At 41.8% G+C, this 288,358-nt stretch overlaps 2 protein-coding genes across 3 annotated transcripts; one reads left to right on the top strand and one right to left on the bottom strand.

Annotated features, from left to right (window-relative positions):
- Positions 1-56,534: 56,534 nt before the first annotated feature.
- Positions 56,535-123,114, top strand: PFN2 (profilin 2). The gene is made up of 3 exons (XM_089672588.1): positions 56,535-56,854; positions 111,034-111,226; positions 119,613-123,114. Exons 1-3 carry the CDS (start codon positions 56,723-56,725, stop codon positions 119,708-119,710), a joined length of 423 nt encoding a protein of 140 aa, XP_089528714.1. The 5' UTR covers positions 56,535-56,722; the 3' UTR covers positions 119,711-123,114.
- Positions 123,115-148,736: 25,622 nt separating this feature from the next.
- Positions 148,737-286,918, bottom strand: RNF13 (ring finger protein 13). Of its 2 annotated transcripts, none has more exons than XM_089672587.1 (10): positions 286,763-286,918; positions 246,286-246,405; positions 241,462-241,542; positions 224,090-224,218; positions 197,982-198,069; positions 194,427-194,517; positions 187,548-187,653; positions 182,062-182,155; positions 155,944-156,024; positions 148,737-149,959 (listed from the first exon to the last, which is right to left on the bottom strand). In XM_089672587.1, exons 2-10 carry the CDS (start codon positions 246,388-246,390, stop codon positions 149,586-149,588), a joined length of 1,149 nt encoding a protein of 382 aa, XP_089528713.1. In that variant the 5' UTR covers positions 246,391-246,405; positions 286,763-286,918; the 3' UTR covers positions 148,737-149,585. The 2 variants fall into 2 exon arrangements, with proteins under 2 accessions (XP_089528713.1, XP_089528712.1); XM_089672586.1 differs by lacking the exon at positions 286,763-286,918 and adding an exon at positions 268,807-268,826.
- Between the last annotated feature and the right edge of the window lie 1,440 nt (positions 286,919-288,358).

The raw sequence follows: 288,358 nt of genomic DNA, 5'->3' as shown, positions 1-288,358 counted from the left end.
TGAAAATTGACCTGGGCACGAAGGGGGTAAAAGTGCCCGGTAGGCAAGTGGTTAATTATGCCTGCTACCTCTCACAACTGTATCAGTGCCTGCTTTTATAGAGATGACATTTAGACATCAGGTATGACAGGTACAGATTTTTACTAATATCATAAAAACAGTGCAGCGCTAAAGGTATAATGTAGAATTATAAAAAAAATTGTTTGCAGTGATGACCCTTAAGGTAAATCAATTTAGTGCAAATAAAATGTCCCCACAGTTCCGGATCAGTGATAGTGTCTTGTAACAAATAGAAGGATTGCGCACTCACTGGAAGTGCACTAATATAGTGCAATATATATAATACGTATATCCTGGTGTCATCAGGTAAAAGCATCTGGATCAGCGGGTAGAAGGGCTCTCCTCTCAGGATGGATAAGGTCCAGGGATACGGGTATAAATGCTCCAGATCAGAGTTCCCCTTTAGGGATAAGTGGGTGCTGCTCTCAGGTGACAGGAGGCTCCCTCTCTGGATAAGCTTGGTACAGTGTCTAGAAAAATACTCCCCACACGGGGTCAAAACAAAGAGGTGCCCATAGTGTAGTAAAATATGGTAAGTATTTATTAGGTAGGCAAAACAGGAATGCATCCAATAAAAACATGTGGTGGCAACGGCAAAGTAAGAGTAACCGTCCCAGAAGTGAAATGGCCGCCGGAGCTCCACGATGCTCCGACGGCCTGACGTCAATGGCACGAGGGCTCACCCTCTAATGATGTGCGTGGCACGTAACGCGTAAGGAGGAGCCGCCTCGCGCTGTTGACGTCACTCCGTTGGAGCATCGTGGAGCTCCGACGGCCATTTCACCCGTATACCCATATCCCCGGACCTTATCCATCCTGAGAGGAGAGCCCTTCTACCCGCTGATCCAGATGCTTTCACCTGATGACACCAGGAGATATTATATATATTGCACTATATTAGTGCACTTCCGGTGAATGCGCAATCCTTCTATTTGTTACAAGGCACTATCACCGATCCGGAACTGTGGGGACATTTTATTTGCACTATATTGATTTACCTTAAGGGTCATTACTGGAAACAATTTTTTTTATAACTCTACATTATACCTTTAGCGCTGCACTGTTTTTATGATATTTGTACTAAGGTTTTTTGTTGGTTACCTGGAGTGTACAGCTGCTTAACTGAATAGCGCTCACTTTTATATTTTATTTCCAACAGATTTTTACTGTTCTTCAGGGTTCAGTAACACTCTGTACTGCAGAGGTGGATAATTCAGGCTAAAGCTACTAGAAATGCTACCGAGCACATACTGTCTTCCTCACTTTTACCCCCTTCCTGTCCAGGCCAATTTTCAGCTTTCAGTGCTATCACACTTTGAATGACAACTGCGCAGTCATGCAACACTGTACCCATATGAATTTTTTAGCGACACATAAAGTTTTATTTTGGTGGTATTTATTCACCACTGGGATTTTTTATTTTTTTTGCTATGTAAATTAAAAAGTCCAAAAAGTGTTTTTCTTATAAAATTTTGCAAATAAATAGTATTTCATCATAAATCTTGGCCAAAATTTATTCTGTTATATTTTTAGTAAAAAAAAAAATAACCCAAATTAGTTCATAACCATAAATTATAATTTTTAAACATTTTTTTTTACTTTTTTTATATTATTTTTTATTTATTTATTTTTTTTACATACTGTCACCCTAGCAGTACAGTGTCCCCATGGTGACACTGTACTACTTGTGGGGGGTGATGAAGATTTTTTTTTTTTTACACTGATTGCTTTTACACCCATTAAGGATGTAAAAGCAATCATTTCTCCTTCTCTCTGGCTGCATTCTTGCAGCCATTGAGAACTACTGAGTGAGCTGTGATTGGTCACAGCTTGTCACATGGTACAAGGCTGTTGTGAATAGCCCTTGTACCATGTGACCTCTGTGATCATTCAAGTGACAAGTGACATCTTGCTTACTACTCTGCATGTGATCACTAATTGGCCAATCAGTGATCACATGATCGGGACCTCATACAGAGGTCCTGTCCGACGATTGGTGTTCCACTGTGTCTGGAGGACACAGCGGGCACCGAAACGCGGTGCTGCGCGTTCCCAGGGAGCGCGCACAAGCAGGGTGCGGGGAGGCCTTTTATAAACGGCCACCCGACCCTGCACTGCCATCGTCCAGCCGTTTATATACAACGGCCGGACGGGAGGTGGTTGAATGCTAAATTCATACAGTTTAGGTATGACAGTCCATAAATTTCTTGACTTTGCAGGGGTAATTATGCCAACATTCTTAACGATTCCAGTGGCAGCACATAAACATCATCACTGCAAATTCTACTGCAATGATTGGGCACTGGCCTAACATCATGTTCACTGCAGCAAATCTCCACTATCTTTTAACCATTACTTTACTGAATCAAAGGATGTGCCAATTTACAGACAAAAATTCAGCATTGGGCTCAGTAATATCTGCTTATACGCCTACTGTGTTTTACATGCATTTGCTTCACTGGCTGAATTTTCTACTAAGTCAAAGCATTTGTAGTCAACATAGGGGTCAATGAATGACCAAGCTTAGCTAATGTGGGCAGTTGTAAGCACCACATATGTAGGGCGAATCATCATATGGCCATCTGTTCTGCATTATTATATGTAAATTAAACTGTGACCCTTAATTTCTATGTAGAATCTATTCTTCTAACAATCTGAAAATGATTTAAATCTATGAAGAGCCATTATCTTCGCAAATCTTAAACACTAACATTCACAGCTTGTCATTGAAATTACTCTGCACTTTGTTTGGTCCTCTACAGGAGGGCACTACAAAATTAAATGTTATCAGTGTTTCTCTTTGTCTGGTAAATGTATCAGCAAAGTATACATAAAAAACACAAGTAATTAGAGCATTAAGGAATTTGTAGGATCAGCTCATATCTGATATAATAGATGATTCAGGCCGCAAGTTACATCTAAGAGGGTATAGACATTTTCTTAATAAATCATAATTCCCCACTGCTAAAATCCTCCATTTTTTATTGTTCAATATTTTATTTAGTTTAATCGACAAAAAAGGCATAAATACTTAGGGGTTGATTTACTAAAACTGGAGCAGGCAAAATCTGGTGCAGCTGTGCATAGTAGCCAATCAGCTTCTAACTTTAGCTTCATGAATTAAGCTTTGACAGAAAAAAATGGAAGCTGATTGGGTTTTATGCAGAGCTGCACCAGATGATTTTTCACTCTCCAGTTTTAGTAAATCAACCTCTTATTTTCATACACAGGTACATTTATAATGTAGATATACTGTACACAGGTGGCAAGCTTTAGAAAAATATACCCGGAAGGATGAACATGTGTTAAATGTTTACACCAAGTGTGATGCTCACACTGTGCCCTAAATTATTCTCTAGTGTACCAAAGAAATTATTAATGATGAGATTATTAAATGAAAATAAATGTGCCAAAGTCCCACTCCAATAAATAAAGTCCAGTCAGTGCCAAAACTTCTTCTTATAAAAGGTGCTTCACCACTTGTGCCACTCCAATGCACTCACCACAAATCCATGACCGCCTTATTTAAAAGGAAGGCCTAAAAAGCACTTGGTATCCCAGAAATTTTGATATGGGCTCAGCTTTCTCCAATGTATCCACTCTTCACAAAGCCCAACCACTTTCCATCAATGTGAATCCATGAATCATTAAATATATTTTCTTAGTGTAGCATTTACAACCCCGGGCAAAAAATATGGAATCACCACACTTGGAAAATGTGGGATTGGAATACACGCTGGACTCCAGGACGTGTAGCGGCAGTACACATACGCTTATTGTATTAGTGCATTTCTTATGATTTATGTTTTTTTGAAGAGCTTTAAAAAAGTGGCAAAAAAGTGTGGAATCACAACTCTTGGAAAATGTTCATTCAATTGTTTAATTATGTAGAAAGCAAAATAATCACAGACATGCCTCAAAACTATTTTCATTTAACATTCCAACCTTCTGGCTTTAAGAAACACTTACAGAATTTTAAAAAGAAGGAAAACTGTAGTCAGTTGTAACTATTTTTGCAGATCAAGCAGAGGAAAAAAATATGGAATCACTCAATTCCGAGGAAAATATTATGGAATCATGAAAAAAAAACATTACAGTACACCACTAGTACCTTTTTGCACCACCTCTGGCTTTTATACCAGCTTGAATTCTCTGAGGCATGGATTTAACCACTTGCCGACCAGCCACTTTAGAAATACGGTGGCAGGTCGGCACAGCTAGGCAAAAGCACTGGCTCCAGTTTCTGCCCATTTGCTCCTCATTCGTTTTGTTGTGCATTTTCTGTTTTCAAGGCATAATGCTTTAAGTTTTTTATCTTGACACTTTGATGTCTTCCTTGGTCTACCAGTAGGCTTCCCTTTTACAACCTTCCCATTTAATTTGTACTTGGTCCAGATTTTAGGCACAGCTGACTGGGAACAACCAACATCTTTTGCAACATTCTGTGATTTACCTTCTTGAAGAAGTTTTATAATCCTCTCCTTTGTGTCAACTGACATCTTTCATGTTGGAGCCAGGATTCATATCAATCAGTTTGGTACAACAGCTCACCAAGGTGTGCAAGCACACTTTTGTAACTGCAGAGTAATTAGAAGATGTAATCTGATGCAGATGTTTGTTGTAGAACTTCAAAGTACATGGCGATTCCATAATATTTTCCTCAGCATTGAGTGATTCCATATTTTTTTCCTCTGCTTGATCTGCAAAAACAGTTGCATGTGACTACAGTTTTATTTTTTATTTTTTAAGTGTTTCTTAAAGCCAGAAGTTTGGAATGTTAAATGAAAATAGTTTTGAGGCATGTCTGTGATTGTTTTTTTCTCTCTACACAATTAAACAATTGAATGAACATTTTCCAAGTGTGGTGATTCCATCCTTTTTGCCCAGGGTTGTAAATGCTACACTGAGAAAATATCTTTAATGATTCATGGATTCACATTGATGGAAAGTGGTTGGGCTTTGTGAAGAGTGGATACATTGAAGAAAGCTGAGCAGTGAGATGTATCAAACTTTTTGGGATACCAAGTGCTTTTGGACCTTCCTTTCAATTAGGATGAATTTGCACTGAGTGCATTGGAGTGTCACAAGTGGTGAAGCACCTTTGTAAGAAGAAATTTTGGCACTGACTGGACTTTATTTATTGGAGTGGGACTTTGAAACATTTATTTTCATTTTATAATCTCATTATTAATAATTTCTTTGGTACCCTAGAGTATAATTTAGGGCATAGTATGAGTGCCACACTTGTACTTTTAAAGGGGCAGCTACACATATATTTCAAGTTTGTCACAATGTGTTTTTTCAGTAATGTGTTAGATAGCCTTTGACCTTAACTACTGCCTGATACCTTCTAGGCATTGATTCTACAAGTCTTTTGACATCCTCTTCTGTGATCAAATGATGCTAGGAATTGATTATAGCCTCAATGAGTCCTTGCTTGTTGCTTGAATTCTTGCTCAAGACCATGCGTTTCAATCTTGACCACAGATTTTCGATGGGATTTAAGTCAGGGCTATTTTCAGGCCAGGAAAGCAGAGGAATTTTCTTGTCATTGAACCATTTAAGGCATTTACGAGGTGTATGGCATGGAGCTCCATCCTGTTGAAAAGTAAATTCTGTGCCTTTGTCCGCTAAGTCGCTTATTGATGGGATCAACTTTGGTTCCAGGACCACTTTGATGTATCGCTCTGCATTAATAATGCCATCAATAACCTGCATTCGTCCAACACCATACCAAGACATGCAGTTCCATATCATGACGCTTTGAGGGTGTTTCATTGTTGCTGTCATACTCTCAGGAAGGCATTCTTCGCCTAACCTTCTTTGCACGTATTGAACACCATCGCTTCCAAAAATAGAAATTCATGTTTCGTCACTCCAAATAATTTTTTTCCAATCTTCTGTTGTCCAATTTTGATGTTCCTTGGCCCATTTGACTCTTTTCTTTGTTGGCAGTTTAAAAATGTTTTTTTTCTTGGTGTTCGAGCTCTTAATCCAGCAGCAACAAGTTTATTCTTACTGTTCAGTCAGACACTGACAGTCCTCCATCTGACAACACCTTGTTGATATCCTCGGCAGAGAATTTTCTATTCTGCAAAGCAAGTCTTGCAATTCTTCTGTCAGTTTTGGGTGTTGTAGCTTTTTTCCTTCATCTGCATTGCTGTGTTTTGATACTTTTGGTGTTCGTAAATCGTGCACACAGCTTCTGGACTCCGGATGCAGAAACTCCTTGACCCATTTTCTTAGCAATTTTGCGACAACTATAACCTTCATTTCTTAATGTTATTGCTGTTGCTCTTTGGTGACCAGTCTGACCTTTTAATTGATGGCATCATTCATTTCTACAAATATAGTTATTTAAGTACATTTTAGGTCAAAACAGCACAATATTATTTTAATTAATTTAATTATTCTTATATAATTTAAAAATACATAAAATGGAAAATAGTTTCCTAAGCTCTATATAAAATTGCAGGCATTGCAACTAGAATCTCTGTTACGCAACATAATGCTTTATTCTGACGAGATGAGTCCAGGCGCGCTCTTTTACCAGGCAAGCTTGCCTGATGAAAGAGCGTGCCTGGACTCATCTTGTCCTGCACATGCTCAGAAACGCGTCACAATTTAATGATGTCAGACGCCACATGTGCTGATCCCGGACATCTTGGAGACTCTGCCAAGCTCCACCATCCATGCTGCATATGCACGGCACCATCTGCTGGCAGATACCTTGGAGATTCCACCAGGCTTACCATCCATGTTGCACATGCACAGCACCACCTGCGGATGGACTCCATTGATCTCCTCTCTGGATCAGACACACAACAACTTCTGGCTACAGACGTCTCACCCTCTCACCCATAAGCCTGTTTTTAAATTCTAAGATGTGAATTACTACTTATCTTTTTATTAAATACCTTCACAGTAAACACTTAGAGGTGCTGTGTTTCTTTGTTTTATCTTTTACAGATGCACCTACCCTTTCAGTGCCATCAAGCATGTCAGGCTGACTGTATTTCTATAGTAACTAAAAGCTGAAATGGGCACTGAGGAGCTCATTTATATAGGCATACCACACCTCCAGAACATTTTTAAAGCACTGCTGTGTGCTGGATAATTGTACTTGGTTGTTTGCTTGCTTCGATACTCTGAAGCAATGAAACCCAATTTATTTTAATGAATTTGGAAGTAAAAAGTTTGGGTAGGAGAAAGTCTTGTAACAGTGTTTGTCCACTTTCCACAACTATTCCCTGCATGATTAAGAAAAGAACCCCCTCTGAGGATATTAAATGCTCCATACTGTGTTTTGAATGTGTATGGAGTATTTTTAATTATATATTAGTTGATGCAGAGATAGGAAACCACTACATGACTTGACCCCTTCCCAAAGAGATGCTTGATATAACTCTTGGAAGAGGATCCATCTTAGGTTACCCTGTCCTAACCTGTTGCAAATTTTTGGGGAAAATGTTTCAATGAAAAGAGGCAACTCTCATTCCCAACTTCACTTTGATACACAAGTTGCAGAAATAAATAGTGAGCAGCCTAGTGCTACAGAGATTGAGCAGATATCTCAACACCTGTTTTTCTTAGGGGACATCTGTTCATCTATAGCTAGCTTAATCCTACATTTCAACCTATCAACATGTAGGTGGGTGCCTACAGAAGGTTTAATGTTTTTTTCTGTGCGCACTCATGTTCTTCAGTTATCTAGGACAAGTCTGCTGTATTTCCACTAAAACCTTTACAATGTTGATGTGTGGTAGATCTGAAAAATTTATTGGTTAATTTCTCCTGTCAGTTTTCCACAGATCCACATAAAAAGGACCCATCATAGAGCTGCCGGACACATTGTAAAAATATAGGTTGTTATACTGCTGGACTGTGCCCCCAGCTGGGGAAGGGGGGGTCAGTCAGGGTTCCCTGAGGGACTGGGAACCTGAGACCTCCTAACTACCTATCTTGGACTGCCTTTAAGGGTTTGTGCCAAATATGGACTATATGGACTCTATGCTACCTGGACACTTGCATCTAAAGGACTATGGACTTTGTTGTTATTTAAGTATGATTACCTTATAGGCACTAAAAACCTTTGTACAGGATTTCATGTGAGAAGTTGCATTACAAGAACTGTTCCTGTATGTTGCTTGTCTTCAGTGAAGTTACCGTTAACCATTTGTAGTGTATTGCATGGTGTATCTAAAGCACAGGGCTTGTAACAAGGAACTGTAGGTTAGAGGAGATACAGAGCATTTTAATCCAGCATGTAGTTTGCTGTCTAGTGTAAGCTATATTGCCATTGGTAGGAACATGTATTATAGCTTAAGACAGCCACCCAGCCAGAGAATGGGTGACTTGGCATAGGGCACCTAAGCCTCACCCACAAACACATAATTTACATATACTTTACCAAGTGAACAATAAAGTAAACCACCAATTTGCCACATTTTTGTTAACTTCATATAAAACCTTTTCTGAGTGGTGGAGTTGCTATTTAAAACAGATTCAGAGGTAGTAATAATTGTTTTTAGTCAATATTAAAGTATAACTGAAGGAAAACGTTTTTTCTGTTTGTTTTGGACAGAGTGGATTAGAACGCCTATTACATTTTCATTGCTGTCTGTGCCCACGTTAAGGAGATTCACCCCCTCTATTTGTACTGTTTACCATTATCATTGGAAGTGAAAGTAAAGAAAACCCCAAATTTTGGGTTGTCTCCAGAAAAGTAATAGAGGGGACATTTTTTAATGGGGAACCTAATTCTGTTGACCTGGGGTCCCCAAGGAATTCCCTTACTTTGTGGGGATTATCTCTCACTTCCTGTCTGGTTATTGGACATGGGGTGAAGGTAAATCTCCCCAACTGAACACAAATGGCAAAAAAAAATAACTGACAGGAGTTATAACCCTCCCTTACAAAGTTTTGCCTATAGTTCTACTTTAATGGCCCTCTAAACTTTAGGTGGATCTAAAGGCAGAAGGTTTTTCCCTTAATGCAGTCTCTGCATAAGACCCGTTTCACAACAATGCGGTGCGTGAAACGCTGCACATCTTGTGCGTTTCCCGCACCGCATTACAATTACATTTCGTTCATGCGATCTGGTGCGCATGTCAATGATAAATTAATGACACCCCGAAAGAGATTGCTAAATACGATCGCCAGAAATTGTGAGAACACCCATGTGATGCGATTCAGGTGCAGATTTAGAAAAGGTTCCTGCACCTTTTTGGTGCAGATGCAATGCGATTTGAGCCATAAAGTGTATAGCTCAAATTGCACCACACAGACATTTGCATGTAATTCGCACAGGAATGCAGTGCATTTCTTGTGCGAATTACATGCGGTGTCCCGCACCACATAGTGTGAACCTGGGCTTAAGGTAAATAAATTTCTCCATGCAGCTCCTGCCCAGCCCTCCTTATACTTACCTGAGCCCAATCTCAATCCACTAATGTATACGAGTGCAGTAGCTCACTCTGCCCTCTCCCTCCTCAATGGCTCAGAGACAGCAGTGGGAGCCATTGGGTCCTGCTGCTGTCAATCACAGGGAGTGAGGAGGGAGCAGTAAGCGGGGCTGAGCCCCTCTCTGTCATTGGACACACAGAGTGGGGTACAGGAGCAAGCACGCATTTGGAAGAGGGGAGGAGCCAGGACCACCGGCGGGAGCCCTGGAAGAGCATTTACAATCCCTTTTAAAATATAAGATGTCTTGTACAACATGTATAAGAGCTAGAGATTCCAATCTTAAAACATATGCAAAGTGTTTAGTGCCTCAAATGTCAATGTCACTTTTGAAGCAGTTGTTTTCTTATTCCAGGTCACAATCCTGCACAATGTCCTTTTGTCTCTTTCAGTCAGCCGACTATGTTGACCACGCTTATGTTTATCAGATGCCGTTTTCCGGGAACTGTATATGCCTTCATAACCTTTGATATTGTACCTCGCGACACAGCAAATAAATTGTCAGCTTCAGTCACAGAGGCGCCAGCTAAGTGGGCACCAACAATTTGCCCTCTTTGAAGCTCAGTAAACACTGACAAGACTTTGTATTACTAGCAGCGCATGCAGTGAATGACAAAGGTGAGGCTTCCCACCTGTTAGCTAGGTGTCTCATCACACAGCAAAAGAATGTTACATCACTTCTGCTTACAACACAAAACATGGCGTCATGTTCACACCTGCAATTCATGTAGTATTTCCATATTGTAGTCTAACCCCTGTACACAGTGGTGTACAGTGTCTGGAAAAAGTATTCATATCCCTTGGATTTTTCCACATTTTGTCATGTTAGAACCAAAAACGTAAATGTAATTTATTGGGTTTTTTTAGGTGATAGACCAACATAAAGTGGTGCATAATTATGAAGTGGAAGGAAAATGATAAACGGTTTTCAAAATTTCTTACAAATAAATATCTGGAAAGAGTGGCATGCATTTGTATTCAGCCCCCTTGAGTCAATACTTTGTAGAACCACCTTTCACTGCATTTACAGCTGCAAGTCTTTTTGGGGATGTCTCTACCGGCTTTGCACATCTAGAGAGTGACATTTTTGCCCATTCTTCTTTGCAAAATAGCTTAAGCTCTGTCAAATTGGATGGAGAGTGTCTGTGAACAGCAATTTTCAAGTTCTGCCACAGATTCTCAATTGGATTTAGGTCTGGACTTTGACTGGGCCATTCTAACACATGAAGATGCTTTGATCTAAACCATTCCATTGTAGCTCTGGCTGTCACTAGTTTAACGTATATGTGAACCCTCACCTTGTAAAACAATCCACTCAGTTTGAAATAGAAATGAAAGGAAAAACAATTGTGTATACATACAAAAAAAATTATAAATACCTGTTTTTAAACAAGTGATTTCATACTCTCTGTTCTCAACTGCATACGGCGCTCAGAGAGCTAGGGGAGGAAAAGCAGCAGTATTTACCACTGAATGGCTACACAGGGGGGGGGGGGTGTCAGCACCAGTGTGCTCACTGGAGGAGAGCAGATTTCCCAGCGTAGCCAGAAAACTGACCATGCTGTGCTCACATGCCTAGTATGGTCAGTCTTTAGTCAGAGGGACTGGCAGAAACACCAGGAAGCAATACAAAGAGGATACTTTTCATAAAAGTACATGGTACATCAGGCACATATCAGGAATTCGAAATGTTTGGGTAACATATTCTTTAACAAAGTTTTACAAAAGGTTTACGCAAAGAAATGGGACTTATACTTACCTCTCCACTGAACATATTGCTAATCTCCACCATCTTCAAGTCCAACACTGCATTTCGCATATACTTCCAGTAGTGTTGTATTCCTGGTTCCCCACTACACATTGTGTTTCCTTATGTTGGCCCCTACATCACTATTGTGTTCTGAGGTGACATAGGGGTCAGTGGAGGAATCACAGTGCACAGAGGTGGACCAGACATTCGATAATCCTGGAAGTGCTAGATGCTAAATATTTTTGAACCGGCATATCTTGTCAAGTTAGCGGCTGGGTAGAACGCTGTACAACTTTGCTCGAATAACAATAAACCACATAAAGAATATGTTGGCAATATTCTTTTTTTATAGCAAATTAAAAGAAAGTTTGCTGAAAAGAGATGTTTCAATATGTATCATACAATACTTACCAGACAACCAAAATTGTACCTGTTACAAACAAGACAGCTCTATCTGGCATCCAGAAATGTGTGACCAACATTCTGTGATCAGGTGCTTAGAGGATTAGGGAGTTTAGAATTAAATGATTACAGTTCCAAGAAGTTTTTCAGTTGTTTGAGAAGCTCTCTTTTTTTAACACACTTTATGTTTTAAATTTTCGAATATATTAACAATCGTACAGTAGAGGGTATACAAAAATATCTGTTGGAAATATGGTGTAATCCATCTTTTCTCAATCTTTTAAACACAATGGAATCCTTGAAATAATTTTCCAGTCTCAGGGAACCCCTGCTACAAATTACTGTATCTACAATTCATATTACATTAGTGTGATGGTCAGTGGGAAGAATTCCCCTTACACTTGGGACTTGTGAAGAATTACTGCCTTAAAGATAGCTAAAAAGATCAATGGTGTCAGTGGGAAATTATCTGGGAGAAATTGCTCATTGCTCAAGGAACCCCCAGCAACCTCTATAGGAACCCTAGGGTTTCACAGGACCCTACATGAGAAACCATGGTGTAATCAGTGCACATCAAGGATACTCACACATTTACACTCCTAACAGTATGGGTTACAAAGTACCCACATGGGCAGAATGCAGATAACAGTATATCATGGTTCATATACAACTAAAGTTGTCACAAAAAGGAAGAAGAGAGGTAAAAAATATAAGAAAAAGAAAGAAAGAAAGAAAGAAAGAAAGAAAGAAAGAAAGAAAGAAAGAAAGAAAGAAAGAAAGAAAGAAAGAAAAAAAGAAAGAAAGAGAAAAAGAAAGAAAGAAAGAAAAAGATAAAAACCCCAAAACAAAATCACCGAACATAGAGACCATACATGTATTTAGGGTATTGTGAAAAAACTTCCTAACCCATCTCAGGTCTCTAAAGATCCTGAGGGATGTGGCTGTATAGCATTGATCCGACTAAATTTTTATATCTAGGGGCTTATCTTTCAACTTTTTATGTTGTGTTTAATCCCTTCACCTTCACTTCTTGTAACTGTTTGACTTTTGGAAAAGTGTCCATGCAAACAATGTGTAATTGAAATGTGTCGGCCTGTCTAGTTTCGCATGCAAGGCTGGTTCCATTTCATGGATATAATCCATATAATCTATCCATTCTTTCAGGGTTGATGCAGAAACCAATCTCCAGTATCTAGTAATTAAGGTGTAAGATGCATTGAGAAGGTATCATAGAAGAGTCTTAGAGGAGTGTTCTGTGGGTACAGTCTCTAAATATAGAAGGTACGAACTGGGGGAGTACAGAATAGAACACCCTCTTACTTGCGTGATCATTGAGTGGACTGTGCTCCAGTACTTTTGCATCTTTGGGCAAAACTGGAATATGTGTGCCAGTATTTCTCTTTCATTATTACGTATATCTCCAGAAGGTGGGAGGTGTACATGGGTCAATTTTATGCAGAAGTCCTATACAATAAAGATAGATTTTCATAGATCTCTTTCTGTGTACAAGCAATGAAAGGACATGTATGTGCTATAGTGCATATTTCTTTTCATTGTTCATCTGTTAAAAGAGTGTTTCCCCAGTTTCCCCCAAGTTCTGTTTCCCCATTTTTTATGTGTGGATTTTGAGTGTTATTCATATCTCCAAGTATGGAGTAAATCCAAGAGATTAAAGTGGATCTAAAGGCAGAAGGTTTTTTACCTTAATGCATTTTTTGCATTAAGGTTAAAAACCTTCTGGGTGCAGCTCCCCCCTCAGCCCCTCTTAGCTGAACTCCATCTCAATCCAGTGATGTGTATGAGAGCTGCAGCTCTCCCAGGTCTCTCTCTCCTCATTGGCTCACAGAGCAGCAAGAGATAAATAGAATAGACAGCACATAGAAAGAACAAAAAACACAGTAGGTACAGACATAGACACATGGAAGTGGATCAGAAATCATATGACTGGCATATTATAGCCTACTAACACATCAAAATGGCAAAGACAGAGTAACATTTCAGACAACTATGAGATGAGTACATCAATCCAAGAAAACCAATATCAGGGTACGCCCCAATAGAGGAGTGATTGTAAGAGCCTATCTAGTACCAGGTCAATGGGGGATAAGCCTAGTGTGGCTAGTCAAGTATCCCAAGCTTTCCAAACTTTCCAGGAATTTAGCCAGTTCAGGGATGGCCTCATTATGCCAAATGAGGGTATACTGTAGCTGGTAAACCCTTGGACCTTATCTAATTGTTTAACTTTGGCTCAGATTTTTTGCATTAACACATAAGTAGGGAAAAGCTTATTAGATTTACAGAAATTAAGTCATTCCATCCCACCGGGCAGATCCTGAGTCTTGGTGAAAAACAAAATTATAGCATGAGCAGAGTCCTTATACAAGGAAGAGTAAAAGGAACCTGTCTACCAGTGTGAAGGTACTGTAGTTGAGCGGCCAGGTAATACAGCCAGGGGTTAGGTAATGCAATACCTCAATTCTCTTTGGGCCTTAACGTGCGAAAAATTCAAAGAGGCACTACCATAGATCTAAGTACAACAGCTGAGGCATGATAATCATTTTTATGAGATTGGCCCTACAAATGAGGGAGAGCCTTAGTTTCCTCCATATTTTGACCTTAGCTCTAAACTGGAGTAGGGAAAAGATTAACCTTGCAATAACCAGTCAGAGAAGGTATAACGAATACCCCTAAATATTTAAACGCAGAGGTAATTTGCACAGGACAAAAAGAGGGATGTGTGGGATCAACAGGGCCGTCCAAAGGCAGCAAAGCGGATTTAGACCAGTTGCTAGTAAGACCTGAGTAAAAGTCAAAGCTAGAAACAATAGACATTGTCTGTGTAAAGCATTATTTTTTCCTCAATCATGCTGCCTTCGGCCGATCTACTGAGAGCTGCCAATAGTTCAATGGAGAGGGCAAAAAGGAGGGGAGATAGTGGGCACCCCTGTCTTGTATCTCTCTCCAGTTAAAAGGCCTCTGACACATGCCCTGCCTCTCTAATAACAGCACGTGGTGCGTGATACAGTAACCGTACCCAAGATATTAATTTATCTCCAAATCCAAACCGCTCAAGGGTTTTCCAGAGATATACCCATTCAATGCTGTTGGAAGCCTTGTTGGCATCTAGTGACAACAGTGAGTGGTCTCCAGTGTTATCTGCTGGAGTCTGTATGTTAATATAGAGATGTCTCAGATTAGTTGCCATTGATTTTTGTGACATACAGCCTGATTGATCTAGATGGACAATGCTAGAGATTACCTTGATCAACCTGTTGGCTAAAACCTTGGCCAAGATTTTGACATCTGTTTGTAGCAGTGATATAGGCTGTAAGAGCCCGGGTCCATGGGGGGTTTGTCAGGTTTCAAAAGGAGGATAATGTGGGCAACAAACATGGAAGGGGGAAGACTCCCCACATCCATGGAGCTATTGAATACTTTGAGTAGGTATGGGAGAATAACATCAGCAAATTTCTTGTAAACCTCTATAGGTAGACCATCCACCACGAAGGCCTTATATGTGGGGAAGGAGCTAGTTGCCTCCTCCATCTCCTCCCAAGGTAATAGGAGAGTCTAATAAACATTTTTGTGAGGACTTGAGAGTAGGTAAGGCTATGGAACTAAGGTACTGCTGAATGCAGTCCTCAGAGGGGCATACCTTAGATTGATATAGAACTGGACTAGTTCAGCCATAATTTGTCCTGGAGAGTTGACCAGGGCTCTAGAGGCAGTTTTAAGGGCCCCAACTGTCTAGGATGAGGTCTGCGTTCAGGCAGTTTTGGCAAGGAGGTGACCAGTTTGCTCTCTCTCTTTTGAAAAAAGCGCTTGCATTCCACTGCGGAGGTTATACACAGCCTGAGCTGACAGCCATACTCCGTTAGTATTATCGGTGGGGTCAGATAAGCCTTTTACAGTTGTTGCACCTAAAGGACCAATTAAGGTTCATGTTCCCTGGTGGCATTATTATTATTCAGAAATAAATGTCTTTCAAGAAACATTTGAAAGCTTCCCACACAGTCGACACATCCTGGTGATGTTCATGCACAGCAAAATATTCCACTATGCAGGTGTGGATGTTCTCGTGGAATGTAAATAAATTGAGCCAGAAGGCGTTTAATTTCCAGGGAGCTTTGGACAACATAGTGTGGGATCTGACGGTCATCCAGGCCACCAGGGGGGGAATGATCGGAGACCCCTCTAGGAGCATAGCAAACTTTGGTAAATAAAGGATCACCCTATAAGTTCATCAAACATAAAATTCTAAATTCTAGACAGTGACATGCAAGATTTAGAAAAGCATGAATACTGATGTTCATATGGGTGTCTATGTCTCCACATGTCCATCCACCCAACCGCCGACAAAAATATTGAAAGGGTGGTACCACTGTAGTGTGGCCCCACAATTGGAGGCAGATGTTTGTCTAGCCGGAGACACAGAAACCCACTGAAATTACCCATGGGAATTAGAGGGACATTGGGTTTAAACAACAGAAAAGAAAGAAGACGTTTCATAATAACCATTGAGAGGGGTGGAGGTATGTAAACCATAGCCAGCACAAAGGTAAGCATAAAAATATGACAATGTAACAAAACATAACTACCTTCTGAATAAATAATTGAGGTATATTGCTGAAACTCAATAGATCTGTGAATCAAAACACTCACCCCCCTGGAGTAGGAGGTGTGAGTAGAGTGGTACACAGATCCCAGCCAGGTATATCGTAGACTACTCAGTGTGTCCTTAGTGAGGTGGGTTTCTTGAAGTCCACAAATGGCAGGATGGTACATGCGGAGGGTGGACATAATCATAGTTCTTTTTAATGGGTTCTGTAAATCCCTCACATTCCAAGAGATCACTGGTATGTCCGCCAAGAGTTCAAAGATAAAACAGCAGGGTAGATACTATGCCAGAGAAGTTCCCTGTAATCCCCTTCCAATGTTTATATTTCAACTGAGGAAAATCGAAAACCATCGAGCTTCTGGACAACAAAACAGAGGGACAACTGTATATTAAGGCACAACGGTGCAGCATTCCATTGGGGCAAAGAAAAACAGCCAATGAAATCCCTCACAGGCAGATCTCCCGCTGAGAGTCCAAGCTGGAGAGGAGGTATTACATTGTGAGTCTGCTGGAAACCATGTAACAATGGAGTCAGTTCTGCAGCCTGAAAAAGGGATGATAAGTGTTCCGGTATTAGAACGCTAATCAGAGAGTGCAGTTTGGAAGTGCAAAAGCCAAGTAGAGCACAGATACTGGGTCTTCAGTCCTCAGGCACCTTGCGAGGTCAAGGTCATAGATTGGCCTCGTTGGCATCAAGTCAACCATTGGTATCTCGGGCCATGTCAAAGAAATGGGTCCGGTCTCCAACCGTGATTTGCAAGTGGGCAGGATACAACACAGAGTAGGTGAATTGGAGCCCTTGCAAGTGTTTCCTGACCTCTTGCACTGCACCTCTGCAGAGTAGTCAGGATAGAATGATATTCTCACTCCATTGTATTGGATATTGGGTCATATTCAGGCCAGACGTAGGACAATTTTCCTGTCCTGATAATTCAGAAGCTGCTCCAACAGAGGCCTGGGTGGACTGCCCGCAGGCAGAGGACGTGTAGGGACTCGGTGAGCTCTTTCTACTGTGAAGAGAGGGGTAAAGGAGTCCTTACTAAATATCTCAAGCAGCCATCTCTCTACAAATTCTGTGGGATCCTGGCCTTCAGACTTCTCAGGACCCCCACATACCAGATGTTGTTGTGGCGTAGCCAATTTTCAAGATCTTCACTGCGCAGATCATTAGCTTTCACCATCCAGATAGCTGACTGCATGTCCTGGGTTTTTGAAGATTCTGGCAGATAAAGGAGACTTCCTCTTTCAGGCCCCCAAGTTGATCACATATAACCTGCACAGAGGCAGTTCAAGTGTGAACAGTGGAGTATTGAGTAGGCTGCTCAGAGTCCTCTGGCTGTGCTATGTCCTCCTCAGACATGTCATTCGCTAGATCAAGGGCCGCAGCTTGCTTGGGGGGGGGGAGTCCAACAGTGTGGCTGCCTGGATATCAGAGAGAGAGTTGGAGATGGTCGGCTGTGTCTGCTCAGAAGAGTTTGGCAGCTTGAGAGTATAGTATAGCATATCCCTCGGAGCCTCCTTCCCAGCAGGGTGGGAGGAATTACCCGCTTTGGTCACACTGTCTTTGGTTTTATCTGTGGCTCATGAGGCACGCTGCAGAAGTGGCTGATGGGCACCACTTTCGAGCTCAGCGGCCACTGCTTCATCCTTCCTCATTCTGATTATGGTGGCTCCGGGAGGCTATAGGAAGACTGCAGGCAGAGTCTGGAGAGGATAGCGAGCTGCAGTGAGTGAGATTATGTGGCAATAGTACCGATAAGAGGATCATTTACAAGATCCTGAAGGGGATGCCTGTTCCGGCCACGCCCCTGTAGTCCCATTGTTGGCCAATTGCCTTCTCCACATCAGTTGCAAAGAAGAAGATCATTCCACCCTCTGACACTGGTACCATAAGATTGTGTTTAATGCCTTGGTTATATTGTCCCATGTTTTCCTAACTGTGTCAAAGTCTGCCTGATCTGTGCACTGTGTGCACAATTATTAGGCAAGCAAGTTTTTTTGACCAAATAATTTTTATGCATATTTCCCAACACCAAGCTGTATAAACGTGAATGCTTACTGGATTTAAGCATATCAGGTGATATGCTAAGAGTGTACTTGTGCACTGCCACAGAAAAAGAAAAGAAACCAAGTGTGCCAAAAATATATCCTAGATGACAAATTGTGTGAGAAGTTGCTGCTGCCCCCTTATCTGTGTGATACTCCACAGTGTGTGATCATGTGATAAACAAAGTGGTGCAGCGCAAACAACAAAATAAACATATAATAATTTCTTTCTAACTTGTGACCACAACCAAAGAGCTGCAATTAACAAACAAAAAACACTGAAGAGATATGGATTGGCCAATAAAGTGCAGCAAAGAGTGCTGATATATAAAACGTGACAAATTATATAAAGAACAAAACATTTGGTGATAAACTCAGTCCTAATGAATATCTTCTCTAGGATAAACGACAGTCTGTGTTCCAATAGTGCACTGCTGTGTTCCATCACCCTTATAAAGTGGCCACTCACCTTCCAATCAGACCCATATAGACTCCCATTCGCATAGTAAGAGACTCCCTGAGCTGGCTCCCAGTCTTCCTCCACTCACAACTATGACTGCTGTATAGGTAATCTTCATTAAATCGAATACTCAAAAGTAGATGGTAGAGAATAAAGGGGGCCTCCAATTGTGTAGCAATTTACATTTCGAAACTATAAAAATAGCTTATCTGTCCTCAAATGCGTTCCAGCTGCATGTAGTGTAACCTCCTTTCGGTCTTGGCTACGACTGGAAGTGACATCACCTAGCTCCGCCCTCAGACACGTTGCGTCACTCAGACACTAGCAAGGTGGCGGTGGACTTCTGATATCGGCTGGTATTATTACTGTAATAATACCAGGCCATAGCAGAACCCCACCTCCGCCTTGCTGGCATATGAGTAGAAGTGGAGCTCTGTGTCGTTACTGATCCAGACACAGGTCCATCTATCTGGTCCGTCAAGAGTCGCTCTTGTCTCATCCATCCATAAAACCTTTGAAAAATCTATTTTCATATATTTCTTGGCCAGTCTTAATGTTTCAACTTATGTGTCTTGTTCAGTGGTGGTCGGGTTTCAGACTTCCTTACCTTGGCCATGTCTCTGAGCACTGAACACCTTGTACTTATGGGCACTCCAGGTAGGTTGCAGTTCTGGAATATTGCAGCATTGGAGGATAATGGGTTCCTGGTAGCTTCAAGTTTTATTCTTCTAAAATCTTTGGCAATTAATTTGCGTCTTTTTTTCTCAACAGATGTCTGCTATGAGTGGCGCTAAGGTTTGTAGAGGGGAAGGACATCCCTTGCTAAGACTGATACATGCCTTTATAAAATATGATGCCAGGTCTGCTTCAAACATCTTGTAATCTTATGAAAGAAGGACATGTGGGGATTGGGTCAAAATACAGGTTTGCTTAGGTTATTTTTGTAATGCTCTAGCCAGAGGTTTCCTGTTTTTTATTAGCAGACTCATAATAAAGGCCACTTCCGCATGTGAAGACTGGAAATTCTTTTTAGGAGTTTTTGTCTAATGGCAGTAAGTTTTGTTAGGATCTGTGCGACTAAACTCTATTTGTGTTGAATCTCTAGCCAAACAATTTTCCAAACCAGGGCTTCTATTAGAGCTTGTTCTTTCTTCAGTGATGTAGCTTGTAATATGAGTTCCCCTCCAATTTAACATTTGTGGGCTTATCACATACTCATAGGAGATAACTCTGGAGTATCGTTGAGAGCAAAAAAATGCGAATAATGAGTCTTGTGTCCTTTTCATGACACTAAGATCTGTGAGGATGGAAAGGTTTAATATTCAGTTCCATTGTTTGAAGTCTGTCTGTGAAAGTTCAATGATCATCATGATAGGTGCAAGGTCTGATGTAGTCATATTGCCTATCTTTGCTTCTTTGAGTTTAGAGAGGTTGGTCTTGGATATAAAAAATGTAATCTAATCTATTCTGGAGTATTTTGTATGTACAGTATAAACGTAGGATGGACTGAGCTTAATCAAAATATTGACAATAAAAATGTTGATGTTTTATCTATTTCCTCTGAAAGACCCATAAGTGCCTCTATACTAGTTTTGTATAGATTTCTTTGTCGGTGAGCACCTAAAGTGCACAATAAGAGAGGGTAAAGCGCATATTAGAGGTGTCTATAAAAGGTTAGAGAGCTTGGTTGAAATCACCCTCTAAAATGAACAGGCCAAGCCGAAATTCATTGGGTTGATTTATCACCTGGCACAAATAGCATAAATGACCCCTATTGGGAGTTTTAGAAGCTTTCTGATATCGTGGTTGCTCAGTAGTAAAATAACATATTTTTAACAATAGTTCTACTGTAAACTGATTAGTAGTTCTACTGATTAGTAGCATGAAAATAAAATTATCTGTCTATTTCATGAAGCCTGCACATTAGTGTCCCATAAACTAAATGGGAAATACTCATATTGCAGCAGCAATGTCCCATTCCAGTCTATGGGATGTTAGGCAGCAGGCACCAGCAGCCCAGGTCTATGCACTGATGGGGCTGGGGAGGCTGCTGGGGAATCAATTTATTATAGGTGTACTTTAAATCTACTTTATAGTCCAATTCCAGGATATTAGCACCCCCCTCCCACCCATTATAACTAACCGCTGCTATGAAAAAAAAATAAACTTCTCCGAATGCCCATTTTACTGTTACCCGAAGCCATGATACATGATGATTCTTCTCTCTTCTTTTGTTTACTTCCTGGGGTCCTTCTTTGAGTGTCCATAACACTGCCTGCACTATGTGGACATATTCTATTGGTGGAGGCGACACTTATATAATGGAGAGATTATTATACTAAAGTAATAAGATCTCTTAAAATGATGCAAAATCGTATATTTTTTTTTTAAATTAAAATTGAAAAGATGTTATACTTACCTGCTCTGTCCCTGCTGAACCTGCCGAGATTTGAACCGTCTATGGCCAGCTTTAACGCAGTCAGTGATGATGGGGGAATCCTTCCCATAGAGTCATTGTGTTCTCCCGGCAGCAGGGTGGGGGGGAGCCGTACCTGCCGGGAGAACACAGTGATTACTGCTAGCGGCTATAATAGCCACTAGCAATAATCACATGTAAAATCCGATGTGCTGGTTGTACCCAATTTAATCGATTAATCAACTTGAGTACATTCAGCCTGCCCATACATGGTTCAAGTCTCGGCCAGTCCCTGCTGAACCAGCTGAGATTTGAATCGTTTATGGCCGGATTTAAGCTGGCCATAGATGGAGTGATTTTCTTTCCTGCAACCACAGTCAGTGTTGATGGGGCAATCCCTCTCGTGGAGCCATTGTGTTCTGTGGGGTGGGGGGAAGCAGTCCCCACTGAGAGAACACAGTGATTACTGCTAGCAGCTATAATAGCCTCTAGCAATAATCGCATGTAAAATCCGACAGGTTGATTGTACCTAAGGTGCTCAAGTTGATCAATCGTTAAACTTGGGTACATTCAGCCTGCCCATACATTATTATTATTATTATACAGTATTTATATAGCGCCAAAGGGTTTGCTCAGCGCTGTACAATAGCAGGGGGGACAGAACATGAGACAATACAGTACAATACAATACACGAGGGGTTCGAGGGCCCTGCTCTTTTGAGCTTACAATCTAGCTTACATACATGGTTCAAATCTCGGCCAGTCCCTGCTGAACCAGCGAAGATTCAAACCGGCTTTAGTGATCTTTGTTAACAATTCACTGGTCTGTGAAATAGTTTGGTACTCTCTCCTCTATAAACTGTTTTGCCTCACATATGTCAGATTCACGTTTATTGCAAACACAAACGGTACTTTGTACTTTTTTTGCAGCAATTAGTGTAAAGTGTAAACTTTTTATGACCAAAAGAGGAGATTAGTAGTTTAAAGCGGAGCTCCACCCAAAAGGAGAAGTTCCATTTTAAAAACTGGTCCCCCTCTGCTCCCCATTAAGGATTGGCAACTTTGGGGAGCAGGTACCCAAAATTGACAGGTACCCGCTCCCACGTCCATGCGATCGCCTAAGCGATCGGAAGCAGAAGTCGTCCTCCTACCCTTCCTCCCTGTAGTCTTCTCGGACACATCACATGTCCCAGAAGACTACAGGGCCATTCAGGAAGCGCAGAGCTACTCGAGCATGCGTAGTGGGCACCCCGGCTGTGAAGCCACAAGCTGTCACAGCCGGGTTCCCACACTGAAGATGCCGGCGCCTGGAACGCCAGACGGCTGGTGAAACGGTCTGCAGGGAGGACACCGCAGGATTGTGGGACAGGTGAGTGGCTGTTTTTTAAAAGTCATCAGCTACAGTTTTTGCAACTGGAACTTTAACTACAACAATGACTCTGCCTAACTGCTTAAAGTGACCCTATCAGCACAGGTTCACTTGTATATAAAATATACCTTCAAAAAGGAAGATCACATATACCTACTGTACCTTCCCAGGCAGCCTGTTTTTTGAGAATCTACTGCTTTACTGTTCACTGTCTCCTGCAAGTATTTGACCAGTTGAATGGGTTGAATACCTGATTAGGGCTCATGTACACGGGGCATTTGGAAAAGTCAGAATTCTGACTGCTGGAAACTGACTGCTAGAAAATGTAGGTTAAAAAATGTCAGTTTAGCTACATTTGCATACCGAATTTATGCGCGTTTATGCGCATTTGTGTTTAGAAGCGTTTTTAAAGATAACCTCAGGAGACCTTCCAAAATGCCCAGAATGCACTGAAAAATAGTAAATAATTAACTATTTTAGACATTTTGAAAGAAATAGAGAGAGCAGAAGCAGAGAGAGCAGTATGTGTTGAGATGAAATGTCTTTTCTGGTTGTATTCACTATGGATCCCATCATGAGCAGCACGTTCTACCATTTTTTCCTTCACGCAAAACCTGGAACTGACTGCGCTGGTGTACTAGGTCCATTTGAATACATAGAAAACGCTTTGCATGCATTTGTGATGAAGAAAAAAGGCTCTGGACAGCATCTGGATATGGACCTGTCAAAAAACGCGTCTAAACGCAAACGCTTATAAATGCGGATAACTGCGTTAACAAGTGTTTACAAGTGTTTGAAACTCCGGTAAAATCTACTCCTGAACGCAATTTTGGTGCGTTAAAAAAAACGACTGTAAACTCAACTGCCTGTAAACGACTATGTGTACATGGACAAATAGGAAAACATAAAGGAGAGTTCAGGGGCTGCTGAAAAATATGCTCAACAGCTCCTGAACGGCAGTATAGCAACTGCAGTTTCCATGAGCCCTGTATTTGACCAGTTGAATGGGTTGAATACCTGTTTACTCTGCTGCTCTCTGTAGTTCCTCCAACCGGTTTATACATTATGCTGTAAAAAACAAGTGGGCAGGAAATTCACAGCAAGCGGTGAGAAAGCAGATCATTCACACACCTAGAATTGTGTGAATACTTTCAAAGGACGATAAGCAGTGAAACAGCAGTGTTTAAGAAATGGGCCACCGGAAAGGTGCATAGATGCAGTCTTCATTTTGCTGCTATGTTTAACATCCATGTGATCCTGTGCTGACAACATCACTTTAACAGTTGTTGAGACAAGATAGCCACACAGGGCATACATTGTTTTCAATGGGTCATAAACTTGCAATGTGAGAAACATTACTAAAACACAACCATTGTGTACCAATGCAAAGCAGGAAGCAGAGCCTGACTAGGTATTCCCAATATTCAAAGAGTGATCATCATCATCATCAATATCTGACATAGTAAATAAGGGAGTGCAACAATTTAGCTTAACCACTTCAAGTCTGGACACTTTTACCCCCTTCCTGTCCAGGCCAATTTTCAGCTTTCAGTGCTATCACACTTTGAATGACAATTGAGCGGTCATGCAACAATGTACCCATATGAATTTTTAGCATTTGTTTTTAGACAGCTAAAGCTTTATTTTGATGGTATTTATTCACCACTGGGATTTTTATTTTTTTTGCTATGTAAATGAAAAAGTCCAAAAATTTTGAAAAAAGGTGTTTTTCTTATAAAATTTTGCAAATAAATAATATTTAATCATAAATCTTGGCCTTAATGTATTCCGTTATCTTTTTAGTAAAAAAAAAAATAACCCAAATTAGTTTATAACAAAAAATTATAATTTTTAAACATTTTTTTTACATTTTTATATATTATTATTTATGGGGTTTTTTTTACATACTGTCACTCTAGCAGTACAGTGTCACCATAGTGACACTGTACTTCTTGTGGGGGGTGATGAAGATTTTTTTTTTTTTTTTTGTACACTGATTGCTTTTACACCCATAAAGGCTGTAAAAGCAATCATTTCTCCTTCTCTCTGGCTGCATTCTTGCAGCCATTGAGAACTACTGTGTGAGCTGTGACTGGTCACAACTTGTCACATGGTACAAGGCTGTTGTGAATAGCCTTGTACCATGTGACCTCTGTGATCATTCACAGATTTCACACATAGTAAGCCATGATGTCAGCAGTGACATCTTGCTTACTACTCTGCATGTGATCACTGATTGGCCAATCAGTGATCACATGATCAGGACCTAGCAGAGAGGTCCCATACGACGATCGGTGTTCCACTGTGTCCGGAGGACACAGCGGGCACCGGATTGTGGTGCTGTGCGCTCCCAGGGACCGCGCACAAGTAGGGGGCGGGGAGGCCGTTTATAAACGGCCACCTGACCCTGCACTCCCACCGTCCAGCCGTTTATATACAACGGCCGGATGGGAGGTGGTTAATACCTAAAGTGACACTAAGGCTCCATGCACACTGGGCGTTTTAATAACGGTGGTAGCATTAGCTGTGTAAAGTCATGTTAAAAACACAAGTTTTTCAGCTTTTTTTTAGCATTTTTGCATTAGTGTTTAGCCGTGTTTGCGTGTTTTTCCAGGTTTGTGTTTTTTAGCATTTTTTTTTGCTTAAAAAAAGGTACAGAAATGCTGGTTTGCCATGTGTTACCGCATTTTGCACCTTTTACCGTGTTTTTCAGCGTTAGAGCATTTTACAGCTAAAAAACTCCTCTAGAAACCTACTAGTTCTGTTTTTTTTTTCAGCCAAAAAACGCCACTGCCAAAAAACTCTGATTACAGCCTATGTGTGCATGGACCCATAAGATAACAAGATGTGGAGCTTACTAGTTGTAGAAAAAAAACCCAAAAGCCAAAAACAACAGCTGTAAAAACATCCGGTTTGCATGAGGACTAAATAATATTCTTGTCAAAATAAACAATACTCTTGTGAGCTGCTATGCAATCTACCAGTCATTTACATATAAGCTGCCTGCACCATTCACATACTCAAATATATGTACCAGGGGTACTGAGTTAAAATTCATGGAGGTCCAATTGGTAACATTTTCTTTTTGTAGAGGTTGGAATCTCATTTTTCTTCTGTTACTCAGGTGTTTCACATCACAGCCCCCTTTACTTTAATGTCCTCAGTCCCCCCTTTCCCAACACAGCCCCCTGCACATCACAACTCCCTTTCACATCAGAGCCATTCCAACTATATAGCCCCTCTTACATCACAGCCCCCCTTCACATCACAGTCCCTCCTTGACATCACAGACACGAAAATGCAAAATCATGTATTTATAAGTTATTTTGCGCACCTGTGCCAGCCTGTAGCTGTATTACTACTATCAGACAGATGGGAAGCGGTAAAAGTGAAACACCTATCCGTGCTTGTGTCTTTAAATGATGTGAAACCTCCACCAGATGTGCTCTCACCTGGAGCCTATGACCTTACTGTTATGTAGAGTTATACAGTGCTTGGGTCCCCCAATGTGGACTGTGAAATTCCTTCTTGATGAATAGATTGTTTAGTACTCTTTACTCCTGCAGTGTTGTTAGCTCCCATAAACTCCCATGTATATTTCCGCTCAGCAACATACAAGGAAAGAACGGCCAAACATAGTGCTTTATTCTCACACAGTTTTGAGTTAGCGCAGCACTTTTTGTTGTTTTAACTAAACAATATCCTTATTCTTTAAAGATAATCCATACACATTCATACTTAATAGCCATGTGATCTATTTTTCATGACATTGTTTCTTAGGCTCCATGCACACTGGGCTTTAAAAAAAACGCCAGTTCCCTGGGCAGAAAAAAAAATTATAAATAGAGTGTTTTTGTACATAAATTAGGCGAGTTTAGGAGAGTTTAGCATTTTTTTCTGCCAGAAAGCTCCAATCAAAAATGTGAACCAGAAGGGGTTTTTTTTCCTGCTTCTAAACACTGAGCTTAAAATATAAGGACACAGGATAACACTAAGCTGCTTCTACAGGCAAAACACAAATGTCCTGTAGAAGCAGCAATATTTATGCCAGTGTGCATGAAGCCTAACTGTATTTTTCTGTCTCCTTGTAACGTCTTCCATGAACTCCAGAAGCTCTCCTTTTCTCCCTCATTTACATTTGTTTGGAACGAGCAGTGCATGTTAGTTTTGCTCATTTGTACTGCTCCTTCACACTACAGATACCATAGTCCTTAGCCCATCTGGGGAGCAAGCAAGAGAGGGTGGCTATGTTCCTACATACAGTAAGACAATAGAGAATGAACATAGTCACCCTCTAACAGGAAGTCAGATCAGAAAAGAAAAAAAGGAATTTGGAGGAGACTGATTGTAACACAATAGAGTTAACACAATAGAATGAAATCTATGGTCACAGCACACTTTCATTGTATAACTTCAGCATTGTAATAACAATACAAGCAATAGTTATATTTTACAGTCCAATATAAACTTACTTCATGCTGTGAGTGCTGCCTGTCTGCTGGTCATCTCCTTCCACAACTTCCTGGACTCCTAGCATGCTTTGCTCTCTTATGCTGTTCACAATCAATTTTAAGGACTACATATCCCACAATATCTTCCTTCCTAGTAGCAGTGATTCCTGTACTGGCTCTGCCTCCAGAATCTCCTCCTCCTACTCTCCATGTATTTCCGAAGGCAGGCTCTGCGAAATGTGTCACACAGCAGTGCCTACTCACAGGGCGTACTGAATAAATGTAATAGAATTCAAGGAAATAAATGTGTGCTGATGTAACGTACGTGGCAGAGGCTGAGAGAGGGCTTTCCTTACACCTCCTGTCCCATTTCCCCTGAAGTTGAGGACAGGGTATAACAGGGCATAGAGTGGCACAGAAGATCCTGGCTAGAAGATACTCAGGGGCGGCCAACTGTGGCCCTCCAGCTGTTACTTCGCTTCAAGTCCCATCATGCCTCAGCCTCTGAGAGTAACTGTCAGTCCTCCCATCATGCCTCTGCCTCTGGGAGTCAAGTCTGTAACTGTCAATTTTGCAATGCCTCATGGAACATGCAGTTCCACAACAGGGGGAGAGTCATAATTGTCCACCCCTGCTCTGGATTGTGCAGAAGATGCAGAGTGCAGGACGGGAAATGAAATGCAGGATCTGGAGGCATAATCAAGCAGACATAAATCGGCCACAACTTGGATAGCAGAGGTACAGAATCAGGAGGCAGAAGCAGAGTCGGGGCTGAGACAATGTAAGTATCAGCTGAGCAGCAAAGGTACTGAGTCAGCAGACAGAAGGTAAGGTCAGGTCACAAACTGGGATCAGCAAGGAGATATCCGCAGAGTCAAGATGAGTCGTGTCAGAACACAGAGGACAGCACAGGGTATGGACACTGGTCACAGGAGCCAACAACCACTCAAAGAAACTCTAGGCACTTGTACAACTTTAAAGTGGATTTAAACCCTTTTTAACCTATTATACCACAAAGCTAGTAATTCACTCCCAGGCTATCTCTCGCCTCAACTACTGCAACTCCCTCTCATTGGCTTACCTTTACACAGACTATCCCCTCTCAGTCCATCATGAATGCTGCTGCCAGGCTCATCCATCTTACCAACTGTTCAGTGTCTGCTACCCCTCTCTGCTAATCCTTCCACTGGCTTCTACTCGTCCAATGAATAAAATTCAAAATACTAACAACTTACAAAGCCATCCACAACTCTGCTTTCAGCTACATCACCAAGCTGGTCTCAAAATATCAACCAAACTGCTTTCTTTGATCCTCCCAAGACCTTTTGCTCTCTGGTTCCCATGTCACCTCCTCCAATGCTTGCCTCCAGGATGTTGGTGGTTTTGCCACCTCACTTATTCACTTGATGATAAATATAATAAGTGATTACAATCTTTTGTCTATACATGAATTTAGCCAATCCTCATGTGGCTATTAACAATCATGTCAATACCAAATGATAACAACTGTGTAAGAAATAAAGTTCTAATTTATTTACACAGTAAAGAAGCTGATTACTAATCAATTATAACAAAATAAAAAGTAGCCGGTATAACTTTGAAAGTAATGTTACAATGTAAACACAGACTGTTACCAATACATAGAGACAACTATAGGAAAGAAACATAGAATAATGATGGTACATTACGCAGACATACTGATGACTGGGCTTCATAAGAGAGCATGGCGGTCTTGCTTTGGTGTTATATACTCTTTGCAAAAGACCACTCCTAGACTCACCCACCCGAGTAAAGTCACACCCCTCCACATATCTTAACCTGTAATGGGTGGGCTCAAGACACTGGTCAGTTTAGGTCACCAGTTGTTGAAACAGACAGGAAGTCCCAGCTGTCTTCCTTCCCCCTCACTTCAATCAAACCCTTTGAAGTGGCATCCCCCAAAGAGTTATTTGGCCTTTTATTACAGTTCTCAAAATGTCCATTTCCTGGAATTTCTTTAGAACTTACAGTAGATACCTATCAAATGTTCACCATAATGTTCATGAAGGTAAAAATTATTATAGGCCCAAAACAGCCATTACAGTCAGCAGACAGAAGGCAAGGTCGGGTCACAAACTGGGATCAGCAAGCAGATATCAGCAGAGTCAAGATGAGCCGTGTCAGAACACAGAGGACAGCACAGGGTATGGACACTGGTCACAGGAGCCAACAACCACTCTAAGCACTTGTACAATTTTAAAGTGGATCTAATCCCTTTTCAACCAATGATACCACAAAGCTCCTAATTCACTCCCAGGTTATCTCTCGCCTCAACTACTGCAACTCCCTCTCATTGGCTTACCTTTACACAGGCTATCCTCTCTTCAGTCCAGCATGAATACTGCTGCCAGACTCATCCACCTTACCAACCATTCAGTGTCTGCTACCCCTCTCTGCCAATCCCTCCACTGGCTTCCACTCGCCCAACGAATAAAATTCAAAATACTAACAACAACTTACAAAGCCATCCACAACTTTGCCCCCAGCTACATCACCAATCTGGTCTCAAAATATCAACCAAACCGCTCTCTTCGATCCTCCCAAGACCTTTTGTTCTCTGGTTCCCATGTCACCTCCTCCCATGCTCGCCTCCAGGACATCTCCCGAGCATCCTATGGAACTCCCTATCCAAATCTGTCCGACAATCTCTTAATCTGTTCACCTTTAGACGATCCCTGAAAATCTGTCTGAAGGCAGTCACTAACCCACAAGCTTGCAGGAGAGACTGAGTGAGTAACCCCACACATCCTGGGCCAGATAAGGGGAAAGAGCATTTGGGTGGGAAACCTGACTAGCCCCTATCTGGGACTGCTTCCATTTAAGGTGGCAGTTTCTGAGACCTCTTGGCCAGGGATTCCCTCAGGAAGCTAGGTAAAAAGGAGATTTCATCTGGGGTCTGAGGAGGTACACAGGGAGAGGATGGATAGCTCTCCAAGAAGAGAAGGGAAAACCCTTCTGACTACTTGTACATAGTTCCAGGAAGTTGTCCTCAGTTTTACAGTTCCTTGGGCATCCCATGTGCCCCTCATCCCCATCCAAGTTATCATCCCCTAATAAAATCCAAAAAAAAACAAGTTGAAGGACTGTTTACTGTCTCTGCAGTACAAGTCTGGAAGGAAATGCGTGTTGCCTGACTGTGCAGGAATATAGGAGGACCCAAATCTCTAGCGACTCCTAAGGGGGTAGTGCTACAGACAGATTAAGGGAGGGTTATGACCCCTGAAAGGTTTATTTTTAGCATCTTTGTCCCATTGGGGAGATTTACATTAATTTCCTGTCCCATAGCCAAATAGGACATCAAAGGAAATCCCTACAAATTGAGGGAATCTCTTGGAGACCCTCAGGTCACCAGAACTAGTGTCCCCATTGGAAGATTTCCCCTCTATAACTTTTCTGGGGACATCCTAAAATTTGGGTTTTCTTTACTGTCAATTATATTGATAAACAAGACAAATAGAGAGGGTGAATCTTCCTAACGGGGTCACAGACAGCAATAAAAACCTGACAGAGGGTCTAATCCATCTCCACTCTGTCCAAAATTAAAGAAAAAAGTTTTGTCTTTAGTTATGCTTTCAGGATTAGAAATAATTGAAGCACAGTATGGAAGTTAATACTAAACTTTACATGTTGACCATAGACACACTTTAAAGCAGAACTCCACTGCATAGATTGGCTGCTTGTTTTTCCTAGGGGTGAGAACAAAGCTCATACTCACCTGACATGCTGATTCTATGGAAAACTGCGCTCCACTGTGGTCCAGCGGTGGATTGCTCATGTCTATTGGAGCATTCATTGAGTGTGCTGATGTCAGGAACAATACACCTGGAAGGGGAGAGAGGCGCCCAAGGAACCAATATAGTGTAGTATGTCAATTAAAACCATATAATATTGCACTCAAAAGGGTGAAGTGTTTGCAGGCATGTCATTATGGCAAAAGTCCATAACCGCAAGCACATGGATGACTTGATTCACTGGGAGCTGGATGGAGAGGCAGCCACTGGAGGTGCAGAGAGGATGGGCACCTTAGAAAGCGGGATGCAAAGCCAGGAGTGTAGCAAAAAGTGCAAGAGCTTCAGCCACTGTGTGTACTAGTGAATCAGTGGATCAGCAGATCGCTGGAACAGAAGCTTCACTGGAAAGGACTGTTGTGCAGGAAGGGTGCGCAGCCTGGTAACACCACCAAAGGAGTGAGTGTGTGTGGCTCTAGGCAACATGTTTTTGGAAGAACAACAAATTTCTTTCATCAGCCTAACACAATAGCCTACCTCCTGATGTTAAATAGTGTGAGTTGTTACCCTCTGCTGATCTGCATTCTGGCTGGAAATAGCATCAAGACAGATAACACAGGAACGCTCATTCCAAAAAGACCAGATCAGCATGACTAAGGGTTCATGTACACTGCAGCTGCTAAACTGACGTTCAGGAGCTGTTCAGCGTTTTTTTCAGCAGACCTTGAACTCTCCCTAATGTTTTCCTATGTGTGCATGTACACATAGTTGTTTACAGCCGTTTACCGGCAGTTGAGTTTACAGTCGTTTTTTTAACGCACCAAACTTGCATTCAGGAATAGATTTTTCCGGCGTTTCAAATGCCAAATGCTTGTAAATGCGTGTAAACGCTTGTAAACGCAGTTAATCGTGTTTATAAGCGATTGCATTTAGACGCGTTTTTTAATTGTTCCATGTCCAGATGCTGTCCAGAGCCTTTTGTCATCATCAGAAATGCATGCAAAGCATTTTCCATGTATTCAAATGGACCTAGTACACCAGCAGTCAGTTCCAGGTTTCGTGTGAAGGAAAAAATGATAGAACTTGCAGCATTATGCTCCTGATGGGATCCATAGTGAATACAACCAGAAAAGACAGCCAATCTCAACCAGGGGCGGACTGACCATTTGGAAACTCGGGCACTGCCCGAGGGCCCTGGGTCAGTAGGGGGCCCCATGAGATGCCCCTGGTACCTTTTTCATAGGCTTTTTTGAGTTTGGGCAAGGACACAGGGGCCCCATGATCCCCTATTGCCCAGGGGCCCCATGAGTTGTCAGTCCGCCCCTGATCTCAACACATACTGCTCTCTCTGCTTCTGCTCTCTCTATTTCTCTCAAAAAGTCTGAAATAGTTAATTTTACTGTTTTTCAGTGCATTCTGGGCATTTGGAAGGTCTCCTGAGGTTATCTTTTAAAACGCTTCTAAACGCAAATGCACATAAACGCAGTATGCAAATGCGGCTAAACTGACGTTTTTTAGCCTACGTTTTCCAGCAGTTTCCATCGTTCAGAGTTTTCCAAATGCCCTGTGTACATGAGCCCTAAGTACAAACAGACTCATATTGTTAAAGCAGAGAAGGGGACGTTCCGCTTTAAGGACTGTTCCCCCGCTCCCCATTAAGGATTGGCACCTTTGGGGGGTGGGTACCCGAATTTGACAGGTATCCGCTCCCACTTCCGGTCCAATCGCCTAGGCGATTGGAAACAGAAGGTGTCCTCCCTCCCTGTAGTCTTTTGGGACACGTGACAGGTCCCAGAAGACTACAGGACCATTCATGAAGCGCTGCTCTACACGCTCATGCGCAGTGGGTATCCGGCTGTGAAGTCGCATGCTATCACAGCCGGGTGCCGACACTGAAGATGCCGGCCCCCTGGAATACAGGACAGCCGGTGAAACGGGCTGCGGGGGACACACCACGGGACCGAGGGACAGGTAAGTGGCTGTTATTTAAAGGTCAGCTGCTACAATTTTTGTAGCTGCTGACTTTTATTTTTTGACAGGGTGAGTGGAACTCCGCTTTAAGCAGCAATTAAGCCAAAAACAGTAGGAATAATACATTATTAAGTGAACCTCATTCAAGAACAGCCCATTAATAAAACCGCTGGACCGTAGGAGGTCAGGAGCCACAAGGACCGTTCTTGTGCGGGGAGGATCGGGAGGTCAGGTGAGTATATCTTCGGTGTCCTCTCCCCTACAACAAAATATGCATTTGACCCATGCAGTGCTGGCACGGCCCCACTGTATGGGCCAAAAAAAAGATTTTCTCGGATTTGTGCTTGAAGAATACATACTTGATTAGCAATGTTTTAGTGTCATATAACATATTGATGTAACACCCATACTCTATGTAGTGCAGCTGAACCCCCATCCACTAGATCTCCATGCATACGGTCCTCACATTTGTCCCCCATTCTGTTGCTGTACAATCCTGTTGCAGACAATGCCGCGATTTAAGCCAACAGAAAAAAAGTAAAAGTTTCTTCTGCTACTAGTGTTGCTAGGAGTGTCACTGTGACTGTATCCAGCCACAGCCAATCAGATCGGAGCCCACTACAACGCAATCACTACGTTGCAAGTAGTTCCTAAAAACAGAGGATTAGTGACGCCAGCACTTTGCACTAAGATTTCAGCAAACAAACGTAAATCGATAGATGAGCCGGGGAAACGTGACAGACCGAGCATGGAGCAGCCTGATCCTCCATCACAATCATCGTGTTACCATAACAACACAGGGCGCCTGACATTGGTCACTCCCCCTCCCTTCAATCCCTGTCCTCGCACTCAGACCCTACCCACTCTGCAGCATTCACCTTCCTCCCCTTCTCCTGCCATGCCTCTATCCCCTGTGTGTGTGTGCTGCCTTGTCCCCGCACACTCCTCCCCAGGTCCCCTCCTCCTCCTCCTCCGATCTCTGCCAGTATGGATATAAATCACAACAGCCACCCACTCCCCAAATCACAGGACAAAGGAGCCCTGCAGTGTCCCAGGACTAGGAGTCACTGCATCGCCTGACATACAGGGAACCCAGTCCCTGGGAGGACTTCAGCAGGATGGATCACTGATCCTTTTCATCAATGTCACCCGGCTGGAATACCTGTACTAGTGTTACATACTGAGCCACCTGTGCTGTGCACTCTTCACAGAGATCAGTAATGGCCCCTCTATGGGCGTCCTGGCTTACCACCAACTGCAACAATGGACAGCATGTACCCACCCCTCACAAGGTGACCCCAAATCCCCACTATGTACTGTACAGAGGGCTCTGATCACCCCAATCCCCCTCTATGTACAGTACACATACATGTCTCTGATCACCCCAGTCCCCCTCTATGTACCGTACGCATACATGTCTCTGATCACCCCAGTCCCCCTCTATGTACCGTACGCATACATGTCTCTGATCACCCCAGTCTCCCTCTATGTACAGTACGCATACATGTCTCTGATCACCCCAGTCTCCCTCTATGTACAGTACGCATACATGTCTCTGATCACCCCAATACCCCTCTATGTACCGTACATATACATGTCTCTGATCACCCCAGTCTCCCTCTATGTACCGTACGCATACATGTCTCTGATCACCCCAGTCTCCCTCTATGTACAGTACGCATACATGTCTCTGATCACCCCAGTCCCCCTCTATGTACCGTACGCATACATGTCTCTGATCACCCCAGTCCCCCTTTATGTACCGTACGCATACATGTCTCTGATCACCCCAGTCCCCCTCTATGTACAGTACGCATACATGTCTCTGATCACCCCAGTCCCCCTCTATGTACCGTACGCATACATGTCTCTGATCACCCCAGTCCCCGTCTATGTACCGTACGCATACATGTCTCTGATCACCCCAGTCCCCCTCTATGTACCGTACGCATACATGTTCCTGATCACCCCAGTCCCCCTCTATGTACCGTACGCATACATGTCTCTGATCACCCCAGTCTCCCTCTATGTACAGTACGCATACATGTCTCTGATCACCCCAGTCCCCCTCTATGTACAGTACGCATACATGTCTCTGATCACCCCAATACCCCTCTATGTACCGTACGCATACATGTCTCTGATCACCCCAGTCTCCCTCTATGTACCGTACGCATACATGTCTCTGATCACCCCAGTCTCCCTCTATGTACAGTACGCATACATGTCTCTGATCACCCCAGTCCCCCTCTATGTACAGTACGCATACATGTCTCTGATCACCCCAATACCCCTCTATGTACCGTACGCATACATGTCTCTGATCACCCCAGTCTCCCTCTATGTACCGTACGCATACATGTCTCTGATCACCCCAGTCCCCCTCTATGTACCGTACGCATACATGTTCCTGATCACCCCAGTCTCCCTCTATGTACAGTACGCATACATGTCTCTGATCACCCCAGTCTCCCTCTATGTACAGTACGCATACATGTCTCTGATCACCCCAGTCCCCCTCTATGTACAGTACGCATACATGTCTCTGATCACCCCAATACCCCTCTATGTACCGTACGCATACATGTCTCTGATCACCCCAGTCTCCCTCTATGTACCGTACGCATACATGTCTCTGATCACCCCAGTCTCCCTCTATGTACAGTACGCATACATGTCTCTGATCACCCCAGTCCCCCTCTATGTACAGTACACATACATGTCTCTGATCACCCCAGTCCCCCTCTATGTACAGTACACATACATGTCTCTGATCACCCCAGTCCCCCTCTATGTACCGTACGCATACATGTCTCTGATCACCCCAGTCCCCCTCTATGTACCGTACGCATACATGTCTCTGATCACCCCAGTCTCCCTCTATGTACAGTACGCATACATGTCTCTGATCACCCCAGTCTCCCTCTATGTACAGTACGCATACATGTCTCTGATCACCCCAATACCCCTCTATGTACCGTACATATACATGTCTCTGATCACCCCAGTCTCCCTCTATGTACCGTACGCATACATGTCTCTGATCACCCCAGTCTCCCTCTATGTACAGTACGCATACATGTCTCTGATCACCCCAGTCCCCCTCTATGTACCGTACGCATACATGTCTCTGATCACCCCAGTCCCCCTTTATGTACCGTACGCATACATGTCTCTGATCACCCCAGTCCCCCTCTATGTACAGTACGCATACATGTCTCTGATCACCCCAGTCCCCCTCTATGTACCGTACGCATACATGTCTCTGATCACCCCAGTCCCCGTCTATGTACCGTACGCATACATGTCTCTGATCACCCCAGTCCCCCTCTATGTACCGTACGCATACATGTTCCTGATCACCCCAGTCCCCCTCTATGTACCGTACGCATACATGTCTCTGATCACCCCAGTCTCCCTCTATGTACAGTACGCATACATGTCTCTGATCACCCCAGTCCCCCTCTATGTACAGTACGCATACATGTCTCTGATCACCCCAATACCCCTCTATGTACCGTACGCATACATGTCTCTGATCACCCCAGTCTCCCTCTATGTACCGTACGCATACATGTCTCTGATCACCCCAGTCTCCCTCTATGTACAGTACGCATACATGTCTCTGATCACCCCAGTCCCCCTCTATGTACAGTACGCATACATGTCTCTGATCACCCCAATACCCCTCTATGTACCGTACGCATACATGTCTCTGATCACCCCAGTCTCCCTCTATGTACCGTACGCATACATGTCTCTGATCACCCCAGTCCCCCTCTATGTACCGTACGCATACATGTTCCTGATCACCCCAGTCCCCCTCTATGTACAGTACGCATACATGTCTCTGATCACCCCAGTCTCCCTCTATGTACAGTACGCATACATGTCTCTGATCACCCCAGTCCCCCTCTATGTACAGTACGCATACATGTCTCTGATCACCCCAATCCCCCCTATGTACCGTACGCATACATGTCTCTGATCACCCCAGTCTCCCTCTATGTACAGTACGCATACATGTCTCTGATCACCCCAGTCCCCCTCTATGTACAGTACGCATACATGTCTCTGATCACCCCAATACCCCTCTATGTACCGTACGCATACATGTCTCTGATCACCCCAGTCTCCCTCTATGTACCGTACGCATACATGTCTCTGATCACCCCAGTCTCCCTCTATGTACAGTACGCATACATGTCTCTGATCACCCCAGTCCCCCTCTATGTACCGTACACATACATGTCTCTGATCACCCCAGTCTCCCTCTATGTACCGTACACATACATGTCTCTGATCACCCCAGTCTCCCTCTATGTACAGTACACATACATGTCTCTGATCACCCCAGTCCCCCTCTATGTACCGTACACATACATGTCTCTGATCACCCCAGTCCCCGTCTATGTACCGTACACATACATGTCTCTGATCACCCCAGTCCCCCTCTATGTATCGTACACATACATGTCTCTGATCACCCCAGTCCCCCTCTATGTACAGTACACATACATGTCTCTGATCACCCCAGTCCCCGTCTATGTACCGTACACATACATGTCTCTGATCACCCCAGTCCCCCTCTATGTACAGTACACATACATGTCTCTGATCACCCCAGTCTCCCTCTATGTACCGTACACATACATGTCTCTGATCACCCCAGTCCCCCTCTATGTACCGTACACATACATGTCTCTGATCACCCCAGTCCCCCTCTATGTACAGTACACATACATGTCTCTGATCACCCCAGTCCCCGTCTATGTACCGTACACATACAGTCAGGTCCATAAATATTGGGACATCGACACAATTCTAACATTTTTGGCTCTATACACCACCACGATGGATTTGAAATGAAACAAACAAGATGTGCTTTAACTGCAGACTGTCAGCTTTAATTTGAGGGTATTTACATCCAAATCAGGTGAACAGTGTAGGAATTACAACAGTTTGCATATGTGCCTCCCATTTGTTAAGGGACCAAAAGTAATGGGACAATTGGCTTCTCAGCTGTTCCATGGCCAGGTGTGTGTTATTCCCTCATTATCCCAATTATAATGAGCAGATAAAAGGTCCAGAGTTCATTTCAAGTGTGCTATTTGCATTTGGAATCTGTTGCTGTCAACTCTCAAGATGAGATCCAAAGAGCTGTCACTATCAGTGAAGCAAGCCATCATTAGGCTGAAAAAACAAAACAAACCCATCAGAGAGATAGCAAAAACATTAGGCGTGGCCAAAACAACTTTTTGGAACATTCTTAAAAAGAAGGAACGCACCGGTGAGCTCAGCGACACCAAAAGACCCGGAAGACCACAGAAAACAACTGTGGTGGATGACCGAAGAACTCTTTCCCTGGTGAAGAAAACACCCTTCACAACAGTTGGCCAGATCAAGAACACTCTCCAGGAGGTAGGTGCGTGTGTGTCAAAGTCAACAATCAAGAGAAGACTTCACCAGAGTTCACCACAAGATGTAAACCATTGGTGAGCCTCAAAAACAGGAAGGCCAGATTAGACTTTGCCTAACAACATCTAAAAAAGCCTTCACAGTTCTGGAACAACATCCTATGGACAGATGAGACCAAGATCAACTTGTACCAGAGTGATGGGAAGAGAAGAGTATGGAGAAGGAAAGGAACTGCTCATGATCCTAAGCATACCACCTCATCAGTGAAGCATGGTGGTAGTAGTGTCATGGCGTGGGCATGTATGGCTGCCAATGAAACTGGTTCTCTTGTATTTATTGATGATGTGACTGCTGACAAAAGCAGCAGGATGAATTCTGAAGTGTTTCGGGCAATATTATCTGCTCATATTCAGCCAAATGCTTCAGAACTCATTGGACGCCGCTTCACAGTGCAGATGGACAATGACCCAAAGCATACTGCAAAAGCAACCAAAGAGTTTTTTAAGGGAAAGAAGTGGAATGTTATGCAATGGCCAAGTCAATCACCTGACCTGAATCCGAATGAGCATGCATTTCACTTGCTGAAGACAAAACTGAAGGGAAAATGGCCCAAGAACAAGCAGGAACTGAAAACAGTTGCAGTAGAGGCCTGGCAGAGCATCACCAGGGATGAAACCCAGCGTTTGGTGATGTCTATGCATTCCAGACTTCAGGCTGTAATTGACTGCAAAGGATTTGCAACCAAGAATTAAAAAGTGAAAGTTTGATTTATGATTATTATTCTGTCCCATTACTTTTGGTCCCTTAACAAGTGGGAGGCACATATACAAACTGTTGTAATTCCTACAGCGTTCAGCTGATTTGGATGTAAATACCCTCAAATTAAAGCTGACAGTCTGCAGTTAAAGCACATCTTGTTTGTTTAATTTCAAATCCATTGTGGTGGTGTATAGAGCTAAAAATGTTAGAATTGTGTCCATGTCCCAATATTTATGGACCTGACTGTACATGTCTCTGATCACCCCAGTCCCCCTCTATGTACTGTACACATACATGTCTCTGATCACCTCAGTCCCCCTCTATGTACTGTACACATACATGTCTCTGATCACCCCAATCCCCCTCTATGTACCTTACACATACATGTCTCTGATCATCCCAATCCCCCTCTATGTACTGTACACATACATGTCCATGATCACCCCAATACCTCTCTACTGTACACATACATGCCTATGATCACCCCAATCCCCCTCTATGTACTGTACACAGACATGTCTCTGATCACCCCAATACCCCTCTATGTACCGTACACAGACATGTCGCTGATCACCCCAATACCCCTCTATGTATCGTACACATACATGCAGGGGCGGACTGACCATTTGGAAACTCGGGCACTACCCGAGGGCTCGGGGTCAATAGGGGGCCCCATGAGATGCCCCTGGTACCGTTTTCATAGGCTTTTTTGAGTTTGGGCAAGATCACAGGGGCCTCATGATCCCCTATTGCCCGGGGGCCCCATGAGTTGTCAGTCCGCCCCTGCATACATGTCTCTGATCACTCCAATCCCCCTCTATGTACAGTACACATACATGTCTCTGATCACCCCAGTCCCCCTCTATGTACAGTACACATACATGTCTCTGATCACCCCAGTCCCCCTCTATGTACCGTACACATACATGTCTCTGATCACCCCAATCCCCCTCTATGTACCGTACACATACATGTCCATGATCACCCCAATACCCCTCTACTGTACACGTACATGCCTCTGATCACCCCAATCCCCCTCTAAGCACTGTACATATACATGTCTGATCACCCCAATACCCCTCTATGTACCGTACACATACATGCAGGGGCGGACTGACCAGTTGGAAACTCGGGCACTACCCGAGGGCTCGGGGTCAGTAGGGGGCCCCATGAGATGCCCCTGGTACCTTTTTCATAGGCTTTTTTGAGTTTGGGCAAGGACACAGGGACCCCATGATCCCCTATTGCCCGGGGGCCCCATGAGTTGTCAGTCCACCCCTGCATACATGTCTCTGATCACTCCAATCCCCCTCTATGTACTGTACACATACATGTCTCAGATCACCCCAATAAACCTCTATGTACCGTACACATACATGTCTCTGATCACCTCAATACCCCTATATGTACCGTACACATACATGTCTCTGATCACCCCAATACCCCTCTATGTACCGTACACATACATGTCTCTAATCACCCCAATACCCCACTATGTACTGTACAGAGGGCTCTAATCACCCCAATACCCCTCTATGTACTGCACACATACATGGCTTTGATCACCCCAATACCCCTCTATGTACTGTACACATACATGTCTCTTATCACCCCAATATCCCACTATGTACTGAACACACTGAGGTTTCTGATCACCCCAATACAACTCTATGTACTGTACACATATATGGCTTTGATCACCCCAATACCCCACTATGTACTGTATACATACATGTCTCTGATCACCCCAATACCCCTCTATGTACTGTACACATTGAGGTCTCTGATCACCCCAATACTTGTCTATGTACCGTACACATACATGTCTCTGATCACCCCAATACCCCTCTATGTACCGTACACATACATGTCTCTAATCACCCCAATACCCCACTATATACTGTACAGAGGGCTCTAATCACCCCAATACCCCTCTATGTACTGCACACATACATGGCTTTGATCACCCCAATACCCCTCTATGTGCTGTACACATACATGTCTCTCATTACCCCAATACCCCTCTATGTACTGCACACATGCAGATCCCTGATCACTCCAATACCCCTTTATGTACTCTACACATACATGGCTTTGATCATCCCAATACCCCTCTATGTACTGTACATATTGTGGTCTCTGATCACCCCAATACCTGTATATGTACTGTACACATATATGGCTTTGATTACCCCAATACCCCTCTATGTGCTGTACACATACATGTCTCTGATCACCCCAATACCTCTCTATGTACAGTACACATACATGTCCCTTATCATACCAAATCCCCTCTGTGTACTGTGCACATACATGTCTCTTATCACTCCAATACCCCTCTATGTACAGTACACATACATGTCCATGATCACCCCAATTCCCCTCTATGTACTGTACACATATATGTCTCTGATCACTCCAATACCCCTCTATGTACTGTACACATACATGTCTCTGATCACTCCAATACCTTTCTATGTGCTGTACACATACATGTCTTTGATTACTTCAATACCCCTCTATGTACTATACACATAGAGGGCTCTGATCACTCTAATACCCTACTAAGTACTGTACACATACATGTCTCTGATCACCCCAATATCCCTTTATGTACTGTATACATAGAGGTCTATAATCACCACAGAAACTCAACTATGTACTGTACACATACACTCACCAGCAGGGGCGGACTGACAACTCATGGGGCCCCCGGGCAATAGGGGATCATGGGGCGCCTGTTTCCTTGCCCAAACTCAAAAAAGCCTATGATAAAGGTACCAGGGGCATCTCATGGGGTCCCCTACTGACCCTGGGCCCTCGGGTAGTGCCCGAGTTTCCAAATGGTCAGTCCGCCCCTGCTCACTGGTCACTTTATTAGTTACACCTTGCTAGTACCAAGAAAATATCCCCCACACCATTACACCACCACCACCAGCCTGAACTGTTGTTACAAGGCAGGATGGTTCCATGCTTTCATTTTGTTTATGCCAAATTCTGACCCTACCATCTGAATGTCGCAGCAACCAGTCTGCCCATTCTCATCTGACCTTTGATATCAACAAGGCATTTTCGTCCACACAACTGCCGCTCACTGGATTTCTCTTTTGCGGACCATTCTCTGTAAACCCTAGACATGGTTGTGCGTGAAAATCCTAGTAGATCATCATTTTTTTAAATACTGAGACCAACCCATCTGGTACCAACAACCATGCCACGTTCAAAGTTACTTAAAACCACTTTTTTCTCCATTCTGATGCTCGTTTTGAACTTCAGCAAGTTGTCTTCACCACATCTAGATGCCTAAATGCATTGAGTTGCTGCCATGTGATTGGCTGATTAGCAATTTGTGTTACCAAGCAATTGAACAGGTGTACCTAATAAAGTGGCTGGTGAGTGTACATATCTCTGGTCACCCCAATACCCCTCTATGTACTGTACACATAAAGGGCTCTGATCATCCCAATACCCCACCATGTACTGTACACATAGGGGTCTCCAATCACCCCAATACCTCACTATGTATTGTATACATACATATCTCTGATCACCCCAATACACCACTAGGTACTGTACACATACAGGTTCTGATCACGCCAATACACCCTATGTACTGTACACATATAGATCTCTGATCACCTAAATACCCCACAATGATCTGTACACATACAGTGGATATAAAAAGTCTACACACCCCTGTTAAAATATCATGTTTCTGTGATGTAAAAAAATAAGAAGAAGATAAATCATTTCAGAACTTTTTGCACCTTTAATGTGACCTGGAAACGTCACAACTCAATTGAAAAACAAACTGAAATCTTTTAGGTGGAGGGAAGTAAAAATAAAAAAACTAAAATAATATGGTTGCCTAAGTGTGCACACCCTTATACTAATACTTTGTTGAAGCACCTTTTGATTTTATTACAGCACTCAGTGTTTTTGGGTATGAGTCTATCAGCACGGCACATCTTGACTTGGCAATATTTGTCCACTCTTCCTTGCAAAAACACTCCAACTCTGTCAGATTGCGACAGCATCTCCTGTGCACAGCCCTCTTTAGATCACCCTACAGATTTTTGATCAGATTCAGGTCTGGGCTCTGGCTCAGCCATTCCAAAACTTTAATCTTCTTCTGGTGAAGCCATTCCTTTGTTGATTTGGATGTATGCTTTGGGTTGTCATGCTGAAAGATGAAGTTCCTCTTCATGTTCAGCTTTATAGCAAAAGCCTGAAGGCTGTGTGCTAATATTGACTAGTATTTGGAACTGTTCATAATTCCCTCTACCTTGACTAAATCCCCAGTTCCAGCAGAAGAAAAACAGCCCCAAAGCAGGATGCTGCCACCACCATGCTTCACTGTGGGTATGGTGTTCTTTTGGTGATGTGCAGTGTTGTTTTTGAGCCAAACATATCTTTTGGAATTATGGTCAAAAAGTTCAACCTTGGTTTCATCAGACCATAACACATTTTCCAACATGCTTTGGGAGACTTCAGATGTGTTTTTGCAAAATTTAGCCGGACTTGGATGTTTTTCTTTTTAAGAAAAGGCTTCCGTCTTGCCACTCTACCCCATAGCCTGGACATATGAAGATTACGGGAGATTGTTGTCACATGTACCACACAGCCAGTACTTGCCAGATATTCCTGAAGCTCCTTTAATGATGCTAAAGACCTATTGGCAGCCTCCCAGACCAGTTTTCTTCTCATCTTTTTATCAATTTTGGAGGTACGTCCAGTTCTTGGTTCACTGTTGCGCCATATTTTTTCCGCTTGATGATCACTGTCTTCACTGTGTTCCATGGTATATCTAATGCCTTGGAATTTTTTTTGTACCCTTCTCCTGATTGATACCTTTTAACAATTAGAACCCACTGATGCTTTGGAAGCTCTCTGCGGACCATGGCTTTTGCTGTAGGATGCAAATGTCAGGAAAGACCTACAGTCATGGCCGAAATTGTTGGCACCCTTGATATTTCTCCAGGAAATCATGTATTTCTCACGAAACGTATTGCATTAACACATGTTTTGCTATACACATGTTTATTCCCTTTGTGTGTATTGGGACAAAACAAAAAAAGGGAGGAAAGAAAGCAAATTCGACATAATGTCACACAAACCTCCAAAAATGGGCTGGACAAAAGTATTGGCACCCTTTCACAACTGCGGATAAATAAGAATGTTACAAGCATGTGATGCTCCTGTAAACTCACCTGGGGCAAGTAACAGGTGTGGGCAATATAGAAATCACACCTGAAAGCAGATAAAAAGGAGAGACGTTCACTTAACCTTTGCATTGTGTGTCTGTCTGTGCCACACTAAGCATGGACAACAGAAAGAGGAGACGAGAACTGTCTGAGGACCTGAGAACCAAAATTGTGGCAAAATATCAACAATCTCAAGGTTACAAGTCCATCTCCAGAGAACTAGATTTGCCTTTGTCCACAGTGCGCAACATTATCAAGAAGTTTGCAACCCATGGCACTGTAGCTAATCTCCCTGGTCGTGGACGGATGAGGAAAATTGATGAAAGATTGCAACGCAGAATAGTCCGGATGGTGGATAAGCAGCCCCAAACATGTTCCAAAGACATTCAAGCTGTCCTGCAGGCTCAGGGAGCATCAGTGTCAGCGCGAACTATCCGTCGACATTTAAATGAAATGAAACGCTATGGCAGGAGACCCAGGAGGACCCCACTGCTGACACAGAGACATAAAAAAGCAAGACTACAGTTTGCCAAAATGTACTTGAGTAAGCCAAAAGCCTTCTGGGAAAACGTCTTGTGGACAGATGAGACCAAGATAGAGCTTTTCGGTAAAGCACATCATTCTACTGTTTACCGAAAACGGAATGAGGCCTACAAAGAACAAAACACAGTACCTACGGTAAAATATGGTGGAGGTTCAATGATGTTTTGGGGTTGTTTTGCTGCCTCTGGCACTGGGTGCCTTGACTGTGTGCAAGGCATCATGAAATCTGAGGATTACCAAAGGATTTTGGGTCGCACTGTAGGGCCCAGTGTCAGAAAGCTGGGTTTGCGTCCAAGATCCTGGGTCTTCCAGCAGGACAATGACCCCAAACATACGTCAAAAAGCACTCAGAAATGGATGGCAAAGAAGCGCTGGAGAGTTCTGAAGTGGCCAGCAATGAGCCCAGATCTAAATCCCATTGAACACCTGTGGAGAGATCTTAAAATTGCTGTTGGGAAAAGGTGTCCTTCCAATAAGAGAGACCTGGAGCTGTTTGCAAAGGAAGAGTGGTCCAAAATTCCGGGTGAGAGGTGTCAGAAGCTTATTGATGGTTATAGGAAGCGACTGATTTCAGTTATGTTTTCCAAAGGGTGTGCAACCAAATATTAAGTTAAGGGTGCCAATACTTTTGTCCAGCCCATTTTTGGGGTTTTGTGTGACATTATGTCATATTTGCTTTTCTGCCTCTGTTTTATATTTGTTCCAATACATACAAAGGGAATAAACATGTGTATAGCAAAACATGTGTTAATGCAATACCTTTTTTGTGTGAAATACTTGATTTTCAGGAAAAATATCAAGGGTGCCAACAATTTCGGCCATGACTGTATTTGAACAGTTGAACTTTATTTGGGGGTTAAACAGAGGCACTTTAAATGATGGCAGGTGTGTACTGACTCCTATTTAACATGATTTTGAATGTGATTACTTAATTCTGAACACAGCTACATCCCCAGTTATAAGAGGGTGTGCACACTTATGCAACCACATTATTTTAGTTTTTTATGTTTACTTCCCGCCCTAAAAGTTTTTAGTTTGTTTTTTCAATTGAGTTGTACAGTTTATAGGTCACATTAAAGGTGGAAAAAGTTCTGACAATATTTATTTTTGTCTAATTTTTTTAAAACCTGGCATTTTAACAGGGCTGTGTAGACTTTTTATATCCACTGTACATGTCTCTGATCATCCCAGTACATCTTTATGTACTGTACACATACATGTCACTGATCACCCCAATACCCCTCTATGTTCTGTATACAAAGAGGTCTCTGATCGCTCTACCTGAGAAATCAATTGGCATTGCTACTAAACTGCTGTACTAGCCTGTCTTCCCTGCAGTGTAATAAGTGAATTGAATTGCTACTATATTGGTGTACTAGTCTGTGCTCTCTACATTGTGATAAGTGAATTCCATTGGTACTATACTGCTATATTACTGTATGTTCCCTGCAATGTTATAAGTGAATTGCACTGTTACTAAACTGCTGCACTAGTGTGTGCTCCCTGCAGTGTAAGCAAATTGGACTGATGCTATACTGCTGTACTACTCTGTTCTCCTGACGTATAAGTGAAGCACTACTGTACTAGTCTTTGCATACTGCAGTGTGACACATGAATTGCACTGCTACTATACTGTTGCACTACTGTATGTTCCTTGCACTGTGATAAGTTAATTGCACTGATATTATATTGGTTAACTAATTTGTGCACATCTCTGTTTGATAAGTGAATTGCACTGGTACTATACTGCTGCACTACTCTTGCTCCAAGTAATGTGATAAGTGAATTGCACTGGTACTATACTGCTGCACTACTCTTGCTCCAAGTAATGTGATAAGTGAATTGCACTGGTACTATACTGCTGCACTACTCTTGCTCCAAGTAATGTGATAAGTGAATTGCACTGCTACTATACTGCTGCACTACTCTTGCTCCAAGTAATGTGATAAGTAATGTGATAAGTGAATCGCACTGGTACTATACTGCTGCACCACTCTTGCTCCAAGTAATGTGATAAGTGAATTGCACTGCTACTATACTGCTGCACCACTCTTGCTCCAAGTAATGTGATAAGTGAATTGCACTGCTACTATACTGCTGCACCACTCTTGCGCCAAGTAATGTGATAAGTGAATTGCACTGGTAGTATACTGCGTCTCTAGTCTGTGCTCCCTGCAGTATAAGTGGATTGCACTGCTACACTGTGTTAGTGATATATTATCATAGTTTGGTATTATCAGTCCAGCTATATGTTATCATAGGTATTTTAAATCTAGTGAAATGTCATCATAGTGAGGTATCAGTCTAGTGATATATTATCATTGTGAGGTATTATTTATTACAGGTACATGTATTACAGGTACTAACCTTTTAGCCACTGTGCTGCCCAGTCTAGTGATATATTATCATAGTGAGGTAATATTAGTCTAGTGATATGTTATAGGGCAGCACAGTGGCTAAATAAATGGTTAGCACTTCTGCCTGGCAGCACTAGGGTTGTTGGTTCGAATCCCAACCACAGCACCACCTACCTGGTGTTTGCATGTGCCTGCGTGGTTTTCCTCTGGGTACTCTGGTGTCCTCCCACACTCCAAAGACATGCTTGTACGTTAATTGAAGGTTAGGGACTGATGTGAATGTACAATATATATACAGTATATATGTAAAGCACTGTGTAAATTGATGGTGCTATATAAGTACCTTTGATTAAATAAATATTATCATAGTGAGGTATTATCAGTCTAGTGATATACTTGATTATAGTGAGGTATTTTCATTATTACCACAGTGAGAATTTTTTTTATCAGAAAAGGTTTATTGAACACAGAAGATGCATTACAATTATGCAGTTAACAGTGGACAACAACCAATGTCAAATTATCCATACAGTGCTCTAACGAGCAGGGCCCTCTGTTTCCTCTTGTACCAAATTGTATTGTAACTGTAATATCTACCTTCATTTTGTAAAGTGCTGCGCAAACTGTTGGCGCTATGTAAATCCTGTATAATAATAATAATACAGTGCACTTGACAGGTATTACAAAAGAAAGGCACATGAGCAAAAGTCATTCAAAACAGAAATGTACAAAGGTTACATATACATTTCCCAAAAACCACAGCATTAGCCAGGGGCAGCTCAGAAGCCATAGTTAAAATAGGACAGGTGAAGAGGGATATAGGAAACATGAAGGACAATGAGGAAAGAAAGGAAAAAGGGGACGTTTACAAGATGGGAACCACCGCAGGGAGGGGAGGAAGGAGGAGAAGGAGATAAAGAAAAAGGAGGGGGGGGGACATAAGATGCTATAGAGGGGATAATAGCTATATAGGTATCTGGAACTCAGTCTAAATCACCTCCCCAGGACTCTATCCAGGTCATCCATATCATATCAAATTTCCTAGGACAATTACAACTGGCATTCTGTTTATACAGAGGTAACACAGAATTAATAGTTGCACGCCAAGAGTCAAGGGTCGAAGGCACTGGCCATTTCAACTTAAGAAGGTCTTTCCCTCCTGGTGCAGAAGGAGGCAAAAAATACAAAAAGTTTAACATAGCGATCAAATTCAACTCCGTCCAGCATTCCTAAAAGCAACACGTTGGGGTCTACGGGCAAGGTCAGGTTATAAGGAACATTGATCGTATTCAGGACAGAAAACCAAAAGTTCCCAAGCTTAGGGCAAGTCCAAACCATGTGATATTATTCAGTCTGCTGACATCAGGTACATAGAGGACTGACTGAGGTGTATATACCAGCCAAGCGAACAGGAGTAAAGTAGGCTCAGTGGAGAGATTTAACTTGAATAAACTGATCCTTGGTCGAGATCATCTTAGTAACATAATGAGTAGTACACACATCCCAGTCTTCCTCAGTAAATTCAAGTATGTCTCCTTGCCACTTAGTGAACAGCTTAGTCAGTCTCAACAAATGAGCTACAGAAAGGCAAAGGTAGATCGAGGACAGAGGCCTCCCCATTTCCCTAGAGGTCAGGAGACGCTCCAGAAGATCAGATTTATGAGTAACGCCAGTTGGGAATTGCGTATGTACCGCATGTCTAAGTTGCAAGTAGTGAAAGAACATCCGATCAGGCAGGTGAAATTCAGTTTGAATTTCCGCAAAACTGCAGAGTTTGCCATTAGACAGGATATGCTTGAGTCCCACTATTCCTCGAGTTGCCCACAGATGGGGATCGGGCAACATAGCTAGGTGGGGCAGGATAGCATTGGCCCACAGGGGAGTATGAGGAGAAAATCTAGAAGGTTGGTGATATTGCACCCTCGCCTGCTCCCACACCACGATGCTGGTTCTCATCAGACAAATAAGTGCAGAAGGGGCCCACAGGCCTTGAAAGACCAGGTTACTAAGAGTTGCATAAGAACCAACAATGTCTGTCTCAAGCGTAACTGCCAAGTTATCCCTTGGCTGCGAGAACCCAACACCGCTGACCACAAATATAGACGGAAGTCAGGTAGACAAAGTCCCCCCTGTGAAAGGGGGAGTTTCAGTGTAGACTTGGCAAGCTGGGAGGTCTTGTCAGCCCAAATATATGAACCCACATTACCGTCCAGCTTATTAAAAAAGGATTTGGGTATGCAGACAGGTGTATTCCTAAAAAAGTATAAAAATTTAGGGAGATAAATCATTTTCAGTAGGTTGATTCTGCCTACGGGTGATAGTGGGAGAGTGCTCTAAGTGGCGCATCTCAGGGATAAGGACTGAAGTGGGGGGAGTAGATTAAGATCCGCAGAGGATAAAAGAGTTGCTGGTACGTATCCCCAGGTACTTAAACTCTATGGCCCACTGGAATGGGGTGTTGGTAACGGCCAGGGCAGGTCACTACCCAAAAGGGAAGAGAATGGACTTATCCCAGTTGATCCATATCCCAGAGAAGGCACCAAACTATTCAGCCAGCTGCAAGGTGTACTGCAACAAGGAGTTTGGATCATTAAAAAACAAAAGGGCATCATCTGCATACAATGCCACTTTTTCAACGATGGAACCTACCCAAATACCTCGAACCTCTGGAGCAGCCGCCAGAGGTTCCGCCGCCAGAGGTTCCACGGCCAGGGCAAAAAACCCGGGGGACAGGGGACAGCTCTGGAGCTGTCAGGGATCCCCTCGATCCCCGCCGCGATGGTCCCGGCGCAGGCGCAGTGTGCCGCCCTGTGCAGGGACTCGAGCATTAGGTCCGGGCCGGCCGCGGCGTTCGAGTTCGCGCATGCGCAGTAGAAGCCGCGGCCGCCCGCTGGGCACCAATGGCAGCGCAGGGCGGGATATTTAAATGGCCCTGAGCTATCATTCAGTGCCTTCTGGTCTTACCTGTATCCTGTATCTGCGAACCTGTGAATTGTAAGTTGCTGACCCGGATTGTGCTTTGACCTTGCTGTATTTCTCCTGCCCTGACCCTTGCTTTGCCTGACCTCTCTCCTGGATGCCCCCTACTGGATTTGACCTGCTCTTGCTGACCTGGCGTGTGACCCGACCATTCTATGCCCGCTGCCTTGTACCTTGCCGTCCTCTCTGTTACCGAACCGGCCCGTCTGACCTTGCTCATCCATCCATCCCTTGCAGTGGGGTCTGCTGACCTCCTCATATCAGACTCTTTCCCGTGGGAGCCCTTGGCGCATACCACTACCACTGACGGACGCACCCAGTAGCCACGACCTGGTCTCAGGGGGCTCCAAGTCCATCCCCACCATCAGGGGCCCTGGTGAACAAGCACCCTGGGACTTAGACTCCGTGCGCTGGGGAAGCCTATTCAGTTGAGAGCTAGTGGTACCGCCAGGCGGTCCCTCACAGTACCAGAAGGCCATGACTGAGTCTAGAGGAGGGCTCTCGCCGCTTGAGGAGATCTGCAGGCACCTGTCTAATTTGACACAGGCCGTATCGGCCCTGCAGGACAGATGTCAGCAGATTGAGAATCAATTCCAGACCTGCACTATATCCGTTCCTGCCCCACAGGCCACGGTCCCCGCACCCCCGGCCGTAGCAGCCCCTGTGCCGGTTTCTGGGGCGTCCACACCACTCCCGGCGGCCGAACCCCGAGTACCCTTTCCGGAACGTTTCCACGGGGACCGCACACGCTTCAGGTCGTTCCGTGAGTCCTGTCTTCTCTATTTTGAGTTACAACCACGGACCTTTGTGACTGAATCCGTGAAGGTGGAGTTCGTCATCTCCCTCCTGCAGGGTGAACCCCAAGACTGGGCCCACCGACTGCGGGGAAAAAATGGCCCTCACCTTAGTTCGGTTGACAATTTTTTTGACGCAATGGCCATCCTATACGATGACCCACAGCGGGCAGCTTCTGCTGAAGCTACTTTGTACACGCTCCGGCAAGGCCGCCGAGCGGCGGAGGAGTACGTGTCTGAGTTTAGGCGCTGGATGGGGGACACACGCTGGAACGAGTTTGCACTCCTGCATCAGTTCCGTATAGGCCTATCAGAAGGCCTGAAAGATGAGCTCGCCCGGGTGGAGGTGCCTGAGACTTTAGAGGACTTAATTGCACTGACTATTAAGATTGACCGTAGACTGCGGGAACGCAGGTTTGAGAGGTCCAGCCAGGGTCATGGAAATCCCTGGGGGTCATTTCAAGGTCCCAGTCAAGCACCTAGGCCAAACATCCAGAACTGGCCACCTGGAGATATCCCTGAACCCATGCAACTCGGCCTGGCACGGCCTAAACTATCTCCAGAGGAACACCAGCGCAGACGATCCCAGAACCTGTGCCTCTACTGTGGTGAAGCTGGTCATATGGTACGATCCTGCCCGCAGAAACTGAGTATGTGCACCTCTTCTTCCTTGTCCATTGGCAATGTTAGCCCATCCCAATACTTAGTGGTGCCCCTTTCCTTTCAGCTTCCAGAAAGGACCGTGGAAGTATCGGCCATAGTTGATTCGGGGGCATGCAGCTGCTTCTTGGACATTAATTTTGCTCACCAGCAGGGTATTCCTCTCCAATTTAAACAGAAGGGGTTCAATATTTATTTGGCTGACGGTTCCCGGATAAAATCAGGGGTAGTGAACCAGGAAACCCCCTCCATCGCCACTGTCATTGCCGGCCAGCACCAGGAACTCCTCTGCCTGGATGCTATAGCTTCACCCCTCTTCCCAGTCATTTTGGGGCTCCCATGGTTACGGGCCCATAACCCCCAAATTGACTGGGAGACCGGAGTAATCTCGTTCCCTTCCCCATACTGTCGGGTATACTGCCGTACTTCGGGCCCGGGGGTCCCCCAAATCCTCCTGTGCTCTGAGGGGGAAGCCGAATTAAAACAAGTAATTCCTGCAGCCTACCATGAGTTTCTAGATGTGTTCAGCAAACGGGGAGCCGATACTCTACCCCCCCACCGCCCTTATGACTGTCCCGTTGACCTGTTACCCGGTTCAGAAATTCCTTTTGGGTGAATCTTCCCCCTTTCAGAGCTCGAATTGGGGGCCCTGAAGGAATATATGGAGGACAGCCTCCAGAAGGGGTTCATCCGCCCCTCCACTTCACCGGCGGGGGCGGGAATTTTCTTTGTTGAAAAGAAGGACAAAACCTTAAGGCCGTGTATCGATTACCGGGAGTTGAACAGGGTCACGATAAAGAACCGTTACCCACTGCCGTTAGTACCGGAGTTATTCCAAAGTTTAAAAACAGCAGTGGTTTTTACAAAGCTGGATTTGAGGGGAGCGTACAACTTGGTTCGCATAAGGGAGGGGGACGAGTGGAAGACGGCCTTCCGCACCCGCTTCGGCCACTTTGAATATTTGGTCATGCCGTTCGGGTTGTGCAATGCTCCGGCCACTTTTCAACACTTTGTGAATGATATTTTTAGGGACTTCCTGGATGTCTTTGTTATCGTCTATTTAGACGACATTTTGATTTTCTCCCCTTCTTTGGGGGAACACAGAATACATGTAGCGAGGGTATTGGGGCAATTGCGGCAGCATGGGTTGTACGCCAAGGCAGAGAAATGTTGTTTCGAACAATCCAGCATTACTTTCTTGGGCCTGATTATCTCCACCGCGGGGGTCGCGATGGATCCTCAGAAAGACGCTGTAATACTGGATTGGCCTGAACCCACGGACAGGAAAGGCGTCCAACGATTTATCGGTTTTGCAAATTTTTACCGGAAGTTATTTTTACCGGAAATATATCTAGTGATATATTATTATAGTGAGGTGTTATCAGTCTAGTGATATATATTATTATAGTGAGGCGTTATCAGTCTAGTGATATATATTATTATAGTGAGGTGTTATCAGTCTAGTGATATATATTATTATAATGAGGCGTTATCAATCTAGTTATATATATTATTATAGTGAGGTGTTATCACTCTAGTAATATCCTGTATTATAGTGAGGCGTTATCAGTCTAGTGATATATTATAGTGAGGTATTCTCAGTCTAGTGATATATATTATTATAGTGAGGTGTTATCAGTCTAGTGATATATATATTATTATAGTGAGGTGTTATCAGTCTAGTGATATATATTATTATAGTGAGGTGTTATCAGTCTAGTGATATATATTATTATAGTGAGGTGTTATCAGTCTAGTGATATATATTATTATAGTGAGGTGTTATCAGTCTAGCAATATATATTATTATAATGAGGTGTTATCAGTCTAGTGATATATATTATTATAGTGAGGTGTTATCAGTCTAGTAATATCCTGTATTATAGTGAGGCGTTATCAGTCTAGTGATATATATTATTATAGTGAGGTGTTATCAGTCTAGTGATATATTATTATAGTGAGGTGTTATCAGTCTAGTGATATATTTTATTATAGTGAGGTGTTATCAGTCTAGTGATATATATTATTATAGTGAGGTGTTATCAGTCTAGTGATATATATTATTATAGTGAGGTGTTATCAGTCTAGTGATATATATTATTATAGTGAGGCGTTATCAGTCTAGTGATATATATTATTATAGTGAGGTGTTATCAGTCTAGTGATATATATTATTATAGTGAGGTGTTATCAGTCTAGTGATATATATTATTATAGTGAGGTGTTATCAGTCTAGTGATATATTTTATTATAGTGAGGTGTTATCAGTCTAGTGATATATATTATTATAGTGAGGTGTTATCAGTCTAGTGATATATATTATTATAGTGAGGTGTTATCAGTCTAGTGATATATATTATTATAGTGAGGCGTTATCAGTCTAGTGATATATATTATTATAGTGAGGTGTTATCAGTCTAGTGATATATATTATTATAGTGAGGCGTTATCAGTCTAGTGATATATATTATTATAGTGAGGCGTTATCAGTCTAGTGATATATATTATTATAGTGAGGTGTTATCAGTCTAGTGATATATATTATTATAGTGAGGTGTTATCAGTCTAGTGATATCCTGTATTATAGTGAGGCGTTATCAGTCTAGTGATATATTATAGTGAGGCGTTATCAGACTAGTGATATATATTATTATAGTGAGGTGTTATCAGTCTAGCGATATATATTATTATAGTGAGGCGTTATCAGTCTAGCGATATATATTATTATAGTGAGGCGTTATCAGTCTAGCGATATATATTATTATAGTGAGGCGTTATCAGTCTAGCGATATATATTATTATAGTGAGGCGTTATCAGTCTAGCGATATATATTATTATAGTGAGGCGTTATCAGTCTAGCGATATATATTATTATAGTGAGGCGTTATCAGTCTAGTGATATATATTATTATAGTGAGGCGTTATCAGTCTAGCGATATATTATTATAGTGAGGCGTTATCAGTCTAGCGATATATATTATTATAGTGAGGCGTTATCAGTCTAGCGATATATATTATTATAGTAAGGCGTTATCAGTCTAGCGATATATATTATTATAGTGAGGCGTTATCAGTCTAGCGATATATATTATTATAGTGAGGTGTTATCAGTCTAGCGATATATATTATTATAGTGAGGTGTTATCAGTCTAGCGATATATATTATTATAGTGAGGTGTTATCAGTCTAGCGATATATATTATTATAGTGAGGTGTTATCAGTCTAGTGATATATATTATTATAGTGAGGTGTTATCAGTCTAGTGATATATATTATTATAGTGAGGTGTTATCAGTCTAGTAATATCCTGTATTATAGTGAGGCGTTATCAGTCTAGTGATATATATTATTATAGTGAGGCGTTATCAGTCTAGCGATATATATTATTATAGTGAGGTGTTATCAGTCTAGTGATATATATTATTATAGTGAAGTGTTATCAGTCTAGCGATATATATTATTATAGTGAGGCGTTATCAGTCTAGTGATATATATTATTATAGTGAGGTGTTATCAGTCTAGCGATATATATTATTATAGTGAGGCGTTATCAGTCTAGTGATATATATTATTATAGTGAGGCGTTATCAGTCTAGCGATATATATTATTATAGTGAGGCGTTATCAGTCTAGTGATATATATTATTATAGTGAGGCGTTATCAGTCTAGTGATATATATTATTATAGTGAGGTGTTATCAGTCTAGTGATATATATTATTATAGTGAGGTGTTATCAGTCTAGTAATATCCTGTATTATAGTGAGGCGTTATCAGTCTAGTGATATATATTATTATAGTGAGGTGTTATCAGTCTAGTGATATATATTATTATAGTGAGGCGTTATCAGTCTAGTGATATATATTATTATAGTGAGGCGTTATCAGTCTAGTGATATATATTATTATAGTGAGGTGTTATCAGTCTAGCGATATATATTATTATAGTGAGGCGTTATCAGTCTAGTGATATATATTATTATAGTGAGGTGTTATCAGTCTAGTGATATATATTATTATAGTGAGATGTTATCAGTCTAGTGATATATATTATTATAGTGAGGTGTTATCAGTCTAGTGATATATATTATTATAGTGAGGTGTTATCAGTCTAGTGATATATTATAGTGACGTGTTATCAGTCTAGTGATATATATTATTATAGTGAGGTGTTATCAGTCTAGCGATATATATTATTATAGTGAGGTGTTATCAGTCTAGTGATATATTATAGTGAGGTGTTATCAGTCTAGTGATATATATTATTATAGTGAGGTGTTATCAGTCTAGTGATATATATTATTATAGTGAGGTATTCTCAGTCTAGTGATATATATTATTATAGTGAGGTGTTATCAGTCTAGTGATATATATTATTATAGTGAGGCGTTATCAGTCTAGTGATATATATTATTATAGTGAGGTGTTATCAGTCTAGTGATATATATTATTATAGTGAGGTGTTATCAGTCTAGTGATATATATTATTATAGTGAGGAGTTATCAGTCTAGTGATATATTATAGTGAGGTATTCTCAGTCTAGTAATATCCTGTATTATAGTGAGGTATTGTCATTATTATCATTGAAGTATCACTCTCCGGTACTATGGTGCGGTAGGGCTCCTCGCCCCCCATCTCTCTCTCTCCATCCTCCTCCTCCAATGATGATGCTGTGTGCGGACAATCTGTGTATTCTGTCCCGGTCAGAGCCGGGCATTATGTACAATGTAGGGGGCGAGGAGTTCTCTCCCCGTCTCCTCCATTCACTTTATTAGAGTTTCGGTACTGTGCAGAATCCTCCGGGAAGTGCCCGGACCGTGCCGCCTAGTCTAGAGCGGTGCCCTCAGAGTACAGTGCTCTGGGTGATGCCCCGACACGCCGGGAGCCGTCGGCAGAGAGGCTGTGCTCCGTGCAGTGTACGGAGAGTCCCTGGCCATGTACTGTACATCTGTCTTCCCGGCTCTCTGTGTAGTTTAGTGTATGTGTCGCCTGCACGTGGAGGTGTGCCAGTGTCCTTCCGCTGCTGCTGGCGGAGGGATCTGCAGTGGAGGGGGAGGGGGGCTACACCCGGGCGCTGCCCTATTTCCTTGGCTTCTCCCGGCTGGCGGAGCTCAGATTATCTCCGGCCGTGACGGAGCCGCTTCCTCCCTGACACCGGTTACCCTCATCCCTACCCCGGCATCACCGGTATACCTCTCGGTCGCCCCTCTCGGTGTCCCCCCCCCCCACTGAAGATGTCCGGCTGGCAGGATTACGTGGATATGCTGATGGCCGATGGCAGCTGCCAGGAGGCCGCCATTGTCGGATACGTGGACGCCAAATACGTCTGGGCAACCACCCCCGGGGGCTTCTTCCAGACGCTGACGGTAAGTGCGGAGTGATCGGGGTGTACAGTGCTCCTGTCGGGCGCAGACAATCATACATCATCATCATCCCAATGATGGATAACGGGTGGCATCCTCCTCCTCACCCCCCCCCCCCTCCTCATGCGGCTCTTCTTTCTCTCTCCGTGCCCTCCATCCCAGCATCCCCTGATCCGCTATGTCAGGCACTGGCCGGACTGGTCTTTCCAGTTTGTCAGGAGCCAGGCTCTGCATCAGGCCGTCGGGCGCTCATTGCGTTCACTGGAGAGCGCTTTGCGTAGCCCCCGGTCACTGTCATCATGAGATTTACGTTTTTGACGTAAGCGGCTTTAGTGAATCCCGCCCCCGCCGCTGACACCATGTTCTTCTGCAAGATGGCGTGCTCCCATTGATTTTTATCCTTCATGAGGAGGCCTCAGAGGATGCGGGGTTGGGGACATCCCCTCCTATTTATACACCCCCAGAGCCCTGACACCCCCACACATCGCCCTCATTTCATTGGCCTGTGACTGGAGGTTATGGGACCTTGTAGAAGGCGTAGAGCCAGGACCTGTCTGGTGACCGGAGAGAACAAGGGCACCCCTCTGCTCATTTCATTGTATACAGCCATATTTAGGCCATACAGTAAAACATGGAGAACAGGCAGGAGTTTTAATAAAGAAGAGTTTGCTTTGTCCCGTGGCTTCCCACACCACATCCTAATCGCAGCGCCATTGTAATCTGGTCAAAATTAACGACACCCCAAATGCAGGGCTCAAACACATTGCGTGTGCCCACACCATGCGATGCAGTTGCTGCACGTTTCAGAAAGTAGTCCATGCACTGCGTTTGGTGCTGAAACCGCACTGCACAGAACTTCATGTGAATTGCACAGCAACCGTACAGCGTTCCTGAGCGATCCACACGCAGCTGCAAGTGTGATCGGGCCCTAAAAGTTTCCTACCCACCTCTCTGCCTGGTACAGTGAGCCACGCATACGCAGCTCACGATTCTGAACTCCCATGGATGTGCACGAGTGACTCCATCCCTTCCAGCCAATGACAGCCAGTGATCAAGACCTGGAGGCAAGCTGCATGAAGATGTCCGTGGCTGGGCAGGGAGATTTGGGATGGTGCATCACTGGATCTAAGGTGAGTATAATTCCACTTTAAATAAATTTTAAAAATTGTCATCGTCTACACCATTGGTTGTCAACATACAAGCTAATGGAGGCCTTAAATGTGGCCCCTGACGTCACCAAAGGGCCCGACATAATGTTTAATATATAATGATTGAGAGGACTGTGAATCTCAGACCTAATACAAGAAATGATGGTCAGAGAGTGTGGACATGCTACAGAAGACGATACAAAACTGGGAACATGTTACATGAGGCTAGTACAGGTCAATGCTATTGGGTTCCAGGGGCCACATGTGACGCTTTGATATATGAGGTGTGGCCTTCTTACCTCACCATTCTGTAGTGGGAACATTGATTAGGTAATAGCATTGATCTCCACTAGCCTCATGTAACATGTTCCCAGTTTCATAGTGTCTTCTGCAGCATATCCTCAGTCAACAATGTAGCATGTCCACACTCTCTGACACTCAATTTCCTCTGTTATGTCTGCAGTTTTGGACATTACATATATTAACATTATGTGGGGCCCTTTGGTTATGTCAGGGGTCGCATTGGAGGCCCCATTTAGCTCATACGTTGACAACCACTGATCTGTACCATCCATCTCTAACCAGGGTTCCTCCAGCGGTTGTTGGAAGTTCCTTGAACTATGGTTGATAGACCTCTCATCTGATGGTGTCTGTATAGTTCCAGGGCCAACGCCACTTAGGAGAGTCAGCAACGTGACAATCATTTCTTTCGCTGTCTGTAAGCATGCCATTCTTCCACCGACATCCAAATAAGAGGCTTTTTCCCTACTAACTCTCCGATGAATTGTTTTTAGAAGTCTAGGTTCATAAATCAGTCCTGAAATGTGTGTATATCGCATGCATTCCTGCATCCACAGCCAAAACGCACTGTTCTTTAGCAGACATGCAGAGGTACCATTCATTCTTTAGGGCACCCCCACACTTCCGAAAATGCAGCACATTTTCAGGTGCAAAAGACCGCAGCACTCTGTGCAGGTTCCATGTGGGTGCATTTTAGCAAATGGGTCAGGGACATTTTCTTGGTGTTTCCCACAGGTACAGCATTCTATTCAAATGAATGGGCTGCTGTGCCCAGGAAAATGCACCCACACCTATGTAAATATTTGCATCTAGCCTCGGGTTACCTTAGACCTGAGAATTATTCAAGGGTTCCTCTGAGGTACAAAGGTCAGACAGGCTCCTAAACACCTTCAGATGTTCCACTTGCTCTTCAAATGAGGGACATTATATTTCTTTCAGGTATTTATATAGCACCATCAATGTATGCAGCTCTTTATATATATATATATATATATATATATATATATATATATCTATATATCTGGAGCAAATTAACCTTCCAGCATGTCTTTGGAGTGTGGGAGGAAACCTGAGTACCTGGAGGAACCCCACGCAGGCACAGGGAGAACATGCAAATTCTGTGCAGGTAGTGCTGTGGTTGGGATTCAGACTGACCCTGGTGCTGCTATGTGGAAGTGCTAACCACTTAGCTACTGTGCTGCCCTTTAAAGGTTATTTCACCTAAATTTTAAATTTTGCAGTGCAGACAGGGTTCCCCAGCAGGGTACACATCATGGTACACTGTAGAGAAATTTAGTCTTTAAAGTACGACCCTTTCAGCCAACTGCAGTCTTTGTAAAGCCATAAAGGCAGCATTCTGAGTAAATAGCACCATCCTGCCTATAAGCTGGGATTGGTGGTCCGTTCGTTAAGCATACCCCCGTCATCACAGGAGCAAGAGTGGAGCTGCTATCTTGCTTGCCTGCACATGTGTAATGTGCTCATCCTCTTCCACAAATCTGTACATGTGTAGTGCACTCTCCCTTGTCCACAATCCTGCACATGCACAGTTTGCTCTGTTGTGTCCATACATCTGCACATGCGCAGTGTGCTGTCCTTTGTCCACAGATCTACACCTAGTGTGCCCTCTTTCTTGTCCACCAGTCTGAACATGTGCAGTGTACTCTCCCTCATCCACAACTCTACAAATAGACGGGCAGCACAGTGGCTAAGTGTTTAGCACTTGCGCCTAGCGGCACTAGGGTCTTTGGTTTGAATCCCAACCACGACACTACCTGCTTGGAGTCTGCATGTTCTCCATGTGCCTGCGTGGGTTTCCTCCGGACACTTCGGTATCCTCCCACACTCCAAAGACATGCTGGTAGGTTAGTTGGCTCCTGTCTAAATTGGCCCTAGTATGTGTATGTATGAATGTGAGTTAAGGACCTTGGATTGTACACTCTTTGAGGGCAGGTACTGATGTAAATGTAAAATATATATGTATATGTAAAGTGCTGCATAAATTGATGGCGCTATATAAGTACCTGTAATAAATACATAAAATACATAGTGTGCTCTCCCTCCTTCACAAATCTACACATGTGCAGTGTGCTCTCCTTTGTCCACAAATCCATATATGTGCAGTGCACTTTCCCTTGTCTATAAATCCACACATTTCTGCACAGTGCACCATGATTTCTAACCTACTAGGGGCCTTTGCACTGCAAAATTTGGTATAAAGGTGAACTAACCTTTTAAGTCCTCATGCACACTGGACGTTTTGATAACGTTGGTAACATTAGCTGTGTAAAGTCACGTTAAAAACAGGAGTTTTTCATCTTTTTTTTTTTTTTTTTTTTGCATTAGTGGGTTTTAGCGTTTTTTTTTGTTTACCAAATCTTTTTTTATTTTTTTGGTATTAAAGCGTTTTTACAGCTAAAAAATACGCAGAAAAGTAGGAGCGGAGAGCACCAGCAAACTGCAAAGTTCTTTTTTATTTTTTTAATTAAAAACAAATAGTCCTCCAATCACAGTTGTAAAGGTTTTTTTTTAATGCAACAAACCTGATATACTTACCTGCTCGGTGCAATGGTATAGTACAGTGCTGCCCTGAACCTCTTCTTCTGGGGTCCTCTGTTGGCACTCCAGGCTCCTCCTCCACTTCATGTGCTTGCTATGGGGGGCAGATGTGTGAGCTCAATCCTGATCAGTGCTGTGTACATCTGTTGACACACACAGTGTGGCTCAGCCCAGCCCGAACTCTGTTTCCAGGATGTGATTGGCAGCAGTAGGAAGCAATGGCCCTCACTCCTGCCTCCATGTCCTGTGAGGAAGGAGAGAGTAGTGCTGCTGCTCTCAGGCACAGCGCTGTATCAAGATTGGGCTCAGGTAAGTATTTAAGAGGGGACTGGGGGGTAGCCGATATTGAAAGTTTTTTTTTTTATCTTAATGCAGATAATGCATTTAAAGTAAAAAACATTTGCCTTTAGAACCACTTTAACAAGCCTCTCACCATCAATTTGTGCCATAGATGGCTGGTGCTGTCATACATGAACTGCTAAAGGTCCTACAGGCCTTCTGAAAGCTCACATTACACTGTTGTAGCTGACACACTTTTTTTTTTCTGCTGCCAAGTAAATGTAAACCTTAGATTCATCAATGCAGAAAACCTTTTTACATGATCTGCAATGTGTAGGTGCATTTTCTATTTAGGGTTGGCAAAACAATTTTAACCGTAAACCTGCAAAGTGACTTGTTTATCAGTTGTTAGAAGAGTCAGTCTTTGCTGTGACTGCGCTGCAGTAAAGTATTCAGTAAAGATCTGGAGGAAGGGAGGGTATTTTTTTTTTAAAGTGTTACTAAACCTAAAAATGTAAAAGGCAGGGTCTCCACCCCGTAACAAGGTCCGATGAAGCCACCTTTGCATGTGCGGTTCCGTCTGGTACCTGTACATGTCCATTGTAAAAGATAGCCAGACAGCAAGCCACTTCCTTGTTTCCCTCTCCTTCTTGCACATGCGCTGTGTCTTCTGAACAATGTGTGTGGGATACTCGGAGCGCATGTTCCCCTACCCAGAAGTTTGGGGGAGCAGCGCTCTGTGAAATGGAACCAGAAGTTCTGATTGCAAACTTAAGCGGAGCTCCACCCAAAAGGGGAAGTTCCACTTTAAGCCTTTGTCCCCTGCTCCCCATTAAGGATTGGCACCTTTGGGAAGCAGGGGGGAGGGGGTACCCGAATTTGACAGGTACCCGCTCCCACGTCTGCTGCGATAGCCTAGGCCAGTGGTGGGCAACCTTTTTTTTCAACTGAGCCAAATCTCGCCAAAACCACAATTTAAATTTATTTTGAGAGCCACATTTTTAAAACTGAAAATACATAGGATGGTACACTGTTTTTAGTTTCAATAAGTTTTTATAGTAATTCATCCCCCTTAGTAATTCCTCCCCCATATAGTAATTCATCCCCCATATAGTAATTCATCCCCCATATAGTAATTCATCCCCCATATAGTAATTCATCCCCCATATAGTAATTCATCCCCCATATTAATTCATCCCCCATATAGTAATTCATCCCCCATATAGTAATTCATCCCCCATATAGTAATTCATCCCCCATATTAATTCATCCCCCATAGTAATTCATCCCCCATATAGTAATTCATCCCCCATATTAATTCATCCCTCATATAGTAGTAGTAAGTAAGTAGCAAGTAGTAAGCCAAGTCCCCCCTGTGTCAATTCACTTACCTTTGCTCCGCGCGTTCCTCTCGCCGTGTTCCCCGCACCGTTCCGGTCTTCAGGGCGGACTGTGAGAGGAGCCTAGCTCCCCTCACGTTCGTCACGCTGCCCCGCCTACACACATCCTGACAGCCAATCACTAGCTATCAGGATGTGAGTGGCAGCGAGACTGGCCAATCATTGCTGGGCTAGCTGCAGAGTCCTCGGCCGCCCGAGAGGAGGGAGGGGAGCGGGCGCCCGGCACACAGAAGAGCCGCATTAAAATGTGTAAAGAGCCGCATGTGGCTCGCGAGCCGCGGCTTGCCGACCACTGGCCTAGGCGAGCGGAAGTCGTTTCCCCCCCCCGCCTATAGTCTTCTGGGACACCTGACAGGTCCTAGAAGACTACAGGACCATTCACAAAGCGCAGAGCTACTCGAGCATGTGCAGTGGGCACCCGTCTGTGAAGCTGCAAGCTGTCACAGCCGGGTGCCCACGCTGAAGTTGCCGGCGCCAAGGAGAGAAGACGGTCGGTGAAACCAGTCGTGGTGAGGACACCGCTGGACCGAGGGACAGATAAGTGGCTGTATTTTAAAAGTCAGCAGCTACAGTGTTTGTAGCTGTTGACTTTTTCTTTTCATGTGGAACTCCGCTTTAAGCTGGCAATACACTATACAATTTTCTTCCAATTTTCTTTAGATTTACCTGCAACTATGCAGTGCAAGGGTCTGTCTGATTGCAAGTGTTTAGGTTTGACCTCATATTATATGGTTTTGGTAAATCTAAGGGAAAATTGTATAATATATGTTCAGCACTTGTACTATCATATTGTACAATTTCCATATAATTACTGAAACTAATATAAGGACAAACCTGAACAATCTATTCAGTTTGTATACTGTGAAGAGGCCTGCGCACTATGTAGTTGATGGTAGATCAGCTTTAGTAAGTGTTTATGGGCATATGGTCTAAAAATTGTGGGGCATTTATTACTACTTTAAAAATCCCAGTTCATGTTTGACCTATAGGCTCAATTCAATAATTTATGTTACCGTATTTGCCGGCGTATAAGACGACTTTTTGACCCTTGAAAATCTTCTCAAAAGTCGGGGGTCGTCTTATACGCCGGTACACATGTTAGGGGGGCTGCGGCATTAAGTACAGGGGTTTGCAGGGGCTGACGTCTCTTACCTGGATCCAGTCCCACGACGATCCGGTCCAGGAAGCGCGGCGTCTCCTTCAGTTCGGCCACTGGATGTTCGTGCGGCTGCGCGGCTCCGCCTCCTCACCGGTGATTGGTCGCCAGAACTGTAGCTCAGGAAAGGCACACAGGCGGCCAATCACCGGCGAGGGGGCGGAGCCGAGCGGCCCCGCGAAAATTGAGTGCCGGAGCAGCAGGTAAGTGCTCTGTGTAGAGGTGCTGCTGCAACCACATATGCTGGCTGCAGCAGCACCATATGAGAACAGGGTCAGCAAGTCTCAGTGGGAGGAATAGTGCCCCATCATTGGTGTCACTGATACCAATGATGGGGCACTATTCCTCCCACTGATACCAACGATGGGGCACTATTCCTCCCACTGATACCAATGATGGGGCACTATTCCTCCCACTGACACCAATGATGGGGCACTATTCCTCCCACTGACACCAACGATGGGGCACTATTCCTCCCCCCCACTGACACCAACGATGGGGCACTATTCCCCCCCCCCACTGACACCAACGATGGGGCACTATTCCTCCCCCCACTGACACCAATGATGGGGCACTATTCCACCCCTCACTGACACCAATGATGGGACACCATTCCTCCCACTGACACCAATGATGGGGCACTATTCCTGCCACTGATACCAATGATGGGGCACTATTCCTGCCACTGATACCAATGATGGGGCACCTATTCCCCCCACTGATACCAATGATGGGGCACTATTCCTCCCACTGATGCCAATGATGGGGCACCATTCCTGCCACTGATACCAATGATGGGGCACCTATTCCCCCCACTGATACCAATGATGGGGCACTATTCCTCCCACTGATACCAATGATGGGGCACTATTCCTCCCACTGACATCAATGATGGGGCACTATTCCTCCCACTGACACCAATGATGGGGCACTATTCCTCCCACTGATACCAATGATGGGGCACTATTCCTCCCACTGACATCAATGATGGGGCACTATTCTTCCCACTGGTGTGCATTGGAAGAGGGGTAGTCTTATACGGCGAGTATAGCCCAAACACTACATTTTAGCAGGAAAAGTAGGGGGGTCGTCTTATACGCCCAGTCGTCTTATACGCCGGCAAATACGGTAATTTTTGTGTAAAGCTTGGTGAATTAAGATAAATAGGTCTAATTTTTACATGCCATTGTCTTTTTATTTTCCTTGCCATATCTATATCACCATTTAAAGTATATATGGTCCTATTGATTACCAAGTTTGTAACTTACTTTGTGGAGATCCCCCACACATTTACTTCCTTGAATTCTGTGACATGCACTGTGAGTAGGCAATGCTGTGTCACACATTTCACAGAGCCTGCCTTCTGAACTACAGAGGTACTGAGAGGAAGAGTTTTAGGAGGTGGAGTCAATACAAGAATCTCTGCTTGCAGGCAATATGGTACCATGGGATATATGGTCATTATAAATCAAGAGTAAACAGCAATGGAGAAAATGCAAAGCATGCAGTGACTCTAGGAAGATGCAGAATTAGATGGTCAGGAGACAGACAGCACTCACAATATGAAATTGTATAGACTGTCAGGTTTTTCCTGGATGCTACTACCTAGTGTTGCTGATTAGAGTATTGCATCATTTTTTGTTATCCAAAATGGCCTTGTAGGATTCATGTGGACACTACTTGGTGCCATGCATGAAACTCTTGCTATGTTTCAGTTACTATGCATACAGTATATCAGGTTAACTGCTTCCCGACCACCCTATAGCAGGGATGTGCAAAATCATGTGTGTGTGTGTGTGTGTGTGTGTGTATGTATGTATGTATGTATGTATGTATATATATATATATATATATATGATTTTGTATTCTTGGGTAGGGGGTGTTTGCACTCCCTACTGCGCTGCTATTGGCTCCTCGACATGTCAGTCGCCGGGTTTTGGCCGCCGATTTTTGGCCAGGACTCTGTGACCGTCGGCGGAGCTGACGGGAGAGGTCTGTGTACAAATAATACAGATCTCTCCCCTGTCAGCAGGAACAGGCTGCTTTGTATTGCTCTGCACAGCAGATCCCTCCATGTTAACCCCTTTTCCAGTGTCATTAGTACAGTGTCCGTGCTTTTTATTAGCACTGATCACTGTATTAGTGTCATTGGGGATGTCAGTGGCAGTTAGTCAGTTGCCCCCCCCCCCCAGTGTCAGAATACCCGCCGCAATCCTGCTATAAGTCGCTGATTGCTGCCTTTACTAGCAAAATTAATAAATAAAACCAGTATATATACAGCCATTTGTAGACGCTATAACATAGTGAAACATAAACCAAACCAATTACAAAATCAAAAACATAAATATAAACCAATTAATTTACACGTATTGTGATTTTTTTTATTTTTTTTTATTTTTAAAGCAGACATGTAGCAGAATACATTTTGGCCTAAATTTGTGACAAAATGTAATTTTTTAACATTTTTGTTATTGGACATGTTTTATAGCAAAAAGTAAAAAATATATATATTTGTTTTCAAAATTGTCGGTCTTTTTTTGTTTGTAGCACAAAAAAAAAAGACGCATAGGTGATCAAATACCACTGAAAGAAATCTCTATTTGTGGGAAAAAAAGGACAAATTTTGTTTATATACAAGGTTGCGTGACCGCGCAATTGTCAGGTAAAGTAATGCAGCGCTGTATCGCAAACAATGGCCTATTCAGGAAGGGGGGGGGGGGGGGTAAATACTCTTTGAGGGCAAGTGGTTAAAAGAAATTACATTTAGGCCTTCAAATGGGCGCTGTCACACTGTGTGCATGAGGTGTTGGTTTCCCCCTTCATCCCAAGATGCGTTTAGCTAGCCTATGGAAGTGGATGCAGACGCAGCAATCCTCCTTTGGCATGTGAAAACAGGTGAACATTTTGAATGCATGCTATCAGCCTTCAGGGACACTCACCTGCTTGTAAAGGCAGGTTTTTTACCTTCATGCATTCTATGGCTGAAGATAAAATAACCTGTGTGCTGCCCCGCTCATAGTTTCCCCCCCCCCCTCCCCCAATACTCACCTGAGCCTCATCTCGATCCAGCGATGTGCACGAGAGCCTTGGGCTGTCCTGAGACTCCCTCCCCTCATTGGCTGAGAAAGCAGCGGGAGCCATGGGCTCCAACTGCTGTCAATCACTCAGCCACAACCAGTGAGCCAATGAGGAGAGGGTGGGGGATAGAGCTGAGCCGCGACTCTATGGGGTTGATTTACTAAAGGAAAATAGACTGTGCACTACTTTGAAAAGTGCAGTTGCTTAAGAGCTTAGTAAATAAGGCAAAGAGTACTCAGTCACATGCAAGGAAAATAAAAAAAACAGCATTTTTGTTTGCACATGATTGGATGATGGAAGTCAGCAGAGGTTCCCTTGATTTACTTAGCTCTGGTGCAGCTGCACTTAAAAGTGCACAGTCTAGTTGCCTTTAGTAAATCTACCCCTATGTGTCTTATAGACACCTAGAGCCGGGCTCAAGAACAAGCACGCATCGGTGCCCGAATAGCAGGCGCTTTGCTATTGGGGGCACTGGACAAGGAGGAGCCAGGAGCACCAGCGGGGGACCCAAGAAGAGGAGGATCAGGGCTGCTCTGTGCAGTCGTTTTGCACAGAGCAGGTAAGTATAAAATTTAATTTTTATTATTATAATACAGGATTTATACAGTGCCAACAGTTTGCGCAGTGCTTTACAAAATGAAGGTAGACATTACAGTTACAATACAATTTGGTACAAGAGGAAACAGAAGTCCCTGCTCGTTAGAGCTTACAATCTAGGAGGAAGGGTTGAGTAATACAAAAGGTAATAGCTGTGGGGGGATGACCTGATGGATGAAATAAAAGGCAGTTTACTAGTTAGAAGCAGGATAGGCTTCTTTAAAGAGAGAGGTTTTCAGGGATCATCTAAAGGTGGATAGATTAGGAGATAGCCGGACAGATTGGGGTAGGGAGTTCCATAGGATGGGAGAAGCCTGGGAAAAGTCCTAGAGGCGAGCATGGGAGGAGTTGACACGGGACAGAGCAGAAGGTCTTGGGAGGATTGAATAGAGCGGTTTGGTTGATATTTTGAGACCAGGTTGGTGATGTAGCTGGGGGCAGAGTTGTGGATGGCTTTGTAAGTTGTTAGTATTTTGAATTTTATTCGTTGAGCGAGTGGAAGCCAGTGGAGGGATTGGCAGAGAGGGGTAGCAGACACTGAATGGTTGGTAAGGTGGAGGAGCCTGGCAGCAGTATTCATGATGGACTGGAGGAGGGATAGCCTGTGTAAAGGTGAGCCAGTGAAGAGGGAGTTGCAGTAGTCGAGGCGAGAGATAACTAGGGAGTAAATTAGGAGCTTTGTGGTATCATTGGTTAAGAAGGGGTGTATTCTGGAGATGTTGCTGAGGTTGAGGCGGCATGATTTGGACAAGGATTGGATGTGGGCCTGAAAGGACAGTTCAGAATCCAGGGTTACACCTAGAACCCTGGCATGCAGGGGTGGGTTGATAGTGGTGCTATTGATTCTGACTGAGAAATCGGGGGAAGAGGCACGTAGGGGAGGAAATATTATGAGCTCAGTTCTGGGTAGATTGAGTTTTAGGAAGTGGTTTGACATCCAGTCTGATATGTCTGTTACTAAATCGGAGATACGTGAGGATAATGTTTTTTTAAAATCCGAACCTTTAGTACCACTTTAAATTTTGTCATGTGTCTGTGTCTGTGCAGCTTCTGCATCTGCATCCATTTTCATAGGCTGGCTGCATACAGTTTGGTGTGGATGAAGAAGTGAAAAAAAAAATGCCTCATGCATGCCAGTCTGAATGAGCCCTTAGTATAAAGATGTAATAAAATGATGCAATACAGCATTTTTCATACTGCTCGTTCTGCTACTCATTTGTAATGAACACGTACACCAGTGATTGCCTTTATGAAATGACTGAGCTGCTTTCATTGTAGGATTGCTACAAACGTCACCATGACTGTGTTTTGTGCTCCTCCTTAACAGATGGGGCACATGCACAGAGAAACATTTGCTGGGCCCCGGCCTGTTGATTATGGAATGACTGTGCAGTTATTTTGGAGGCCTACGCTTTCTTCCCCTAGCCATAGGCACTTGCTGTTCTCACTGAAGCTTGTACTTTCCCCGAACAATGCAGAGACAGTTGAGTGCAGTATGCTGCAGTCTTTGTCTTCTAGTAATTATTTCAATCTACACATGGTTTTCATTGAGGAGCTGCTTGTCTCTGGAACACTGCCATAACACGAGTGGCATTTCATTGGTTAACTGTTAGGAATCTCGGCCCTTCTGAAATTCTAACTGTATTCAGATTGTCACGTGTTGGGAGTGTGTCTTTGTGAGGCTTTGTTTCTTTTTTTGCTAAGGATATTTCTAAAGAACAAATTCTTGTATTATCAATGGGACATTAATATAACAAATGTAAAACTGTTGCCTCCATATGACTATAAACCCCCACTGCTCAGTGGACTTGCATATCTTTATGTTCCTGAACGGAGAAAATATTTCCATTCAATAGAAGCTGATTTTTGAGGTGGGATGATGGCAGTTCTCAACACATTTATCTGATTAAAATCTGCTTTGTTAGGAGACATAGGGGGCATATCTATAATTTTACATTAATGGCATACTTTACTTTTTAAAAATACACAATAAATGCACCCACACTAATGAAAAAATTCTGTATATTAAAAATGTTTTACAGTGATGCCTGCAAAGTGTTGCTGCTGTGATCAGTGCATCTCTGGTACAGTGTGCAGCTTCTTCCAGACTATTCTTCTAGTCCTACCTCCATATGCACTGTTATAGGGCTGGAAGAAGACATTGGGCTCTGAGTGCTGGGGCATCAATGCACTTGTGCTCCATGGAGATCTGGGAGTCCTTCTGGTACAGTGGAAATGGATCTGTGAATGAATGATGCGACTTTGTGGGGCTCTACCTGCACAGCCACTAAGTTCAAATGACAACGGGCCACTCCAGGGAGAATAACCCTGTGTTTCAGCTATGTAGGTGAGTATTTAGTAGTTTGACTAAGTTTCAGGTTATAAATATATGTGTAAAATAAACCTGGTGAACTATTCTTTTCAATTTCATGTTTGCAACTGACAACATTTAGAGAACGAAAAAACACAATCGTATAAGAACAGTAAATATATTTCTTGCGTTAATAAAACTACCAAATCAGTCAAGTGGGGAACCCAAGAACCTGACCCTTTGTAGGAGAGACTGCATATATCTCTAAGCTCTGTATTTAAAAAACTGTTGGAAAAGGTACCACATTTTGTGAGGATAGATATATACAGTATATTTTACACCTGATTTCCTTTTCTATAGGATGGAAAATAAAAGTTCAGAACATCACTAGACCTTAAATTCCATAGTAGGACACATAGAACCAATTCCTAATAGTGGACAATCAGAAGACTGGTATAAAAATAATTGTAAAATGCCATAGTCACAGAACCTTATAGGATAAATAAAGAATAAAGTCATAGTGCCCATTTATGTATTCACTTCACCCCTCTGTTAAACAGGAGGTTTTTTCCCTGTTTTAGAGGGGGCTCCTTGGCAAATCTGTTCGCTTCATGAATTCAGTGAGTAAATACAACTTCTAGGCACTAGAAGTTTAATGTGTGAATTTTGTTGTAAAATCAGAGATCCACTTTCTGTGTCCCCAGATGAAGCAGATTTGTAATTTGAGAAAGGTGTTGAGAATTGCCCAGGGCTAAGATTAGCTTCTACTGAATGTTGAAAGGCCTGGACAAATCTTGCAGAGATCTAGTAGCCACCTGAAAAAGTTAGAAGCCAGCAAGCTACAGATGGTTCCACGGTGATCAGTATTTCCAAATCTTATTTCATATTTACAAAAATTCACAAATGGGAGGAAATTAAAAAAAAAAGACAAGTTCTGCCTTAACTGGTGCTGTTGCCCATAGCAACTAATCAGCTTTTTGCATTAACCAGTTGCGTACCAACCCATGTAGCTTTACTTTATATGGAAAGAAAAGTGAGCGCCTGGAGTGAGTATGAACGAGCGACTATGCACATAAATGGGTAACCAATAACACCATAAATGAGAACATATAAAATAAAATCGTGCAGCGCTAAGGAAAAGTTTTCAAGTATAATGTCCGTGATGGCAATATATCAGCTCACATATATCCCAATGAAAGGGAGTGCAATGAATAAATATATTAATAAACATATATAGAGATCAATAATCAAATAAAATAAAAATATATAAAGTTCCAATCGGGTGACTGTAGTGAATCCTGATCCAGCAGGAAGTGCTCCTCCTTTAGCAACGTAGAGCTCCGGCGGCCATCTTTAACACTAGATGGTGTGTATTACCTACACCACTTTAGCACTTCCTGCCAGATCAGGATTCACTACAGTCACCCGATTGGAACTTTATATATTTATATTTTATTTGATTATTGATCTCTATATATGTTTATTAATATATTTATTCATTGCACTCCCTTTCATTGGGATATATGTGAGCTGATATATTTCCATCTCAGACATTATACTTGAAAACTTTTCCTTAGTGCTGCACGATTTTATTTTACATGTAGCTTTACTGCTTTAGGGTGGCCACTCTGCAGAATTGTGTGTGTGATTCTGCTTTTCTGGTTAGGGGGGCACGCCGTTATTGGCTCCCTTACATGTCAATCACTGGGTCCCGAACAGCGATTCATGGATCCTGGCGATTGGAGCAGCTGACAGGAGAGAGATCTGTGAATGTAAACCACACAAATCTCCTGTCAGCAGGGATGTGCCTGTTTTCATCTCCCTGGACAAAAACCAGCACATCCCCTAGTAAAACATCACACTCCCTGGCACACAGTTAACCCTTTGATCGCCCCAAATGTTAACCTCTGCCCAGTGTCATTAGTACAGCAACAGTGATTTTTTTATTAGCACTGTTTACTGTATTAGTTTCACTGGCGATGTCAGTGGCGGTTAGTCAGTTCCCACCCAGTGTCAGAATGCCCACCATACTATCTCAGTCCCGCTATAAGTCGCTGATCGCCGCCATTGCTAGTATTAAAAAATCAAAAACAGTAACTATACCATTATTTGTAGACATTTTAATTTTGACGCAAACCAATTAATATACACTTATTGGGATTTTTGTTACCAGTGATGTACCAGAATACATTTTGTCCTAAATTTATGAAGAAATTGTACTTTTTTTTATTGGATTCGTTTTATAGCAAAACATAAAATTATGGGATTTTTTCTGTCTTTTTTTTTTCATTTAATGCAAAACAATTTTGAAAAACCGCACTGGTGATCAAATACCACCAAAAGAAAGCGCTTTTTTTGTACAGTGTTGCATGACCGTGCAATTGTCAAAGTAGAGCAGCGCTGTATTGCAAAATATGGCCTGATCAGGAAGGGAGGTAAATCTTCCAGAGGGTAAGTGGCAACCCAGTGAAGTTACTGCCCTCAGGTGATGCATAGAGAAAGAAACAAATCACCCTACGTAAGTTGTACCTGCTTATCTAGCGCAATCTGTCCCCTACATCCATTCAAAGTGTAGAATTTACACAGGATCTCTCAGCTCTGAAAAGCAGGGGTAGAAAGCTGAAGTTACACTCAGTGAGGAGAGATGATTGGAGGGGAGGGACACACACCCTTCACACAGTACACAGGAAGAGAGCTGAGGCTGTTAATTACAGACTGCCCTCCCCTGTCACCATTTTTCTCTTGGTGTCATGAAACCTCACCAACATTGACTCCTGCTGCTAGCAGTGGAATGAGACAGCAGACAGAAATGACACTCTGTGCTCTTGGTAGAGTCAGGGACACACTATAGAATGATATACTTTGGTCATATTTCATGACTGAGATTCACAGCCACTTTAAATATGAAAATTTGAAAGCTGTTGGCTGTGTTCCAGTTGAGAAAAGTTTGTTCCAGACACATTTTGTTAAATTCTCCCCCCTACACAGAATATTGGGGCATACTTGCATATACACACAGTACTGACACATATGCCCTCTCACTCTCATATTACTGACACATATGCCCTCTCGCTCTCATATTACTGACACATGCGCCCTCTCGCTCTCATATTACTGACACATATGCCCTCTCACTCTCATATTACTGACACATGTGCCCTCTCACTCTCATATTACTGACACATGTGTCCTCTCACTCTCATATTACTGACACATGTGCCCTCTCACTCTCATATATTACTGACACATGTGCCCTCTCACTTTCATATTAGTGACACATGTGCCCTCTCACTCTCATATTACTGACACGTGCCCTCACTCTCATATTACTGACACGTGCCCTCACTCTCATATTACTGACACGTGCCCTCACTCTCATATTACTGACACATGTGCCCTCACTCTCATATTACTGACACATGTGCCCTCACTCTCATATTACTGACACATGTGCCCTCACTCTCATATTACTGACACATGTGCCCTCTCACTCTCATATTACTGACACATGTGCCCTCTCACTCTCATATTACTGACACATCTGCCCTCTCACTCTCATATTACTGACACATATGCCTTCTCACTCTCATATTACTGACACATATGCCCTCTCACTCTCATATTACTGAGCCATATGTGCTCTGGCTGTCTCATGATATTGATCCATATGTACTCTCTCATTGTAATGACCCATGTACTCTCTCACCTAGAATTGACCCATATGTTCTCTCAGTACAGACCCATATGTGCTCTCGCTCTCATAGTACTGACACAAATGCACTTTTATAGTATTGATCCATATGTGTTCTCTCTCTCATTGTACTTACTCATATCTATTCTCGCTCTCATTGTACTGACTCATATGTATCTCACTCTCACAGTACTGACCCATGTAGATCTCACTTTTGTAGTACTGACCTATATGCTCTCACTCTTTAAGTACTAACCCATCTGTGCTCTCATTCTCACAGCACTGACCTGTATGTGCTCTCGCTCTCATTGAACTGACCCTTATACCTTCTCTCTCTCATAGTACTGACCCATCTGCACTCGCTGTCATTGTACTGACCCGTATGTTCTCTCATTCTCATAATACTGACACGTATACGCTCTCACTCCCATTGTACTGATGCATATGTGATCTCTCACTCTGATAGTACTGACCCATATGCACTCGCTGTCATTGTACTGACCCATATGTTCTCTTACTCTCATAATACTGACACATATACGCTCTCACTCCCATTGTACTGACGCATATGTGATCTCTCACTCCCATTTTACTGAGGCATATGTGATCTCTCACTCTCATTGTACTGACCCATATGCTCTCTTGCGCTCATTGTACTGAAGCATACAGTTGCAAGAAAAAGTATGTGAACCCCTTGGGATTACGTTGAGTTTTGCATGAATTGAGCATAAAATGTGCTCTGAACGTCATCTAAGTCACAACAATAGAAGAACACAGTCTGCTGAACATAATACTACACAAACATTAGATGTTGCCATGGTTTAATTGCACATAACATGTAAACATTCACAGTGCAGGGAGGAAAAAGTATGTGAGGCCCTAGCTTAATGACTTCTCCCAGAGCTAATTGGAGCCAGGAATGAGCCAACCTTGACTCCAATCAGTGTGATGATATTGGATGTGTTGCTGACAGCTGTCCTGCCCTTAAAAAACACACACCTGTTTTGGGTTTACTGGTTTCAAGAAGCACTGTCTGATGTGAACCATGCCTTGCAGAAAAGAGCTCTCAGAAGACATACGATCAAGAATTGTTGACTTGCATGAAGCTGGAAAGGGTTACAAAAGTATCTCCAAAAGCCTTGATGTTCATGTGTCCACGGTAAGACAGACTGTCTACAAATGGAGAAAGTTTAGCACTGTTGCTACTCTCCCTAGGCGTGGTTGTCCTGTAAAAATGACTGCAAGAGCACAGCGCAGAATGCTGCATGAGGTAAAGAAGAATCCCAGAGTGTCAGCTAAAGACCAACAGAAATCTCTGGCACATGCTAACATTTTTGTTGACACATCTACAATAAGGAAAACATTAAACAAGAATGGAGTACATGGGAGGACACCACGGAGGAAGCCATTGCTGTCCAAAAAGAAGATTGCAGCACGTTTGAAGTTTGCAAAAGAGCACCTGGATGTTCCACAGCACTACTGGCAAAATATACTGTGGACAGATGAAACCAAGATTGAGTTGTTTGGGAAGAACACACAACACTATGTGTGGAGAAAAAAAGGCACAGCACACCAACATCAAAACCTCATCCCCACTGTGAAACATGGCGGAGGGAGCATCATGGTTTGGGGCTGCTTTGCTGCCTCAGGGCCTGGACGGATTGTTGTCATTGATGGGAAAATGAATTCCAGAGTTTATCAAGACATTTTGCAGGAAAACGTACGACCATCTGTCCGCCAACTGAAGCTCCGCAGAGGATGGGTGATGCCACAGGACAATGACCCAAAGCATACAAGTCATTCAACAAAACAATGGCTGCAACAGCACAGAATACGCCTTCTGGAGTGGCCCAGTCAGAGTCCTGATCTCAACCTGATTGAAATGCTGTGGCATGACCTTAAGAGAGCGATTCACACCAGACATCCCAAGAATATTGCTACACTGAAACAGTTTTGTGAAGAGGAGTGGTCCAAAATGACTCCAGATCGTTGTGCAGGTCTGATCTGCAACTACAGGAAACGTTTGGTTGAGGTTATTGCTGACAAAGGAGGGTCAACCAGTTATTAAGTCCAAAGGTTCACATACTTTTTCCTCCCTGCACTGTGAATGTTTACATGTTATGTGCAATTAAACCATGGCAACATCTAATGTTTGTGTAGTATTATGTTCAGCAGACTGTGTTCTTCTATTGTTGTGACTTAGATGATGTTCAGAGCACATTTTATGCCCAATTCATGCAAAACTCCACGTAATCCCAAGGGGTTCACATACTTTTTCTTGCAACTGTATGTGATCTCTCATTGTACTGACCCATATGCTCTCTTGCTCTCATTGTACTGACACATATGTGATCTCTCACTCCCATTGTACTGACACATATGTGATCTCTCACTCATTGTACTGACCCATATGTACCTCACTCTCAGAGTACTGACCCATGTAGATCTCACTTTTGTAGTACTGACCTATATGCTCTCACTCTTTAAGTACTAACCCATCTGTGCTCTCATTCTCACAGCACTGACCTGTATGTGCTCTCACTCTCATTGAACTGACCCTTATACCTTCTCTCTCTCATAGTACTGACCCTTCTGCACTCGCTGTCATTGTACTGACCCATATTTTCTCTTACTCTCATAATTCTGACACCTATACGCTCTCACTCCCATTGTACTGACACATATGTGATTTCTCACTCCCATTGTACTGACGCATATGTGATCTCTCACTCCCATTGTACTGACGCATATGTGATCTCTCACTCCCATTGTACTGACGCATATGTGATCTCTCACTCCCATTGTACTGACCCATATGTGATCTCTCACTCCCATTGTACTGACGCATATGTGATCTCTCACTCCCATTGTACTGACGCATATGTGATCTCTCACTCCCATTGTACTGACGCATATGTGATCTCTCACTCCCATTCTACTGACCCATATGTGATCTCTCACTCCCATTGTACTGACGCATATGTGATCTCTCACTCCCATTGTACTGACGCATATGTGATCTCTCACTCCCATTGTACTGACCCTTATGCTCTCTTGCGCTCATTGTACTGACGCATATGTGATTTCTCACTCTCATTGTACTGACCCTTATGCTGTCTTGCTCTCATTGTACTGACACATGTGATCTCTCACTCTCATTGTACTGACACATATGTGATCTCTCACTCTTATTGTACTGATGCATATGTGATCTCTCACTCTCATAGTAGTGACATATATGAACTCCCACTCTCTCATACACAAAAACACAAGGAGACCTGAGTAAATAAATTGTAAGTCTTCTGTAACTCGGTACCGCCAATTTTTTTCTACACAAGTCACATGCACTGTTGGTTTTATAGAACTTATCCCCCTTCTTTGTAATGTGTGAAAAATGAAAAAAAGAATCTACAAAAAGTACCACTGTTATTGATGGTGAAATTCTTGTTTCTACTGTCTAATGGAGGCTACTAGAGCTGCAGTCAATGTGAAAGTCCTGTCGATAATACAAGTTTTTGTTCTTTAGATATGATTTGGGATGTGGTGCCTAGAAATCTCACCAGTCCAATACAGTTATTGTAATAATGCCAAAGATATTTCCTCTAAGCATGTGATTCCTGGTACATATATTGGTTTCATATTTAAAATAGACTTAACAATTAAAGGGATACTAAAGCTTTGTTTATTTATTAGTGGTGCACCAAAATGAAAATTCTGGTGCCGAAACTGATATAAAAAATGCATAATGCATGTGGCTGCAAACCGAACCGAAACCGAAATGTCTGTGGGGGTGGGGAGGCTCCATTTTTTTTTTGTATTTTTTTTCTACTTTCGTGTACGTGTGTATGTATGTATGTGTGTGTATATATACACGTGTGTGTGTGTGTGTGTGTGTGTGTGTGTATATATATATATATATTTATTTATTTATTTTTTAAACTTATGATTTTATTGCTAGCACATAGGGGACTAATAGTCCCCTATGTGATAGCATATAAGTGACAGGTCCTCTTTGTAGGGGGGAGGGGGGCAGTGTGTGAAAGGGAGGGGCAAGAGAGGAGCAGTGTATATAGAAAGGCTCCCTCGCTGGCTGTCACTACATGTCAGTGCCGGTTTTTAAATGCAATTACTGGCTTTTTTTTCTCTCTTCATCATAGCTGCCACTTTCCCAGGAACTAAAGGAAACTTTTGTTTCTTTTAGCTCGGGAAAGAAACTAAAAAGAAACTTTTTGGGGTTTTTTGGGAAAGAAACTAAAAAGAAACCGTTTTTTTTGCTTGGAAAGAAACTTTGTTTCTTTTAGCTCAGGGAAAGTGACAGCTATGGTGAAGAGGAAAAAAAAGCCAGTAATTGCATTTAAAAACCGGCACTGACATGTAGTGAGCTGTAGTGAAGAAAAAAAACCTGGCAGTTGCATTTAAAAACCGGCACTGACATTTGACAGCCAGTCACTGTATACACTGCTTCTCTCCTATCTTTTGTACAACCCCCTCCCCCCCACACACACACACATCTGCAGTACACACAGTCCCCTGTATTGGCACCTGTATCAGTTAAATTCTTCCTATCTGCAAAATGCCGATAGAGCTATTTTCAGCTGAAATGTTTTGGTGGCCGAAATTTCGGTGCAACCCTATTTATTTATTAATAACAAACATGTCATACTGGCCTGCTCTGCAATGGTTTTGCACACAGCTGCCCTGATTCTCTTCTTTTCAGTTCCCCCGCTGGCGCTCTGGCTCCTCCCCCTCGAGCAGTGTCCCCAGGGAATGCTGCTTGCCTTGGGAGCACCACTACTAGCTCGCTCCCGAGCCGCTGCTCTATGCATCCATAAGACAAGGAGCCACGGCTCAGCCTGCCCCCCCCCCTTGCTCTGTCCTTATTGCTTCACTAACTGTGATTGACAGCAGTGGGAGCCAATAGGCTGTCTCTGCTAGTGAAGAGGGAGAATCCCCATACAGCTGAGGCTTACCCAATCCCAATACAGCCCAATCCTTACCTGAGCTGAGCCCCCTCCGATCCAGCAATCCGCTTCACACAGAAGGTTTTTTACCTTCATGCTTAGAATGCATGAAGGTAAAAAATCTTGAGCCTTTACAACCACTTTAAGCTACTTGCCAAACAAAACTCGAGGGAGTACGTCATAGAGATTCTAGATTTCACTAAGCCTGTAGTTAGACTTGTGTTTGGTATTATACTAGTTTAATGAGGACCATATTTTTTTTTTTTTTTTAACCATAAGTTTGCAAGTTGAAAGTCTGACTCCCTCATGAAAGATGGAGACAAACATAGCTTGTAGGGGCTTGTGGCCTTTTTTTTGGGGGGGCCGATTTGGTTTAATACAGCAATATTGGCCCATTGGTTCTTAGGTATTCACACACTATAGAGAAGTGATACCTGCGTTCTGTGTCCATTGAAACCTCATCATCATGGTTAGAAATAAGTTTGAACTACAGCCAACCCGATAAATACAGTTAAATATTATATGGTATATGTGAGGCTACACATTTATTAATACCCAATTCTCTCTTGCAGTGGGACTGTGTCTGCCCTGCTAAGGTTAAAGCGGTTGTAAAGGCTAAAGGTTTTTTACCCCCATGCATTCTGTGAATGAAGGTAAAAAAAAAACCTATGTGCAGCCCCCCTAATACTTACCTGAGCCCCATCGTGATCCAGCAATGAGGACCAGAGCCTTGGCTCTCTGGGGGCTCTCCTCCTCATTGGCCTTTGGCTCCTGCTGCTGTCAATCATAGCCAGTAAGTCAATGAAGAGAGAGGGGGGGCAGGGCCAAGCCACGGCTTTGTGTGTGAATGGACAGCGAGCCTGCTTGGGTGCCCCCATAGTAAGCTGCTTGCTGTAGTGTCACTAGGCAGGAGGGAGGGGGGCCAGGAGTGCCGGCAGGGTACCTCAGAAAATTAGGATCGGGGTTGCTGTGTGCAAAACTATTGCACAGAGCATGTAAGTATGGCATGTTTGTTGTGCATGTGTGTGTTTTGTGTGTGTGTTTTTGTTTTTTTTTTTTTTAACATTGCCTTTTAACCTCTTCACATCTGCTCATTGCTCATGGACGGCGGACGGGAAACTTTACCGATGCAGGCTAACATACCTGTACACTCACAGAGCGCGCATCCTGGAACACAGTATTTTACCATGTGACTGCTGTGACCAATCACAGCACTTGCATAGTAAACAGTGGAAAGACTGCTGTTCCAGCCACTGCAGTGTCCCTGATCACTGCTCCAGTATATACATAAAATATGCAGTCAACTCTTGTCACCTGTCCCAGTGTGCACAAAAACACCATACCAATGTCTTGGTCACCACCATACCAGTGTCCTGATCGCCGCCATACCCCAAACCAACACCCTGATCACTGCCATGTGCCAGCGTCCTGATCACCCCCATACATTATACTAGCATCCTGATCACCCCCATACCCATGTCCTGGCAACTGCCATACCAGCGTCCTGATCATCACCATATCTCATGCTAACGTCCTGATCACCCCCATACCAGCTTCTGCCATTTTAGGGTCTCAACTGATCAATTTTCAAATATATATCCCATAGTTTGTAGACTCTGTAGCTTTCACACAGACTAAGTAATTTCCACTGTTTTGGATTATTTTTACCCCAAAAATGTAGCAGAATACATTTTGGGCTAGATTTATGAAGAAAAATTATTTGCAAAACTTTAGAACAAAAACTAAGCAAAACATTTTTTTCCCTCAATTTTCTGTATTTTTTAATTTTCTATAAGAAAAAAAAAAAAACAGTGGTGATCAAATACCATCAAAAGAAAGTTCTATCTGTCTCAAAAAAAGATCAACATTTCATATGGGTACAGTGTTGCATGACTTAGTAATTGTCACTCTAAATGTGATAGCGCTGAAAGCTGAAAATTGGCCTGGACTGGAAGGGGGTGAAAGTGTCTGGACTTGAAGTGGTTAATACCACTTTAAGTACTTGTTCTTGTCTCTGGGATGAAAGAGCACATTTACTTACAGTACCTGATTTACCATGCCCCTAGTAGATGGCACTCCCCCATCCTGATGGTGGACTGTTCATCAGCGTCTTCACATCCAACACAAGGCTATAGTCCCCGCATTGGTCCTGATGACGTCAGAGAACCTTAGACCGCTGCAATGCAGGGAAGAAGTAGCTGCAGGGCTCAGTCTAGCAGTGCAGAAGAGCCTTCAGGAGCAGGGGATCTGGTATTGAGAAGTGCTTTACCAAGTCCTCTAGCCATAAATAAGCAGTTAACACTTTCAGTGCAGCTGCAGCTCTACTGCAGGGAAGGATTTTTATTTTTTTCAGTTTAGTTTTACCAATGAATTTAAAATACTTCTGTGCAGTGTTTCCATGTTTTCATTCATAAAAAATTCATATATATTTTATTAGCATGCACCTCCCCAGTAGTCTTTTATTGAGTGTTGCACATTGTGTTTGCAAATATCTAGATTCAATAAAAAGTACTGTCTGGTGACAGTGGCTATCTAGACAAACAGTAAATCTCCTTGGTGGGACATGGACAGCAATAAAAATATGACAGGTGGTCACACTATATTCAAAACTTGGGAGAAGAAAGACTTTAGATACACTAATGTTATTACGGTCACAAGGTAGGCTGATTGCAACCAGGTCTTTGCATAGGCCAAGCCACCGGTTGGCAACCTGAGCTGCCAGTCATTGGCTCTGCCCCTCCAGAGATCCCATAGCTCTATGCCTGGATCATAGCTAAAGGACTGTTATTGTTTGGTAAATATCAGAAGACTCATTTTAGCATTTTTAGTATATAGAGGACAGCATGGGATGTGGAGAAGCAGAGGCTTTATTTTGACTTAATTTGGCTTTAACCTAATCTTTCACAAACCTGGCCAATTTAAACTTAAGTATGAATGAAATATCCAAGCCGAGATTGACTTTAGGATGTATTCGCATTTGTCCATTTTCCTAGTACACTTGTTTTCCATTCAAATCAACATATGATTAGGTGTTTGCGTACACATGCATTGTCTTGTTTTGACATGCAGTTTCATTATTAATGAAAGAGCATTATATGTGTATGAACAAATGAGGTGTCAGATTTGTATGAGGGTAACAGAATCTGAATCGGCCTTCATAGCTGGCCATACAGTGATTGAAATTCAGCCAGTTCAATAGAGACCGGCTGAATTTCATTTTGATTCATGTGTAGGCTTACATTTTAATCAGTTTCTGGCAAAGGGATATGTTGGAGTGACTAAACGGTTATGTGCCCTTGCTCGCGGCAGTCATATTACATTTGAAGTTGCTGCAGTCAAGGTGATGCTCTGGTGTCAGAAATCCTAACCCCCACCCAGTTATCAGAAACGACTGGTCCATATAACCTATGACCAATTCAGGATAAGAATTTTCCTAATACCTGGCGAGATGCCACCCCCAAAGGTAATGGCCAGATATGTGAGTTAGACACGTGCAGCAATCTGCTAGAGGGGATGCACACATAGCAGCTAGACGCCCCCCATGTGCAAGGGGCCTTAGCGTATACCAGGTGGTATGCAAGATTTGTGTGTGTCCAGACAGATAGATCTTGGGTGAATCCCCCCTCTAATGGCTGCTGGTATTGCAGGCCTGTTCTACCTTACCAAAGCTAGCTCTTTCCGCATACCTACTCCCCCAAACAAGGATCTCGCTTTGGTTAGCAAGTCGCTGGAAAAACTTGCCAGTGTCAGACTTTGTGCCTAAGGTGGGTTAGATCATGCATGCGTGTCCCATCACTTTCTAATGTCTATGGCTACATATTCTCGTGATTCACCCATCTCTGACTACAGGCTGTCTAGGGCTGATATATGAAAAGTGTGCTAAGTAGACTAAATGCTGTATGCTCATACCAGCCAAAGTAGTCTCTCTCTTATGGTGTCGACCTGATAACACAGCGCAGTGCTGATAGAGTACATGTTACTTATTAGTGTGTTTTGCTACCTCGTATTCATTGCTTCACATAGGTCTTTTTATGTGTGATGTGTAACGTGTTTCTGAAGGCAACGTATATCCCTTTCATTGCCAGCGATGTAAGGAATATGGCAGCACAGAACCACTTCCAGCTGGCCAGGTCTCTTGAGTCTCTTGAATTCCCTGTTCTGCTCTGAGCTCATGGTCATTTCAGTGACCATTTAAAAGAGAAGTGCAGGGTTTGAAAATAACAAACATACATACCCATCTAGGTGGATGCAGCACTGATCCAATGTTGCATCTGTCTCTCCTCCCTCCTACTTCCTTTACACCAAGAACTGAGCAATCCAAGATAGCTGACCTCTTAGTTCTCGGACTTCAGTGAGCAGAGAGCCACTGATCGCAGCTATTCATAAAAATAATGACCCTCTGCTTACTGCTGCCCTTTTGTCAACTCTTAATTTGTCCACCTCCCCCAGTGCTCCAAGATGTCCTCCATCCTCTACTGTTCTGATCACCCCCCAAGTCACTCCAATTCAATTTATTTATTTTATCCCCAGGTGCTCTCTTCACAGCAGCTTCTCTTCTCCCTGTCCACCGGCTGTTTGCTCTTGAAGGGTGAAACCCCCCCCCAAATCCCAACCAGGGCTGTTAATAAATAAACAAATAATTACAAAAAAAAAACTCCTAAATTGTAAAAATAAATAATAAAACACAATTAACATGTTCCTGACTGTTTGGACTCTGAGGAGTGGTCCCTATACCTGGAAGTGTTCGGGACCAGTGTCACAGGTGAGTGCTGAATATGGATCTCCTGGCTTCCCACTTCAAAAACAAGTTAGACAGGTTTGTCTCTAAGTGAGGGGATCTTCTAGCAGAAGCAGTGGATGCTCTGGTGGCTCTGTGGGATCAGTACATGCCGATCTACACCTTTCTGACCTTTAAACTTCTTCCTTGCCTGATTAGCAGGATTGAGATTGAGGGCATCCTCCTGGTCTTCATTGCTCCAGACTGGACTAGAGTGATATGGTAGGTTGTTCTCAGTAAGCTCCTGGTGGATACTCAGTGGGGTCTTCCAGGTCGCCATGATCTTTTGTCAAGGACCAGTTTACCATCCACCTTCATTATTGCTTGCTTTAACCATTTGGCTATTAAAGCCCAGTTTTTTATTTTTTCTTTGACAGGGCAACTCGAAATCTGTTTCAATGATGCTAACAGCTACTTCTTGTAAGGTTTATCGTTGGAAGTGCAAGGCATATTTCATTTTGTGTGAATGGAGGTTTTTCCATAGGATGAATCTCCCCCTCCACCTTCTACAGCCAAGTTTAGACCAGTGATTGGCTATCAAGGGTCAGGTTTCATTCTTGTCTATATTGTTTCAGAGGCCTTTGCTTCTTGCTCCTTGATTAAACTCCCATGGTAAAATCTGATACAGTTGTGTTCAAAATAATAGCAATGTGTTGAAAAAAGTGAATAAAGCTCAAAATCCTTCTAATAGCTTTTATTTCCATACACACAAATGCATTGGGAACACTACACATTCTATTCCAAATCAAAACATGAAGAAAAATATATCAAATTTGTGTTGTTCCTCTAAAAGAATTGAAGAAAAGTGAATATTAGACTGTTCAAAAAAATAGCAGTGTTTATATTCTTCTGTACAAACTCAAACATTCACTATATAAACTGAAAAATGTTTGAAGATTTTGCTTTCCTTTGAATCACTTAATTAATATTTAGTTGTATAAGCAATGTTTCTGAGAACTGCTGTACATCTGTGTTGCATGAAGTCAACCAACTTCTGGCACCTGTGAACAGGTATTCCAGCCCAGGATGATTGGACTACATTCCACAGTTCTTCTCTATTTCTTGGTTTTGTCTCAGAAACTGCATCTTTTATGTCATCCCACAAGTTTTCTATTGGATTAAGATCTGGGGATTGGGCTGGCCACTCCATAACGTCAATCTTGTTGGTCTGGAACCAAGATGTTGCACGTTTACTGGTGTGTTTGGGGTCGTTGTCTTGTTGGAACACCCATTTCAAGGGCATTTCCTCTTCAGCATAAGGCAGCATGACCTCTTCAAGTATTCTGATGTTTTCAAACTGATCCATGATCCCCGGTATGCGATAAATAGACCCAACACCGTAGTATGAGAAACATCCTCATATCATGATGCTTGCGCAACCATGCTTCACTGTCTTCACAGTGTACTGTGGCTTGAATTCAGTGTTTGGGGGTCGTCTGACAAACTGTCTCCGGCCACTAGGCCCAAAAAGAACAATCTTACTTTCATCAGTCCACAAAATGTTGCGCCATTTCTCTTTAGGCAAATCAATGTGCTCTTTGGCAAATTGTAACCTTTTCAGCACATGTCTTTTTTTCAACAGTGGGACTTTGCGGGGGGCTTCTTGCAGATAGCTTGGCTTCACATAGGCGTCTTCTAATTATAACAGTACTCACAGGTAACTTTAGACCTTCTTTGATCTTTCTGGAGCTGATTGTTGGCTGAGTCCTTGCCATTTTGGCTATTCTTCTATCCATTCAAATGGTAGTTTTTTGCTTTCTTCCACGTCTTTCAGGTTTTGGTTTCCATTTTAAAGCATTTGCGATCATTTTAGCTGAACAGCCTATCATTTTCTGCACTTCTTTATATGTTTTCCCCTCTCCAATCAACTTTTTAATCAAGGTATGCTGTTCTTCTGAACAATGTCTGGAACGACCCATTTTCCTCAGAATTTCAGAGAGAAATGCACTGTAATCAGCATGTACAACATTTGCTGCCTTCCTTCCTTAAATAAGGGCAATAATTGCTACCTGTTTTTCAAAGAATGAATGACCTCACTAATAGAACTCCACACTGCTATTATTTTGAACATGTCCCTTTCAATTAGTGATTCAATTACACAGAATCAGCAGCATGCATGTCATGACTGTTGGGTCTGTTGGATTTCTATTACTCTACTACACCTGCTAGTAAATTATTTGCCATGTAGAAATATCATTTCTACCAAAAACCGTGATTGCTCAGGTTAGTGATGTCTGACTGCTATTATTTTGAACACAACTGTATGAAGCAGAATACTGCATGATATACCATGTTTGTTCTGTACTTCTTATGGGGGTTGCCACTTGTTTGTATTCTGCCTTGGATTTTTTCCTCTGCTCTGGTTCCATTTTGAGGGTGGCTCTGCCACTTTGTATTTTGATATCTGGCCCTGCTCAAGATTTGTTCATTTAAAACAAAAGTGCTAAAAGCTGGAAGATATTTAGCAGCCTTGTGTCACAACTCTTCTAATGAGTACAGCAAGCATGCTTCTGCCAAAACAGCTGTGTCTATAATTTGTTAGTTCTGTCTCGAAACACATTAACATGGTTTAGTTTCACCACAAACACATGTTACATATGTGCAGTTGGGTTAAGTCAACTGTTTAAAGCAGGGTTGGCTAATCTTTTCTTCAGAGGACCATATAAAGCAGTATTAAACCAAAAATGTAACCTATTGCAGGTGACCAATCTTTAGACGTAGTGGTAAGGTCAGTTTTTACATTTATTTTGGCTTTTTCCTCTGTTTTCACATGGGGATCTGGCCAGTATCACACCATCTGAGATAGTGAGATGCATCTTTGGAGGACTGAGCATACAGACAGCAACATTGTTAGTCTGGGGGGAAGGGAGTGTTAAATGTATTAGCAGATTTAGAACCACTAACAAATTGAAGCCAAAGTCTAGCTCACACTTTATAGTCAGTTACAGTAAACCGTTTTCTTTTCATTTTTGGGATAAAGGTTTTTACATGAAATAACAAAATCTGGTCATTGTAATCATCCCTGCTGGAGAGTTTGTGCAGTGAAAAATAACAGATTTGCTAGCTGAATTACCAGATGAAAATAGACAACTTTAAAATAGGAAACCGATGTAGCCATCACATATAAGAATTGGTAAGCTGCAATATAATGTTTGCTTTTGGTTTAATGCTTTCATTTTCCAAGATTGACTGTCAATAGTCTGGCACTGTTCCTACACTAGTAGTTTGGATCAAAGACTTTGTTTCTGCTTTTGGAGGACTTGTTAGCCCTCATTCCCTCCTGCCTTCAGGAATAGTGCAGTCTTGACATTCCTCAATCCATCAGCAATTACAACTTGTATCTGTCCATGAACTGTGGAAAATGTTATCCTGTGTGTAATGCGTCAAGCTTTTAAAAATTGGAGGGGATATATGCACTTATGTGCAATTAAAATGAGCTGTGTATTTCAGCAAGGTATGTTTTAGGGCTTATTTACACTAGGCGTATTGGGGCTTTTTGCCTTGTTTTGTGTTGAGACTGGGGTGGACAGCCTTGTCAACACAAAACAAAAAGCGTTATTCCTATGAAGCCAGTTCACACCACCATGTTATGGCATATGCTGGGAAAAAGTACTGTGAGCAGTGTGGTGCAACACCATGCATTGCACCATGCTTAAGACAAAACTGAATGAAATGTCACTTTTTTCCCAGTGCACACCAGTAGCCTTGTGATCAGTGTGGTTGCTGGTGTGAATGAACCCTTAGTGATCTGGTTTAGGAAAATCTTTGTTTTTTTTCATTCAAAATTAATGCAACATGGCTTGACTGACACACACACCAATCTGAGGCTGAATTCACTCTTTACGACTTTGCATTGCAGGCAGAATTGCTGCAATCCTGCCCGTGATTTAAAATCTTGCTGCAGTCGTGCCAGATGTAACACGCGTGTTTAGGTTCCATTGGTTTTTAATGGTACTTCAAACATGGTGCGGTTCTGCTTCAGTTGTCGTGCAGAAATATCTCCTGCTCCTTTTTGGGTGACAAGCTTCATGCAATGCAGTTTGCTGCGATTACGGCAGAACTGCACCACGTTTGAGGTGCCATTAAAAGTAAGTGCCACCTAAGCACGTCTGTTGTGTTTCGCCTTGATTGCAGTGTGATTTGGAATTGCGGCAGAATCACGTCAGTTCTGCCTGCAATTCAAAAAGCGTGAATGCAGCCTAAATTGTAGTTTAATTATTTTAGCTTTTCAGTCTATAGAAAGGCACTATATTAACATTTAAAAAAAAATATTATTAATTGATTTTATGATTTTCACCACTGTTTTCTGACTTTTTATCACGCTGTGTCTTTACTGAAAAATCTGAACCTTAACTGGTCCCTCCAGAATTTAAACAGCCCAAGTTAGCAAACTGGACCCTGCAGTGACCCTTTCTACATGCTCCATTTTTCAGCCATTTGGCACAATCTCAAGAGAAAGCTAGTACCAGCCTTTACACCAGTATCTACAGCCATATTTGCAGCCAGGCATGTCTTTCTAAAACCTTCATAATCTTAATTTATCTTCTTTGTAGCCATGACCATCTGTCATCTATTGGCCTTCTGGTTTTGAATCCTGTAGATATCTTAGCTTAATGGATTGTAACCAAGGAGCAGGGCCCTCCTAACCCTCTTGTATTGAACTGTATTGTTGCTGTATTGTCTCCTGTTATATTGTAAAGCGCTGAGCAAACTGTTGGCACTATATAAATCTTGAATAATAATAATGAATCATTTCAATATACTGTGTATATCATGGGTGTATTGCTGTAGAGTTTCAGCTCCTTGTGTATGGAGGTTATGTTAGGTCTTACAACCTTGGGTCTACAATATAGTGTGGAACACCTTACACAGTACATACAATGATCTTGGCACTATTTCCTGACAATGTTCAAACGTGCTGACATAACTTGCAATCAGATCCTGCCCCCCGTTACTATGTTTTTGTGGTTGGTTGAAAAACATTACTATTAAAGGAAAACCTAAAGGTTTAGAGTGTATTTCCATTTCATTTTTTATTTTCGGATGCTTATTTGTATAGTTTTTTTCCTCATTAATCTGTACTCGGTACCCCAAAAAGCGAAAGCAGAGTTCTAGAAATAATAAATACAAATATGCTCAGTGATCAACAATAAAATACTTTTCCTTATATAATCCCAAAAATCCAAAATCTGTAAATAAAGTCCAATTTTAAATTAGAGTCCAATAAAGAAAATACGTGTAGTCCAAAAGTTACTTCCAGTGTAAAAAACGAAAAAAACATACAAACGAACGAAAACTCTCCACTGCTTGTAAACCTTTGATTACCTCAAAAAAAGAAAATTCACATAGTGCATTATCCTTTATAAAAATCTCATTAACCTGTGAGATTAATTCAATCTTATTCACCCAAGTGAAAACAAGTGTATATATCAAAAACGCATACACATGTGATATACTGTGCAAAACCATGCATGTGAAACACTCTGCTGTGCTACAAACTCATAACACAGTGCACACTTCTATTGGGGTAAGGAATATATACCCTTACCAATGTTCAAAGCAATATATGTTTTATGATCTTAATCCACAGAAAATTTCTCTGGTGGTATAAATCTTTGTATGGATATCCTCTGGATTAGCTTTATATGGATCCTTCCCCCTAGTAGCTTGGGAGTGCTTCCACCATATACGTCAGCCCGATATCCATATACAAGGAAGAAATCATAGCGTAATACTGCCACATACTTAAATCAAAAGCTTTTAATTATCCTGCTTACATTAAAACATCTTTAATCGCACATAGCATAAAAAGACCTGTCTGCCATCCGGAATCCAGGAGAGTCCCAATCGTAACTCACAGCCGAGATTTTGCCCTCTCCAAGATGGCCGCCACTCTACTTCCGGAATTCTCGTATGCGTCTGACGTCACCTCCCTTTGACGCGTTTCGTCATTGGACGTAATCCCTTTATGATTACGTCCAATGACGAAACGCGTCAAAGGGAGGTGACGTCAGACGCATACGAGAATTCCGGAAGTAGAGTGGTGGCCATCTTGGAGAGGGCAAAATCTCGGCTGTGAGTTACGATTGGGACTCTCCTGGATTCCGGATGGCAGACAGGTCTTTTTATGCTATGTGCGATTAAAGATGTTTTAATGTAAGCAGGATAATTAAAAGCTTTTGATTTAAGTATGTGGCAGTATTACGCTATGATTTCTTCCTTGTATATGGATATCGGGCTGACGTATATGGTGGAAGCACTCCCAAGCTACTAGGGGGAAGGATCCATATAAAGCTAATCCAGAGGATATCCATACAAAGATTTATACCACCAGAGAAATTTTCTGTGGATTAAGATCATAAAACATATATTGCTTTGAACATTGGTAAGGGTATATATTCCTTACCCCAATAGAAGTGTGCACTGTGTTATGAGTTTGTAGCACAGCAGAGTGTTTCACATGCATGGTTTTGCACAGTATATCACATGTGTATGCGTTTTTGATATATACACTTGTTTTCACTTGGGTGAATAAGATTGAATTAATCTCACAGGTTAATGAGATTTTTATAAAGGATAATGCACTATGTGAATTTTCTTTTTTTGAGGTAATCAAAGGTTTACAAGCAGTGGAGAGTTTTCGTTCGTTTGTATGTTTTTTTCGTTTTTTACACTGGAAGTAACTTTTGGACTACACGTATTTTCTTTATTGGACTCTAATTTAAAATTGGACTTTATTTACAGATTTTGGATTTTTGGGATTATATAAGGAAAAGTATTTTATTGTTGATCACTGAGCATATTTGTATTTATAATTGTACACCTCTAAGGGTAGAGGTGAAGTGTGCTTATAAAATAGTTGGGAAAATTAGTGTTTTACACATATATAGAGTTCTAGAAATGTCTGTGAATTTATTAAAAAGAAAACAATGAAATATCACAGGTACGTATTTATTCAGACCCTTTACTCAGTACTTTGTTGAACCACCTTTGGCAGTAATTACAGCATTGAGTCTTTTTGGGTATGAGGCGACATGTTTTGCACACCTGGATTGGGGGATTTTCAGCCTCTTATTTGCAAATCCTCTCAAGCTTAGTCAGTTTGGATGGAGACCATTGGTGGGCAACCATTTACAGGTCTCACCAAAATTGTTCAAGAGGGTTCAAGTCAGGTCTCTAGCTGGGCCACTTTAGGACATTCACTAAGTTGTCCCTAAGCCAGTCCTGTGTTAGCTTGGCTGTGTGCTAAGGATCATTATGTTGGAAGGTGAACCTTTGGCCTAGTCTGAGGTCCTGAGCGCTGTGAAACAGGTTCTCATTGAATGTATCTCTATTCTTTGCTCCTTTCAGATTTCTCTCAATTCTGTCCCTGTTGCTGAAAACACCCCCCACAGCATGATGCTGTCACCACTATGTTTCACTGTTGGGCTGGTATTGGGCAGTTAAGTGGTGCCTGGTTTCCTCCAGATTTAATGTTTAAAACTTACAGTTCAGTCTTGGTTTCATCAGACCAGAGAATCTTATTGTTCACAGTTTGAGAGTCCTTTAGGTGCCTCTTTGCAAACTCCAAGCGGGCTTTCATGTGTTTTGCATTGAAGAGAGGCTTCCGTCTAGCCACTCTGCCATAAAGCCCAGATCAGTGTAGGGCTGCAGTGATGGTTGACCTTCTGCAACTTTGTCCCGTCTCCATCAGGTTCTTGGTCACCTCTCTTACTAAGGCCCTTCTCCCCCAATTGCTCAGTTTGGCCAGGCGACCAGCTCTTGGAAGAGTCCTGGTTATGCCAAACTTCTTCCTTTTGAGAATTATGGAGGCCACTGTGCTCTTGGGAACCTGCAATGCAGCAGAAATTTTTGCAGCCTTCCCCAGGTCTGTGCCTTGTAGTAATCCTGTCTCTGAGCTCTGCAGGTAGTTCCTTTTGACCTCCATGGCTTTTGCTCTGATATCGTATGCATTGTCAGCTGTGATGCCTTTTATTAAGAGGTGTGTGCCTTTCCAAGTTCAGGGATGTGTAATTCCTATCGCCTGACGCCCGGGACATGTAGTTCCGGGTGCCGGGCAGGTAGTTTGTTTTTTACCTTCAGCCCTGATGTGGGCAAGCAGCACGGCTCACCTGTCAGGTGGAAGCATTTGGGTGACAGCGCTGCCGCCAGATTTGCTTCCACACAGCCCACAGTGTCAGCCTCTCCCCTGAAGGGGGGGCCTTGAGGTTTCTTCAGGGGTGCCTTGGCAAAATGTCTTAATAATTGACTAAAACTTGTATACATCTAGCTGGTGGAATAAGCCTGCCTTTTAGTTACACAAAGCCACAGGTTTTCATTGTGCACCATTATGACCTTCTAGCCACCGGCATCCTGACAACCAATGACATCAGTTGATAAGGAGGATGTCAACTGTGTGCACAGCATCCTAGTTTGACCCTTCCCTGCCCCTCCATTAGTGCTGGGGTCACATTAGCTCAGTGATGGAGAATAACTGAGGGAGTAGAGAAACACTGGAATACTAGTCAGTACCAGTGTGTAAAAGTGTTTTTGCTGGGGAAGAATAAATCCCCTCTAATGTTGGGTGTCCTACATGTGTGGATTTTGCTGTTATATAAAACTATTAGAATAGTTTTTCACATTTTAGAATGGGGCGTTCTTTTAAAATTGTGGACAGTCTTCAGGCACCCCATTTTAGAATGGGGTGCCAAAAGACTGTCTATAGTTTTAAAGGATGCCTCGGGACTGTCCATAATTTTAAAGGGTGCCTCGGGATTGTCCACAATTTTAAAGGGTGCCTTGACTGAAAGAAGGTTGAAAAACACTGTTTTAGAGCCTGGATGTCTCAAAAAAGAGAACATGTCAACAAACAATCATCACATTTAGGGGACTTTTTGTCCCCTATGTGGTTTAAAAAAAAAAAATGAAGTAAAAATATTTTACACCCAAGCATATAACCCCCTCCCCCCCAAAATTTTCAAGGCCCCCTCACCCCCACATATGTAGAAACGCACAAACGTAAGAGCACACGCTGGGGCACCTACACATGACAACATCGATTGCAATACACATGTTACATATCGCCGCGCATGCCAGAATGAGAGCAATAATTCTAGCACCAGACCTCCTCTGTAACACTAAACTGATGACCTATAAGGGGCTTTAAAAGGATTACCTAAAGAAACTATAGGGTACGAACATTTGTTGCCATTTCATGAGTGCACGCAAATTTAAGGTTTGACATGTTGGATATCTATTTACTCAATGCAACCTCGTCTTTTATATTTTACAAAAAAAGTGATTAATTTATCGCTTTTTGTGCCCTAAAATTAACTTAAGTGTATTTGTTACTGGAATTTTGCGTTTCCTAGACCTTTGTGATATTCTTGTGTGACAAAAAATTGGAACTATGGGTATTTTATTCTCTAGGATCTCTGATTTTAGAAAATATATAATGTTGGGGGTTTTGTGTACTCTCAGGCCTTAAATGATTTTTTTAAACGTGTACAAATAACGCAAAAACAGCTCTGGCAGCGAAATGAATAAAGGATAAGCTCCCCTTTTCTGACGAGCAGCCAATCAGTGCTCATTACACTGCATGGTCTCCCCCCTCCCTACTAGTCCCCGGGTGCAGTGCTGGAGACAGGCAGGGAGGGGAGGAGGAGATAAACAGCGTAATGTTAAGAAAATTAAATGTTTAAGTTGCCATCAAGCCCCTTTTTGTTTTTAAAAGCCCCAGACATTACTTAAAGCAGATTTAAATATGGTTTTGGTTAAAATGTATGTTTTTTTTTTTTTTATCTGGACAAGTAGATTGTCATGAGGGACAAGTAGATTGGGGCACCGATTTAGTCCCTGGACAAGTAGTTTTTTCACATCCCTGAAGTCATGTACAATCAATTAAATTTACCACAGGTGGACTCTAATCAAGGTGTAGAAATATCTCAGCAATGATCAAGAGAAATGGGAGGCACCTGAGCTAAATTAAAAGTGTTGTTGCAAAGGGTCTGAATATCTATGCCAATGTGATATTTATGTTTTTTATTTTTAATAGATCCAAGGCTTTTCTAAAATTCTGTTTTCGCTTTGTCATCATGGGGTACTGATTGTAGATTAACCACTTGCCCGCAGCCCTATAGTAGAAGGGTACATGATTTGCATTTCCGGGTAGGGTGCGTGCACGCCGCCTTACCCACGCTGCCATTGGTGGCTAGAGAACGTCAATCGCTGGATCCCGGCCGGCGATTTCCCGGCGGCACTTGGTGATCATCGAGGAAAGCGGACAGGGGTGAGACCTGTGTGTAAAGAACTCTCCTGTCAGCAAGGACATTCTGCATTGTATTTCTCTGCACCTCAGAGTAAAACAAAGCAGCAAGAAATACAAAGCAGCATGTCTCTGTTGTAAAACAGCACACAATGTGAAACACACACAGTAAAACGCACACAGTTAACCCTTTGTTCGCCCCAGATGTTAACCGGTTCCTGCCCAGTGTCATTAATACAGTGTCAGTGCTTTCAGTTAGCACTGATCACTGTATTAGTGCCACTCTGGATGTCAGTGGCAGTTAGTCAGTTCCCTCCCAGTGTCAGAATGCCCGCTACAGTCCTGCTATAAGTCACTGATCGCCACCGTTGCTAGTATATATATATAAAAAAAAAAATTTCAGTATATATACCACCATTTGTAGATGCTATAACTTTCACGTAAACCAATTAATTTACACGTATTGGGATTTTTTTTTTAGCAAAGACATGTACACTGTTGCCTTATGATGAAATTTGATTTTTTTTTTTAAATTTTCATTGGATATGTTTTATAGCAAAAAGTAAAAAATATGAATGCAATATATATATATATATATATATATATATATATATATATATATATATATATATATATATATATATATATATATATATAGTGGTGCACTGAAGTTAAAATTCTGGAACCGAAAATTCAGGATGCACTTGGCCAAAAACCAATACTAAAATTGACGGTTTTTAAAAATGTGGGGTTTTTATTTATTTTTTTTTAAATATAATTGTATTCGACTTTTTTTTTTATGAATGTAAATTAATTTGAATTTCAACAATACAATCCAGTAATATAAAATAACTTTTATTGAGAGTAACAGAAAAATTGGACAGAAAATTAAATTAAGTAATATAAAATTTAAAAAAATTAAATATGCTGCACAATTTAAAAAAGGCAAAAAATAAAATGGTTATGTAGATTTTTCACTTTTATTAATTATTGTGCAATACAATAAATAGAACTACCCAACAGAATGGCAAAAGGCCTCTAATCTATCTTTTGTGAATGAATTTCGTAACAAATTTCCTTTTTTATTTGCAAAGTTACTGTGCAAAACAGTAATAAACATAACTAAAACAGAATGGCAGAAGGCCGTTGTTCTGTTTCATGTAAACATATTCATTGAAATGTATTGTGCAAAATAATAACAGAATTACCAACGACCACGACTATGCCCCATGGATCGGGGCAGCTTGTGAGTTAAACTCCTTCCAGGGACCGGGCACCTGTAGTCTGTGCCACAGTGTACTCCTGGCCAACAGTCCCCCTACTTCGGTGGAGAGGAGGATCTGTCATGGGAGCTATACCTGCATGCTCTGCTGGATTGGTAAGTAGTGGCCTCTGCCCTCCTTCCCAGGATGCGTGTGGGGCATGGGTTCTCCCTGGGGTGGTCAGTCCTGTGGGCTCCCCTGTCACCCTACCCTTCCCCCCCTTCCTCCGTGCGGCAACGTCCTGAGAAACCTGGCTGCGGGGATGTTGCCAGGCACAGTGGAGGCATGGGCTTAGGCCGGATACCTTATTATTGGCAAGACCCTGGTAGTGCGGGCTCCCTCCCAGTCTGCCTGTCCTCTCCTCCTGTGGTGCAGGCTGGGGTCTTTGTCCTACTCTGTGGGGAGGTGGCGGTGCAGGCTGGGGGGGCTTTGTCCTACTCTATGAGGAGGTGTCTGCTTTTGATTGTGGGCCTACCTGGACTTAGGGGGCACGGGCCATGCTGCCAGGTTGCTTGGATGGCCGGTGGCCATTTTCATGGAGGTTTTCGGCTGGCGGCCTATAGTATTAGGCGTGGACGCCATTTTCCCGGAGTTTTTGGCCCGCGGCCTCTAGTGTCTGACGCAGCGGCCATTTTATTGGTGTCAGAGTATCATGTGATGGAGGCTGGCTGGGGGAGGTCCTTAGCAACCATTTTTCCCATAGCCTACACAGGGACTTCCCACATGCACCTCGGGCGCTGCCAATACCACTGGGCATGCACCAAGGCATCCTCACTGCGCCTCCCCCCTGAAGGAGGAGGGGGCAGCATGACCTTCGTCTCCCCAGTAAGAAGATAGCAGGGCAGAACCATGCACCGACTAGCATGGGCAGCTGGTAGCTGCTACTTTCAGCACCTGTATCAGTTCCTGTTTTCATATCGGCCAAATGCCGATGGGTCTATTGTTAGGCGAACGTTTCGACTACCGAAATTTCAATACATCCCTAATAAATATATTTATTATTAATTTTATAAAAAGGCACATGCCGACAATAACCGTAATATATTTTGGTAGCTCCCAGCTTTGCCCCTGTTGGTAAGAGCGTTCATAATATAAATATATGAATGTGACCCAAGACCATTGGTGTATAGTAGTATATTCTGTTTAAAACTAAATTTAGCAATATGCCTAAACTGCCTATAATTGTAGTCCATTTTTTTTTTTTTTTTTTTAATGACATTACCTGATGAAAGCCCAGGGCTAAACCCCATGCCCCAGTAGGCAGCTGTAACATCAACACAGGGATCTTCAAGAAATGGTTCTATACACTTACTATCAGAGCAGCCTGGCATCTGCTTAATTATTTCAAGGGGCATGTCCCTTTATTAGCTACAGGATAGGCAGTTGTCGGTGTAATAAATGCTTGTACAATTATTCAGTCATTTTCTGTAAATTTTGTTTGATTTTGCACTGAATATTTGAAAAATGACGTGCAAGCAAAGTTGTGTGTATTTGACTCTGAGCACCATGTAACTTCAGCCTCTTACAGTAATGTTAAATAATGGCGTTAAATTGTAGCATGTATGAAATATGTACTCAGTCAATATCACAGGATTCAGATGTGCTTACCCCTTTTAACAACTTAAAAAATTGTAAGAAAAACTTTGCGTTTACAAAAGAGAGCTTTGACAACTTTTGAATTGAATCTTCACCTTCAAATTAAAGGTTCCTCCTTTCCTTCTCTACTCCGCTCTGCTTTCTGAATATCGGCTTTTTTTTTTTTTCTCTATCCCACCTCCTATACACATCGGCAAATTATGTGTATTGTGCCCACTGTGCCTCCTGGGTTATGTATGTCACATATCCCTGGAGAACCAGCAAACACAAATGCTCCTGCGCTTGGGGATGGACTCGATGCAGGCTGCAACCACATTAAGAATGTCCTGGAACATGCACACCTTGCTGCCCTCAAATGGACCGGGGGAATCCAAATATACTGAATGAGGAAAGAACAAACAGAGGGCGCACAGGCCTAGTGCATTACCATATCCCTGAAGACCTTAGTGTTTAATTCTCAGAGGAGAACGTAGGTGGGCCTAGCGACACATCACCGGGAGGCTCACCTACTGAATTTGGAAGAGCCAGCAGCTTCCCAATGACATCGCACACAAATGTGGTGGTGTGGAACCCCAGCGGCGTCTGCTGAGAAGAGGATCTCGGCAGGACAACACTAGATCCACTGGGTGGGTGAGTATGTGAACTGTGGAGAACCCACCACATGTACGCAGAGAGAAAGTGGGAAGGTGAAGATCTGCTTTAACTACACAACCTGAAACAATGCCGGTGTATTTGACTAAACCACCCCCATTGGTGTGCATTTTCCATCCCCAATCCAGCTGTGTGGGTAGCAAAGAGGCTTAGTGGTTAGCATTTTGCCTTTCTGCCTTTGTGTGGTTTCCTCCCACACTCCAGATATATCTCGTAAGGTTAACTGGCTCAGTTAAAGTGATTCTAAAGCCTGCCGTAGTGCCACATCTAAATGATGGCGCACACCAGCAGGCACTGAATTGAACCACATGGGAACCACTTTAACATTTTATGAATACCTTTTTTCCTTTACTGTCATGCGGGTCATGTGACCCCCCTCTCCCCTTTATTTTTGGCTGGGGTGGTGCTAACTTGGAGTGGGTCTTGCATTCTGTGACGTCTCACCTTTATCAGGCCCTCTTCCTCCCAGGTTGTGCAAAGCAGAGTGAAACTGTCATCTGATCTGCACACCAGCACCTTTGGGTGGGTCAGATTCTTAACTGACCATTCCAATCCACTTGCATAGCCAGTGGAGAGGGCCTGAAAAAACTGATGCAACATCACAAGGCATGTGACCCACTCCGGATTAGCCCTTCCCCCAACCTAGGATTTTCCTACAGTAAGCCGTGTATAGACACGGCTTACTTATTTTGAAGGAGGGGAGCATGCAGTATGGTGGTAACAGTCTGTGAACCTGTAGATCGTTGCCACAAATACTATTGGTGACTACAGGGTAAACCAGTAGTTTATTTATAAATAAAGAATTTTGAGTTAAAGGGAACAAGTGCATTATACTAATTATTAGAAAAGGTTTAATTCAAGTTTAGTGACTTTAAATAGATTGTAAAGGTTTACATTTTGTTTTTTTTAAATGGCCCTTGATAACGTTATTTAACGAAACGTGTTGGTTGACCCTTGATAACATAATTTCTGACAACACATCGGGTGGAGCTAGGGTGGACGTTCCCACGCATGCACGCACGCTTGCAGGCATTTTGGAAGTTGGCACATGTGGTTTTTTGCCAACCATAAACGCGGTTTGATGTTTTCATACATATGTGCACTACTTTGTTCTCAATAAAGGTTATTAAGGTTTTTTACACTATGGGAAGTTTTTGTCTTGTACACATGTTCAATACACCTTGGATGTCGTTAACTCGTGGAGTTTGGGAATGTTTACTTTTATTGATTTGGAGGCAGTGGAGGAAGTTGGAGTGATTGCCACTGGATCATTTACATTCTGTATTTGACCATTCTATAACATGATGGCCAAATGCTTCTGGTAAGCCTCCCTTGAGCACTGAGTGGGGTGATACGCACTGCATGATATTGTATTTGGACACATTTACGTATACGATCGCTCACAACTGTACCTAAGGACAATTTACACTGAGTGGGCTGCACTTGAATACACAAGAACATTTCTTGTGACTGAAGAATTTAAGGACAGTTCACCATGTTTTTATTACACTTGAATTTTATTATTTAATTTTATGTTTTACTCATGCACTTGGAGTTAGTATTAACGCTGTTAAGAGCGGTACTTTTATATCCACCTAAATACCAAACATGTCATACTTAAATGATCTGTACAACGGTTTTGCACAGAGCAGCCCCAATTCTCCTCTGTTCAGGTCCCCTGCTGGTGCGTTAGGCTCCTCCCTCCTGCTGAGTGCCCCCATTTTAAGCCACTTGTGTGGACTCGCTTCCGAGAGAACCTTTGCTCTTGTGCACATTACTGGCTCGGGCTCAGGTAAGTAAAAGGGGTAGGGGGTGCTGGTGGGGGAAGCTGCTGCAAGGTTTTTTGCCTTAAAGAACTGCACTGCATCCACAAACCAAAAATTCTATATAATTTATTATTAATATTCAAAACAAATTCCTCCATTCATCCATGTCTCCATGCTTTATTTTGCTGAGAAATCATTTTGAAAAACACCCCCCTGGCATCTCTGGCAGTGGCCATCTAGAGTAAGGGCAGATGATTCATGTGGCATTTACTCCCTGGAATCTATCTGTCCTTAGCCCAGGCATTGGATGAGTTGAGAACCCTCCCTCCCCTGCTGAAGACTCCTGGGATGTATGACATCATAAGTCTAGGCATGGAAACCAGGAAGTGAATGAAAGAATGCAAAAAAAAGAAGTAAATATGATAGTTTCCTATCTATTTACTAATACTAGCGGCATAAGGATTACAAATAATCCAATATTGATTGAGAGAGTGAAATTCTGTTTTAATGCAGGGAATGCATTGAGGTTAAAAACTTTCTGCCGTTAGCAGGTGAGGCAGCCATCTTAGGTGCACATAAAGTGGTTCTAAGTGCTTTACATCCCCAGGGAAACGAGCTCTATTGAAATACAAATTAAACTAAAATTGTGGCTCCTTCCCTATTTTGTGGTTATTATGTTTAAACCATTTCACTGTTCTCTAAATTAACTCTGATAAAATTTTGCTTTATTCAACCTTCAGGAATATAGAGCAGTGATCTCCATCCTGCGGCCCTTTGCTTGCCTCTGTCCGGTCCCAGAGGCATTATTCCAGCCACTGACACCAACAATGGGGCATAATTCCTTCCACTGACATCAACAATGGGGCATTATTTCCTTCCACTGACAACAAAAATGGTGCACTATAACTCCCATTAACACCAACGATTTCTCTCCCGAATACCAAAGATGGGGCATTGTTCACTCCCACGGGCACAGTCCAGCCCCCTAAAGTCTGAAGGACCGTAAGCTTATTATGGCATGGTAATTAATGTGTTCGGCTTTAAAGGGACGAGGTGGCAATCCTAGGTCACCCAGGGGCCCCTGACCAGTTTGTGAGCTCCCAGCTGAACTAGTAGCCATTCAAGGTGGATTTCCAGTTATTCCATTTGCCCATTACTGGTCCATTCTTGCTGGATTGGAGATATCCTGGAACCTATAGATATGCAGTCGGATGATCACCTGATGTGCTGACAAGTACCAGATGATCCCCTAAGTTGCCTTCAGGATACAGATGCCCAGGAGTGGTGTAATTTACTCAAATGCACATAATATTGCGCTTTCTGGTTAGTGCAATATATACTTGCTTTTTCCACCCACCGGAGTCACCGAATTCACCTATATGTGTTCTATTGGACGTTTCACCATTATTGGACGTTTTATATATGTGTGTCACTATTGCACCTTATGCGTCATATTAAGACACCACCTACACGAATATCCCTAGCGCTCCACAGCGCACGTTTTTTATGTCTATTAACTATTAATTGTTACTATTATATCTTTTTATTTATTGATCTATTAGCGCTGCATTTTACTATTATTATTATGGTATGTAACATTGGATCATTTTTCATCATAAATATGGACGTAACTCCTATATTTTGGAAATATGTCTAACAGTATTGTGTTGAATATGATATGTATTTTGAATGCTCAACAACATAAAGAAACACATTCTAAAAACATGCAAAAATATTATTGTTTCAAATCTATTTTGTTACAGGTACTTGTTTAGCACTGTCAGTTTACACCGTGCTTTACATATATATATTGTAGATCGAATTCTGTGCAACCACAGTGGGCATACATGGATCTAAATTCATCAGGTCCCTGCTGAGCCAGCTTAATTTTGATCCATGTATGGCCAGCTTACGTTGCTTCTATCTCGACAATCCAACTCCTTCAAGATTTACCAGCACACATGGAAGGCCTTCTTTGCATGTTGCCAGGACCAAAGCCTTAATCCTGGGAATATGCTCACTGGTATTCTGACCTGGACCTTTCTCCAGTCTAGTCTTGAGCAGTGCCTGGCCCTAAATACACTAAGGGACATGTTTCTGCCTTATCCATCCTCTTACAGAAACCTCATGCCTAGAAGTCTCTCATCAGGACATATCGGTTAGTTGCTCTTATTCCCCCAATTTAATCTTCTGTGTTAACATAGGGTCTCAACCTGGTGCTCTCTGCTCTTCAGAGACCCTCCTTTAAACCAATTTAAAGGAATTTCTTTTGCAAGACCACACCTATAAGATAGCCTTCTTGGCTGACATCACGTCTGTTAGGTGTGCGTTAGCAAGTTTTTGTGAAGTGCTTTTTCTTGTTTTGCACAAGGACAAGATGGTTTTGAGACCAAAACCTTTTTCTTTTGCTTCAATGAGGACTATGTCCTCCTTTCCCTCTGTCTTGCCCCGAAACATGACAAAGAAATTGCCCTACATTGCCTGGATGTAGTCCCAAGATTGAGTTCCTCTTTCTTTTGCCTGTGGACATTTGTAAAGGACACCCTGCCTTCCAGCCCACAATTGCCAGGTGGATCAGACATCTCATTTCCAGGGCTTTATTGAAAAGGTTCCTCCCTTTTCCTATCAGAACCCATTACACCAGAGCGGTCTGTCTCCTAGGCATTTCAGAATAAATATTACCAGGTGGATGTTCATGCCTCATTTGAGGTAAGTTTTGGCCGCATGATGCTTAAGCTGTTACTATGCAATTAAGATAATAGGAATTTTGATTCACTCCTAAGTTCCTTATCTTGGAGTACAGGATTACAGGCTCCTCAACTCTGTGGCTTGATCATTCCTTGTTGCTTGATAAAAAAAAAAAAGCTGGAGCCTCCTGGAGTTGGTGGGGTTATATGGGTACACTCTAGGGGTGTAACCCCCCCCCCGTGTGTCTAATCACTTAATGGTAGCAGCATATACATCATTATGGAACACTAGTCCAGTCAAAATGTATATTTTCCTCTTTAAGTGTCCCCTTACTTTTCCCTTACATGTGTGATGTCTTCCATATTGTCACTTGTTTCTATAATGCTGCTAAGTGGCTAGGTTTAGCTTTGTGTGAACAACCCTCAAGAGAAATAGAGTGCTTGCACTTGGAAATAGTTCTGGCCCTGTATCAAGGGTTATCTAATCTTACCTTTTCACTATGGAGGGATGTCAGCTCTTGCTGATTAGTTACATAACAAGTAAGTAAACTCCATTTACCCCTTATCTAGAATGACACACAGAAAGGGGCCCCTTCCTGTTAATCTCAAAGTATGCTAATGTCCAATTTTTGCTAAAAAAGGCTTCTTTTTAGTATGCAAAGTTGAAAGTGGAAAAATGTGAAATGGCCTTCTTTGCGGATGAATACACCAAACTGAACATACTAACCTCTTCTAGATCATATTGACTGAGTCCACATCAAACAATTCCTGTTTTTGGTAGATGTTCTCTCAGGAAATTGTGTTCGACTTCCTGGGGCCACACAGATCCTGTGGCAATTATTTAAAATTGGTCTTTCCCATTCTCTGACACTGTTATTGTGGGATTATGCCATAAGTAAAGTATCATTTTTTATTTTAGTTTGGACTTTGGACTCATTTATTATTTGGAGAATTTGGGGTTTCCATTCGTAGTGACCTTATTACCTACTTGTCGCCTGCCCACAGTACTTTTATTGTGAGTGGCAACAGCTACAGGCTCAGTGATGTACCGTTATATCGCTGAGCACATGCACACTGGCATGGCCGGCGCAATCCCGCGGATCATGGCACTCTGTACCCAGCCGCTGTGAACGCCTGGGGGTATCTTGTGATCAATGTGACCAATCATAGCGATCACATGATTACAATGTAAGCAAAACAGTCGTGAATGGTTTCCATTCATGACTGCTTGCTTACTGTTGTGCAGCTGTGATCGGCCCACAGCTATCACATGGTACCTGGCACCCTGTAAAATGTGATTAACTAGCTAATCACAGCATGTCAACAGTAGCAAGCTGTCATGAATGGAAAGCCATTCATGAGTTACGAGGTGGTATCAAAAAGTTTAGACTAGTTTTGTAACATGCCAACAGATGTCAGCACATGGCTGCACGCACAATCACAGGGAGCACCAACCTTCATAAGTCAGTTTGCCAAAAGACATCGTCCTGTGTACATTGGGAGCTGTGTAACTGGTGCTATTCTGACTACGTGCGTTACCACATCTGCTATTTCATCATGGACCGCAAATCAGAAGAAAGGGTAAACGTGAAATTCTGCATGAAACTTGGTAAATCACTGGATTTCTGAAATGTTGGCAAAACAGCGATCTTTGAGCTGGATCTTCATCTTCAGCAAGAGGGCATTTTCAGAGGTTGAGATTGTTGAAGGTCTTCCTGATCTCTTGATGTCTTCCAAAGTTCTTCCAATGTTCTTTCACTATTGAAGCATGAGTGCCACTAAAAACACCTTGAACGACTCTGTGACATGGTTTGAAAAATTTATAGCGATGCTGAAAACATCTCTGTGGCAGATTTGCCCAGTTTCACGTAGAATTTCAGGTTTGATCTTTGTTCTAACTTTCTGGCCATAATGAAATGGCAAAAGTGGTAATGCACATGGTCAGAGAGGTCGTCCGTACATTGGGATTGATCAATTTTCAAATATATATTCCATAATTTGTAGACTCTATAGAATTTAGTCTGTGCAAATGTTATAAACTGATATGAGTTTTTTTTTTTTTATACCAAAGAAATGTCTCGGAATACATTTTGGCCTAAACATATGTAAAAAGATTTGTTTGCAGAATTTTATAACCGATTCGAAGGAAAGTGTGCGTGTGTGTGTGTGTTTTTGTTTTGTTTTTTCTGCAAAATTTTATGTATTTTTTTAGTTTTTATATTGCTAAAAAGAAAAATCCAAGTAGTGTTAAAATATCATCAAAAGAAAGCTCTACTTGTTTGAAAACAAAAATTTTATATAAATTTCATTTGCGTACTTTGTTCCATGACTGCACAATTGCCAGTTAAAGTAGCACAGTGCTGAAAATAAAATTGTTGCAGGAAATATTTGCACTGCAGCACCTCAGGTGCAGCTTCTGTTCAGCAAGGTAAAGCTTGAGCAGCACAGCAGTGACATCATCAAATCTTGCTCCAATTCTCAGGAGACTGGCAGGCAGCAAAGCCTTAGATATCACACTGATTATATCCTGTACAGCTGTGAGCTTTTAAGCACAGAAAGTACATTTTTCTATTTTTGTAAGGAACAGGAAGACAAATGGTACAGTTTTTATGGTATTGCTTAGGCACAAATACTGTCTCAAGGTGGTATCATAAAAATTGTACCTTTTTTTGTTTTGTTTTGTTTTTTTTGTCCTAAATTACCTCAAAAAAAAAAAAAGCAGGGCACTTGCTTAATAGCTGTGTATCTTCAGATGTCCCTTGCAAAATAGCAATCTTAACTGTTTGGGTTTAGGTCCACCAGGGGTTGGTCAGTACAGTCTCAGGTAGCAGATACATCTGCGTTTAATAGGTCTCAGCCTGGGTTCACATATGTGCGGGCTGGTTTTGCAGTATGATTTCAGCACTATCCGGAGCGACTTTATTCAGCGGTTCAGGTGCGATTCCAATGCGATTTCTTAAAGTGTGTGACATAGGAAATCGCACCTAAACCAGGCTGAAGAACGCACCAGACTCTTTTTGAAATGGTGCTGCTGCTGGCCCTGAACTCTCACCATAGAAAGGGGTGCAGGTTCACATGTCATGCGAATCTGATGTAGGTGAAAATGCATCCAGTTTGCATATACACTATATTGCAAAAGTAATGGGACACCCCTCCAAATCATTGGATTCAGGTGTTCTAATTACCTCCATGGCAACAGGTGTATAAAATCAAGCATCTATGCAAGCAGACTGCTTCTACAAACATTTGTGAAAGCCTGAGTTGCTCTCAGGAGCTCAGTGAATTCAAGCGTGGTACTGTGATAGGCTGCCACCTGTGCAATATGCCATCCGTGAAATTTCCTTGCTATTAAATATTCCATGGTCAACTGTTGATGGTATTATAACAAAGTGGAAGCAACTGGGAACAACAGCAACTCCGCCACAAAGTGGTAGGCCACGTAAAATGAAAGAGTGGGGTCAGCACATGCTGAAGCACACAGTGCACAGAAGTTGCCAACTGTCTGCAGAGTCAATAGCTAAAGACCTCCAAACTTTGTGTGGCCTTCAGATTAGCACAACAACCATGCGTAGAGAGCTTCATGGAATGGGTTTCCATGGCCAAGCAGCTGCATCCAAGCCTTGCATCACCAAGTGCAATGCAAAGCGTTGGAGGCAGTGTTGTAAAGCACGCCGTCATTGGACTCTAGAGTGGTGAAGCTGTGTTCTCTGGAGTGACCAATCAAAAAGCTTCTCTGTCTGGCAATCCAGTGGATGTTCTGGGTTTGGCGGTTGTCAGGAGAACGGTACTTGTCTAACTGCATTGTGTAAAGTTTGGTGAAGGGGGGATTATGATGTGGGGTTGTCCTTCAGGAGTTGGGCTTTGGCCCCTTAGTTCCAGTGAAGGAAACTCTCTTACGGTGTCAGCATAGCAAGACATTTTGGACAATTTCATGCTCCCAACTTTGTGGGAACAGTTTGGGGATGGCCCCTTAATGTTCCAACATGACTGCGTACCAGTTAAGCAAGGTCCATAAAGACATAGATGAGAGAGTTTGGGGTGGAGGAACTTGACTGGCCTGCACAGAATCCTGACCTCAACCCGACAGAACACCCTTGGGATGAATTACAGTGGAGACTGCGAGCCAGGCCTTCTCATCCGACATCAGTGCCTGACCTCACAAATGTGCTTCTAGAAGAATGGACAAACATTCCCATAGACACACTCCTAAACCTTGTGGACAGCCTTCCCAGAAGAGTTGAAGTTGTTCTAGCTGTAAAGGGTGTGCCAACTGAATATTAAACCCTATGGACTAAGACTGGGATGCTATTCATGTACGTGTAAAGGCTGAGGTCCAAGTACTTTTGGCAATATAGTGTATGTGAACCGGATGTCAATCAAAGCCAGACCTGACAATTGCTGAAGCAGCAGATGGCTTGCATACAGGGAGAGCTAACTCCTACCAGCAGGTAAACATTTTAAGGGATCTAAATCTCTTGGACAAAGGGGAGCCAGGTAAGGTGTTTTGTCCACTTTACACTACTACACAAAAGGTATGATTGTTTCCAGACAATCATATCCTCAGATCTTTCATTCACTGGGCAATTCTCTTGCACTGTTTAATGTTGAGCAGTTTGTCCCTTGTAGGCATCACTGCTTTTCTTGTCTGCCAGATGATTATTAGGATTGTAAGTGGCAGTCTTACATAGTTTTCTGATGGGATATTTTGTGCCCTGGCATCTGGGGATTGTCATGTGATACTTCCAAATATTTGAGCATCATTCAGCAAACGTTGGTTGCTATCTTTTGTGTTTTTAGTATTCTTTGGTGTTCTATTATACATGGTAGTTGCATCTGGTATCCTGGTGGGGAGGAGGTACTTGGCATGTCTGTTTTACCTTGGATGAGCTAGTACAGTTTTAACCATTAGTCGCCCGGCCAATAGCCATTTGGCAGCCGGAAAAATGCTTTAGATTTCCGGGTGGACGCCATATGGCGTACTCCCGGGCATGCGCAGTTTGCGCGCTTGCAGAGCCGCGCAGCGGCGCGATCTGTCACCGGCCGTGTACCTCGGACACGGCCAATGACATCTGAGTACCGGCCCCCCGTTGCCAGTACCATGTGACCTGCTGTGACCAATCACAGCAGGTCACATGACAGTTGTATACAATGGATGGCTTCATTCATGCCATCCATTGTATACTAGTGTCTACCTGTGAATGATCACAGCGATCACATGCACATGTCATGTGATTAGCTGTGGCCAAATCACAGCTAAGCACAACAAAAAAAACAAAAAAACCCTGAATAAATGGATGTCATTCAGGTAAATGGTTGCTTATAGCAAAGTAATTCTTTGCTATAAGCAAATTGTGTAAAAAAAACAAAAACAAAAAAAAAATTGATCACTTCCCCAAAGTAGTACAGTGTTGTATAACATTGTACTACTTTGGACATAGTGAAATATGAAAAAAAAAATCTTTACAAAAATGTAATAAAAAATTTTAAATAAAAAAAATTAAAAAAAATATTATTTTTTTTTTCATACTGTCACCAGTCAGTGTCCCTGATCACCGCCATGCCAGTTATATGATGATGCTGTACTGCACTGGTGAGAGTATGTTAAAAAAAATAGTGAAAATAATTTTTTTAATTTTTTCATTTTCCGAAAAATTATGAAAAAAAAATACTTTAAAAAACTTGCCATTCCTCTTATGAAATACGTCAGACTGTCTACTTTGCAAAAAGGGGTCATTTTATTTATTATTATACAGGATTTATACAGCGCCAACAGTTTGCTCAGCGCTTTACAATATAACAGGAGACAATACAGCAACAATACAGTTCAGTACAAGAGGGAAAGGAGGGCCCTGCTCCTTGGAACTTACAATCTAAGAACAATCAACTCAAAATTTACAAATAAACATTTCTGACAAAAAAAAAAAATAATTATTTGACCAATATAGCCACCTTTTTTTTCAATAAGTCATAAGCTTTCCATTCATGGAGTCTGTCACTTACTTGATCTGTTGCCGATCAACTTTTTGTGCAGCAACAACCACAGCCTCCCAGACCCTGTTCAGAGAGGTGTACTGTTTTCCTTCACCGTAAATCTCCAGTTTAAGGAGAGCCCACAAGTTTTCAGTAGAGTTTAGGTCAGGTGAGGAAGGGAAACCTTGAAATTTATCTTTACCTTTACTGGCTAGCCACGCAGTGGAATATTTCGATACATGCAATGGAACATTGTCCTGCAGAAATATCATGGTCTTTTTGAAAGATGCAGACTTCTTCTTGTACCACTACATGAAGAAATTGTCTTGCTGGAATCTGAATCAAAGTGGAGCTCTGTGATCCAGCCATGGGCCCGTCAAGAGTCACTCTCATCTCATCAGTCCATAAACCTCCAGGTAGGTTGCAGTTCTAGAATATGACAGCACTGGAGGAGCTTCACGTTTGATTCTTTTCAAATCTTTGGCAGTTAATTTGCGGCTTTTCTTTTTTTTTTTTCGTTAAGACTTTTCTTGGGAACCTTGTTTGAATATTGGCAACAAAATGTTTGGTTCTGTGATCACCCCAATATCTTAGCAATTTCAAGAGTGCTGCGTCCCTCTGAAAGACGTTTTACAATTTTTGACTTTTCAGAGTCCGTTAAATCTCTTTTTTAGCCCATTTTGGCTGAGGAAAAGAAGCTACCTAATAATTAGGCACTCCTTGATTTACGGTGTTGATCTCCTTAGGCCACACCCTCCCTCATTACACAACTACATATCACCTGATATGCATTCAAGTTTATACAGCTTAGAGTTGGACAATATGCATAAAAATGATGACTTGGTCAAAATACTCGCTTGCCTAATAACAGTGTACATGTACTGTAAAAACGCTAATAAAATGCTAACGCTACTCCAAGCAGGCACATTAATGCTATTTATCAGCGTTTTTCAGCCAGCTTTTTTTTTTCTTTTTGTGCAGAGGTTTTTTTTTTTTTTTTTTTGAGCTTTTGAAATGTCAAGTGTGCATAAAGCCTATAGGTTGATTTTCTTGCACTAGATTGTTGCACTCAAAATTGTACTGGCTTTTTACCTATTTACACTCCTTTCACACAGAAGTTCTGATCGGGACCGCCTGCCCATGTTTCAGACGGACCTGATCACAATCTCTATTCTCCTCTATGGAGCAGTGGGTGTAAATGGACACGTTTCTGTTATCTAACAAAAGATTTCCCAGCAACACTTGCCTGCAAAACAACCAATTTGGCCCTGCCTAACAGTTTGTGTTAAAAACAGAGGGTTGTGCTTGCACACATTTGCAAATACAGGCGTAAGCCACAGTCCCACATCAATAATAACATATGTAAAATACAATTAATATGGCAAAGCTTTTTGTGTCATGAGTAAAATGGTGTGAAGGGTTATAACCTCTGTTCAACTTTATTTTATATTTTGAAGTTTCTGTTCACTTCCTTTATATGCTAGTAGAACTGAAAAAGGGAGAAATTTCTCCAGCGGTGACACAGTAATAGAAACACTTTTACTAGTACAGTGGGGAAGGGTTAGAGACCCTCTCCTGTTACCTTTTGCTCTCTGTATCCACATTCGGCAGGTTCCCTTATTTTCTGTTGCGTTGCAGGAAAGAAAGTGGGTAGGACAGCAATAAACACCTGGCAGGGGTGCAAACATACTGCTCAAAACAAAAAAGTAAACTGGACTTGCTGTCTGCTCTTTTTCTGTAGTGTCCCTTTCACATGATGGCGGTAGGAGCAGACATACTTGGGTAACTGGGAACTGTGTCCCGAAGTTTACTGCCAATATGACTAATAAAAATCTAACCAGTAAAGGAAGATTACATTTTTAAAAAGTTTGTGCATTTTTATTAAAGTGAGGTTATGTTAAAATAAGAATTGTGACTGAGACCAACGTTCTACACCTACAATATGCATTAATCTGTTCAAACTGGTACAGTATACCCAGCATATAATCCTTTAATTTGACGTGCGTGTGTATTGGTATGTGGGTGATTTATTTTTCCCTTTATTTGTATGTGTTCAGGTGAATCCATTAGCCTGACTACTGTTTTCCAGCACACGTCAGAATTGTGCATAATGCAGCACATTACTGCTGTACTGTACACAAGTTACAAAGGATGAATAAATATTAACATGTAGACTGTCATCTATAGTGGTTTGTTTAATGTGCTCTTCAGTCACAACCTGCAATTTCTGCTTTCTGCTTGGGGACTTTTATTTAATATGCTTGCATTCCCTTCAGATTATTACTATTGAGTGGCACTTGAAACAACTGTTTTGGTTTACAGTATGTGACATGAAACCCCTTTCCTGATTTCTTATTCTGAAATATACAGAGTGGATCATGAATTTATTATTTCATTCACCGCTGCAATGGTGGCAGGGCAGTTGGACCTCAACACTGAAAAGGAGAATAATTGTAGGAGAGCTTTGGAATGATAGCTCACCATATGTATGGAAAGGATAATAAAGCTTGTGCTGTTTACAGCTGATTCATTGAAAATTAGAACTGGTAGTATTATGAAGACTATTCATGTCTTTATACTAGACCCCCTCTTGATTCTGATTTTTAATCTGATCTTTTCAGCCACGTGATGTCCTGTAAAGTATGTGTAGTTAATTTATCATGGGATTCAGAACTTCTGATTTGGTAATGTGACAATGAGACATTAGTGTTCCAGTTGTAGTAAATCCCCTCCTCCCCTTCACTTTGTAGCACTAAAAGAAGAAAATGCACCTTTTCTAAACTTGCACTGCACTATATTGCTTTGATGTGAACAAACGCTATAGAGAATGTGATTTTCCATTGTTGTGCATTGTAGTCTGACAGCAGATGCACAACAAATCGCACTAGTGTGAGCAGGGATCTAAGCTAAGAGCACTTTCAATAAAAATACACTATTTAACTTCCCTGACTTGCACTTTACTAGACCCCCCCACTGCAGCCTTTTTGTTTGCTTCAGGAGGTCAGACACAACCTGTCCTCAGCAATGGCTGTGTTTACATCCTCCAGTCCTCATAGACTTGTATAGGACCAATACTGGAGACACGTCAGAGATGACCCTATACAAATGTAAGAGGACATACTGCACTGGCCTGGTGGTCAAACAATGCCATAGCTAGCCCACTGAAAAAAAGCATGATGTAAATCATGTGCATGAGTTCATTCACCCCTGGTACACAGTCACCTTGCTGAGAATGTATCACATGAATGCACAGCTCAATATGCATTGTAGTAGACACATAGCATGTCTCTTCTGTCATAAATAGCCTGCCTGCTTGAAACTTGTTTTGTACCTTTTTTAGTTCCACTTTAACTACAATAAAGAGAAATCTGGTTGCCAAGCATTACTGCACTTTATCTTTGTATGTCATTGAGAGAGCCATGTGCCTCACAGGTAAAGCGCTATGTAAATACAAGTAGAAGATTGCTTGTTTATCCAGAGCCACAAACTGCCTTTAAGCTTTCCTTATTCGTGTTTGCAAAATATGCAGAAACAAATAGTACATTTCATTTGCATATATACATAATCAAAATGTATTTTCTGGAACTCTTCTTGGTGAAGCAATGTATAAATGGTCTCTTATGGCTTCAGTGGTATTTTATGTATATGTACTGCGCTCTCTCATATGTTTCTTGGTATGATGAGCTGCTTCTCTCTGTGTTCTGGAATTCAGTTATTTTCAATCTTCTTTTTTTTTTCTTGAAATTGCAGCCTGCAGAAATAGATGTACTGATAGGAAAGGATAGAGAAGGATTCTTCACTAATGGTCTAACTGCTGGAGGAAAGAAATGCTCGGTGATCAGAGACAGCCTCTATGTTGATAATGATTACACAATGGATATCAGGACAAAAAGTCAAGGCGGAGAACCAACATACAACATTGCTGTAGGCAGAGCTGCCAGAGGTAAGACCTTTTTATGTTAATATTAGTAAATACTAGGGTTACATCCTTGAAGGGAAACTTTTTTTTTTTTTTTTTTTTTTTTTTAGTATTCTTGTCTTTTTCTTCCAATTCAAGTGAAAAGGATCATCTTGATGGAAATCTTCTCAATGTGTGTTTTTGATAAAAGAAAATACTTGCATGGCCACTGTTTGCCTTCCTATTTTTTCTTTCTCACATTTATAAATTTATAAGCCCGGGAACTGGTTAAAAAGAGTAGCTTCAATATCTGTTTGGCTGTAATTTTAACTCCTTACTTAATAAAGGAGTTTAATGGCATAAAGTGGTGTGAAATATTGTACAGCAAGCATATAGATTGAAAGGAACATTAAATATTTAAAAACTTACTGCACCATGTTATGGAACATCAATTCCCTCCATTGCACATGCCCCTCCTTCCAGACTGGATATTGGGTAGATAGTTGAATTCCTCATCTGTAATGATTGTAACGGCTCCTTACAGGGATCTCTCACTGTAGTGTTACACTTTGCAATGTTGCTGCAGACAGGGCCTCATTATATAGGATTAGAACTTTTTTATGGTTTTATGGACTTTTGTCTTTTTTTTCAGCCAGACTAACTATGTAACTATATTGTAAATTACCTGTTTACCTCTGCCCTGTTCTTTTGCCTGTAAACACCTCTGGAAAAGCTTAATTGCCCATTCCGGCCTATCTGATCTGATGCAGTGCATTAACAAATGTTATGTTAAAGTGTTACTAAAGTCCAAAATGTTTTTTAATTAAAATAACAAACTTGTTTTACTCACTTGCACTGTGCGGTGGTATTGCACAGAATGGCCCCTATCCCTCAGGTCTGCCGGCGGCGATCTTGGCTTCTCCTCTTCTTCGTGTGTCCTCATAGCAAGCCGTTTTTGCTATGGAGGACTCGCTTCATAGACACACACAGTGGGACTTAGCCCTGCCCCCTGCTTCCTCCACCCTGCAATTGATTGACAGCAGCAGGATCCAAAGGCTACTGCTGCTGCTCAAGTCCCTGTGTGAAGAGGAAGAGGGGAAAGGAGATGCAGCTGTGGACAGTGCTGGATCTATTCTCCCCTCTTTCCCTACACACAGGGAAGGGGGAGGTCAGAGGAATAGAAAACAATTTTTTATCTCTATGCAAGGAATGCATTAAGGTAAAAAATGTTTTTAGCTTTAGTATCACTTTAAAGCCATCAATTATTTTGAATGGACTGCCAGCACAAAACAGACCTAAAATTGGACCTACCCCATTTTTGCCAGTGTAGTGCACAGCAGTGCATTGCAGTTTAGGTGCACCGGGTGTGTTTTTGGTTAATGAACATGCATTTACTATGAACATTTTTTAGCATTCTAGCTAAATGTTCCCAAAATGATTCTCCCAAACTTATTGTTGATACTTGATGTTTGTAGTGCAGTGTGTGGGATTTCTTTTCTTTTGCTAACATTGGGTACATTCAAGAAGCTGTAAAGCCATCGTAATTCTATTAAAAGAAGTTTTCTATCATCACTTTACTTTTTTTTTTTTTTTTTTTATAATTTTACCTGGATTATTTTTAATGCATTCAATATTAATTTAAGGAAGTTGTCAATGTGCTAAACAAGTGTACCTACAACTTTAATATTTACTTTCTCCTCCTTTAAAATTTTTAGAGGTAAATGTGTATAATAAACAGATGTATTAGGCAATCTGTGGTAGGGCTGTAGGCAACAAAGCAGCCCGGTGCTATGAAAAGCCCCATAGTGCTAGTGCGTGTATAGGTACAATGCATCAGCAGCTGCTGCTAACTTAACATGCGAGTTCACTTCTCAAGTGTGAGAACAGACACAGCAGCTGTTGTTTTATTCCTTTTCCAACACAATTAACGTCTTTGTTTAATTCCAAAATTAAATTGCAACTTGTAAACCATAAAGGTCGTGATTCCTTTTTGTTTCTATAGTCTATCATTAAATCTAGTAGCATTTATTGTATAGAGCTTACCAAATTTATCTGCAAAACAAAGATAAGCAGTTTACCCCATGGTTTCTCTGGGCCTGCACATGACAGCTTTCAAAAGGCTGTATCTGTGGGCTCCACACTTTTTAGTTTCCACTTCATACCTACTACCGGTACTTGTAAAAACCATGTCCCACAAAATGTTTTGCTCCTGGCTATGTCCTCTGGTTCCCTCTTACAGCAGTACTTGTGATATGTCCCAGTAGTAAGATAGCCAGGAATCTGACATTTGGCTGGTGTTCACTTTTTATAGCCTTTCCTGCAATGGCTCATTCACATGGCTGTTTCTGAGATTCTGTCAGCATATTTCTGCAGTGGGTAAGGTCAGATGTTTGCATTAAGCAGTGGACAGGATTGACTTCCATGTATCCATCACAATAGATGTGTGGAAAATGATCAAAGAAAACTGGACTGAAATGGGGTTGTTGGCCATGGTGTCCATAGAGATTCTTTCTTGCTTGTATCCTGTTCACAAGATACAATGCAGGTCATATATGAACTATCATTCTGCGCCCCCTCTCTCGATTTTGTGACGTGGCGGTGCATTAATTGATATTGATAGGTATGTGTTTGTGACTTTTAGGCCTCTTCCACATGGGCCTGCTAATAGCTGTGTTTCTCCAAACGGGGATGCAAGGGTGTTTTGTGCATTCCTGTGCAGTCAGTCCCATTCATTTTAGTTGGGCCACAGCCGCTGCTCCCAATTTGACAGCTGTGCAGTTGTGTGGCCCAGAACGCCTTAGGCCCCATCCATATCCAAATTTTATTTTTAAAAAGTTTGTCTCTTGTTTTTTTTCCCCATAGTGGTGTATATATTTAAACTGAATGCGCTGTCGTGCATAGCATGGTTAAGGACTGGTTCACATCAGAAGTGTGCACAACTGCACAACAAGGTGCCGGTATATTGTAAAAAGCATATTTCACTGCAACCTTTTATCCTTTGTGGTAAATTGTGTTGCTTCATGTTGTGATGAAAAATGTACTGCATATTACAATGAACAAGGCTTTTTGCCATTCTGCGCATTGGGGACTGTGTTAGCCAAGACTGCCCAGTGCAAGCCAACTTCTCTGATGCTAAAAGGATACTGCAATGCATAGAAAATGCTCAAACTTCTGCAAGTTAGGAACCAGTACATTTTTTGTTGCAAAAAGATAGGGCAGACAAATAATTAATGGACTCACTTGCATAACCTGATTTAAGCCAGAAATTTAGAGCTTTCTTGTGTTTATCTCAAGGTGTGTAATTGTTCATCCTAATTCTTATCTTGGACTATAGAATAACGAGTTTGTATTTTGTAGAGATGAGGACAGTGGGAATTCTTCAGTAGTATAGCGAGACACCCTGGGTAGGGCTGACACCGTTTAGTTCACAGAAGGGCTGTGTGCTGTTCTCATTATGGGCTATCAGCTGGTAATATGTACTTGCTGTCTTAAAAGCATAACTAAAAACCTCCTATCCTTCACAGCCAAGGAAGCTGCCATCTTGGGCTCTTAGATCTGCATTTGCCATGGTGCTGCAAATGTAATTAGCTATGATACTAGGCATTTAAAGAATACCTACAAGCAAAATTGTTTTTGGTTTTGGATAGAGTGGATAGGGATTAGAACATCTGTCAGTTTTCATTCCTGTCTATGCCCTGTTTAAGGAGATTCACCCTCTCTATTTCTCCTGTTTACCAATATCATTGAAAGTAAAAGAAAATCCCAAATTTTGTGTTGCCCCCAGAGAAGTAATAGAGGGGAAATCTTCCAATGGGGACACTAGTTCTGGTGACTTGGGGATGCTCAAGGGATTCCCTTAATCTGCAGGACTTTCCTCTCCTTTCCTGTTTGGCTATGGGACAGGAAGTGAAGGGAAATCTCTTAATTGGGACATAGATGGTGATAAAAAAATGACATGGGTTATAAACCTCCTTTGCTATATCCAAACTAAAAATGGCTTGACCGTTTAGTTGAGCGCTAACATAAGCACACTGGTAACTGTAACCATTATCATTCAAGCCATGCTTGGAATTTTGGGAAACCTTTTAATGCCCAACTCTAGAAAACATGGAAAATTCTCCCTTGCAGTGAGGTTGTGCCTGCACTGCAAGGGTTAACTGCTGGTTTAGGTCTAGGGGGCATGGAAAAGTAGATTTACTTACCCAATGCACCACTCCTCCAAAGATATAGGTTTCTTTAGCAATAGCAAATTTTTGTTTTCCTTGATGCGATAGGAGAGAGGTATAGGAGAGACCACTAAGCAGACGGCACAGCCTCTGTATATGCAACATGCAAATATGGTTCATGCTATGTGGATTCTTAATTCAATACTCAACGGAGAAACAAGATTTTAGACATTAAAGATGAACTGCATAGATGATTATAAATGTGAGTTGTTTTGCCTGGCAAGGATTTGTCTTTCTGTCTATCCAGATCTGAGGTTTACAAAGCCCTGTCAGGCAGCACAGTCAGGATAATGAAATCACTTTCTCTGTCACTGCTATAGATTGTGGAACACAGTGGCATTCTTTTTCCACCCCCAGACTGCTAACTGGACATTGAAAGCAGTAGTGACAGAAAACAAATTAGGATATTGCTATACTCATTCTGTGTTTTTCTTATTAGCATATTCCTTGGTAGCACCTTTTGTGTTCAGCACATGACTGACTTTTAGTCATGTCCATCCCTCTCCCAGTCTGAGTGCAGCTGTATAGGGAGTTGTAAGAGGCAAATTTAGGTACTTACATGATAACTATTAATGAATAACTAGCTATTTTAATTTGTGTATTTTGGGTCTGTTTGGAGTCTAGCTTCAGAGTGGTTGTAAAGGCAGAATTCTTTTCTTTTTTTTTTTTTTTTGAATCTTAATGCATTCTCTGCTTTTAAGGTAAAAAAAAAAAACCTTCTGCATGCATCCCCCCCCCCCCTTATACTTACCTGAGCCCCATCTCGATCCAGCAATTTTGCATGAGAGCAGAGGCTGTCTTGCATCTCTCTTCTCTCTCATTGGCTCAGAGACAGCAGAAGTAGTTGCTGACTCCTGCTGCTAAGTGTGTCAGTGGGACTGCTTGCTATGGGGGCACTCATCAGAGGGGAGGAAACAAGAGCGCTGAGCATTTACAGTCACTTTACATTTATTGGTAAGATTACTTCCATTGAGCAAATAAAAAAAAATATACATACACGCGCGCGCGCACAGCCTTGAAAAATTATTCATACTCCTTGAAATTTTCCACATTTTGTCATGTTACAAAAAAAAACTTAAATGTATTTATTGGGATTTTATGTGATAGACCAACACAAAGTGGCACATAAATGTGTAGTGGAAGGAAAATGATAGACGGTTTTCAATTTTCTTTACAAATAAATATGTGAAAAGTGTGGCATGCATTTGTATTCATTCCCCCTGAGTCAATACTTTGTAGAACCACCTTTCGCTGAAATTACAGCTGCAAGTCTTTTAGTAATGTCTCTACCAGCTTTGCACATCTAGAGTGAAATTTTTGCCCAGTGTTTGCAAAATAGCTCAAGCTCTGTCAGATTGGATGGAGAGCATCTGTGAACAGCAATTTTCAAGTCTTGCCACAGATTCTCAATTGGATTTAGGTCCGGACTTTGACTGGACCATTCTAACACATGAATATGCTTTGATCTAAACGAGGGGTCTCCAAACTTTTAAAACAAAGAGCTGATTTACTGTCCTTCAAACTTTAAGAGGCCGGATTGTGACCAGTGCAGGTAGAGAATGTACTGGGGCCAGCATCAATGAAAATAAACATGGGGTACTATTCCTTCCATTAATACCCATCATTGGTATTAATGGGAGGAATAATGCCCCATCATTGGTATCAGTGTAAGACGTAGTGTCCCATTGTTGGTGTCAGTGGGAGGAATAGTACCTCATATCATTGGGAGGAATAGTGCCCAGAGTGCTAGATAAAGGCTAGCAAAGGGCCACATCCGGCCCTCGGGCCGCAGTTTGGAGACCCCCTGATCTAAACCATTCCATTGTAGCTGTGGCTGCATGTTTAGGGTTGTTGTCCTGCTGGAAGGTGAACCTCCGCCCTAGTCTCAAATCTTTTGCAGACTTTAACAGGTTTTCTTCTAAGATCGCCCTGTATTTGGCTCATCCATCTTCCCATCAACTCTGACCAGCTTCCCTGTCCCTGCTGAAGAAAAGCACACCTACAACATGATACTGCCACCACCATGTTTCATGGTGGGGATGGTGTGTTCAGGGTGATGTGCAGTGTTGGTTTTACGTCCCACATAACGTTTTTGCTTTTAAGCCAAAAAGTTCAATTTTGGTCTCATCTGACCAAAGCACCTTCTTCCACATGTTTGCTGTGTCCCCCACATGGCTTTTCGCAAAGTGAAAACGGGAGTTCTTTCTGGACAGATTCTCCCACCTGAGCTGTAGATCTCTGCAGCTCCTCCAGAGTTCCCATGGACCTCTTGGCTGCTTCTCTGATTAATGCTGTCCTTGCCCGGCCTGTCAGTTTAGGTGGATGGCCATGTCTTGGTAGGTTTGCAGTTCTGCCATACTCTTTCCATATTCAGATTATGGATTGAACAGTGATCTGTGAGCTGTTCACAGCTTAGATTTTTTTAACTTAACCCTGCTTTAAACTTCTCCACAACTTTATTCCTGACCTGTATGGTGTGTTCCTTGACCTTCATGTTGCTGTTTGTTCACTAATGTTCTCTAACAAACCTCTAAAGGCTTCACAGAACAGATGTATGTATACTGAGATTAAATTACACACAGGTGGACTCTATTTACTAATTATGTGACTTCTGAAGGCAATTGGTTCCACTAGATTTTAGTTAGGGGTATCCGAGTAAAGGGGGCTGAATTATGTGCCACTTTGTGCTGATCTATCGCATAAAATCCCAATAAAATACATTTACGTTTTTGGTTGTAACCTGACTAAATGAGGAAAATTTCCAGGGGTTTTCAAGGCCAAGGCTGTGTGTATGTATATGTGTGTGTGTGTGTGTGTGTATGCATGTGTGTGCGTGTACGTGCGTGTAGCCCCTTGTCTATCAAGGCATGTGTAAAAGTGATATTGCATCACATCCAGGTTCAGACCAGTTATTCCCAGCTGCTGTAAACAAGGGTAGCCATGATCTGTGCTTGATTAGCTGCAACGGAGGGCAGGGGAGACATTAGAGGTCTAGTAAAACCCCAATGTCTCCATGAAGAGAAACCTCCCCACTGCTAGAGATTAAGATAAAAAATTCCCGGGCTTAAATTCATGGTTTATTCTAACCTGACTACCTGTAAAGGCTTTTAAAGTGTCTCCTGTGGACAGTTTTGAGTATAATGTTTTGCGATTTCATGGGCATGCACAATTTTAAGACTTGACATGCTTGGTATCTATTCACTCAATATAACCCCATATTTTATATTTTACCAAGAAATGGGGTAATATTGGTTTTGTTTGCACTAAAACTTATTTTAGTGTATTTTTGCCTGAAAATCTGTGTTTTTATAAACAGCTGTGTAAATTATATGGGAATATGAAAAAATATAAAAAAATGTGCAAAGTTTAATTTGCCCCAGCAGTGGGTAAAAAGATTCATAGTTTTTAATTTGAGTATCTGGCAGTAGAAAACAGTACTGGGATGGAAGGTAGACATGAGAACTGTTTCTCCCAATAATAAATTGATGTATTAAATATTTTGTTTTAGCCTGAATACTGTCTGCATTGTTTTGACTGTGGCATTCCGTTGCACTCATATGACTGCTCCTGGCAAGGGTATTATCCAGCTGTGGCAGAACACTACCTCTAAAAACATCTACTCTTCAGTATCCTCAATTGGAAAGCCATGGGCTGCAAGAGTGTGCTCCCATCATACCTTCTGTGTTCCACTATAACATAATGCAAAGGAGGCTGGCTCTGGATTAATTTGTTCCATTGCTCACTAAAGTGCTCGGTGCTATGCTTCATGCAAACTCATGATGTTGATTTTTTCCTTTTGCACTGTATTTTATAAGGTGCAAGAGCTCCTCTAGCCTGTCTTGTCTCTGACTCTTGCTTAAGCCCACCACAGAGCTCTGGAGGAAGTGCAGTTATGCAATAATTTGTAAAACCAGGGAATTGCCTGCATTTTAAGTAGATTCTTAAGCATGGTACACACTGCAAGTTTTTTTCGTACAACCCAGCTGGTTGAACGACAAGAAACTGGCAAATCGCCATACTAACACAAGTGATGTTGGTATGGCGATCTCCCCCACTGTGCTGCTGTATTCCGTGGGAAAAATACACTTTAATTTGCACACATCACCTGACTCTGTTAGTCACTCTGGGCTGTATGAATTGTATTTGAAGCTGTGTTTAAATTGAATTGCATACATGTAAATGATTTCTTCTCTTTTCTTTTACAGTTTTGGTCTTCGCAATGGGTAAAGAAGGAGTCCACGGTGGCGGCTTGAATAAAAAGGCATTCGCAATGGCGAAATACTTGAGAGATATGGGATTCTAGCTTTTAGGCCAACTTACATTCTAGGGGAAAAACAGACAAACATTGCTACTAAACTTTCCTGCGTGAACAAAGCATTCTTTATGTGGAAATTTTATTAGCAATAAAAAGGGGTGATGGGGGATGAACCTGTGTCTCCTTTGTATCCCTATTTTGGTGGGGAAAGTTGTTGTCTTTAATTTTTTTTTTTTCTTTTAAAATTTTTTGTGTTTTTAAGCAATTGATTTATCATGGCAAATCGTGTCCATAATAGGACAACCCAACAAGATGTTTTTGTTGACTGCTTTTACCCTCCTCGAAGGCTTTACTACTGAGCAGCATCTCCTGCCGGCTATGTCTTTACATTGCATCTCGTCTGTCCACCAGACTCTAGATTATAGTTACAGTTTGTCTTTCATTTAACCATAATCTTTCTTGTTAGCGTGACTATATTTCTGTACCACCCGTTGCAGTCCCGTAATGTGAAACGCGTGGCTTTTCAGTGTTATGTATGCATAGGCTGGTAATCCATATCTGTTGGTATACTGAGTGTCTGACCCATATGTTAACATTGTGCTTAGAAGTCAGGTGGTAAAAGGGTGGGTGCTTAACCAAGTTTTAAGACCGTTTTAAGTACACCGAATGTACACCTTGCCACAAACTGTACCTCAATTAAAGCTGTTTTAATCTGTACTCTTCTAAAGTACGGTGTAGTTGCCTCACTTTAAAGCAGATAGCAATGTAACTTAAACCCAGTTTGCCATCAGATATTCCTGGTTTGTGCTGTTCTGCTACCAGCACAAGTTTTACAGCACATGCTTGCGTTGTCCTGTACAAAGTCTGGGCTTAGTATAGTAAGTAGAGGCCTAGTAACTTAAGTCAGCAGGACTGCAGCAAGGCATGGGCAGCAGCTAGACATACAAGGGTGGAGAAGAGTGGTGCACAAGAAAACACTAAGCTTGATGCAGATTTGTACATCCATTGGATTGATGTGTTTTGAGCGGTTTGAGCATATACACAGCTCAACTTAGTCTTCCTTTGCTCAAACATAGGTGGAAATCACTACTTACAATAGAAAACACTAGGTCCATTTTTCACTACTCTTTAAACTTATTGTAAAGCAATTTTACCTTTTTATCTTTTGGTGTCTTACAAATTTACCCTCCTGTATGTAATCATGATTGCAGACTACAGTGCCACAAGCTTATGGTTTGGCATTGATCTGTGGTGAGCGCCTGCTCGGAAGGACACGCTTGTGCGTTTTTAGTGCAATAACGTAAATAATATCATCTTTCTCCGACACTAGAGTGTATGCCAAATCATTTTTTTAAATAAAAGTTTTAAAGCCATTTGGTAGAGTTTATTCTTTTGTCATGGTTGTGGTGGGAAAATTCTCTTAAACTATGAAATCTTTATTTCTAAATCTTCCACCTTGTATTGCAGCACAGAATAAGGGTTTCAGGTAGGTGAAGGAGACTCAGACTGACACTTGGGAGAACTTTTGGGGCATATTTATAACTTATTTCTTTCTGTATTAATTCATGGCTATATTTAACAAAAGGCAGCAACCCATATTAGAGTATGATTAGCCTACTATTTAATCTTTTACTCCCTTCAGATATATATAGTCATTATTGTTGGTTATTCTATGATCTTTTGACATCATTGTAAGCGTCATTCCTGTCTGCCACACATTGAATTTGGATGTTGGCTGATCATAGATCCTGATGTACACTTCCAAATACTGGCTGATTTAGGATATAGTATACAAACCGTATTCAAGATGCCTGTTAAATAAAAACACCATGCCAATATGATGTCCTTTATTTTTGAAACAGCTATTAAAGAATTTAGTTCAAAGTGTAAGGACCTAGGAACAACATTAAGCCAGTCATACATGGATTTGACTTTAGTCAGTTCAGCAGGGGCTGACTGACCTCTGTACAACTAGAGTGCCCATACATGGATCAAAATGCGATCTACCATTTACCTTCTGTACAACCAGCCTATTGGAAAATTCCCTGCTGTCGGGGAATTCTCCTAATGTCAGAATACAGTAGCTCAGCGGGAGTGATTCTCCTATCCAACTTGAATGCGTGGATGGGGGGAATTGGTTCTTTTTTCTTTCAGACTGCTGGTGACTACGACTAATGTATGGGCTGCCTTAGTGTAAAATTGTGGGTACTTGGCGATCTTGTCACCTTGCTGCATAAACTGCTTTTAATCTATTCTGCTTTCAGGATGGAATGTGTTAACAGGCAGGCGCAGAGGGAGGAACTTCTCAGAGGAACTCCACTGCATCTGATCTTCACCTTTAGAGCAGCCTTTCTCGATCTTTTTAACATGGAGGAACCCTTGATATAACTTTAGTCTCAGGGAACCCCTGCTAATAAAATATATATATATATATATATTATCACGGTACATTTGTGGTAAGTGGGAAGATTCCCCCACTTATAGAAAGTTAAAATGTTAATTGGTGTCAGCAGTTACTGTACTTATCAGAGGCAGAAATTGCTCAAGAAACCCCAAGCAGCCTCTGGAGGAACCCTAGGATTCCACAAAACCCTAGTTGAGACAGGCTGCTTTAGAGGTTCCAGCAGCTCCCGTAGTACAAGAAGACCAGTAGTTTTGGTGGCTTTCTAATTTAACACAGGCTCTTGGTCAGCCAATCAACAGGTAATATCATAAAGATCTCTTTTTATAATGATGTGGTTTATTTGTCTTCATAGGACCAATTGCAGCTACATATTTCCCCCAAGCATTACAGACTTAATCTGACTTGAGATGACTACCACTTTCAGTCTCATTATTCAGCTTCTTTTCATTGGCAGGTCTGAGAATGTCATTGCTGCTGGATTATTATCACTATATCGTTTTAAGGGGGTTGGTAGTTTTGAAATAGTGCTGCTGACAAACATTAACACAGAAAATAACAACTGTTCAACATTGCTGCAGAAACAGTTCATTACATTTCTTTGTATTATTTGAAACGTGTATAACCTGGTTGTCAGTTAAAATACATTACTGTCTATTTTAATAAAAAAATAAAATACAAGTTCTTTGTACTAAAGAATAATAGATGGCATTCTTTAGAATGAAGCAAGCTCTAAGTGTGATAGCTTCATATGTATTCTGTGCCATATGACAGTATGGAGCCGTGAGAAGGGTTTTAACTGACATAAAGGTCCTACTTCCTCCAAAATGGCACTTCTGTAAGGACATTTTAGAATTTTTGCTTCTGTTTTGTCTTGTGTATCATGTACAAACTGTAAACACTTGTTAATTTGTCCATGTCTTTCCCTGCACTTTTGTTACATCTGGGATACAGTCTAACTCATCTGATTTAATATGCATTTAAAGAAATGCCATAAACTATTAAACCACCTTGTTTACAGACAGATGAAATTAAATTTATTCCAACCAAACGTACGAGTCGTGTCATGTCTCCAGAGGATGTGGGAAGGGGTATATCTTTTACATGAAAACTTACATTGCAGTATACAGACATTTATTTACTTATTGCGAGGTGAGTCAAACAAATGCAAAAACCCAACTCCAGGTAGATGTGAATGCATGTATTTTAAATGCAAATGGTATAAATACCTAAATGTGTCTTGATTTCAGGCACTTTCATTCCCTGTACAATAGTACTCAGACTAAGAAAGGGAGGTACTTGAGGCTAGTTGGTGTCCTGCGTTCACATGTGATAAGGAACTTTGTTATAGAAAAAAAATTGCCTCCTCAATCAGTTGCTACTTCTTGACTGTCCAGTTACCTGGGGAGGTTGTCAGTGAGAAGATCTAGTTGCACTGCTCAAAGTGCTAAAGCCAGAACTACACAGATGTTTCTCACAGTGCAGTAAAAAGGCCAGTTCATTCAGAACAGATGTTTGTTTGATGTTGGAGTTACATCTAGTGGTCTGTAGTTTCTTTTTAAGGATTCTGGTGAGGAGAACTGTTTTCCCTCATTGTACAATACAGGGCACTGGCTTCTTTTTTTTGGCAGGTTTATTTGAAAATGGACATCCCCCTGTATAACGTCTCCCTCTCCCAACTAGCCTCAGTTTTTTGCTAGTGTCCTTACATGATGAACCTGTTATTTCTACTGGGACAAGCTCACCTTCTTACTTTGGAGGTTTTCTGTCTCTGGGTGACTTCTTCCAAGACCATTACTTCATTGCATGGCTGCACTAGAGCTCATTGGCAGAGCCTTTGAAGATCATACCTGACCTGCACCTGATGGAAGATATGAAGCCGGCCTGTAATGTTGCTACTCTCTGGATCCTGCTGTAGGTGCTCCCCTTGGTACATAGTGTAGTGTGTGAAGTCAGTCAAAGGGTGCTTTGTGAGGCAAGAACCAGACTGCCTGATGTAGAGCCCAGTCTTTGGGAGCCCTGCAGAGACAGACTCACTATGGAAAGGGTGAGACCAGGAAGAGATTGGGTGTGGCAGCACGGCAACGACCCTGCGCATGAAAGTAAACCCACCACAAACTGGCTTCAGAAAAATAAAATGCATCTTTTGGAGCCATTTACGCTGTTTTGTAAAGAGGAATGGTCAAAAATTCCTTCAGACCATTGTGCAGGTCTGACTCTGAGCTACTGAAAGCACTTGCTTGAAGTTATTGCCACCAAGGGAAGTTTAATCAGCTTTTCACTCCAAGGGTTCACTTTTTCCTCTGATACTGTGAATGTTTAATGCACATTACTTGTCTATTTTTGTGACTTAGATGAGGATCAGATCACATCACATTTTATGACAAGCTACGGCACAAAACCAGTTAATTCCAAGAGGTTCACATACTTTTTCTTGCCATTACCACATATAAAAATAAAGCTCCCCAAACACACAACATAAAAAAGCACACCGTAGGGCAAGCATGAGTATATAACATCAATTGCCCCACACGTGATTGTCAGAATAAAAGCAATAATTCTAGGGTCTTAGGTCACAGTTAACTCTAAACTGATGAGGTGTACAGGCTTTTAATGCGGCCCCTATGGTGAATTTTGGGTACTATTGTTTTTTGCGATTCCATGGGCATATACAATTTTAAGACTGGACAGGTTTGGCATCTATTTACTCAGTGCAACCCCATCCTAAATTTTATAAAAAATTGGGTATAATGAGATTTTTTTTTTTTTATGTTAGTCACCATAAAATCCCTTTTTCTGAGTACATTGACAGACACAGCTTCTTCTTCTCACTTATAGGATTAAACGCACCACCTACAGGAATAGGACACTAGGCAGGAAAGGTACACAGCACCACCTATGGGTAGTTTTAGCTGTTACTTCTAAAGGCAGAATAGCGGCTGAGGAGGTCATCAGGCCCTTCAGTGGGCCATCCGCAGTCATAAAAAGAGAATCTGACCTCCCAAAGGAAGCTGTAGTGGACAACATCCAAGGAGTACAGCACAACCTCCTTAGGGTGAGAAGGGCATGGACACAGGGAAGGCAGTAAAATGCCCTAATTCAGGTGAAAGTCAGACACTACTTTCAGAAGGAAGGAGGGACATGGATGGAGAACCACTCTATTGCTGTGCAGAAACAAAATAGGAAGACTTGTAGAGCAAGGCGGCTAGCTCTGACACGTATCGTGCAGAAGTAATTGTAACTGGGAAGGCGACCTTCTGGGAGAGTGCAAATAAAGGAACATCCCTAATATTTTCAAAATGAGGCTTCTGAAAGACCAATAGAACCAGGTTCAGGTCCAAGGTGGCATTGGAGGTTGCTCCTTGGATAAAAGTACAACTCAAGGAGTGAGCAGCCAAGGAACAATGAAAGAAAATCGCAAGGGTAGAAACATGAAAATGTGAGCCACCAAGAAGGAACTTGAATGCAGATCAATAGCACGAAATGTTAGCCTTCTAAGTACCATGATACATTTTTCGAGAGGTGGATTAACAGGCATTCAAAAGGAAGGAATCATCAAATCTGACAGTCCCCTGTCTCTTTGAAACTGACTTTCAATAGTCAAACCATCAAATCCAGCGACAGGAAAACAGGGTGAAAGATCGGCAGTCAAACCTCTTCTGGCATCTGTCAACCCTGAGCTGAATTTGACTCCAGGACTCCCTTACCCCTCCCCTGCCAGCCGCCAAACAGGCTGGTATTCATAGTGACCACCAGCCAATGCAGAGGGAGAAATTACTTCCCGGCCGGAACAGAAGGAAGCTCTGGCCACTTGTTCCATGCAAATCTGATTGTCCAAGGATGCAGGAGACATGTTCCACCTGGACAAGATTGCCTTCTGCAGACCACTTGTGTGCAATTGTACATATGAGACCACCTCAAAAGGTGGATACAATGAAACTCAGAACCTGAATGCAAGATCACAGGGAAGACTGCCTACAGGACAGCAGCAGCTGACTTGCAGCCCTAAGCTTCTGGAGCTTGTCCATCGAAAAGAACACCTTGGCCTGCACTGAGTCAAGGATCAGATCCAGATACTCCAGGCTCCTGGTCAGGGCCAGAGCAGACTTCTTTAGGTTGAGGCCTTCAAAGGCCTGCAGAGTGTCCATTGTGATTGCCACATTGTTCATCAGCGCAGAATGAATCTCTGCTTGTAGGAGAAAATTGTCCAGATAGCAATCCCCCATTGTCTCAGCAACGCCAGGACTGAAGCCAGCATGTTGGTAGAAACCCAAGGAGAGGAGGTCTGACCAAAGCGAAGCTCTACAAACTGGTTATGTGCGTCCCTGACTGCAAGCGTACGAAGCGTTGGTGCCTGGTGCAAATGTGAGCGTGCAGGTACACATCTTTGATGGCTGTGGAAGCCAGGAAATCCCCCTGATGAACAAAGGCTACCACATCCATTTTGAACTTGTGCACATTAACAAAGCAATTCAGGGCCTTGAAGTCTAGAATGAGACAAACTATTCAGAACTGTAAACAGGTTGGAGTAAAGTGCCTGAAACTTCTGGATCCAGAAAGGGGCAATCACTTTCTAGAGCGGCAGGTTCTGCTCTTACTCATAAAGAGCCTGCAGGCGAGCTGGAGACACTAAGACAGAAACAAAATTCTATTTTGTAGCCAAAATCAGTTCATGGACCCATTTCTTTGGAGTAAGGAGGTCCATCGACCTGCAAACTGGCAAAGAGGCTGGAAACAGGTGGGGGCACGCCTTCATGCTGAGGATGACTTGTTCGCAGGCTTGTGAGACCAGGACCACTTGGTGCTGCCTGTGGGAGCCTTGAAGGGCATGGATCCCTTGTCCGAGGAGCTAGAGGGATGAAAAAGCCTCTTGTGCACAGCAAAGGAAGGACCTTGCTTGCGGTGTGCCTCCTTCCCCTTAATAGATGGTGGGAGAAAGGTTCTCTTCTCCAGGGAAGCCTCAAAAAAGATATTCACACTGGAAGGGCAATATGATAGGGGCTTTTTAGGTGTGTGGTCAGCAGACTAAAGAACTCTATGAAGCACCACTATCGAGACTGAGAGCTTGGAAAGCAATCCAAGGATGCATAACACACATACTTAGGACCCTGAAACAACTGGTCCATGAGTTCATCGTTGACTGGGGACATCTGCTCCTTACCAAAACCTTGGGGTGAGAGCTTAGCCAACTCATTAAGCATCTGGAACACAAGGGCCTTTGCCAAAGCTGAATGTAGTGGCAAACCAGCAATCGTAAATATTGTGTGGGACTGATTCTGCCTTCCTAACCACAGAATCCTTAAAGAAAGGAGACTCCTCCACTAGTATTATAGTTGCCTTATTTAACCTAGAGAAGGGAGGGTTCACAACAGGAGGGGAAGTTAATTTCTTCAGAAGGGTCTTCTCAAACAGGTAATGCACCGAAAGCATTTTGGGACCAAAAAGGAGCATTTCGGACGTTCCTGAAACCTTAGCAGAATGAGCCGGCTTGTGTGTACCAATGGGGACAGCCACTTTCGTGGTAGCCCCTGAGGTATTCCCAACTACCCGTGCCTTTTTCTGTGTGGCAACAGAAGTGGGGGTCTCAGCCTAGCTATCTGAGGAAACGGGGATCTCGTTGGGCATGCAGGAAAAACTAGGCCTGTGGTGCCGGAGCCTGACTCCGGCTCAGAAACCAATTTTTGCAAGCTGAACACCACCTCCTCCTGTGAGACAAAGGCCTTGAGGACTGCTGACAATGCATGTAATGGGACAGAAGAAGCTGAGGAACCCTTTGCCTCAATGAAGGAATTGGGAGGAGAATAGTGAGACTGAGACTACATGGGGAATCCCAGGCAGAAAGAAAGGCACCAGAGAGGGAAGTCCACCTGAGAAGAGAGACTCCAAACCAATCCTAACTGGCCACAGCAGAGAGGGAGAGTACCCCAGTAAGATTCACCACTGATCAAAACTCTGGTCTCTGTGGAGGGACGCTTGGAACTGCCCGCATCACTAGAAGGCAAGGTGCACCAGTGAGTCCAGAGGAAACAGTAAATTGCTTCCACTGCACAGAACAAAACACGGGCCACTAAGATGGCCACCGCACTATCCCCGTTAAAATGGCCTCCAGCTAGCAAGGTCATCCAGGCACATAACCCAGGCCAGATATAGAGGGACCAACCCAAAATGGCCGACCCACCAGTCCACAGGAAGACAGCCACCACCTGGGCACATCAAACATGGCCACCGGAACTGCAGGAAAATGGACGCTGACCCCTCCACAGCACTTGACCACTACAGGCAGCAAAGCAAATGGGTACCCAATCCTCAGTGAAGCACCAGGATCGGGACCCCCATTCCCAAGCAGCACAACACTGCTCCCTATGTCCGACATACCCAGCAGGGAGAGAGAACAGGGGACTGGGATGGGGATCAGACCAAAGAGACAGGCCTGAGGAGGAGAACTCTGCAGGGCTGATCACCCCAGGGAGTGCCCAATCCTGGGGGGGGGGGGGAGGTTGGCATCTACTTACTGATCATGGAAGTTGCAGGTAACACTCCCAAGACTGATCCACCTGCCACCAAGGTGGGGGGCTGTCGTCCAGGGTAGCACTGTAATGGATGTCAGGTGTTGTCCCACAAGACATTTAACTCGCCGGCCTCCCTGATCCAGGATGGGGCTGTTGCAGTCAAGCCAGCGTGTAGCTGATGATTTGCGTGCGCTCGCTGGCCAGACTGGGGTGACAACTGGATCTAGATCAGTGTTTCTCAACCTTTTTCCAGTCGGGGCGCCCTTGAAAAGTATTTTCAGTCACCAGGCACCCCTGTCCAAGGTTTGGTTCATGTTACTGTGTGTCGCGGAACGCACATGAAATCGCGCTCATTCCTGACACACAGACGAATGCTCTGCTCTTTAGAGGTACCCCATACATTGGCAAACGCTGGGTGTTTTTGGTGTGGCGCAATTTCAAATTAAGGTCAGGGACGACTTTCCCTGCATTTCTGCGGGTAAGGCAGCCCATTGAAATGAATGGGCTGCCCTACACACAGCCACATAGATGTGAACCAAGGGCCTGTTCACCTGTGAGGTCGGAGGGCGGTAAGACCACGCAATTGAGCTGCTTTTACCACCCCCAACTGCTACCCCTTTAGCTGCAATAACAGCAGTTGGGGGTATACGCATGCTGTTGCCGCAGCTGGAAGTATACCTCCACGTGAATGGAGTTGAACTACAACCACCCCACAACTGTGTGTGCATTGCACACAGTTGTGGTGTGGTGATTGATGATGGGGTTAAACCAGGTGGTGAGGTGGCAATATATTGCCTGTTTACAAAGCCATCATTAAAAATCCAGGAAAAGTTCTACCCCTTCCGTACTTTAAAAGCATATTCCAAACTCATTTGCATACTATTTTCCACTGCTGTGAAATTGTATCATGTACATTTATGATTTTATAACATACCGGTTATGACCTGTTTTTTTTTTTTTTGCAATCTCATTCCCTGTTAGGGATATTCCACCTCACCTTTTGCCTTGCTTACCCGAAAAACAAAACAAAAAGGAAGTGAGAAATGATACTCTCAGTGGGGCAGGAACAAAAATAAAAAAAAAAGTTTATACAGCGGGTAAAATAAGTATTGCATACGTCACCATTTTTCTCAGTAAATATATTTTTCAAGATGCTAGTGACATAAAATTTTCACCACATTGGTAACAACCCATGTAGTCCATACAAAGAAACCAAAAAAATTATATTATAAATCTTTACTACTTCATACAAAATCCTTTGTTGGTAATGACAGTTTCAAGATGCCTTCTGTATGGAGAAGCTAGTCCCATGCATTGCTCAGGTGTGATTTTGGCCCATTCTTGCACACAAACCAACAGTCTTCAAATCTTGAAGGTTCAGTGGGCCTCTTCTATGAACTCTGAACAGAAAAAAATAACCCATCTATGGGCTGCTTTAATCTGAACTCAATGTTCCTGATACAGGCGAACTTTAAAAAGGTTAACAGCCTGATGAATTATACACAAGAAGAATGTAGCCTTAGTCTAGAATTCCTCCTGGTAACAGTGCACTGCCTGGTATGTGAAGGTATCTGGACACTCCTGTGCCTACAGCCTCATAGCTGTGCAGTATACTTCAGAAAAGTCAATTTCCTTGCAAGTCCTCCCTGCTTGCACATCATAGGCCTCTCCTCTTCTGAGTTTCTAATTACTGTATGTGCTGGTCCAGCTCCTCCAGTCCTTACCTTATTACATAACTAAATGGAAAACAGGTGTTCTGTGGCTTTTCTTTACATTTTCTGTAGACTTTTCATTTATTTACAATTTCCCCAAAAGATTGAATCAATAATCAGTTATACCACAAGCATAATCAACAATTTTATGGAGTCTGATCTTAATTTTAACTACTTGCCCTCCAGAGGATTTAGCCCCCCACCCCCCCCCCCCCCTCCAGATCAAGCCATTTTTTTGTGATACGGCAATGCATTACTTTAACTGACAATTGCGCGGTTATGCAACTTTGCGCCCAAATTAAAATTAACGACCTATTTTTTCCCACAAATATAGCTTTCTTTCAGTGGTATTTGATCTCCTGTGCGGGTTTAATTTTTTGCACTATAAATAAAAAAAGACTGACAATTTTGAAAAAAAAACCCTATTTTTTTTACTTTTAGCTATTGAACATGTCCAGTAAAAAAAATATAAAATAATAAAATTTCATCATAAATTTAGGCCAAAATGTATTCTGCTACATGTCTTTGCTAAAAATCCCAATACATGTAAATTAATTAGTTTTCGTGAAAGTTATATACCGTATTTTCCGGCGTATAAGACGACTGGGCGTATAAGACGACCCCTACTTTTCCTGTTAAAATATAGGGTTTGAGCTATACTCGCCGTATAAGACTACCCCTCTTCCAACGCACACCAAATAAAAATGAAAAAACATCAGATTTGATTTCAATATGGTATGCTATTTCAGTATGGTATTCCAATGATGGGGTGCTATTCCTCCCACTGACACCAATGATGAGGCACTACTCCTCCCACTGACACCAATGATGGGGCACTATTTCATCCACTGACACCAATGATGGGGCACTATTCCTCCCACTGATACCAATGATGAGACACTATTCCTCCCACTGACACCAATGATGGTGTCCCATCATTAGTGTCAGTGTGTGAGGAATAGTGCCCCATCATTAGTCAGTGGGAGGAATAGTGCCCCATCATTGGTGTCAGTGGGAGGAATAGTGCCCCATCATTGGTCTCAGTGGGAAGAATCGTGCCCCATCATTGGTATCAGTGGGAGAAATAGTGCCCCATCATTGGTGTCAGTGGGAGGAATAGTGCCCCATCATTGGTGTCAGTGGGGGGAATAGTGCCCCATCATTGGTATCAGTGGGAGGAATAGTGCCCCATCATAGGTGTCAGTGGGAGGAATAGTGCTCCATCGTTGGTATCAGTGGGAGGAATAGTGCCCCATCGTTGGTATCAGTGGGGAGAATAGTGCCCCATCGTTGGTATCAGTGGGAGGAATAGTGCCCCATCATTGGTGTCAGTGGGGAGAATAGTGCCCCATCATTGGTGTCAGTGGGAGGAATAGTGCTCCATCGTTGGTGTCAGTGGGAGGAATAGTGCTCCATCGTTGGTATCAGTGGGAGGAATAGTGCCCCATCGTTGGTATCAGTGGGGAGAATAGTGCCCCATCGTTGGTATCAGTGGGAGGAATAGTGCCCCATCATTGGTGTCAGTGGGGAGAATAGTGCCCCATCATTGGTGTCAGTGGGAGGAATAGTGCCCCATCGTTGGTATCAGTGGGGAGAACAGTGCCTCATCATTAGTGTCACTGGGGGAGGAACAGTGCCTCATCGTTGGTGTCAGTGGGGGAGGAATAGTGCCCCATCGTTAGTGTCAGTGGGGGAGAGGAGCGGCTGCTCCTTCTTCCAGTTCGGCCACTCGATTTTCGCGGGGCCGCTCGGCTCCGCCTCCTCGCCGGTGATTGGTCGCTTGTGTGCCTTTCCAGTGCTGGCGCCCAATCACCGGTGAGGAGGCGGAGCCGAGCGGCCGCGTGACCATCGAGCGGCCGAACTGAAAGAAGGAGCAGCCGCGCTTCCTGGACCGGATCGTCGTGGGACCGGAGCCAGGTAAGGTACAGCAGCCCCTCTGTCCACCCCTGTACTTTGTGTCCATTGGAGGAGGAGGGGGGGCGGCGCCGCCCCTCGAAAAAGTGCCGCCCTGACACTGGCTCGCACTGGCGTATAAGACGACCCCCGACTTTTCAGAAGATTTTCAGGGGTTGAAAAGTCGTCTTATACGCCGGAAAATACGGTAGATTACAAATGGCGGTATATATACTGGAATTTTTTTTTTTAGTAATGGCGGTGATCACCAACTTATAGCGGGACAGTGGTGGGCATTCTGACACTGGGGTGAACTGACTTGGTGTCACTGACATCCCCAGTGACACCAATTCAGTGATCAGTGCTAATAAAAAGCACTGACACTGTACTAATGGCACAGGGCAGGAAGGGGTTAACATGTGGGGCGATCAAAGGGAAGACATGTAGCAGAATACATTTTGGCCTAAATTGCTATGCAGAGCCATACAAAGTAGTGTCAATCAAGACAGAAATGAAACGAGCGCTGGACAAAGCACAAAAAGCGACTCGCATGAAAGGCAAACACCAAAAGCCTCCGAAATATATATATGAACAGAACATGCAGCGCTATTAGAGATCAATCATACATGTATAAATAGTACATAATAAAAAATGATAAGGCGACCACCGCTAAGTGATGACCCGTCTAAACGTTCACAAATTGGAATAGCATTAAATATCTCCAACGAGAGTGTTCTTGTGGTACACAGTGCACAATTTCAAAATGAATTGGTAAAATTGGTGACTTCCGTGACCATAATCCTCCCACCGAAATGAGTGTAGATTGCACTAACCAGAAAGCGCAATGATAATGCGCATTTGAGTATTAACCAACTCCTGGTCATCCGTCTACTAAAGCTGGATCCCTGGGAGGGTCATCAGGCTAGCATCAGCTGGGCAAAGTATCCTAACCACAGGATCTCCAGGTGTCAGGGGGTGTGCACTCGTTTCACCAGCAGGGGGAGATTAACCGTTCCCAATGTGGCCACCAGATGGTCCCCAAACAAGCCTCTGTGAAACTTCTTTTTTCTTGATTTGTGCAGAATAAAGCTTATTTATTCCAGATGAGGTGTAACTAATGATTTGTACAGGGGTAAAATTATATCTCTCTGGAGTCTATACCTCTTTTAATATAAGAGAGGATTTTGCTTGCTTTAGAAACCGCAGCTTGGCATTGCATGCCATTATTAAGCTTGTGATCTACCAGAACTCCCAGATCCCTCTCCACCATTGATTCCCCCAGTTGTACTCCCCCCTAGTATGTATGATGCATGCATATTCTTAGCCCCCAAGTGCATAACCTTACATTTATCAACATTAAACCTCATTTGCCACATAGTTGCCCAATTAAACAGTGCATTGAGGTTGGCTTGTATGTTGGAGACATCCTGTAAGGACGTAATTCCACTGCACAGCTTGGTGTCATCTGCAAAGACTGAAATGGGATTTTTAATCCCAGACCCTATATTGTTTATAAGTATATTACAAAAGTAAGGGTCCCAACACTGAACCTTGGGGTACACCACTGACAACCCTAGGCCATTCAGAATAGGAATCATTAACCACTGCTCTCTGGATACGATCTTTAAGCCAGTTTTCTATCCATTTACAAACTGATTTTTCCAAGCCTGTAGATTTCACCTTACACATTCGCCATGTGTGAGGAACGCTTTTGTAAAATCCAAGTATACCACGTCCACCGCCACCCCTCTGTCCAAGGTTTTGCTCACCTCCTCATAAAAAGAATCAGATGTTTGACAACTTCTGTCTTTCATGAATCCATGCTGTCTGTTGCTTAAAATATTTTTTTCCAGCAAGAACCCATCTACAGTATATCACAGACGTGAGTACACCCCTCACATTTTTGTAAATATTTTATTATATCTTTTCTTGTGACAACACTGAAGAAATGACACTTTGCTACAATGTAAAGTGGTGAGTGTACAGCTTGTATAACAGTGTAAATTTGCTGTCCCCTCAAAATAACTCAACACACAGCCATTAATGTCTAAACCGCTGGCAACAAAAGTGAGTACACCCCTAAGTGAAAATGTCCAAATTGGGCCCAATTAGCCATTTTCCTTCCTCGGTGTCATGTGACTCGTTAGTGTTACAAGGTTTCAGGTGTGAATGGGAAGCAGGTGTGTTAAATTTGGTGTTATCGCTCTCACTCTCTGATACTGGTCACTGGAAGTTCAGCATGGCACTTTGTGGCAAAGAACTAGTTGCTCTACATAAAGATGGCCTAGGCTATAAAAAAAATTGCCAAGACCCTGAAACTGAGCTGCAGCACGGTGGCCAAGACCATACAGCGGTTTAACAAGACAGGTTCCACTCAGAACAGGCCTCGCCATGGTCGACCAAAAAAGTTGAGTGCACGTGCTCAGTGTCATATCCAGAGGTTGTCTTTGGGAAATAGACATATGAGTGCTGCCAGCATTGCTGCAGAGGTTGAAGGGGTGGGGGGGTCAGTACTCAGACCATACACAACACACTGCATCAAATTGGTCGTCCCAGAAGGAAGCCTCTTCTAAAGATGATGCACAAGAAATCCTGCAGTTTGCTGACGACAAGCAGACTAAGGACATGGATTACTGGAACCATATCCTGTGGTCTGATGAGACCAAGATAAACTGATTTGGTTCAGATGGAGTCAAGTGTGTGTGGCGGCAACCAGGTGAGGAAAACTATAGAAGTTAAACTAACAGGTCTATAATTAATTGGTAAAGATTTTGACCCCTTTTTAAATATAAGCACCACACTGGCCTTACGCCTATCCATTGGTACTATGCCAATCATTAAAGAGTCCATAAAATTAGAAACAATGGCTTTGAAATGACAGAGCTCAGTTCTTTAAGGACCCGTGGGTGTATATCATCCGGATCAGGAGCTTTATTCACCTTTATTCTGTCTAAATATTTCTGGATCATATCAGTTGTGAGCCAATGTGGATCATCTGGAGCTGTGTCAATACCATGCTCATTATGGACAAGAGCTTCCCCATGTTCCTTTGTATACACAGAGCTGAAGATGGTATTTAACCACCTCAATACAGTGCACTTTTACCTCCTTCCTGCCCATGCCAATTTTCAGCTTTCAGCACTCTCACACTTTGAATGATAATTACTCAGTCATGCAACACTGTACCCAAATGAAATGTTTTTTTTCACACAAATAGAGCTTTCTTTGGGTGGTATTTAATTAGCACTAGGTTTTTTATTTTTTGTGCTATAAATTTAAAAAAAACCTTCATTTCTTTTATAAATTTAGCAAATAAGTAATTTTTCTTCATAAATTTGGGCCAAAATGTATACTGCTTCATTGCTTTGGTAAAATAATCCCAATTGGTGTGTATTATTTGGTCTGTGTAAAAGTTATAGTCTACAAGCTATGGTATCAATCATTGAAAATTCAACATACCTGATCAGACCTGGTGTACTGATGACCTATCTAATTTCTTGAGACACTACCACAACAGTACCCCTTTTTGGAAAGTAGACATTCCAAGGTATTTAGTAAGACGCATGATGAGTTTTTTGAACCTGTAATTTTTCCCCCACAATTCTTTGTAAAAACACCCCCCAAATTACCACTTTTTGGAAAGTAGACATTCCAAGGTATTTAGTAAGACGCATGATGAGTTTTTTGAACCTGTAATTTTTCCCCCACAATTCTTTGTAAAATGAAAGTACATTTATTTTTTTTTCACACAACTGTTATAATAACAGGTTATTCCTCTCACACAGCATATGCATACTTGAAGCTTCACCCCAATACACATTCTGCTGCTCCTCCTGAGTATGGGGATACCACATGTGTAAGATTTTTCCACAGCCTGACCACATACAGAGGCCCAACATCCAAGGCGTTCTGGAGGCATAAACTACACATCTAATTTCCTGACTACCTATCACATTTTACAAGGCCCTGGAGCACCAGTACAATGGAATTACCCACAAAATGACCACATTTTGGAAGACAAACACCCCAATGTATATTCTACGAGGCATAATGAGTCTTTTGAACATGTCATTTTTTTCCACACGTTTTCAGAAAATGTGGAAAAAATTAAAATTTTTTTTTTTTTTTTTTTTACACAAAGTTGTCCATTTCTAAGATATTTCTAACACATTTCATGTACATACCAAAAATTACACCCCAAAATACATTCTGCTGCTCCTCCTGAGTATGGGGATACCACATGTGTAAGACTTTTCCACAGCCTGGCCACATCCAGAGGCCCAACATCCAAGTAGCACCTTCAGGCTTCTAACATGTAGCATGTACATACCAAGAATAACACCCCAAAAATACATTCTGCTGAGCAAAGGGTAAACAAAAAAATTACCTGTGGTTTTAGTAGTGCAGCTGCCCACAGAGGAGAGCATTGGTACAGGCAGCAAGCAGGGACGTGGTCAGCGACAGTGAAAGGAATCGCCCAGGCAGCAGGAAGGAATACTGTTCATAGTCACTACAGGCAGCAGGCAGAGATATTGCCAGCACAGCCAAAGCATTGTTCCAGTAAGCAGGAAGACGTGTGGTCAGCAACAGCCCAATGAGTTGTCCAGGCAGACGCATGGTCAGCACAGCCAAAATATTAGTCCTGGTAGTAGGCAGGAACGCAGTCCATAGTACAATTAGCAGGCAGAGGTGTGGTCAGTTCATGTGACAGGCAGAGGCATGATGGCAGTAAGTCAGCAGAAGACAGAAATATCAAGCTTAGGGCCGTGGTCAGGTAAGACCTGAGCACAGGGGTAGAGGTTTCATCCCACCCAATCTCTTCAAAGCCTCCGGAATAACAGACCCTTTTCTGTGAATTACATATCCGGAGAAAACCAAAAACGTTGTTTTCTCCACTCGGAAAATCTATTCTGGAGCTCCTCACATACATGAGACCCCTGCGTTGTCTTGAATCCAACTAATAGAGTCACATGGCATAAGATCAGTTAAGGGAGGCAGGCAAAAAGCATGGTCGATTAACAGGCCAAGGTCAATTCACGTGGAAGGCAGAAACGTGGTTCATAGTTCAAGCGGCAGGCAGAGGCATCGTCAATAAACAGTCCAAGGTCAGTTCAGGCAGCAAGCAGAGGCATTGTTGATAAACAGTCCAGGTCATTCAGGGAAATAGCAGATAGTGGACACTGGAAAAATATCTTGACTAATAGTGTAGAGATGTGTGATAGATCTAGAAGCACTCTCCAATACAAAGTCCTGGCTGGGAAGGACATTGGGGACAATAGTATTGGGTGTCACGGCAAATTTGGTTACTGGAACATACACATTTTTGGGGGGGTTTGCGGCCTGTTTTGGTAAGAGGGAGGATATCGGGGAAATGCCTCTCATACAGTCTGGTCAATGAATCAGAGCAAATTTGTTCAGGGGCATGGCCATGCGGATAGGGAAGGGCTGTAACAATATCCTCTTGATTCTTCAGGTAGGTTAGGGATCTTTGTGTGCACTTAGAAAAAATGACATACGAATTGTACAGGGCTAACTGAACAAGTAGATGGCAACCTTTTTATACCAATAGAGTGATCTCCTGGTGGCTAAGTACAGCAGTAACATCTGGTCATTCATATCCACCCCCACCCCACATGAACTGGTTATAGTCGTATATGCATCTTGGTTTCTGGACGGGACCTTGTCTTGTTTGAAGCTCCACCGAGGTGTCATCATGAATTGAGGAAAGGATATAGACATCTCTTTTATCTTTCCACTTTAGGGCTAGGATCTCTTAATTTCCCAAACTGGCTGTTTCACCCCGTTTTAATTTTGTAATGACCAATCATGGGAAGCCCTTGCGGTTGGCCCATGCTGTCCCACAGGCCACAGTTTTATTAAAATAGAGATGGCAGAATAATGGGAGACTTGTGTAGAAATTATCTACATACAAATGGTAACCCTTCTCGAACAGCTGTTCTACAAGCTGCCAAACAATTTTGCCATTTGTCCCCATATAGGTAGGGCATCCAGCTGGCTGTCCTTGCCCTCATAAATCTTGAAGTTGTAGGTACTGTATATCCAGTGGCCCTCTCACATGCCTTGTAGAATATTACTCCATATTTGGTCAGTTTACTGGGGATGTACTGTTTGATACCAAGCCTTCCAGTAAAGTGGACTAGGGATTCATCCACACAAATATTTTTTGGGGGGGGGGGGTAAACATTTCCTTGAAGGTACAGCAAAAAAAGTTGATTAGTGGACGAATTTTGAATAGCTTATCATAATCAGGATGATTTCGAAGAGGGCACTGGGTATTTTATTGAAATGCAAAAACCTCATTATCATCTCATAGAGTGTTCTGGGCATACGAGATGAATAGACTGGCATATGATGTATAGGTTGGGTAGACCAGTAGGCATGGACTTCATTTTTTGTTTGGTCAGTCCCATGTTCAAAGTAAGCCCAAGATAAATTTTAAATTCCTCCACAGTGAGGATTGCTGGCTATATATTGGCTGACATACAGGTTACATGGCTCCACAATTTAATTTAGCAGATCATTAGTAAAAAATAAATGAAAAAAACTAATTGGAATATCATTTTCTGCTTGTATCTGAGGGCCTGGCTGTGCTGTAAAAGGGGGAATTGTAGGTTCTTCCGAATTAGCAGGCAGCCACGTGGGATATAAAAGTACATCTGGGAGGCTAATATGGGTTCTACCTCATTGTGAAAACCCTGCTACTAGTGCCTGGCCTATCATCTGGTAATGTGGCCCTGTTTGTACTCGCCACGGCACCAGGATTTGTAGCGCTACTGGTGGATGCCTGCTCCTTCTTAGATCTCCTGAACTTCTTTGTTTGGACTCTCTCCTCAGAATCCATTGCTGACCCACTGCTTTCAACTGGCTCATACTCAGATCAGAGTCTGACAAAGAGAGTTCCCTGCTACTCTCGTCCGTCATACTCAGTACCTGCAAAGCCTCCTCGCTGGTGTATAATTTTTTAGACATTTTGATGTTCACTGGTATAGATGTTTATCACTGGTACAGATGTTGATTTGACACCGGTACACTGTGACAGATATTGACCACTGGTAAAGGTGTGGATTTTACTCTGGTAAACTGTGACAGATGTTATTCATGTGGATTTTACACTAGTACTGTGTGACAGATACTGAGTACTGGTAAACTGTGACAGATGTGGATTTGACTCTGGTAGGCCGTGACAGATGTTGATCACTGGTACAGAAGTGGATGAGCACTGGTACACTGACAGATGTGGATTTGACACTAGTAGGCCTCGTAAGATGTTGATAACTGGTACACCGTGACAGATGTGGATCACTGGCACAGTTGTGGAATTTTACACTGGTATACCGTGACAGATGTGGATCTTACACTGGTACAAATGAGAATTTTACACTGGTACACCATGATAGATGTGCATCACTGGCACAGATGTGGATTTTACACTGGTACGCTATGAAAGATGTAGATCACTGGCACAGATGTGGAATTTACACTGGTACACTGTGACAGATGTGGATGACCACTTGTACCCAGTGACGGATGTGGATCACTGATACTGTGTGACAGATGTTGATCACTGGTACTGTGACAGGGTGATGTGTGGGTGATGTATGTTTGTCTAACTCACAGATCAGCTCTGCTTCTCACTAGCGGGCTCTGTGTGAGGAGATGCAGAGCTGTTCAACTGAATGATGGTTTTGTTGACATCACATGACGGCTGTGATTGGACACAGCCGTCATGTAATCAGAAGGACCAATCAGAGAGCACTTCTGCCAAGCGGTGATGTGCTGTGTCCAGGGGACACAGGTACACCGAGAGCACGCAGCTACACGGCCACGAGGCTGCGCACGTGCCCATGTTGTGAAAGACGTTTAGGAACGTCCACTAAGAACAGCGAAGCTCGCACCTGGCCATTTATGTGCAGTGGCCAGGTGAGAAGCAGTTAATAAATTTGTCTTCTCTTTGTCCCCAGTCACCCATTCTAGATTATTTTGTCAAGGGCCTACATGCTCAGACCTGATCTTTTTACTATTAGTATATTTGAAGAATTTTTTTGGGTTTGTCCTGCTATCTTTTGCAAACCGTCATTTTTGCGGCCTTTATTTCCTTTTTGCACATTCTTTGTAATGTTTAAACCATGATAGGGTTCCTTCATTTTTATATTTCACAAAAGCTCTTTTCTTATAATTTACAGCTTTTTTAACTTTGGCCGTAAGCCACATAGGTTTGATTTTTAGCCTTTTAAACTTGTTGCCCATGGGAATATATTTTGCAGTGTGTTCACATAGTCTTTTTGAAGAACACTCATTTCTGTGTAGTGTTCATTGATGCCAATATTCCCTCAAAGTCTAAGTCTTGGAGAGCAGCTCTCAGCCTTGGAAAATCAGCTCTCTTAAAATTGAGCGGTTTTATTTTTCCCATAGGTGCTTGCTAATTACAGCTAACAATAAATTAAATAATATTATGGTCACTGCTACCCAGATGTTCTTTTATATGGACATTCGTAATAAGCTCTGCATGGTTTTCTCCAGGTCCAGCAGAGCATCATTCCTAGGTGGGGCCTCAATGAACTGTAAGGCAAGTTCACTGCAGTTGGCTAAAGTAGAAAGCCAAACTGGGGTGATTGTTTCTCATGACACAATATGGCGTACACTGCAGAGGAATGATATGCATGGATGTTGTCCATGAAGGAAGCCTCTTCTAAAGCCCAAGCACAAAAAAGCTACCTACAATTTGCCAGGGCATATGCTGAAAAAGAAGACTAGTACTGGGACTCTGTACTCTGGAGTGATGAGACCAAGATAAATGTTTTTGGAACTGATGGTTTCAAAACTGTATAGCGTCACAGAGGTGAGGAGTACAAAGAAAAAAGCATGGTGTCTACAGTGAAACGTGATGGCAGTGCCCTGCTGTGGGGCTGTGTGATGGCAGTGCCCTGCTGTGGGGCTGTATGAGTACAGGTGTCGGGGAGCTGCATTTCATTGATGGTATCATGAATTCACAGATGTACTACTCTATATTGAAAGAGAAGATGCTACCATCACTCCATGCCCTTGGTCATCGTACACATTTCCAACACGACAATGATCCAAAACCTTCTTCAGAAACAGTGGCCTTAGAAGTGTAACAGGGTGAAAGTGATGCAGTGGCAAGTATGGCTCCTGATCTGAACCCAAACACATATGGGGAATTCTGAAGACAAGTTGAGCATCCTGGCTCTAAAAGAGGTCATTCTTGAAGAATGGAAAAAGAGATGTTGTAATATTTCACCAACTTGTTCATTCCATGCCTAGAAGACTTGGTACTGGGTCCTTACAAATCATGTAGGTCATACAGAATACTAGATGTAGTAGTTTTTTTTGTGGGGTGTATTTAGTTTTGCGAGAAAAAGAGAGGAAGGCGTCTCTAAGTGCAGTATTAACAATTTATTAGTAGACAATGGAAAATTTACACTTACAAGATAAACGGTTAAAAAGACTCATCGTGTGGTAATTGGATCCAGGTGGGACATCCAGCCGTCCAGCAGCAAGCTATGCCTATAGGATCAGGAAGTAGAGTCCAGGATGTGCCTGTGCATGAAAAATGAAGCTTGGAGAGCAGAGTCAGATGTAGCAGGTGAAAGGGGCGGTAATGCATTTCGGAGCATGCTCAATAGGCTCCTTCTTCAGTCCAGAGGTACCGCTCCTTTCACCTGCTACATCTGACTCTGCTCTCCAAGCTTCATTTTTGATGCATATTTTATATGTAGCACAGAAGTGTCAGAATAGACCTGGACAGGAAGTGGTTAAGGGCTCGTTCACACTATTGTGCAGAGACCTCAGTTTTCCTGCATTACGCTCTGCAGGGGCACAACAAAATCAATTGTTCTCTATGTGCCCTGTTCACACCAAAACTCTAGTATCACTGCAGATTTTTTTTCTGCACAGGAATCTGCAATGTGTATAAAACTCATTGAAGCACGTAAACTGATGTCTCTGCAGGTGAAAACCGCACACCAGTATGGTGTGAATGAGGCCTAAATCTCTTTTCCTCCAGACAAAGTGTTCCCTTGTCCTATGTGATGACCCTAAAGCGAATAACTACACATTGTTCACTATATGAACCACTGATGTATTTATACATGTTGATTATATCCCTCCTTAATCTCCTCTTCTCAAGAGAGAATAAATTCAGTTCCTCTAATCCACGGGTGTTAAACTGGCGGCCCTCCAGCTGTTGCCCAACTACAAGTCCCATGAGGCATTGCAAGATTGACAATTACAAGCATGACTCCCAAAGGACTTGTAGTTTCACAACAGCTGGAGGGCTGCCAGTTCGACTCCCTCTTTCCTCATAGCTGAGCTCCTCCATGCCTCTTATCAGTTTGGTTGCCCTTCTCTGTACTTCCTCCAGTTCCCCGATATCTTTTTTGTGAATTTGTACAAATCATTAGTAAGACCTCATTTGAAATATGCAGTTCAGTTTTGGGCACCAAGGTAAAATGATCTCTCTCTCTGGAGTCTATACCGCTCTTAATACAAGAGAGGATTTTGCTCGCTTTAGAAACCGCAGCTTGGCATTGCATGCCATTATTAACCTCTTCGCGCCAGCCGCACGCAAATGTGCGGCCTCTCAACGTCTGGGCCTTGACACCGAGCAGCCGCACATTTACGTGCAATTAAGAAAAACATGTGCTGGGAGCACGCGCCCTGTGCGCTCCCAGCACACATGTCCGGCACTCACGGAAAGGTCCCGTTCTCCTTTCAATCGAGACCTTTCCTGATCATGTGACTGCTGTGACAGCGAATCACGGCAGTCACATGACCCTAAAGCCCACCGCCCCGCCTCCTGGCTTCTGAAACCATTAAAGAGCCGGGAGGCGCCGGTGACAAGGGATTAAGCTTGTGATCTACCAGAACCCCCAGATCCTTCACCATTGATTCCCCCAATTGTATCCCCCCTAGTATGTATGATGCATGCATATTCTTAGCCCCCAAGTGCATAACCTTACATTTATCAACATTAAACCTCATTTTCCACATAGTTGCCCAATTAAACAGTGCATTGAGGTCGGCTTGTATGTTGGAGACATCCTGTAAGGACGTTATTCCACTGCACAGCTTGGTGTTATCTGCAAACACTGAAATGCTACATTAAGGCTCCATGCACACGGGGCGTTTTGATAACGCTGGTAACGTTATCTGTGTAAAGTCACGTTAAAAACGTGAGTTTTTCAGCTTTTTTTTTTTTAAAGAGTTTTTGCATTAGTGTTTAGCTGCATTTTTTAGCTTTTTTTGACCCCCCCAAAAATTTTTGGTCAAAAAAAAAACACCGGGTTGCGGCGTTTTACCGTGTTTTTCCTGCCAAAAAACCTTGATTACAGTCTATATGTGCGCATGGACACATAGATAACATGCTAGGGTGTTTACTGGCTGTAAAAAAAAAACATCAAAAGCCAAAAACAGCAGTTGTAAAAATGTCCAGTGTGCATGAGGACTTAATCCCAGACCCTATATATTAAATAATAAATATATTAAAAGGCAACCTTGGGGTACACTACTAACAACCTAGATCATTCAGAGTATGAATCATTAACCAATACTCTTTGAATACGATCTTTTAGCCAGTTTTCTATCCATTTATACCTGATTTTTCCAAGCCCATAGACTTTACCTTATACATTAGCCATGTGTGAGGAACGCTTTTGCAAAATCCAAGTATACCACGTCCATCACCACCCCTCTGTCCAAGGTTTTGCTCACCTCCTCATAAAAAGAAATCAGATTTGTTTGACAACTTTTTTCTTTCATGAATCCATGCCGTCTGTTGCTTAAAACATTTTTTTCTAGCAAGAACTCATGGTTCAGTATCTTCCAAACTATAGAAGTTAAACTAACAGGTCTATAGGTACTTGTTAAAGACTTTGACTACTTTTTAAATATTGGCACCACATTGGCCTTACACGATCCAGTAATACTATGCCAGTCAGTAAAGAGTCCCTAAAAATGAGAAACAATGGCTTTAAAATGACAGAGCTCAATTCTTTAAGGACCCGTGGGTGTATATCATCCGGTCCAGGTGCTTTATTCACCTTTATTCTGTACAAATATTACTGGACCATATTGATTGTGAGCCAATATGGATCATCTGGAGCTGTGTCAATATCATGCCCATTATGGACAAGAGCTCCCCCATGCTCCTTTGTAAACACAGAGCTGAAGAAGGTATTTAATAAATGTGCCTTCTCTTTGTCCCCAGTCACCCACTCTAGATTATTTTGTAAAGGGCCTACATGCTCAGACCGGACCTCTTTACTATTAATATATTTGAAGAATTTTTGGGGGTTTGTCCTGCTATCTTTTTCAATCTGTCGTTCGTTTTGAATTTTTGTTTCCTTGATTTTCTTTTTACGTTATACTCCATATACCAATTAGATGGGGATAGTGCTCCTTCATTTTTATTTTTAAAAGCTCTTTTCCTGTTATTAGTTTCTTTTTTAACTTTGGCTGTGAACCACATAGGTTTTATTTAAACGGATTGCTCCAACACACAAGCAAGGTGATTGGAGGAATCCCTCCTGCCAAACCACTGTATTGTGAAAACCAAACTCTCAGCTGTCAGAATACACTGATCAGCGGCTGTAGCTTCTGATCAAAAGTATAACAACATTACCATTCAAAAGGAGTCAATTTAATGATTGACTTCTGTAGAACAGGGAAGGCCACACATATATCAAAGATCAGCCAGTTACTGCTGAAGCAGACAAATTTCAAACCACCTCTTACCAGCTTTAGTTTTATTGGTATAAAACCAAAAGTTTTTTTACTTAATTTTGCTTAAAATCAAATCTTAAGTGTTTCTAAATGGAGGCATTACTTATACCAGTAGAGTTCAATTGTTCTTAGATTTAGATCTCACATGCCTTGATAATTACTAAACCAACTATCAGTCATCCATTATAGAAGGGTAAAAACAGATCTGTTTAACCACTTTCACCCCCTTCCTGCCCAGGCCAATTTCCGGCTTTCATTGCTGTTGCACTTTGAATGACAATTGCGCAGTCATGCAACACTGTACCCATAACAAATTTTATTTTTTGAGACATATAGAGCTTTCTTTTGGTGATATTTAACCATTTCAGTACAGGGCACTTTTATCCCCTTCCAGCCCAGGCCAATTGTCAGCTTTCGGCGTTCTCACAGTTTGAATGACAATTGCGTGGTCATGCAACACTGTACCCAAACTAAATTTTTATCTTTTTTTCACACAAATAGAGCTTTCTTTTAGTGGTATTTAATCACCACTGTGTTTATTTTTTTTTTTTGCTAAATAAAAAAAGACAAACATTTTTCTTCGTTTCCGTTATAAAATTTTGCAAAAAACAACAATTTGTTTTCATGAATTTAGGGCAAAATGTATTCTGCTACATTTCTTTGATGAAAATAACCAAAATTAGTCTATATTATTTAGTCTGTAGCAAAATTATAGAGTCTACAAACTATGCTATATATCTGAAAAATCGATCAGTCATAATGTACTGATGGCACTGATTTTATTTCTTGAGGCTCAAAAATGTCAAGACAGTACGGATATCCCCCAAATTACCCCTTTTTGGGGGTCTGCAGTATTAAGTAAGAGGCATGAGTTTTTTGAAGTTGTAATTTTTTTCAACAATGAAAACAAAAAAAAAATTAGTTTTTTTCTCCACATACTGTCATCATGCAGTACATCATCATATAATTAGTGTGGCAGTGATCCGGGACACTGACTGGTGACCGTGCGGGGAAAAAAAAAAATGTAAATATATATATATACATACATACACACACACATACACACAGTGGATGTAAAAAGTCTACACACCCGTTAAAATGTCAGGTTTCTCTGATATAGAAAAAAAAATGAGACACAGATAAATCATTTCAGAACTTTTTCCAGCTTTTAAGTGACCTATAAATTGTACAACTCAATTGAAAAACAAACTGAAATCTTTTAGGGGGGAAGTAAACGTAAAAAAAAAAAATAATGTGGTTGCATAAGTGTGCACACCCTCTTATAACTGGGGATGTAGCTGTGTTCAGAATTAAGCAATCACATTCAAAATCATGTTAAATAGGAGTCAGTACACATCTGGCATCATTTAAAGTGCCTCTGATTAACCCCAAATAAAGTTCAGCTGTTCTAGTAGGTCTTTCCTGACATTTTCTTACTCGCATCCTACAGCAAAAACCATGGTCCGCAGAGAGCTTCCAAAGCATCAGAAGGATCTCACTGTTAAAAGGTATCAGAAGAAGGGTACAAAAGAATTAGATATACCATGGAACACAGTGAAGACAGTCATCATCAAGTGGAGAAAATATGGCACAACAGTGACATTACCAAGAACTGGACATCCATCCAAAATTGATGAAAAGACGAGAAGAAACTGCTCTGGGAGGTTACAGCCACATTAAAGGAGCTTCAGGAATATCTGGCAAATACTTCCTGTGGGATAGATGTGACAACAATCTCCCGTATTCTTCATATGTCTGGGCTATGGGATGGAGTGGCAAGATGGAAGCTTTTTCTTACAAAGAAAAACATCCAAGTCCGGCTAAATTTTGCAAAAACACATCTGAAGTCTCCCAAAAGCATGTGGGAAAATGTGTTATGGTCTGATGAAACCAAGGTTGAACTTTTTTGGCCATAATTCCAAAAGATATGTTTGGCACAAAAACAACACTGCACATCACCAAAAGAACACCATACCCACAGTGAAGCAGGGTGGTGGCAGCATCATGCCTTGGGGCTGCTTTTCTTCAGCTGGAACTGGGGCCTTAGTCAAGGTAGAGGGAATTATGAACAGTTCCAAATACCAGTCAATATTGGCACAAAACCTTCAGGCTTCTGCTAGAAAGCTGAACATGAAGAAGAATTTCATTTTTCAGCATGACAACCCAAAGCATACATCCAAATCAACAAAGGAATGGCTTCACCAGAAGAAGATTAACGTTTTGGAATGGCGCAGCCAGAGCCCAGACCTAAATCTGATCAAAAACCTGTGGGATGATCTGAAGAGGGCTGTGCACAGGAGATGCCTTCGCAATCTGACAGATTTGGAGTGTTTTTGCAAGGAAGAGTGGGCAAATATTGCCAAGTCAAGATGTGCCATGCTGATAGACTCATACCCAAAAAGACTGAGTGCTGGAATAAAATCAAAAGGTGCTTCAAAAAAGTATTGGTTTAAGGGTGTGCACACTTATGCAACCATATTATTTTAGTTTATTTTTACTTCCCTCCACCTAAATGATTTCAGTTTGTTGTTCAACTGAGTTGTACAGTTTATAGGTCACATTAAAAGGTGGAAAAAGTTCTGAAAATATTTATTTTTGTCTCATTTTCTTACATTACAGAAACCTGACATTTTAACAGGGGTGTGTAGACTTTTCATATTTTGTGTGTGTATATTAATTATTTTTTTTACAATTTTATTTTAACTAAAACACTGTAACCAGAGTAATATACTGTAATGTTAACATAGTAACATTGTACTACTCTGGGGAAGTGATCAGTACTTTTTTTTTTCTTTATACAAGATGATTGCCTATATCCGTGAATTTCAGTGTTTTTTGTTGTGATTAGCCACAGCTGATCACATGACACAGATGGGCTGTGATTGGCCCAGTCTGTGCATGTGATCACTGTGACCAATCACAACTAACACCACAATTGTATAAAATGAATGGCAAGAAAGTCATGTGACCTTCTGTGATTGGTCACAGCAGTCACATGGTACTGACAACATATCGGTACACAGATCGGACTTCGGCTATTTCCATAGGACACAACCGGTGACATATCTTCCTGCAGCGTGGCACCGCGGGAGCATGCGAAGCGGCAATCGTGAAGATGTCATATGGTGCCCACCTGGATCAACAAGAGTCCCGCTCGGTCCTCATTCTCCTATAGGCTGGGCAGGAACTGTTTTAATCACCACTGGGTTTTTTAATTTTTTGCTAACCAAACTAAAACAGACCGAAAATTTTGAAAAAAAAAAAGTTGCTTAGTTTCTGTTAAAGAAAATGTTACAAATAAGTAATTTTTCTCCTTCACTGATGGGCACGGATCTCCACTCATGGGGCTTTACTGATTATAAGTGGAAACAATGCACTGACAGTTTTACCAGTTATCAGCGCTCCTTTCCTCACACAGATACAGCGTGTTATTGGGCACAGCTGAACACATGGTAAAGGGCCGCTACGATTGGCCCTTTACCTCGATCTATGACCAGCTGTGTCCAAAGGACACAGCGGTCACAGGGAGCACAGGAGGTGGGTTCTGGGAGGACGTCCATGTACACCCTCACAGAACTGAATGACTGCACTGTAGCCGTTGTTCAGCTATAGTGAGATTGACAAAAAACTTAATTTCACAGCTAATAATCTGGGCACCCCAATCTATATTTTGGCACTGAATTTCTGCTCAACCCAAAGTATGCACCCAAGTGCTACTTACTGCTTGTATGGAAACATATTGGACTAGCAAGCTGTGTGTACATTTAAGTAATACAGAGAAAGATGTTCCACATATCTTATCAGGTGAGAAATCAGATTTTATTTTTAGACTTCAAGTCGTGTGATATAAAAAAAAACCTTAGCACACTTATAACAGACTTTCTATATTGATACAACAGCGTTCATATCATCATACGGTGAATACATACGGTTCATGAATTTAATAAGCTTCAGCTTATTGTGCATATGTTCCAGAGAATCGATACAAAGTCAAAAGAAAGAAAAAATATATACTTTATAAGAGGTGATCAGCTCCAACACAATACTTTTCTTCCAGGTCATGAAAACACTCACCTGCATTATAATGAGTGTTTTTCGTGCAGACATTTGTATTGGTTTCATTTGACTTATATTACTGTAAACCTGAAAGTTACCTGGACAATGGCAATTTGTTTTTCTGTGCGTCATGCACCAACATCTTCACTGGGTTACAAAGGCCACAAGTCTGCCTTCTGTAACTTAAACATACTTATTTCTGCATAATTAGGTTAAAGCCAGCATTAAAAGAACAAAGTCCAATGTGCATAGCAAGGCGTGTACAAGTACATGCTGCACCAATAAAATGTCTTTCATAAAATTTGGTGCCTGGAGCTTCAGAGATGTTAAGGTGCAGAGAGAAAACCATGCATGTATTGCAGGGTAGCGTCCACGTTTGTGACTTAAGTGTCCAAAAGTAGAACTAAAGCATCTTTCATGTAGCAGCTTTACATTTTAAATACTCTGTACATTACACAGTATATCAGCCTTGCGGCCTCAGAAGCTAGCTAGGAGGCTGAAGTCAGTCTGTTGCTACAGACTTCTTTTGGAAAAAATAAAATCTAGCATCCTAAATGATTGACAAGCACTATCAATTCTCCAGTCATGGCTCATACAGTGTTCCTCTCCTTGGACTCCTGCTCCATGTTGTGCTGCAGCTGGACCACAACACTTTGTGTATTATGTTCCTCATCGCTACTGTCACTGTCATCTGCATCATCGTCGTTGTCATCCTCTTCCTCCTCAGTGGAGGACTCCACTATGCTTTGCTGTGAGTGAGACTGGGATATGGCCCCAAATGACTGAGTACTGGCAGAAGGTGTGGGACGAAGCAATGGAGTGTTTTCTGAGACATCGTTATCCTCCTGGCTGCTGTCTGAATCAGAATCAGAGTCCCCTTGGGATGGGACAACCTTCTGTTTACACACTGGACAGGTCTTCTTTGTCTTTGTTAACCATGGGTCAACACACTTGCAGTGATAGGCTAGTAATATGAAAGAAAACATAATTACATCAAGCTTTCACATTTAAGGTATTATAAGATCAGCCAGCAGGCTTAATAATGCTCTGCAATCAGTGGATAGTATTTTACCAATGGATCATTCTAGATAGTGTTCACAAGATTACAAGTCTGAGTTATAGCTTTCACAGAAAAGATTGAACTGGTTTATATGGAACCCCACCTCCTTATTTCTAACATAATGTAATACTTAGGTATAAAGTACATGTAAGGAATCACATCATTATACAACAAGCATACATTACATAGATTCCTGCCACTGTCATTCTCATCGGTGTCGCCCAAGTGAATGCAGCCTGAAGTGTTTAAAATCGTTCCCTAGATACCTTATTTTTCAAATTCTCCAGCCACGCCACCACCCTTGAAATTTTCTTGGCCAGCATTGTATGAAACTACAGCAGTGATGTGACAGTCAGCGACTTCAAATTCCAGCAGCCTTTGCCTCCTTTACCACTAGCTTTCAATAGTGTAAGGATGACCAAACCCGAAAGGCCCTGTTCTTTAGGACCTGGGCTTCAACAGCAATGCCACTGAAGCCAGTGATTGAGAAGCAAGATGGTGGAGCAACCCTTGGGACAATAGGTCCAGATGATTCAGGAGAGCCCATGGAGAGTTTGCAAGGACTCTGAGAACGTCCAAATACTACAACCAAAATTCCCAAAAAGTTGGGGCACTGTGTAAACTCTACAAAGACAATGAAATGATTTGCATATAGAATAGAAAACATATCAAATGTTTAACCACTTGACCTGCAGAGGATTTAACCCCCTTCCTGACCAGGCTATTTGTTGTGTTACGGCGCTGCGTTACAAAATTGTTGCTTTCCTTTTTTTTTTTAATAGCGCAAAAAATAAAAATGCACAGGCTATCAAATACCACCGAAAGAAAGCTCAATTTGTGGGAAAAAAAACAATGAATATTTTTGACTCTTTGCTATTAAACATGTCCAGTAAAAAAAATTTTAAAAACAAATTTCGGCATAAATTTAGGCCAAAATGTATTCTGCTCCATGTCTTTGCTAAAAAAAAATCCAATACATGTAAATTAATTGGTTTACAAATGTCGGTATATATACAGAGATTTTTATTTTCTTTACTAGTAATGGTGGCAATCAGCAACTTATAGTGGGACTGCGGCGGGCATTCTGACACTGGGGGGGAACTGACTTGGTGTCATTGACATCCCCAGTGACACCAATACAGTGATCGGTGCTAATAAAAAGCACTGACACTGTACTAATGGCATTGGGCAGGAAGGGGTTAACATGTGGGGCGATCAAAGGGTTAACTGTATGCTGTTTTACTGTAAGCTGTGTGTGTGCCCTACACTAAGTACACTGCTTTGTATGGCTCTGCTCGGCAACCACCAAGTGCCGACGAGTAATCATCGACCGGGACCCAGTGATTGACAGCAGGAGCCGCAAATTGTGGCATGGGTGTGGTGCGCGTCCCCTACCCCGAAATGCAAAATCACGTATACACGTGATTTTGCGCATCCCTGCTGCCCTGTAGCAGCATATCTGATATAAGGCAGAGGGAAAGCTGTTAAAATAAGAAAATATGAAATTTTTAGAAAAAAAAGGTAATCTTGAAATGGATGGCAGCAACACGCTTTAAAAAAGTTGGCACGGGGAAAAAAAAAACTGCCAAAGTACAACCCCAATTCCAAAACAGTTGGAACAGAGCCATGTTCAGCACATTGAAAAATTCCCTCTTCTTTTAATAACACTCTATAAACATATGGGGACTGAGACCAGTTGCTGGAGTTTTGGGAGAAGAACGTTGTCCCATTTTAGCTGCTCTAAAACCTGGATATATCTGTCAGCATTGATGGTGCCTTTGCACCCATACCCTCAGAGGCTTTTGAACTGAACAAGCCAAACCAGGGGCAGACTGACAAGTCATGGGGCCCCTGGGCAATAGTGGATCATGGTGCTCCTGTGTCCTCGCCCACACTCAAACCACACCCAAAAAAAGCCTATGAAAGGTACCAGGGGCATCTCATGGGATCCCCTACTGGGCCAGGGCCCTTGGGTAGTGCTCGAGTTCCTAAATGGTCAGTCCGTCCCTGAGCCAAGCATTCCCTCTTCTCTTTAGTCCGGAGGATGTGGAGCTCATGCTTGCCAAAAAGAATGTCAAATTTTGATTAATCTGACCACAGAAAAGTCTTCCACTTTGCAACAGACCATTTTAAATGAGCTTTGACCCAGATATAGAGGTGGCGTTTCTGGATCATGTTCAGATATGGCTTCTTGCTTGCATGACCGAACTTTACGTTGAATTTGTGGATGCCACGATGAACTGTCTTCACGGATAGTGATTTTTGGAAGTATTCCTGAGCCCAAGCAGTGATGTCCACCACAGAACCATGCCTGTTTTTAATGCAGTGCCTTCTGGGGGTCCAAAAATCACAGGCATCCAGTATTGGGTTTCAGCCTTGTCCCTTGCACACAGATTTCTCCAGATTCTCTGAATTTTTTATTATGATATTATGTACTGTAGATGATGAATAAAGTTTTTGCAATTTTATGCTGAGGAACATTATACTGAAATTGTCTGACAATTTTTAGACACAGCTTTTAACAGATTGTCGAACATCTGTCCATCTTTACTTCTGAGACACTCTGACTCTCTAAGAGGCCCTTTTTATGCCCAGTCTTACTAATGACTGTTTGCCAATTAACCCAATTATTTGTAAAATGTTCTTCCAGCTCTTCCTTGTACGTACTACTCACCTTTCTGTTGTCCTGTCCCAGTTTCAAAGTTACTTTTTTTTTTTTTTTTTAATTAAAATGGTAAATTGTAAAAGTTTAAACATATGATATATTTTCCATTGTGAATAAAATATGGGTTTATGAAATTTGCAAATCATTGCATTCTGTATTTATGTAGATTTTTCACACTGCACCAACATTTTTGGACTTGGGGTTGTACAGTCAGGTCCATAAATATTGGGACATCGACACAATTCTAACATTTTTGGCTCTATACACCACCACAATGGGCGTTTTCCTTTTTACTGAATATTTGCAATAATTAAGCACACTGTAGCTTATGGTGGGTTGGCATTTCCTGTACTGCATATTTATTGTATGTGATGATTAACAGTGCTTAATTGCTGTTATCAGTAAACATCTATAGTCTTCTGCTAGAAAACACTGATCCTGATGCTTCTTAAGGAGTCACTGACCTGACCAAAGCATGAACATTTTAGATTTCAGGGCTCCTTATATGCACATGCGTGTTGCAGGTCGGTGATTAAGTATTAACAAAAAATAAAGAACCAGAGCATCTGGAAAACAAGTCAGCATTGGCAATTCTGGTCTTCCTGTTATGACCGATCCTCTTTAATTTGTTTTCCCCCCCTAATAAAGAACACTGGTTACATGTTCCTGGAATGTTTTTAGCCTTGCTAATGTGTTGCTATCTTTTGGCATCCTTTTGACATCACATTAGGATAATAACATTAACTACAGTCAGGTCCATAAATATTGGGACACCAACACAATTCTAACATTTTTGGCTCTATACACCACCACAATGGATTTGAAATGAAACTAACAAGATGTGCTTTAACTGCAGACTGTCAGCTTTAATTTGAGGGTATTTACATCCAAATCAGGTGAACGGTGTAGGAATTACAACAGTTTGCACATGTGCCTCCTACTTGTTAAGGGACCAAAAGTAATGGGACAGAATAATAATCATAAATCAAACTTTCACTTTTTAATACTTGGTTGCAAATCCTTTGCAGTCAATTACAGCCTGAAGTCTGGAACGCATAGACATCACCAGACGCTGGGTTTCATCCCTGGTGATGCTCTGCCAGGCCTCTACTGCAACTGTCTTCAGTTCCTGCTTGCTCTTGGGGCATTTTCCCTTCAGTTTTGTCTTCAGCAAGTGAAATGCATGCTCAATCGGATTCAGGTCAGGTGATTGACTTGGCCATTGCATAACATTCCACTTCTTTCCCTTAAAAAACTCTTTGGTTGCTTTTGCAGTATGCTTTGGGTCATTGTCCATCTGTACTGTGAAGCTGCGCCCAATGAGTTCTGAAGCACTTGGCTGAATATGAGCAGATAATATTGCCCGAAACACTTCAGAATTCATCCTGCTGCTTTTGTCAGCAGTCACATCATCAATAAATACAAGAGAACCAGTTCCATTGGCAGCCATACATGCCCACGCCATGACACTACCACCACCATGCTTCACTGATGAGGTGGTATGCTTAGGATCATGAGCAGTTCCTTTCCTTCTCCATACTCTTCTCTTCCCATCCCTCTGGTACAAGTTGATCTTGGTCTCATCTGTCCATAGGATGTTGTTCCAGAACTTTTAAGGCTTTTTTAGATGTCGTTTGGCAAACTCTAATCTGGCCTTCCTGTTTTTGAGGCTCACGAATGGTTTACATCTTGTGGTGAACCCTCTGTATTCACTCTGGTGAAGTCTTCAATTGATTGTTGACTTTGACACACATACACCTACCTCCTGGAGAGTGTTCTTGATCTGGCCAACTTTTGTGAAGGGTGTTTTCTTCAACAGGGAAAGAATTCTTCGGTCATCCACCACAGTAGTTTTCCGTGGTCTTTTGGGTCTTTTGGTGTTGCTGAGCTCACCGATGCGTTTCTTCTTTTTAAGAATGTTCCAAACAGTTGGTATGGCCACGCCTAATGTTTTTGCTATCTCTCTGATGGGTTTGTTTTTTCAGCCTAATGATGGCTTGCTTCACCGATAGTGACAGCTCTTTGGATCTCATCTTGAGAGTTGACAGCAACAGATTCCAAATGCAAATAGCACACTTGAAATGAACTCTGGACCTTTTATCTGCTCATTGTAATTTGGATAATGAGGGAATAACACACACCTGGCCATGGAACAGCTGAGAAGCCAATTGTTCCATTACTTTTGGTCCCTTGACAAGTGGGAGGCACATATGCAAACTGTTGTAATTCCTACACCGTTCACCTGATTTGGATGTAAATACCCTCAAATTAAAGCGGACAGTCTGCAGTTAAAGCACATCTTGTTCGTTTCATTTCAAATCCATTGTGGTGGTATATAGAGCCAAAATGTTAGAATTGTGTTGATGTCCCAATACTTATGGACCTGACTGTACATCCCCTGTGGAAAAGGTGAGGAAGGAACTGTAAAGAAGAAATGGATGGCTAAGATAAACTATTCCATGGAGTCATCAGAGCATCCACTGTGAAGGTTGGAGGTTCTCTGGACCTGGTGACAAACCAGTCCACTTTTTTGTGGAAGCTTGACAACAGACAGCTGTAGACAAGCCAAAGATAAAGGCAACAAAGTAGCAGTAGCACATGCTCACTACAAACCTTAGATAGTGTTGATCTCATAAACGGGCAAGCAGATATACTGACAGGTTTGCAGGAGACCTGCATGGCATTAGTGATCTGCTGAAATGCTTTATAGGCTCATGCACCAAAAAAAAAATACACATTTTTTTAACCTGCAAAAAAATGTGTATTTATTATTTTTTGTCAAAAGGTGAACTTATCCTTTAAATTCTGGATGCTCGCTTTAAACATCTGTGCTCACTGCAAATGGTAATAAATACCACAGACAAACGTTCTAGGTGGTGATGGATAAAGGGATCCACTAAAATGGATCTAGGGACATGGACCATGTGATTAGTCCAGACAGCCAGGACTGCCATGGATGCGAGATTGCCATGGATGCAGTTATGTTCTGCTTATAGGTGAATGTACTGTAAGACACTGTGTATGGCTTGCTTTTGATTTTATTTGTGGATGTGACTTCTTGCTGACATTATACGGAAGGAAAGCAGTCTCAGTACACGGATGATGATGATAGAAGTGAACTATTTTACACACTACCTTTCTATCTTTTATCTAAAGCCATTAATCAAAACATCTTTTTTTTTTCTTTCAATACTGGCAATGTGAATGTTGTTTACCCCCATACCGTGAGAGCAGGGCAATACTCGTAGCTTATCTCCTTCTTCATATTCATCCAGGCAGACAGCACATACATCATATACATCACCTGTAATACACAGAACAATAAATGTATTTAATCCATCATATATGCAGCTAACCAGCCAATAATATTCTGTTTAGTTTAAGGTTCTGTTTATTTAAAATTAAAGCCTATCTATGGTCAAAGTTTAAAATCATATATTGATTTCCACATATATTATTTCTAGCCTACTCCCATTATTCTGAACCATGTTGGAGTTTAAAAAAACTTGATTTTTGAAGAATTCCACACACTTCTGTGACACAATCACCATGCCTTGTAAATATGCACTAATGTGTCACACATTTTACAGGGCCTGCTTTCTGAAGTACAGAGGTGCTGTAAAGCGTGGCGGGAATCCAGGAAGTTGTGGAAATAGATGGCCAGCAAACAGGCAGCACATGCAACAGGAAAAAAGATTTTTCAAGAAAACTTATTGGATTGTCAGATATAACTATTGTTTGTATTGTTCTCACAATGCTGATGTTCAAAAATGACATTGTATGCTGTGACTATAGGATTTCCTTGAAGCCCCACCTCCTTTTAACATTTACATCATATTCTAGCTTGGTGGTAAGCATGTTATTGGACCATTTTGCTTTACAAGCCATACTCATCTTATTATCTTGTTTATCACAATGTTACCTAAAGTGTAACTGAAGGCAAAACTTTTTTTTTTTTTTGTTTTGGAGTGGAGAGGTTTTAGAAACGGTCAGGTTTTAATTTCTAAATTCTCATTAGGGAGATTCACCTTCTCTATTTATCCCGTTTACCATTATCACCAAGAGTGAAAACGAATGAAAATTCCAATTGTTAGGTTGTCACCAGAAGAGGAATAGAGGAAAAATCTTCCAATGCGAACACTAGTTCTGGTGACACCCTCACTTTAGCAGGATTTCCTCTCACTTCCTGTTTTGGGTATGGGACAGCCAAGTGAAAGGATATCCTCAATGGGAAACAGATGGCAAAAACACTGACAGGGTTTATAACCCTCCTTTACTCTATCCAAAATTAAGAAAAAAAGTTTTATTTTTCACTCTACTTTAATACAAATCCCATGGCTCAGAATGTACAAGGTACACCAAGTACACTGGCAAAAGAATGAGAAAACATCGACTAAACACTACTAAAATTTCCTAATGAGGTTTACCTAAGCTCACAATACCCCGATAACTATATAATGCAGGAACCTGCCCAAATGGATACAAATTGATTGGATACATTAGGTATACCTAAAGTTACCTACATTGTTAGGTTCTTTGATTATTGTACATAGCTTGAGAAAATCAAGTCAATTGTACAAAGATTTTATGATCTGATTGAAACATAAATGGTGATCCTAAAGGTGGAAAAAATTTTGCAACATTTCCAATACAAACATAGTTAACACAATATATCTCTATTTAAAATTGGACTAGTTATGCAAACCTGTACATCTCAAGAATAATACATCTATTCCAACAGTTCCTTTAAGTCCTGCATTAAGCTATATAGAAGATATGATTTTCATCTGGGAACTTTTGTCTAACACCTAAATACCAATTCACTGGGATCAGTATTCAAAAGTTACTTGCATCCATGTAGAAGATTATCTTGATATCACTCTAACAGTTAATCCTGACAGCACAATAACATCTAAAGCAGTAGTAGTCAACTGGAAAATTATAGAGGGCCTCAGATCGACACCTTCAGAGGGCCATACAGTGCCTCAACATCCCAAAAATGTTGGTCCTGCTGCATTTTTTGCAGTATATCGAATGCACACTGAAGAAGTTGGAGTACAATTGCTTCCAATACTGGTGTCAGTGAATGCAATAACCCCCAGAATTGATGTTGGTAAACGCAATAATAGCCCCCCAGTACTAGTTTCATTGGATGGAATAATAGCTGCCAACATTGATGTCAGTGAATGCAATAACCACCTGTGACGGGAGTGACTTTTGGGGGTGGGGGGACCTCTGTATCATCTCCCCAAATCATTATGTTTAACCCACCCTGTGCCTGTTTAAGGGTACAGGTTGTACATGTGAATGTCCCAGTATTGTGCATTTGTGTGTTGTCCTTTGTCTAGGCCACATGGCTGTCCATTGTCTGTTTGCCATGTGCTACCCCCCATTGTGCTGTGTCTTCCTGTCCAGCCAACTATTATGGGATGTACTGTTTGTGTATTGGTGTGGGGGTTGGTCAATGTCCTTTGCCATGTGTTTCATCCCATTGTTCTGTGTCTTGATGGGATGGGGAGGGGTGATGATGTATTTCCTGTTCTTGGTTGTTTCCCCACCCTCTGTATATATCCTGTTGTTTGTGTAAAATAAAGTAGAGTTGGCTTCCTGTTTAAGGAGAGCTGGGTGCTGTCTATTTCTTGAGGGATTTCAAGGGTGTGGTCCGTGGATGGTGTTCGGACAGGGGAAGCTGCGGTATAACGGAATATACCCAAGTGCGGTCGGGTACCGGTTCCGTTACACCACCCCTCCCCACACATTGGTGTTGGTGAACGCAATACTAGTCCCAAGCTCTAGTGTCAGTACTACTAACATTGATGGTCAGTGGCAGTGAAATTTACCTGCTCCCACATTGGTGTTGAAAAGTTTACCACCCCTGCATTGGTGGTGAGTGGCAGTAAAAGTTAACCCCCCCATGCATTGGTGGTCACAGGCTGTGAAATTTTTCAATTTAACCTCCCACCGCTCCCTGCATTGGTAGTCCATGTCAGTGAAAGTTAACCCCTCCACCTGCATTGCTTGTCAAGGCAGTGAAATAACCCCCATCCCCAGAAATGATGGGCATGCCCCAGAGCTGGTCCTGTAAACAATTCTGTTTAACTTGTTCATAAATTATAAAGAGATTAGAATAGTTAAATGTCAGTGTTCGCTGATTATACAAAGCTCAGCAGGGAAAGAACTTCACAACAGGATATATCAACTGTACAAGAGGACCTACTTAAAATAGAGGAGTGGGCAGCTATATAGCCCCAGCGCTGGTTCTGAGACCATTCTGTTTAACTTGTTCATAAATGATAGAGATTGGAAAAAAATTGTTCAGTTTCAGTATTTTCTAATGATACAGAGCTAAGCAGGGCTATAACTTCACAACAGGGTATAGCAACTATACAAGAGGATACACTTAAAATAGAGGAGTGGGCAGCTATATACCAAATGCAGTTTAATATAAAAATAAAAGAAAAAGTATATGAACCCCTTGGAATTAAAGTGGAATTCCACTCAAAAAGCAACATTTGCCAATAAATAGTATGTCAAATAACTTTAACTGTTATATTACGCATTTTCTGAATTGCAGATTATCTAGATTGGAAACAGTAGTCTAAGCTAGACCGTCAGCAATCTCCTGTTCTGTACCAACAACAGTATGCCTGTTGAGCTGAATGTGGCAACTCACAGGCACTTCCTTAGATCGTTGTCGAACTCTGTAATAAAATTAGCATAGCTCAGAGCAGCTCTGCCCCATCCCACCAGACTCCATCCTGCCCAGATCCACCAGCTTCCCCCTCAACCATCACGATCGCCTCTACCCCCACCCCTCCCAGCCATCCGCTAGGGATGTCACTTCTGCTAGTGACAAGCCTAGGAAGAGGGAGGACATGCCGAACAGACACACTGATCTACTAAAGCTCACCGCTGTGTGGTCATGCGACAGCGGGACTTTTGATAGAAGATGAGGTACAAAGAAGCTTAACCACTTGCCCTCCAGAAGATTTACCCCCCTTCATGACCAGGCCATTTTTTGCTATATGGTGCTGTGCTACTTTAATGGACATTTGCGAGGTCGTGCAACACTGTACACAAATGAAATTTCTTTTGGTGGTATTTGATCATCACTGGGTTTTTTCTGCTCTATAAATGAAAAAAGGCTGAGAATTTAATAGATTTTACTTTTTGCTATAAAATATATCCAATAAAAAGCGGGACTGCAATGGTACGGCGGACATTCTGACACTGAGTGGGAACTGACTGACAATGGGCAGGAAGAGATTAACATCTGGGGCTATCCAGGATATAACTGTGTGTTATGGAGTGTTTTTACTGTGTACTTTGTTGCGTTTTACTAGGGGATGTGCTGGTTTTCATCTCCCTACTTTACACTCACAGATCTCTCACCTGCCAGCTCCTCTGCCGATCAGAGTCCTAGCCATGAATCACCGACTGGGACCCGGTGATTGACACCTACAGGAGCCAATTACAGTGTGGGTAGGATGGCACACGCATGCCCCCTAGTCAAAAAAAGTGAAATCACGTATATCTACACATGTGATTTTGCGCACAGGGCCATTTAAAAAGTTTTAACTATGCAGAATTTCAACTGTTATGGTTAGTGAGTGTTTAGCAGTGAAGGGGAGCCTTTTCTTCTACTTTAACTAGTGTTGTGCAGTGACTTGCCATAACATGTTATTGGATCCTCATTTAAGTTACAGTAGACACATACAATGTGCTTAAGCTGATAACATACAAACAATTCAAATTTCTCGTGTCTTTATTGAATACACCTATTAAACATTCACAGTGCTGGAGGAAAAAGTAAGTTAAGCCTTGGGGTTAACTGGTCAAACCTCCTTTGGCAGGAATGACTTCAAGCAAGCACTTTTGTTAGCACTGGATCATACCTGCACAATGTTCAGGAGAAACTTTTGACCATTCCTTTTTACAGCACTGCTTCAGCTCAGACACATTTGGAGGATGTCTGGTGTGAACTGCTCTCCTGAGGTCATTTCACAGTATCTCAATGGGATTAAGGTCTGGGCTCTGACCGGGCCACTCCAAAAGGTGTACTTTATTTTTCTGAACCAGTCTGTAGTGCATTTACCTTGATGCTTAGGTTCATTGTCATGCTGCATCATCCAACTTCTAATAAACTTCAGCTGGTGGAAAGCCACCCTGACATTATCCTGTAGGAGGTAAACTTGGGAATTCAATTTCCCCTTGGTGATAGCAAGTGGTCCAGGCCCTGAGGCAGCAAAGAAAGCCCAAATCAACATGCCCCCCCCCCCACCATGCTACACCACTGGGATGTTTTGATGTTGGTAACCTATTGCACTTTTTGCGCCATAAATACTGAGTATTCTTCACAATTTAACTTTTGTTTTATCAGTCCATAAAACATTTTCCGAGGTACCTTTTCAAAGGCTTACTGTACGTATGGTATATTCATGAACAGGGAAGTTTGCCAGGTCCAGTGATGTCTTCAAGCCTTTAGCAGTTACTTTTGGGTTCTTTCCCTTATTGAGGATTCTACATTATGCCATGGGAGTCATCATGGATAGACACTCACTTCTAGGAAGAGTAGCCACAATACTAAACGGTCTTATTTTATAGACAATTGGCCTAACTGTTGACTGATGGATGCCTGAACACTTTGAGATTGCTTTGTATCCCTTTCCAGCCTTATGCTGATCAACTACTCATGATTCTATGTCTTCAGAGAGTTCTTTTTTGTGAGGCATGGTTCACATCAGCTGGTACTTCTTATGAACAGCAATCTGAGGGTATTTTATCAAAAGTAGCTATAAACCACATCTCCAAACGTATTCCATTAACTGGACTCTAGGTGTGCAAACTTTTACTACTTCAATGAAAGCTAATTGAAGGCAAAAGGGTTCCCTTTTTTTTCCTTCACCACTGTGAATGTTTAAATGAGTGTAATCTATATACAGTGAAGGAAATAAGTATTTGATCCCCTGCTGATTTTGAATGTTTGCCCACTCACAAAGAAATGATCAGTCTAAAAATCAAATGGTAGGTGTATTGTAACACTAAGAGACAGAATAGCAACAAAAAATTCAAAAGAAATGCATGTCTAACAAACTATGCACTGATTTGCTCATGAGGGAAATAAGTATTTGATCCCCTTCATAAAACATGACTTAGTACTTGGTGGCAAATCCCTTGTTGGCAATCACACAGGTCAGACGTTTCCTGTAGTTGGCCACCAGGTTTGCACACATCTCAGGAGGGATTTTGGCCCACTCCTCTTGGCAGATCCTCTCCAAGTCTTTAAGGTTTGGTGGCTGACGTTTGGCAACTTGAACTTTCAGCTCCCTCCACAGATTTTCAATCAGATTAAGGTCTGGAGACTGGCTAGGCCACTCCAGGACCTTAATGTGCTTCTTCTTGAGCCACTCCTTTGTTGCCTTGGCCGTGTGTTTTGGGTAATTGTCATGCTGGAACACCCATTCATGACCCATTTTCAATGCCCTGGCTAAGGGAAGAAGGTTCTCACCCAAGATTTGACGGTACATTGCCCGTCCATTGTCCCTTTGATGTGGTGCAGTTGTCCTGTCCCCTTAGCAAAAAAACACCCCCAAAGCAGAATGTTTCCACGACCATATTTGACAGTTGGGATAGTGTTCTTGGGGTCATAGGCATCATTCCTCCTCCTCCAAACACGGCGAGATGATGCCAAAGAGCTCGATTTTGGTCTCATCTGACTACAACACTTTCAACCAGTCCTACTCTGCATCATTCAGATGTTCAGTGGCAAACTTCAGACAGGTCTGGACATGTGCTTTCTTGAGCAGAGGCACCTTGCGGGCACTGCATGATTTCAATCTCTGTCGGCATACTGTGTTACCAATTGTTTTCTTGGTGACTGTGGTCCCAGCTGCCTGGAGATCATTGACAAGATCCACACATGTAGTTCTGGGATGATTCCTCACTGTTCTCATGATCATTGACACTCCACGAGGTGAGATCTTGCATGGTGCACCAGACCCAGGGAGACTGACAGCTGTTTTGTCTTTCTTCCATTTGCGAATGATTGCACCAACTGTTGTCACCTTCTCACCAAGCTGCTTGCCGATAGTTTGGTAGCCCAGTCCAGCCTTGTGTAGATCTACAATCTTGTCCCTGACATCCTTGGACAGCTCTTTGGTCTTTGCCATGGTGAAGAGTTTGGAATCTGTTTGATTGCTCCTGTGGACAGGTGTCTTTTATACAGGTAACACAATGAGATTAGCAGCATACCCTTTAAGAGACTGCTTCTAATCTCAGCTTGTTACCTGAATGAAAGACACCTGGTAGCCAGAAATCCTGCTGATTGATAGGGGATCAAATACTTATTTCCCTCATGAACATGCAAATCAGTGCATAATTTGTTAGATATGCATTTCTTTTGAATTTTTGTTGCTATTCTTTCTCTCACTGTTACAATACACCTACCATTCGATTTTTAGATGGATCATTTTTGTGAGTGGGCAAACATTCAAAATCAGCAGGGGATCAAATACTTCTTTCCTTCACTGTAGACACAAGAAATAAGAATTGTTTGTGTGTTATCAGCTTAAGCACATAGTGTTTGTATATTGTGACCTAGATGAGGATCATATAACATTATATGGCAAATTACCACAGAAAACCAGTTAATACCAACTCTAAAGTAAGGCAATTGAGAGCTAAGATATGCATGCAAGTTGGGGAAAACCTCTGGGGAAATCGAGGATGGGAAAGGATCGGGTGGTCCTAGCAGATGACAAACTCAGCAATAACAAAAAATGCCAAGCTGTGGATAGCAAGGCCAGCAGAATAACATACATTAAAGGGGAAGTAAACCCACTTTTGCATCTTTTACCTACAGGTAAGCTTATAAAGTTTACCTGTAGGTAAAATTAATATCTCCTAAACGTGTACCATTTAGGAGATATTCGCTCTTTTTGACAGCTGGCACATGCGCTCTGAAGGAATGGCATACCCATACTGTTCTTTTCAGAGCACTGTGCCGTGTCCCGAGACTCCTGCACCCATGCCCAAGAGTGACGTAATCGCAGCTCGGTCAGTCAGACGGCCGGAGCTCATTAACCCGGAAAGTAGACTGGGTGAAGATGGAAGCCTCTGCATTGGGGACAGTGCACTGTTGGAGGGCTTCATTTTAAAGGTAGGTCCTGTATAATGTGCTAGTATGCAATGCATACTAGCACATTATGACATTACCTTGCAGGGGATTTTTAAAAACATTTTTCCCTCAAGCTCCAGTTTTTCTCAAGTTTACTACCGCTTTAAAGGGGTATTTACTTTAAGAAATAAAACTAGAATTCTACCACTTTATAAAACTCTGGTTCTGCCACATCTTGAGTATAGGTCTAGTTTTGGTCACTAATCCTCAGGAAGGATGTCCTTGAACTGGAGAGAGTCCAGAAAAGACAACACGGATAATAAGGGGGCTGGAGGATCTCAGTTATATCCACTGCCAAGAAACAGGAAGAAGAGTCTGCCACACACCAGAGGATTGATGAATATAGTGTATATTTATTGATCCATAGGACACACAAAACACCAGGACATGAATACAGGACCTGTCTTGTTTTACTCGCTTGTATCCACTTCCATACCAAACCTTTTCTGGCAAATTTTGTAAAAATCAGTATTTTTACTAGAAAATTACTTTGAGCCCCCAAACATTATAATTTGTTAAACCAGAGGCCGTAGAGAATAAATTGATGGGTTTTGCCTTTTTTTTTTTTTTTTTTACTTCACACGGTATTTGTGCAGTAGTTTTTAAAACAAATTTTTTTTGGGGGAAAAAAATACACTTTTTTGAATTTTAATGCAAAATAACACAATATATAACCCAGCTTTTTGTAAAATATAAAAGATGATGTTACGCTGAGCAAATAGATACCAAAAATGTCATGCTTCAAAATTGCACACGCAAAAGTGACAAGCGACGTACATTTTATTATCCATAGGTGACGCTTTAAAAGTCTTTTCAGATTACCACTTTAGATTTACAAGATATGAAAGCATAGAGCAAAGACACAACAAATTATTCTATCTAGGATAGAAATTCAGTTTAAAGGCTAGATTCACCTTTTGCATTATGTTACATTACCTACGTATTTAGAGTGTAAATGTGACATGGTGAAAATGCTTCCCCCTCCCACTCTCAAACCACCTTGCCCTGTGACAGCAGGCAGGATTGTTCTCCCCCACAGCTACTGTCACATTTACAATAGGCTCAACTGTGCTGGGCTTCACTCGCACAACTGCCTCATTTGTTCATAAGAGTTCTACAGATAAACTCCAAAGTCCCATCTGCTGCCACAGCAGATGGACTTGTAGTTGTCAACTTACTACGAATGGAGGTTTCAGCGCTCTCGTAGTCCAATGAATCTTCCTCCAGCTCTCCAACTGAAAGTTCTTACAGAGGTACGGGCAGAGAACTGGAAGAAGTGTTTGCAGGAGCTGGACATTGTACCCAGTGCCAGGACAAGGTCATCCAGCACCCAGGGCAAAGATGCCAAACTGAGCCCACATCCTATTCATGACATACAAGCTTTGGGGATCCTACACTCAGCAGTCACTCGTTTTGCAAAATCATTGCCACTGTCACTACTCCTGTCAGCCTTGCAACAGTAGGAAGGCGCCCCTATCCTTACAGAAAACCATTGCGTCCAGGGCAGCCACTCCCTCCTGCCCACCCCTTGTCCCAGCCCTAATTGCACCTTCAATACATTGTTTGCAAGTACAATGCTTTGCAGAGTCATGTACAAAATCACGAGTAATAAATGCACATTTTTCCTGCAAAAACCTGCACATTTATTAATTTTTTTTCAAAAGTGAACCTAGTCTTTAATGTTAACATCCTTCCCAAGACAACAAATATTTTACAAAATTGCTAGTAGGCTATTTTTAGAGATGTGCCAAAATATAGAGACGGTTTGTTTAGTGCAGAGTTCCTCATCTGTCAGGCACCAAATCCCTGTACAGCCCCTCCTCTATACTACCAGCAAACAAAAGCAAAGGAATTTCACATCAAAAATCAATCAAAAAAAACCTTACACATGGCCAGTGTCATGAAGGATAAATATAGGTTATGGCTTAGGATGAGTCTGTCTTTGTTACATACTTTCTTCCTGATTCATTACAGATGGTGCAGTTGAATTCTTACAGCATCTAAATATTTACACATTGGAGAACTGCTCCCCATTGTGGAGCGAAAAGCCTTCCTTTACCGTACAAGGAAATATGGCAGCTGGCTGGCTGCACAGAACTTATTTCTTCACACCGTACAGGGGCCACAGTCAGGATAATTATATATACAGTGCATTCATAAAGTATTCAGACCCCCTTCACTTTTTTCAATTTTGTTATGTTTCAGCCTGATACTACAGCTGTCTAAATGCATTTCTCTCTCATTAATCTAGACTTTTAGAAATGCTTGCAAATTTATGAAACACTGAAATACCACAACAGGTTTTCAGACCCTTTGCAACAACACTTGAAATTTATCTCAGATGCCTCCCGTTTCTCTTGATTGTTGCCGAGATGTGTCTACTCCTTGATTGGTAACCACCAGTGGAAAATTTAATTGATTGGACATGATCTGGAAAGGTACACACCTCTCTATAAAAGGCCTCATAGCGGACAATGCATATTGTATCAGAACAAAAGCCATGAGGTCAAAGGAACTGCCTGCAGAGCTTAGACACAATTATTGCAAGGCACAGATCTGGGGAAGGCTACAAAAAAAAATTCTGCTGCACTGAAGGTTCCGCAAAGCACAGCGGCCTTCATAATTCTCAAACGGAAGAAATTTGGCACAACTAGGACTCTTCCAAAAGCTGGCTGCATGGCCAAACTGAGCAACTGGGGGAAAAGATCCTTCGTAAGAGATGACCAACAACCCGATGATCACTTTGACTGAGCTCCAGAGATCCTGTGTGGAGTTGGAACAAAGTTCCAGAAGGACAACCATCACTGCAGCCCTCTATCAATCTGGCAGAGTGGCTAGACGGAAGCCTCTCCTCAGTACAAAAAACTCATGAAAGCCCAACTGGAATTTGCAAAAAAAGGTTTAGCAAACTCCAAGCAGGCTTTCTTGTGAGATCTTTTAGAGATAGGTGTGTGCCTTTCTTAATCATGTACAATCAATTTAATTTACCACAGGTGGACTCCTATAAAGGGTGTAGAAACATCTCAGCAATGATGAAGAGAAACCAGAAGCACCTGAACTGAATTTCTTTTTTTTTTTGTTTACAAACTTTTTTATTGAAAAGGCAGAATACAAAGAATGTGCCTTATAAAATGTAGCACAATGAACAATAAAAAAGGAACAAACAGGTTTTTTCCAATGACAGAAAGACCATCACAAAATAAAAATCAAGTACATGAATGAATCATATAACAAAGCTGGCATATTAATGGCACTTCTCACAAAAATCGAAGACAGATCTGGTTTAGATAGGCATTCAATCTAACAGCAGATATCGATGTATCTTCCAACCATTCCATTTTTTGTTAAATAAATGCATCCTAATAAAGAGTAATGGATAAGTCCCATGAGCATGAACAAATCAATTCTCCGTAAAACAGAAGCTAATGGGACTACAGGTGATTTCCAATACAGGGCTATAGCCCATAGGGTGGAAACACAGATGGTGTGAATCAGCCTCATCAAACTGGCAGGGACCCCTGGAATGGATGAACCCAATAAACAAATTTGTGGCGATAAAACAACCGGAGAGCCAACCAAAGCAGAGGCGACCTCTGATATCCCATGCTATGTCAGGGAAAGACCAGGACAGGCCCAAAACATGTACATGAGAGTTCCAGCAAGGCCGCAACCCCTAAAACAGAGGTGCGAAACTCTTGGGAACATAACATGTAGTCTAGAAGGAGTATAGTACCAAGGGGTAAGAACCTTAAGGGCTGTCTCTCGGACCAAAAGGAATCTAGAACCCCTGCGTATGTTATCCAACATGGAGTCCCAATCATCATCTGAAAATTTGACATTACAGCATCCAAGAAAAGGCAATATAGGTCTGAAATAAGGCCTTTAACTCTAGGAGAGTCACAGAAGATACGTTCAAAATAGGTCATTGGTAGAGTCGGTGTCAGACCAAAATGGGAACTAAAAAAGTGACATATTTCTAGGTAACGATAATGTTTGCGAAGTGCGGCATCAAAGAGGGTACGCAACAGGTCAAAAGAGATAAAATGACCCTCCTCTTTGAAAGTCTGTCAGTCTAATCAGGGCTCGATCATACCACCACTGATATGCCAGTGGAGATGAGAAGGCCGTGCTGAGCTGAATTTCAAGTGTTACGAATGCGACATTTCAGTTTTTCCTTTTTCATAAATTTGCAAATATTTATACAATATGCAGTATGTGTGTGTATATATATATATATATATATATATATATATATATATATATATACACATATACACACACACACACACACATACATACATATATATACACACACTTTGGTAGGAAAAGGGGCTGTTTTGGTACAAAAAAGGAGAAAAAAGGCGACTGATCAAAGTTATGGCTGATTGTTATTTGTATATACACTATATTGCCAAACGTATAGGGACACCTGCCTTTACACGCTCATGAACTTTAACTTTTTTACTGATGTCAGACGAGGCCTGACTTGTAGTATCCATCTGTCTCCGCTCTAATTCATTCTAAAGGTGTTCTGTCAAGTTGAGGTCAGGATTCTGTGCAGGCCATTCAAGTTGCTACACCCCAAACTCACTCATTCATGTCTTTACGGACCTTGCTTTGTGCACTAGTCTGCACTAATGTTGGAACAGTAAGAGGCCATCCCCAAACAGTTCCCACAAAGTTGGGAGCATGAAATTGTCCAAAACGTCTCGGTATACCTCATGCCTTAAGAGTTCCCTTCACTGGAACTAAGGGGCCAGGCCCAACCCCTGGAAAAAAAAACAACCCAACAACATAATTCCCCCTCTGCCAAGCTTTACCCTTGGCACAATGCAGTCAGGCAAGTACTGTTCTCCTGGACAAAATCCAGACATGTCCATTGGATTGCCAGACAGAGAAGTGTGATTTGTCACTTCAGAGAACACGTCTCCAATCCTCTAGAGTCCACTTTACACCACTGCATGCAACGCTTTGCATTGCACTTGGTGTAAGGCTTGGTTGTAGCTGCTCGGCCATGGAAGCCTATTTCATGAAGCTCTCTACACACTGTTGTGCTAATCTGAATGCCACATGAAGTTTGGAGGTCCTTAGCTATTGACTTTCCAGACAGTCGGTGACTCCTGCACACTGTGCACTTCAACGTGCTCTGACATTTTAGCTAACACTTCGTGGCCGAGTTGCTGTTGTTCCCAGTTGCTTCCACTTTGTTATAATACCATCAACAGTTGGCCGTGGAATATTTAGTAGCAAGGAAATTTCACAGATAGACCTATTGCACAGGTGGCAACCTATCACGGTACCATGCTTGAATTCACTGAGCTCCTGAGAGTTACCCATTCTTTCACAAATGTTTGTAGAAACAGTCTGCATGCCTAGGTGCTTGATTTTATACACCTGTGGCCATGGAGGTGATTGGAAAACCTGAATCAAATGATTTGGAGGGGTGTCCCAATACTTTTGCCAATATATTGCGTGTATACAGTGAAGGAATAAGTATTTGATCCCCTGCTGATTTTGAATGTTTGCCCACTCACAAAAAAATGATCAGTATAAAAATCGAATGGTAGGTGTATTGTAAAATCGAGAGACAGAATAGCAACAAAAATTTCAAAAGAAATGCATGTCTAACAAATTATGCACTAATTTGCATGTTCATGAGGCAAATAAGTATTTGATCCCCTATCATTCAGCAGGATTTCTGGCTACCAGGTGTCTTTCATACAGGTAACAAACTGAGATTAGAAACAGTCTCTTAAAGGGAGTGCTGCTAATCTCATTTTGTTGCCTGTATAAAAGACACCTGTGCACAGGAACAATCAAACAATCAGATTCCAAACTCTCCACCATGGCAGAGACCAAAGAGCTGTCCAAGGATGTCAGGGACAAGATTGTAGACTTACACAAGGCTGGACTGGGCTACCAAACTATCGCCAAGCAGCATGGTGAGAAGGTGACAACAGTTGGTGCATTCATTCGCAAATGGGAGAAAGACAAAACAGCTGTCAGTCTCCCTGGGTCTGGTGCACCATGCAAGATCTCACCTCATGGAGTGTCAGTGATCATGAGAACAATGAGGAATCATCCCAGAACACCATGAGTATCTTGTCAATGATCTCCAGGCAGCTGGGACCACAGTCACCAAGAAAACAATTGGTAACACACTACACCGACAAGGACTGAAATCCTGCAGTGCCTGCAAGGTCCCTCTGCTCAAGAAAGCACATGTCCAGGCCCGTCTGAAGTTTACCACTTAACATCTGAATGATGCAGGAGGACTGGTTGAAAGTGTTGTGGTCAGATGAGACCAAAATTGAGCTCTTAGGTATCAACTCAACTCGCCGTGTTTGGAGGAGGAGGAATGCTGCCTATGACCCAAAGAACACCATCCCAACTGTCAAAAATGGTGGTGGAAACATTCTGCTTTGGGGATGTTTTTCTGCTAAGGGGACAGAACAACTGCACCAAATCAAAGGGATGATGGACGGGGCAATATACCATCAAATCTTGGGTGAGAACCTTCTTCCCTCAGCCAGGGCATTGAAAATGGGTCGTGGATGGGTGTTCCATCATGACAATGACCCAAAACACACGTCTAAAGCAACAAAGGAGTGGCTCAAGAAGAAGCACAGTAAGGCCCTGGAGTGGCCTAGCCAGTCTCCAGACCTTAATCCAATTGAAAATCTGTGGAGGGAGCTGAAAGTTCGAGTTTCCAAACGTCAGCCACCAAACCTTAAAGAGTTGGAGAGGATCTGCCAAGAGGAGCGGGCCAAAATCCCTCCTGAGATGTGTGCAAACCTGGTGGCCATCTACAGGAAATGTCTGACCTCTGTGATTGCCAACAAGGGATTTGCCACCAAGTACTAAGTCATGTTTTGTGAAGGGGATCAAATACTTATTTTCCTCATGAACATGCAAATCAGTGCATAGTTTGTTAGACATGCATTTCTTTTGAATTTTTTGTTGCTATTCTGTCTCTTAGTGTTACAATACACCTACCATTTGATTTTTAGACTGATCATTTCTTTGTGAGTGGGCAAACATTCAAAATCAGCAGGGGATCAAATACTTATTTCCTTCACTGTATATAGATTACACTCATTTAAACATTCACTGTGGTGAAGGAAAAAAAAAGGGAACCCTTTTGCCTTCAATTAGCTTTCATTGAAGTAGTAAAAGTTTGCACACCTAGAGTCCAGTTAATGGAATACGTTTGGAGATGTGGTTTATAGCTACTTTTGATAAAATACCCTCAGAGATTGCTGTTCATAAGAAATACCAGCTGATGTGAACCATGCCTCACAAAAAAGAACTCTCTGAAGACATAGAATCATGAGTAGTTGATCAGCATAAGGCTGGAAAGGGATACAAAGCAATCTCAAAGTGTTCAGGCATCCATCAGTCAACAGTTAGGCCAATTGTCTGACCTCTGTGATTGCCAACAAGGGATTTGCCACCAAGTACTAAGTCATGTTTTGTGAAGGGGATTAAATACTTATTTCCCTCATGAACATGAAATCAGTGCATAATTTGTTAGACATGCATTTCTTTTGAATTTTTTGTTGCTATTCTGTCTCTCAGTGTTACAATACACCTACCATTCGATTTTTAGACATTTGTTTGTGAGGGGGCAAACATTCAAAATCAGCAGGGGATCAAATACTTATTTCCTTCATTTTATTATATAATTTTTTTTTTTTTTGTGGATTTTTTTAACCCCTGTATGTATTGTTTTGCCCTGTTTGGATGTATCGGTTGGTGTGGGCAAGCATTTAAAATCAGCAGGGGATCAAATACCTATCTCCTTCACTGTGTGTATGTGTGTGTATATATATATATATATATATATATATATATATATATATATATATATATATATATATATATATACACACACACACACACACACACACACACACACACACACACACACACACATATATTATCTCACAGAAGTGAGTGCACCCCTCACATTTTTGTAAATATTTTATTATATCTTTTCTTGTGACAACACTGAAGAACTGACATTTTGCTACAATGTAAAGTACTGAGTGTACAGCTTGTATAACAGTGTAAATTTTCTGTCCCTGGAAGAGGGGTGAAACACATTGACATAGTTTCCGGTTCTAGCGAAGGCTCTGCGACGTCACATCCAGTGAGTCGAGCGCACGCTATCCGCAGCGTCCCAGAGCCATCTTTGTTGGTCTTTCACCTACTGATGTGGGAGCACACACTTGCCAGTCTGAATATTCACTGATGTGGGAACTGCACAGTTTCCATCATTTAAGGCTTCTTTTTATTTTGTGAAATGTGAGTGCAATAATGCTTCGGTTTTAATTTAAAGAGTACTACAGTATTACACAATTAGTGTCCCCATTGTCTTTTTGCATCTCATCTGTCCTCTTGGTGGTCGTTGGAGATTGTCAAACAAGCATTTCTGCTATGATCTGGTTCATTCCGAGGAACACGCTTCACCAATAATAGCTCATTTGACTCTTAAGCCATACAAGCTAAGAGTCCATCATATCTGGTGAGTGTAGATTGTACCGGAAGGTGATCATGGATGGTGTGGGGATATTATTTAAGGAACACATTTGGTTTTTTTGCACAGTTTCTTTGACTGGAACACTATCATCGTTTATTTGGGACAGTGGATTTTTTTATTATCTCATCACTGTTGATATAATCACTATTGTTTGTTTAATTTTTACGCTGTAATATTTTTACAGTATTCCAACATAACGACCCCAAACACACCTCCAAGATGACCACTGCCTTCCTAGAGAAGCTGAGGGTAAAGGTAATGGACTGGAAAAGCATGTGTCCAGACCTAAACCCTATTGCACATCTGTGGGGCATCCTCAAATGGAAGGTGGAGGAGCGCAAGGTCTCTAACATCCACCAGCTCCATGATGTCGTCATGGAGGAGTGGAAGAGGAATCCAGTGGCAACCTGTGAAGCTCTGGTGAACTCCATACCCAAGAGGGTTAAGGCAGTGCTGGAAAATAATGGTGGCCACACAAAATATTGACACTTTGGGCCCAATTTGGACATTTTCACTTAGGGGTGTACGCACTTTTGTTGCCAGCGGTTTAGACATTAATAGCGGTGTATTGAGTTATTTTGAGGGGACAGCAAATTTACACTGTTATACCAGCTGTACAATCACTACTTTACATTTTAGCAAAGTGCCATTTCTTCTGTGTTGTCACATGAAAAGATATAATAAAATATTTACAAAAATGTGAGGGGTCACTTTTAGCCATCTTCTGAGAAGCAGAAGTAAGCCAAAATGTCTGAGTGGAAGAGATGCAATATCAGATTCACTTCAAGGTGAAAACAGACAGTGGCTTTCAGCACTGGGAAAACCAGTAAGCTGTGGGAGGTTGGAGTGTTGTGAATTTGAATGCAGAAGTGTCAGAAATATGTAGACGATCAGAATCAATAGCAATTATATTTTACAAGCTTACTAGCATATATCTTAATGCAACAACAAAAATCTTGATGCTATATAAAGAGGTTGGCACTGCAGGCCTCTTGTGGCTTGTTTTTCAATGTCAAGTACTAAAAACATGAATGAGACACTTAACAGACTATAGCAGAATCTCCCTGCCTTCATAAGAAGCAATACTTAAAGCTTGCAGACAAAACAGCAGCTCAAGTTCATCTTAGACTGGGCCTTAAACATAATGCAGCAAATTTTGCTCAATAGGAAAGAAAAACAAACAAAAACCGCCAAGTTGCACATTTAAACTACCGGTAGTTAAAAATGTAAAGTGCACCTAAAATATACAAAAAAAACCCCACAGTGTAAATTAAGAGAGAAGGGCAGGTAGATACTGTACTTGTTTCATTCAATGATAAAGGTTTACTGTATTTTAGAAAGACTATTTTAAAAGTACAACTAAAACCATTTTTCTGGATAGAGTAAGTAAGGCTTAAAACCACTAAGTTTTTTTCCTCCACCTGTGTCTCAAAGATTTCCTTTCACTTCCTGTCCTGAACACTCAAGTGTAAATCATTCAAATGTGATGGGAACATTCTGTCCAGCAAAGCAAGTAAGATACTTTCTTTTTTAGAATTATATCTTTATTACATTTTTGTTATACAAGTCCATATTAAACCAGTAACATACAGTATAAAAATCCATATTTAATTTCCATCCCCCTCACCATGTTTACCCTACCATTATCCTTTCCCTCTCTACCCGGAATAAATTCCACTTGGTCTAAGTGTATCCAGGCAGACATCAACTCTTTCATCCTGGTAGCTAGTACCTGTGCATATAATTTTGTATCAGTATTCAGCAAAAATATGGGTCTATAGTTGAGACACTGAAACCAATCTTTCCCTTCCTTGGGTATTACGGTTATATATGCCTGTAACAATTCCCCCCTCATCTTTGTCTCATCTCCTAGTGTGTTCATATATGAACATAGTTTAGGGACTATATTTTCTTTAAACATCTTATAGTATCTTACAGTAAACCCATCAGGTCTGGGACTCCTTCCTACAGCTGTACTTTTTCTTGTTCAAACAATTTTATTAACAATAAATCAGAGTGGGACAAACAAAGAGACATTGCTAATGTACATTGGACATTGAAATGGCAATAGAACATGAAGAAAAAAACAAAACAAAATGAAAGAGTCATAGTACAGTTGTCTATGCATTACTAGCGGAAACAGGTAGGTAGTAGTTGACAACAACAAGAGACATTGTTCCAGCCAATCAAAATGATGTCTCCCAAATGCGTTGAAGAAATAGGGGGAAGTTTAAAGGGGGGTCAGACAGGGGTGGGGGGGGGGGGGGGTGGGGGGAAGAGGAACAGCAACAATTGACTCCATGAGCGTTCAACATGTGTACAATAACTCCTACATATTGTGTACAAAGGGCCAATGACAGTATCTGTAGCGCATAATACACAAATCAGGGGAGAAGAAGTGATTCGTCAAAATTAGGCGGGAGGAAGCACTCTACCCAGGGGCTCCATATGCGCAAGAATTTAGGAATCATGTCGAGAATTGTGGCTTCCACCTTTGCATGTATCATGGCTTGCGTTACTCTGGTTTTGACGGCCGCAACACTTAGGGTGGGGGATTTCCAGGATTTCGCTATAACCTGTTTAGCCGCAGTCGTAACTTGCAGGATGAGCTTAAATTGTGAATTGGAGATGCCAGGGGGGCAATGGTTGAGTAGGGCGGTCATTGGGTCGGATTGTAGGGTAGTAGTGCTAAGTGTAGATAACATGGCGAAAATTTCATCCCAAAAGATTCGGGCTATTAGGCAGTCCCACCATATATGGTAATGTGTTCCTATGTCTGTACAGCCTCTAAAACAGTTGGGTGAGTAATTAGGGGTAAATTTTGCGATTCTCGCCGGGACCAAGTACCAGCGGGTTAAGACTTTATAATTCGTTTCCAATGCTATGATGTTCTGTGAGGATGATTTTGTGTTGGCCCAAATATGGTCCCATTCAGACGGATCAAATTCCTTACCTAGATCTACTTCCCACTTGTGGGTATATAGAGGGGGGGACTACAGCTGTACTTTTTAATGCTAAGTTGACTAGGGGAGGGGCGCTCCACAGCGGCATGCGATAGGAGCTCTCATGCCTGCCGAGTGAATGACTCACATCCGAGCCCCCCTGCCTTCCTGAGTTGCTGTCGAGAAGTCTGCCTGCTACGGGCAAGCATGAAGTGGATGAGCGGAGCAGAGAGACTTGCAGTGCCCGTCGGTCACTAGGGGAAGGGAGACCGGGCAGAGAAGTGGAGGAGCCACATGATCGGTCAGGTGACCAGGAGGAGAACCTGGGAGCCGAGAGCCTGGAACGGAACGCCAGTGAGAGCAGCACGGATCCGCTTTGTCCCATCCCTAAACGGGCCATTGGCTTGGACCCTGAGCAGAGTGTCAGACCACCTATCGGGAAAGCAGGGCCTGAGTGGTGATAACGGCAGTAAGTGGCGCGGGGGGAGCATGAGACGGATTTGGTCACAGGACAGAGACCCGAGGAGGAGACTGATGGCACCGTGAGCCCCCTCACACAAAGGATAATCCAGTAATCGACAAATAGCCAGGAGGCTTTAAATCCCCAAAACTGAACAATTTTATACCTGTATGTTACAGTGGAGGCTGGAAGCACTGAGAACATAACATTAGTGTTTGAGGGCACCAGAAGAAGTGGATGAGACAGTGAAACCCCCCCATACACGGAGTATTCTGAAGAGTCGAGCCATTAAGGGAGGGGGAGCGAAAACTCCTCAGGTGAATTTAAATACAAGTACGATTAAAAAGTACATGGTCTTACAGGAGAAAAGCCCAGAAGAACTAACCCAAGAAAGATACAGAGAAAAAAAACATACTGAAGACCAGTGGAGATCTTCTTTCGGTGTACTGGACAGAAACCAGTTGAAAGAACTTTCAAATCCTGAAAGTGAAAGACGGAAAAAAAAATATGGAGGAGCAAGAAGAAACTATACAAATGCCCACAAAAGCAGAAACTGCAGATATGTTTGTAAAACTAGAAAACTCCACAAAAAACTAAATGGCGGTTTTACACCGCAAAATGGGACAAGTCCTATCACGAGTGGAGGAAGCAGGAGGGAAATTGGAAAAACAAGCACAAGTAATTAATAATTTAGAAGAGCAAGTAGAGGCAATGAGAAAAAACACAGAATGTTATCCTATAAAATAGAAGACCAGGAAAACAGAGACAGAAGGGATAACTTAAGGATCAGAGGTTTACCAGAAATGGCACAAGGAGAAGATCTAAGGGACATTATGAGAAGAATGTTTAACCCAATAACGAGAAGGAAAGAGACAGAACATATGAAAATAGAAAGAGTGCATTGGATAAGAAGACCACAAAAATTACATTGGGCATTGCCAGGGACATGATAGTAAGGTTCCACCACTATGAAGACAGAGAAACTATTTGGAAAAAGCTACGTGGGATCCCAGATATAAAGTATAGAGAGACAAAAGTGCACATTTTTGCAGACATAGCTCAAGAGACACTAGCCAGAAGAAGATCCCTGAGACCACTGCTAGATCAGATGAAGAGTAAAAATATTCGCTATAATTGGGGTTTCCCAGCATGCCTGATATGGTGGAGAGATGGGAGATCAGCGAAGTTCAGATTCCCAGAAGAGCTAAAGGACTTCTGTGAAAAATTAGATTACAGATGTTAGATATGGAGAGGTGGACAGTAGAAAGGAAAGCGAAAAATGGATCAGTTGAGGAGAACCGGCAAAGAGTTTCTAAAAAGAGGGTGGTGGTGGGGAGGTGAGAGAGGATTTTTTCCTTTTTTTCCTTCTCTCTCCCGTACCCCGCCTCCACACCCCCATCGGATAATGTCTCGGGGATAAAGTCCTTTCGTTAAAAAATAGACGGGCTAAAAGGGGGCTTTTGAAATGAGGTGTTTGGTAGACAGGACAGAGAAACATATCCAAGAAGACAGGGCAGGTGGGGGTAAAGTGAAGGATGTCTATTACGGTGGGTATTAGGTAGGCCAAGCATGATGCCAACTTCAGAGCAAAATATGAGAGGTCAAGGTCTGAAAGGGTGTACATGCTTGGAGTCTTACCCAGAAGAATCAACTGGAACTATGGGTCACAGTTTATTCAAAGACCAAAAAAAAGGTCTTTGGAGGTCTTGAGAGGAGGGAGGGGATGGGGGGATAGGTGGGAAGGGGGCAGGAAGAAGAAGGGAAAAGAGGGTAGGAACTCTTGTTCAAAAAATTAGTTCACTTTCACCCCTACAAAGGATGCACAGAGCAAAGCAGCCAAATAGGACGAAGAAATATGGTCAATTTCATGACATAATTTAAAAGGATTAAATACTCCAACAAAAAGACAAAGTATTAAGGGAGATACATCAATGGTCTATTGAGGTGGTGTTTCTTCAAGAGACATATATATCCCAGGACTCAAACATTAAGCTATACTCTAGAGAGTTACCAATTTGGTACATGCGGATTCTCCAATTAGAAGGGCAAAGGGAGTGGCGATAGGGTTCATAAAAAATATAAAATTTTAATTGGACCAAAAGCTGGTAGACCCAGAGGACCGATACCTATTTTTAAGCGATAAATTACAGAGAAAAGAATGTACCCTAGTAAATATTTATTGCCCTAATAAAAACCAGATGACATATTTGAACTGAATATTGGCTAAACTTATGGATTTCAAAAGGGGTAGTATGATTGTGGCAGGTGATTTTAATTTTTGCATGAACCCAGAGATGGATGCCTCAACATGCGTGCGGAGAGGAGATAGGAGCCTAAAGAACATAAAAAAAATTACATCAATGTCAGCTGATGGATGCCGGGAGGGTTAAACACCCAAAGGAAAGAGACTATACCTTCTTCTGTACGGCGCATAGGATGTATTCAAGACTGGATTATATATTGATTGAACATAGACTTTTGGAGTCTCTGATGAAAACAAATAGAGAAGTAATGTATATATCAGACCATGCCCCTGTCACAATAAGACTACAGTTTGGAAGGGAACAGAAAAGAATAAACTTGTGGCATTTAAATGAGTCCATATTACAAAACCTGGAAGCAGAAATAAGAGTAAAGCAAGAAATAGACTAGTACTTTGAGTTAAACGAATACGAGGAAGTTTCTATTGCCACGATATGGGAAGCATATAAAGTCTATATTAGGGATATACTGATCAGAATAGGGGCGGAGATAAAAAAAAAAAAAAAGAAGAACGGGGAAAAAAAAATGAAGACATTAACGGAAGAACTATACCAGCTGGAAGAACTACATAGAAAGAAAATAACTAAAGAATTACAACAAGAGAATATTAAAAAGAGAAAAGTTGAAGGAATCTCTGGAACAAGAAACAAGGAAGATTTTTAATGGGGTTTCGAAAGAAAGATCTGATGAAGTTGAAAGAAGAAATTAAGAAATTTTATAGATGAAATAAAAAATGAAAAAGGTGAAATGGTATATTCAACCACTGATATCGCTAACACATTTCAGAGGCACTATAGCAGTTTATATGGAGTAGAAGGGAAGAACCAGAAAGACTCTGGAGGAGGAGAGGAAGAAAAGGAGGCAGATTTATCTGAACGAAGCTGGTTTACCTAGATTAGATAAAACTAGATTGGCAGCTTTGGACAATCCAATATTAATAGAAGCAAGCAAAATACTTTCTGGTATAGAGGTGCATGTGGTAACACTGGAGCATGGTGACTGGTCCAGTAATGTCACAAGGGGGGTCAAGAGAGTCCACAACCCTGTGTAAGCTCTGACTGGAGTGACTCTGAGGTTACATAAGACTGACATTACTCTCCCCCAGAGCATGAATTGAATGGTGGAGGAGTAGAGGAAGGAAATAAAGTGGACCTATTGATTTATCCTGGATGCACAAAAGTATAGATTTACCTTTTTTTCTGTTTGCGGTTCAGTTTCACCAGTTACTATTGACACAATAATAGCTTAACAGGAGGAAGTATTAGACTAGACTCACACTATTGCAGGTGTGGGAAAGCATGTAAATCACATGTGTTCCTGCCAGGGCCATGCTTCCACTAGGCAAATTAGGCGGTTGCCTAGGGTGCACTGCCACCTAGGGGCGCCTAGACACAGCACAGGCCACCACTTTCTCTGTGTGGGACGCAGCCATGTCATGAATGATCCTTCAGCTGAGAGAGGGGAGGAAGAAAGGACAGAGGAAGATGCCGGGTGTCTGAGGCTAGGTTAGCAGCTAGGCTGCCTCTCCTTCCAGTGTTCCTCTCAGATTCAGTCCCTTACTGCAAGCCGGCTGGCCACTGCTAATCACTGTGGAGTTCCAGCCCTTCTCTTCCCATTCATCAGCAGAGGCAGAGCTGCTCCTGCGGAGGAAGGAAGTGTCTGACTCTGATGTCTCGAGTCTGTGCTAGAGTGGCCCAGCCAGCCAGACACCCATCACATGTGCAATGTGTCAGTGAGTGATGACATCATCCCACAGCCTGCTCTTCTAGTGCCTGTTGATCTGTGTCAGTGTTGGTGGTGGTGTGTTGTGTCAGATCTGTCACTGTGTGGGATTGCTCAGTTCAACTGCCTGCTGTCAGTGTTTTTATCTCCCCCCATTGCCTGCGGAATTCCAGCTCTGTCAGAATATGGATCCATCATCCTCCACTCACTGCAACTGTCACCCAGCCACTGCCAGCCAAAGATACAGTCCATCCGTGACAATGATTTTGTTTTTAATATTGGTGCTGGTGGCATTTTATGGCACTCATTTTTTAAATGAAATGTAGCAGTTGATTTACTATTTTCTTCTGTTACACTGTTCAACAGGTAAAAAGTTTTGGGCATAAAATTAGCTAATCTTACATAATTTTGGGGTGCTGAAAACGAAAATGACCCTAAAAAATGTTGATTGGCTCTAGTTTCCATGATATATTCACCCATCTAATGACGTAAGCCATTCAAAATTATGATGCAACTTCAGCTGCATATTGCGCAATTGATACTGGTGACCAATAGAAAATTGCATGTATACTGAGATGATGCAATATTAGCCTTTAATTGCATCACTTTACTGCATAAAAGCTGCAGTATCTGTAGCTGATTGTAGTTCGACAGCGTCTTTACATTTCGTTTTATGCTTATATAGGCTACTCAGTAATGCCTCGAACTTGTGTGAATAAAGCAGATAATTTCTGCTATATCTGCGGTGAAATAACTTTTATCTCAAAAAAAAGGAGGATAACAGGAATGATTAAGAAAGCCTACAACTTGTATTTTGGCTGCAAGATAGGAGACCAGGACAAGAGCTGGGCACCACATATATGCTGCAATTCTTGTGGGACGGCACTGGAGCAATGGTTGAATGGAAAAAAGGCATCTATGCCTTTCGCTGTGCCAATGATTTGGAGAGAGCCAACAGATCATGTTAGTAATTGTTACTTTTGTATGGTGCCTCCAATTGTAAAAGGGCTAAATAAGAAGAAAATGTTATCTGTGCACTATCCAAATATTCCATCGGCAATACGTCCAGTTCCTCATGGAGAGGGGCTACCAATTCCTAAAGCACCAGAATCCTTCGTGGTTGAGTCAAGTGAGGAAGAACCTGAAGCGTGTAGTCACGTGCAGTTGTAAGAGATAGCCCTTTCCTCGAAAACAAGAGAAAAGCCAAGAGAAGCAAAACCGACACAAACTGAAGACAAAACTAGTGAGAATCCTAAGTATTAAAATGATTCAACTTAGCTTATGGCTATAATTTTTCTTGGTAATCCTATGCAATATATTATGCCATTTAGGCTTGGTTATGTAGTCAATATCACTTTCTTTATATTTGTGGAAAGACATCTATCTATATAATTATTGTGCATTATGTAGTCATTACGCCTATAGTAGAAAACTTTCCGTTTACAGAAAAACTAGAGCCAATTGACAAATTTCATTGTTATATTTGAACTCAGGGCACAAAATAGTCTAGCACCGGCCCTAGTTCTGCGGTTTAGCAGATGTGCGGAGGTGCCATTAATTCTTAAAACATCACATTTTCCAGTATGTAGAAGTGCATCATACCATATGGTTTCCGTGCGGCTGCAAATTTAGAATAGGACCAGGGACCTTTTCCCTGTGTTTGCAGCAGGTACAGCAGCCCATGACACAGTGTCTGTGCATAAGTGTGACTCAAACCGTCTCTACAAAATGACACCAAACTATTGTCCTCCTTACAAGTGTCATGGTGACAGGAATATCTGAAACAGCACTCAGAGAGAAGGTAGGACTTCAAATTGCATTTTAAATGTACCAAAGAATGAGAAAAAGTAGGTTTATCTTGCCTATCTAACCTCTGATGCTCAAGTGTTAGGTGAAATTAATTTGCCTTCCAGGGGTACACCAACATCTCTGCATTGCAAATTAATTGTAACTAATACCCTGAAAGCTCTTCTGCAGGAAGGTTTCTTAGTCCAGTAACCGTGGATTTTGGTTTCTAAAAGAAGCATTATACAGTTGTAACATGTATTCTTGGAACACTGTGAGCAATGCCCCATGACAAGAGAATACTGGGGATATGTTCACAGACTATGCCCTCCGCATTTATTTATAATGTATGCTGGTCATACAAAGGATTTTCATTAAAACTAAGAACGTAAAGTCAGCTTTATTATATATTTAATCAAACAGATATCTGATCATTGTGTCAAACCTCATACCTTTCTTAAATTTATGTATGGGAAGTTTTTTTAGCTGATCCTTGCCCAGTCTGTTCCTTCGTGCTCTATGTCGATCCTGTACAAACTTGGTGATCTGTTTGTGAAGAGTGGAGGAAAGCAGTCAATATATATACTATTAATATACAGAATAAAATACTTTATTATAAATTATTGTGTAGCCATAGCAGATCAGGGAAGTGTCGGTACAAAATTCTCTGGCATCCAAGGCAAGAATGCCAAAGTGTATTGACCCCCTCCCTTTCCAGGCTCTCTAATTTAACTAACATGAGTTTGAAAAAAAAAAAAAAAAAAAAAAAAACACTGAGGAACTAAGGGGTGAAAGTGGCTCTAAAGCCTCAAGTTTATTTACTTTAATGCATTCTATGCATTAAGGTAAAAAAAACTTGTGTGTAACAGAATGCTCCCCCTGCCCCCCTTATACTTACCTGAGCCCCATTGCGATCAATTGCTGTGCATGAGAGCTGCGGCTCTCCTGGCTTTGTCCCTCCTCATTGGGCAGATCGATAGCAGCGGGAGCCATTGGCTCCCACTCCTGTCAATCAACCCCAGTGACGAGGGAACAAGGGGTGGGTCAAGTACCACTGTCTGTGTCAATGGACGCAGCAGCAGGACTAGGGGGCAAGCGCACGTGTGCCCCCATGGGAATCCGCTTCCTATTAGGGGCACCAGCAAGAGAGGAGGATCCAGGACTGCCAGCGGGGGTCCCAAGAAGAGGAGGATCGGGGCTGCTCTGTGCAATTTTATTGCACAAGGCAGATAAGTATAGACATGTTTGTTATTATATTTTCCTTTATAATAAGAATTATAGTGTAACTATGGCCAAAATAAAAAATGGCATGAGATTTCACCTGTCACTAGGATTAACACGTTTAATGGTTGGATCAAACCATTTAAAACTGACAGGGCTGCTTACAAATGGTCAGCATTTATTATGTAAAACTTTTATCCCAAAAGTAAAAAAAATAACTGCTGCTGTAACTGCTAAAAAAAAAAGCGTTAGTTGGGAGTTCTGCTCTAAAATGTTAGACATCGGAACTTTTTTGATTATATTTTGATTATATTTATTAACAATTTACTATCCGATTTTAGATGGGATATTTATTGATCTTAATTATCTACTGATTTTATCGAGTTGTTTGGATATCATTCATTTTAGCGCTGCACTTTTTTATATATTAAATAAATACACACACACACACCTTTAAAAGAAGTACTCGCCCCCTTCGTTTTTTTTTTTTTTTGCATATTTGTCACACTTAATTGATTCAGATCATCAAACAAATTTTAATATTACTCATATAACCTGAGTAAATACAAAATTGCAGTTTTTAAAATTATTTCATTTCCTAAGGGGAAAAGGTTGTCCAAACCTGCCTGGCTCTATGTGAAAAAGTAGTTGCCCCCTAAATCTAAAACCTGGTTGTGCCACGCTTGGCGGCAACAACTACAATCAATCACCTGCGATACCTGACGAAAAGTCTTTCACATCGCTGTAGAGGAATTTTGGCCACTCTTCTTTGCAGAACTGTTTTAATTCAGCCACATTGGAAGGTTTCCAAGCATGAACAGCCTGTTTAAAGGTCATGCCACAGCATCTCAATCGGATTTAAGTCCGAACTTTGACTAGGCTGCACTAAAACCTTCATTTTTTTTTTTTCCTTGAACCATTTAGAGGTGGACTTGCTGGAGTGTTTCGGATCATTGTACTGCTGCGTAACCCGAGTGTGCTTGAGTTTGAAGTCACAAACTGATGGCTGGACATTCTCCATGGTTTTCTGGTAAAGCGCAGAATTCATGGTTTCAATAATTATGGCAAATCGTCCAGGTCCTAAAGCTGTAAAGCAGCTCCAGACATCACACTACCACCACGTTTGACTGTTGTTCTTTTTAAGAACTCTGTGGTAATTTTATGCCAGATATAACAGAATGCACACCTTCCAAAAAGTTCAATCTTTGCCTCATCAGTCTACAGAATATTTGCCCAAAATATTGGGATTAATCTAGATGTTTTTTGGCAAAAGTGAGGCAAGCCTTTATGCTCTTTTTGGTCAGCAGTGGCTTTTGCCTTGGAATGCTCGCTTGGATGCCATTTTTGCCCAGTCTCTTTCTTATTGTTATGTCTTGAACACTGAACTTAACTGAGACAATTGAGGCCTGCAGTTCTTTGGATGTTGTTCTGGGTTCTTTTATGACCTTCTGGATGAGTCGTCATAGTGCTCTTGGATCAATTTTGGTAGGGTGGCCACCACTGTTCCACGTTTTCTTCATTTGTAGATAATACTTCTTACCGTGGTTCGCAGGAGTCCCAAAGCCTTGAAATGGCTTTGTAACTCTTTCCAGACTGATACATGTCAATTACTTTGTTTTTCATTTGTTCTCGAATTTCTTTAGAGGCGTTGCTTTTTGAGATCTTTTAGCGAGCTTCACTTTGTCAGATAGCTTCTATTTAAGTGATTTCTTGATTCAACATGCCTGGCCGCAATCAGGCCTTGGTGTGGAAAGTGAAATTTAACCCAGGTTTCTGAGAAATGTGGTTAGTCACAGTTAATTCATGATTTAGCAAGTTGGGCCATTACTTTTTTACATAGGGCCAGGCAGGTTTGGAGAGCTTTTTCCCTTAATAAATGAAACCATCATTTAAAAAAGGAATTTTGTATTTATTCAGGTTATCTTTGTGTAATATTAAAATTTATTTGATGATCGGAATCAATTAAGTATTACAAATATGCGGGGGGGAATCAGGAAGGGGGTACATACTTTTTCACACTGTATTTACACAGTATATTATGCACTGCTTTATGGAGTATATACACCATAAAGCTGCCATCTTTGCTCCCCTGTATAAAAGATTTCTAAAAGAAAAAAAAAAAAGACTTTTCAAAAAAAGTTTAAGCCTTCTCAGAAATGGCCTATGGTAAGAAACCGATATTGTTTTTTTCTCCACAATCACAACAGAGGATGACTTCATATTACTCCAAGACATTTTTAGGCACACAAGCAGTCAGATAGCCTTCTGTTCTATTAAAAACGCTCATGTGTACAGATACTCAAGGCCCCAGTTGCCATACCATTGCTTTTGAAGAAAAAAAAAAAAGGCACAAATTTATAAAGCACAGTAGAGTGCTTTACAGATGTGCATTGCACTCTGAAGCAAGCATAGCACAACTAACTAAAATGAAAAAAGCTGGGAAGAAAAAAAGCTTGGTCATACAGGTGAAACTCGAAAAATTAGAATATCGTGCAAAAGTTCATTTATTTCAGTAATGCAACTTAAAAGGTGAAACTAATATATGAGATAGACTCATTACATGCAAAGCAAGACAGTTCAAGCCGTGATTTGTCATAATTGGGATGATTATGGCTTACAGCTCATGAAAACCCCAAATCCACAATCTCAGAAAATTAGAATATTGTGAAAAGATGCAATATTCTAGGCTCAAAGTGTCCCACTATAATCAGCTAATTAAGCCATAACACCTGCAAAGGGTTCCTGAGCCTTTAAATGGTCTCTCAGTCTGGTTCAGTAGGAATCACAATCATGGGAAAGACTGCTGACCTGGCAGTTGTGCAGAAAACCATCATTGAAGCCCTCCACAAGGCGGGAAAGCCTCAAAAGGTAATTGCAAAAGAAGTTGGATGTTCCCAAAGTGCTGTATCAAAGCACATTAATAGAAAGTTATGTGGAAGGGAAAAGTGTGGAAGAAAGGTGCACAAGCAGCAGGGATGACCGCAGCCTGGAGAGGATTGTCAGGAAAAGGCCATTCAAAAGCGTTGGGGACTTTAACAAGGAGTGAATTAAGGCTGGAGTCAGTGCATCAAGAGCCACCACACACAGACGGATCCTGGACATGGGCTCAGAAGAGCTGAAGACTGCTATTGAAGCATCCTGGTCTTCCATAACACCTCAGCAGTACCACAGGCTGATAGCTTCCATGCCACGTTGCATTGAGGCAGTAATTGCTGCAAAAGGGGCCCAAACCAAGTACTGAGTACATATGCATGCTTATACTTTTCAGAGGTCGGATATTGTTCTATGTACAATCCTTGTTTTATTGATTGCATGTAATATTCTAATTTTCTGAGATTGTGGATTTGGGGTTTTCATGAGCTGTAAGCCATAATCATCCCAATTATGACAAATCACGACTTGAACTATCTTGCTTTGCATGTAATGAGTCCCATATATTAGTTTCACCTTTTAAGTTGCATTACTTAAATAAATGAACTTTTGCACGATATTCTAATTTTTCGAGTTTCACCTGTATAGCCTGTCAATCATGTGACCAGCCTCCCCACCAATCATATACTTTGTTCTGCAGCAATAAAGCAGAACTAAGCCTAATTGCAGAAATAAATTAAAACTGCGCACAGGCAGCTCTTTATTGACTTAGAGACATACTATGTCACGACTGATTCCCATGTGCATATGCGGGATGATGTTATCCTCCATCAATAGGCCAATCAGGAAGCAAAAAAACAGGAGCACCGGGGGAAGAGGACAACAACAGCCAGAAAGGGGTACAAAAAGCACATCGTTGGAAGGTAGAAGTGAGTATATTCAGGAGTTTACTTCTGCTTTAGACAGAAAGAACTGCATTTTCACACCATAGACTCCACACCTCAGTCTGCATTTTATGAAAGGGATGCACAATGCAGGCCACAGTTAGAAGTAACTTTGCAGTGTCTAGGAGATTTCACTATCCACTGTCTGCTATACCTAGCCCCATTAGAACTCCATTTATATGTCAGCAGTATGGTCAGGTGCTTTCATATTCAAAGAGCCTCTGTCACATTTATAAAGCACTGTTTTGTGCTTTGCTTGTTTGGGGACTCTAAAGCCCCATTTGTTCTCCTAGGAATGAGGATTGAAATGGGGGAAAGTCGGGAGAGGAAAATGTAAACATGACCTGTTCAAGATCACGTGGGCACTTCTCTCTGATAAATGAGGCACCACACTGCATTCTTAATGTTATCACAAAATGTGAAATACAGTGCAGTATGGAGCATTTCTAGAGATGTCCTTCGGTGTGCAGAGTTGGGAAACTGTATTTTAAAAAATAGGCCACTTAAAGACACAAAAATGCACTGGGGTGCCTCTGCTTGAGCTGCATACACAGATGACAGTCATTTCCCCCCATGAACTGTGGTCCAAATTCACTTTAGTGTGTTAAGTTCCAATATTTTCTTTTTAAGCAGAAATGTAACACAGCAGGGTTCCTGCAGAGAACCAAGTGGGGGTTTTCTATTTTAACTCAGCAGACAGCTATGGGGGGGGATTACTATCTGCAATAGAATTCTTGAGGATGATGAGGCAGTGTTAGCATTGAGAGGAAGTGACTCAAGCTGCACAGCAGCTCTAAAGGGTAAGACAAGCAGAAGCCCATTCTCCTGTGCACAATGTAACCCAAAGCTGAATACACAATCCAAAAGGTTATCCTTATTAACAAAAACCAACTGATACCTACCATAAAAATGACAATGAGCACTAGGCAAATCCCGACTATAATTAGGAATGGTATTAAGTAGTATTCCAGTGGCATGGCAGCTTCAGGAACTAACAAAAGATGAGCGCTACACAAAAAGCAAACAAAATTAATTTAGAATCCAGAGAACAAATCAGAAAAGCAAAAACACAGCAACAAAAAACTTAAAATATCTGTTCAATTGCCTAGGTAAACTGCTATTAAAATGGTAGCGTAAAATAAAAATGTTCTCTATGTGTGATCTATTTAGTTCATCTACTATTATGTCCAATATACTGGAGGTGTACAGTAGGTACCAGCCCAGTACAAAATTCTATCCAGACCTGCAGAAGTATTAGATGTTAATATGTGAATTAAAAAAAAATATTTACCTGCAAATTAATTTACCATGGATTCTACTTGGACAATCTTAAGTGAGCGAAAAAATGAGATCTAGGATCCAAACAGTATAAAAATGTAGCAATATATTTTATTTGACAATATCAATTAAAACAAAAAAAAAAAAAGTGGGGTAAATCATGAATTATAAATCCCTAAAATGTGGCCCGCCAACCCTATGTCCTTGTCTGACAGCACACTTACAGTGTCTGCAGTAATATACTGTAATGACTATGAAATGTGTTGGCCTTGGACCCTTTGTTTCTTGGGTAATTTTTACAATAAAGCATTGTTGCCCAAATGCCAGGAGCATGAGAAGTGACTGATGTCATTTCTCTAGGCTAAAGGAACAGAGTCACAAGATATTAGACTGCTTAAACCAAGATAAGAACGTGTTCCTGGGATTAACTAGTGTTTATGACATCTAGAAATGTTACACTAGAAGATAAGAACTTGTTTAAAGATGTCTACTTGCTTGAGAAGTTAGAAATCTTCAAATTTAGGGTAGATAAGAAGTTGATCTGAAGCAAAAGTGTGTCTCCTTAGATAATGTTTATTCAATATAGTGACTGGGCTTGACTCTGTTATCTTCATGGAACCTTTCTGGTAGCTCCTCCTAGAGTAGGTGTGGCGACCGCCCACTTCGGGAAATATACCAGGAAAAAGGGTTTAAAAACTGGGAGTTTAAACGGGATCGATGGGAGCCTTCCTAGCAGCAGGGGACATTCTGATGCTGGGACTCTTGCCAAGGCTATATGGGCTCATCGATTGGTAGCGTTTACGGCTTCCCCGTGACCCCCTGTGCAGTATGGTTCTGATGGGCTCTGTTCCTTCCTGTCTTCCCATAGCTTTGGTAATGTATTAATTGTATGCTGTGACGCTGTAAAAAGATTTGTATATTTCATGCTGTAATGCTCACATTATTATTGGTGTGTGTTATGCAGGTTATGATGACCATAAGATATATCCTCCTGTGTGTCGTGTGATAATAAAAGTGGAGGTTTTGACAGTGCAAGAAGATTGCAGTTGGATTCTGTTATTTCTTGGAGTGCCGAGTGAATGCTATGATGAGCCAGAGCAGGTGTTAATTTGGTAGAGGGTCTTTCACATGCTTACCGTATTTTTCGCCGTATAAGACGCACTTTTTCTTCCCCAAAACTGGGGGGGAAATGTCAGTGCGTCTTATGGGGCGAATATGGAGCGGCTGGTCCGGTATTTCCACCGCGGCTGTGTCAGAATACCGGGCCGGCCGCTCAGCTCTGCAGCGGGACCTTACCTGTTCCTCTATCCAGCGGCGTGCTGTCTTCCCGGCTTCTGTAGTGTGGGCACTGGCCATGACAGTCGGGTGCCAAGTGCGCATGCGCAAGAAGCGGTGCTTTTTGTGAATGGTAAGGCGGTACCTGGGACACATGACAGATCCCAGAAGCCTTTGGACCAATCACAAAGCGCAAGTGCTTCTCGCTCATGCGCACTGGGCACCCGGCTGTCATGCCGAGCGCCATTACAGAAGCCGGGAAGACAGCGCGCGGCTGGATCGAGGAACAGGTAAGATCAAACAAAAACTGCGGAAGTAAGAGCGGGTACCTGTCAAATTCAGGTACCCGCTCCCCACCTCCCCAAAGGCCAGCAGTCATCTGTGCTGTCCGCAGTCTCTGGTCATCCCTGTGCTGTCCGCAGTCTCTGGTCATCCCTGTGCTGTCCGCAGTCTCTGGTCATCCCTGTGCTTGCTGCAGTCTCTGGTCATCCCTGTGCTTGCTGCAGTCTCTGGTCATCCCTGTGCTTGCTGCAGTCTCTGGTCATCTCCTGTACTGTGTCTGCAGTCCATTAGTTCAGAATTTTTTTTTCCTGTTTTCTGCCTCTAAAACCTAGGTGCGTCTTATGGTGCGAAAAATACGGTAGATTAATTAATGGTGTAAAAGCTGGTTAAAAGTACCTGCGTGACTACCTGTCTATTGTGTGTGTATATGACTTGCTTTTACTTATTGCATCCAGCATTGCATTACATATACTTAAACTGAATCATAAAATGTATCAGAACTATACTGTACTAGGTGCCAGATTACACAGTTTTATTCACTGCAAAATACATTCTCAAATATTCCTGGTGATAATTGTAGCCATTCCTAAATCAACATGGTGTAGATCCCCCAAAACTGTTCATATTAATGTTGATGAATTGGGTGGTAATAGCAGGAATCCATGTAGAAAGTGATAATTCCGAAAGATATCTATAAAACAGTTGCACAAATTTTGCAATATGACTTTAAGAAGTAATTTGTAGTAGTATCAGATTGATAAGCACAGTAACACAGGTTGCAGATAGGAGAACATGATAAATATGACCCTAATGGTGAGGTTGCATGCCAAATAACTTTATGCACACATTAACAGAAACAGCATGTCGCCTCTGCCACATAAAATAGTAGATGCATACAAGTGTAAATTAAGGGGTGGCTTGGCACCATTTACATCCTTAAAATGGATGCAAGATGTAACATGGTAAGACAGTTGGAGTTAGTCTTTCAGTCTGAAAACTGGCCATGTAGGAGACAAATGCTTAATGGGCAGTGATTGACAGCACTGGCCTTGGGTACTAGGCACTTGCCCAAGACCAGTGCTGCCTTAACAAAAGCAAAGGAATATGCCAGAAAAGGGGACACGACAACCAGTGGGAAGGAACAGTGGCGTGTGGCCATTTTTTTTATTGTGTTATGGGGAGGAAGGCAGAGCAACTGTGGCCAGAGGGAGGAGCTGTGTCTGCCGGGAGGAAGAAACAGCGGTGTGCAGAAAGATCCTGGCAGGCATAACACCTGCAGCTGGTTATTGTTTATTACTCCTAAAGTGGCATAAATGCATAGGGCAGAATGGGGTAGATGAAGAAGATACCATCTACAACATGGTAAGTTTTTTTTTATTGTAGGTGGTTCTAGAGCCACTGTTAACAACACAGGATTTTCTGACAGGCATGCCCACAGCAAAGGGGGTGGTAACAACAGAGTTCTTCAAATCCACACAGAGAATGCCCATGAATCGGGCTTCATGCAGGGAGCAGGGATAACAGACAGTACTAACAGTCAGAAAGGTGTGAATTACTTAAGAATTGTCACTTTGTACAAAGATAAATATTTATTCATGACTCAATAGATGTACAGTTAAATTTTTTTGCTGCTGAGACTTCATCTTTAAGAATCAGCTGTTTGAAAGTAGTGCCACGAAGGAGCATTGTCTTAAAGCAGGTTGCCCCTTTATAGCACAACATAGCTCTAAACTCCAGGTTAACAAAATCAAGTACCAGAGTAACTCAAAGTCATTTTCTTGCTGCTTTCAAGCCCACAGTACTGTATGCATGGTAGATCTATTGGGATTTTATGTGATAGACCAAAAACAAAGTGGTACATAATTGTGAAGTGGAAGGAAAATGATAAATGGTTTTTGATTTTTTTTTTAACAAATAACTGAAAAGTGTGGTGTGCATTTGTATTCAGCCCCCCTGAGTTGATACTTTGTAGAACCACCTTTTGCTGCAATTACATTAGCTACTAATGATCTACTAACTGCTAAAACCAATGGTCACTACTCCATACTCTTACTACTTGACCTCTCTGCGGCTTTTGATACTGTTGACCATCCCCTCCTCCTCAAAAAAAACTCCACTCTCTTGGCCTCCAAGACTCTGCTCTCTCCTGTCTCTCCTCCTACTCCTTCAGCGTTCCCTATAACTCTGTCTCCTCCACTCCCTCTTTCTGTAGGAGTCCCTCAAGGTTCTTTCCTTGGACCCCTTCTCTTCTCCATCTACACCTCCTCCCTTGGTCACTTGATAAACCCCCATGGCTTTAAGTACCATCTCTATGCTGATGACACACTAATCTATCTTTCTACTACTCACCTCGCCCCTTCAGTCTCCTATCGCATTATTAACCTACTAAGTGACATATTGGCATGGATGTTACTCCAGTTCCTCAAACTCAATCTGTCCAAAACTGAGCTCATACTGATCCCTCCAGCCCATACCCCCTCCCGACTTCTCGATCAAGATCAATAATACAACCATCAGTCCCTGCCGTCATGCCAGGGTGCTAGGTGTAATCCTAGACTCCTATCTGTCCTTTCAGCCCAAATCCAAATCGCTGTCCAAATCTTGTAGACTTTACCTCCACAACATCTCCAAGATATGGCCAATCTTAACCTCTGAAACTACTAGGAAAATTATTCACTCCCTGGTTATCTCTCAACTTGACTATTGTAACTTCCTCCTCATTGGCCTACCTCATCGCAGGCTATCCCCTCTTCAGTCTATCATGAATGCTGCTGCTAGATTCATCCACCTTACTAACTGTTCCATATCTGCCACCCCTCTCTGCCAATCCCTCCACTGGCTTCTCATAAAATTCAAAACATTAACAATAAAATATAAAGCCATTTATAACTCTGCCCCAAATTACATCACCAATCTTGTCTCCAAATATCACCCAAACCGTACTCTCTGCTCCTCCATGACCTCCTGCTCTCTAGCTCCCTTGTCTCCTCCTCCCATGCTAGTCTCCAGGACTTCTCCAGAGCTTCCCCCATCCTCTGCAACTTTCTACCCCAATTTATCAGACTATCGCCTACTCTGCTCACTTTTAAACAATCTCTGAAAACCTCTCTCTCTTCAGGGAAGCCTATCTTGCCCATAGCTAATAATGGAATCTTCTATTCCTTCTACTAGTCCACCCCCCACAGTTATCTTTTCTACCACTAGCCCCTCCCTCTTAGATTTTAAGCTCCAAAAAAGCAGGGCCCTCCTAACCCTCTTGTATTGAACTGTATTGTTGCTGTATTGTCTCCCGTCATATTGTAAAGTGCTAAGCAAACTGTTGGCGCTATATAAATCTTGTATAATAATAAAGTCTTTTTGAGGATGTCTTTACCAGCTATGCACATCTAGAGTGAAATTTTTCCCCATTCTTCTTTACAATATAGCTCAAGCTCTCTCAGATTGGATGTAGAGCGTCTGTGAACAGTAATTTTCATGTCTTTCCACATATTCTCAATTGGATTTTGGTCTGGACTTTGACTAGGCCATTCTAACACATGAATATGCTTTGATCTAAACCACTCCATTGTAGCTCAGGCTGTATGTTTAGAGTCGTTGTCCTGTTGAAAGGTGAACCTCCGCCCCAGTCTCAAGTCTTTTGCAGACTTGAACAGGTTGTCTTCTAAGATTGCCCTGTATTTGGCTCCAATCATCTTCCCATCAACTCTGACCAGCTTCCCTGTCCCTGCTGAAGAAATGCATCCCAACATGATGCTGCCACCACCATGTTTCACGGTGGGGATGGTTTGTTCAGGGTGATGTGCAGTGTTAGTTTTCCACCACACACAGCATTTTGCTTTTAGGCCAAAAAAGTTAAATTTTGACCAGAGCACCTTCTTCCACATGTTTGTTGTGTCCCCCACATGGCTTCTTACAAACTGCAAACGGGACTTCTTATGGTTTTCTTCTTGTCACTCTTCCATAAAGGCCAGATTTGTGAAGTGCAAGACTAATAGTTGTCCTGTGAACAGTTTCTCCCACATGAACTGTGGATCTCTGCAGCTCCTCCAGGGTTGCCAAGGGCCTCTTGGCTGTTTCTCCGATTAATGCTCTCCTTGCCCAGCCTATCGGTTTAGGTGGATAGCCATGTCTTGGTTGGTTTGCAGTTGTGCCATGCTCTTCTATTTTTGGATGATGGATTGAGCATAGCTCCGTGAAATGTTCAAAGCTTGGGATATTTTTTTTTTTTTTAAAACCTAACCCTGCTTTAAAACTTCTCCACAACTTTATCCCTGACCTGTCTGGTGTGTTCCTTGGCCTTCGTGATGCTGCTTGTTCACTAATGTTCTGTAACAAACCTCTAAGGGCTTCACAGAACAGCTGTATTTATACTGAGAATAAATTACACACAAGTGGACTCTATTTACTAATTAGGTGACTTCTGAAGTCTGACTCATTTTAGTGAGGGGTATCAGAGTAAAGGGGGCTGAATATAAATGCACGCCACACTTTTCAGATATGGATTTGTAAAAAATGTAAAAACCATTTATCATTTTCCTTCCACTTAACAAATATGTGCCACTTTGTGTTGGTCTATCACATAAAATCTCAATAAAATACATTTACGTTTTTGGTTGTAACATGACAAAATGTGGAAAATTTCAATGGGTATGAATACTTTTTCAAGGCACTGTACATTGTAATAGGCATGTGTGCAGAAGGACTGTTTTCTTAAAGCAAATTAAAAAATAAAAAAGGAACTATATTTTTACAATGCCCACTCAAAAAGCAACTGCTGAGGTTTTGTGTACTTTTAATCTGCAAGTGTGGGAACCGATTGAGCCTACAGAGCCGGTTTTCCTTAATACAGACAAGGAGAAATAGCTGACCAACAACTTGATTACAGCAGGGCTGTGTGTCACAGAAAAATAGAGAGTCATGGAAGGAAAAAAGTAAGATTTACCAACCCTTTATCCCAGGTAAATCCTTCCTGCAATATTCGTGCAGAAGACTCTCCAATAAACACTGATGGAATGTCAATTTTCTTCAGAATGTCAACTGAAACACAAGAATATCGAGCAATCAATCACACAATGTGTCACATGTACTGGGCCTTGTGCCCTGGCAACAGAGGAATCAACCAGAGGCTTTCTGAATAACATCTTGTTAAGATCTTTAAATGTACTAATTCATTAAGTGTCAAACAAAAGTATTTAATCTCATCCCGGTTTCCAAAATAACTTACAATTGAACCCTTCTATCACAGCCAGAGATGTACAATAAACACATTTGGGTGAGAGCAGATTAAATTTAGGGCTCATGCCACTGGTGGCTTGGTTTGTACTGCATAAAAACCTGGCTTTTTTTGGTGACCGGGAAGCACGGGTGCTGTGTACAACCCACTGATAGCAGCTTGTCTAAAACCATGACAGGGTTCAAAACATGGCTGCTGTATGCAGCTGAACATTGTTTTGAGCAGTACACACGTTTAGGACTTCATCCATCCAGGGAAGTATGCCCTGAATGCAAAAATTTTGTGTTCAGGTTAGAAGTCTCTGAACGCATACAGCCCTAAACACATACATCAGTACAGTGTCCAGTTGCCCCATATTTTAACCTGTCATTAATATTAACCAGTTCCCACATCCCGCAATTTACCGCAGACAGGCGGCCGCTGTAGGAAAAGCGACATACCTGTATGTCACTGCCTACTTCGAGGTGTAAGGGAGCCTGTCAGTGAGTCCCGACCAATGATTCACAGCCGGGACCTGCTGATTGGCTGTGTGCAATCACAGCCCAGAGCTCTGTGTTGGTGAGAAACAGAGATATAGTAGTAAAAGCAGCACAGTTTACACACGTTACATAAAATTAGGCACACATTTAACTCCTTGAATCACCCTAGATTTTAACTCCTTCCAATCCAGTGTAATTAACCACTTGCCTACTGGGCACTTTTACCCCCTATGTGCCCAGGCCAATTTTCAGCTTTCATCACTTTGAATGACAATTGCGCAGTCATGCAACACTGTACCCATATGAAATTTTTATCTTTTTTTCACACAAATAGAGCTTTCTTTTGGTGATATTTAATCGCCACTGGATGTTTTATTTTTGCACTACAAACAAAAAAAAGAGCAATATTTTTGTTTCTATTGTAAAATTTTTCAAACAGGTAATTTTTCTCCTTCACTGATGTGCATTGATGAGGCTGCACTGATAGGCAGCACTGCTGAGGAGGCACTGGTAGGCATTGATAAGGAGGCACTGATGCTGCTGCACTGATATGCAGCAATGATGGGCAACACTGACGAGTGGCACAACTGCTGGGCAGCACTGCAGGGCACTGATCATCAGTACCAATCTGCTCTGTGACAGCTGTCAGTTATCGGCAGTACTTTCCCCACGCTGTAGTGCTGCCGATAACCGGCAACTGTATTTACTCGGTGACCTGCTGTGTCACTGGACACAACTGATCACGTGATAAAAGGACGCTGTAATTGGCCTTTTACCTCTTCATGTGATTAGCTGTGTCGTTTTGACACAGAGATCGCCGGGTGCGTGCCTCCGGGGGCACACATTCTGGGAGGATGTTATATGATACTCTCCCAGAACTGGACAACTGCGCTGTAGCCATCATTCGGAATACATTTTGGCCAAAATATATGAAATTTGATTTTCAGTCTTTTTTCATTTATATTGAAAAAAAATTAAAAAACCAGTGGTGATCAAATACCACCAAAAGAAAGTGTGAATTTTTTTTTTTTTTTTTATAAAACTTTGTTTGGGTACAGCATTGCATGACCATGCAATCATCAGTTTGAATAGCGCAGTGCCGAATAGCAAAAAATATCCTGGTCCAGAAGGGTGTAAATTATTAATGGACTGCATGCAGCAGGCTATACACTCCACCTGTGCTCCCTTGCATCAAACAGACTTTTTTCTACTGTACAAGGCAAACCAACTGTGTATATGAGCCCTAATGGGTATATAAGAGCAATTATTTTTAAAGGGTAAGGAAGGGCTAGATACTTCTGTCAAGTTTTTATTGCCATGATTCCCAATGGCACAATCTGTCCTTGTATGTGTACTGATGGCAATTATCACCAAGACAGAATTGCAAATGGAAATCCAAAATTGACACACGGGCGTAGCTTAGCAGCAGTAAGCCGTCTTGCACTACTGCCAGGCTACTGGAGTGGGGGTGGAGTTGTGGGGGTCCTTCTGGCCAGTCCCAGGAAAGTGATGCACAGCAGGCTCCAGTTTTCCCATAAATACTAAGCAGCAGCCAGAGCACTCCTCTTGCTGGGATCTTATTATCTACAGTATTGCTGTAGCTACACACTGCCCTCACCCCGAAAACCTCTCTCTGCTGTCTAGCAAGCTCAGTGCTGCCTCAGTGATTATTTTTCTTTCATAACTAGTTTGAAACTGACTGTTGCAAATTTGTATACATTCTGATTGGTGTGTGCATTCATGTGATACCTGTGCACAAATGTCTGCTCCAGGGACTTTTCCTGGTTCACAGTAATGCGGTGTGGAATTCTCAGCGTTTTCAGTGCGAATTCCACACCGCATCAGAATAGCACCCCGTTCATGCAAACAGTATGTTAACAGCACTCCGAAAGCGGTCCACAAAACGCGGTGTGATGTGCAGAATCAGATGGCATAGGTGTGAATACCTATGCGATCCAATTCTAGTGCGGACCCAAAAAAGGGTCCTGCACGATTCTGGTGCGGTGTGATTAGAGCCATACAAAATGTATGGCTCCAATGGCACTGCACACAAATCGCATGTGATTTGCGCAGGAATGCGGTGCTGTTCCTGTGCGAATCACATGCGATATACAACACAGATGTGAACCCAGGCTCAACATTAAAAATCAGAATTGAAAATACTCAGATAAATGGAGTTGTAACCAATAGGCACCAATCAGATTTCACCATATTTGGGGAAACATTAAAAAGAAGTAGATTGGTTGCCGTGGGATACAAATGCAAGTGTGTGGTATTTTTCTTCTCTCCAGTTTTATTGGACAAGCCCTATAGCTCCTTATGATAATAAGTGACGGATTTAAAATGCTTCTAAAGATCCCCATTTTTTTCAATGCATAAAGCAGGGAAGGTTTAGAATGGGGGTTGGCAACAGGTCATGGCCATGTTGGGGCATGGAAGGTTTTGGAAGAATTTACCGGGCCCTGGTCCCCCTAAGGTTAAGAATCACTGTTTTAAGGCTTTAAAGAGTTTTAGTTTATATTAGACATCCAGAAAACCAGCTACTCTGATAGTTCATAAGTGTAATGTATTTTGCAATATAAAAAAGTACTGTTTGATTTACCCTTGCCATACTCCATAACAGCATATTTGACAGCTGTAATACATTTTAATGAAATTACAATAACATTTTCATTATAAAAAAAGAGCTAAGGAAATATCAGTCATCTTCTGTCGGGAATTGAAGAATTTTTATAGTTGCACATGATTCAAATTTCAGAAGCAGAGAAAAATGCACACGGTATACGTACCATCATTGGACCCCATGCTGATGAGTTCATCGGAGTCCACATTGTAAACAACAGCAGCCTTGTATCCAGCTCTCTGAGCATTCAACACCTATACAGAGAGAGACAGAACGTTATTTTCCAAATCTCACACTTGTAAAAGTGAGAACAATTCTGGCTGGCTTAGTCACACCATTCTCTGCTGTGATACAGAAAAATGATCTGTCCTCACAAAATGCTCTTTACCAAGTACATGCAAACACAACCTAAGTATTTTATTTCATCCTATGCATAGACAATTTACTTCATTATCACTACTTGGCAATACTATCACAGCCTCAGGAGGATCATACTGGAGGCTGCTGGTGCAGCAGAGGTTCTTACTGCAGATGCAGCTGTGGCTGCAGGTTAGGGATGACACAGCATAAGTTCAGACTGTGGATAACACGGAGACTTCAGGTGCTGAAACAGTGTACAGGGGGCACAGAAGAAGCAGAGGCGGAGGTCGTGGGTGCTGCAGAGGCTGTGACAACAGTAGAGATGCCAATGAAAGCTGCAGTGAATGCTTGAGAGATGTAACACATTGTGGATGCTAGCTGAGGTGCAGAAGAGCAGGTTCAGGTGTGCAGGTGTAGCTGAAGTTCAGCAGAGGCTGCAAGGGCAGTGGGGATGCAGCAGATGCTGCAGCAGAATATATATATATATATATATATATATATATATATTTATTTTAGGTGGGTGTATAGCAGGAATATACATATATGATAGTATCCTATACACATTTTCATTTAACTACCCAGATTAAAATCTCTTCTAGTGCAAAAACTAGCTTGAGAGGAAAAACAGAAACAATTAGAAGACTGAGAGTGCATATTTGCGTATAGGACTACGAGCTGGTCCAAACAAACTAATACCTTCACTACTAGATGTGCCCACTGTGTGCTAAATAAACTGTATATAGCCTGAGCTACAGCTACGTACAGTATACAGCGCTGTGTTCCAGAAGCAGTACGGGAACCTCCCACTACAGAGATAAAATAAGAGTTGGGCTGAGTGTTGCTTCTATGAATGAAGACAAAGCTTCATCTGACTGGCTGATGCAGAGAGAAGGGTGAATGACATCATGATCTCCTATTCTATTTAATTCATAATACACAATGCTCTTTGTGAATAGCTGAGCAGGGCTCAGTCCAACTCCATTTTGTTCCACAGGATGGGAAGTCAAGGTCTCACTACCCATACACAGTACTGTATACTGTATTTAGCTGAGGCTACATACAGTTTATACTGTGCACAACAGGAACCTCTAGTAGTGAAGGTAATAGTTTTTATTTGACCAGAATGACACAAACTATTCAAACTTCATTAAACCTAGAGGTCAGCTTTAAGAAGGCTTGCAAGCACCTATCAACAGGATCCTTAAAAAAGGGAACAAATTCAATAGGAACTGTGAGATGTTTACTGAGACTTGAAATTTCTTCTTAAAAGAGAAGTTCACTTTTCGTAACATGTTACACCCATATTCAGGATGTAACATCTTACAATCAGACCAGCCCCTGCCCCCCACTTTGACAGCTAGCAGGAAGTCTTCTCCCCCCTCACTAGCTGTCAAAAAAAAAAACAAAATGTGGCTAAGCTGGGCTGCGCCACTCATTCACAGTCCTCTGTGAATAAGAGGCTACAAATCCTGACAGCCTCAGTGGCTGTTGGCTTGTAGCCCTCAATGAACAACCACGGCACTGTGGTGTACAAAACCACAGCACAGAGCAGGTAAGTATGCCATGTTTGTTTTTTTAATTGCCTTTAATATCACTTTAAATATCACTTTCCATAGTATAAATCTCAGCTAAAAGTGCACAATCAATCTGTGCATATATAGGAAAAGTCTTTTTAGACATAGCCAGCCTTACTGCCCAGAGGAGCTAGTCATGGTTTTAGTGTGATACATGCTGCTAGGCAGAGACTAGTGTGCAACACACCAGTAGTGTCTACAGCTGAGAGTATCTGGAGCAAAGCTGTAGCTCATATCTCATATATGCAGGGGTGGGAAAATACTATTTTTTTCGCTGCAGGGTTCTAATACTTTCCTCCATACCCTCAAGCAAAAGGAGGTTTTACACCTGGCTCATGAACAGGGTCAGGGTAAATATAGGGGATGTATCATTTTGGGCCTCTGGAAACCAAAGGTTCTAGGAGAGCCAGGAGTTTTCTCAGAATTTAGACAGTGTCAGAGATATATGCTTTTGTTAGGTCCCATGATGTGTGTCTGAGAGGAAGTTAGAGTCAGATACTGGGAGCGATGTCATAATAGGACATTGCTCCGTAACAAGAGAACAGCGGGTGGTCTGGGTCTGGATACAGAAGCCAGGTGCACACAATGTTCCCATGGCTGTGTCTTAATAGTAGATGGAAGTACAAGTACAGCAAAATATGTGCATTTTACCGCATGCTTCTGAGATTAAAGTACAACTAAAGGCAAAACTCTTTTTTTTTTTTTGTTAGTTTTGGATAGAGAGGAGAGGGATTAGAACTCCTGTCAAATATGATTGCTGTTTGTGCCTCCATTAAGGGGATTCACCCTATTTGTCCTGTTTACTATTATCATTGAAAGTAAGAGAAAATTCTAAATATATGGTTGTGTCCAGAAAAGTAAGAGACAAAATCTTCCAATGAGGACACTGGTTCTGGTGACTTGGGGCTCCCCAAGGAATTCCCTTAATTTGCACGGATTTCCCCTAACGTCCTGTTTGGTTATGGGACAGGAAAAGTAGGGAAATGTCCGCAATAGCACACAGATGGTGAAAAAAAAAAATCTGAGAAGGGTTTTAGCCCTCCATTGCTCTATGCAAAATAATAATAATACGAATAATCTGCTTGTGCTGAGAAACACTGGAGACAAAATGGAAGGGCTACCACAATTCATCTATCATTGTCCTAGTGTGCTACACATTGCAGATAGTTAAAAGCTAGGAACTGCTGTCAATATACAGGTAAACCGTATCTTACCTTATCTACAATGATAGGCCTTCTACAGGGCTTGGCCCGTCATGGTGGCCATACCCCTAAAGGAGTCTTCAGTGTCTGGGAGTCCTAAAAATGAGCCACTGCCCTGGACCTGCATAACGCCCTGCGGCTGGCTACAAATGTTGCACTACATGCCAAGGTGAGCATCTGATGCAGGATTCAGTGCCCAAAGCAAACATTAAAAGCCGGCCCTACACAGTGGGGTCTGGCTACAGTCCCCAAGGCTCACAATTAGGGTAATGATCCAGAAACTGCTAGATTGCTAGATAGCTCAAGGCAATACACAGTCACATCTTGACACAAGCATAAAGCCTAACTTCAGGTTTCTTGTGACTTTAAATAGTTTGTGGAATACAGCATGGGTGTACAATTTATACAGTGCTTTCAGTGGGCACATCTGATAGTGAAACAAATATGCCAACTGTGCCATTAAAGTCACAAGACTTTAAAGCTGAATATCGCAATTTTTACAGTTACATTTGTCCAGCTTGAGCCCATGTAAGTAGATATGTGCCATACCAGTAGAAGGTGGTAATCAATGTAGTAGGCACTGCTTTTACAGTGATCGCTGCAAGCTTCCAGGTACTGTGCCAAGTGGCTGCCCTGCTACTTACTGAACACAGGAGGCCACCACAGGTGCCATTCAGAGAACACTTTGCATTTTCTCAGTGAATGCAAAGTGTTCTTTGATTGGACAAGATGGAGATTTTGAGGTCACTGTCCCGCCCCACCACCTTATCCAATCAAAGAATGCTTTGCATTCACTGAAAAAATGCAAAACGTTCTCTGAATGGCGCCTGCATAGAGCAAGTGACCTCCTGTATTTACAATGCGGCCAGGCAGCCGCTTGGCTTTGACCAAATAAAAATACTCCAGAGAAGAGTGTAGCAATTGTGCATACAGAGATGGACGTGGTCATCCATCTTGTTAAGAATCTTCCATTTTGTATCATTTCTACTCCCAAATCAGCTTTCCTCATCCCCCCTCCCTCTCTGTTGAGTGACATGTGGTCTGTTTGATGCAGATCACAGGTAACAAACTCATTGGGAGGGCGTCATGGTTATAAATCCCACAACTAGCTGGTTCCCCTCTGTCTGCGAGACTCTTGTTGGAGAAGGGATCGTAAAGCCATAAACCGAGCCCTCACTGAGCTTCAAAAGATATTCCAGGGAGTCGTAAAACAGACTTACATTTTAAAACCCAGTTTTCCATATAATTTTATATCTCCAAATAGGAAATAATTACCCAAACTTGGAGCACATATTCGGTTGGCTCACTCTAATACAAATCGCCTGATACATTACAGCCCCTATATGACATATACAGGAAAGCAGAAAATTATATCTCCTTAACCACTCAAGCAGGTATGTCATATTTCATATCTAACCGCTCAGCAGATGATTCTGGGTATTAATCTACTCGTGGATAGAATATTACATGTACCTAGGAAAAGTTATTGGCCATAGTATAATTTGTGAAGGATTTGGTCATAGCATTAGCTCCCCGCCCACACAACCCCCTCCCCAAATGAGGCGATTGGTTCTATGCTTCAAGGAGACACCCTGTGGAGTTCCTACAAAAAGCTAAGCTATGCTGAGCAAAAGTTGAAGAATTTCTCCCTTTTAACATTGGAACTAACGTTGGGAGATAAGACATCCTTTTGGCTCATGAAACCTGATCTGCTTAAACCAGGATGTTTGGCAAGTACTTCCCTAAATTCCTGTTACCTCTTTGCTGTGGTATTGCTCTATGTATATTTATATATATATATATATATATAGGCTACATCTTTTTCTGTAAAATATTTTTATTGAACCCTTTTGACCTTTTAGTAATAAATCTTACTTTCTGAAAGTGTTTAACTGTTTCTAAAGCTCTTTAATGCAAACTAAGAATCCCTGCCTCTGAAAAGCGCTAACGTGTGTGTTTTAAACTTTGGTATATCTCTGCCTATGGTGACAGTGGTATACTGATGATTATTCAAACATCATAGTGCTATTGCTGATATTGCCGAGTTTCCTCTTTCTCTGTACAAAAAGGAGGTGGTGGCAGTGTGAAGGGTTAATTGCGTAATTAACCTGATCCAGTAACAATCGTTCCCAGGCTGCCGGCACACAGGTTGTGGTCCATTAGCTGGAAAATCTTTGCGCAGGGTGCAGCTGGGCGCGGCATTGTTACGCACATGACAGCGCGGTTTTAGATTGGCTAGTCCTTCGGCCACGAGTTTGGTGAGAAGGGCTGGGGTCTGACGCCGCGATCGTCACAAAGAGGTCCATCATCCAAGTACCCTAGCAAAAAATTTGAGTCTCACAGAGTGGACAGGGTTATACAAGTACACACTAGAGCTGGCCCTAGCAAGTTTCTGTCAGTCTCCAGTCAACTGAAAAATAGCCTAAATATAAACCATGGTCTATGAATACAAGTTCTTTTACAAGAAACTTTTACAAACTAAACTGAAAAAAGGGAAGTTGGAGTGAAAAAAGTAGAATCCCCAGATCCATTATTAAAATCCACACACAATTGTAAAAAAATTAGGCCTTTTTTAAATATTTCTGTAGACACAGAGCTCATATACCGTATTTTTCGCCGTATAAGATGCACTTTTTCTTCCCCAAAACTGGGGGGGAAATGTAAGTGCGTCTTATGGAGCGAATATGGAGCGGCCGGTCCAGTATTTCCACCGCGGCCGTGTCAGAATACCGGGCCAACCGCTCAGCTCTGCAGCGGGACCTTACCTGTTCCTCTATCCAGTGGTGTGCTGTCTTCCCGGCTTCTGTAGTGTGGGCACTGGGCATGACAGCCGGGTGCCAAGTGAGCATGCGCAAGAAGCGGTGCTTTTTGTGAATGGTAAGGCGGTACCTGGGACACATGACAGATCCCAGAAGCCGCCGGACCAATCACAAAGCGCAAGTGCTTCTCGCTCATGCGCACTGGGCACCCGGCTGTCATGCCGAGCGCCATTACAGAAGCCGGGAAGACAGCGCGCGGCTGGATCGAGGAACAGGTAAGATCAAACAAAAACTCTGCGGAAGTAAGAGCGGGTACCTGTCAAATTCAGGTACCCGCTCCCCACCTCCCCAAAGGTCAGCAGTCATCTGTGCTGTCCGCAGTCTCTGGTCATCCCTGTGCTGTCCGCAGTCTCTGGTCATCTCTGTGCTGTCCGCAGTCTCTGGTCATCCCTGTGCTGTCCGCAGTCTCTGGTCATCTCCTTTACTGTGTCTGCAGTCCATTAGTTCAGAATTTTTTTTTTCCTGTTTTCTGCCTCTAAAACCTAGGTGCGTCTTATGGTCAGGTGCGTCTTATACGGCGAAAAATACGGTAATTTTCATGTTTGCAAGATGGTTTAAGTGACCCTGTGCATGGCTTAAGTAAAATCCAAACAGTGGTTCCCTGCAATAAAAATCAGCATGCGTCTTCTACCTTCCCCTGTTCAATGGTTGCAGCCTCCATCGGACTCTTCCACATGACACTTCCAAAAGTCTCAGATGGTTGCATCACCCACCGTGCACTTTAGTTATATTCTCCAACCCATACAGCTCTGCGGTTTCCTGTAGTGATGCAGGATTTGGCCCATAGATCTGTACATCATAGAGCACACAGGCATCTGATGCTCCTGGAATGTGGAAAAGCTGACAAAGGCTGCAGCAATTGAATAGAAAGAAGGGAGCAGATGTACCATTTAAAGGGTGAATGTAATACCCCTTCTTTCACAAGGGGCCTCTATTTAGAATTTTGAAGTGACTGACAGGATCACTTTGGTGTGATCATGCATTTCACCTATACCGGCAAGGTAATAGGTGAAAACTTCTATGAGGATCCTTATGAACCTTTACTTACCATCCAGTCCCTCTCCTGCTGTTCTGATCCACCAACAGAAGCTGCAAAAATACCTTGTCCTTTCAGGTGTGGTAAAAATAGGACAGCCATCCCACATTGCAGTGTTTAGTGCCTAAAAGTGGCTAATTGCTAGCCTGAACACTGCCACATGGAAATGAAAGCGTGCAGAGCCGTATATACAGTTGATTTCTGCAAGAGCTTGAACAGCTTAGTGATAGGGTAGCAAGTGGATATTAAAGAAACATTTAGGGTCCTCAATGTAATACACAAAGGTTGCTTTAAAGGAAAAATATTGAGATGAAATGTGGATGGACCCTTAATGACAAGTCTGAAAGAAAGGGAAAGGTAAACATTTATATTCACAAACCTGCTAAATTTCCCTCCATATTTCAAAGTAGCCAGTATTTTCTAGTTTAAAATGTATCTATTTAAAGTCCATCATGTGAACTGCAGGAGATGCTGTCTATGTCAGTCTCTCATATGGAATAGCCATTTACAGAAAAGGTCAATATACAGTCAGGTCCATAAATATTGGGACATCGACACAATTCTAACATTTTTGGCTCTATACACCTCCACAATGGATTTAAAATGAAACAAACAAGATGTGCTTTAACTGCAGACTGTCAGCTTTAATTGGAGGGTATTTACATCCAAATCAGGTGAACGGTGTAGGAATTACAACAGTTTGCATGTGTGCCTCCCACTTGTTAAGGGACCAAAAGTAATGGGACAATTGGCTTCTCAGCTGTTCCATGGCCAGGTGTGTGTTATTCCCTCATTATCCCAATTACAATGAGCAGATAAAAGGTCCAGAGTTCATTTCAAGTGTGCTATTTGCATTTGGAATCTGTTGCTGTCAACTCTCAAGATGAGATCTAAAGAGCTGTCACTATCAGTGAAGCAAGCCATCATTAGGCTGAAAAAACAAAACAAAGAGATAGCAAAAATATTAGGCGTGGCCATAACAACTGTTTGGAACATTCTTAAAAAGAAGGAACACACCGGTGAGCTCAGCAACACCAAAAGACCCGGAAGACCATGGAAAACAACTGTGGTGGATGACCGAAGAATTCTTTCCCTGGTGAAGAAAACACCCTTCACAACAGTTGGCCAGATCAAGAACACTCTCCAGGAGGTAGGTGTATGTGTGTCAAAGTCAACAATCAAGAGAAGACGACTTCACCAGAGTGAATACAGAGGGTTCACCACAAGATGTAAACCATTGGTGAGCCTCAAAAACAGGAAGGCCAGATTAGAGTTTGCCAAACGACATCTAAAAAACCTTCACAGTTCTGGAACAACATCCTATGGACAGATGAGACCAAGATCAACTTGTACCAGAGTGATGGGAAGAGAAGAGTATGGCGAAGGAAAGGAACTGCTCATGATCCTAAGCATACCACCTCATCAGTGAAGCATGGTGGTGGTAGTGTCATGGCGTGGGCATGTATGGCTGCCAATGGAACTGGTTCTCTTGTATTTATTGATGATGTGACTGCTGACAAAAGCAGCAGGATGAATTCTGAAGTGTTTTGGGCAATATTATCTGCTCATATTCAGCCAAATGCTTCACAACTCATTGGACGCCGCTTCACAGTGCAGATGGACAATGACCCAAAGCATACTGCAAAAGCAACCAAAGAGTTTTTTAAGGGAAAGAAGTGGAATGTTAAGCAATGGCCAAGTCAATCACCTGACCTGAATCCGATTGAGCATGCATTTCACTTGCTGAAGACAAAACTGAAGGGAAAATGCCCCAAGAACAAGCAGGAACTGAAGACAGTTGTAGTAGAGGCCTTGCAGAGCATCACCAGGGATGAAACCCAGCGTCTGGTGATGTCTATGCGTTCCAGACTTCAGGCTGTAATTGACTGCAAAGGATTTGCAACCAAGTATTAAAAATTGAAAGTTTGATTTATGATTATTATTCTGTCCCATTACTTTTGGTCCCTTAACAAGTGGGAGGCACATATGCAAACTGTTGTAATTACTACACCGTTCACCTGATTTGGAAGTAAATACCCTAAAATTAAAGCTGACAGTCTGCAGTTAAAGCACATCTTGTTCATTTCATTTCAAATCCATTGTGGTGGTGTATAGAGCCACAAATGTTAGAATTGTGTCGATGTCCCAATATTTATGGACCTGACTGTAGGTAATGTTATTATCCTAATGTGATGTCAAAAGGATGGCAAAAGATAGCAACACATTAGCAAGGCTAAAAACATTCCAGGAACATGTAACCAGTGTTCTTTATTAGGGGGGGAAAACAAATTAAAGAGGATCGGTCATAACAGGAAGATCAGAGTTGCCAATGCTGACTTGTTTTCCAGATGCTCTGGTTCTTTATTTTTTGTTAATACTTCATCACCGACCTGCAACACGCATGTGCATATAAGGAGCCCTGAAATCTAAAATGTTCATGCTTTGGTCAGGTCAGCGACTCCTTAAGAAGCATCAGGATCAGTGTTTTCTAGCAGAAGACTATAGATGTTTACTGATAACAGCAATTAAGCACTGTTAATCATCACATACAATAAATATGCAGTACAGGAAATGCCAACCCACCATAAGCACCAGTGTGCTTAATTATTGCATATATTCAGCAAAAAAGGAAAACTCCCATACCCACATGTACTGTAATAAAGTGAGGCTTGGCCTGAAAGAAAAATCACTGCAGGTCTAATTGTACAAAAACACATTTTACAGACGGTAACACAACAATTTGTGCCAATAAATGCGTTTGCAAAATGTTCAGTAAAGTATAAAACAAGTTTGCATATAAAGTTTTCAGCAAGGGAGGCTTATATATAAGTACAGTAATTGCACATGTGTCCATAGAAACGCAGAGTGTCAGGATACCAGTATCCTGTACCCATAGTGATCTCCATGTGCTATTATACCTTCTATCCCTAAGCAACCTCGCCAGATCATTAGAATAGTAATGTATTCAGGACAAAGAGGAATGCAGCAAGCAGGCTAGAAAAAAAAAAAAATGTATAGTGGAATGAATACACAATGTTAATTGTGCTGTCATCTCAGTAATGCGGGGTCATTATACATCCATGCTTTGTGATGCAACACCATGCCATGCAAAAAGTTGTTGATCTGTAAACATCTCTAGAGGCCAGGGTAATAATTTAGAATCCCAAGAGACACAAAATGTTCCAAAGCATCTTTTACAGTTACAAAAAAGAAATTTCATACACAACAACCAATACACCAAAACAGGGCAAAACAATACATACAGGGGTTAAAAAAAACATCCACAAAAAATAAATAAAATAAAATTATATAATAAAGTGAAGGAAATAAGTATTTGATCCCCTGGTGATTTTGAATGTTTGCCCCCTCACAAAGAAACAATCAGTCTAAAAATCAAATGGTAGGTGTATTGTAACACTGAGAGACAGAATAGCAACAAAAAATTCAAAAGAAATGCGTGTTTAACAAATTATGCACAGATTTGTATGTTCATGAGGGAAATAAGTATTTGATCCCCTTCACAAAACATGACTTGGTTTTTGGTGGCAAATCCCTTGTTAGCAATCACAGAGGTCAGACGTTTCCTGTAGTTGGCCACCAGGTTTGCACACATTTCAGGAGGGATTTTGGCCCACTCCTCTTGGCAGATCCTCTCCAAGTCATTAAGGTTTGGTGGCTGACGTTTGGCAACTCGAACTTTCAGCTCCCTCCACAGATTTTCAATCGGATTAAGTTCTGGAGACTAGCTAGGCCACTCCAGGACCTTAATGTGCTTCATCTTGAGCCACTCCTTTGTTGCCTTGGCCGTGTGGTTTGGGTCATTGTCCTGCTGGAACACCCATTCACGACCCATTTTCAATGCCCTGGCTGAGGTTCTCACCCAAGATTTGACGGTACATTCATCGTCCCTTTGATGCGGTGCAGTTGTCCTGTCCCCTTAGCAGAAAAACTCCCCCAAAGCAGAATGTTTCTACTGCCATGTTTGACAGTTGGGATGGTGTTCTTGGTGTCACACATACATGTACATATACACAGAAATACACACGCACAGACACATGTACATACATACACATGTACACACAGACACATGTATATACATACATGAATTGGTCAACTGACTCTCCAAACAGATTTCTTCCATGAAAAGGCATATGTGTGAAGTGTCTTTTACAGGTGGCTTCCACTGTCTAGGCTTTTAGCCACAATATTCTACACATGTGAATGGAGGTAAGGGATATTCTGAAAATTTGTATCATGGTATGTTCTAGGGCATACACACAAAAAAGCAGAGCAGAAGGTAACTGTTGTAGTTGCGCTGTTAAAGGGTCATGTTGGTTGTTCATTGCCATAGTCCAGTTAGCTACAGTTTGACATACTGTAATTGCAGTGAGAGCTGCTTGCAGGGCCAAAGTAAAGAGAGCCCTTAAGAGCATCTCAAACTTTCTATCCTCAGAATCTTTGAAAGAAGGATCATCTTCAATAGGTACAGTGAGGTGTTTGCTTAAGTTTGAGACAGGAGTATTAAACTACAGGGTTAGACTTTTTCTCCGCTAAATAGAGTTCAGCAAAGACTTTGGGAGGAGTGAAAATCCTTTCTAGAGTGATCATTGCCCTGTCTATCTGTTCATCAACAGGGAATGCCACTGGGGATTTTTACAGGTCTCTGTACCCAAAAGGGGCAAAGCAAGACAGAGGAGAATCAAGCTGCACAACACCAAGGAATTTGTGGATGGCAGCAGTGAGCTTTTCCACATTGGCAAGCATGTTGCATTAAGCTCCCTTTTCAATAATGCGCAAATCTGGGGGAAGGAAAATCTTCTGCAACTTCCTCCAATTCTGCCTCTGTGTCTGCCCGGTCCAGGGCATGCATATCAAGATCTGACTCAAGTAAACAAATGAGAAAAGAAGTGTGGTATTTTTGAGTCCTGAGCAAAGATGGCTGTATTGGAGCAGTTATTTTGAGGAAGTGCAACATAGATACAGAAAATTCTGCTTTTGTCAGGTAGCTTGCTTGCTGCATGCCTGAAATTTAGCTAGAATCGGATGCAGAGAATGGTGTTAGAGTCAGCTCAGATTCCAGTGCAAGGTGAGCATCGTCACTGAGATTGAGTGCTGTGTGGGCTTCAGCAGAGCAAACGCTTGCCTGCAATTTTGAGTGGCTTACTTTCGCCTGGTCTCCATCATAGCTACATGTGGAAGTATTCCCGTGAGCTTATTTTTATTGAATTTGAAGTGCCACATAGCGACATCTGATTTTTGCCTTTGCATAGCTGTGTGATGACGTGTGGTGCCCTCCAATGCATACCGCATTTTCCCACTCTGTGCCATATATCACACCATGAGTGAGCCCTTTTAGTCTGAAAAGTTTCATGTCATGCCAAGGACAACCACTTTTCATGAGGAATGAAACATTGTTTCAAGGAGCTATATGGGTACACATTTGTCCACATCTTTATACTGAGAGCGGTATTAGTTGTTCCAACTCATATCCAAATAGATTGATATAGCAGCAGGATTCCATACCTTATAAAGTAATATGCAAGAAAATGAGATGCTATGTATGTGTATAGGTATGTGTCCTGGTTTACTAATACATTGTTTTCAGAAAAGATGCAGAGATACACAATATCTCTCGTGAACAAGAATTTAGCTGTAAAAGACTGCAGCTTGCACATTGTAAACTCTGTAACATGAATTAGAAACCATCGCCCCCACATTCCTGCTCTCCTGTGCAACCACATAAAAAAGCCTGCAAACCTAATTCTTTCCCTGACAAAATGGAGATTGCATGTCTAGTTCTGAGAGGTGCTATGGACAGAACCTACAATACAAACTGGCCTAAAACTAATAACATTTACAGACACATCTGAGTGGAAGACAATTCTGGAAAATCTCAAATATCCATTACCAAGACATACAGATTTTCTGCACACTGCTGACCTCTTGCTGCTAATAATACGGAGTCAAATCAGAGCTTAATGAGTTTCAAAGAGGGCAAATTGTTGGTGCCTGTTTATCTGATGCCTCTCTGACTGAAGATGTCAATTTATTTGCAGTGTCGCAAGGTACAGTATCAAAGGTTATGACAGCACATACAGTTTCCAGGAAAATGCAATCTGATAAATATAAGCACAGTCGACATGGTCAACTAACCAAAAGCAACGAAAGGACATTGCACAGGATTGTGACCGGGTATAATGCAGGCCATAGACGGGGAGAAAACCGGCCATTTTTTTTTTTTATAGAAAAACGAAAAATCGGTCATTCACTCGGCCGACGTTACCACCATTGCTGTAAAAAAAAAGTCAGCTGATTTTCGTCCAGTCTACGGCCGGCAAATATAATAGCGGTGTCCCTGCAGAGAGCTCCTCTATTATATTTGACAGAAGAAATAGAATATGAATAAGAAAAGAAGAAATAGAATATGAATAAGAAGAAGAAAAGAAGAAATAGAATATGAATAAAAAGAAATAGAATATGAATAAGAAGAGAAAATAGAATATGAATAAGAAGAGAAAATAGAATATGAATAAGAAGAGAAAATAGAATATGAATAAAGCAGAAAAAAAGAAATAGAATATGAATAAGAAGAAAAAGTTGCAATATTGTATCTATTTGTATCCATTTCGGATACAGATGTTTCTATTCGGATACAAATAGATACAATGTTGCTATACTTTTAAATGTCAAATATACTAATCAGACTGAACTTTTTTTTTTCTTCTCCTTATTCATATTCTATTTCTTCTTTTCTTCTCCTTATTCATATTCTATTTCTGCTTTTTTTCTCCTTATTCATATTCTATTTCTTCGTTTTCTTCTCCTTATTCATATTCTATTTCTTCTTTTCCTGCTTCTTGCCGGTCACTGCTCATGCACATTTTTTAAAATCGGTAAAAAGATTGGCCGATTTGTCCATCATTGCTGTGAAAATCGGCCGGACAAAATTGGCCGACTTTTTTCCCAACATGACCGTCAAAAAAAAAAAAAAAAAAAAAGTGTCAAAATCACGAAAAACGGCCGACCGATTACCCCACTAACTATCCGAAAATCGTCCGATATTGTTTTCGGCCTAAAAATCAGCCGGTTTTCTCCCCGTCTATGGCTTCCATTAGAAAACAACTGCTGCAAAAGTAACTGCAAAGCTCAAATCGCAGTCTTCCAACGTCAGGGTCCACAAAAACTGCACCGGGAATTCCCTAAGCAAAACATTCTCGGGCGAGCTGCAATTGCCAAACTACTAGTGGCCGATATTAACGCTCAGAAGAGGAGAGAGTGGTGTAACACTAATAAACCGTGGACTATTGATCACTGAAAGAATGCAATATGGTCTGATGAATCGAGCTTCACACTGTTCCCAAACCCCGGAAGTGTTTAAGTGTGGCAAAAACTGTCCCAAGCTTATGACCAGGACTGCCAATGGTAAAGCATGGTGGCGGCGCAAACGTGGTTTGGGCAGCCACACTGAAGTATTCTGCAGGCCCTATCATCACCTTGAAAGGTAGAATCACTGTCAAACTAGGTACAAATTTTAGCCAACCATGCACACCCCGTGGTGCAAACATTGCTTTCCTAAATTTGTGTGAAAAAAGGACAAATTCCTTTATCTAAAAGGTGATGCACAAGAAAGCCTGCAAACAGTTTGCTGAAGAAAAGCAGACTAAGGACATGGATTACTGGAACCATATCCTGTGGTCTGATGAGACCAAGATAAACTGATTTGGCTCAGATGGTGTCAAGCGTGTGTGGCGGCAACCAGGTGAGGAGTACAAAGACAAGTGCGTCTTGCCTACAGTCAAGCATGGTGGTGGGAGAGTCATGGTCTGTGGCTGCATGAGTGCTGCCGGCACTGGGGAGCTACAGTTCTTTGAGGGAACCATCAATGCCAACATGTACTGTGACATACTGAAGCAGAGCATGATCCCCTCCCTTCTGAGAGTGGGCTGCAGGGCAGTATTTTAACATGATAACGACCCCAAACACACCTCCAAGACAACAACTGCCTTGCTAAAGAAGCTGAGGGTAAAGGTGAAGGACTGGCCAAGCATAACTCCAGACCTAAACCCCATTGAGCATCTGTGATATATCCTCAAATGGAAGGTGGAGGAGCGCAAGGTCTCTAACATCCACCAGCTCCGTGATGTCATCATGGAGCAGTGGAAGAGGACTCCAGTGGCAACCTGTGAAGCTCTGGTGAACTCCATGCCCAAGAGGGTTAAGGCAGTGCTGGAAAATAATGGGGGCCACACAAAATATTGACACTTGGGCCCAATTTGGACATTTTCACTTAGGGGTGTACTCACTTTTGTTGCCAGCAGTTTAGACATTAATGGCTGTGTGTTGCGTTATTTTGAGGGGACAGCAAATTTACACTGCTACAAAGTAGTGAGTGTACAGCTTTTATAACAAAGTGTCATTTCTTCAGTGTTGTCACATGAAAAAACATAATAAAATATTAACAAAAATGGGAGGATGTACTCATTTCTGTGGGATACTGTGTATATATATATATATATATATATATATATATATATATATATATATATATATACACATACACACACACACACATATATACACATACACACACATATACATAATACACACATTTTTTCATAGCCTACCAAGTCCTGGGTGCTTTAAATTTTATGCTAGACAAACACTAACTTTTGTGTGATATAGAAAACATCTCACTAGTACAAATATGCTTCTACCAGCTAAAATAAAGTAATTAGTCTAAAATTCAAACTACAGGCCAATCACTATCCTAAAGAATAACTATGCAAGTATAACTATGCAATTTAATACTTATTTGGCCATATGGACCCAATGTATTCCTGTCTGCAGCTTTTTTTTTTTTAACTTAAAGCCAGTGCGGATGAGATGTCAATCAAACCTGTAAATGACTGATTATCAATATACTAGTATGTGCAAATACGAGCAACAGGCAAGAAAAAAAAATATCATCTAAATGACCAGGAACAAAAAGACATTTGCCTGCCAAGCCACATAATTCTATAGATTTTTGGCAGACTGAAAACGCAACAAAAAAGTATCATGTAGAACATGTGAAATCAATAATACAGGGACGTCGGCTTTATTGAAACTGCGTTTTTGGCATTATCCCCTTTCTAAGGGTACATTCATGCCAGCAGCTCTTAAAAATGAAAAGGCGTATTCGCATTCATGAGCAAATTCAAAGCATACTGTAATATCTTATAGGAGTTTTACGAGTGTTTTTCAATAATATTTCAAGCATCTTAAAGTGTAATGTCATGTTTGTGTGCCATAAAAAAGCCTGTAACAAACATTCACAAGATTTGAACAAACATTTCTATGTTTAAATCAGAAAAAAACACAGCGCCCAGGACCAATCTATTAACAAACAGTTATAAGTGAAATGCTGCTGTGCATAGGTATATAAACCAAAACAAATATTCCAATATAAACCAGCGCAAAACACAATTAATAAATAATAAATAAGAAAATAAATAAATATAAAATAATTTTCAAAGTCCAGTGATGGAAATAAGTGACCACAATCCCGTGACACAAAAATCTAAAAAATATATATAAAAGTCCAGTGATCTAAAAAAACTTTCTTAAAAAATAAACTTCAGTGCTTCAAATAATTCTTCCACCAGTGCCAAAAACCAACATAAACCGCACTCACCAGATATTGGTGAGTAAAACACCTTTCAGGATTATTTAGGGCTCCTGGACCCCCTTTGAGGACTCCTCTATTTTCCACCTCAGACCTATGGGTGATTCTTCATCCGTCTCCTCGCCACACCACCAAGTTCCAAAAGGGAACGCCCTGTGGGTGGGGCGAAACGCGTTGACGTATTTCCGGTCGGTTTCCCGAACGTCCGACGTCATTTCCGGTGAGTGGAACGCACGCCGAGGGATGTGTTCCAGGCGGTCATTTTTTTGAATAGCAAAGAAAGTTCGTAAGAAGGTTCATAAGAAAGTTCGTTCTTTATAGAGGCTGTCATCCTGCTGTATACAAGGCTGTGAGTTCCTAGGAGCTGTGGAAATTCGTATTTGTCACTCGAAAATTCGTTTGATGTTTTTAAATAAATGCTGGTTTTTATCCTTTGAAATGTGAGTGGTTTGGCATGAATTAATTATAAAAGGGGTATAACAGTATTACACTATTAGTTTTTTTTCTCCCTTTTGGAACTTGGTGGTGTGGCGAGGAGACGGATGAAGAATCACCCATAGGTCTGAGGTGGAAAATAGAGGAGTCCTCAAAGGGGGTCCAGGAGCCCTAAATAATCCTGAAAGGTGTTTTACTCACCAATATCTGGTGAGTGCGGTTTATGTTGGTTTTTGGCACTGGTGGATGGTGGAAGAATTATTTGAAGCACTGAAGTTTATTTTTTAAGAAAGTTTTTTTTAGATCACTGGACTTTTATATATATTTTTTAGATTTTTGTGTCACGGGATTGTGGTCACTTATTTCTATCACTGGACTTTGAAAATTATTTTATATTTATTTATTTATTGTGTTTTGCGCTGGTTTATATTGGAATAAACATTTCTATGTAGCAGATTTTAAAAATGCTCCTGTGCACAATACCCTAGTTTGAACTTGTCCCAAATAAAAATGTTATTTCTCATGTTCAAAGATGTAAATGCAACACCGGTTACATGCATGAAAGTGTTTTTAATGTGAACAAGCTCTAACATTACATGAAGGTTAATAAAGTATAAACAATTTGTGTAATACAAAAAAAACACTTGTTTGATAAAATATCTGACACTACAGGAAGTCATCAGAAATTTAGACTACTCAGAAAAAGGTGGTATGGCAGACAAATATATTTTCCCAAACAAAGCTAAATCTCTCTTTGGTAACTATGGGATCTAACTATCACTCAAGTTTTGGACAGAGTGCGGACTGGCTAAAAACCCTGTAAACTTGTAATTTTGTAGTCTATGAAGTCCCAAAGAAGGGAAAATTCTTTCAGAGTTGTTACTGGAACAACTGTCTGCACTGGAATATTTCTCAGCTAATCCTGTTCTAATGACTACTCAAAATTGGATTTTCGCCCCAGGGACAATGGTCACTAGAACACATAAATGGGGTAAATCTCTCTAGTGGGAACACAGACATCAATAGAAACAGATCTTAAATAAAATCATTTTTTATTATGCAAGCATCAAACCTCTTGAAAACGATGTTGCAATTGTGTTATATGAATACAATTACCACTGCTAAAACATATTATAGAGAATATAAAGAGGAAAGTACTTCCACTCCCCGGTTGATACCAGTGCTGCAATTATAAATGATACCTTTGCTGCTGTCATATTGCAGCACCTGAGTGCGCCTTGCTCATTCACAAAAAGCATGCACTACAGTGTCATCACAGACTGCTTTTGAGACTAAGTAAAGTGTATACAGGGGTGGGAACATAATACTGTTGCTAATGTCAGTCATAGCTGCATCACTGGCATCAGTGAGGGAAGCAAAGTACAAGCTCTACTAACAAAAAAAGCTATTACATACATTTTTCTACATTGTAAACAGAAGAGAACACTGCAGAAGTAAACAGACATATTAAAATGATGGTGCCCCAAGTTTAGTTTTATTATAGATACAGTATATTATATAATGCTGTATCCCAACTACTGCATACCTCCCAACATTGGAACTTGAGAATGAGGGACACCTAGGGGTGCAGAAGACATGTGGAGTGCACTGCGGAAAAAATGGGTACAGCTAAAATTCACAAAATAAATAGCTGGCTTAAAGGAGCATGATTAAATAAAGTTTAATCCTACATACGGCATATACTGTACACTATTTGCAATCCTTGTATCCACAAAATACTCCATAACAACTGTACTTGACTCACTTACATAAACCACCACCTAAAGAAGAATTAATGGCAAACCTGTGTTTCCCCCCATTTTGGACAAAGTATAGGAGGGCTAAAACCCCAACCAGTTACATTTTTGCGTTTAGTTTTATTTTAATTAAATAAAAATCCTGCCACATATACATTTAGATGCAATCAAGGGCTGAGGAAAACATTGTTGTCTGTACTAAAAGTATATTTAGTCCTCCTTTATATCGGAAGACCCCCAACATCAGGAGTCCCCCTTCAGATCAGGAGCTCCTCCCTTCACATCAGAATCCCCTCTTCACAAAAGGAGTCCACCTGCAGCAGTTGTCAAAGTCTGGGACAGTCCAGCACAATCCAGGCCTGTAGGGAGGTATGCTACAGTGTTAGAAAATGGTCCCAGCTTGGGCCAGCAGTGGGAAAGATAATCCAAGCTGAAAACTGATGGAATATCATAGAAATACATATGAAAAGGCCTATATTCCTATACATGATTTATATAGCGGCAACAGTGTGCACAGAGATTTACAAAATAAAAAGACAGCACAGTTACAATACAAATCAAGTCTAGGGAAAAGGGGAAAGGAGGGCCCTGCTCACAAGAGCTTACAATTTGAAACAAAATTGCAAGTGATACAAAAGGTAGTAACTGTTGCGGAGTTATTGGGTAGAGGCAGGATAGGCTTCCCCGAAGAGGTGAGTTTTGAGGGATTGCCTAAAGGCAGCCAACTAGGTGACAGCCATAGAGGTTGGTGTAGGGCATTCCAGAGCATTGGAGCGGCTCCGGTAAAGTCCTGGAGGTGAGAAAATGAGGATGCGACAAGGGGGCTAGAGAGCAGGTGGTCTTGCGAGGAGCGGAGGGCAGTTTGAGTGATCTTTTTATATGAAGTTGGTGATGTAAGCTGGGTTGCGAATGGCTTTGTATTTTGCGGTTAGTATTTTGAATTTTATTCTTTCAGGGAGGGGAAACCAAAGTAGGGATTGGCAGGAAAAAGTGGCATGCACTGGGCACTTGGAAAGGTGGCATTTCTGAATGACTGAAAGGGGTATAGTCTGCATAGAAGTAGCCCAATGAGAAGGGAGTTGCATTAGTCAAGGCAAGAGATAACAAGTGAATTAGTAGTTTGGTGGTGGTGTTGCTGGTTCAAAGGGGAAGTATTTTGGAAAGGTTACGGAGGAGAAGGTGAGAAGATTTGGATATGACTGGATGTGGGTCTCAAAAGAGGTTGGAATCCAGGATTACACCTAGAACCCTGGCCATAGGGGAAAGAAGGGCAATGTGTTAATGATGTGATGAAAAAACCTCAAGATCATGCAAGAACAGATATAATATATTTCACTCAGAATACCTTTGGTCCCCCAATCTACCTCTGCTTAGCAAATCTTTCACATTAAGAAACACAGGTTTCTGTTTCCTCAAAACTACTATATTGCCAGGGGATTTAAAGATGTATAGGAAGTAATAGGGCTGATTTCAATTACTTTCACCCAATAATGCATTCACTTCAAATGCCAGGTTCTGGAGCAATGTCTGTCTTTCCAATTCTTTGAAACCATTTGGAAATTTGAAACGAACATAAACTAGGGTGAAAATTGCTCCTTTAATAAATCAGCTGTAGTACATTTAACAACTGCCTGGATACTGATAACAGACATTTTCAGAACACAGCATGTTCCCACTCTCCAACTACAGGCCATTTATTGCCCAGACTAATGTAATATCTGAAGACATCTGCCTATAAATCACTTTTTCAGATAAATGACCACAAGCCACTAAGATTTACAAACTAAACAGCATGATTTAATGCATATAAAGATGGATAATGTAAAACAGACAACAGCTGAAATTGCCTGATGAAAGTAATTTCTTCAGCTCCAAGATGTAGACTGCTATTGACCACAAGCCTCTATGGAGAGAGAATCTTAAATCCAGGTAATGGAATCCTACATTAACCAATGCAAATGTGATTACCTAAAAAGGCCTGGTGTCTGGCACCGGCACTTTTGTCTCAGTGTGTTCAGTGTTAACTCTTATTATCCTACAAAAGCATGTAGAGTCAAGCTGCTCTAGGATAAAATTACATTTAAAGCACAGCATACTGACAAAGGAAACCTGTGCCAGGAATAAGCATAGAATGACTTTCCTGAACTCTCCCTTTTGAAATTCTAAGTTGTCTGGCTGTTATGCTGAACCAAAAGGCTTCAATAATTTCAGTTTTTAACCTGAACTAAGTATGCCGATAAGGATTTCTGATCTTCCTATGACTCCACTAGTTGCATGCTTATTCCTGGTCTGTAATTCAAAATTAGAGGCAAGAGACAGCCAGGCAACTAGCATTTTCATTTAAAACAATGGCAGTATTGAAAGTAATAGCAGCCTTTATATTTGTCTTAGCACAGGTTTAATGCACACTGAGCCCACATCATCTCACAGTCACAGTTTGGCCAACCACTTTCGGTATTCTTAGTGTCGGTAGTGGTACCAACAGTAAGAATTGGCCAAAATTCGAGCCGTGCATGGCAGACTAAAGCTGGACGTTTGTGTTTATGTCTAAGATGAGGAAAAGGAGATGAGGTGCTCTTTCAGACAATGCTTGCTCTGTTTATCACATAGTGGAATGACGGTAGTAGGTTAAGTTTTCTAATCTGTCTGAATATTTCCCTCCAGAGCAATCAGATGCCAGTCATGCACGGACTCAAACATGAGACCGTGGCTCAGTTCAGCCAAAAACAGCCAATTCAAACAGCTGTCATCTAACATTCACAGGGAGCCCTCTCTTTAAAAGATAAGCTCACAAAAAAAAAATGCATTTTTTTGCAGGTTCAAAAATATGTTTTTTTTTTTTCTTTTGAAGCCTGTAAAACATTGCGCTAGCGAGCTATGTGGGTCTGCAGTAGACTGTCAGTGTAATAAGTGTGCTCGTACTTCGTATGACCCGACGGTTTAACACTGACAAGAAAAGGCAATGAACTACCACAGTTCTCCACAGCGCCATGGTAGTTCATTGAGAACTACAAGCTGACATCCACAAAGGATATCGGTATTTGTAGTTCATTCATTCATAAAACTCCAGAAATGAACAACGCAGCCGTGTGGGCGGATTTCAAAGACTGACAGCTAGTATGGGGAACTTCTCCCTGTACTGCTGTCACAAGGAGGGGGGAATGGGGAGGGGGATCATGAAAAAGTTTACGAAAGGGAATTCTGGAGGCAGACACTGGCATTGCAGAAACCTGCAAGTAAACCAAACAAAACAGTTGTTATATAGCTCTTATTTCTGAGTGCAGGGTATACACCAAAAACAAACCATCTAAGTCAAAGGTTCTTTCCAGTCCAAGGACCCCAAAATAAAGCCATTCTCCTATTGGGATCCAAGAAGGGACAAACACAAAAAACAATGGCCATATAGGGCTTGGTTCATATCTGAGTAAGCAGAGGAAGGCATGTAAATTGCATGCCTTCCACCAGCAAAAATGCACTATTGTTAAGCAAATGTGCGGGGTGCCATCAATCCTAATGGCACCCCCACACACTGGAAACTGCAGCATGGTTTCCATGCAGTTTCCCTGCGGCTGCAATTTTAGAAAAAGAGCAGGGACCTTTTTCCTGGGTTTTCTGTAGGCACAGCAGCCAATTCAAATGAATAGGCTAGTGTGCCCATGCAAACGTGACCACCAGAAAGCCGGAATAGCATGCACCTAGGCCAAAAGATTGTGAGCACTCTTCACCTTCTTTCTGTAAGCGTTAGTAAAGCCAAAAGAAACACATTCTTCACTACATTCTCAACTAGTGCCAGGATCTCTTCACCCTACGACCTTGTTTATGTAATTCCCTCCACCAACCTACTGCACACACTCTAGTCCCCATACATGTCTGTGCTGTCAATCATATTAGTTTAATTGTCTCACAGGTTTTGAGAGAGGTGGTGGGGTTGTGGGCATGAACATTTATGGCATTTTCATCCCACAGAAAAACATACTTTAAAACTGAACTCCATGAAACCTAAAAATCCTCCTTTGGAGTAGGGCTACACCAACACAGCAAGAGTTAAATGCTTGTTTCTGTCTTAAGAGACATGAAAAATCAGATTTACTTAACCGCATTGCTAGACTCTCCTAGACTAAATGAGCATTTACCCCTTTCCGCCCCACTGCAAGCGAGAATTTTTAGGTTTCCTGGAGTCATGCTTTATTTGCATTGTCTGCAAGCTGCGTCCCGGTCTCTGATTTTTAGCTTGGACAAACTAGGATAGGTTTACTATACAGTCACATGATGACCCATCACATAACAATGCTATGCCTTAAATCTGCCTACTCTCACCTTCTCCACCAAAAATACTAAAGCCTGTGTTCAAAACATTTCTGGAATAGATCGAGTTTCTCACCTCTTTCATGAACAGGGCAAACATTAGATCTCAAATTTATTGAAGACTCTAATTTCAGGGGTTCTTGTAATCTATTAGTAATCTTCAAACCTGAGTAACCTCACTCATGCATAGAGGATAAGTCATGAAGTGTATACTAATCTCTAAAATCTAAACTAATATCACCCTCTCTATATGTGACAAGGCACAGATGCCCCCCTCCAATGGAATCTCCACATTTTGCTCAGAATTCCAAGAAGTCTCCCCCGGTATTTCTTTAAAGGTAGTTTTCTGGAAAACTTGCCATCCACTATTTCAGAAAACAATCAAAATGATAAAGGTGCAAAATTAAGACCTTATGATAAAACCTCCACCTCTTCCTTACCTAAAGTGTAGTCTGAAAATATTAAAGCATTGTTAATTTGTAAATCTTGTATTTGTTGTGCCTCACAGCCCCACTCAATTTCTGTTTTATGTATCTATATTTGTAAAATTGACTTTTTATTTTTTTTTGTTCCTTATTACCTGAATAAATATCTCTTAAATTTCCTCTTCCTACAACTACTCCTAGAATGTGAACCCATGGAGCACATGAAGGTATAGAAGAATCTCCCTCAACATCAGAAAACTCTTGAGTATTTATGGATCGATTTGGATACACATTGATAGCATTTGTCTCTCATAAACTTTGTCCACTTAATCTAGGTGATTGCTTCCAATATTTGAACAACAACTTAAGTGCTTAACTTGATATCTTGGAGGAAGAGTTGTGCACTTTCTTCAATTCAGTCTAGATCTTCTAAATCTCTATTTGTGTTTCTTCCAAGCAAGATTGCTTATGATTCACAAGTAATCTCACCAGTTTTAAAGAAGCATCACTAAGTATTGCAGTCCAATCCTCCCACAACTAAATTTGCATTCTAACCCGTAGTTTAAGAAACACTAATCTAAGTGACGGTTATAGGAAACATGCCCACCCCTTCCCTATTACAACAGTTTTCTAAAAATAGAGAGAAATACACATTTCAGCAGGCTTTACAGGGTCCCAGATCTTTAATGAAAGTCTTTTATGAAGTGGTCTGAACTGGGCAGCAGAACATATTAAAAGTGGTTCTAAAGGCTGTAGTTTTTTTTTTACCTTCATATATTCTATGTATGAAGTTAGAAAAACTTCAGTGTGCAGTTTCCCCCACAGCCCCCTCCACATAATTACCATAGCCCAATCACGATCCAGCAACATGCATGAAAGCAAAGGATCTCTTGGTTACATAGTAAGTCTGTCTGAAAAAAAGACAAAAGCCCATCCAGTTCAACCATAAAAAAAAATAAAAAAAGTTATAATCCTATACCCACAGTTGATCCAAAGGGAAGGTAAAAAAAAACCCCAGCAAAACATAATCCAATTTGCTCCTGCAGGGAAGAAATTTTCTTCCTGATCCCCCGTGAGGAGATCAGATATTCCCTGGATCAACTTTACCTATAAATGTTAGTATCCAGTTATATTCTGTGTATCTAAAAAAGGATACAGGCCTTTTTTAAAGCAATCTACTGAGCTCTCACTGTGGAGAAACGTTTCCATGTTTGGAGATAAAATTTATTTTCCTCCAGATGTAAAGAGTGCCCCTTGTCCTCTGTGATGACCTCAGGGTGAATAGCTCTACACCGAGTTCACTATATTCACTGATGTATTTATATATGTTGATCATATCCCCCCTTAATCTCCTCTTCTCAAGAGAATAAACTCAGTTCAACTAATCTTTCCTCATAGCTGAGCTCTTCCATGCCTCTTATCAGTTTGGTTGCCCTTCTCTGTACTTTCTCCAGTTCCCCAATGTTCTTTTTGTGAATTGGTGGCCAAAAAACTGCATATTCCAAATGAGGCATTACTAAGGATTTGTACAGGGGTAAAATGATATCTCTCTCTCTCTGGAGTCTATACCTCTTTTAATGCAAGAGAGTATTTTGCTCACTTTAGAAGCCGCAGCTTGGCATTGCATGCCATTATTAAGCTTGTGATCTACTAGAACTCCCAGATCCTTCTCCACCATTGATTCCCCCAGTTGTACTCCCCCTAGTATGTATGATGCATGCATATTCTTAGCCCCCAAGTGCATAACCTTACATTTATCAACATTAAACCTCATTTGCATATAGTTGCCTAATTAAACAGTGCATTGAGGTCGGCTTGTATGTTGAAGACATCCTATAAGGACGTTATTCCACTGCACAGCTTGGTGTCATCTGCAAAGACTGAAATGGGATTTTTAATCCCAGACCCTATATCATTTATAAATATATTAAAAAGTAAGGGTCCCAACACTGAACCTTGGGGTACACCACTGACAACCCTAGACCATTCATAGTATGAATCATTAACCACTACTCTTTGAATATGATCTTTTAGCCAGTTTTCTATATTTACATATGGTTCTCTCTTAACTCACTGGGCCCTGTTGCTGACAATCACAGCCAGTGAAGAGGGATCTGGGGATAGGGTCAGGCTGTGCTGTGTGCATTTTTTAGGACACACAGAGGCAGCCTGGGAGAGAACATGCATGAGTGCCCCTAGAGCAAGCAGCTTGCTCTGGGGGCACTCAGCACGGGGGAGAAGCTAGGAGCACTGGTGGGGACCAGAGAGGAGGAGGATTAGTGCTGCTCTGTGCAAAACCATTGCACAGAGCAGGTAATTATGAGAGGTTTGTTATTTTTAAACAAAAACATCTGAACCTTTAGTATCACTAGCTGTTGCAGCAGGAATGTATACCAAAAGGTCTATGTGGTCTATTTATGTACATTTTCACCCACGATTCACACATTTTCCAGATAAGATTCACTTTAAAAAAATGTGAAAATCTTGTGTAAAAAAATATTATAATAGACCCTTATTTTTGTAAAATAGTGCATGTGACATTCACCAAACAACTAATGTGCATCTTCCCAGTCACAGGGAAATACAGGATTAACCACCTGCAAATATGTCCTCAAGGCCTCTCATTCTACAAGTAAGAGAACAAATCTGCACACAGGCACCTCAGTGGCTGTGACCAAGTAGCAGAGGTCACCTTACCTTAATGTCAAAGTTACAGTCCAATCTCCTGATAAGCACCACATAGACATTCGAGCTGTTGTCCTTCTGCACTGGTGGAGGAGAAATGGGCTCACAAGCATTCTCTGGTTTGGAGGCTACCAGAAACCCCTGTAAAAACACATAAAAGAGTAAGATAAGGGAACATGGAAAAACAAAAAACAGTATATAAACAGTTGTAGGAAAAGTTTCTGAACCTTTAGCAATGTTCTAATTTTCAAGAGGAGTGAGAATCCCTAAAACATGATCTGATCTGCATCAAACTTGTCCCATTTTGCAGAAATCTGAAACTGCTATATCTTCCCAGTTAGGTACCAGGAGATTTACACTATTTGTTCGGGTGACCATTGCTTTTCAGATTGAAAGTGACAAAAAAGCCTAAATTTGAAGCGGTCCTCATTACAGGAATAGAGGGGAAATGTACCAATAGGGGAGCTTGTTCTGGTGACAAATATTTACGTTGAGATTTCCCTGCATCAGAAAGATTTCCCATCACTTCCTGTTGTATCTACAGAACAGAAAGTGGAGAAATTCTCACTGATACACTGGATGGCACAAAAAACCTAGGGATTTTTAACCAAAATTGATGACCCTCAACATAAGCAATGAATACTATAGTATAATAGTAGGCAACTATCTTTGCTCCAACCCACCCAGCACATCTGATCTAATTAAAAAGAAAAAAAATGCATACGCTTTTTGCCAACATTATACTGTATGTTTGCAAATGTATCCATAAAGTGTAACTAATGGCATTTTTGTGTAGTTTTGGATAGAGTGGAGATGGATTAGAACACCTGTCAGATTTTATTGCTGTTTGTGGTCCCATTAGGGAGATTTGTCCTGTTTACCATTACCATTGAAAATGAAAGTAAAAGAAAATCCCAAATTTGGGTTGACATCAGGACACTAATAGGAGGGTAAATATTCTAATGGGAACACTAGTTCTGGTGACCCTGGTGACACACTGGGATCCCCTCACTTTGGAATGATTTCCTTTCACTTCCTGTTTTGGCTATAGGACTGAACGTGAAGGGAAATCTCCCCAATGATACAAATGGCAAAAAAAAAAGATGAGGGTTTTAACTGTCCCTTAGTCTATCCAACATGAAAAAATATTTTACCTTTATTTACACTTTAACATTAAAACAGAGAGAGAGAGAGAGAGAGAGAGAGAGAGAGAGAGAGACACAGACACACAGAGTGCAAGAGACAGCAAGAGAGAGAGAGTGCGAGAGGAGATCTAAGTGATAACCTGAAAAAATAATGCAATCTGCTTATTCATCAGAATATTTTTTTCATTCCCTCTACAACAGTTGTCGGGTGTGTATAGTACCACCTAGTGGATAACAGGTTAACCTTCTGCACTATAACCAGTGGGTACTGTCATATTCCATCATTGCAGTTTTCTTTACATCTATTCTCCATACTGCCAACATTGCTCACTAAATCACAAATTAAAGATATCTATCAAAACATACAACAGAAACATCAGTACAATGATGTGAATGACCTTCAGAGTATCACAACCAATAGCATACCAGAATCTATTGCATAACAATAATGCAGTTAGTTGAGCAAAGTTCTAATTCAGCCACAAATAAATAAAAGCAATGACTTCTGAATATATAATAAGGTCCTGGAGTTCTGCACTTTGTTATTCTGGTACAGGAAAAGCCAATCGAATAAATTAATTATAAATCACTGCTGCTCATGCATACAAGACACGTTGGCCTACCAACCACGTTTACAAACACTATACTGGAATTAAACAAAAATACTTTCTGGAAGACATTAACTGTACAGATCCAGTTATTAGATAAATAATGAGGCTCCAATGTCCCACAGCCAAAACAGGAAGTGAGCAGAAATCCCTGCAAATTAAGGGAATCTCTTGGGCGGCGCCCCCCCCAAGTCACCAGAGCTAGTGTTCCCATTGGAAAATGTCCTATTACTTTTCTATGGACAATCCAATATTTGCATGAATCGGGGGAAAAGCATATACAGGTGAAACTCGAAAAATTAGAATATCGTGCAAAATTTCATTTATTTCAGTAATGCAACTTAAAAGGTGAAACTAATATATGAGATAGACTCATTACATGCAAAGCAAGATAATTCAAGCCGTGATTTGTCATAATTGTGATGATTATGGCTTACAGCTCATGAAAATCCCAAATCCAGAATCTCAGAAAATTAGAATATTATATGCAATCAATAAAACAAAGATTGTACATAGAACAATATCGGACCTCTGAAAAGTATAAGCATGCATATGTACTCCGTACTTGATTTGGGCCCCTTTTGCAGCAATTACTGCCTCAATGCGGCATGGCATGGAAGCTATCAGCCTGTGGCACTGCTGAGGTGTTATGGAAGACCAGGATACTTCAATAGTGGCCTTCAGCTCTTCTGCATTGTTCAGTCTCATGTCTCTCATCTTTCTTTTGGCAATGCCCCATAGATGCTCTATGGGGTTCAGATCAGGCGAGTTTGCTGGCCAATCAAGCACAGTAATCCCACGGTCACTGAACCAGGTTTTGGTGCTTTTGGCAGTGTGGGCAGGTGGCAAGTCCTGCTGGAAAATGAAGTCAGCATCCCCATAAAGCTCGTCTGTGGAAGGAAGCATGAAGTGCTCCAAAATCTCCTTGTAGACGGCTGCGTTGACCTTGGACTTAATGAAGCACAGTGGACCAACACCAGCAGATGACATGGCTCCCCAAATCAACACAGACTGTGGAAACTTCACACTGGACTTCAAGCAGTGTGTGCCTCTCCATTCTTCCTCCATACTCTGGGTCCTTGGTTTCCAAATGAGATGCAAAAGTTGCTCTTATCAGAAAAGAAGACTTTGGACCACTGAGCAACAGACCAGGTCTGTTTTTCTTTAGCCCAGGTAAGACGCTTCTGACGTTGTTTGTTGTTCAGGAGCGGCTTGACAAGAGGAATACGACATTTGAAGCCCATGTCCAGGATCCGTCTGTGTGTGGTGGCTCTTGATGCACTGATTCCAGCCTCAGTCCACTCCTTGTGAAAGTCCCCAAAACTTTTGAATGGCCTTTTCCTGACAATCCTCTCCAGGCTGCGGTCATCCCTGCTGCTTGTACACTTTTTTCTTCCACACTGTTCCCTTCCACATAACTTTCTATTAATGTGCTTTGATACAGCACTTTGGGAACATCCAACTTTTTTTGCAATTACCTTTTGAGGCTTTCCCTCCTTATGGAGGGTGTCAATGATGGTTTTCTGCACAACTGTCAGGTCAGCAGTCTTTCCCATGATTGTGATTCCTACCGAACCAGACAGAGACCATTTAGAGGCTCAGGAACCCTTTGCAGGTGTTATGGCTTAATTAGCTGATTAGAGTGGGACACTTTGAGCCTAGAATATTGCACCTTTTCACAATATTCTAATTTTCTGAGATTGTGGATTTGGGGTTTTCATGAGCTGTAAGCCATAATCATCACAATTATGACAAATAACGGCTTGAACTATCTTGCTTTGCATGTAATGAGTCTCATATATTAGTTTCACCTTTTAAGTTGCATTACTAAAATAAATTAACTTTTGCACGATATTCTAATTTTTCAAGTTTCACCTGTATTAGGGAAAACTGATCCCACGGTATTACCAAGGCATCTACACCTATCGCAAGAGGGTCCAGAGTTCTGGATGCCAACAGATATACATCTGGGTACCTCCAACGCTGGCTGATTGCCAAGAACACCTCGGGATGCAGAGCCCATTTCCCCCGGGAAACAACCGACAACTGAGGTAGTCCGCCTGCCAATTCTCTATCCCTGGAATGAATACTGCTGACAGAACTGGAACATTCTCTTCTACCCACGCCAGATTGTGATTTACCTCCTCGTGAGCCCTCCAGCTCTTGGTACCGCCTTAGTGGTTGATGTATTGCACTGCCGTAGCTTTCTCAGACTGGACCCTGACTGGCCAACCATGAAGCCTGGTTGTCCAATATCTCAGGGCAAGCCGCACTACCCAAACCTCCAGGATATTTATGGGAAGGATCTTTTCCTGTAGCGACCACGTCCGCTGGACTGTGGTCCCTTCTAGAACAGCCCCCAACCTGAAAGGCTGGCATTGGTTGTTTCCAGCTTCCAAATCACTGGTGGAAAAGCTCTTCCCTTTTCCAAATTCCAAGCTTCCAACCAATTCAAGCTTTGCAGCACTCAAGGGAACAAAGACCTGTGGTAATCGAGCGCTGGAATCTTTTTATTCCATTCCGAGAGAATGTTCCTCTGCAAAGGCCTTGAGTGGAATTGTGCATAGGGCATTGCCTCGAATGAAGATACCATCTTCCCTATTAACAGAGACAAATGGAAGAACACTTCCTGCTCCTCAAACTCTGAACCCGATCTCTCAGGGTGTGGCCCTTTCCTGGAGGCAGAAACACCCTTGCCAGGACAGTGTCTAGGACCAACCCCAAATACTCCAGACTCTGTACGGTCTCCAGGGCCGACTTCTCGAAGTTGAGCACCCAGCCCAAGCGTTCCAGAGTATGAATCACAAAAGCCACATTTTTTCTCAGGCTTGGACTAGACTGACCCCTGAGCAGTAGATTGTTCAGGAAGCCCAAAATCGATATTCCCCAAGTTCTGAGCAACCCAGAACTGGAGCCAAAATCTTTGTAAACGCACGATGAGCCATGGCTAGCCCAAAAGGTAGTGCCATGAACTGAAAATGTTGAGTTTCTATCGCAAACCGCAGAAACCTTTGATGAGCTGGAACTATTGGCACATGCAGGTAGGTGTCCTTGATGTCTATGGATGCTAGAAATTCTCCCTCTTGTAAAGATGCGATTACTGACCAAACTGATTCCATCAGAAATGAACGAATCTTACAGAACCGATTCAGCCCCTTTAAGTCTAGCATAGGCCTTACATCCCAATTCGGCTTTGAAACTGTGAATAGGTTTGAATGAAATCCCTGGAAATTCCACAATCACGCCCAGGGACAACCGCCAGTCAAGTGTCTGAAACAAAGAATTACTTCTCAATGGATTTGTGGATACATTGGACCTTAAGAAACGGGGAAGAGGAATTCCCCAAAACTCCAGTTTGTACCCCTGAACAATTGTAGCAGTGACCCACTTGTCCTAGATCAGCTCTTCCCAGATTTCTGCAAGAAACAAAAGTCTCCTCTTCCCTCTATAAGATCCTCTACTGCATCTTCATCCTCAGGTTCCAAGTCACTCCAGGCTTCCCGGTATGCTTCACAGAGCATATGCAGCACATGTTCAGTGAACATCCACCTTACAGACACCGACGAAAAGACTGAGTACTTCTTGTGTAGGAGGGGTTATATGGGGGAGGACTTCCTGTTTGATTGGTCAGCCAGTATCCATTCACCTATAGGTGGCATATAACCCACATAGTAATTATTATGGCCTGCTCTGTGTCCCGTGATGTACGATAAAGAAAGCAAAGATTTTACATGTAAATTGTTGCAGTGTTTACAATTTATCCATGAACATATTTGGTGTTTCGGTCAAGTGGGGACATCTAAGCTGTAACCACATCAAGCATTCAGTTCTCTGTATGCTCCTGTTCCACTGACACCCGCATACTCTTATTCGTAACCTAGTGTCACAAGGACAGGAAGAGGAAATCTCCTCGATGTAGACTTATAGCAATATAAACATGACTGTCAAAAACAAACAAAATAAAGGTAGGTTTTGAATAGAGTTTGGCTCAGAGATAATAGCCAGAAGGGTTTGATAACATCTGTTCTTGCACTTGGTCAGATGTTCAGTCAGATCCAGTGGAGCAGCTGACACTAATTATAAGGAAGCACATTGACCAACATTTGACCCCCCACTACAGCTCAGTAACAAGGCACGTACTAAAGACACCAGTTAAGATTGCTTAATAAAAACTACTGGAATATTAGGCAATTTTCAGTTTAAGACTGAAGCAATTTTGTCACAGCATAGTAAACGTGTACGCTAGGTCACAGTCTCCTTATGACTATAGTATGGCATTGGCAGGATTCCTGAGCTTTGCTTCCCATGCTGTGGCCAATGTAAAGTGAAGCAACACAGAGCCATACCTTCTTACCACTTGTCCTGTAATGTAAAGCAAGATCCAGAGAAGGATGAGACTCCCACATACTGGTACCCAAGCCCACAAGATACATTGCCGTATGTCCCCAAAAGAAACAAGCCAATGGGTGTCTGAACAGAGGAAGACCTAGCGTTAACATATATAAATTTAAACATTACTATATTAAAAAAAAACAATCCTAAAACACAGACATTTTGTGATAACACCACATCAAAGCATCCATTGTGTGGGTGATTCAACATCTGTCCTTTTCAGAAAGAAAAGGATTTAGAAACTTGTTGCCAGGCCCAAGTCCTGTCAAATGGGGGGATACAAAATCCTGGAGACCCCATGGTGTTATTTTAAGGAGGACTGTGAGAAGGGAGGTGTGATCTGGTACTTTGCTTACAATCCCAGAAGAGATGTTAACCTAAAAACCTCCACTCCCAGGTATGTGTGTTTAAGAGAATAATAAACCAAAGTTGTGATTACTCTTATATAGACAGAAATGTTTTACAGCATTACCACCACTCTCCTCCCAAGGTATGTGTGTTTTAAGAGAATCATACAAAAAAAGATATGCTTAATATTATACAGATGGAAATGTTTCACAACAAATAAAGTTGTGATATGGCAAAAGTTTAAGCATGTCTATGGTAAAATTAGGGTTGCACCGATATACCAGCGGCTGAAATGTAAAATAGTGTTAATCAGCATTTTGGTGATAGGAAAAAATGTGCTGATAATGGCGGCTGAAAACGTGTGATTTTACCACGTTGCGTTATTCATAGGTCATGTAACTCAAAAAACGCATCAAAATGCAACATGTGTGGGTTTTTGATGGGTTTTCAATGCATTTCAGGCCTGGTGCACACCAATGCAGTTTGAGTTTTGTTATGCAGAGCATTTTGGACATATTTTTTATGTGTTTTTGAATGTTGCTGGGCAGGTTAACCAGATCCCAACTGTGCTATAGCCGAAGGATGGCTACAGCACAGTTGTCTGGTTCTGGGACAACGTCCATGGACGTAATTCCAGAACACGCCCCCAGCAGCGTGCACCTGACGCTGCCAGTGATCGCTGTGTCCTGCAGACACAGCTGATCATGGGATACGGTAAATGGCCAATCATGACGTGATCAGCTATATCCAATACACAGTAGATCACTGGTAAATGCAGTTGCAGGTTATTGGCTGCACTTTCCTCATGCTGTCACAGCACGAGGAAAGTATTGCTGAGAACCGGCAATTGTCAGTGAAGGGATCGGCAATGATGATCAGTGCCCAGCAATGCCACCCACCTGTACCCATCAGTGCCACCGACCTGTGCCCATCAGTGCCACCGACCTGTGCTGTCTAGCAGTGCCACCCATCAGTGCCAGCTCATCAGTGCCACCTATCAATGCCGCCTATCAGTGCAGCCTCATCAACACACATCAGTAGAGAAAAATTACCTGTTTGCAGAATTTTATAATAGAAACAAAGAAAAACTCTTTTTAAATTTTGTAGGTTTTTTTTTTGTTTATAGCGCAAAAAATGAAACACCCAGCGGCGATTAAATACCACCAAAAGAAAGCTCCATTTGTATCAAAGAAATGTCATATGGGTACAGTGTTGCATGACCGCACAATTGTCAAAGTACGACAGTGCTGAAAACTGAAAATTAGCCTGAGCAGGAAGGGGGTATAAGTGTCCAGTAGGCCAGCGGTTAAAGCAGAACGCATCAAAAACGCAACATGTACGTTTTTGCTGTGTTTTCAATGCATTTCAGGCCTGTTTCACAACAATGCAATTTGTATTGTCCTGCAGTGCGTATTTGCACGTGTGTTTTTGACGCTTTTTTCCTAAGCGTTTTGCGTTTTTGACCTGCACAGCAAAGAAAAAAAAGTTAAAACACAAAACGTGTGAAAGCTACACACACTACATGCGTTTTCTGCAGCGTCTCCATTGAAGTCTGTAGAACCAAACACACAACATTTTGCAATTAAAAACGTCCCTGACCCTTTCCAAAAACGCAGCTGCTCAAAAAAAAAAAGGTAGCTGTGAACATGTCCCATAGGAACCAAATGCGATATCTCCTGCGCTCCGGGACCCAGACCGGTGGTAAGTAGATGGAATCAGACTCCAAAAAAGCAAGGAGGGGACCACCGAAATAGTTAAGGTCGTGCAGCTCCACACCAAGGCTGGGGAAGCCCAAACAGAACTGTGAGGAAGAACAAAAAAGAAAAAAGAAGTGCACCAACCTTGCGCATTACCTCAGTAACCAAAATTTATTAAATAAAAGAATGGTACTCACAAACAGCGAATAAAAACAGGCATGTCAGTCCTCAAAGGGACTTTAAAGGCAAGATGCAAATGCGAATCCCATCATGGAGGAAGCCACTCAGTACAGCTGACACGTTTCGAAGGACAAGCCTTCTTCCTCAGAGCTCTTTGTTTGTGTGTATTCAGATACACGGCCAGGCTCGGCACCCCCCCCCCCCCCCCCCGCGCTCATTGATTTTGACTGACAGCAGCAGGAGACAATGGTTCCCGCTGCTCTCAGCCAAACCTGTGAGAGCGAGGAGAGGGGGTGGGGTGGGGGTAGCTATTATTGATAGGTTTTCTACCTTAATGCAGAGAATGCATTAAGGTTAAAAACATTTTACCTTTACAACTACTTTAACTTGAGCAAACATGAAGTTCGTAAACTTACTTTGATGATTCCCCACACATTTACTTCCTTGAAGTCTGTGGCCTGTGTTCCCTATGCCCTTACATAATGCACTGCTGTGTCACACATTTTAAAAAGCCTGCCTTCTGAACTACAGAGGAGCTGAGAGGAGTTGCTGAGGCGAAGTCAGTACAAGAATCACTACTTGCAGGCACCGAGATACCATAGGATATGTAGTCCTTAGAAATTAAAAGCAAATAGCAGAGCAGAAACTGCAAAGCATGCAGGGAATGCAGGAAGTTGTGGAAGGAAATGGCCAACAGATAGGTAGAACTTACAACATGAAAGTAGATTATATTTTAAGTAAGCTTATATTAAATTGTCAAATACGTAGTGTTTTTATTGCTATTACAATGCTGATGTTATATAATTAAAGTGTATGCTGTGATCATAGACCTCATTTAATTTGTTTCATTCAGTTGATTTGCAATCCTCAACAGGCACTGCAAGCAAAATGCCCCTAACCCCTGCTCAGTCTTATACAGTCAGGTCCATAAATATTGGGACATCGACACAATTCTAACATTGTTGGCTCTATACACCACCACAATGGATTTGAAATGAAACAAACAAGATGTGCTTTACCTGCAGACTGTCAGCTTTAATCTGAGGGTATTTACATCCAAATCAGGTGAACGGTGTAGGAATTACAACAGTTTGAATATGTGCTTCCCACTTGTTAAGGGACCAAAAGTAATGGGACAATTGGCTTCTCAGCTGTTCCATGGCCAGGTGTGTGTTATTCCCTCATTATCCCAATTACAATGAGCAGATAAAAGGTCCAGACTTCATTTCAAGTGTGCTATTTGCATTTGGAATCTGTTGCTGTCAACTCTCAAGATGAGATCCAAAGAGCTGTCACTATCAGTGAACCAAGCCATCATTATGCTGAAAAAACAAAACAAACCCATCAGAGAGATAGCAAAAATATTAGGCATGGCCAAAACAACTGTTTGGAACATTCTTAAAAAGAAGGAACGCACTGGTGAGCTCTGCAACACCAAAAGACCCGGAAGACCACGGAAAACACCTGTGGTGGGTGACCGAAGAATTCTTTCCCTGGTGAAGAAAACACCCTTCACAACAGTTGGCCACATCAAGAACACTCTCCAGGAGGTAGGTGTATGTGTGTCAAAGTCAACAATCAATAGAAGACTTCACCAGAGTGAATACAGAGGGTTCACCACAAGATGTAAACCATTGGTGAGCCTCAAAAATAGGAAGGCCAGATTAGAGTTTGCCAAACGACATCTAAAAAAGCCTTCACAGTTCTGGAACAACATCCTATGGACACATGAGACCAAGATCAACTTGTACCAGAGTGATGGGAAGAGAAGAGTATGGAGAAGAAAAGGAACTGTTCATGATCCTAAGCATACCACCTCATCAGTGAAGCATGGTGGTGGTAGTGTCATGGCGTGGGCATGTATGGCTGCCAATGGAACTGGTTCTCTTGTATTTATTGATGATGTGACTGCTGACAAAAGCAGCAGGATGAATTCTGAAGTGTTTTGGGCAATATTATCTGCTCATATTCAGCCAAATGCTTCACAACTCATTGGACGCCGCTTCACAGTGCAGATGGACAATGACCCAAAGCATACTGCAAAAGCAACCAAAGAGTTTTTTAAGGGAAAGAAGTGGAATCTTATGCAATGGCCAAGTCAATCACCAGACCTGAATCTGATTGAGCATGCATTTCACTTGCTGAAGACAAAACGGAAGGCGAAATGCCCCAAGAACAAGCAGGAACTGAAGACAGTTGCATTAGAGGCCTGGCAGAGCATCACCAGGGATGAAACCCAGCGTCTGGTGATGTCTATGCGTTCCAGACTTCAGGCTGTAATTGACTGCAAAGGATTTGCAACCAAGTATTAAAAAGTGAAAGTTTGATTCATGATTATTATTCTGTCCCATTACTTTTGGTCCCTTAACAAGTGGGAGGCACATATGCAAACTGTTGTAATTCCTACACTGTTCACCTGATTTGGATGTAAATACCCTCAAATTAAAGCGGACAGTCTGCAGTTAAAGCACATCTTGTTTGTTTCATTTCAAATCCATTGTGGTGGTGTATAGAGCCACAAATGTTAGAATTGTGTCGATGTCCCAATATTTATGGACCTGACTGTAAGTCTGATTGCACAGAACAATGTGTAGAAATTACTGTCTTTGATCATGAATATGTAATATTTCATACTATAAGCTGCCCTAGCACACTCATTGCATATTCCACGCAGGTAGTTATCCCCCCCCCTTATATTTTTATGAGCCACTATTTTCCTGTTTGTTTTAGACTAATGATACCTTATTGATGCTTCCTTACCGGAAGCCATAGGTTTTTTTTTTCTCTCAGACTGGTAAGAGCAACTGCAACATCCCAAGGATGATAGAGGGTTGGCTTGACGTAATCCATGGTTAAAACAGAGAGCAAAAAAGTGAGCGCCTTCAATAGACAAGCAGCTGAAGCACACAGGATAACCAAAAAATCCTCACATGAAAATAAAATTTAAAGTGCAGCGCTAGAAATTTAAATGTGACACAATAAAAAGTGATCATAAAAAAGTCCCAATTGTGGTGACCTAGGGTAACAATGCACACTAACCAGAAGTGCACATAAATAGTGCAGTGTAGTAAGGATGGAGTTCAAAAAGTAGTCATCAGCATGGAGAGGGTAGATGTATTCCCTTGATCAATGAAGGTCCACACGATGATACAGAGCTAGGCAGAAGAAATCCACTAGATGGCAGAAAATAATCACGGCTCCACCAAAGAAAACACTGCTCCTCCACTGCACATCAACGATATCAGAGAAAAAAGATGCTCCCTGTGGACATTGGTGGGCCCTAGACCATCTTCTCTTCATCCCCTGATCCATGTCTGCTCCCCACATGCCTGGAGTTCAGTCTTGTGTAAGACATTGTGAATTACCTCCTTGCTGCAGTGCTGTTCCTGATCCCTTTCACATGTGTGTTCGCCTGTGCACAGACGAACACACATGTGAAAGGGATCAGGAACAGCACTGCAGCAGGAGGCAATTCACAATGTCTTACACAAGACTGAACTCCAGGCATGTGGGGAGCAGACATGGATCAGGGGATGAAGAGAAGATGGTCTAGGGCCCACCAATGTCCACAGGGAGCATCTTTTTTCTCAGATATCGTTGATGTGCAGTGGAGGAGCAGAGTTTTCTTTGGTGGAGCCGTGATTATTTTCTGCCATCTAGTGGATTTCTTCTGCCTAGCTCTGTATCATCGTGTGGACCTTCATTGATCAAGGGAATACATCTACCCTCTCCATGCTGATGACTACTTTTTGAACTCCATCCTTACTACACTGCACTATTTATGTGCACTTCTGGTTAGTGTGCATTGTTACCCTAGGTCACCACAATTGGGACTTTATGATCACTTTTTATTGTGTCACATTTAAATTTCTAGCGCTGCACTTTAAATTTGTAATCCATGGTTGCACTACTTAGCCACTCAGCTACAACATGTGGCTAGAGGTCTGTCCCAAACCGGTGATTCTGGCACACTAGAATTAGATTATATTACTATATTTCCTCAGGGTTGGAGTCCCTGTTTAGCAAATCTAATAAGCTTCTTCCAACATTTACGTTTTTGCAAAAGACATGAAAATGGCTAAGCAGCTCGAATAGGTGTCAGGCTTCACTTCTTACAGTCCCATATGGCACAAGAACACATACACAAAATTAGCCTAAACTACAATATGGCACTAAATGGATAGCCTACAGAGTCGCACACCTGCATGACGTATTTACAGGAGGATCACTCCTCTCCTTCCCCAAACTATTCACAAAATTCCTTTCTCCCACGGCATATGTATTTTCTGTACCCGCAGCTTCAGCGTGCAGTACAAGTCCAGGGCTCAGCATGGAAAAGTTTGCTGTATCCCACCTTGATTTTTATTTTATGCACAGTACGGACACTTCCAAAAGTTTTATATCCCGTTGCTACGCCATGCTATTGGTAGTTTTTCTCAAAGATTACCTTTCAAATGTGGTAAAATGACATGGAAGATGACCAGTGGGAAGTGGCCCTGCAGACCATCCAACAATGCACCCTTAATATTACACAACATCATTCTCAATTATTCTTTTACGGCCACACAATACTCCCTCCAAACGATTTAAAATGGGGGTAAATAAATGACTCTCTGTATGGCAGATACAGCAGAGGTCATGGTGGTCTAATACACCTACTCAGACATTGCTCCAAACTACATACTTACAGGACAGGGGTGGTAGATCCAAAACAATGTATATGAGACACCCTAATGGTGCAGGAACCAATAAAAGAAGATGCTTCTATACCATTGTTTCAAGCCCACAAACCTATACATTGCTGAAAATAGAGCATACCCCCACAATGGAGCGTTATATTTATCAGCATAAGGCATGTCCTTATAAAATTTGTAAAACTTTGGCCACCATGGCTTAATACGCCTGGCCTGTGTTCAATAGATCTGGTATTTGGCAGAATGATTGCGGGTGGAGGTAGTAGTGGTCATGTATAGTTGAATACTCTTGTATTTAACTATGTATAAAATCTTGTATGTATCTGATATCTGTAATTGTTGGTGAATATGGATATAGCCTTGCCATCCTAGGCTACAGGGCTGTGTGTTTCTATTGACGCACACAGTGGGGAGAGACACAACTCTAGTCCCTGCTTACAAGGGTGACTTCATAGGAGGAAGTGAAAAGAGCCACCATGAAACAAACCCTGGGGCAGTGATCATGGATTGCACTACCTTAAAGTAGTAGTAAACTGGGGGGGGGGGGGGGGGGGGAAATGTGAAAAAGCTAATGAGTTATTAATGAAAAATTAGAGCAAATTAGTGCAGGGTCAGCAACACCTGGAACGTTATCTACTACATGAGTGCCAAGCCCTCAACATAGTAAAAGAGATAATTACAAGAAAAAAAAAAAATCCACGCCAGCTTTAAAAAGATAATATCACAAGTGAATCATCTGGGATATAAACAGTGATGTCATGAAATCCACTGCTAGTTAGAGCCAATAATACATTTGTTGCTGTACAAGTGACTCACTAAATGTCATTGATTTGATAAAATATGAAAAGCAAGGTGCTACCTATGCACACTCATTATGTATACTAGGAGCACACAGCATATTGTACTGTTGGGGTTTGCAAATCGATGTAGTTGACAAACAACAACAAAAAAAAAAACACTTTTTTTCCCTTAGCTATAGACCACATTGGGAAAGACTAAGTTTCTATAGCCATCAAGAAAAATATCTAATTCTTGAGTGGTTTCTCCTCTGCCTGCAAAAGCATCTGATCTATATGAGATTGGTTTGATCACATGCTGTACAAGCCAGTAATGAAACCAGAAGTGCTAAAATCCTCATTTCTTCTGGTTTCATAAAACATAGAGACAACCTTTTTACATTAAAGACTATTGCCGCCTCTATACGAAAAAAAAAAAAAAAATCCTGTTTGAGTCGGTCTTCTCTGATCTTCCCCTTCTACTGTCCCCAATCCATCTGCTGATAGAACAGAGCCTTGGGGGCAAGCTCCACATGCTTAGTTTGGTGTGTGTTGCTAGAGTTTTTTTTTTTCTTGGGAGAGTGCATGTGATCAGCACAGGGCCAATCAGCACTGTCCAGATAGAGGGTCAGGGGTCCTGTAGCCTCATAGAACAGTCAGGGGAGAATGAAAACTCCTCCTACAAGCTTTAACCAGTGCTCTGCTGGACACTAACAGAAGTCAGAAGACTGCTCTAACTGCTAATGAGAAAAGGTATTTAGCAGTTTATATTTACTAAAATATTTGCATTTCTGTATACTGTGGGAGACCAGATATAGTGAATGCAAGGTCAGGGGTTAAGTAACACTTTAAAATGAACTACAGGCAAACATTTCTTGTAATGTTACATAGAGCAGGAAGGGTTAAAACTATGGTGTTTTTTGGTGGGGGTTTTTTCTGTAACTTAGTCAAGGAGGTTTTTACCTCAATAACTGTTTGGGCTATGGGACAGAACATAAGATGGACCTCTCTTTCTGGAACAAGGAGAGCAATTACTTTCTTTTTCATTGTGGAGAACAGTTAGGAATTGTATTCTACGTCCTGAATGAGTAATTTCCCTTCACTCATTGCACGATCGTAGGAATGCACATTTGTCATATTCATAGGATCACATTGTCATTAGACATGCATATAGAGGTAGTATATGCCAAAGTACTACTGTCTGCCTCTGCGCTAAAGTACTACTGACTCTGGAACTTTGAAAAAAAAAAAATTGCAAAAAACTTTTTTACATGCGGTACAGCACCCACAAGTATTACTCGTGGATCAATGGCACAGCAGAAAGGGTTAAAGGCTATTCCTGACTGGGTCACTGTACACCGCCATACAATATTATGCAAGTCAAACAGTCCCAGCAAGGGTCACTCACAGACTGACTGCAGAGCAGAAAGGGTTAATTTCCATTTGTGACCAAGTCAGCTTAAACCACAATACAACAGTATACAAGTGAGCCAATACCTGCAAGGATAACTCACAAACATATACAGAGCAGGATGAGTTAACTATCATTTGGCCATCATATCCAAATGGTAAGTGAGACAGTACCAGCAAGTATTACTCATGGACCAGCTGCAGAGGAAGAGAGATTAATGGCCATTTTTGACCAGATCCTGAAGGCAGAAGCTGGGAAATGGGGCGCAAGCCTTGCAAGGAGCCAGCAGGTGTGTCGCCTTATAAGCAAGAGAGAGAGGAGAGGTGCATGCATTTTACAGCTTTGGGGCAAGACATCAGTAACAAGAACTCATGCACAGGCTAGAAGAGGCGCAGAGGTCATAGGGGGTGCACGACACATTAAATGAGTGCATTACATCCCTGCCATTAGGCTGTGTGACAAATTTAAAATGTTTTACAGCCATGTCATAAATACATGTGACAGAAGGAAAACTGTGCCAATGCCAGTAAAAAAATCTCTGTTACATGAAGCCCTGCAGTTCACCCTGTCTCAACAATACTGAAGGGGAGGGTGCAGGCTCCAAAGGATAGGGTAAGCCCTAGTAACTTGAGGGCCCCTGCAGGGGACCGACCATGCACTATTAAAAAGGTACTAGTGGAAAACTAATACACCCATGCAAACAGTCTTTGACCTTCTGGAAGGCATAAAGCCCAAGGAGTCTTCATAGACAGGTTCTAGACCCATATAGCACCCGGCATCTAAATCACTGCATTGCAATATGTGCCTACATGAGCATATAGCACAGGACCCAGATGCAACAACATTACAGCTTAGCCCCAAGGCTCATTCAAGGAGTTACACAGTAAGCTAGGAATCTTGATAGTGGAGTCTTGAAGAAAAACAATAAAAGGGTTTGCTTCTCTTAGAGCATAGAGAAGATGTCCATTTACTTAGGGACAGTAGCAAAAAACTGAGGCTTGCTGGGAACATGAGGAGTTGTGCTAGGGCTGTCCAGTCAGCTTGGTCTGCAAGTGTCCAATCATCTGACGTTGCTGCATATGGTCTAAGACTAAGAGCCTGTGAACTAGAATGTACAATAAAGTAAAAAGGTTTTGATTACACATACACTGTGCTATGGTAATATCTATCTATCTATCTATCCATCTATATACACACACACACACCATAATGATTTTTGTGCCACATTTAAGTATTCGGTTTATCTTGTAAAGTTCAGTAAGGAACACATGGAAAGCTATGTTCCATTATGAAATAAAACTACAGTATCAAATACTTTTTTAAGTGTTAGCTAGAGTTTGGCTTCCCTTTGTTAGTGCATCTAAACCTGCTAGTACATCTAATACTTCCCTCCCCCCAGGACTGGCGATGCTGCTGTAATGAGCCCCCTGTGCTCCTTCATCCAGAGTGGAGGCACTCTAATGCAGGAGGTGTGTTACCGGCCAAATCATCAGGTGAAAAACGGAGGGAAAATCCTAAACAATTAAAACTAACGCAGCCACCACATCTAATAATTGGTAAGCCACAAAGTATTCCAATTTTGATCTTGGGTTTAATACAGCTTTAATTATAAAAGTGGTCAATAGAGCGCCAGAATAAGTGCACTTAGCCAATAAGAAATCCCTCTAGTGTTATTCTACTTTAGTGTGGATTTACAAATGTGCGGTGCGAATTGAAGCTCCATTTTCACAGCGAATTGACAAAGTAGTTGCACAGCAGTTCAGGTCAGGTTTACATCAGGATCAGGAGATAAAAGTGGCCTCAAATCATGTTCACAAACTCATGACGTGTGATTCAGAAGCAGTTCCCATAGAAGTCAATGAGACGGTTTCGGTTCAGGTGCGGATTACAGACTGCTCAGAAACCGGACATGACTCTTTTTCAATCCGCACTGAATCCGCACTGCCAGTGCACCGGACATATGTGAACAGGCACCATTGGAAGCAATGTTATTTCACATGTTATGCAGATTGGATGCGGTTCAAACCTCATCCAATGCGCATATATGTGAACAGGCTCTCAAGTTAAAACGTCAACAACTCAAAATATGTGCTCAACCAAAACATACTATATATCCTGTTTACATCCACTTACCTTTAAGCCATCACTGGGAAGTCTGTAGCCAAACCTTGCTGGAAGGTCCTCAAATGTACGGGTGTCATTGTCTGAAGCATACTAAAACGAAGCACAAATGCACAGTTATATGGGGGAGCTCTTGTCCATAATGGGCAGGGTATTGACACAACTCCAGATGATCCACATTGGCTCACAATTGATATGATCCAAAAATATTTAGACAGTATAAAAGGTGAATAAAGCACCTGGACCGGATAGCATATACCCACGGGTCCTTAAGAAATTGAGATCTGTCATTTCAAAGCCATTGTTTCTCATTTTTAGAAATGTAATGCCTGGCATAGTACCACTGGATTGGCGTAAGGCCAATGTGGTGCCAATATTTAAAAAGGGGTCAAAATCTTTACCATGTAATTATAGACCTGTTAGTTTAACTTCTATAGTTGGGAAGATACTGGAGAGTTTAATAAAAGACCACATAGATGAGTTCTTGCTGGAAAAAAATATTTTAAGCAACAGACAGCATGGATTCACGACAGACAGAAGTTGTCAGACAAATCAGATTTCTTTTATGAGGGGGTGAGAAAGACCTTGGACAAAGGGGTGGCGGTGGATGTTGTATACTTGGATTTTGCAAAAGCGTTTGACACAGTTCCCCACACACGGCTAATGTGTAAGGTAAAGTCTACAGACTAGGAAAAATCAGTATGTAAATGGATAGAAAATTGGCTAAAAGATTATATTCAAAAGGAGTAGTGGTTAATGATTCATACTCTAAATGGTCTAGGGTCATCATCAGTGGTGTACCCCAGGGTTCAGTGTTGGGACCCTTACTTTTTAATATATTTATAAACGATACAGGATCTGAGATTGTAAATCCCATTTCAGTCTTTGCAGATGACACCAAGCTGTGCAGTGGAATAACGTCCTTAGAGGATGTCTTCAACTTACAAGCCGACCTCAATGCACTGTTTAATTGGGCAACTATGTGGCAAATGATGTTTAATGTTCATAAATGTAAGGTTATGCACTTGGGGGGCTAAGAATATGCATCATACATACTAGGAGGGGTACAATTGGGGGAATTAAATGGTGGAGAAGGATCTGGGAGTTCTGGTAGATCACAAGCTTAATAATGGCATGCAATGCCAAGCTGTGGTTTCTAAAGAGAGCAAAATTCTCTCTTGTATAAAAAGAGGTATGGGGGGGGGGGGGGGGGGGGGAGAGAGAGAGAGAGAGAGAGATCGTTTTACCCCTGTACAAATCATTAGTTACACCTCATCTGGAATATGCAGTTCAGTTTTCGGCACCAATTCACAAAAAGAACATTGCGGAACTTGAGAAAGTACAGAGAAGGGCAACTAAACTGATACGAGGCATGGAGGAGATCAGTTATGAGGAAAGATTAGAGGAACTGAATTTATTCTCTCTTGAGAAGAGGAGAATAAGGGGGGATATGATCAACATGTATAAATACATCAGTGGTTCATATAGTGAACTCGGTGTAGAGTTATTCACCCTTAAGTCATCACAGAGGACAAGGGGGCACTCTTTATGTCTGGAGGAAAAGAAATTTCATCTCCAAACACAGAAAGGGTTCATCACAGTGAGAGCTGTGAAAATGTGGAATAGACTCCCTCAAGAGTTGGTTCTGGCCAGCTCAATTGATTGCTTCAAAAAAGGCCTGGATTGTTTCTTAGATACGCAGAATATAACTGGATACTAACATTTATAGGTAAAGTTGAACCAGGGAATATCCGATTGCCTCTCGGGGGATCAGGAAGGAATTTTTTTTCCCAGCAGGAGCAAGTTGGATCATGTTTTGCTGGGGGTTTTTTGCCTTCCTCTGGATCAACTGTGGATATAGGATTATAACTTTTTTTTTCTATGATTGAACTGGGTGGACTTTTGTCTTTTTTCAGCCAGACTAACTATGTAACTATATAAAAAAACTGAATGCGGATTTTAAATAGGTAAGAGATTGCTTTATATATGGATATTCCAAAATTATCCACAGCACCAAGAAAGTTTTGTAGGTATCTATGCAGCTTTTTCTATTAACCAATGACAGCCAGTGTGAGCTGAATTTAGAAACAAGTATTTCTGAATGCCCTTTGTGTAGGGCATTCTACTTTGGGAGGTTTTGTTAAGATATGATTTAATAATTATAAGCTATTCATGTCTAACCCTTGCCTACGTATAGTGGATCTTTACCAGAAGCACTTTAATGTAACTTGCAGCTGAGATGCTGTACAAATGGATGATGAAGATACGTGGATATTTTCTATCTATCTATCTATCTAGTATTGCATGATAAAACGCATGTCATGCCTATTTTGTTCTATGCATGGCCTAATATTCTTCTGGATGGTTGAGGGCCATTGTCAGTATATACCTTCGATTTTAATAAATGGGAGCATGCACACAGGCAGAAGGCCAGAGGGAAGTTACAAATGCAAAGGCTGAGTGGTAACAGACAGGGCTGTACAGAGAAGAACGCAGAAGCTGGGGTGAAGGTATATACTATGTTGGTTACATTCATGAGGAGGTTAGTGAGTTTATTTTAAAAAGACACTGACAAACTTCTTGGGCGCTAGTAACCAAAAATGAGGTCTTGTAGCTTGTGAAGGCTATAACCACAGCTGCTCAATAAACCATAGGAGACATATGTGAATAGAACAGTAGCTGATACTGAGCACTATTGGTATACAGCCAAAATAATAGTGACCAGTAAAGTATTAAAAATTAGCAAGGATGATGACACTTATCTAGAGTAAAAAAGAAGGATTTTATTGTCCACTTGAAGGGAATTAAAACCATTGTTCGTAGTCATATGTCCAATGTAAACGAAGGAAAAAGTGAGTGGTATAGCCCAAAATGTGTGAATGTGGTCAATAAAATTGGCTTACTGCGGAGGAAACGGGTGTATCCGGACCAGGGTGCAGGAGGCGGTGGAGAGGAATCCTGTGGGCTGCTCTGCTGGAAGATGGGTCACCAAATGTGAGAAGGTACCCCTCACAGAGCAGGATGCTGCCTCAAATGTCCCCGGAACTCACACACCGGAAATGACAGAGGCGCATGCCGGAAGTAAACGTCAGTGAAGCGCAGAAAACTGCCAAATGGACACTGATGGATGGACAGAGAAGCCAGAGTGCTTGAGGCTATGTTGGTCGTCACCTTCTGTAATGAGTCAGTCATGCTTGCTGACCCGTTTACGTAGCGTACGTTTAGTGCGACCAAAATATAACAGTTTTACGGAGGACATAAATAACATAATCCGAGGAACAAGTAATAACAAATTAATTTCTTTTGATGTCTGAAAATCTAGAACATCCATGGGGGATGAAGTGGCATGTTAGACATCCACTCTTTCGGGATTGAAAAATGCCTGTTCTATTATCAAAAAAAGATCAGATAACTGTGGTTCTTTGGAAGATGTTACTTTACTTGGGGCAAGAATATTCTTTAAAGTACGAGCACATCTAAATGTAACTGTAGGGTCTGTTGGTAATTATGGGCCTAGTTTAGGATCCAACTTTAAGATATTCCACTGGTTACAAATAATCCCTGTGATGGCTCTAACTTTGTTGTTAAAGCTAATGATGACCCTAATTGAATTAGAGTTGTTGCTGGAGGGCCTGTTCTTTTTTTGGGGGGAGATTGATAGAGGTTTAGTACTGGCGTCAGAAACTAAACTCGCTGTCGTAGTTTTGCAATGATTACTAGTGGCAATATTGTAGCCATCATGCATAAGCTCTATATTGAGAAAAATAAGTTTTTCTGGATCAATGACAAAGGTAAATGTAAAGGGTTATTATTGCAATATAAAAAGTAAAGTAAGAGAAGTAGTCTGGAGTACACCCCCCCCTCCCCCCCCAATGATGAGAATGTCATCGCTGTACCTGCCGTAGAAGAAGAGGTATTTGGCAAAATGGTTGTTTTTCCAGACGTACCTCTCCTACTAATACCCCATGGTGATGTTAGCATAACAAAATTTGCCCCCATAGCTGTTCTGTGGGTCTACAGGTAGAAACCCCCAACTAAGTAATTATGTTCCAAACAAAATCTGGTGTCGTCAACCAAACACTGAGCTTGCTTAGAACACAACCGGATCTTTGGATAGGAAGGAACATAATGCAGTCAGACCTACTTTGTGGGGTATAGAAGTGTATAACGACACCACATCTAGTGAGGCCCAAATATAACTCTTGCCCCATAAATAAGATTGTAATAACTCTACAACATGTCCTGTGTCCAGGATATATGACGGTAAGGATGACACAATGGGCTGGAGAAAAACAGCTATATTATTATATAAAAAAAGACAACTGTACTAGACATTAGGTTTTAAACTGAAGTATAAATTTCAGTGTTGCTGCTACCATTTGCACTGAAATACACACATGGAATAAACTCACTTCACACTTCTTGAGTGCTGAATGGTCTATCTACTATATTACACAATTAGTCCCCCAGTGTTGTATTAAGCGACTGCTGGGAACAGCCATGAACCATTCAAAAGAGTTTAACACCCCTACAAAGAAGCCATGAAGAAGGTGAAGGACATGTCCTTAGTTTATTTTTTAAACAGAAGTTCTGCTTTAACAAGATAATTCTAATAGAATGTGAAAGAATTTATATAAAAAAATGGCATTTGAACTGTTAAACCAATTATTACTACATCTCAAGTACTCTTTATCTTGCTTAAAGGAATACAATGAATAGAATATTAGAGATAGTAATTGGGGAAACCTATGACACTAGGATTGGCATCAGGATGAAAAAAGGCCAAGTTTTTTTCAAAGTGTGGTTTAACAAGCTCACTAAAACTCCTTCACTTACCGCTATAATGTCAGCTTCTATAGGCAGCAAGCAAACAACAGCAAAGATGTTGACTGTCCATAGGCTGATGTTTTTCAAACAAATGAATTTTCTTATGGTGTCCATTATGATGACCAGTACCTGTCAATACAAATACAATCTTGCATCAATTTTCCTTAACAATTTGCCAGTAATCCAAGTAAAAAAAAACAAAAAAAAACAAAAACAACTATAGTTATTAAAGTTGATCCAATAGCCTTGAAATACTTAGGAAGTGCCATTTGTTTCATCAGTTCAGTTCCATTTAAATCAGTTTTGTACATCCACTACAAAAACGGCTCCTTTGTCCATTTACTTCCCTTTGCATCCATTCCATTAGCTTTTTTTTTTAATGGAACAAAAATAGAGCTTTGATCAGTTAAAAAAAAAAAAATGGATGTGAGCGGATGTGAACTGATGAACATCTGTTTACATCCATTTTTCCATAGAGATGCATTGATGCTCATGTAAAAGGGGTCTCACAGGTAATCCAACAAACCTGTCCAGGACTTCCATTTTTTAATCCAAGCAGATTATAGTGCAACAAGTTACCTAGCTTTTCAACTGTGGACATCTGCAGCTTTGTGATTTCCAATCCAATTTAACAGTCAAGATCTCTCAAAAAAGGAAACTTATTAGAGCAATGTCAGGTGGGCTGTTTCATTACCAGGCCCTAATGCACAATGCTGCAACATATCAGGAACGTGATCACTCTCGTCTTACTACATCCAAACAAACAAATGAGACCTTTTTGGAAAAGAAAATGGATACTATAGGACTATATAGTTTAGCAACACCCGTGAGTGTGAACATGTACTCTGTAAAACCTTTATCCTAAAAGGAATAAATAATAATAATAAGGAACAAAACACTTACAGTAACTGCTCATAAGATATTATCTGGAGTTCAGCTTCTATTTGCTAGTGTAACTAAATCGGCTAGTATGTCTAACACTCCCCTCCCCTCAGACTGATAATGCTGCTGTCCAATGGTGCCCCGTGTTTCATCATGCAGAGTGGGGACACTCTAAATACAGGAGGTGTGTTACGGGTCAGATCACCGGGTGAAAACAGAGGGAAAACAGCCTAACAAAAGAAAGCTAATGCAGCCACCATACCCAATTACTGGTAAACTGCAATATATTACATTTTTGAAAAGTGAATAATGGATCCACGCAATGGTAACTATGGATGGGCAGCTGCTTACACGTAAAACAAGCCTATAAGGATGTGGGAAAACAGGAAACAATTAATATAGCGCTGCTGTTGTATCGTTGTATCCTTCCCTATCCTAGATGATTATATAACTCACACAGGTTGGTCTAGAGGCAATGCTATATCAATGTTTTCTTATATTACATTTTTGGTTTCAAGTTTAACAGCGCTTAAACCCCCTTCCCATCGAGGCCATTTTTCAGTTTTCAACACTGTGATATTTTGGCTGACACAGTCACACAACACTGTACTCAAAAAATTGTATTTCTTTTTGTTTTAGATACTGAACTTCTTTTGGTGGCATTTGATAACTACTAGGTCTTTTATGTTTTACTATGTAAAGGAAGAGAAGACCAAAAATTATTAAAAACTTTCATTTTGGATATAAAACTTTGCACATAAATAATCTAAAAAAACAAAAACCTTTTATCATAAATGTTTACCAAAAAGTATCCCATTACATTCCTTTGGTAAAAAACAAAGTACATATTATGAAGACCGTGTTAAAGTTATAGGATCTACAAACTATGGTATATACACAGATCGCCATACCATTAAATACCACTGAAATGTAAAGTGAATAACACGGATTAGCACATTACAAGAGCATCTGAAAACCAGTAGGATATATTGGCAGCAAGTAAACATGTTGTCTGTTAAGTTGATGTATTGAAAGCTGAAAAAAAAATGAGCTTCGCAGTTTGCTGTGTATTTGGCTGCGTAGCCCCATGCTGATCTGTGTCCACAGCCAAAAGCCCCGTAATGGACATGATAGCATATGGACCACAGAGCAATGGAAGGTGGTGTCCTGGTTTGACGAATCACATTTTCTTTTACATCATGTGGATGGCCGGGTGCATGTGTATTACTTGCCTGGGAAAGAGGACATCATGATTCAGTAAGGGAAGAAGGCAAGTCAGTGTAAAGCTTCAGACAAAGTTCTACTGAGAAACTTTGGGTCCTGCCATTCATGTGGATGTTACTTGACACGTACCACCTACCTAAATATTGTTGCAGACCAAGCACACCCCTTCATGAAAACAGTATTCCCTGATGGCAGTGGTCTCCTTTAGCAGGACAATACCCCCTTCCACACTGTAAAAATGGTTAAGAATGGTTTGAGGAACACAACAAGTTTGAGGTGGTGACCTAGCCTCCAAATTCTCCAGATCTCATTTCCATCGATGTGGGATGAGCTGGAAAAACAAGTCTGATCCATGAAGGCCCCACTTCACAACTTACCAACCATCAGAAGTAGATCCTTTAAGTTTTGTGAGTTATGCCTCAAATGTCCCACAATCTTTTATATCCTTTCCTATGTATCAATATTTGCAATGTGGCACCTTTATGCCAAACCGTTGTTGGTTTACATAGTAAAACAAAGCCTTTTTTTAATTAAAACACCCCATTGAAAGAAAGAAAAGGGAAAGGGTGTCATTCAGATTTTCATCTTTTCCTTGTTGTTCAAGTAGATCTCCTCTCAAAGGTTGACTTCCCCTGGAGGGAGAATATGTTAACACTTACAATTGTTTTGGTTTAGATGCACTATAAAAAGGACATTTAAACCCAAGAACAAAAATTTAATGTATGGCAGCTCACTAGTCCTTACATGTGGTGATTGCATTAGGTTTTTTCTTTTTTTCCAATGCAAGAACATTTTTCACATGCACAAAAAACAATTGTTGATGGTACCAGAAATTGTGCCAGAGTTCTTGCTGGAAAAAAATACTGTAAGCAACAGAGCATGGATTCATCAACCACTTGCCCTCCTGAAGATTTACCCCCCTTCCTGACCAGGCCATTTTGTGCATTGTGGCAATGTGTTACTTTATCTGAAAATTGCACGGTCATGCAGTGCTGCTCCCAAATTAAATTTAAGCCCTTTTTTCCCATTAATTGGCTTTATTTTGGTGGTATCTGATTGCCTGTTTTTATTTTTTGAGCTATAAAAAAAAAACTAACAATTTTGAGGGGAAAAAAAACAATAATTTTTGACTTTTTGCTATTAAACATGTCCAGTAAAATTAAAAGAAAATTTAAAAAATCAAATTTCGTCATAAAATTTACGCCAAAATGTATTCTGCTACGTCTTTGCAAACAAAATACCAATACGTGTAAATTAATTGGTTTACATAAAGTTATAGCGTTTACAAATAGAGGTATATATACACTGGTATTTCTTTTTTATTTTTAATTTTACTAGTAATGGCGGCGATCAGCGACTTTTAGCGGGACTGCGGCGGACATTCTGACACTGGGGAGAACTGACTTGGTGTTACTGACATCCCCAGTGACACCAATACAGTGTTGCTGTTGCCAATACTGACACTACTAATGGCACTGGGCAAGAAGAAGTTAACATGAGGGGTGATCAAAGGGTTAACTGTGTGCTGGGAGTGTTTTACTAGGGGGCGGGGTGTGTGAGATTCACTGTAATTACACTGCTGCGGATGGCTATGCTGTGCACAGCCATCCACAGTAGTGTGCCCGAACTGACAAATCTAGTAAACAAAACAGTTCTTTTCTCTGTCGGAGATCCTCGGAAATCACCTGGCGCAGGCGAGTAATTACTGGGCAGGGCCCGGTGATTGGCGGAGCAGGTAGGGTAGGGCTCGCACGCGCCCACTATCCGGAAATGCAAAATCACGCATATACACGTGATTTTGCGCACTGCTGCCACCCTGTAGCAGTATTTCTGCTATAAGGCAGTCGGCAAATGGTTAAAGACAGAAGTTGACAAACAAATCTGATTTCTTTTGATGAGGAGGTAAGCAAAACATTAGACAAAAAGGAGTGGCTGTGGAGGTAATATACTTTTGCAAAAGCATTTGACACAGTTCTCCACACACGGCTAATGTGTAAGAAAGTGTACAGGCTTGGATTCATGAAAGACAGAAGTTGTCAAACATCTGATTTCTTTTTATGAGGAGGTGAGCAAAACCTTGGACAGAGGGGTGGTGATGGACGTGGTATACTTGGATTTTGCAAAAGCGTTCCCCACACACGGCTAATGTGTAAAGTAAAGTCTATAGGCTTGGAAAAATCAGTTTATAAATGGATAGAAAACTGGCTTAAAGATCGTATCCAGAGAGCAGTGGTTAATGATTCATACTCTGAATGGTCTAAGGTTGTCCAATTTACAAGCCAACCTCAATGCTCTGTTTAATTGGGCAACTATGTGGCCAATGAGGTTTAATATTGATAAAAGATAAATGTTATACACTTGGGGGCTAAGAATATGCATGCATCATACATACTAGGGGGAGTACAACTGGGGGAATCAATGGTGGAGAAGGATCTGGGTGTTCTGATAGATAAGCTTAATAATGGCATGCAATGCCAAGCTGCGGTTTCCAAAGCGAGCAAAATCTTTTTTTGTATTAGGGCTGGCATACACTACACAATTTTCTTACAATTTCCTGTCCAATTTCTGCCCAGGAATTGTATAGTGTACAGCCAGCCTAAGAGAGGTATAGACTCCAGAAAGTTATATCATTTTACCCCTGTACAAATCATTAGTAAGACCTCATCTGGAATATGCAGTTCAGTTTTGGGCACCAATTCACAAAAAAGATTTCAGGGGACTAGAGAAAGTACAGAGAAATTCCACCAAAATGATAAGAGGCATGGAGGAGCTCAGCTATGAGGAAAGGAACTGAATTTATTCTCTCTTGAGAAGAGGACATTAGGGGGGGATATGATCAACATGTATAAATACATGTTGGTTAAGTGGACAAGTATGTGGACAAATGGTCCATATAGTGAACTTGGTGTAGAGGTATTCACTTTAAGGTCATCACAAAGGAAAAGGAGGCACTCTATGTCTGGAGGAAAAGAGATTTAATCTGCAAATACTGACAGGTTTCTTCACAGTAAAAGCTGTAAAAATGTGGGATAGACTCCCTCAAGAGCTAATTCTGGACAGTTCAGTAAATTGCTTTAAAAAAGGCTTAGATTCTTTCCTAAATGCACTTAATATAAATGGATACTAATGTTTATAGATAAAATTTATCCAGGGAACATCTGACTGCCTCTTGGGGGATCAGGAAGCAATATCTTCACCTGGTGGAACAAATTGGATCATGCTATTAGGTTTTTTGCCTTCCTCTGGATCAACTGTGGGTAAAGGATAGTGTACACAGGATTGTATAATTTTTTTATTGGTTGAACTAAATGGACTTCTGTCTTTTTTTCCAACCAGACTAACTGTAACTTCCTGTTAATTGCGCAGAATCATAACTCACAAAACAAGGTGTCCTTCCTTCCAAGTTATCTTCTGTAAACTTCAAATTCCTTTGCCCCCCCACCCCCTTCCCCATGTAATGAAGATGAGAGGGTGACACATTTGTAGTACATATCAGAAGATCAGCCCAGGATAACAACACTGCTCCCTCTACAGATACAGTATGGCGAGTGAGCATAGCCACCCTAGCACAAGAACTGTTTTTCCCAGGATCAAAGGACAAAAAGAACAGGGAAAATTAACATAAAAGGAAAATTAATTCATACATCACATCTAAGGAATGGTAAACTGCAATAGGTTAAGTTTGTTTTCCTGTTTAGATACATCATAGGCCTCAGGAAAAAAGGATTTTATTGCAGATACCAAAGAATGTCTGTAGGCGGACACCCGGCGCCCCAGAAGTTATCTGCACTGTGTGTATACATTACTGCACGCATTGAACTGGTGTGTTAGCATTCTTGTGTTACTGGTCAGTGCCCTGATACATTTTTAGGAGTGCATCAACTAGTTTGTGACAGTCTAACTTTGTCTACAAAAATATACATACATAGAATATTTATATATTACAGGTACTTATATAGCAAAGTCAATTTATGTAGCGCTTTACGTACATATTGTACATTCGCATCAGTCCCTAACCCTCAAGGGGCATACAATCTAAAGTCCCTAATTTACATGCATACATATACTAGGGACAATTTAGACAGGATCCAATTAACCTACAAGCATATCTTTGGAGTGTGGGAGGAAACCAGATTATCCGGAGGAAACACACGCAGACACAGGGAGAACATGCAAACTCCAGACAGGAGCCATGGGATTTGAACCAACCCTAGTACAGCCAGGCTGAAGTGCTAACCACTTAGCCACTGCGCTGCCCATAATATAGAATGACTTCTATATTGTACAAGGAAGGTGTTAATGCATCTGGCATGAACAGTGTGATATATGTACAATCAAACTGTGAAGATATATTGCCTTAGCCACTCGCATTGTGGAATGATTGTTCATGTCAGGTGGTAACATACATTGAGCAATATTTCCATTGACAAAAATAGTTTATCAATGGGAAAATGGCCAAAAATGCTCAGATAACTGCTGTTTGTAACAGTGAAAGCAGAAGGACCCTTTTACATGTAAATCATCAGAGTTTACTCCTGGCTTATCACCATCTGTATTCCAATGGTGGATGAATAAGGGTTTACTGCGTATTGGAGATTTCCTGGATGGACTTCGTCCTCGTTCTCTCCAGTGCTTTTTGACAAAGTATCAGATGTCTTCCAGGGAATTGTTTTGCTACCTTCAACTTTTACCTTTTATCACTAGTAAACTCAAATTACTCATAGAACCTTGCACACTCACTTCTTTAGAGGTCTCCTGTGGGGCAACTGGGATGATGAAGGGTTGTTTGTCCATTATACATGCTTCCCTGATTAATCCACTCACTAAATTATCTTATATGACTCAATGGAAAAGGGATTTGAATAGCTCACTGGACCTGGACACTTGGTGGAATGTGGCCCATACTCTATCAAAGATTTCGATTAATACTGCTCTTATTGAATCCAATTACAAAACACTACTTCACTGGTATCTAGTTCCTACACGCCTTGCTAAAATGTATCCATCAGTATCACCTAATTGCTTCCGACACTGCAGACAAGAGGGCACTATGCTCCATATCTGGTGGAAATGTCCGGTAGTGAATAGATTCTGATCCGAATGTTTAACTTCATTTATTCGGTAACAGGAATTAATATTCGTAGATTGCCGGAAGTGGCTTTATTTCATTTACTACCAGCTGACATTCCCAGAAAATCAACTAAATTAATACTTTACCTCTTTCTGGCAGCACGTATTACCATAGCTAGATGTTGGAGACAATCACCGATTCTGCTAGACGGGATTAAACAAAAACTTAATTGGATAATGATAAACTTACAAGCATTGTCAATAATAATGCTTCTAGATTTGAGGTGTCGTGGGAACCATGGATCATATATATCTCTATTACTTAATAGTACTACGGCTGACCCTCTCTCTCTCCCTTTTTTTTTTTCTCTTCTCTCCCTTTCTTTTCTGACTTATCCTGGATCTTTTCTTTAGATTTTTCTATTTTTAATCCTTTCTTCTTTTTTGGTTTTCTTATTGTTGGTAAATCTATATGGAACTGCCTATGTTTACTGACTGATGGAACATTTGCTACCCTGTGAAGATGGTGTTACCTGTTTACAACATCATCAACTAATGTTTTTTCATGAGCCTATATATTTTATGAATGTGTTTATTCACTCCATCTCACCATGTAGGTGGGCAATGTTAATATTGCTCTGTATACCAATTTTTCAATAAAAATATTGAAAGATAAATGTAAAACATTAAACCTAATAGCAGGTTGGCTAAGGCCTCATGCACACTGGGTGTTTTCCCATCTCCTGGCAGAAGAAAAGCAGCATAAAAAAAAATGCACATAAAGCCCTATTTTTCAAACATTTTTGTGTGTTTATACATTCCATTGGCCAGAATATTAATTTATTCTGGCCACTGAAATGAAAGAACATTCAAGCACTAAATGCACCCAGTGTTTAGGCATATTTAAATCATTTATACATATTGGTCCTCTCCTGAACACTTAAGTGATGTTTTTTTATCTGCCTCTAAACACATACAGTGCATCCAGAAAGTATTCACAGCGCTTAACTTTTGCCACATTTTGTTATGTTACAGCCTTATTCCAAAATGGATTAAAATGAATTTTTTTCCTCAACATTCTACAAACAAAACCCCATAATGACAACGTGAAAGAAGTTGGTTTTGAAATCTTTGCAATTTATTTAAAAAAAAAAAACCAAACACATGTACATAAGTATTTACAGCCTTTGCTCAATACTTTTGTTGAAGCACCTTTAGCACCAATTACTGCCTCAAGTTGTTTTGAGTATGGTGCTACAAGCTTGGCACACCTATTTTTGGGCAATTTCTCCCATTCTTCTTTGCAGTACCTCTTAAGCTCCATCAGGTTGGATGGTGAGCGTCGGTGCACAGCCATTTTCAGATCTCTCCAGAGATGTTCATGGACACCTAGGCTAACATAGAGGGGCATTAAGATGCAGGAAAAAAAAAAATTTTGAAAAAAAAGTCAAGCGCCTTTAAACAAGCGCTTTTGATGCTCAGTGTGCATAAGGCCTTTAACACCAGAAGATTGTACACCCCTAGAGGGTTAGGGACTGATGTGAATGTACAATATATATGTAAAGCGCTGCGTAAATTGACAGCACTATATAAGTACCTGAAATAAATAAAGATCATACCAGATTTTACTTCTGTTTGGTAAGAAGATAATAAGGCAACAGTAGGCATTGGATTAGCACAACTGGACGATGGAAGATTTAAACTTCAATACTTGGTCTAAAGCAGGATTCTCCAAACTATGGCCCTCCAGATGTTGAGGAACTGAAAGTCCCATGAGGCCTTGCAAGACTCTGACAGTCACAGGCAAGACTTCCAGAGGCAGAGGCATGATGGGACTTGTAGTACTTCAACAGCTAGAGGGACATCGTTTGGAGACCACTGGTCTACAGAATTTCAGATTTTCTGAAGCATACTGTTCAGAATTTAGCTTACAGAGCATTAGTTCTTATACACTATCTGTTCTGACATGAATGAAATATATAGGCTGCTTGTGTAGAGGTAAGTTTGGACCAAAATTCCTAAGTAACACTATTGACACCTTGCAGAATTCATGACACAAAAAATTCAAGCAGAAAGAGCGGAACACATTTTATAGAAAGTAATTTTGCTGAATTTACCACTGTCCTGGTTCCAGACTACTTTTTAGACTTTACAGTCCTGATGATGCCCATGTTGAACTATCTTTGTCCAGTAAACCAATCTAGATACCTTACCCTTCATCGACTTACAGTCCAGCCAATCCCACTGTAAGCCTTAGCACAAAGCAATGCAGTCTAAAAAAATATTTCTACCCCACTCCCCTTTCCCAGGGAAAAGCAATTACCTGATACACCAATGTTGGCCCATGGAAGAAAAGGATTTACATCACTATGGCCTTTGCCTTATACAAATGTGGTGGAATCGAAACATACTTCTCTCTACATAGGGCCTGGTCACATGAGCACATTTCACTAGATGCCGACACACTACAGGGGTGTAAACAATGCCTGCTACAGTGACAGGTCCAACTTGTGATCTGTAATTCAATTCTACACTTTAATGAGGATGGTAATGGATTATTCTCACAATAGTAGACTTCACCTTTTTTTTTTCTCTTCACATGGCCAAGCATAAAATCCAGTCTCAGCAAACTCATGTCCACTGCATCACAGAGATAAAAGATGCCAAAGATAAGAAAAAAAATCGATTTGCCAAGAACCGCAGTTCGTGGATTCAAGCCAAAAGCTAATTAGATGATAGGGAATGTTCTCAAGTGCTTTCCTTACACAAAAAAATGTATTACTCCTGAAGTTTATACAAATTCTGTGCTATTTCTGAATAACTACAAAAAGGTAAAGTGCAAATGAGATAATTTATTGACTGAGAAATTACAATGAACTTGCTATATGAACACTTACTGTGGAAGACAAGAAAGCCCTATTGAGGGGTGTTTCATGTAGGAGAGCATACCTGGAACTCAGTATAACGGACAGGGATCAGCTGGAAAACTGTTTATTTTTGAAGCTTCTAACCAGCTCACTGTATCTATCATAATGGTCTTGAGATGTGCCAGGATGAATATCACAGTCTCCTCTCCTCCAATTACAGAACACCTTGCATTCATTATAGGGAATTCAAGATGTTCTGGAATTGACGAGCTGCAGAGTGAGCGACCTGCTGTGATTTCTGTAATTCAGATAGAACTGTAAGTTTCAGTGCCCGACAGCGGGTGCTGACTGCATCGTATGGGGGGAATAAAAGCAAGAGTAATATATAAAGTAGCTGTGACAGCACACTGCATCCGCTTCATCAATTTATTTTTGCAGTGCAAAAAATGGCTGGAGTTCAGTTTTGAGTGTGGAAGAAACCTGCATTCAAATCAAAATATCAAAGCACGTGAGGAAGAAGCCCCATTTTTTTATATTTTTTTTTCTCTAAATTGTGTTCACTTGAATTCTTTGTATATATGGACATCGCATCACCTCACAGGTAAGTAAATCATGTAAACAGTATTCTTGCTTAAGTAACAGAACCTGTACCTAAACCATGCACACTAAAGTAAAAGCACTTTAAAACAAGCCAGCATTTACCCCTGTATCTATAAGCACTGCATGGAAATAACTTTCAAAGTTCACATTACAGGCAGGGTTTTTTTCTTTGACAGCAGATCTTGGCAGCCTGTCAGCCTTCTAATGCAAACAACCGGCAGATGCTAAAAACAGATAAACTGAATTTTAGAATCTTTGTAATGAACTTTGAGGATCTCTGGGAGTGAATAACATCACATTAGGGCCCTTTGCACATGGGTGTCCATTTGCTGCGCATGCAACCCTGGCACACTTTAACAGGCTATATAGGCATCTAGGTTGGACTAAAGTCTATAGCAGGCTGATATATGCTGTGGCTGGATGGGGCTGATCGCCGTACCAAGTGGCATCACGTTTAGGGCCCTATGAATGAATGCCCTGAACTGTAGTACATTTCAGCTAGTGATAGACTTTGACAGGCTGCAGGTAGCTGTGCTAAACACTGCACCTGTGCCTCTCAAATGCATTAAAGCAGATGGACTGCACACACAGCAATTAGATGCCCCGTGTGCAAGGAGCCTAAAGCTGGCCCTTTATCTGTGACTAGATAAAAAGAAAAATTCCTCTGCGCTCAGGAAAACAAGTGTTAAATCAGTGTATCCCTTGGGGATTGCTGCAATTAAAATGTGCAGATACAAAACACAAACCAAATTCATATGAAACTTAATAGCCATGTCACATAACCACAAATATGAAATTGTTCCTGGGAATATATATATTTATTTGTCCCATTTTAGAAAAGTGCCATTCATCAAATGAAACCAGTCCTATAGTTCCACAGTTGTGTCCCAATACATGCAAAAAGTGCTAGTGCTCCAATTATAATAAAGTGCTCCACTGAACAGTGCTCCTGTGCCCGACATAAATGTAAACCCACCCTGTAATACTGACCACCTATCTCTGGCATGGTCAGCAGCACTTGTGGGGCAGACCCCTTTGTCATCAGTTTCTTTGAATCACCCGAAACCGTACTGCTTGGGTAGGGATATATTCTCAAAAAAAAAAAAAAAAAAAGAGAAAGCGTCCTATTGCATAAAATCGCACCAGTAATTTTATTAAATAAGACAAATGCATTTGCATAAAACTGTGCCCTAAAAACCAGCACCCAGTATATTCAGCCTGTGTATAGGTGGCAAGGTGGCCGCTATCCATGTCTGACGCCGAAACTTCGGATGCACTCCACAGCCCGGAAACCATGTGACCAGTGCTGTTGACCATTCTAGGAGATAGGTGGTGAATAATGCAGGTGAGTTTACATCTATGTGGGGCACAGGAGCACTTTATTATAATTAGAGACTGGTTTCATTTGAAGAATGACACTTTACTAAAAAGGGGGGCATTATATATATTTCTTTCCAGGAACAGTTTCATATTTATGGTTATGTGACATGCACGGTTAAGTTGCATATGACTTTATTTATTTGGCTTCAGCTTGTCACACAACTTACCTTCAACTAGTTCATCTCTTTGGACGTACTAAGTAGGCCTAAAGAGTGAACCTTTACTCACGAGCTGGAAACCCAGCAGCTTGTGCGGGTTCTGTATAGCCGCCTCCTGGCTCGAAAGTGAATGTGATGTGGCAGCTCCATAGCTGCCAATCACATTCACAGAGTCGGCAGTGCACTGCTTCTCCAAACCCCCCCCCCCCACACACACACGGTTCCCGGGATCTCCCGCTCTTACCGTGTGCACACGTATGTAAAGCGCGGTCGCACCACACCACATATTACCGCAAATGTCAGAGTGAGAACAATAATTCTATTACAAGAGCTCCCAGTTAACTCTAAACTGATGAGCTGTAAAGGCTTTTAAAAAGTGTCACCTGTTGTGATTTTTGGACACCATAGGTTTTGGCAATATCACGGGCGCACTCAATTTTAAGACATGGAATGTTTGGTATCTATTTACGCCATGCAACCTAATCTTTTATATTTTAACCATAAATGGGTATTATATTGTGCGTTTTTTGCACTAAAAGTTAATTTATTATATTTTTCATGAAAATTGCATTTAATAAACATTTGCACAAATATCATGTGACAGAAAAAATTGCAACTATCACCTTTTTATTCTACAGGGCCTCTGCTTTCAGAAAATATATAATGTTCAGGGGACTGAAGTATTTTTGTTATTGTTATTTTTTATTGCCTAAAGATTTTTACATGTATGCAAAAAAAAAAAAAAAAAATTCTCTGGAGCGGAAATGGTTAATGAAGTGCACCTCACACCCTGTTGATTGCTCCTTTGTGTAGAAATCTTCTATTCAGGTATGATAGATCCTCCTCACACCACTGAGAGGTGGAAAAATAACAGAATCCTCTACCCCTGGGAGTCTCCAAACTTTCTAAACCAAGGGCCAGTTTTAATATCCATTTAGAAGGGCAGGACTGTGACCAATGGGAGCACAAAATATCCTGGCATTGGTAACAATGACCCATCACCCATGTCTGTGAAAGGAATAATACTCCATTATTGATGACAGTGGGAGGAATTGTGTCCCATCATTGGTGTCAGTGGGAGGAACAGTACCCCATTGATGGCGTCAGTGGCATGAATTATGCCGCATTTAATAATGTAAGTGGGAGTAATCATGCTCCAAGGGCCAGATAAAGGCAACCAAAAGGCTGCATCTGTCCCTCAGGCTGCAGTTTGGAGACCACTGCTCTACCCCATTCACAGAAAGTGTTTTATTTCTGTGAAAACAATACAATGACTGTCATGAATGGAGGAGAGGACAGGAAGGGGCAGGGTGGTAAACAGGACTTCTAAAATGGACTGCAATGTTATACCCAAGGTAATTAACCCACCCAGCCATGGAGGTTAAGTGCTGTGAGGATGACCTGTCATCAGTAAAGAAGATTTCTACTTTAAAGGAGCAATCAGCAGGACCTGAGATACACCTCATTAAAAGGTAAGTTGTGTGACTAAAGATGTGGCCCAAAAAAAAAAAAAATGTTTACTTAAAAAGCTTTACTATTTATTAAGACTAACTAAACAGTTTATTGCTCCAGCAAATAAAAATGTAGGTGATGTACAAAGTTGTGCTTGATAAGTGCTGGGCTGAGCCATTCTAGCATTCTGGTACCACAGGGTCACCTGTAAAATAAGTGTTTAGATACTTACTTTTCCAGCGGCCCATGTATTAAAAAACCATCAATTCTCTGCTACACATTCTTGCAAGTATTCCACATTTCCAGGTGTATAGAATACCCTCTCTCCCTCTGCCTGCTGCAGCTATTCCACTCAGTTGCAGAGCACCTGGCTAGAGAGGAGGGGGGCAAGTCAATTCATCCAACTATTTGCAGCAACTGGGGAGTTGCTTTTCAATACATGTGCCAGTGGTGATGGAGAATTTCATTTTTCATTGATTGTGGCTCACTAATGTATAAAAATGCCTCCAAAACCTGGTTAAGGGGCCATATAAGGGCAGATAAGGATGGTTTTACCTTAGATGACTTCATACTATAGGAAATGTCATTATGAACTAACCAAGGAATGTTTGCAATCTTCCTTAAAAGGTAATACTACTTTTTCCAAGAGTTACAACTAGTCAAATGCTACCAACTAGTCTTGTATATACCACAGCCAAAACTGGAATAAACTAGTCCTGTCCCAGGGCTGCTTCATGCATGCACATGGTTTGACCATCTTTGCCAATCTGGAAAAGGGGAATCCTTGGAGAAAGGCATCTATAGTTAAGTATTCTTGGTACATTTTCCAGTATCATTACATTGCCGTTATTTAATTAAACTTTATGTACAGTTTGATTTTACTTACAAGTGTTTGTGTGATCTCTTTTTGCTCATCTCGAAAACCCCCAAAAAGCTAAAACTATCACGTAACTATGAAACAACACAGCAGAAAGGTGTGTGTATGTGTGTATATATATATATATATATATATATATATATATATACAGTCATGGCCGAAATTGTTGGCACCCTTGATATTTCTCCAGGAAATCATGTATTTCTCACGAAACGTATTGCATTAACACATGTTTTGCTATACACATGTTTATTCCCTTTGTGTGTATTGGGACAAAACAAAAAAAGGGAGGAAAGAAAGCAAATTCGACATAATGTCACACAAACCTCCAAAAATGGGCTGGACAAAAGTATTGGCACCCTTTCACAACTGCGGATAAATAAGAATGTTACAAGCATGTGATGCTCCTGTAAACTCACCTGGGGCAAGTAACAGGTGTGGGCAATATAGAAATCACACCTGAAAGCAGATAAAAAGGAGAGACGTTCACTTAACCTTTGCATTGTGTGTCTGTCTGTGCCACACTAAGCATGGACAACAGAAAGAGGAGACGAGAACTGTCTGAGGACCTGAGAACCAAAATTGTGGCAAAATATCAACAATCTCAAGGTTACAAGTCCATCTCCAGAGAACTAGATTTGCCTTTGTCCACAGTGCGCAACATTATCAAGAAGTTTGCAACCCATGGCACTGTAGCTAATCTCCCTGGTCGTGGACGGATGAGGAAAATTGATGAAAGATTGCAACGCAGAATAGTCCGGATGGTGGATAAGCAGCCCCAAACATGTTCCAAAGACATTCAAGCTGTCCTGCAGGCTCAGGGAGCATCAGTGTCAGCGCGAACTATCCGTCGACATTTAAATGAAATGAAACGCTATGGCAGGAGACCCAGGAGGACCCCACTGCTGACACAGAGACATAAAAAAGCAAGACTACAGTTTGCCAAAATGTACTTGAGTAAGCCAAAAGCCTTCTGGGAAAACGTCTTGTGGACAGATGAGACCAAGATAGAGCTTTTCGGTAAAGCACATCATTCTACTGTTTACCGAAAACGGAATGAGGCCTACAAAGAACAAAACACAGTACCTACGGTAAAATATGGTGGAGGTTCAATGATGTTTTGGGGTTGTTTTGCTGCCTCTGGCACTGGGTGCCTTGACTGTGTGCAAGGCATCATGAAATCTGAGGATTACCAAAGGATTTTGGGTCGCACTGTAGGGCCCAGTGTCAGAAAGCTGGGTTTGCGTCCAAGATCCTGGGTCTTCCAGCAGGACAATGACCCCAAACATACGTCAAAAAGCACTCAGAAATGGATGGCAAAGAAGCGCTGGAGAGTTCTGAAGTGGCCAGCAATGAGCCCAGATCTAAATCCCATTGAACACCTGTGGAGAGATCTTAAAATTGCTGTTGGGAAAAGGTGTCCTTCCAATAAGAGAGACCTGGAGCTGTTTGCAAAGGAAGAGTGGTCCAAAATTCCGGGTGAGAGGTGTCAGAAGCTTATTGATGGTTATAGGAAGCGACTGATTTCAGTTATGTTTTCCAAAGGGTGTGCAACCAAATATTAAGTTAAGGGTGCCAATACTTTTGTCCAGCCCATTTTTGGGGTTTTGTGTGACATTATGTCATATTTGCTTTTCTGCCTCTGTTTTATATTTGTTCCAATACATACAAAGGGAATAAACATGTGTATAGCAAAACATGTGTTAATGCAATACCTTTTTTGTGTGAAATACTTGATTTTCAGGAAAAATATCAAGGGTGCCAACAATTTCGGCCATGACTGTATATATATATATATATATATATATATATATATATATATATATATATATATATATATATATATATATATATATATATATATATATATATATATATATATATATACATACACACACACACACACACATATACACACACATACACACACACTTCTTTTACAGGTGACCCTAATATTCAAGTAATTATGTGTTTCATAACAAAGCGATGACTTTACCTGGAACAAGGCTCAATACTTGCAAGGGCTCTGCAAGCAATTTACTGAAGTTTTAGTGTTATCTCTTTTTGAGGACAGGTTTTTTTGGGGGTTTTTTTCAATGTTGAAGCTGTATTTTAAAAAGGAGACGTACAGCCAAAACATTTTTGGCTGTACTTCTCCTGTGGATCAGAGGAGTGTAGTTCGTTCTGCTCTCGTGACCCGTTTTCAGCTGACAGTGGACTGAAGTCCACCGTCGGCTGATGCCACTCAGCCAGTCCAGTCTTAGGAAAGACTCTGACTTCAAAGTCAGGATCCACTCCAGACTCTAGAACGGCACCTGGCTCAGCCACTCATTGATCAGCTGAGCCAGACATTCCCTCAGCCTTCACAGCCCAGCCCTCCAGTGAGTGCTAGGGGGGCTGAGCAGACAGCGGTGACGGACAATCCCACTCTCTGCTCAGAGCAGTGGTGAGAACTCAAGTGATCAGCAGTCATGTGATCGCTGAGTTCTCACACTTAGAGCCGGCAGGGGACAGATGCACCATCGGACTGGTGCTGCATCCACACTAGGCAAGTAAAAATAGGGGGAAAAAAGCCCTACTTATCTTTTAATGCCTCATTATTTATACAACTATTGTTATTATTACCCATACATAAACAGGCTATAAACCTACAGATGATATGTACGGTTCTTAGGAGGGAAATTCTTCTTTTTTTTTTTAAAAGTTGAAATGAGTCCAAACCTAGAGACAGCTTTCCAAGGTCAGTTCAGCTGAACACTGAAACAAAAGGATTTCTGACTTATTGATGTCAAAGGCTCCCTGGCATTAGTTAAGAGTTATGTAATTGCTCAATCAGCTGTTTTCTTACTGCACTGCACTAAAGGGCTTCATTAGTAAGCTCCATGACTTTCACAGAATGGCGCACAGCACTGGGATAAGCTCCGAATTAATTTCACATAGCACAATGAAGTCACTTTACACAGTGATATGCAGTGTAAATCACATCAGCTGGTAATGATCATTAATAAAGACAGAATACTTTTCTGAGAATAGCTGTACAACTTATACTGATTTTAGAAGGTCAGACCACCCCAAGTGAACATTTCAAGACCCACTGAATCTTAAAGTGATTGTAAAGTGTTTTTTTTTTTTTTTTTTAAATAACAAACGTGTTATACTTAGCTGCTCTGTGCAATGATTTTGCACAAAACGGCCCTAAATCCCTCTACTGGGGTCTCTCGCCAGTGCTCCTGGCTCCTCCTGAGGGCCACAATAGCAAGCCACTTGCTATGGGGGCATTCGTGCTGCATCAATACCAAGTCTGGCTGCATGTATCTATTGACACAGCACAGTGAAGTGTGGTTTGGCACCAACCCCTGCTCCCTCCTCGCTGGATTTGATTGACAGCAGCAGGAGCCATTAGCTCCCGCTGGTGCCTCTGTGTCCAGTGAGAAGAAAGAGAGAGTAGGGAAAGTGGCAATGCTCCCACACACAGCGCTGAATTGATATTTGACTCAGGTAAGTATTTGGGGGAGGTAGCAGAAAATGGAAGGTTTTTTTTTACCTTAATGCAGAGAATGCAGAAAGGTAAAAAATCCTTTAGCCTTTGGAACCACGTTATGTTCCAAACCAGGCAAGTTCATTCTAGATGCATTAAAGCAAAAAGTGTTCAGTGCCTTACAGTTCATTTTCTAAAGCAGCCATAGCTTAAGTATACAAGCCTGATCCCTGCCAGCATTCTGCAGAGTACGACCCTAGCTCTCTGGGTAAGCAGTAACAGTAATCTGTGCACAGAGGTCGAACACGCCAAATGTGGAGTCAGATCTTTGTAGCCAATCTTGTGATTCAGTTGCTCTTTGCCAGAGAAAACATAGCCAGGTCTGAATCCTCTACAGGAGCTATAGCCTTATAGGAATACACAGACACAAGTTAAGATTGCTGATCGGCCAGTGAAGGAGCAGCAGAGGTCATCATTCCTGGATCAAAATGGTAGTTGGTCAGTATAACAGCCAGGAAGCTAGCTTTTTAAGAAGTCAGCAACCCCAAAAACAGCCCCAACTATGACTTCTCTCTTGGTACTTAGTAGAGATGCAGGCATGTTGGTGGCTGTATTGTTCATGCTCCTAAGCCATACTCCTAAGCACTCCTGTAAACAATGGTCATGGATGTTCCCCTGCAGCCCTTTATGAGCTTCCAATATTAGGACATTGGAGGTTATTTAATTGCTAACACCTGGGAAAGGTTTTGGAAGAATTATCAAGTTTTTTAAAAACCATTTCAAGGTAATAGATTTACATGGGGACTACAGTTATCGCTTTAACTTTAAAGCATCTGGATAATTTTAACACAGGATTGAATACCATGAAAAAAATGATGGGGGTCAAAAGAGGTTTTTGGCAGAAGGACACTATGACTTCTAGTTCCAATACACTTCTAGCTGATGTCAAGACTGACAGAACCAAATTAAAACCAAGCCAGGGGTGTCTACACAAGAGGAGAGATATGAGTGATGGCATGTACGATGGTGTACATCAATGACTGATTTGCCAAGGGTCACTGAAAAATAATGGCCAAACCAGAGACTAAGCCCTTAATAGTGCTGGGGGCAAAATGCTGACTGCCACCAGACGGAAGTATGCTAAAGATCTGACTGACTGAATAAAAATAGATACGAAGCCTAAACACTCACATCATTTGATAAAGACCTGCCAAGTGCAATGGTTCAAAAGGAAGGTTTGGGGGTCCTTAGCATTGTGGCATTAACTACCTCAGAAAGACTCTCCTCTTTCTCTCAACAGACATGGATTTGCCTTTACACATATTGTAGTGGGGTTATCCTTTACCACAATATTAACCTCTCTCAGGACTTCTGTATGTATGTTCTGATATACTATAGGTTTAATAAATTTATATAATGTTTCGTACTGCATGTCTGCACTTATTTTTGGTTTGGTGTTGAAGCCTGTTACACTAGAAGCCCTTGTCAAGACATGTGTCTTACTGTTGTACTTCTAATGTTGTCCATCCCATACCACAATGTTAACCTCGGTCATGACTTTCTATCTATATGTTGGGATAGTCATTTAAATAATGTCTTCTAGGACTTTGTAACACTAGTTTGGCAGAGTTGTGCAGCCAATGTATGTGTTGAACACTAGGACCTAAAGGGCATGTGTGGTTCTTGTGCTCTTTTAGCGCTATCCATCTTAGACCACAGTTTTTAAACTTCTACATGACTTTCTTGTAGTGTAAGTGTAATTATGTCGAACATATAGAATGTCCTGGGATTGCTCTGGATCAATAGTGTAATGGTGTAACCATTAAAACTACATCTTTTTAAATTTGCTTTACTTATGAGTGCTAGTGGTCTCTTGTACCACAGTGGTTCCCTCTTCGTAGCTTCCTTTGTACATGGGTAGACATTTTGGTTTCTCCAATGTTTTAGGGCATTTTATGGAATGGCTTGTCTTTGCATTGCTTCACTTGGTGTGGAGTGTTGCAGCAAATTTAAATTTATAACCACAAGTCCATTTTGCATGTCATGAGCTGTACTCATGCATTTTGGGTGGTGTCTACCCTGTATCCCAAAGTTATACCTCTTCCATGGCTTCACGTGTAGATGGTGTGATAGCTTATATTGCGGCCTTTATGTAGTGTCCGTCCTTGTGCTACAACAAAGTGGTACGGGATATAACCATATTTAACACGTCACAGGTTGTTTAGTTACTTGGTACCCCGTGTGCATGCCTGGGATATGTTGCAATTCTGTATTTTTGTGTTATTACAGACTTCATTTCAGGTTTGTGTCCCAGGCTCGGTTCGCACTGCCGCAGCTTGGGATGCGGCTTGTGAGGCCCCGAGTCATATGGCATGTGGGGTCCCATGCTGGTTTGTGGGAGCTGTCTTATTTAACTCTACTGTATTCGCTCGGACTTTGGGAGGGGGGTCCTGTACTTCTTCGGGGTGACGTCTATCTGACTTGTGCCCATAGACTTTGATGGAAGTTGTCACCAAGTCATATCCTCATCTATATTGGTGCGATTTGGATCTGACATTACAGGAAGATTACCCAGGAGGGGTCACATGGTATGAAAGTAGCATCAGGTCACCGGGAAATCTCCTGGCAAAGTCACACAACTTTCAGGTCGCAGTAGCGTGAACTGAGCCTAACTCCTAGCTGATTATGTTTCCACTATTTATAGCTGTCAGTTACCTTGATGACGTTATGCACCACTATACTCCCCCCAAAGAAAAAGGGTGCATTTGGAGGCTTGTTCTAGTGGATTTTTGGCATCCCCCAATATTCCTGTAGTACTGTAGTTGTGTTAGCATTTTAAAACCAATACCTTAGTCTTTTCAAGTGGCAGTAGGTGCACAGTAGCTTGGGGTATCAGCATCGTCTCCATGTAACAAATTTGTTGTGTATAGCTTGTTATTCTTACACAGTAGAGATTATCATGGTTCTCTGAATGATAATGTTGGAGCAGGTGCCTATATGATGGGCTGTCCTGGAAGACTCCTGGAAATAGAGTTACTAGAAGTCTAACTCTGGTTATTAGAGTTAAGACGACATTTAGGTCTACAGTGTTCACAAAAGAAAGAACTTCCTCAAAAAGGAGTTACTTAATCACAAATTCAATCCACATGCGGGAACATTGCTCAAAATGCTTCCTTTTTTTTTTTGTAATGTCTTACACAGCATGTACATTTCTTTACAGTGTAAAAGTCACATGTGTGATCATCCCTCAGAAAACTGTGAACAATTTTTTTGTCTTGCAAGAGACAAAAAAGAAGACTGCGTAGCAAACTAGCCTGGAGGAGCTCGAGACTACACCCGAGATCTGCAGATCCACGGCTGCTGTGCTCTGCAGACTCCTTAGTAAAAGGTAAATGCACTTTTTTTACCTGCATTTATTTATTTTTCAAAAGGTGAACTTATCCTTTAGAATTGAGCATACCAGCTGACATGTGTAGTAGATATTGGTAATCCATAATAGGTATAACATTCACTTCTAGACCTGAACATACTTAAAACCAAACCCTGAATACAATGAAGTAAATATAAGTAGGTTTAGCTAGCCCTGCTCACATGGGAGAAAGCCCAGGCCTCCCAGCTTCTAAGGCAGGGGTCTCCAAACTATGGCCCTCCAGCTGTTGATGTACTACAAGTCCCATCATGCCTCTTCCATTGGGAATCTTGCTTGTAGCTGTAAGAGTCTTGCAAGGCCTCATGGAACTTGCAGTTCCTCAACACCTGGAGGGCCATAGTTTGGAGATCCCTGTTCTAAGGTCTTAATGTTCCCAGACCTAGTGATAAATAAAGCTGTTGACTCCCAAAGAGGTGGTCAACATATTAGCCTGGATGGTGTAACCAAAAGTTCAACACCTGAAGGCATTAACAAGGAATTAGGTAACCACAGGTTTGTATACACAGCCCAGGAGTGAAAAGGTATCAATATCTTAGCCCACAATGTGGAAATAAATTCCTTCATAAGGGCTGATGATCCACTCCCTGATAGCTTCTGAACACATTTATAACAGCAGAGCTTAGACCTGATTCTATGGGCCCTTTCACACTGATGTACTTTTGATGCATTTCCATTGATGAACAATGGAAGGTGCCTTTTTGGTGCACTTTTGAAAAACTACACCAAAGAAGTAGCATGCAGGACTTTTCAAAGCACGCCTGCAGTGAGAACAGTTACATAGAGTTTAATGGGGAATAGTCTTCATGCGCTTTTGCTGTGCTGGAAAAGTGCTGAAAAAGCACACCCGTGTAAAAGGGGCCTTAGAGTAAAAGGATTGCAACCTTTCATTGCAATAACCAAAGCATCTAGTGGTGTGAGAAGCTGCGGACGGTGGTTTAGCTGAAAATTCAGGGGTACGCGTTGTCTGTAGTTGATGACTCTACAACACAAGAGAAAAAAAAAAAAAGATAGTAGCACCCAGAATGAGGAAGAGGGTCCTATCTAAATGCCCAGAACCACCTGGTTGTGTTAGAGATTGTGCCACCAAACTCCAGGCAAAGGGAAGTACTCACCACGTTTTGTTTTCCCTTTGCCACTGTCACCTGGTCTGCCTTTCCATCCTTAGAGTCCATCATGACAGGTCAGTAGCAGCCTAAATCAACCACCTCCCTCCAAGTTGCTGTCCATCCTGAGTTGTGCTGCATGTTCCAGATTGTATTCTCTCACCACAGCAAAAAGTGAAACTGGGAGCACACAATGCACCACCCACACACGCCCCATTCCAGGGACCCAAATTCCAGCGACGCCTGATGACACCCCTTCCTGAGGGAGAACAATACCTGTGGATTTTAATACACACATGCGCATTTCCTATGCGCGGTCGGTGAGTGCGCATTTCTGTCATTCCTACTGGATCCTTCACAGCTGTGTCTACCATCTGATTGTCATTATATTGATTGAAATATCTCATGAACTTTTGATAACAAATTTTTTATGAACGAACTTTCTGACATGTTTTAGCGCTGCACTTTATTTATTTTGACGTGAGGCGGTTGTGATCTCTAGTGCTATTAGCTGCTTATTCACTCATTGATATTTACTCTCATTTAAGGAGCGCTCACTTTATTATATATACTAGATCTGTACCAGCCAGGGTATAGTCAACATAGTAGCTGTAGCTCATAGGTCTCATTGTGCCCTTTAAAAAGAATTTATGCAAAACAGAGCAAGTTGAAACCTGAAAATTCAAGCTACTCTAGACAAAATTATTTTTCTGTGTTTGACAGAGTGAAGAACATTATGAATTTCGAAAATGTTTTAGTTACTCTTAGTGACTCTGCTGGGGAGATTTTTCATTGTTCCCGGTCTCCAGGAAAAAAAAAAAAGAAGAAGAAATAAGAGAATAGGGGTCACCAGGACAGAAAAGCAACAATAACCTGACAAGAGCTCATCTGCGTACAAACTGGAAAGATGTGTCCCTGTGGTACCCTGCGATTGGCTCATAAGTAAGCATTACTGGTAGCAAACCTGAGTTACACTACTGAATTCTGACTTTGTATAATAGTGCTCCTGGGGTTTCCAGGCTAAAGGTGCAATTTCTGAAAGGCAAGTAGAGGTATTTCTGGGTCTCAGCAATAAACAAGGTTTCAGTTTAGCAAGTTTCATTTTAGTATAGTGCTTCACATCCATCTGCAGCCCTGTACACATTATTATGTTTATTTTGTCTAAGTTTCTTCCCTAAACTATGACTGACATTAATCTTTACAACCCTGCCCTCTTGGTCCTCTTGCAGTTTGATTGTGGTGTGAAAAGGTTGCTATGCTAGCTGCGTCCCTTAAATTAACTTCTGATTGATTCACTGGCAAACTCCACACCCACCCACCCATCACAGTATAAATCTATCGTATTTTCCGGCGTATAAGACGACTGGGCGTATAAGACGACCCCCTACTTTTCCTGTTAAAATGTAGTGTTTGGGCTATACTCGCCGTATAAGACTACCCCTCTTCCAGTGCACACCAGTGGGAAGAATCGTGCCCCATCATTGGTGTCAGTGGGGGGAATAGTGCCCCATCATTGGTGTCAGTGGGGGGAATAGTGCCCCATCATTGGTGTCAGTGGGGGGAATAGTGCCCCATCATTGGTGTCAGTGGGGGGAATAGTGCCCCATCATTGGTGTCAGTGGGGGGAATAGTGCCCCATCATTGGTGTCAGTGGGGGGAATAGTGCCCCATCATTGGTGTCAGTGGGGGGAATAGTGCCCCATCATTGGTGTCAGTGGGGGGAATAGTGCCCCATCATTGGTGTCAGTGGGGGGAATAGTGCCCCATCATTGGTGTCAGTGGGGGGAATAGTGCCCCATCATTGGTGTCAGTGGGGGGAATAGTGCCCCATCATTGGTGTCAGTGGGGGGAATAGTGCCCCATCATTGGTGTCAGTGGGGGGAATAGTGCCCCATCATTGGTGTCAGTGGGGGGAATAGTGCCCCATCATTGGTGTCAGTGGGGGGAATAGTGCCCCATCATTGGTGTCAGTGGGGGGAATAGTGCCCCATCATTGGTGTCAGTGGGGGGAATAGTGCCCCATCATTGGTGTCAGTGGGAGGAAAAGTGCCCCATCATTGGTGTCAGTGGGAGGAAAAGTGCCCCATCATTGGTGTCAGTGGGAGGAATAGTGCCCCATCATTGGTGTCAGTGGGAGGAATAGTGCCCCATCATTGGTGTCAGTGGGAGGAATAGTGCCCCATCATTGGTGTCAGTGGGAGGAATAGTGCCCCATCATTGGTGTCAGTGGGAGGAATAGTGCCCCATCATTGGTGTCAGTGGGAGGAATAGTGCCCTATCATTGGTGTCAGTGGCAGGAATAGTGCCCCATCATTGGTATCAGTGGCAGGAATAGTGCCCCATCATTAGTATCAGTGGCAGGAATAGTGCCCCATCATTGGTGTCAGTGGGAGGAATAGTGCCCCATCATTGGTATCAGTGGCAGGAATAGTGCCCCATCATTAGTATCAGTGGCAGGAATAGCGCCCCATCATTGGTGTCAGTGGGAGGAATAGCACCCCATCATTAGTATCAGTGGCAGGAATAGTGCCCCATCATTAGTATCAGTGGCAGGAATAGTGCCCTATCATTGGTGTCAGTGGGAGGAATAGTGCCCCATCATTGGTATCAGTGGCAGGAATAGTGCCCCATCATTAGTATCAGTGGCAGGAATAGTGCCCCATCATTGGTGTCAGTGGGAGGAATAGCACCCCATCATTAGTATCAGTGGCAGGAATAGTGCCCCATCATTGGTATCAGTGGGAGGAATAGTGCCCCATCATTAGTATCATTGGGGGGAATAGCACTCCATCATTGGTGTCAGTGGAATAGTGCCCCATCTTTGGTGTCAGTGGGAGGAATAGTATCCCATCATTGGTGTCAGTGGGGGGGGGGGGGGGGGAGGAATAGTGCCCCATCGTTGGTGTCAGTGGGGGGTGGAATAGTGCCCCATCATTGGTGTCAGTGGGGGGGGGGGGGGGGGGAGGAGGAATAGTGCCCAATCGTTGGTATCAGTGGGGGGGGGGGGGTTGGAGTACCCCATCGTTGGTGTCAGTGGGAGGAATAATGCCCCATCATTGGTATCAGTGACACCAACGATGGGGCACTATTCCTCCCACTGACACTTGCTGACCCCTGTTCCAGTACGGTGCTGCTGCAGCCAGCATATGTGGTTGCAGCAGCACCTAAGCACGGCACACTTACCTGCATCTCCACTCGATTTTCGCAGGGCCGCTCAGCTCCGCCTCCTCGCCGGTGATTGGCCGCCTGTGTGCCTTTCCTGAGCTACAGTTCTGGCGGCCAATCACCAGTGAGGAGGAGGAGCCGAGCATCCACGCGAACATCCAGTGGACGAACCGAAGGAAGGAGCAGCCGCGCTTCCTGGACCGGATCATCGTGGGACCGGAGCCAGGTAAGAGACAGCAGCCCCTGCCCACCCCTGTACTTAGTGTCCCTTCTGTTGGAGGGGGGGGGTGGCGGCGGCACCGCGCCGCCCCCCTAAAAAGTGTCAGCATGCCGTTACCGGCGTATAAGACGACCCCCGACTTTTGAGAAGATTTTCAAGGGGTAAAAAGTCGTCTTATACGCCGGAAAATACGGTAGATTTCCTTTATGGGAAAGGCACATGCCGAGGTGGTGCATGCTGGGGTTCTTCCAATAAGGTGGGGTTTGTTAATTAACCTCCCTAATGGTAATCCCGAGTGTAGCCCGGGGTAAATTTCAGTACCAAGAGCGGTAACCCCGAGCTACACTCGGGCTTACCATGCGGCGTTGCTCAGGGAGTTCCTGCAGCTCTTACCTTGTCCTTTGCTCCCGTGATGTGTCCCCTGCAGGGTCCCTGGCCATCTCCTCCGGCCGATGCCGGCATCCGGCTTCCGTGTTCCGGTCCCTGTAATGTCGGGAACTGGCCGCAAATTTGACGTTTTTTTAAAAATGATTATTATATAGTAAAACATTGCTGTTTCAATGCATTTCACATATATTTTGTCCTTACTGCTTTGTCCTGTGCCCTGCCTGCATTTTGACTGTTCTTTCTGCCTGGAAACCCTTTATGTGAGTGATGATTCGTGGGGAAATTCGTCATCAGACACTGAAAACGATTTTGCGACTTTGCTCAGCGATGTGCGAATTTGCCACTGTATTTCAAATTTCAGTGTGTTTTTGGTTTGATTACGTTATTGAATTAAATATATTATTATTTTTTAGGATTATTTATTAAATTATAATTTATGATTTCGTGTTTCAAGTTTTATCATATCCGGAATGTTTACTAGACTCTTGTTCGGACAGATTTCAGTGAGTTATTCCTAAAAATTACAGCCTACAATAAAAAAACTACATATTTCCATGCAAAATAATGGTACCGCTTTCAGCACCAAAAATCGGAAATTATCACACCGCCAGGGAGGTTAAGTGGCACTTCCACTCTTGCACTTCAGTGATTGCATGAAGCTAAAATCTACAGCAAGCTACTTTGCAAAACACCAGACTGCAGGTGACCTCGTTTTCCCCATTCAGCTCTCCTTCCTCTCTGAAACATGCGCTCTCTACCTTTCCTTTTCCCAATTGTGTCCTCTCTCCTGTTTCCTTCACCCCTCTTCTCCACCCCACAATCTGTAAATATCACCCTCAATTTTTTCCTCCCTTTATCACTACACTCATCTCTTCCTAATTCTAATAAAAACCCCAAGATGCTGAGGCATGTCCCCTCATATAAATCGCACCCTCATATTACCTCTCTTACCCTTCTGCTTCTCTTGACCTCTGGAGACATATCCCCAAACCCTGGGCCTCCTTTATTTAACTGCAACCAACACACCCATCACCCTAGGCCCTCTGGCAGCAGCCACAACCAACAAAATTTCTGTGCTCTCTGGAATGCTTGCTCTGTCTGCAACAAACTCACCTCTGTTTATGACCTTTGTCGCTAACTTCTTTAATCTACTTGCTGTCACTGAAACCTGGCATCATGAATCCGATACTGCTTCTCCTGCTTCCCTCTCCCACGATGGTCTTCTTAGGACTTACTCCCCAGACCCAGTGGACACAAGGAAGATGCAATGGGAATCCTCCTATTCCCTCAGAGCACCTTACAGGTTCTTTATTCTCTTCCCTCTCTGTTACTCTCATCGTTCAAAGTTCACTGTGTACGTCTATTTTCTTCAATTCCTTTAAGAATTGCTGTCATTTAGCACCCCCTGGACCATTATCAGCTTTTTTTGATGACTTCTCTGCCTGGCTACCCTACTTTCTCTCTTTTGAAATTCCCACAATCATTCTCGGTGAATTCAACATCTCTGTTAATAATAACACTCCCGCTACTTCTAAAATTTAACCTCCTCATTTGACCCAAAGTAATGGTTACATTCTCCTACTCACTCTGAAGGAAACATCCTTGAGACCTTGTATTCTCCTACCTATGCACTCTCTCCAACCTCTTAAAGAATCCTTTTCCTCTCTCTGATCACCACCTTAATAGTTTCACTCTCTCCCTGTCTTACACCGTCTCTCCCTCCAACCAATTGCAGAGACCTTCACCACTTTAACCCTTCTCTTCTCCACACTGCTAGTGACCACCTCTATGACAATATCTCCCCGTCCTGCCACTTCTGTCTACAATAGATCCCTGTACTCCACCCTGGACAAGCTCATCCCTCTCACTACATACAGAATCAAGCCCCGACTCCCACAGCCCTGGCAAACAGACAATACCAAAAGTCTCAAACGCAGCTGTGCTCTTGAGCATCTGTGACATAAGACTAAGTCTCACAAAGACTTCCACCAATATATAACTGCGCTCCAAAAATACTACTCAACTACAGGTGAGTTTAATTATTCATTAAAACGGGAATCCAGCAGACAGTTAGTATAAAAGGGCATTACTTAAAGCTCCACCCAAAAAGGGAAGTTCCGCTTTAAGAACTGGCCCCCCGCTCCCCGTTAAGGATTAGCATAATTGGGGAGCGGGTACCCGAAATGGACAGGTACACTCTCTCACTTCCACTGTGATCGCATAGGCAATCAGAAGTTGTATTCCCTCCCCCTCCCTCATCATAGTCTTCTGGGAGACATGACAGGTCCCAGAAGACTACAGGACCATTCAGAAAGCACAGCACTACTTGTGCATGCGCAGTGGGCACCCAGCTGTAAAGCCCACACTGAAAATGCTGTTTGTAGCTGCTGACTTATTTTTTTACATTTTCACTGGAACTCCACTTCAACAAGGAAAACCCCTTCCCATTTCATGAGGTCATTAAGGCCTGAGAAAGAAAATTTATTTACACAAGAAAAGTGAAGGCTGCAAGAAGATCAGCAAGGCTTTACTTATCAGTCAGAATACTGTAGCAACAGTGATACAACATTTTTAAGAAGATAGAACTGTAACCATCTCACAGAGACATCCAGACCATCCATAGAAGTTAACACCTCGACAGTAGCCTCTTCTGATGAGAAGGGTTGAAGAAAATCGCCATGCAAATTCACAGCAGTTAGCTATAGAAGTAGAAAACAAAACTGGGGTGATGGTTTCCTGTGACACGCCGTACACTGCAGAGGAATGGCATGCATGGGTGTCGTCCATGAAGGAAGCCTCTTCTAAAGCCCATGTACAAAAAAGCCCGCCTAGAATTTGCTAGGGCCCATGCTGAAAAAGAAGAGGACTACTGGGACTCTGTACTCTGGAGGGATGAGACCAAGATAAATGTTTTTGAAACTGATAGCTTCAAAATGGTACGGCATCGCAAAGGTGAGGAGTAGAAGAAAAATGCATGGTGACTACAGTGAAACATGGTGGTGGCAGTGTCCTTCTGTGGGGCTGCACGAGTGCTGCTGGTATCATGGAGCTGTATTTCATTGATTGTATCATGAATTCACAGATGTACTGCTTTACATTGAAAAAGAAATTGCTACCATCACTCCGTGTCCTTGGTCGTCGTGCACTTTTCCAGCATGATAATGATCCAAGACACACATCTAAGGACACTGTTGCATTTCTGAAGAGTAGGGAGAAAGTGATTCAGTGGCCAAGTATGTCTCCTGATCTGAATCCAATCAAACACCTATGGGGAATTCTGAAGAGACAAGTTGAACATCACTCTCCATCAAACCTCTAAAAGAGGTAATTCATGAAGAATGGAAAAAAGATAGATGTTGCGATATGTCGCCAACTTGTTCATTCCGTGCCTAGAAGACTTGGTGCTGTCCTTACAAATCATGGAGGTCATACAAAATACTAGGATGTAGTAGTTTTTGTTGTGTGGTGTATTTATTTTTGCATCAACTAAATTGAGTAAAACTAAAGAACTTGTAATCCAAGTTACATTTTTTCATGTAATGAGCTAAACAAATGTTCCATAAAGCTCAATCTTATAAAAATTTTGGAAACTGTTCTTGTGTTCATTGAGATACTGATTAAAATCTTACTTTTCAAAAGGGGCGAGCAGCGTGTGTGTATATATATATATATATATATATATATATATATATATATATACACACACACACACACACACACACACACATACATATACACACATACATACATATACACACATACATACACACACACACATATACATACACACACACACATATACATACACACACACACACAAGCACAGCGGGTAAAATGAGTATTGGACACGTCACTATTTTTTTTTTCAGTAAAATATATTTCTGAAGGTGCTACAGACATGACATTTTCACATGTTGGTAACAACCCACGCAATCTGTACAGACAAAAAAAAAAAAATAAAAAAACAAACCAAATAGGTTTAGAATTAGGTGTAATAAAATGGAATGACACAGAGAAAAAGTATTGAACATGCTAACTGAAATTTATTTAATACTTCATACAAAATCCTTTGTTGGTAATGACAGCTTCAAGACGCCTCCTGTATGGAGAAACTAGTTGCATGCATTGCTCAGGTGTGATTTTGGCTCATTCTTCCATACAGTCTTCAAATCTTGTAGGTTCCATGGGCCTCTTCTATGAACTTCAGCAGCTCCATTCTAGCAGCTTTATTTGAAACCAATTGAGAATTTTCTTGACTTTGTGTTTGGGATCATGGTCTTGCTGAAATGTCAACCCTCGTTTCATCTTCATCATCCTGGTAAACGGCAGCAGATTTTTATCAAGAATGTCTTGGTACATTTTTCCATTCATCTTTCCTTCAATGATATGAAATTTGCTAGTGCTGTATGCTGAAAAACAGCCCCACACCACGATGTTCCCACCTCCAAACTTCACTATTAGTATGGTGTTTTTGGGGTGATGTGCAGTGTCCAGACTATAGTCTGACCAGACTATATTCTTCCAGTATTTCACAGGCTTGTCTAAATGTTGTGCAGCAAACTTTAAACGAGTTTCAGCATGCTTTTTCTTCAGCAATGGAGTCTTGCATTGTGAGCGTGCATACAGGCCATGACGGTTGAGTGCATTACTTATGGTTTTCATTGAAACAATTTTACCTGCTAATTCCAGGTCTTTCTAAAGCTCTCCACAAGTGGTCCTTGGATCTTGGACAACATTTCTGGTAATTCTTTTTACTGCTGTCAGAAATCCTGCGAGGAGCACCTGGTTGTGGCCAGCTTATGGTGTAATGATGTTCTTTCCACTTGCGGATTATGACCCCAACTGTGCTCAAGGGAACATTTAGAAGTTTAGAAATCCTTCTGTAACCAATGCCATCAGTATGTTTTGCAATAGTAAGGTTGCGAAGGACTTGACCGAGCGCTTTGCTTTAACCAATCATGAGATGTTTCTTGTGTGACACCTTGGTAATGAGGCACCTTTTTATAGACCATCAGTTGAGACTGAAGCAGCTGATATTAATTTGCACTGCGAAGGGTCAGGATTGATTTCTAATTAAGGATAGATTTCAGCTGGTGTCTTGGCTTTCCATGCCGTTTTGCATCTCGCTTTCTTCATGTGTTCAATACTTTTTCCCTGTGTCATTCCAGTTTATTACACATAACGTAATTTCTGAACTTATTTGTTTTGGCTTCTTTGTATGTATGGATTGCATGTGTTGTTACCGACGTGGTGAAAATTCCATGTCAATAGCACCTTTAGAAATAGATTTACCTAGAAAAATGGTGACATGTTCAATACTTATTTCACCTGCCATATATAAAAACATATACAGGGCAAGGAGTGTCATCATCCTCTAGATGAGGAATGTAAAAGTGGGAGCGGGTACCAATAAGAATTGGTAATCACCACCCCCCTAAGAGAAAAAACGAACTCAGTTACAGGCTGGGGAAAGGCAGCAAACATGTGAATTTCACTTTCTAAGACGTCTGAAACAAGGAGAGTCAGAAGATCTCAAACTTGTTCCAGATCAGTGACAAATTACTGAAGCAAGAAGCAAACGCCTGATCACCAAGAAAGCAGCATTTCCAAAAAGTGGTCACCACTGGCAGCCCCTGTGTTAATCTTATGACAGGTTACCTACAAACAATATCTCTACATTGCAGTCCCAATATAAATCTACACTTCACTTGGCAATATAAAAGAGGATAAAGAAAAGGAACTGCACCAGTCCCATTTTAAAGACATTCACAAAACAGACTATGCTTATTATATAGAACAAAGACAATCACAAAACTTTACAGCTTACACTAAGTTGTTGTGGGTGTAGCACCTTTAAACGCTTTAAAGTGGTTGCAAAGGCTGAAGGTTTTTTTTATCTTCCTGTCATCTATGCAGGAAGGTACAAAAAACCAAAACAAAAAAAAAAACACACGTGTGCTGCTCCCCTCACAGCCCCCCTAATACTCACCTAAGCCCCCTCTTGATCTCATTGGCTGTGCTGGGTTTCTCTCTCCTCATTGGCTCAGACACAGCATCGGGAACCATAGGCTCCCACTGCTGTCAATCACAGGCAATGAGCTAATATGTAAAGCGCATGGGAGGGGGCTGGCGGCAGCTCTGTGTGTTATAAGGGATGCATAGAACGGGGCTTGGGAGTGAACACACACCAATGCCCCCATAGTAAGCAGCATGCTATTGAGAGCGCTGGCTAAGGGGGAGGAACCAAAAGTGCTGATAGGGAACCAAAGAAGAAGAGGATCCATGCTGCTCTGTGCAAAACCATTACACAAAGCAGCTAAGTATAACAGGTTTGTTATAAAAAATATAAATAAAAACTTTACTGTCACTTTAAGACTGTAAAACAGCCTCTCCAGTCTGCTGTGTGTTTTCATACTATTCACCATGCCTGAGGAAATACATTTGTCTTACATGTGGTAATAACAGATTCAATAAAATACTTGTATACATAAACACAAGTAAAAAAATAAAAAATTATTAATACTCATATGACAACAACCACTGTGCCAAGTCAGCTAAACAAAGGGAATCTGAAGGCCGCATACACTAGAAATAGCATTCCTTCATGAAGGGGCCATCTCCTCCTGCTTTATACAGTCTGTAATTGCACTGATTAAAACATAGACATAGAATTTCCCAACAGCTTTAAAACATCGGTATCATAACTGCAAATTAATTGAGATAGTGTAGAGCGCAATATCCTAAAGTTTATGGCCTCACATTGTAAACAACCCACTCAGTTTACAAAAATTGAAAAGGTAAAACATTTGTGTATACATATTAAAAAAATCAACATAAACACTTTTTACCCCCTTTCATAAGCGATTCCCTCTGTTCCCAGTGAATGGCTGTGCAGAGGAGGGGGGGTTGGGGTCAGAACAGGTAAGTGGAAGAGAGCAGGCCAAGTTCCCAGCACAGCTATAGAACTGACCGCACTGTGCTCTTCTTCTTAGTGTGGTCTGTTGTTAATAGGAAAGCAGAGGGACTGGCAGGAACACCAGGAATTTCACACAAAGGAACCAATACAGTGAGAATAGGATACTTTTTTATACAAATACATGGTACAGCAGGCACATATCAGGAAAATAAAATGCTGGGTTTACATACGCTTTAGTCCTCATGCACACTTGACGTTTTTGCAGCTGCTGTTTTTGGCTTTTGACATTTTTTTCTACAGCCAGTAAACCCCCCAGCATGTTATCCTATGTTTCCATGCACACATAGACTGTAATCAACGTTTTTTGGCTGGGAAAAAAAACCCGGGACTAGTGGGTTTCTAGATGAGTTTTTTTGCTGTAAAAATGCTTGAACGCTGAAAAACGCGGTAAAACGCCACAAACCGGCGTTTTTGGACTTTTTTTAATTAAGAGAAATTAGGTTTTTTTGGTGAAAAAAGAAAAAGGTAAAAAATGCAAAACGTGGAAAACCACCGCTAATGCAAAAACTGTACAAAAAAATGAAAAACTCACGTTTTTAACGTGATTTTACACAGCTAACGTTACCAGCATTATCAAAACATCCAGTGTGGATGAGGACTTAAACGGATTTAATTCCCAAAAATTTTGTTAAAAAAACAAAACAAAAACCCACAAGCAATAAAAAATAATATGGTCTGACAGATGGCAAGTTCTGTCAAAGTGCTTTGCTGTTTCATCAGCTAACCCAGCACAATGAGTGTCATGGTCAGCGGATGGGACAGCAAAGCACAGCAGAGGGCCAGGCATCAGACACTCCTGCAAGTGTGTCGGATACTGAAACTTCTTTGGCAGCTGCAGCTCTTCCAAAGAATTAAGACAGTACTCCTAACCTGCTGGACAGGTGAGCATCAACCCCTTATTGCCACTGAGATCTGACCCTTTAGACCCGGTTCACACTGATGCAGTGTGGAATTTGCATTGTTTTCAGTGCAAATTCCGCCCCGCATCACAATCGCACCCTGTTCATACGAACCAATGCAGGTGTGTATGTTAAGTTAATAACACCCTGACATAGGTCTGCAAAACGCAGTGCAATATGCAGAACTGGATCACATAGGTGTGAATACCCATGTGATCCGATTCTAGTGCGGACCAAAAAAGGGTCCTGCTTGTTTTTGGTGCAGGTGCGGTGCGATTGGAGCCATACAAAATGAATGGCTCTAATCACAGCGCATACAAATCGCATGTGATTTGTACAGGAATGCGGTGCAGTTCCTGTGCGAATCACATGGGATTTACCGCACCGCTGTAGTGTGAACCTAGGCTTAAGGACATCTAAAAACCTGAGGTGTTTGATGGGCTTCCTGACCCTGGGGGCTGGCACAGGACAGCGATGCCGCCTGTGCACATATATGTGACAACACCACATCAAAAGACCCCTGAAGAAGACTGTGCTGCTACATAAAAGCATATGGACAGCTGGAAGGAGTTTGTTTGCAAACTGCATGTATTTTAACTAGTTCAAGACATTTGATGTGCTACACACGCCCCCCAAAAAAGTCACCATGGTACACGAACCGTAGCACATCCAGTCCTTCTGCCTGGATGCTGGGATTCCCCCCAACTCCCCAGCAATTCTCAGCTCTGATTAAAAAAGTTGTCCGATTAGGCTAGGTTTGGTTTACATGCTGAGATCTGATTTTGACTTTCAGTGATAACGTGGAGAAATTTTGATGCTACTTTGATCTACTTTAAAGTGGTTTGCATATTCTATGAAGCCAAAATAGTGCTGGAATCATACCAAAGTAGTACAGCAACCTTTTCTGAAATGGCACCCTGCATTGCATTGATGTGAACGGGCACCATTGAAAATAATGTGATTTCCATTGTTATGTGATTCTGTGAAACTCAAGTCATATCTGAAATACTATACTAGTGTGAATGGAGCCTAAGCCCTGGTTCACACCTCTGCATCTTTGAACTCGCGCTACATCAGTGCAACTTTAAAGCCAACTATTGGTGCAGCTTGGTGACATCTGTGCAATTTAATTTACCAGATGTCAATGCAAGTCGCACAGAAAAAGTGCAGGAACCTTTTTCAAAATTGCTGCGACTTTAACTGTTCCATTGCCACAAATAGGATGCGTCTTTGAACTGTCCAAACGCATGACAAGTCACACTGGTGTGAACAAGGGCTTAAGTGTTTAACAAAAACACTGTTTAGACAGAAAATGGAAAGACAAAGAAACATTGCTACTTTTGTATCTATTCTATTCCGTTCACTTGCAGATCAAAAGATGAACTTTGCTCTGCAGCTGATGCTTAAGTAACCTGACATGTAAAAAACGCTTTGGTTTCTTTATAAAATGTTCTGCTATGGAGCATCATGGTGGTTCAATGATTCTTCCTGTAAGTATATCTGTTTGCCTGTACATCCCGTAGTACAGGTCTGCAGGAGTCTTGCACAGCACCAGCAATCTTCTGATCACTGAAGCAATGCTTTACAGGCTCCTGCAACAAAACATAATAAATTCACATTTTGTTTAACTCAAAAAAAAAGTGCATTTATTATTTTTTAGCAAAAGGTGAACTTATCCTTTAAGCCAACACTGCTCAAAATAGAAAGTGCATTTTGTTTAGTTTTGTTACATTTTATTGTCTAAGGATTGTGAAAGAAAATCATTTTTTTAATATCATGAAAAAAAAGCCTTGTCTGTACTTCAAAAAACACATATATGTATTACCTTGTTATCTTATGTAATGACAAAGTTATTGCAATATAAACAAGTCCATAGCAGAAATGTAAAAAATGCTGGTGAACAGGCTCAAGAGGGGAAATGGTTAAACAACAGTTTTTGGTGACAGTATGTCCTCTAAGTGAATCTCTAGACAAACCTTTTCTTTAAAACAAGAGGTAATGAGAAATCTTCCAATGGGGACACCTGTTCGGGGGACAAATGTTAAGAATAAACTATGTACTGGGGAAGGAGTCAAATGATTGTAAAAGCTGGAAAGTTAAAAGCAGAACTTCACCTTAAACGGGAAGTTAATCTTTTAACCTACCCTCCCTCTAACATTATTAGAGCCTTTTTTTTTGGGGGGGGGGGGGGGGGGTTTAACCCTTTCAATACCGGGCACTTTTACCCCTTCCTGCCCAGGCCATTTTTCACGTTTCAGCACTCTCACACTTTGAATGACAATTGCGCGGTCATACAACATTGTACCCAAACTAAGATTTTAGCATTTTCTTCACACAACTAGAGCTTTCTTTTGGTGGTATTTAATCATCGCTTTTTATTTTTTTGCTAAATTAACAAAAAGAGACCACACATTTTGAAAAAAAAAAAAAAAGAACACGTTTTTCTTTGTTTCTGTTCAAAAGTTTGCAAATAAATAATTGTTCTTCATAAATTTAGGCCAAGATGTATTCTGCTCCATGTCTTTGGTGAAAATAACCCAAATTAGGATGTATTTTTTAGTCTGTAGGAAAGTTATAGAGTTCACAAACTATGGTATAGATCTGAAAATTGATCAATCCTGAAGTACTGACAGCCAATCTAATTTCTTGAGGTCCAAGAATGTCAGAACAGTACAGACATCCCCAAATGACCCCTTTTTGCAAGTAGACAGTCCGACGTACTTCATAAGAGGCATGGCGAGTTTTTTGAAGTTGTATATTTTTGTCAAAATTTTTCGGAAAAATTAAAAAAATTATTTTCACTACTTTTTTTCCACATACTGTCACCAGTGCAGTACAGCGTCACCATATAACTGGCATGGCGGTTATCAGGGACACTAACAGTATGAAAAAAAATATAATTTTTTTTATTCATTTTAAATTTTTTTTCTTTTTTTTAAGATTTTTTTTCATATTTCACGATCACCAAAGTAGTACAATGTTACCATAGTATCATTGTACTACTTTGGGGAAGTGATCAGTATTTTTTTTTATTTTTTTTTTTTTTAAACACAATTTGCTTATAGCAAAGAATTACTTTGCTATAAGCAAGCATTTACCTGAATGACATCAATTCATTCAGGGGTTTTTGTTTTTTTTCTGTGCTTAGCTGTGATTTGGCCACAGCTAATCACATGACATGTGCATGTGATCGCTGTGACCATTCACAGCTAGACACTAGTATACAATGGATGGCATGAATGAAGCCATCCATTGTATACAACTGTCATGTGACCTGCTGTGATGGCTCTTCAAGAGTGTAAACTGTGCATGCCTGGTTGTACGCCATATGGCGTCCACCTGGAAATCTAATGTATTTTTCCGGCCGCCAAAGGCTATTGGCTGGGTATCTATTGGTTAATGGATAGCTAGTATTGGCAGGTATCTGCTCCCACATCTGCTGGAATTGCTAGGTGATTCCACTGGAATTTCTCCCCCTGTGCAACCTCTTGGGACACGTCACAGGTCCCAAGAGGTTCGAGGACCATTCACAAAGTGCAGCCTAACTTGTGCATGCACAGTGGGAAGACTGCAAGGAGTCACAGCCAGCTTCCCACATTAAGCATGCCGACTGGGCCCAGGTAAGGATAGAGCTGGGATCCTGGACAGGTAAGTGTCCTTTTATTAAAAGTATTTGTAGCTAATGACTTAATAATTTTCTAGAGACTGAAAATCCTCTTTAGGTACCGCTTTAGAGACTCTTTTTAACCAGCCTGAAAGATACAACATGTGTAGTGTAATGCACGGTTATCACAATTCTTTGTTTCCTTAACTTCAGCTACATCAGTGACCTTGTCTCAAAATACTAACCCAATAATTCTCTTTATTCCGCCCATGCTCTCTAGCTCCCTTGTCACCTCCTCCCGTGCTGGCCTCCAGGACTTCTTCAGAGCCTTTCCCATCGTCTGGAGCTTCCTACCCCAATCTAACTCCTACTCAATCCCTGAAAACCCTTCTCTTTAGAAAAGACTATCCTGCCCCCACCTTACAAGAGTATGTTTATTTTCTCCATCAGCTCATCCCCCACAGTTATTGCCTTTTGTACCACCTGACCCTCCTTTTTAGATTGTAAGCTCTAATGAGCAGGGCCCTCTAAATCCACCTGTATTGAATTTTTATTATAACAGTACTATCTGTCCTCATGTTGTAAAGCTCTGTAACTTGTTAGTGCTATATCAATAATAACAACAACTTTATTGAAAATGACACCATGCATCTCTACACAGTGACATGTGGTGATCTTTGCTGGTTGTTGCCAAGACTGCTCACACCATACAGGACACCTAAAAAACAATGGTCTCCACTGTGCCCTATTCATCCAGTCAGGTGCACTGCATATCTATAGATCAGCGGTGTGTTTTTAGACCTCATTCACACAGGCACTGAGGCCTGTATACCATGAATGTGTGCGTTTTGGAATTGGGGGTGGAGCTGCCAAGTGTTGCATGCAGGCAGTCTATGTAATTATAAAACCACTTTCAGAGGGACGTTGCAATCAGGTCTGCCTGTCAATTTTTCAGGTGGACCTGAATGGAAGGTCTATTCATCCCTATGGACAGGTGGGTGTAAATGGACTTGTCTCTGTTTACACCTGCCTGTCTGATCAGGCCCGCTAAGAACACAGAAGAGGACTCCATCCTCTTCTGTTTAGGTGGACCAGATCGGTGGGTAGTTGGGTAAATGCCCATTTGGCCACACTGTGCGGCCTGGTTGAAGAAGTGTGAATTGCATCTGTTACCACACCCGCAGCCAAATCTATCTGCTCTTATGAGACAGGTGGGGTTGCCATTCATCCTGAACGGCATCCCAGCCTGTAGCGTGTTTGCAGGTGCAGGAACTGCAGGATAATCGCATGGTCAAAAAGACCATGCGATTTCCCTACAACCGCATTTTTAATAAGGTGCATGCACCTATTTATTGCGGAAAATGCAGGCACAGCAGCCCATTAAAATGAATGGGCTGCTGTGCATGTGCAAACACAGGCCACGTAGCCTGCACATGTATGAACCAGACCTTCCCCCCACTGCATCCATAGAGCACAACTGGGTCTGTCCATGTCCGCTCTGCGCAAACATGGAGGTGTCATCCGCCCCCTCTGCGCAAACATGGAGGTGTCATCCGCCCCCTCTGCGCAAACATGGAGGTGTCATCCGCCCCCTCTGCGCAAACATGGAGGTGTCATCCGCCCCCTCTGCGCAAACATGGAGGTGTCATCCGCCCCCTCTGCGCAAACATGGAGGTGTCATCCGCCCCCTCTGCGCAAACATGGAGGTGTCATCCGCCCCCTCTGCGCAAACATGGAGGTGTCATCCGCCCCCTCTGCGCAAACATGGAGGTGTCATCCGCCCGCTCTGCTCAGTGGAATAATCGCCTACTGATCGCACATAATCCTCCTAAGGCCCCTTTCACACGGGTGTTCCATTTTTTTCATCAGTTCAGCCACGTTTTTTCCAAGCAAAAGCTTATCAGTTTACATCCATTTTTTTAATCAGTTTTTCATCCGTTTTTTGTCCATTCTATTTTTTTTTTTTTTAATGGAAGAAAAATAGGGTTTTCTTCCGTTTGAAAAAACGGATGCTAATGGATATGGACATTAACTGATGTAAACAGATCATCCGTTTACATCAAGGGCCACAGCGGGTATATGGACACAGCCATCTGTCCCGATTTGATAAGTGTTTTGGTGGCTGCATACCTGTTGAATTAGGATGAGCGGCTGTGTCCATGCATCTGCTGCATCCCCTTACATTGGCTGCCTGCATGCAGCACCTGGCGGCTATATCCCCCATAAACAAATGGCTCATTCATGCTGTAGGAGGCCTAGAAGCACCCAGTTGCTGTATAGATACACAGTGCACTACATGTCCCTGGCTGAATGAACAGGGCACAGAGTAGACCATTGGTTTTTAGGTGTCCTTGTATACAGACATAGGACTGCCCCTGGCATCACCCAGCAAGGTCCCGCTTCTCTTCCCCAGTCCTCCCCCCACAGCCCAAGAAAACGGCACAATTGTGGGAATCCTGACTCATAAAAGTCCTAGGAGTCCCAGTAGAGTGTAAGCTCTTGCACCAAGTCTCTAAACTCCTCAGTGTGGGACCTGTTGCCATATAAAACATGATATAGAACATGTACACAGACACAGCGCCAGGAAATGTAAACACAAAGGATAGCTGTCCAGGGACTCAGCTGTCATGTGAGTGTCACACCCTCCAGTGGGGGTCACCCAGGAACTGGTGCAGTATAGGAAGTGGGGTCACACACGTACACATGCCTATTACCTCCTTGTGTCAGGGCCCCAGCTCCGGTGACATGCAGCTTCCATACAGCTCGGCACACCGTTCATTCCCAGCACGCAGCACCGCTCGGCCCAAAACAAGCGAGGATGAGGAAGAACAGAACCCGGAGTCCGCTGATTGGCTAAGCGGAGACGGCTGAGTGCGCCGATTCACCGAGCGTCCTGTCAATCATCCTCTTCCTTCTTGACTGTAAAGGGGACGTATGGGATGTCCTGTGTACATGTGACCGGGCCGCGTGGGGTGCTGGGGGAGGGGCGAACACACAAGGACAGAGAGCTGGGGAGGTCTAGTGCGGATCCTGCGGTGTGTCATATGGAGAGTGGGGGGGGGGGGGGGAGTGATGGTGCGGAGATGCTGGAACGTCGGCTACAAGCCACAACTCACCGTTATTATACCAGAGCCCCGAGTATTACAGGCAGCTGGGGGGTGGTAACATCTCAGTTTTGTCATTTTTGTTACATCCTTGTGCTGCTGATCTTTTGCAGCTAATCAAAGGGAGGAAAGAGGACGTTCACCTTCATGTGTGTCTTATATAAAGCAGCAATATCAACCCAAACCAGAAAACGTATGCTATTGCAGTTTACCAATCCTTAGATGTCATGGCTGCAATATTGCTTTTGGCTTTTTCCCCTCTGCTTTCCCCTGGAGATCTGGAGAGAGGTGCCACTCTGCATGAAGGAGCACAGGATGTGCAAGGATTCCGCCTATGGCTGTAGCCCCTGTCCTCGTTATTGTTACCCTCAGGCCTGGGGGAAATAAAGCTCCAGACACCGAAGTGTGCTAGTAAATCTCTGAACGTTTAATGCATGACAAGAACGGTTATACAGAACTCAGTAGGCGTGACTTAATCTCAGGATGACTAATGAAACATTCCATTCTTATCAATATAGTTACATGAACAACAGAAACTGCAAATAGTTGATGGATACCGTATAAGGTAGTTCCATTTACAGAAATGAAACTAGTCCAAGGCTGGCCATACATAATACAATTTTCTGCTCAATTTCCTTTAGATTTATCTTCAACTATGTAGTGGATGGGTCTACCTAACTGGATATAGTTGAAAGTGTTTAGGTTTGACCTCATATGGTTTTTGGTGAATCTAAAGCAAATTTCTTAAGAAAATTGTATAATGTATGGCCAGCCTAAGAAAACGAGAGAGAAGTTACAAAACTGAAACTAACTGTTCACACGTCTAGAAATGGAGGCATTATATAATAATAAGACATATTTCCTTACAGGAGGCACCTTTGGACAGCAACATTGTCAATCTGGGGGGATGGAAGTGTTGCATGTACTAGCAGATTTAGATACACTAAGCCCTGGTTCACACTGATGCGGTGCAGAATTTGCAGAGTTTTCTGTGCGAATTCCACACCGCATCAGAATCACACCCGTTCATGCGAACCGCTGCAGGTGTGTGTTAACACCCCGAAAGTGGTCTGCAAAACACAGTGCAATGTACAGAGTCGGATCGCATAGGTGTGGATATCCATGCGATCCAATTCTAGTGCGGATCAAAAGAGGGTCCTGCACATTTTTTTTGGTGCGGTGCAATTAGAGCCATAAAAAATGTAC

This window comes from Staurois parvus, unplaced genomic scaffold, assembly GCF_062004578.1.
Source record: "Staurois parvus isolate SC_StPar_1 unplaced genomic scaffold, SC_StPar_1.0 ptg000131l, whole genome shotgun sequence".
In the NCBI taxonomy this organism is placed as follows: Eukaryota; Metazoa; Chordata; class Amphibia; order Anura; family Ranidae; genus Staurois; species Staurois parvus.
The sequence above is the reverse complement of the archived record's forward strand: the minus strand, read 5'-3'. Positions and strand labels throughout refer to the sequence as shown.

What these genes read in the sequence shown, in the direction of transcription:
- PFN2 (XM_089672588.1), top strand. Translation starts at nt 56,723, where the DNA reads ATGTCCGGCTGGCAGGATTACGTGGATATGCTGATGGCCGATGGCAGC. An exon ending in GCTTCTTCCAGACGCTGACG is followed by an intron (nt 56,855 to 111,033) that starts GTAAGTGCGGAG and finishes TTGAAATTGCAG; the next exon opens with CCTGCAGAAATAGATGTACT. An exon ending in TGTAGGCAGAGCTGCCAGAG is followed by an intron (nt 111,227 to 119,612) that starts GTAAGACCTTTT and finishes TTTCTTTTACAG; the next exon opens with TTTTGGTCTTCGCAATGGGT.
- RNF13 (XM_089672587.1), bottom strand. Translation starts at nt 246,390, where the DNA reads ATGGACACCATAAGAAAATTCATTTGTTTGAAAAACATCAGCCTATGG. An exon ending in ACTGTAACTTTGACATTAAG is followed by an intron (nt 198,070 to 224,089) that starts GTAAGGTGACCT and finishes CTCTCTGTATAG; the next exon opens with GTGTTGAATGCTCAGAGAGC. An exon ending in AGTATTGCCCTGCTCTCACG is followed by an intron (nt 149,960 to 155,943) that starts GTATGGGGGTAA and finishes TCATATTACTAG; the next exon opens with CCTATCACTGCAAGTGTGTT.